We start from the raw sequence: 288,358 nt of genomic DNA, 5'->3' as shown, positions 1-288,358 counted from the left end.
ATGACAGAATACCACTCAGCCATAAAAGAATGAAATCCTGTCTCGCAAAAAATGGATGCAACAGAATACCATTATGTTTAGTAAAATAAGCCAGTCCCAAAAGAGACAAAAATGTTTTCCCGGTCTGTGGTAACTAACACATGCGGCACAAATAAAGCAATTTATGTGAGCAAAGCTGACACTCTGGGATTTGATTATTGTTTGTGCTTATGTCTACACTCTTGAAAAACAATGGTTTCTTCTTCTACTTCTTATTTGTCAAATTCTTTGTCTAATGGAGTGTTAAACCTGTGACTTTGAAGTGAAATGAAAATATTTAATTGTGAAATTCCAATAAAAAAAGGAATGAAGAGGGTGGGTGGGAAACACAACCAGGAGGAAGGGTGGGTGGGAAGGTTCATTACACTCCCAAAGCTACACTGTAAAACACATGAAATCTGGGCTGGCGGGGTGGGTGGTATAGCAAGTTAATGGGCGCTGGTTTGGTCCCGGCTGCTCCACTTGCAACACAGCTCCCTGTTTGTGGCATGGGAAAGCTGCAGAGGACGGCCTCAGACCTTGGGCTTCTGCACCCAAGTTGGGGACTAGGCAAAAGCTCCTAGCTCCCCGCTTCAGCCCAGCTCTGGCCATGGCAGCCATTTGGGGAGCGAACTAGCAGATGGAAGACTTCTCTCTCAATAGTTCTCTATTTCTCTCTATAAAATCTGCCTCTCAAATAAAAATAAATCTTTAAAAAAAACATGAATTGGATCACCTTATATTAATAAAATAACTTAAAATATAAGAACAAGAAATTTCTTTAAGCATGCACCCTATATCCCATTTTATTCAAAAGCATTCAATATTTTGATTCAAAGAAATGAATTTGTAAGACCTTCAGTTTTTAAACTGCTTATAATTTACATTTTAACAATGTACACTTAAATAGAATATGTGGAACATACGTCAATTCATATTAAGAACCTTTTCCAGCTCAAATGCACATAAAAGGAACTTTCATTTATTGCGATTGAAAGTTTATATGCTAATATAGGCAGGAGAGCTATTTTAATTTAACAAAAGGCAGGAGAGAATTATTATATTAAAAGATTCTCATCAGTACAATCATCTAATAAAATTACAGGGAGCTTTTATTTTATGTAGGCACTTTTTCAGAGTTTTGAGTTAGATCATTATTACACACACACGCACACACATGCACAATTTTCTTTCTTAGTGCTAAAGCATTTTATAATAGAGTCTTGTTAAAGCTTCTCGACCTTTCCCGTATAGAGGTCTTGTCAGCACTGTACTTCCAAACGCCCATGACGAAACAACGGATGACACTAGCAAAGGCAGGCCTTTCCTGATAGGTGGCAAGAAAGCACTGAAACGTCAGAGCTGTTTGAGACCATGAGATCAGTTATCCCACCAATGTCATTTACAAAAAGGTAAACCCATAGCAAGGAAACTATCGCTAAAGATAAAAACTGATGCGATAATAAACTGAGAAATTCTTAAAAGTATAATCTGTTAATTTGAATAAATAACAGGAATTCACAAAAGAATCACACAGAATTTATCTAGGCTCTTACACAACTTAATTATTAAAGCCTACAACGTGTAATCAGAATTTTTCAGTTCAACCCATTCATTTGAAATTTATTAGAAGTCTTACAGAAAGTATATATGTTATATGCTATAAATTACTTTAATAATTCATGAAAGAAAGAAGGGATAAAGAGATGGAGGCAAAAAGAAAAAAACTAATTCCTGTTTTTCAAAAGTTGCTTTTCGCTGCAAACAAGACATTCCCGTTATAATACTTTATAAGCCTCCATAAGCATTTTTGTTTTATGTGTGTGCCTTCCAGTAAACGACAAGTTCTTTGGGGGTAGAAAGAATATCCAGGACACAGCCGTCTCTGCAAGACTAGGTTCTGTTAACAACATTTGTTCATTAAATGCTCCTTGAATTGAAATGAATTTTTTTCATTATTATGGTACATCTCAACATCAGATACAAGATTAGCCCCATCTTACACATCACTTCAAATTACTAATATATAAACAAGAAACGTTTTGCATAAAGAATATTCTTAACAATTTGCACATATGGGTTTCATAATACTTGAAGGAAAAGAACATGATAAAAGCTTAAAGTTATCTTTTTTGGAAACCTTGTTGACTTAGACTAAATACCAACATTTTTCTTGACATTTATGAAAATGCATTTATAAATATCAGTATCACTGCAAAGATAGTTGGTTTTTTTTAAAGATTTGTTTTATTTTTATTACAAAGTCAGATATACTGAGAGGAGGAGAGATAGAGAGGAAGTGGAGCCGCCAGGATTAGAACCAGCGGCTATATGGGATCAAGGCGAGGACCTTAGCCACTAGGCCACGATGCCAAGTCCAGCAAAGATAGTTTTGTAAAGCTTGGTTTTAATCTGTTCTCATGCCAATGGTTAAAAATGTGATACTACTAAGGTTTTAATGATATGTGATTACTTTAATAAAATTTTATTGTATGCCGGGCCCGGCGGCATGGCCTAATAGCTAAGGTCCTGCCTGGGATCTCATATGGGAACCGGTTCTAATCCCGGCAGCTCCACTTCCCATCCAGCTCCCTGCTTGTGGCCTGGGAAAGCAGTGGAGGATGGCCCAAAGCTTTGGGACCCTGCACCCGCGTGGGAGACCTGGAAGAGGTTCCAGGTTCCCGGCTTCGGATCGGCACAGCACTGGCCATTGCGGCTCACTTGGGGAGTGAACCATCCAACGGACGGAAGATCTTCCTCTCTGTCTCTCCTCCTCTATGTGTATCTACCTATGCAATTAAAAATAAACAAATAAATCTTTAAAAAAAGAAAATGTGAGATATATACAAAACAGAATATTGTTCAGCTATTCAAAAAAATAAATAAATAAAATTCTATCATTTTCAGCAAAAAGGATGCAACTGGAGGCCATCATATTGAGTAAAATAAGCCAGATTCCAAAAGACAAGTACCGCATGTTCTCCCTTATATGTGGGAGTTAACATTTAAAAATCAAACAAGAAACAAACAAAGGAAGAAAGGTCTTTGTGTATCAATACTGCTGCAAATATAGTTTTGCATATTTTGTTTTATAACTTTATCAAACTAATGAGTAGAACGTTACACAACTATAGTTTTAAGATCTGTAATTATTTTAAAATTTCCTGCATTTTGGTGAAATGGTGATTTTTTTCATTCAATTACTCTTTGTAGTCATTTCTTTATTGCTACTAAACTAGGGTTTTGTTTTGAAGGCTTTTATTTTTTGTTTTTCCCTTGTTAAACCTCTTACATAGTGAAATATTAAGCGTTTGTATTATGATTTTAAAATGTGTTATTTCCAAAACAAAGAAAAGGAGGAAAAAGGATGGAAGAGAGAGAAGGGGAAGGAGGGAGGGAATATATTCATGTTCTTCGAATTGTATTTACAAATCACATTGAATACATTAAAACCTAATAAAATGTTCAAATTAAAATTTAAAAAAAATCAAGACAAGAATTCCTCCCACCACTACTCCCCAAAAAAGACCCTACAAGCACTGGCAATAAAGGCAAGCGAAGACTATTGGGATTACTTCAGACTAAGAGAGTTCTGCACAGTAAAGAAAATTCTCAACCAAGAAGCAACCAACAGAATGGCAAAAAAATGTCTGCAAACTACACATCTGGTACTGGAATAGCACCCAGAATATATAACAAACAAGCGATCCAGCTAAGAAATGGACTAAGGATAGAAACAGGCATGTTTAACAGATGAAATACAAATGGCCAGTAGAGCCGTGAAAAGATGTTCAGGGCCTCTAGCCATCACTCCGGTGAGAATGGCTAGTAACCAAAAATAAAACAAAAATAGCAAATGCTGTTAAGGATGTGGGCAAATAGGTACCATGATTCACTGTTGGTGGAAATATAAACTAGTCAAACATTATGAAAGACAGTGTGGAAGTTCTTCAGAAATCTGAAAACAGTGACCTAAAGGAAATAAAATCAGCATATGAAAGAAGTTTCTGCTCCCCTGAGTTTACAGCAGCTCAACTCACAACCACTAAGATGTGGTATCACACCAGATTTCCACTAACTGATGACTGGATAAAGAAATTATGGTAAGAATAACTGGAAATGGGATGCTTCCATATAAAAAAATAAAATTCCATCTTTCAGAACAAAATGGACGCAACTGGAAGCCATTATGCATAGTGAAATAAGCTAGTCTAACTATAAAAACATATTAAAAAATTAAAACTCCAGTTGAAACACATGTTTTAGTTTCAGGTATATTTGGAGACAAATGTTACTCTCACCAGATGCTGGTACCAACTAGCATGCTTACTCACTTAAAACAGCTTTATGTTTTCCACTAATAATTTTTTCTTTTGCTGTCAGCAACACATGATTGTCATAAGAATTTGAGAAAACAAAGGAATATGTATAGCAATAAAGTTTCACCTCACAAAGTCTTTATGTTTGTCATATATTTCCTCCAATTAGCTTTTTAACTCCTTTACAACTGCCTCAAAACAGTTAAATTATATTACTAATATATCTTCAAATAACTCACTTAACAAATTACTTTTAATGGTCACAAAACATTCCATTAAGCAGCTGTGCACGCATTTATCATCTTCTATAGTTAGATAAGTTGTCCAACTTTTCAGTATGGCAATCATTCTGTGTTCAATGAGGCCACGCATAGCTTGGTGTAGTGTGAGTCATAATTGTTTACTCATCTATTTTCTTCACTAGACAATTAGCTTTATAAGAGACTATCCTTTTTGCCAATTGTTCTAAATTGCCTAGCATTTTGCCTGGCCTCTAACATCTCTCTACTTACAAATATGTAATGTATATGAATGAACAGAGGAAAGGATGGCTGAATAACAGTATTTCTCTGCAGAAACTAAAGGATTTTACAGAGGCAACTAATAAGGTAAGTTTTATGGGGGTTCTTTGTGTACCTCAAATTTTATTATCTATTATTTAGCACTACCACAACCCACAGCAACAAGTAAGGCATTTGAGGGGACAAGCATTTGGCCTAGCAGCTGAGGTTCTAGTTAGCATACTGACATCCTGTATGAGTGCCTGGGTGCCACTCCTGGATTTGTTCTAGATTCCAGCTTCCTACCAACCCAACTGAAACACAGTAGATGATGGCTCAGCGTTTTCATCCCTACCACCCATGTGGGAGAACCAGACTGAGCTCCAGGCTCCTGGTTTCAGCTATGTTTCTTAGCTTTTACAGGCATTTGGGGAGTAAGCCAGGGAATGGGAGCTCTCTTCCCAACATCCCAACCTTAAAAAAAAATTAAAACAATTTTTAAAACATAGGAGTAAGGAGAAATATGCTTTTAAATGGTATCAAATCCCAAACACACAATCTGACACTGTACATAGCAATATAATATTTAATTTTTACTATTCTGTTTAATATTATAATCCAAGAATGAGTACAACAAATAATAATCTAATAATCTTAAACTTAGGAATTTGGTTCGTAAGTGATAAAAATGACCAAACTTGGAGGAAGAAATAAATTTGGGATTTATTGAATTGAATAACCTAAGGATAGAAGTCAGGGATAGGCACGTGGTTGGGATGCCCACACCTCCTGGTGGAGTGCTGGCCTGCCTGCTGATTCCAGCTTCCTGCTAACAGCACCCTGGGAGGTAGCAGGTGACTGCTCAAGTGGTTGGGTTGCTGCCACCCACGTGGGAGGCCTGGGTTGACTTCCTGGTTTTTGAGCTCCCAGCTATTGGGTTTGGGAAGTGAACTAGTGAAAGGAAGTGCTTCTCTTTCTCTTGCCTCCTCTCAAATATAAACAAACAAACAAACAAATAAATAAACATTTGAGAGAAAAAGTGAGCTGTTGCCAGGGAAGCACAGTATGAGATGGTTGGGTGCAACAATACCTCCTAGGCAAGGGCAAAGGAGCTCTGTTTGGAGCCTTCTGTCAGCCTCGGAAAGATTCATCTTTAAAACTTGTCTGCTGGCAGTGCAGTTGCTATTCGAGGAGGAAGGAAAGAGACTTAGGATGGCTATGGGGAGGGAAAATCACTGAAGGCAAACATCACTGTCATTTTCTAGTCCACGTATAGGTTAAGAATATACAAAGGAAGTGTCTAGAAAAAAAACGTCGAATGCAGCCTTGACTTACTCTGTATCTCTAAGTTCTATGCTGGAGGTCAGTTAAACTGCTTATGTGCTAAAACCTGGATGTGCTGTGCTGCTGTAGAATAGCACATCAAAACCACGCTAGACATGAGAGAGGCTTGGAGATTGTGTGTGCATTATCAGAGAAGTGCTAGCTTCGGGTAATTTCTGGTGTTAAAGGAAATGAAGAAACTTTTCAGGCAATGGAAATTTCATATCTTGTGTGGAGGGATGGTTACATGCAGGTGTATAACTGCAAACTCTTGAACTGAATTATTTAGGATCTCTGCATTTTACTGAATGTAAACTATAAATCAATTTTAAAGTATTAGTTAACAAGATTTTTTTCTGATTATAAAAGTAACATATTAGCCATTCTAGAATGTTCAGAAAATTCAGATGAACAACAAAACATAAAATAGAAATCTTCTGGACCCTTACTGTCCAGCAATAATCACTCTTAACATCAGGTTATTGCTGTTCGGCCTTTCACTAGGCTGCCTGCCCAGACTCCTAATGTAACAGTTAACATAAGATAGACACAGTTATTAATGATCTGTTTTTAAAAATTACCCCAACCCAAACATCCTTTGGCTTGACACTGGCTTCCATCCCCACCCATCCTGTCAAAGCACTTGTCAGGAAACCTTTTCCTGAGTGCTGAATATAAATATGCACAAACGGACTTTACAATGCCTTTTGTGTTTTTAAAAACAAGAGATGGTTTCATGAAGTCAGTGAACATGGTGTTGGAAAACTACTGGGTCCCATAAAAGCTATTGGCAAGTGAGGAAACCAGAGGAGCATTTACTAAAAGAATATACACAGTCATGAAAACAGACACTTCAAAGGAGAATGTTTTGATGATTTAAGATGAAAAGAAATCCTCTGGAAAACAAAAGAGGTCCCCAAATTACATCTGTCACAGAGGTTTTGTATTGAAAATTGAACGTACCGTGGTAAGATATGTTTCAACGTACTGTCATGCAAACAGGTTCAAAAGAAAAAGCTAAAATATTTTAAAAAGTAATCCCCAAACATTTAAGAAAAAGCTATTTTCTACAACTGAACTTCTCAAGTGTTAAAAATGAGCACCAGAGCCAATGTTGTGGTAGAGTGTATTCAGCCACCACATACAATGCAAAATGCCAGGTTGAGACTTGGCTCCTCACTTCTGCGGAGCTCTTTACTAAAGTACCTGGGAAGACAGCAGATGGTAGCCCGAATGTTTGACTCCCTGCTGCCCACTTGGGAGACTGACATGAAGCTCCTGGCTTCCTCTTGGCCCAGTCCTGGCTGTTGTGACCATTTAGGGAGTAAATTAGCAAATGAAGAATCTGTAGGTCCCTCTTTCTCTTATCCTGCCTTTCAAGTAAATTAATTAAATCTTTGCTGAGCTGATCCAAAGCCAGGAGCCAGGACCTTTCTCCATGTTTCCCATGCGGGTGCAGGGTCTCAAGGCTTTGGGGCCATCTTCTACTACTTTCCCAGGCCACAAGCAGGGAGCTGGATGGGAAGTGGAGCAGCCTGGATATGAACTTGCGCCCTATGGGCTCCCAGCACATGCAAAGGAGGACTTTAGCCACTAGGCTACCGTGCCAGGCCCTTAAATCTTGTAACATGTGCAGGAGTCACCTAGAACTCTTGTTAAAAAGGTTTTCATTCGGTTAGATATGTGTAGGGACCCCAGAGTCTGAATTTCTGACCCACTCCGAGGAATGCTAACTTGTCAAGCTCTGGACCTTATTTTGAATAACAAGAATATCAAATTGTTGTCTTTGGAGTATTCCCTTTAAGTGGCCTTTGTCAATACTATTTATCTTTGAGTGTTGAAAAAGTGCCTGCCTGTTTCCAAATTAACTGTTCTAGATCTGGGGAACAGGTGATTCTCGAACCATCAACAAAATCACCTGGAGGGCATGTTCAGCCCCAGCTACAGGGTTTCTTACTGGTAGATCTGGCGTGAGGTCAGAAACTTGACCTTTCCAGCTAGTCCCCTGCTGATGTCTCATGCTGCGGACCCTAGGGCAATGCTGTGTGAATCACTGGTTTAGAATGATTATGAATGATGTTGCTTACAACACCTAAATTACACATCCTGCTAGTAACACTGGAAAACAAAGGAAGAAATACAAATTAAACAGGTCATATGAACAAGCCTCAAACATCTAACAGTCTGTATGATGCTGGCATTGACTGAACTCAATGATCCAGCTCCCGCCCAAGAGCTCCACTTTACTTCCTGGATGTGTGCCAATGGTCTCCAACAATTTGAAAAGTTATTTTTGCAAAGTTATTTTTACTAATATCTTTTGTATAGTATAATTATGTTTATAAAGACAGCAAGTATGCTACATATGTCAGATCTGCTTAGATCAATTTCATTTATCTCAATGCAACAAGAAAAGGATTCCTTATTCCAGACTGTTGATGTGGCACAGTGGTAAAGTTACCACCTGTGATACCAGCATGCCACATCTGAGGGCAGGTTCCAGTCCCACTTCCAGTCCTGCTTCTGCTACAGTACCTGAGAAAGCAGCCGATGACTGCTCAAGTACTTGGCAGCCCCTGCCACCTACGCGGAAGACCAAGATGAAGTTCTGGGCTCCTGGCGTTGGCCTGGACTGGGGAGTGAACCAAAAGATGGAAGATCTCTCTCTATCTCTCTCCGACACTCTCTCTTCCAAATAAATAAATCATTTAAACACACACACACACAAAGGATTCCTCTTGTTATTTTTTCATTGTGTTTGTAAATACATGAAAATGCAAACTGTCCTCATTGTGGTGACTCTTCTAGGCAATCCTCTTATTTTGAGAGGATTACTTATTCAAAAGCAGATAATGCAATCTGTAAATCCCCAAACTTGCAGCACAATGCTATAGACAAAACACTAACAATGAAGGGCAGCACCACCAACCCATCTCTTTTGAGCAACTTCCACTTGAGATATTCCAAGCCTTTAATCACTCCTCTCAGTATTTTCATTCAGTTGACAAAGTGGTAATCTGCGCACATTTTCATCTAGCACACAGGTTAGTAACTGGTCCTGTTGTAACCTTTGAGCACTATGTCAGATGTCATGGGAGGAAGCAGCGTTTGCAGGAGGCAAGTGATCTGATTTTAGAGCCAGATGTTCTAGTTCAGACCCTAATTCTACCACTTCCTGCAAGCTTTGAAGTTCTGAGCAAATAATTGGACCCCCTAAGTCTCACTGCCTTCACCTTGAAGTTGAAATGACACCAGTATGTATTTTACAGTTTCATGGTAAAATTCAGGCAGGCTAATAAGCATAAAGCATCTAAAGCAGTTTGATACATTACAAATTCAATAAATATTAGCTGTTTTATTATGCCCTGAATGCTGGGTGGGAAGCGAGAAGAGCAAAATTAAAGTCCCAGCTACATTACTAATTAGTTTTATGACTTCAGACAAGTCATTTAACATTTCAGACCTTCAGCTTGGCAAAGCAAAGATAACAATACCTGCTCTGCCAAGTTGATAGGGCTATAATCTCAAATAAAGCAATATGTGTAAATGTGCTTTTAAAAAAAAGCGTAGAAATTGAGTCAAAGCTGTAGCCTAGCACGTAAAGCTGCTACCTGTGACACCAGTATCATGTGGGAGCTCCATTTGCTATCCAGTTTCCTGTTAATGACCAGGGAACATAGCGGAAGATGTCCCAAGTATTTAGGCCCCTGCCTCCCATGTGGGCGATCCAGATGAAGCTACTGGCTCTTGACTTCACCCTGACCCAGCTCTGGTCTTTGCAACTATCTTGGGTATAAACCAGCAGACAGAAGGTCACTTCTCCCACTCTTTCCACAAAAAGAGAGTGAGAGAGAAACGGGAAGAGAGAGAGATCTTGCATCCACTGGTTCACTCTCCAGACAGCCTTAATGACCAGAATTAGGGTAATCAACCCAAAGCCAGGAGCCAGGAGCATCCTCTTAGTGCCCTGTGTACAGGGATCCAGTCACTTGAATCATCTGCTGCTACTTTCCCAGGAACATTAGCAGAAAGCCAGATCCAGGGCTTCAACTGGTGCCCACATGGGATGCCACTGCTACTGATAGTGGATTTACCCTCTACACCATAGCACTGACCCCTTAAATAAATACTTTTAAAAATATAGCTATAGCAATTATGTCAGTTTATTGTATTTATATCATTTTGAATGAATTTAGGATAGAAACATTATCAATGCAGGAAATTATTCTTTGCAGTACTCTACTTACGTTTTAAGGAATTCATTAAAAAATTTTTTTTACCCAGAAGTCCACTAAAGGAGGAATGGATAAAGAAGCTCTGGCACATATACTTCATGGAATACCATTCAGCTACACACAAAAAAATTAAGTCCTACCATTTACAACAAACTGGTCCCAACTAGAGAACATTATGCTCAATGAGTAAGTCAAATCCAAAACGACAAATGTCATATGTTCTCTCTGAAATAAGGCAACCTCCAAGCAAAATACAAAGCATGTCATAGTTCACATACAAAACAGTTGGCAGGTAGGCTGTAGGTCACATATACCAGGTTGGCTGGCAGGTAACATGGGCCTCACCTGACTTCTCAGAGTTGCTTCTCAAGGAAGTCCCAGCACAGCTCATCCAAGGACAGAGACACTGGGTGCAACCCAGTGCCCTTACGTGTATGACCAGTGAACAGGCCAGTTTGAGGTCTTGGTGAGCCAAAACCATTGTCAGGGGGTTCCCCAGGGGACATGGTATGCTGCATCCTTATGAGCTTCCATATAGGCCAAGCAGGCAATTTCCCACAGATAGGACTAAACAAAATACAACTATGCTCTGTTCCCATGGATTGGAGATGATGTCAGAATCACATCCTGCACAGGAATTTAATATGGTATATATGGTATATAATTTAAAATGGTATATATTCACCACATATATTACGTGTGTGTGTGTATATATATATATACACACATACATGAGACTAAGTAGTAAATATTTCATACTGTGCAAGCTATACATTCTTTGTTGCAATTACCTAGCCCTACCACTGTTGCCGAAAAGCAAACATAGATACTGTATAAACAAATGGCCATGGCTATTTTTGAATAAAATTTTATTTATGGACATGAGACCAGTTTGTGTTATAACTTTTACTTGTCATAAAATAGTCCTATTTTGATTTTTTTTAAAATGTAGCTTCTACTCTTGGCAAAAAAAAAGTCATCAGGCTGAAGCTGGCCTAAAAAAACATACCATGATGGCCTCTGCTCTAGCACAATGCATAGCTCCTAGTAGATAACACCAGCTGAGAGTAGGATATAAAACTAATATATAACCTGTAAGGAACAGCAGATATAATCCCTCAGCAACTTTCTCATCCCAACCATTCTGCAAACACTGGTCATCATTGTCCCACCATCCCACCTGTACTCTCCCAGTGCCTTAAGTGTGATTTATATGGGTTTTTAGACTTAGCACTACTGAAAAAAGTGGGTCAAACTCAACAAATCTTTAAGCTATGTCAGATGTAAATGCCTTATTTTTTTAATAAAACATTCTAATAAAAGAAAAATAAATTTTCTTTAACTAAAAAAATTCTAAAATTTTCAGAAAACAGAAATGTGAAAATGATGACGATTACACAAGATCCCATTAGTCAGTTCAGTTCATGCTCCATTATGTTTTCTGTTGCCCGTTCTGAAATTCAGTTCATGTTTCTCTTGTTTTTAAAGATTTATTTATGTCTGGCATGATAGCCTAGTGGCCAAATCCTCACCTTGCATGTGCCAGGATCCATATGACTGCTGGTTCAAATCTCGGCTGCTCCACTTCCCTTCCAGCTTCCTGTTTGTGACCTAGGAAAGCAGTCGAAGATGCTCAAAGCCTTGGGACCCTGCATTCGTATGTGAGACCCAGGAGAAATTCCTGGCTTTGGATTGGCTCAGCTCTAGCCATTTTAGCCATGTGGGGAGTAAACCAATGGATGGAAGATCTTTTTCTCTGTCTCTGCTTACTTATTTGAGAGGCAAAATGAGAGAAAAGGACACACATACTCAAAATTCTTACATTGGCTGATTTCTGCCCAAATGACTGCAGCTGCCAAGGCTGGGCCAGGCAAGGCCAGGAACATGGAACTCCATCCAGGTCCTCCATGTGAGTGACAGAAACCCAAGTACTTGGGCCATTTTCTACTGCTTTCCCAGCCATATAAGCAGGAAGTTGAATAGCAGGTGCAGCAGCTGGAACTTGAACCAGCATCCATATAGGATGCCAGCAACACAGGCAGTGGCTTAGCTTAACACCACCTCCCACCCCCACCATGTTCTTTAGTGAGAAAGCAAAGCTGTATTTAAGTAGTCTTAACTTTCTCTGCCATCTGTTCAGCATTACATCATTTTCTTGCTTCAAGCAGAGTTGGTAAACAAAACCTGCAATTTTTTGTTGTTGCTCTTTGCTTTAGCTGATTTTGTGCTCTTTTTCCCTTTGTGTTCTTGGTTGTCCACACTCTTTCTATCATTGGCATACACCTCAATAAAACCCATTCTCTTCAGGCATTCTTTCTTATATTTTCTTCCACACTGTCTTTATACAAGATTTTAAGTTCTTCTAATCCATGTTTCCTTTAGTCACACTGATCTGAGGTTAAAACGACACTATGTGTTTTTCTTTTTACTGATTTTGCCTCAACTTCTCTTGCGGATTTCAGCTACCCTCAGAGTCCCAATCACTTTTCTCCAGGAGGTTCCTAGGTGGGATGACACACAAGTCTAACAGCTGTCACCTGCGTCTGCTGTTACTCTTTGCTATGCTTCTCCCCCACTCTGAAGCTGAGACCCAGAGCTCTGCTTCCCATGCAGTCACTTGAAAGTGCTGGGCCACTGTCTCTGCTGTTGGTACCATCAGAGTGGTACAGCTACATCACTGGGCCCTGAAGCTACAAGCCATCACAATCCTTCATGCTCTTATATCTCCTCATTGTTGCAGATTGATGAGAGACACACACTACCAACCCTAATCCCCTCCATTGCTGCCATAACCATCAGTGTTGGTGTCCACTGCAAACCCGCTGAGCATAAAGGTCAAGCAAAGGGAGGATAATTTTTGAAGTCTTCAATGACCTGAAGCCATGTTTCATTTAAATTCTGTCAAAGGTTTCTCCTTTTTGTATCATCTGCAGCAGATGAGTTATAAAATGGGATTGTTTTGTGAACTTACTGTTTTACATGGTTTATTAAAACAATGCTTTTCATCCTACTCTTCCGCCCCTCCCTACTCTAACATAAGCCAGGGATGCTAGAAGAGTGGCAAAACACGAGCAATCACACTTTGTTGGACTAATTCTTCCGTCTCTGACCGTTTTTCTTCCTTTAGAATGAATTCTTTCTCAGGGACTTCTTTTTCTTCTCATGCACAAAAATTAGGACCCATCGCCCCATCACTATGCATGCAGATAAAGCTGACTGCATGCTAACAGTGATTAAAAAAATTCCTGCAGAATTCCACTCCTTACATTCTCTCATTCTTCCTTTGTTACAGATTGTGGCCTTAGGACCACATCTATCTTTACTCCAGGCTCTTAGAGTATCTGGGAATTGTAAAATGTGCCACATGTTTGCAAAGTTGGACATCTGTTGTTTTTGCGCAGCTCCCCAGGAACATTGCTCTGTCGATTCTGCCTGCAGAATCCTACATCATTAGTCTCCCCTCCTCTCCTTCAAATCATTTCATCAACATCCCAATTTCCTCCATTTGATTAAAAAGAAAAAACTCTCTTCTAGCTACTATTCTATTTCTCTGTTTCTTTTCATTATAAAACACAGAGACAGTGTCTTGTTGTTTCATATTTCAATCTCTGATCAGTCTCCTACAGCATTCATGTTAAGGCCCTCACATGACTAAATACGAAGTGAATCCTTATATTCACCTGACTTCTCTGTATTCAATAGGCTCTCTCCTGACTTCATTTGCTTTATTTCCAGCGTAGCTCTCTCTCCCGGATAACCTCCTGTCTCCATGGCTGCTGCTTCCCAGCCCCCAGTCTCCTCTGTGGATTCCTTATCATCATCATCATGACACTGAAGTACAGGAACTGGCATGGTGACATCGTGGATAAAGCTTCTGTCTGTGATGTCAGCATCCCATATGCACACCAGTTCATGTCCTGGCTGCTCCACTTCTGATCCATCATGCCAAAATGGCACCTTTCATGCACCATAGAGACATTATTAAGTATAATATGAATTACTTGAACAGAAGCAACATGTTGCCACAGTAGTCGATCTGATAACCAAGATGGCTATTAAAATAATAACCAACAGGAAGTGTGTATGAATACAGTATTACATATGCAAGACAAAGGACTTGGGTAGAAGTCAACAAGATTATGTAGATTTTTTCCCATGCTACTCAGAAGAGTACACAATTTAAAACTTGCAAATTACTTCTTTCTGGAATCTTCCTGGAATTTTCCATTTAATATTTTTGGAACATGATTGGATGTGGGTAACTGAAACAATAGATTGTGAAAGCATATATAAATAGAAACTCTTGTACTTCATTCTTGAGCCACTTATATTCAGTACTCTCTAAGCTTCCGAAATCTTGTCTGGCCTCCAGGTTATAAATGCCATTTCACATACTGATCACCCACCAACCAGAACTGCCTCCATTTCAGACTCATATATTCAGCTGCCTATCAATATCACAACTGAATTATAATAGAAATCTTTGTTTTTAAAATATTTATTTTTATTGGAAAAGTAGATTTACAGAGAGAAAGATGGACAGAGAAAGATCTTCTATCTGCTGATTAACTCTCCAAGTGGCAATGATGGCTAGAGCTAAGCTGATCTAAAGCCAGGAGCCAGGAGTTTCTTCCAGGTTCCCCACATGAGTGCAGGGTCCCAAAGCCTTGTGCCATCATCTACTGCTTTCTCAAGCCACAAGCAGGGAGTTGGAAGGCAAGTGGAGGAGCCAGTACACCCATATAGTGGCACCCATATAGGATCCTGGTAGATGCAAGGATTTAGTCACTATCGTGCCGGGCCCTGTGATAGGAATCTTACATGCAACATGTGTGGAAATGAATTTTTCTCTTCTCCTACAAACCTATTTCTCCTACAGCTTTTTCCGTCTCAGTTAATCACAACTCTGTCCTTGAACCATTTCTAAACTCCTAGAAATATTATTGATTATTTTTCTCACTTCTCATCTCCACCAGTTTGAGCACAGTGGTACTGCCTTTAAAATATATTCAAGAGGGCCTGGTGTGGTAGCCTGCGGCTGAAGTTCTCACCTTGCACATGCTGGGATCGCATTTGGCCGCTGGTTATAATCCAAGCTGCCCCACTTCCCATCCAGCTCCCTGCTTGTGGCCTGGGAAAGCAGTTGAGGACGGCTCAAAGCCTTGGGACCCTGCACCCATGTGGGAGACCCATAAGAAGCTCCTGACTCCTGCTTTGGATCAGCTCAGTTGCAGGCCATTGTGGCCACTTGGAGAATAAACCAGTGGATGGAAGATCTTTGTTTCTCTCATTCTCTCTGTAAACATGCCTTTCCAATAAAAATAACTAAATCTTAAAATAAATAAATCCAGGAGTTGACCATTCTTCAGCAAGACCAAGGCTAGCACCTTACTTCTGGACTTCCCTAACTTGAATCATTGCGTTCATCTCTTACCTCATTTCTTGCCTCCTCTACTCAGTCCACGTTAAAAACAAAACAAAACTGGTATATTTTATTTGAAAAGTGATGAAAGAGGGAGAGAGAGAGAGAGAGATGTTCTTAGCTACTCACTCACCTCCAAATGCCCTAAACAGTTAGGGTTGAGCTAGGCAAAAGCTGGAAGCTGGCAACTCAGTCTGTGTCACTATGTGACCTAACTACTCGAACCATCACCTGCTTGATTCCAGAAAGCACGTCAGCAGACAGCTGGAAGCAAAAGCGGAGCCAGAACTTGAATCCAGGCACTCTGTTCTGCGATGCATGTGTCTCTGACAGCATCCTGGCCACGAGGGTAAACATCTGCCCCACCGTACATTTTTATACATTACCTGGATCATGTCATCACCCAGCTAAAACTCCCTAATACATAGTTTGGTAAATCAAAGTCAAAAGCCTACAGGACATTTGAAAACTGACTAGTACTCTTTCCCATCTCACTTTTCTGGGTTTAAACTCACATATATACTGCTATTCTCTCACTATCTCATTACCCATGACTCAAACGTCCCCCTCAGGAGGGTCTTCTCCAACAAGCTTATGTAAAAGCACAGCATTTCTTTTCCCTCTGGGGCCCCTCTCTGATGCTTTTCTTCACAGCTCATATCAGCCTCTATGATTTGCCAATTTTACTACTAAAGCTGTTTAATCTCTCCTCCCCCAACTAGAACGCATAGCTCAATCAAACAAACTTTTTTCCCCCTATGTTATCATGGTTCTATGACTGGAACGTAAAAGAAGCCTACATGGCACTCATCAAATCTTTGTTGGATAAATTCTTCCATTAGAATCTTGTGTTTCCTTCATGGAATTACTCCTTCATGCTTCCTTTTCAGACCAGGTGATTAGTTAAATGCTGACATTTGTTCCTCATCTTCAGACCTAGAAGGCTCTCAGTACATTATTATTCCAGTCCTTCAAACAGATGATGCAATTGGCTTAGAGATACACCTGTAACACAAGGCTGTCAGATGACTCTCATATCTCAGACCTTTGTGGATGCTGGTGAAACAACGCTTCCTTTGTAACGAGACTGGTACCCTTACAGGATCTAAGCTCAGCACTGTTGCAGCTTAGATAGCAAGTATTTGAAGAGATCTTGCTTGGAGAATGAAACAAACGCATAAGAAACCAAACAACACCAACAAGAAACCAGTTCTCTATGACTTTGACAACTTAGAACCAGCAGTGCCTGAGTGAATGTTAACTGGATTTTGCCACCTAGAAAATCAGACTCTACATCCAACATCCAACTTGAATGTGACAATGCTTTTTCTTCATATTATTGGAGCTTCCATTTATCTCACGGACCAGTTTTTCCTTACTTGTAAAAGCCAAGTCTAGAGTATAAACTCCCTCAACTGGGGCTGGCTTTATGGCATAGTGGTTAAACCACCAACTGCAATAAAAGCATCCTATATTAGAACAGCGATTCCAGTCTCAGCTGCTTCACTCCCCAGCCAATCTCTGTCCCTGTTTACGTGGTCAAGAAGGCAGCAGATGCCACAGGTGCTTGGAGCCGTGTACCCCTATGAGAGACCTGAGTGAAGCTCCTGCCTCCTGCCTCAGCGCAGCCCAGCAATGGCCACTGAGATCCTTGCGGAGTGATCTAGTGGATGAAAGAGATCTCTCTTTCTCTTTCACTTAGCTTTTCAAATGAACAACTCCTTGTTAAAAATAAGTTCCCTTCATTGATTCCTTGTTCTCCTGAATAATGAACTTATGGAAGGCAAGCAAAGATCTTTTTCACATTTGTTATGGTTCTACCTTTATTAGTTGTGTCTGTGTTGCTTTTGTAATTGCAACTGGAAAGGCCGAATTTACAGCAATCACATGATGGGTGGCATGCAATGTGCTACTGCCATCATATCACCTGCACCTTCCATTCATCAGCCTGAGCAAAATGAAAATCCTATCCATGGATTTCAAATCTTCATTTGCTTAACTTTATAAAGTCAAGAAACATTTACTGCACCCAGCTCCATGCTTGGAACTTTCCTAGTGAGTGAAAATGTAAGTTTTATTTTATTACAAAATTTTATCTTGTTGTCCAGCAGTCTTATCACTTGATAGTTAATTAGCAAGTGAGTGATATGTAATACTACTTAAATGTTCATTGTATTTATTTCCTTTAAAACAAGTTTCACTTTTCCGTTGACATATTTTACTCCCCATAATACAGTTTGGTGATGATGATAACAATGATTTCAATTTACAAAGGACTGCCTGATAATATCTGCAATGACTCATTCATACTGTGATTATTCGAGTCACTGATTTTTAGGTTGCAAGCACAAAGACTGCCTCAAGTCAGCTTAAGTAAAGGGACTTTCTGAGTGGAGCAATAAAGTGTTCTCAGATCAATCCAAAAGTACCCACAAATCAGTAACATTAAGTGAATGCCAGAAAGAAGCTGGACATTCATGGCATTGCTGAGTACCTTCACGGCAGGAATTCACAATGACCTGTTTGCATTAATAATGTGTAACATGATATAAAAGCATGTCACAGGATTGCTTCTTTCTCTGGTCATCCACTCCTCCTGGGTCAGCAGACCACAGCCAGGTTAAAAGGACATGTTTAAAGGACAAGTGACACTCGGGGTAGGAAAGACAACAGGGAGGAGACAGGAGATTTAAAGGAACCTGGAGGATGATCCAAAGAGGACTGCCCATGATTACCCTGTGGGACTATGAATCTATTGTTGTCACAATATCTGATTTTCTTCTTCTGAAGCAACAAGTCTTGAGTAAAAGTTCTTGATTTTTAAAGGATGAAAATTAAGTATACAGATAGTTAAATCTTGTGTTTATGCAAAAAAAAGAAGAAATTAGAATTATGGGTTCAACTGCTTATCCTTATAAAGCTAGCTATTGGCTGGCACCTGGAAACTTGGATTTCTGGAGGGTTCTCATCATGTCCAGAACTGATAAGAATGACTTACTGTGCCTACACTGTTTGTACAAACAATACAGTTCAGGATGAACAGCCGCCTTCCTCTTGGAGCCCGGGATTTGGGCATATGCCCGGTAGAGGATATGAATGTGACTAATCCCCAGGAAAAACCCCAGCACTGAGCCTTAATAAGCTTCATGCTTGGCAATACTTCACACATGCCATCGTAACCCACTGCTGGAGCGATGGACTACATCCTGTGTGATACCATGGGACAGAACTTGGACGGTTGGCACCTGCTTCACCCTGAGTTTAACCTTAAGTGATTTTTCCTTTGCTGATTATGTTTCATATCCTTGAACTAAATCCAAGCCCAGAGTACTACCTTTCAATCCAGACCAATACTACCTAAGAATTGGTCATGTCAAAATAAATAATAATAATAATAATTGGTCATGGGCAGGCACCACTCAGAGAGCATTTTTGTATAAATCGTCTCATTTAAACCTCATAACAATGAACAATCCCACAAAATGAAGATGTGCTTAACACCATTATGTAAATACATAGAGAATGGAAGCTTGCACAAAGTCAGATACTCTGCGGAACATGCAGAAATCAAACAGCTAAAATCCATTGTATCTCCAAATTGCCTCTATACGAAATTGCTTCCCTTCTTACATAAAAATTTCAGAAATCACTTTATTTTCTACACACGCCATTTACAGTTTTTGAAATTAAAGTACTACTTCTCTTGTTTGTAACATCTACTTTTCCTTTAACCTATCCCAATCTTCCCTTCTTTTCAGCCACAAATGAGATCTTCCGAGTCAGTAAGAAGAGAAAGGAAATAAAAGTGGAAATGGGCATAGGGAGGGAACCCAGTTGCTGGCTACCACCACTAGGATGGCCAGTGATGCCAGTGACAGAGCCTGAAGCGGTGTGCAGAAGGCAAGGTGAACCTACGCTAGAGTCCAAGAGGTGATATGATGGTCACTGTCCTGACTACCAAGTACTGCCGTCCCATATGGCAGTCAGAGGAACTGGGAAAATCACTGCCATCTGAACCAGAGTCTCAGCCCGTGTTCACAGGATATGGCATAGTTCAGGTTCAGTAGAGAAACACAAGAAGATAGGCAGGCTGCCCCCAGTCATGTCCAAGGCAGAACTATATTCTGAAGAAAAGATAACATGGGAGCCTGGAGTGATAGCCTAGTGAATAAATCCTTGCATATGCCAGGATCCCATATGGGTGCCAGTTTTGTGTCCCAGCTGTTCTACTTCCCATCCAGCTCCCTGCCTGTGGCCTGGAAAAGCAGTAGAGCATGACCCACAGGCTCAGGACCCTGGACCCACATGGGGGACCCAGAGGAAGCTCCTGTCTCCTGGCTTCGGATCAGATCAGTTCAGCTCCAGGCGTTGTGGCCACTTGGGAATTGATTAATGGGATGGAAGATTTTTCTCTCTGTCTCTCCTTCTCTCTATAAACCTGCTTTTCCAATTTAAAAAATGATAATAAACAAATCTTTTTCAATAATAAAACAGCATGAAAATTTTAAAGTTGGGTAAAAGAATGACAGTGACAACTGAACTCTCAGATCAAAAGTCAAGAAGGCAAAATGGAACTTGGGGGCCACATATGTATCTCCAGAACTGCCTGCTGGCCCACTAAATCATGTGTAGAACACCAAGGCTAGTTCTGGTTTCTTTCCTTTAACAATCTGCCCAGCTTGAGTGGTCTTTACGGTGATGATGGAAGCGAGCTCATACAGCTGAAGTCTTTATCTCCCGTGTTTAAGCAGAGCTAATCACAGTTGAGATCGAAACCTCTTACCAAAGGAATCAGCTAAAACAGGTTTGGTTACCTTTGCAGTACTGACTGCGGCTTTGGGTTTGTCTGAGGAACACTAGCTCTGGGGCAGGTGATCGGCAGCAGTCCTTACCAGAGTGTCTGGGTTTGAGCCCTTGCTCTGCTTCCAGATTCCAGCTTCCTGTCAAGGTGCACCTTGTGAGGCAGCTGGCGATGATTCATGTATACGGGCCCTTATCACTCATGTGGTGGATACAGACAATTCCTGGCTCCTGGAACATCAGTCCGGCCCAGCCCAGACTCTTGGCAAGCATTTGGGAAGTAAACAAGTCCATGGAAGATCTCTTTTTTGTGTGTTTCTCTCTCTCCTATTCAAAAATCAAGAAACAGAATTTTTAAAAAGACCAAAGGCATATACGTGAACCTCAAGGGTGAGAGGGAGAGAGGGTGTGGTGTGGAACGTAGGAAGGGAATATCACTATGGTCGTAGAATTGTACCTACAAGTTATACTGAATCTGCTAAAAATTGATAAAAATGTTTAAGAAGAGTAAATGTTGAAAAATATTAGTATCAAGATAAATAAATGGTACTAAGATCCCATTTCAATGAACTTGTGAGGTTATACAATTTTTGACGTGTTTTATTGCTGATGTAAATGATTATTTTTATACTAAACTATTTTATGAATATTTCAATGGTACATACTCTGAGTTGTAAACATCAGGCTTCTGAACATTCTACCCAACAATGTATTCACTGATACCTGTTCATTTCCTATTACAGGTATCTCATGGTTGCTGTGCGCAATTACGGTGACCCACAGTTACTGAACCCTTACTCTGCATTCTGCAGGGCTCCATTTATGTGCATTAGTTTATTATTGTTCATAATGAGCTGGGAGGCAGGCACTACTGCTACATCCACTTCTCAGAGAGGATTCCAAGTCATAGAAATGATCAGTACAACTCTTAATTGTACCTGCACCTGTCCCTCGCTTCAAGCAATGAACAATTTAGAGAAAGAACTGAAGTTCAAATATAAATCACTAGTTCCTTAATGCTTTACTTTCTCCCAAAAGGTTACCTTACTGACTGAACGGTTCTGCCCTTTGTTCTATTTGACATCTAAATTACTATAGTGCCACCTGCTGACCAGCAAGGGGATCTGACTAATCCCATACTCTAACCATATTTCTGCTAGTAGGGTTCTGTCCTACATCCAGTGTTATTTCCTATTTTAATTTTTTAAAGATTTATTTGAAGGGCTTGGTGCGGTAGCCTAAAGGCTAAAGTCCTCGCCTTGCATGCACCGGGATCTCATATGGGTGCCGGTTCTAATTCGTGGCAGACCTGGAAGAAGCTCCAGGCTCCTGGTTTTGGCTTGGCACAGTTCTCGTCATTGCGGCCACTTGGGGAATGAATCATCGGATGGAATATCCTCCTCTCTTTCTCTCATCTCTGTATATCTGCCTTTTCAATATTAGTAAATAAATTAATAAATATTTTTTGAAGATATTTATTTGAAAGGCAAAGTTAAAGAGGAAGGAGGAAGAGAAGGAGAGAAAGATCTTCCATCTGCTAGCTCACTATCCAAATGATCGCAAGATGTAGCCAAGGTTGGGCCAGGCTTCAGCCAGGAACCTGAACTCCCATGTGGGTGCAGGGCCCCAAGTACCTGGGTCATCTCCCTCTGCTTTCCCAAGCTCCATGCCCTGCGAGCCAAGAGGAAGAAGTTAATGTGCAAACTGAAGCACTAAAGAAGAACGAGGTGGCAGAGGTCCAAGTGAACTGCTGGCTTATGTACTACCCATGATGACCAAAGAAGGAGGCGCCAGGCCCCAGGACACTGGGACAAGTTTTTGATCTGCTCGCTACTATCTACAACTTGTCTCGATGAATCTGAAATGCCATGGCAAACGGATTGCTGAAACCACCCAAGAGACCCACTTCACTGACAGCAGAGTCCCTGATGGCCCTTTGCCCTGGGCCTGCTCACAGTTGTGGCCTAGGGTGTCACGTGTACAAAAAATCACCAATTCTGCTGTCCTAACTGGAGAATTTGAAAAAAGTGGAGCAGCCAAGACATGAACCAGCATTCGTGTGGGTTGCCAGTATTACAGAGATTTAACACGCAGCACTACAATGCAGTTCATTCTTTACAATTTTAAAATACCTACTCTATACTATATAACAATGAAAACATAATTTATATTTTGAGGAATAAATGGCCCAATGAGGTTGATCTTTGGAAAATCACTTATTCTAAGAAATGCAATTCAACTTTATACATTTCCAGGCATCCCACACAAGGGTATTACCATAGAAAATATGGACAGTACTATCATACTTTGAATAAAAGAGAATTATCAATAACATCTAAAAGCAATGAATTCACCAGTCCTTTAAAGAACAAGTATGCATTTTTTATTTACCTTTATTTTCATTTTGTATTGTGTTTTTGAAAATAGAAAGCAAAAAACCACACATGTGTTACCTCACAAATGAAGGATGTAATGGAGACCAGAGTATCAAAGTGCTGGCTTCGAGGCTGGTCCACCTTCCTGATCCTTTGCTTTTCTCTGCACTCTAGGGATCTGATCTGCTTAGATTCAACTGAGGGAGGCCTGGGGTGGTGGCTCGGCACCGCACAAATGAGCAAGCACGTTTTGGTTCCCTCCAATAGGGGTCCCTTCTCCCCAGATGAGACGGATTAACTGTTAGGCCTCTGTGGCCTCCAAGCACCCCTCCTCTGTCACTATGTTAGACACTGAGGGGCTCACACCTGTCAGGTGATCTGAGTCCGGATTCTGTGGAGTTTCCCAAACCTTTCAGGGTTTGCCCATTTACTGTCCTCCAAATACCTTCTTACAAGACGAGAAAAGTTGATCCTTCCGTGAGCGTTTCTCCTTCTCCTCCCATTACTGCTGCCAATGGCAGAATCAAGCAGTGCGTGGGATTTCTAACCCTGTACTTTCAGCAGTGCTCCTTCCCGTTCTTTGTCATTCGCCCTTGACATTCAACCTGATACGATTTCCAAGATCAGCTTTTCCACCCATTCCCAACCAGTCTGGTTCCTCTAATCCAACCGAAAGTAAACTTCTAGGCCTGCCATTGCCTCTTGGAGATGTGTAGCAGGAGACTGGTTCAGTGTAGAGGGTTTGTCATACAGGGACTGGATGAGGTACCTTAGAGGTTCCTACTGGACCTGATTCCAACACTGACTTCATGCCAATGACAGAATGATGTAGGGTGGTAAGGTAAGTTCAGAACGCAGCAAGACACGCAGTGAGAGCCAGAGGCTGAGGTGCAAAGCAAAGCACAACTAGAAAGGCACAGCAGCTACGCTTTAATTGAAATAAAGGAACTCATATAAAAACATATGATGCTGAGTCTCAAGAGTCCAGAAAAAGCTGAGACAGAAAGAGACTCCTAGTGAATTGTATTTGTGTGTGTGCTAACCTAGGCAATTTCATTTCTATATGTTCTGAAACAAAACCCAGCACACTAAAACTTTTCAGATCTAGGAATCTTCTGAAGTTTTTTCACCTGGCCTCCAGCTCAGCTGGGAGGTTTTGTTGTTCTTGTTGGGTGCTATTTCACTAGCAAAAACTACATTAAATAAATCTTATGGATGCAGCTAAAATTAAAATCTTGCTGGAAGCATTGTGCAATATTGTCTCACTGCCGGAGTGCCAGCACAGTAAGTTATAAAGCGCTCTTCCACATTGTCCACACAATTATTTCCTAAAGCAAGTTGGGGAACTTCCTGCCCCCAGACTGTGTAAGGCCAGCAAAGCGGTGATTTAGTCTTGCCAAAGAAACTACAGGTAGGACTCAAAATTTAACAAATCTATAATAGGCGAAACTTTAAATTTATAACTATCTATGGCATATAAATGATGTTATAAATATCCAAATAGCCATGGGCAGAAAAAAGGTTACCCGTCCGGAGGAAAGCATGACAGGAGAAAAAGCAAACATTAACCACTGAGCAAAACAGAGCAAGGAATCTAAAACTCTGGATTTCTAGCCAGTAAGCGGTGTTTATCAGGAGCCTAGAAGTGTCATTATGATTTGTAGAAACTCCAGATCACAAAAAAGGATCTCAGTGAGCCATATGTACTTCCAGACTAACTCCCAAGCCACACATACATGAATCTGATGGTAGGCAGCACGCTAAAGGATTTTGTAACTCCACCGTAAGCAGACCACGCTACAGATCCAAGACTGGCCACTAGGTGGCCCAAACCTGGGACAAAGCGAAATAAGACTGCAAAGGCTGGGAAACCTGAACTGAGTTACATCCATAATCACGTAAACTTGCGGTATGAATCTGAGTCGATCACCTACAAAAACATTTTTTTAAAAACAGCTTTTTTTTCACAGTACAAAGTGTTACATAACTTGATAGTAAAAATTCCCCACATGTAATTCAAAATTACTTGGCATATGATCAGGCAAATCTCCAACTTTCACAAGAAAGGAAAAAAAAAAAAAAAAGAAAAATTGCTAGCCGTAGAATTATACGGATATTAGAATTATCAGAGACTTTTTAACTCAAATTTCAAGAAGTGAACAAAAATATTCTTTATACCAGTGAAAACATATAAAGTCTCCAAAGAGAAATGGAAGGTCCAAAAAATTACAGAAAATAAAAACAGGGGCCAGTATTGTGGTATAGTGAGTAAAGCTGCTGCCTGAGACTGTGGCATCTCGTATGAGCACTGCTTCCTGTCCCAGCTGCTCCAGTTCCGTCCAGCTCCCTGCTACTGGCCTGGGAAAGCAGGAGAGGATGGCCCAAAGCCTTGGGACCCTGGACTCACACAGGAGACCTGGAGGAGGCTCCTGTTTTCCCAGAAGCTCAGCTCCGACTGTAGCAGCCACTTGAGGGGTGAACCAACTTTCTCTGACTCTCCTTCTCTCTGTAAATCTGCCTTTCCAATAACATGAAATTTTTTTTAAAAAAATGAAAATTTTACAAGTGAAAAATAAAATAGCAAATGGAAAATGTAGTGGTTGGGCTTACTAGTAGAGTGAAGATAACAGAATGAAACGGTGAGTTTGTAAGTAAAGCAATTGAAATGATCACATCTGACTAATGAAGAGAAAAAGACTTAATAATCAGTAATCCAAGGAAAATTTCCAGGCTTTGGCAAAAGATGTAAAGATACAGTTCAGGGAAACTAAGTAATGGTCAAATGGGAATAAACTCAAAGAAATCTGTGCCTGGACACATCATCATCAAACCGCTGAAAGCAGCATATATTCCTTGAGAGGACTAATGGCTAATGACTGCATGTGTTCATCATAAACCAGAGAAGCCAAAGAGAAGTGAAATTACACACCTAAAGGTGTAAGAGGAGAGAAATACAAACTCAGAATTGCATATCAAGCGAAAACATATCCCAAGGAGGAAGTCAAAATACAGATATTCTCAGAGGAGGGAAAGCTTTACAGCATGCTTGGACAGCACGCTCTCCAAAAGAACAAGTATTACAAAGATAAGCGCTTCAGAGGAGAGCAAAAGAATACAGCAGCAAAACGTGGAACAAAAATGAATGTCAAACAACCAATACAGTAGGTCATTTCCTGCTGTTTAGCATATTTATGACAAAGTATATATGACACTGATGTTTTAGGGGTGTGTGTGATGCTATTGTCACATACACACACACAAACACACATATGATACTTGCATAACTTTGCCCCATCAGTGGCTCCTATCTAGGCAGGCATGTGACTTTCTTGGAACCAAGGGGATACAATGGAAATATCAATGCCTGACTTCCCAAGCTGGTCACTGAAGGTGACGTAGCTTCTCTTCTTTTGGGAGGATACTGGTCTGTAACCTTGAACCCTAATATCTTTTTATAAAAGATTGATTTTATTTTATTTTATTGGAAAGTCAGTATACAGAGAAGAGGAGAGACAGTGAGGAAGATCTTCCATCTGCTGATTCATTCCCCAAGTGACTGCAATGGCTAGAGTTAACCTGATCCAAAACCAGGTGTCCAGAGCTTCCAGGTCTCCCATGTGGGTGCAGGGTCCCAAGGCTTTGGGCTGTCCTCTACTGCTTTCCAAGGCGACAAGCAGGGAGCTGGATGGGAAGCAGAGCTGCCAGGACATGAACCGGTGCCCATATGGGATCCTGGCAAGTGCAAGGTGAGGACTTTAGCCGCTAAGCTACCACAATGGGCCCCAAAACCCTAATGTCTTAAGACTATCAGAATGTGAGAATGCTCAAACCAGCTCATGCTGAAACTGGATGCCTTATGGGAAAGAGAGCTGCCCATCCAGCGCCCAGCTGCTTCCGCCCTCCTCTATTCCCGTCCCAACTTGCTGTTGCAGCTTCAGTCACTGTCTGATTTCACTAATGGGAGAAATTGTGAGACTGCTAAAGAGAAATCACAAAATGTAACAAAATGTTTGTTGATGGGGTGTGGTTTGCTGCAAAGCAATTGTAACTTGATTGAGTACATTAGGATTACTGGAAGAAACAGGCAAAGACTGGGAGGACCTGGGGGAGAAAGAACTAAAACAGAGAAGTTTACACACTTGGGCAGTTTATAAAGAGTTCATTTCATCATGTGCCATATAGAAAATGGATCTGTGCTTGGTGTGTGTGTGTGTGTGATGCACGTGTCCCGCTATGTATGCGCTTAGGATGTGTGCCCTAGTCTGAAGGAGGATGCCAATCTTACACTCAAATTTTAGATCTTTGGAAAAGTAGATTTCTTACAAATTCTGTTTTCATGAGGATCTGGAAGTTTACAGAAAAAAGTAGAAAGAAGACATGGAATCAATGCTAAGCTTTATAGCAGGCCATGATAGACACTTCCCTAAGTCAGTGACGAAACAATCTGTTATCTAGCCTGCCCATGATTAAAAGTCAGCTCACCCATATAAACACACCCCTCTCTCAGGCAAAGCCTGGAATAAGTTATTGGAACCTCAATCCCATATCTCATACCCAACCCATGCCCATCATTTAATAAATGTGTCCACAGTGGCTAGGATTTCAGGTCCCAAGAACTGTCTGCCTGGTTTTAACCTTTGGTTCCCTTATTATCTGGTAGTTATGTGGTTTTGAGAAACCAACCAACAACAGGGAGATTCTTTTTAAAAAGGAAACAAATGGGCAAAAATTAAAAAAAAAACCTGTCCAGAATCCACATGCCTGGGATTAAGAGGGACTGGTTAAAAGAAAATTTTCATGAGTTAAGAGAAGTCAGTTGGTTAAAAAAAAAAAGGTTTTTATGAGTTAGAAAATAAAAGGATATGATTATAAAGAATATAACAAGCTTCAGTAAAATGAATTTCATACCAAACCCAAACATTAACCTAGAAAATCAATAAGGAATAAAATATTGATTCCTGAGGAAGTCACTAAAATAAAGTACTCTAGAGCAATTGGAAGAAAATAAACTAGACCTCATGTGCATGTGTATGCCAGGCCTTCCCCTGGTAACAGCTGGGAGTCTTTGCTCTCTAAATAGTATGTGAAAAATAATCCTGCATGAACCCAGAAAAAGGAACAGGAGAAATCGAGTTCCAATAATGACAAAAAAAAAAAATTTTGAGGAGCCCTGCAGATTTCATTCAAGGGGTATCGTGTTCACCTTCATCCAACACACAAGGCTCATATTCACAAGTAATTTGTAACTCCCTTTCCCATTTTGTGTTACTCAATCCTGGAATAAATACTGAAAAACAGCCCCTACACCAAGCAAACCTCTAGAATGGAGAAGACAAGACTCAAACACAACAGTGAAAAACATGTTATTTGGACATGTAACCAAAACGAGTTTGCTTTCTTCACAAAATTATCCTCGTAAGATTTACTACTTCCCTGAGAGACCACAAATATGAAGGTTCTTTTTTTTATATTAATTACCATTCCTGCTCACCTTGAAGATCTTGACCTATCAGCAGCAAGCCTACACCACAAACAAGAAGGTATTCATCTTCAATTATGCTTGGGAAATGACAGTGGGTGAGATTCCAAGAAATTCAAACACTTTGCCCAGTGCCAGAGATCAGTTAATGAAAATAAACTCAGTGACAGCAGTAAGAGTAGATGTGCAATGGGAAGGAGCTGCCTGCCCTGTCGGCTTAAATAAGGAACCAAGAGTCATGGATGTGCTGCTCATTTGTGCATAAAGGGGAAGAAAAGGCCCTTCTAAAAGTCTTCTGACTGAACAAACAAAGCTTACAGTTAACGGCCTTTTAAAAAGTACAGATGTCCATTTGCTTATTTATTTATTTTTAAAGATTTATTTATTTTTATTAGAAAGTCATATATACAGAGAGGATGAGACAGAGAGGAAGATCTTCCGTCCGATGATTCACTCCCCAAGTGACCCCAAAGGCTGGAGCTGTGCTGTTCTGAAGCTAGGAGCCAGGAACCTCTTCCTGGTCTCCCACATGAGTACAGGGTCCCAAGGCTTTGGGCCGTCCTTAACTGTTTCCCCAGGCCTCAAGCAGGGAGCTGGATGAGTAGTGGGGCCCCAGGATTAGAACCGGCATCCATATGGGATCCCAGGGTGTTCCAGGCAAGGACTTTAGCCACTAGGCTACTGCGCTGGGCCCTATTTATTTATTTTTAATTAACAAATAAAAACAGAATATATTTACAGATTATCATGCGGTGTTTCAGTGAGAAGCCAAGGGTTTTTTTTTTTCCTTTTTTAAAGGTTTTTATACATTGTAAAAATTTTATTTGAGAGAAAGAGAGAGAGATTATTCATTTATTGATGATCTTTACAGAAGTATCCTATAGGTTTGTAACAGTTGGGGTTGGGCTGGGCTGAAGTCAGAAACCATGAATTTATCTACCTGAGCCATCAACTGTTGCCTCCCAGAATCTGTGTTAACAGGAAACTGGAGTCATGACTCAGGCACTCTTAAGTAGGATGCAGGTGTCCCAAACGGTGTCTTAACTGTTGTGTCAACACCTGCCCATGAGATGTCACTTTCAACACAATTACTAGGGAAACTAATCATTAAGTAAGAGCCAACTAGAATATAGCAGTTCTCCTTTATCAAGACCGGCTATCTTTTAATGCTCTCTTGTAGAAATATCTTCCACATAGAGCTTTTAATAACAGAAAATACAGCACGATTATGTATTTTATAAGCATTTCCAAACTGAAGAGAAAATGAAGACTGGTATTTTTGTAGGTAGACTTTGATTCACTCTTTTATTAGAAACATTTCTCTGCTGTGAAACAGTGTCTACCTCCCTGTTAGACAAGCACATGGCTCAAACTCAGTGAGAACAAGGCTGGCCTAGGAAAGCTAAAGCTTACTGAAGAAAGCAGTGCTTGTTGAAACCTTGGATGCAAATGATAGAGATACAACTGAGCTGCCTTAAAGAGGGCGGGCGCGAATGCATTGCAGTGAACGGAGCTGTCTCACAGAACCCAAGACCAGAGCTGCAGAAAGACTTAAGCCACCAGCTGAAGCACAGATCCAAGTGCCACCAAGACCAAGTGCCACTGGGGAATCAGACTGCTCTCCATCTTGGGTCTTACTTGCCTTCGTATCCCCTTCACCCTCGAGTCCCTGCACATGCCTCTCTGTGTTTTTCAGGCCAAGGAGGAGAAACTTGGCAGCATCAACAACTCTCTCCCTGGGTTATGTCTCCCCTGTCTCAAGCCTGAATCTCTAGGACAGGCCTCTGATTCACCCAGCTGAGACTTCAGTGTGACGGACCCCTGTGCTAATGCAGAAGACTTTAAAAGATTGGGGGGAAGGAGGAATGAAAGAGAACAGTATAGACTTTATGTTTCACCGGAGCTCCAACAAGTTCAAGGCTCAAGTATAATTCATTTATACCAGCCATTTAACCCACTCTAAATGATTGAGAAGCTGGGAAGTTAACCTTCTCAATGCCTTCTCTTTTTACACTGTCCTTATTAACCGAAGAAAACAGGTATACTCTTGAGAATGTTGAAGATTAGGACACAGGAAGATTCAAGTCAGTTCTGTAAGCTGGACGTCTGGTAATTTCCCACCAACACTCACACTCAGTTTCACTTGTCTGACCAGGTGAAGGAGCAGGAGCACTGTGCTGGTGAAACTTTCCTAGACAATTTTCTGCTAACGCTGCGGCTAACTGTCTCAAAATGCTCTCGTAATAAGCAGATATTACTGTTCTTCGGTCCTTCAAAAAGCCAGCAACAAAAATGTTCCCCAAGGCTCTTGGGGAACAAACAGAAACAAAAAAAAGCGGGCCAGTTGACTGGCCCACTTTGGCTTTGACTAAACCATATGCACCTCCTGGTAGCCATTGATTTATGTTTTCTGTATTTAGAGCACATTGCTAAATCCATATACCATCCGTTGTCTAATTCTTTGCTTCAGGATTTTTATTTTATCTGTATAAAGTTTCCACCGGGAACTCTTACCTGCAACTGACTGGAGTGAAAAAATCTTGGCATGCATTGAGCATCAAGTTTGTATCATCTTATTTTTACAACCAAAATTGTACAGACTGCTCCCTCCTTGTTCTCTTGACCCTCTTTGACCACAAAACGTCAATGATTGGGCTAAGTGCTTCAGTTCCTCACAAGGACTCAGCATCTTCGAGTCAGGACCACTTAATTGCCTTCAGAGCCAAATGTCACCTCCAAATTCCCACTATAATTTCTTCAAAGGGATTTCTGTACATTTCAGAAAAGATATGCCTTTAACATCCCTAAGACCAGAGCAGATAATCGTCTTGTGCTGGGCGGCATGCAGAGTGAGATCCTGACTATAGTGCAGTAACAGCTTACTTTCTACTGAGTGTAACTTCCCTGCACGATAGAGGCAGCTACACACTGTGGAATAATTCCGTTTACAGATTTGTCTTTCGTCTGCTAACATGCACTAGCTCATTCTGAAACCTGCTACCATCAGTAAAAAGTAAATTGTTTTGAAGAGAAAAATCCATAATTAAAATCTTTTTTTCTTTACAATATTTGAGTTTTGAAGTATCATGAAACCAATACAGACATTGGTTTAAGTTTACAACTTGGTTTTATGGCAATCAGTATTGGGAGGAGTTAAAATTTAAACTAAAAATCACTCTAGGCCGTCAGTATCTTTGGAGATTAATACAGGTCAATAATCTAGCGTTGAATACCCAAGGGTGAGAGTGGCAGGAGATGAAATTGCCCAGTCAACAAAACATCAGATCATGCAGGAATATTTTTAAAATGCTGAAGTTAACTCTAATTAAAAAGGAAGCCACCAGAGCATTTAAATAGAAAAATAATGTCTTATAGCTTACATATTTAAAGCAATGTTCTATCTCCTGTAATAGAAGTTAGATTAGGAGGCCATAGCAAGCAATTGAAAGAAAAAGATAGGACTCAGAACTCCATGAGTGATTAGATATGGAAGGTAGAAAAAATGAGATTATCAAAGATGATTAACAGGTTTGTGAGATCAACAGTTGGAAGCAAAGGCTGAAACAGATAAAGAGCTGGAGTGGAGGGAAGATTACAAGTTCAGTTTTCTCTATGATCAAATTCAAATGTCTCCTCAAATGAAAATAATCAGAAAAGAGCAGTGAGGTAGAGCCCTCTGGAACCCCCAAGAGATGTTTGGGCTGGAGAGAAAACAAGGACTGTGATCCAAGTTCCAGATGCACTCCTACATTTGTTCTTTAATTCATTGTGCCTTGAAAATGCCTTGTCACATCTGAAGAAAACTGCGGAGCGTTAAAGCCTGAAGGGGATTTGGCTTATTTGTAAGACCGCTGTGAAACGTCTGCCATCTGGCGGACAGTCACGGAGCCTGCTACAAGCCCACCTCATCAGAGGGAAGAGAAATGACGCTAAGCCGAGTAACGTGGATCACTTTGACATCACTGTCCTTGTAAACACAATTATGCTTCCCACTAGGGAAGATTTGTTGCTGTGCTTATACTAAAATCAGACCCAAGTGTATAGCATTTAAAGACTTATTAAAGGAATCCTTAGTTTTAAATTTTTTTAAACCAAGCATAAATTTAAAAAGTAAAGATAACTGCAAGGCTGAATTTTCTAGAAATTACATACAAGAAAGACAATACTCTGGGTCTTTAACAAGATTTAAGTTAGCACTCCCACCGTGAGCAGCTGCTGCTAGTGGCTTTCATAGGCTCCTAAGAGTCAACCCTGTGTCCCCTTTTACAGCTTACAGATGTTCATATCAGCTTGGCCTTTTAAAATTGGCTATTGCGGGGTTATTTACAATAAAAATCGACAAACATTTAAAACAAGAGCTCCCCTCCTCCACCCAAAATGGCTGGCTTGTCAGCAGATCTGAGTCCTTGCTCTCTTGAGCCCACCAAGGAGAAACAAAAATGTCTACCTTTCATGGAACACTTGTAAAGTTCAATTGACTCTATTAAAACATACATTTCCAAATGTGGAGAATGTGGAATCTTTTAGGTCTATTTCCTTTCATTTAGCTAGAGAGGTCCTGCGTGAATTTTAGGTGACTCATTGAAGATTATTGTAGAAAACCAAAATATATCGTTGCCATTGTAGAAGGAGAATTACCAAACTTGGCATTTAGATTTCTGGTAATGATGATGATTGTCAGATCATGGGTGAATGAATGATTCCATAACTCTAAAATTGAGAATCAGAAATCTAAAAACTCAAAGTAAACATCACTGAAGGAGTACTGCCTAAGACCCATCTGATCTATTTATAGAGAAGTACAGTCAAAAGGAATTTTTTTTGAATTGCCTTTGACACGTTACTCAGAAATAGTCCAATGTTTTTTTAAGGCAATGTGATCAGTTCCTTTTTGTGTTTAATTACATTGCCTTAAAGGGGATTAAACTATAAGTGTGCGTGAATTCATTTGCAAAAAGTCAAATCTGTTATGAGCACACAAGTCCCAAATATAAATCCACTGGCACAGAGTTTTAATGTTTCATTCTTTACCACGCTATATTCATTTATTTAAAATTTATTTGTTGTGCTCGCTTCAGCAGCACATACACTAAAATTTGTTATTTGAAAACCAGAGTTAGAGAGAGCGAGAAACAATCTTTCATCTGCTGGTTCATTTCCCAGATGGCGGCAAGGGCCAGGCCCTGTGGAAGCCAGGAGTTTCAACCTGGTCTCCCACACAAACCTGCACCCATACAGGACACTGGCAATACGGGCAGTAGATTTACCCAAACCAGTGCTGACCCTTACCATTCTATATTCTAAAACAAAATTTGAGACCTTACCATTCCCATAAACTCTCAAGTCAAGCAAAATGCAGCTTTCACTTTCTGAGGCAGGAATGAGTTCCACCTCAGCAGAGATACAACAGGGCAGACAAGCTCCTTCCGGTGGAAGTTCGCCAGGGTTTCTTCAACAGCTTCCAATGGCAAGAGACGATGAGATTTTGAATTTGGTGTCTTTAGACACAGTGTATTCTTCAGAGTCTTAGCTTTCTACTGTCTTGTGCTGACCTTGCTATTGTTTAATTTCTCTTAAAAAATTTTTTTTATCTGACTTGAAAGTCAGAATTACAGAGAGAGAAGTAGAGAGAAAGATCTTCCATCTGCTGATTCACTTCCCAAATGGATGCTGTGACCAGACCTGGACAGGTCCAATGCTGGGAGCCAGGAGCCTCTTCCAGATCTCCCACATGGGTACAGGGGTCCAAGGACATGGGCCATCCTCCATTGCTTGCCCAGACCATTAGCAGGGAGCTGGCAGGGAAGCAGAGCAGCCAAGACACAAACCGTTGCCACCGGCAGAGAATTAAAAAGCGAAGCCACTGCTCTGGCCCCTCATTTCTCTCCTTTAAAAAAAAGAAAAGAAAAAAAGCTTATTTCTGTCATCCCTCTCTCAAGGTAACTTAGAAGACAGAATGTGGGCTGTGATTAGTGGCAATCAAACCCCAGACTGGTTGCTACAAGAGAGTCCTGCTGTTGAGGTCCTACCTTTCTGAGTCATATCCTTTGCAGATAATGGAATACAATGTTCTTCCAGATAGTTAGGCAATCAAGGTGATTGAATACCTCAGCGCATCAATTGCTATAGCAGATGCCAATATTGTTAGTTACTATGGAAGTTAAAATTTGAACTTCAAGATACTGAAACATTGATTTTGATTTTGATTTAGAAGCAGAGAAACTGCTAAGATATGGAATAAATATTAAAAATGGAATGAAGGTAGACTCCAAATGAAACTTCTAAGCTTACCTAGACAATAAAAAATTACAATCCTTACTACTGACCATGCCAGTAATGTCATGACCCACGTAAGGAGCAAAAAGTTGGAACCATTTGTCTTTCATCACTCATGTTAAGGGATTGTCCCCTGGTGATACTCTGCTAACATGGCTGAGGGATTGTGTTGCTCATCTTGTTAGGGAAAAAACATTTCCTGTTTCAATTCGCAGTTTTGTGATGTTAAATCGAATCATTTTTCCTGTAAATTTCACCTTTTCATACTTCCTAATTATTTGCATCTACTTCAAAAAGTTCTTGTGATTCATTAATTGATCAGCCTTAAGAGACAATTTGATTGTAAACACCTAAGATTGTAAATGTCCCTTTCAACACTGTTTTTGCTACATCTCATTGGTAATGATGTTCTAGCTTTAATTATAATTTCTCCAGAGCCACATAGGTCATGCGGTAGCATCAATTTCTATAAGAAGGTTTTTTATTTTATTTTTAGTCATTCTAGTGATGCATTGGTATTTTTGTAGCATGTGCATTAACTTCATATTGATGAAAATTTACCCTTTTTCTACCTTTGTGAACTGTGTTCACTGACTCTGTATTTAGAGGGATGTACAATAGAAGTGTTGCAGAGACTGATATGTTCTGATGTGGAGACAAAGCACAGTATGTCTCTATGCATCCAGACCAAAGACAGGCTCCCAGGGAAACAGTTGAAATTGTCGTAACAATGGGATGCTGGACTCTCTGACATTGTCTATGCCTACGATGTAGAGAAACACCTCAGTAACAGCATGATGGACTCATGACTGTTCATGAAGGACCACACATTGTAAAATTAGAGGGGAAATAAGTGGGGGGGGGTGAAACAAGTAGAGGGGGACAGGAAATCCCAGAGCCTATGGAACTATCTCATGAGACAATTTTTAAAAAGAGACAATAGCAAAAAAAATAAAAGGTTTTGGCAATGAGAATATATGCGAATAGCCCAAGCAGAGTCTACTGTCTGCAGAATTTCCATGACATAAACTGAATTAGAAACTGCTCATCTAGGAATGAACATCTAAACATCACTTCATTCCCCCAGATTAGTTGTCCTTGGTGCCAGTGGAAATGGCAAATGAAGGTAAGGTGGAAGGCCAGGTGTGATGTAATGTGGAGGGCCGTATTATTTTTGTAGAAGAGTTCAGTAACGTAAAGAAATGAGTGCCTGGGGATTTTTTTGCCTGCCATCCATCAGAGGTTGAACTCAGCGTCTAGAGACTCTATGAGATATTAGCCAGGCACTTCTCTTCAAAGATGCTTCAGAGTGTAACAACTTGCTTCCTCACTGCTTTTAAAACAGATTCTTACACAAGGCAATATAATCACTGGAGTGACACTTCATCACATCCCATCACCTTGGCCAGATTCTTCTGCTGGGAAGCAACGCACAGGTTCTACCTAAACTCAAGTGAAGGGCTTTAAAGGAAATCATTTGTACCAGAAGACATGGCTCTCTGGGGGTTACCTCAGGATCTTTCCCATTGTCCAAGGAGGGAGGAAAACTGGTGAATAAATGCTCTCCTGTTCTCCCAGGCAGACAATTGTGGTAAATTATGGGTAGACCCCGAAAATCTAGAAAACAAACCCTATCTGTCTACAGCAGTGTCCAAATCAATAGCATGCGCTTGAACTGCCTTTTGCTCCTTCTAAATTTTGATTTTCCCAGTCTTCCACTACTCACTGGGATTGTCTCCCAGAATCATCTATCCCCACAAAAGTTCTTGTCTGATTTCCAAGGGAAGCCAAGCTAAGATAGAAAGAGTTTAAAAGTCTGTATAAATGGTAAGCAGGAGGTTCTCCCCAGGAGAGAATCATCTCCCTCCCACGTATTTCTCTGGCCTGTCTTCGGTGAGGCAGTGATCAACTTCGTAGACTTAAAGCAATTTTCAAGATGCAGCATCTTAACTCTTTCCTCTGTGAAGTTAAAATTGGTCCCAAAGGTGACATTGGGTTAATCTGGCAAGTAAAGCTGATGGTTTATTGTTTGTTTGGTTGGTTGGTTGTTTTTGTTTTTGTTTTTTATTTTGAGGGAGAGAATTTTTTCAAGAATGGACCTTTTAGAGCTTAAAGATTAAAGAAAACCATCAGGAGGGAAAAAACTAAACAAAAAATATATTATGCATTAATTTCTTCAGTTATTTCGATTTTCAGTGATGCCTGCCACCTCAAATGTTGCCTGTCATTCACTCTACGCTGATTGAATAACTATCATCTACTCTATTCTGGCCAAGTTATCTGTTCCATCATAAAGCTCAAATGAAATTGCTGTCAGTTGGTAGGTCTGGTGGGAGGCAGGAGGCAATTACAAACAAGGGGGTATCGTGGGACTTGCAGAAAGAATTGAGAAAAAGGAACAACAATGGGAGCTGAGGTAAAGGGCCTGAGTCAGGGTCAGCTGGACGGCATGTCTACCCGTGAGCCATCATGATCCCCACTTAACACTTGTGCAATGGTTGCCCTGCGATCACGTGAGCTGCATGGTCAGAGTTCTAATTTCCTCCTATTCGACTCAGGCTGTGTTCTTTGAAATGTCTAAAGATAGGCAACTGTTATTGCTTAGATGCTTTGCATGTACATGCCCAGTAGTGAGCTAAGCACTTTGCATGTGATTACACAACATCTTTATGAGGATTGATGCTATTATTATCCATTTCCCTAAGTGTGTAGAAACTATTAACCCCAGTTTGGATGTTGAGTAACTTTGCCAAGGTCACACGGTTAGGAAATGACAGAGCCAAGGCCTGGCCTGATGACAGCGGACAGAAAGCTCAAGCCTGTAACCACTACATTTCACTGCAACCTAATGTTTAACATTAAAGAAGCATTTAGGGTTTTTTTTTCTTTCCATGCCTCATCTTAGTCTCTTAAACTAGTATTTTTGTTTTATTTTATTTTTATTTATTTTTATTGGAAAGGCAGATCTATGAGAAGATAGATCTTTCGTCTGCTGGCTCACACCCCAAGGAGCCACAGAGCCAATGCTGAGCCAATCTGAAGCCAGGAGCCAGGAGCTTCCTCTTTCACACTGGAGAGGATCCCAAGGCTCTGGTCCATCCTCTATGGCTTGGCCAGGCCACAGGCAGAGACCTGGAAGGGAAGTAGAGCAGCCAAGACACAAACCAGTGCCCATATAGGATCCTGGCATATGCAAAGCAAGGACTTTAGCCACTGAGCCATCACACTCCGCCCTTAAACTAGCATTTTAAGAAGTATTTTCTTCTGTAGAAAATGCAAATTTATCTGAAGTAAAAGAAAGCGTAACAGTGTTTATTTGAGACTGGGAAGAACCTAGTGGAATAATAGGAAGGAATCAAAATTTGCAGGTAGAAACTTTTGGGAGTGGTAGCTATGTTCACTAAACTTAGTGGTTAGCGATGGCTTATGGTTGCATACATACTGCAAACGTTGCGTGCTTTATAAAAGAACAGTTGGTGTCAATGATATCTCATTGTACAGATGAGCAAGAAGAATCTAAAATGATTTGTGTGAGATTAGCTAGAGGTGATAGCAGAGACAAGATTTTAAAAATCAGTTTTTATGATTCTTAAACAAGAGTTTTTTTCTGTTAATTTGGTACACTATTTGCACAAAGTTTCAGAAAAGATTTGAAGTCATTAAATACAGCAGAATACTGTGCTGTGTTTAATAAGAACTTTGGATTAATTTACATACCTCAGTTGAGCATTAGAAATTCATTGTGAATTCATGTGATGAAATTTTTTTTTTAAAGATTTATTTATTTTTTACTGCAAAGTCAGATTTACAGAGAGGAGGCGAGACAGAGAGGAAGATCTTCCATCCGATGATTCACTCCCCAAGTGACTGCAACGGCCGGTGCTGCGCCGATCCGAAGCCGGGAACCAGGAACCTCTTCCGGGTCTCCCACACAGGTGCAGTGTCCCAAAGCTTTGGGCCGTCCTCCACTGCTTTCCCGGGCCACAAGCAGGGAGCTGGATGGGAAGTGGAGCTGCCGGGATTAGAACCGGCGCCCATATGGGATCCCGGGGAGCGTTCAAGGCGAGGACTTTAGCTGCTAGGCCACGCTGCCAGGCCCAGTGATGAAAAATTTAAATGCGTGTCTTCAGAAATTTATTATCATCATATGGAATCTACTGGAACTCATTGTTAGGAATTCTGTAATTGTATGGCCAGCAGGGGGCAACTAAATACTTCCAACACCAGAATCTTGGGAGGAAGAAGCCAACTCAGGAACCACTGCTCAACACTCTCAGTCATGACTGGTCTATCCTGATTATTAGCACGTAGCCACAGCTTTTCACACATCAAATCTGTGAGCATGATTGAAACACTTCCCTAAGTAGATTGATAATAAAACCACCTTGTGAGATCTATTTGTGTCAGTTTTAGGTTTTGTGATTTTTCAGTCTGTAAGACTCTTTGCAAAAAAGTTTGTATATTACAGTCAGTGAGGGTTTCTAACTTATGATTTTAAACTGTGCTTTATTTAGGGCTAAGCTGGAGGAAGCATCATCCAGTAGTTACAAAGAGTGACAAGGAGTGTTAACGGAGTTGGGTGTGAGAAGGGCTGTGGTACTGACCTGCAGCTTTTTTTTTTTTGTTAACAACACCTGGACTTCCTAAAAGGAGGCGAGAGAAAGCAAAAGAACATGAAAATAACAGAGATAAGAAACAGCAGAATGGAAAGAAAGGAAAGGCAGGGGTCAGAACTTGGCTGTTGTAAAGAATGCAAAGCAAAAATCCAGAAGGATGGTAAGACAGAGACAGGTGACCTGGACATCTGCCAGGAGGCATTGTACAGAATGCAAAAGCCAGTCTTCCCGAGGTTGCAAATAAAATATAATAAATATGTTCTACTTTAAAATATATGTGGCTTTAAATAATTCAAGTGTTTTTCTCTGATTCTGTTTTTTTTAAGCAATGTATTTTAACTGTCCCGAGGTCATTTACCAAAGATATATCGTGCTTTCATTGAATAGTTTTCCTTGTGTTTTTTTTCTCCATTATTAGAATTAAAAGTCCTACAAAATACGCAAATTTGTTTACAGAAAAACAGTCGGCATCATTTAAACATCCCTGTTTTTGAACATTTCTTGTAAACAGTTTCAGACATTCTTCAGATTGTTTATGTTTCTCTAGTTTAAGATTGTGTGTCTGTGAGTGTGTGTGTGCTTGTGTGTCGAGGTGTTTGATGATGAAGAAGTTCATTCTTTTCACTCAATATTCTAAAATCAGGTTGCATAGGATCTTAAGTTGAAATACAAAAAAAAAATGGATATTTTCTTAACTTTCATTTATTGTGACAAATTTTTTAAAAGATTTATTTATTTTTATTGGAAAAGCAGATATACAGAGAAGAGGAGAGACAGAGAGGAAGATCTTCCATCCGCTGGTTCATTCCCCAAGTGAGCGCAACGGCTGGAGCTGAGCCAATCCAAAGCCAGGAGCCAGGAGCTCTTCTGGGTCTTCCACGCGGGTGCAGGGTCCCAATGCATTGGGCCGTCCTCAACTGCTTTCCCAGGCCACAAGCAGGGAGCTGGATGGGAAGTGGAGCTGCCGGGATTAATCGGCGCCCATATGGGATCCTGGTGTGTTGAAGACAAGGACCTTAACCACTATGCTATCGCACCGGGCCCTATTGTGACAAATTTTTAAACATGTTGTTTTACCCAAAGTTTGCCAGGGAAATCAAACAGGATATATATAAATACACATCTACCCATAGATATACAGATACAAACACTTCTTTTAAGGAATTGGAGCAGAAGATTATGGAGACTCAGAAGAAATTTAGTTTGAACCCAAAGACAATGTGCTGCTAATTCTTGGTACCAGGAAGTTTGTCTCGGTTGGATTAAGTCCTTCAGCCCATTGAGGTTTACCAACGTCACAGAGAGTAATCTACTGTACTCAAAGTCACGGATTTACATCTTAACTTCATCAAAAGCCACCTTCACAGAAACATCCAGAATAATGTTTAACCATATATATGTTACAATGACCCAACCAAGCAGACACATAAAATTAACTATCTCAGTTATCCAATTTGTTTCTATCACAGTCTGAAAGCTAGAAGAGATGTCTATAATCAGATAGTCCAAACCTTCTCCCCATGGAATTGCAGTTCCTGGCCCAAAAAAAGTATTCAGAAAATATGTTCTGATTTGAATTGAACAGAATTTATGTGAATTGAATTAAACATCATGGGCCCGGTGGCGTGGCCTAGCAGCTAAAGTCCTCACCTTGTACGCGCCGGGATCCCATATGGGCGCCGGTTCTAATCCCGGCAGCTCCACTTCCCATCCAGCTCCCTGCTTGTTGCCTGGGAAAGCAGTCAAGGATGGCCCAAAGCTTTGGAATCCTGCACCCGTGTGGGAGACCTGGAGGAGGTTCCTGGTTCCCGGCTTCAGATTGGCACAGCACCGGCCGTTGCAGTCACTTGGGGAGTGAATCATTGGACGGAAGATCTTCCTCTCTGTCTCTCCTCCTCTTTGTATATCTGACTTTCCAATAAAAAATAAAATAAATCTTTAAAAAAATAGAAAAAAAATAAACATCACTATGGTGGCTGCATTCTGTCAGGGTTCCATTATGGCACTGGGAAAACAAGTAAAGTAGGGGTTAAGTACAAACTTGAGTCAGATTGTCCAGCTTTACATCATGGTTTCCCTCCTTCCATTTATGTAATCGTGGATGAACTAATCAACTTTGCTAAGGTACCACTTCCTCAAATTGGCAAGAAAAACAATCGTAATAGCCATTTATGGTAAATATTACAGTTGTAATTTGTAGTATTGAGTTCTCTTTCTGTGTAGGAACACAGATAGATCGTATTCGTCAGCAACCCTGTGATGGAAGGAGTTCATCAGACTCAGTCTGACTCCTGAAATGTTAAAAAAATCAGTGCATGTCACTTTCAGTATGAGGCAGCAAAAGGCTAATACTAGCGTCTATAGTCCTTCTTCCCCTGCTGTGGCTATCACAGAACGAGTGCTGTTAACATGGTGGCACTGCATGCTGAAGCTGCCTCAATTATCATGTTACAGAGGACAGATCCCCAGTGAGCTACCTGCATACAGAGCCAGCTTGTGGAGACAGCAAGAAATAAGTATGTTCTATTAAGCAACTGATTTGTTGTTTTCAACCTAGACCATTCAGATGTATTGCCTCATAGATTTTTTTTTTCTAGAATTTAATCAGATATGTATGGGAATTGTTTGATCAGCAGTAAGAATTCAAATGTTGTAATTACTATGTTGATTGAAGTATGCCAGCTTTGAATATAGAAGATTACTCTGCCTTCGATCAACATAAAAGGCAAAATTCAGTCAAATTAGGTGGTTTCTTTTTTTTTAACATATATTTTTATTGCATTTCCTTTTTTTAAAACTAATTACATTGCATTATGTGATACTTTTTTTATGCACTGGGATTCCCCCCACCCCTCCCAAAACCTTCCCCCCATGATGGATTGCTCCACCTTGTTGCATTTCCATAGTTCAAATTCAGTTGACATTCTTTCATTGGAGGTATTTACCAAGCATAAAGTCCAGCATCTTATTGTCCTGGTAAGTTCAATGGTTTCTTGGTGAGACCATCTCTGGTCTGAAGGTAGAGCCGGCAGAGTATCATCCCAATCAATTAAAAGCCCCAACATAATATTTCCAACCATTTACAACATTATGGCATTAATTGACATGGTATTGATTAACCAATATGTTAATAAGAAAATGCAGGTTCTCAACCACAACCTGTGACTTCTTCATAGACATTTCAATTTTGGTTTACATTCAACCGTATTCTATACACCTTAAAATGGCTAAGATTGCTATTCAGCTGTCTCATGCCTATTTTAATTTTAGTTTTTAGCAGTTTATAGCATTGAAGCATGATTTCGCTGAACCTGGCTGTTTTTCGGGTGGTCTAACTCTATAATTCTAACAGGATATATGTCAACAGTTTAGGTGAGCATGTTTAGGAGGGGTGTGCAGAGAAATCTTCCATACCCCAGTGAGGAGTAACTAATCTTTGTGTCCCACCCAGTGAGGTATAAGTGCATCCCCGCTGACCGTTTCCTGTCTGGTTCTAAGCTTTCCTTGTTGTTCTCTGTCTATCTATTCTAGTTTTGTTTGTTTGTTTGTTTGTTTTGAGGGGTTTCTGGAGCGCTTCTGATGGTTATTACGAGAGGGGGGTGGGGACCCAAAGTTGGAAGCAGGCAAGGACCAGAGAAAGCTCCTCTCCCTAGTCCCGAAGGAAGTTTACTGTTCTTCTGTTTCTGCGGACTGCTCAGGGATCCTGGTTGTTGTTCCGATGACCTTGGAACCTGCTAGGTAGGATTTGGGCTTCTTCCATCCCATGTGGTAGATCCAAATGGGGGTGGTTGACCTCAGAGTTCTTGGTCTCTGAAGGCACTCCATTTCCCCGTGGTCTCCTTGGCAGTTGGGATGTAGTCCTCGGTGCTCCTTGGTGAGGATCTGGGAGTCTTCAGGATTGGGATAAAAGCCTCCTACTAGGTGGTTTCTATTTAAAGTATTACGATTCTTTTTTTTTTTTTAAGATTTATTTTATTTTTATTGGAAAGGCAGCTATACAGAGAGGAGAATAGACTGGAAGAGCTTCTGTCCAATGATTCACTTCCCAAGTGGCCACAACGACCGGTGATGAGCTGATCTGAAGCCAGAAGCCCTGAGCCTCTTCCGGGTCTCCCACACAGGTGCAGGGTCCCAAGGCTTTGCACCGTCCTCAACTGCTGGCAACAAGCAGGGAGCTGGATGGGAGGTGGGGCCACCGGGATACGAACTGGCACCCTATGGGATCCTGACACATGTAAGGCGAGAACTTTAGTTGCCAGGGTACTGTGCCAGGCCCAAGTATTACAATTCTTTAAACTTCTCCCTGGAAGTGTTCATGTACACAGTCAGAATTTGTAAATAAAGGAACATATTTTCCCTCTGTTTTTGGGTGATCCTCTGGGATCTTCTATGTTCTAATTGTAAAATTGGCAAATTATCGTTTTCCATTTTTTTCGAAACCTATAAACTTATTTAAAATTTTTTTGTGTGTGGTAGAGCTGTCTACAAAAAAATGGTATGTTCATATAATTGATTTGGCTTAGGTAATGTTAACTATTCATATGTCTTAACTTTTTTAAGTTCACAATTAGCTGATAAGCTAGGAGAGAAAGAGGGAAAGAAATAGAGACAGAAAAACAATCAACTGCTTACTGATAAAGTTGAATTCAATTGTCTAAGTAAGCCACAATCAGATCTTCAATGCTGCTTTTTAAGCCCAAACTGGACATGACTCACCAGAGGAGAATTTAGGTTGGCATGATTGGTAAATTTAAGCAGAATCACTATTTTACACCTGATGAAGTCAGCATGGAAAGAATGAAGGACCTCTGCCCTCCTCTGGAAGGCAAGATTGAGCCTTGATCTATGTCGTTTCATTTTATTACATATTAAGGAGAAACAGAACAAACTATAATCCCTTGTGAATGGACAGATTTGAAAAAGGTGGCCAAAAGGGCTAAGTTTTGTTTACCTTTCTCCAGATCACCCATTAAATAAAATACTCCTAGCTGAGAAAGGTGACAGACTTAAGTTGGAAGTTACCCAGTGAGTACAGGGGGCCTGGATCCTTTGGCCCCCACCCCAGCATAAGTGGGTGCTGGGTTTGTGAGACCTGGGAGCAAGGCATCCAGCAGGACTTGGGTTACCTGGCCTGGATCATTTGGCCCACTGTGTGCTGGGTGCCTTGTCCATGAGTCCCAGGAGTGTGGAGAGAGGGGGCTGTCCATCAGAGCCTGGGTCAAACAGCCAGAGGTGCCAGTGATGCCAAGCAAGGCCCACTGGCTGCCTGGTGGAGTGTTTGTGGGGAATTGGTGTGTGGACTTGCAGGGGCTCTGTAGGATGGCACAGGTGGGATATGTGGGAACATGAGGGCTCATGTCCGGGACTGGTGGTCTGACGGTAGAGTGTATGTGTCAGAACTAGGCCTTCTCAGTGGAAAAGATGGAACAGTGGATGGCAGGCCCAGATGCACACGGAAGATATGGCTGCCGAATGGGGCCACAGAGGACACTTGGTACCATAGCAGAGGAAGGAGGGCAGATAAAATTGGACAAATACCCCCAACCAAGCAATTACAGCAAATATCTGGACGAATGGAGATGCTAAGGTGGACTGTGTCAGCTAATGGACATTGGAAGTATTTCTTCATCCTTTTGGATTGGCAAGATAAACAGCATTTCAGAACTATCAAAATCACTGAGGCAGAACCTTCGGAACATACCCCGCATTGGGGACCCTGGGTTAATATCAGATGGCTGCTCCCGACCTCTGGATACTGGGGCAATTGGGAGACTGGGTGAGGCATCTCCCCTTGGGTCCTCCCCTTCCCCCTGATAGAGGAAGAAGGAAAAGAAAATTTGGAAACAGTGGCCTCATCCACTTTCCTATAACCCTTGATTCTTCCCACCCTGATCAACTATGTAAACATCATAAAAAAACCGAAATTAAAAAAAAAAAAGTCACCATGGAGGCAGCAATTTTGCAAAGTGGTTAAGTTGTAACAGGAGAGTCGCTCTCAGTGTGTAATTAGTGCCTTTTTCCATGATACCCACTAGAAACACCCTGACCCCTTCCACCTGCAGGGGGGCTGGTGGTGGTGGTGATGGTAAGAGTGAGAAGACAGCTGTCTAGAAGAAGTGAGCGTTTTCCAGACATTACATCTACCAGCACCTTGTTAGGTTTCTTGGTGCTCTGGAACAATCAGAAATAAGGCTATCTGCTGTTTAAAAGCCACCAGTCTATGATATTTTGTTTCAGAAACCCAAAAGGGTTAATATAATAGTGATAGATTTTGGTTACTTTTTAGTTATATGAGAGTATCAAAAAACATTTACAGAAAACCATAATTGAAAGATATTATTTTGGGGGAATCAAGATGGCAGAATAGGGTAAGGACATGTTTAAAGAGATGGAGAAACATTAGCCAGTGTGAAGCAGAGAGAACATTTTCCAGGAAATAGGAGAGGACAGAACAACAGCAGAGGGACACCTAGAGACTGACAACACAAGAAAGCAGCAGACACAACGGTGTGGTGTTGTAGTGATGGATAACCCAGCAGCACTCAATGAGCAATGATCTGAACTGCACTGGCAGCCGAACTCCACTAGCAACAAAGTGGGAAGGGGCGTTCACCGGGAGCTCAGAGGGTAAACCCACAGAACTCTCCACCCTGCTGGTCTATTTGATTTGACCAGGAGCAGAAACAGAGCAGCAGGTCCCAGATAGGTGGTGTGGGAACAGGGTACATTTCACAGCCCATTCTACCTTCTAGAGCAGAATCGGGAGCCATTTTGTGTAAGGAAACGAAGGCTATGGGACAGTATTGTGCATGCACTGAGCTGGGAGTGAACTCATTTCAGGCTCAGTGAGCTGCAACAACGTGGCATCCTACAGGTTCCATCCAAGATAGGTCCAAGTAGCTCTCAGACCTAATAGCCAGCAGATCAATAACTCTAGTAGTGGCACATCAGGCATATATCTTGTACAGCGTACATCTTGTACAGTGTGGATAAATTTTAAGACGGAGGGATAACAGTGAACTGAGAGGCACTGAGCTGGGAGCAAACTCACTGAGCTCAGTGTATTGCACTGGTCCCACAGGGAAAATAATACCGACTTTGGCATTGTATGGGTCAAAATAGGTCCATGTGGCCCTCAGACCTAATAGCCAACAGGTTCTGGCAAGAATCGCACCACCAACAACCTAGTTATATAGGACACATGGTAATTCCCTAATCCTGGGAACTGCTCCAACCAGAAATGGGAGAAAGGTTGTACAGACAACAGTGTAGCCTCTGCATGGTATCACAGTAGGTAGAAAATGGTGAGCCAGAAGATGGGGCTATGGAGACCATAGTGTAAGTCTGACATAAGAACCCAGACCTGGAACTTGCTGGAGAGTGGCACAAGTGACTGCAAACAAAGAACTGTGTACCAATGGCAATAAGTAAAATCAAACTGTAGACCTGTGGGTGACACAGCTTAGAAACCTGCCCCAAGTATAAGAATCTGATAACCAGTACATTGACCAAGAGCAAAAGAAGAGACACAATGAATATTACTGAAGATTCCCCTGCAAAGGAGCAAAACTCTGCAAAACTCAGAGTTCAGTGAGGAAGACATTGAGAAAATGGAGGATACAGAATTCAAAACGCTTGTTATAAAACTTCTTATCAACAACAAGAAGCATGTGAAACAGACATTCAAGGAATTTAAGGAATATATCACACTGGAAATGAATCAAATGAAAGTTGATATATCAGAAATGAAGAATACAGTGGAATAAATTAAAAGTACAGTGGAGAGTCTCCAAAATAGAAAGAAGGAAGCAGAAGAAAAAATCTCAGGATTGGAAGATATTTCCTGTCACCAGGGGGAAACTAACGAAAAGCTGAAAGTAGAGCTGGATCAGGCTAAAAAAAAAAAAAGTATTCAAGAATTGAAAGACTCTGTTAAAGGCCAAATATAGGAGTTATGAGACCTGGGCCCTGCATGGTGGCCTAGCAGCTGAAGACCTTTCCTTGAACATGCCAGTGATCCCATATGGGCGCCAGTTCTAATCCTGGCAGCCCCACTTCTCATCCAGCTCCCTGCTTGTTGCCTGGGAAAGCACTCAAGGATGGCTCAAAGCCTTGGAACCCTGTACCCGAGTGGGAGACCCGTAGGAAACTCTGGTTGCTGGCTTCAGATCATCTCAGCACCGGTGAGTGAATCAATGGACAGAAGATCTTCCTCTCTCTCCTCCTCTCTCTGTATCTGACTTTGAGATAAAAATAAATCTTTAAAAAGAGAGAGGGAGATAGTTATGGTAGTCTCAGAAGGTGCAGAAAGAGAAACTGGGATTGAAGGTCTATTCAATCAAATAATAAGAGAAAATTTTCCTAATCTAGAGAAAGAACTGGGAAACAACATTCAGGAGAGGCGCAAAACTCCTAATAGGGTTGACCAAAAGTGCTCTTCACCACATACATGGTAATCAAGATCTCTTCACTCCAACATAAGGAAAAGATCCTTAAATGCGCACATAAGAAAAATCAGTTGACATATAAAGGAATGCCAATTAAACTTACCTCTCACAGGAAACTACAGGTCAGAAGAGAATGGAGTGACATATTCCAGATTCTAAAAGAAAAAAATTGTCGACCCAGGATAACTTACTCATCAAGACTTTCCTTTGTCTTTGATGTGAGCTAAAATTCTTCCACAATCAGGAAAACTTAAAGGAATATGCCTCTTCCATGCCCTCGGAGGCCGAGTACTCTGAGGTCACCCACCCCCAACCGGAGCTTCCGCTAGGGATGGAAGAAGTCCAAACACTACCATGCAGAAACCAACGTCATTGGAAAGACAACCAGAAGAACAATAAACGTCCTTCGGGACCAGGGAGGAGAGCTTTCTCTGGTCCGAGCCTGGCTCCACCTCTGGACCCCCACCCTCCCTCGCAATGACCATTGGGATCGCTTCGAAAACCCCTCATAGCAAACAAACAATCATACAAACTAAAAAAACCTAAAATAAATAGACAAACAACAAAAAGTAGAGCTTGGAATCTGACAGGAAAGAGCTGGTGTGGATTGGCTCATGCCTGGCTGGGTGGGACACAAAGATTAGTCACTCCTCACCATGGTGTTGAGGATTTTCCTGCACACCCCCCCAAAAAAAATGTTCTGCACCTTAATTGTCGACAAATGTCTTGTTAGAGTTACAAGCCAGTCTACATTATCCTAAAATCTGCCAAGATCAGCAAAATTATACTTCAACACAACAAATGGCTAAATACTAAAATGAAATAGACACGAGACAGCTGAATGGTACCTTATAGCCATTTTAAGGTATATAGCAGCCGGTCCTGTATATAAACTAAAATTGAAATGTCAATGAGCTAATCATAGGTTGTGGTTAAGAACTTGCTTGCTTTTTTTTTTTTTTTTAACATACTGGTTCCTCAAAACCATGTCAATTCCATAATGTTGCAAATTGCTGTTGATATTATATTGGGACTCTTAATTGACTGGGATGATATTCTACCAGCTCTAACTTCGGACCAGAAATGGTCTCCCCAAGAAACTGTTCAACCCATCTGGACAATAAATAGCTGGACTCTATGCTTGGTATACGTTTACAAGGAAAGAATCTTGATTGAATTTGAACTGTAATACTGCATCAAGGTGGAGGAATCCACCGGGGGGTGGGGGGGATTCCCAGAGCCTATGAAACTGTCACATAATGCAAAATAATTAATAAAATAAAAGAATATGCCTCTTCCAAACCTGCCCTACAAATGATACTTCAGGATGTTCTCTTGACAGAGAAGAGGAATAGCACCCACCAAAACCAAGGGCAAATGTGAAGAACATCCCAGTAAAATGACAACAGAAGACTAAATCAGTGAACAACCCATTGCTAAAATGACAGGACTAAATTACCACTCATTCATATTAACCTTGAATGTAAATGGCTGAAATTCATCAAACAAATGTCATGGATTAGTAGACTGGATTAAAAAGACAAAACCTATCTATTTGTTGCCTACAGAAGACATATCTCATCAACAATGATAAGTGGAAACTATATCTCCTGGATTTTTTTTTTTTTAGTTTCATCTCTTTAAAACACTTTCTTTTTGCATTAAATTCTTCAATGACTCATAAATCACATAATGACAATTTTCCTTAGGAAGGTTCTTGATTTTCTTTTCCATTTCTTCAACGAAACATTAGTCATTCGGTAGCGTGTTATTTAACTTCATGCAATTTTTAATTCCTTGTTTCCTTCCTGTTGTTGATTTTGTTTTGTGGCTTTTCATTTAAGGGAATGTACCATAACTGTGTAATACGGACTATCATATCCAGATGTGTGGAACTGTATCATAAAATAATAATAATTAAAAAGTAAAAAATAAAATTAAAAAAGATACTATGTGTAAAGCAGCTTTCTAAAATCCATGCATACTTTTTTGTTGTTTTTTTGCTTTGTTTTGTTTCTTAAAAGATTTATTTTGGTTTACTTGGAAGTCAGAGTTACAGAGAGATGGACAGAGATAAAAATCTTCCATCAGCTGGTTCACTCCCCAAATAGCTACAGTAGTCGGAGCTGAGCCAATTAGAAGCCAGGCCTGAGGACCTGGGCCCTCCTCCATTGCTTTCCCAGTCTACCAAGTGAGAGCTGGATCAAAAGTGGAGCAGCCGGGACTCGAATCCATGCCCGTATGGGATATCAGTGCTGCAAGGTTAGTTAGATATGCCAGCACACCAGCTCCATTTTAAAAAATAATATGTATGTTCCATGAGTATTTTGCAAATACCATATAGTAATAATATTGTAAAATCACTTAACATTTTAATATTATAAACTTTAAAACATTTTTTTATTGGAAAGGCAGATTTACAGTGAGAGCAGGAGAAACATCAAGACAGATCTTCCACCTGCTGATTCACTCTTCAAATAGCCACAATGACTGCCACTGGGCATGCTTGAAGCCAGGAGCCATGAACCTCCACCAGATCTCCCAAATGGATACAAGGGCCCAAGGACTCAAGCCAGCCTCCATTGCTCTCCTAGGAAACTAGTAGGGTACCATATTAGAAGTGGAGCATCTGGGACCTGATCAAGTGCCCATTTGAGATGCTGGTTATGAAGGTGGAAACCTTGGTAGCTACACCACTATACCAGCCTCAATATTTTTAAATTTTTATTTATAATAAGTTGACCCATATGAAGAATCCAATAGTAAATCATCAGCAAATACTAAGAACTACTATGTGCAAAATTCTGTGCCAAATGTTTGAATGTAGAAGTTTTAAAAAATCCATCTCTGACCTAGAAAATGGGGAAAGGAACAAATTTTAAAGATCATGGACCCAGTGCAATAGCATAGTGGTTAAGGTCCTCGCCTTGAATACGTCCCGGGATCCCATATGGGCGCCGGTTCTAATCCCAGCAGCTCCACTTCCCAGCCAGCTCCCTGTTTGTGGCCTGGGAAAGCAGTCGAGGACGGCCCAAAGCTTTGAGACCCTGCACCCGCGTGGGAGACCCAGAAAGAGGTTCCTGGCTCCTGGCTTCAGATTGGCGCAGCACCGGCCATTGCGGCCACTTGGGGAGTGCGTCATCGAACAGAAGATCTTCCTCTCTGTCTCTCCTCCTCTCTGTATATCTGCCTTTCCAATAAAATAAATCTTAAAAAAAAGATCGTTTACATTGTGATGTTAATGCATTATGATAACAATGTCCCATGAATCATAGAAAAATTCCTCAAAGGAGTACACTATGGCAGATTCCCTACTCAATATTCATTTTCTGTTCCCTTATTAACAGAAGTCCAATTTGGTTTTCGATAACAACAGTGTACGTAATTAAAATTCTTGTATTTCTTAAAGCTAAAATTGAACATGTGGGTACCACATTTCTTTCTAATGAGATGTAAGTAGAAATCTATTGAGGGTATCAAAACAAACTTTGCCAAATCAAGTTTCTGGGTTTAGGTACAACCCTCATATCTTATTTCATTTTATTTTATTATAATACAAATAGTTAATATACAATTTACCTGATTAACAAATGCATTGATATTGACTATGGATATAATATCTTTCAACAGATCTTTAGATCTTTAGAGCCCTTTGTTAATAACTCCATATGTCCCTCTTCTCCTATCCCTTTCAAACCACCATGCAAATTTTTGGTTCTATGAATTTGACTAGAATTTTACATAACTGAAAACACGCAAGGCTTGTTTATCTGTGACAAGTTTATTTGAATTAAACAAGGTTTATTCACATTGTCACATACTTCAGAATCCCCATTTTGTAAGAATCAATAGAAGTGGGGCTGGCACAATGGCTCAACAGACTAATCATCTGCCTTGCAGTGCCGGCACCCCATGTGAGCGCTGCTGTGTGTCTTGGCTGCTCTATTTCTGACCCAGCTCCTTTTATGGCCTTAGGAAAGCAATGGAGCTTCTGGCTCCTGGCTTTGGATCTGCTTAGCTGCAGCCATTGTAGCCATTTGGAGAGTGAACCAGTGAATGAAAGATCTTCCTCTCTCTCTTTCTCTCTGTAATTCTGACTTTCCAACAAAAATAAGCAAATCTTAAAAAAAAAGAGTGAATAGAAGTTTGTTTTTCGTATGTACCAATTCTATCTATCCATTTGTTTATCAATAGATATTTAGTTTTTTTCACATCCTGGTTATTGTGAACAATACTACAATAAGCACAAGAGTGTTAATATCTCCATGAGAACCTGATGCTAATTTTCTTGGTTAAATATTCTCATGCAAAATAAAAGTTATCAATAATTTTAAAAAGAAAAAATAAGTAAGTATTGTTAGGCATACAGTTACATTTCAATTGTAACATCACAGTGCAGCATATTATTTATGTATTGTGGTGGTGTTGTAAACAAATCTGCTGCGTTACCAGTCACATGAAAGTACAGCACATATAATTACATTCAGTCAATAATAGAACAAGTGACTAATCCTGTGTTGTTTTTACTGTATTATTTTTATTTTTTTTAAAGATTTGTTTACGTTCATTGGAAAGGCAGATATAGAGAGAAGAGGAGAGACAGAAAGGAAGATCTTCCGTTCATTGATTCACTCCCCAAGTGACCCCAACAGCCGACGCTGCGCCAATTCGAAGCTAGGAGCCAGGAACTTCCTCCAGGTCTCCCACGCGGGTGCAGGGTCCCAAGGCTTTGGGCTGTCCTCAACTGCTTTCCCAGGCCACAAGCAGGGAGCTGGATGGGAAATGGAGTGCTGGGATTAGATCTGACGCCCACTTAGGATCACTGGTGCTTTCAAGGTAAGGACTTTAACCGCTGTGCTATCACGCCGTGCCCTGATTTTTCTTTTTTAGACTCTATTGCAGTATGAGCATTAGACAAAGCAGGTGTGTCTCCAAGTCTTTATGAACTGGTATTATACAAGATAAGATGCCTTACAATTAGCCTGATAGAGATGTATGGGAATTCTACAAACTCCCTTTCTAGGAAGAAGCAGGAAATGGTGGCATTTGTCCATCTCTCTACGCTGAACTGTAGAGAAGGGAGCAGCGGTTTTGAGCAGCCCCAATCCCATTTTTCACCCTAAGACAACTGCACTATGTGGGACTTCTCAAAATTTCAAGACAAGTGAAATACATTAGTTCTTTGGGCATCCCCTCAGAAAATTGGAGTACTTGGTGTATAAACCCATCTTTTCCACCTCGTGGGTGAAGCTATCCATTTGGGGACCTTTTTCTGGATAGCAGGCTACTTATCAGGGCAGGATATTCGGGAAGAGGGGGCCCTGAGTCATCAATTTTGTTGAATAATGGCACATGAGCTTTTCAACTAGTTTCAAAGGGAATTTATTTGTGAAATGCTTTTGAATCACTGTTAATGGGAAAAAGACTTTATGGCTTTCTATATTGCCCCCTTGCTGATGTGACTCACCCAGTAGTACTCCCTTTTCTTGATGTTTTTTCTTTCTTGATTGGAAATAAAATATTTGGAGCACATAAAGATACAATGCAGGGCCTGGCACAATAGTCTAGTGGCTGGGGTCCTCGCCTTGCACCCGCCAGGATCCCATATGGACACTGGTTCTGGTGTTGGCAGCCTTGCTTCCCATCCAGCTCCATGCTTGTGGTGCTGGAGGGCAGAAAAACATGGCCCAAGGCCTTGGGACCCTACGCCCAAATGGGGGACCCAGAGAAGACTCCAGTCTCCTGGCTTCAGATGGGCTTAGCTCTAGCCGTTGTGGTCACTTGGGGAGTGAATCAGTAGACAGTGGCTCTTCCTCTCTGTCTCTCCTCCTCTCTGTACATTTGACTTTTTAATAAAAATAGACAGATCTTTGAGAAAAAAATACAGTGCACAAGCTAAGGAAGACATGTAGAACTTCAGACAGAGGCTACGTCTCTGATCACGGATCCTGGAGGCAGCATGGTAGCCCTCGCCTCCCTACCTTTTATTTTGTTAAAATATCATGATTGGATTTCTCCTCTTGTTGCAAAACATTATCCTTAACTGCTACAGGTATCTAATCTGTGTTTTGGGGAGATAATTTCTTATAGTACAATCCAAAGGTGAAGCTATCTGAAATAAACCTGAGTGTTACATTAATGGAATGAAGAAGAATGTTGCAAGCTAAGGAGCAATCATGAATCAAAGCCTGAAAACCTTATATTTCATGGTATACCTAAGGAATTGACAGAATGTGGATCATGAAGGCTGAAGAATCGCAGAGAAGACAGGTGGACAAGGAACACATTTATAAATACCATTAAGAAATTTGGGTTATATCCAGAAGATTGTTTTCAGATATTACAGGAGATATTATACAGTTTTGACACAACTAAATATGTATATTACAATGGGTGCTAACCTAGGAATAATGCAGAGCATAGAAATATGAAAGGCATAAAATTAGAGCCTCTGGTTCCTTTTGGGTTATTTTTTACCTCAGAGTTATCAGATTTAAATATGCCATAGCTTATATAATTTAGCTTCTTTAATGTCTCACAGACACATATAACACATCTCAAATAGAATGCGATTCACTCTCCTCAACAAAGCATGTTCCTTCTCTCATCTTAACATTTTGTGGTAATGGTACTAACTATCCTGTGTCTCAAGATGAAAGCAAAAAATATCGTTCTTGCTACCTCTCAGGTCTCATGCAGGAGCCTTTATCATCAAATATATCAAGAACATGTGCAACATTGGAGAAGTCTAAGCTACATGCCCTTGGAATCATCAAATACGTCATATGAAATTTCATGAAGAGTTCTTGGTGGAAACACACAATTGGGAGTTCATCCTCCAGAGGTTCTCGCCTCAGTGAGTGGTGTCACTATCCACACAGTCCCCCAACTAGTAACTAGGGCCTCCACCTTTTCTTCTAGCTTTCTCATCCAAACCTAATTGTTACACTTTAGGTAACCAGTCCAGTTATTTTCCAGCACTGGAGCAATGGTGAATTTAAGAATAATACTCTTGAAAAGATAGAGGCAATTTCTTATTGATTTACTGCAGAACTTTTAAGAGATTCCTGTTTATGATTTAGTACTTGATAAATCCACTCTTTCCCTTATAATTCCCAGATTTTTAAAAATTTCTCTGAGAGCTCTTTATCCTGTAGTCTAATCTTGGAAGTCTGGAATCAAAAAGGAATTTTTTTTTTTTTCGCTTCCTCAACCCCAACAGCAATCTGACAACAGAATCCGTAAATCTTAAGCCAAAAAAAGTAATTTTAATGTTGCCTTTTTAGTCCAGGACACATTTAGCTATTGCCGGGGCTTGTATACTAATTCTTTCTCTCTGATTTCTCTTTTATCCTCCAGTGGTTTTCTACAGCAAAGTTAAGAATTTATTTCTCAAAATATAAATCTGATCAGGTAGCATATGCACTAAAAATGACTGAATGGTTTCTGTTGCACTCCTATAAAAGCTAAAATTCTAAAGCTGCCAAAAAACCTCCCACACAAGCAAGCCTGTACTTACTTCTCAGTTTAATTTCCAGACATGTCTGTTTCACTCCCACAGTGAATATTAAATATATATATATTTCAGGTCCTAGAATAAATTAATTCTGAGACATCCAAAACTATTAAAAATTAATGAATATATATACAAGTATGCACACATATATGCAGGATTATGTTGTTCAGGAGAAAGAACTCCGTTGGAAATAGCTATTTGATAAATAAACAAGAACATAAGCATAAAACCGATTCTGCACTCCTTCTGTATTTGCTTCTTTTTTTAAAAAATTTTTTATTGAAAAAGGAGATGAGAGATCAGATCAGAGAAGGAGAGACCAAGAGAAAGATCTTCCATCTGCTGGTTCATTTCCCAAACGGTTGCAATAGCAGAAGTGAGCTGATCCAAAGCCAGGGAGGAGTCCGGAGCTTCTTCCAGCTCTCCCACACAGGTACAGGTTCCCAAGGCCTTGGACCATCCTCTGCTGCTTTCCCAGGCCATATGGGATCCCAGTGCTTGCTAGGACGAGGTTTAAGCATTGAGCCATCGTGTTGCCCTCCACCCCCTTCTTTACTTTCTGGGACGAAAATATTACATGAAAAAAAAGAAGACTGAGCATGCAATTCTGGGACAAATGAAAAAAAAAGTGGCGAAACCTAAGATTGTCAAGGAATGTGAAGAGTTAGAAAAATAGAAAGAAAACAGGCTGTAGGACACAAAAACCGAAGGAGAAAACTTGTGTCCAACCAGAGGCCAACCAAGAGATATACAAAATAGTTGCCAAAGGCAATGGCTGCCAAAGTAACAAGGTTGCATGAATTTTGTGCTCAGGTGGCCATGTTGAGCCATGTGTGAGATGCACAGGCGAAGGAAACCAGTAGGCAAAACGAGACTTTGAAGAAGTAATCAGTTGAGTTGGTGCCCTGGCAATCTTCAATGCTGGAAAGTCACCTGTTGTTGATGATTCAGAAGCTGTATCTAGGCTCAGTGGGAAATGCTGATTTTCTTTTTTGAAGAATCTTTTATTGTTACAAAAGCGTATGCACAGTACAAAGTCATAAGCTGCATATGAGCAAACTGTGAACAGCTTATTGTTTATCTTTCATATATACGCATACTTACATACTTATCCATCTATACGTATACAAATGCATGCGTATATTTTTATCAACAATATGTCATATTTAATGTGCAGTTTTAAAATACATTTACTTTTTTAAAATTAACAATCTCTACTCTTCCAAGTTAGCAAAATTGCATTTTATGTAAAGTTCAAGTTTTCTCATTAGCCACTACAATGTCTTTACCTCAAAATTAGTAACCACACGTAAAGAAGTATTATTTATTTTTCTATACCACATTTCGAGAAACCACAAAGTTTCAGGTAGTAAAAGTAACATCTAGTTTTCTAAAGAAAATACTAATATATAAGCAATTTAAAGAATCTGAAATTTTGTGATTCTTATTGAAATGATTGACTCATGTAAGCGTATTCAATAGGGATAAAACTACAAGATTTATGCTTGATGGGAAACTGGAAAGTGTATAGTATGAAAATAATTACTTCCTAGTCACATGTTAATAAAAAAAGGGGGTAAGACTGTCATATCATTAGTTTAGCTGTCAATCTAAACATCAATATTTGCATTTGCATTCAAATGGTTGAAAGATATAACAGAACTTCAAATAGTTCGTAAAAAATGGAATTAAGGAGCCTAGTGGAGTGGGTTAGCAGCTAACGTCCTCGCCTTGAACGCACCAGGATCCCATATGGGCACCAGTTCTAATCCCAGCAGCTCCACTTCCCATCCAGCTCCCTGCTTGTGGCCTGGGAAAGCAGTCGAGGATGGCATAAATCCTTGGGACCCTGCACCCGCATGGGAGACCTGGAGGAAGTTCCTGGCTCCTAGCTTCGAATTGGCACAGCACAGCCATTTGGGGTCACTTGGGGAGTGAATCAATGAACGGATGGAAGATTTTCCTCACCGTCTCTCCTCTTCTCTCTGTATATCTGACTTTACAATAAAAATAAATTTTAAAAAAGGAAAAAATAAAATGGAATTAAAAAGCAGGCTTATTTAGGTATAAAATGATTATTTTGAAATCTATACATAGCTTTTCCTACTGTATATTTTCCATGAAGTTTTTGAAGTACCCTCATATTATGTAGAAGTATACTGTCTCAACAATAAGTACTCTACACTTGATCTTAGCCAAAAGGCCGGGAAGCGATATACAATAAGTAGTCTAGTCCTAAATGTTTAACCTGAGTCAATCAAACCTTTGTATCTTACATGTTTCAAAGGAAGATTCAGAAAAGGACTCCAATATCCATTTTCACACCTGTTAGACAATCATACAATGTTGTGACTTGTGTAGGCAGAAAAACAAGAATTAGGAAATGTATGTATTACTTTATTGCTCTTCCAAAAACTTTTTTTTTACTGTCATTTGTGGTGTTAATACGAGTTTGGGAAGGGCGCCAGGCTGAGAGAGCAAGCTCCATGTATGTAGGAGCAACTCTGTTGGGAGGTCTGCTTAAACAACACACTCTCAAACTGAGTCTACCTCCTGGTTATTGACAAAGTGGTTTTAATTTTCATATGAATATGAGATCCTGATATTTAGGTATTAAGGATTCTCAATATTATTAAACACATATGCTTATGTGGTTTGAGATTATACTTGTTTATCCAGCTTCTGTACTGTTCAGCATCAGGTCAGTTGTTACAAAAGATCATGGCATAAATGAAAGCTGAGAACAGTTGTGATTTTCTGCCATTTGAATGTAGTGAAATCAGCTAATTATAGTTTTTAGAATATAATATTCAAGATAGAAATCTTAATAGCTTAGATTTCTTGAACTCTTTAATTATTATAAAAACATAAAACATTTTTAAAATGACAAAAGTCTTGGTGAAGTTACACAGCTCATAATTAGCAGGACTAGAATTAGAACTCAGATCTGTCTAATTTTAGTGGTGGAGTTCAATTTCACTATTCTATACTACTTCAGTAAATCAGAATTCTATTGATGTACTTTATAATATTGGTTGAAGATTTTGTTTTGAATGCTGAAACTAATTCATAGGTTTCTGGGTTATCATTTCCTTTATGCTTTTTTTAGTTGAAAGGCAAAAGGCTTCTCTCTTTCTCTCTCTCTATACATAGATAGATATCTAGATAGATATATTTAAATAGAGGGAGAGAGAAAGAGAAAGAGAGAGATAATTAAGGGAAGAGACAGAGAGAAATATTTTTTCCATTCACTGGTTTGTTCCCTAAATACTCAAAACAGCCAAGTCTGGACCAGGTTGCAGCAAGGAGTCTGGAACTAAATTTATTTTTTTTTAAAGATTTATTTTTATTACAAAGTCAGATATACAGAGAGGAGGAGAGACAGAGAGGAAGATCTTCCGTCCGATGATTCACTCCTCAAGTGAGCCGCAACGGGCCGGTACGCGCCAATCCAATGCCGGGAACCAGGAACCTCTTCTAGGTCTCCCACGCGGGTGCAGGATCCCAAAGCTTTGGGCCGTCCTCGACTGCTTTCCCAGGCCACAAGCAGGGAGCTGGATGGGAAGTGGAGCTGCCGGGATTAGAACCGGCGCCCATATGGGATCCTGGCGCATTCAAAGCGAGGACTTTAGCCGCTAGGCCACGCCGCCGGGCCCTGGAACTAAATGTAGATTCCTGTGTGAGTGCCAGGGACTCAGTTTCCTTTTCTTCTTCTTCTTCTTTTAAGATTTATTTATTCTTATTGGAAAGTCAGGTTTACAGAGATAAGGAGACCAAAGATCTTCCATCTGCTGGTTCTCACTCCAAGTGGCCCCAATGACTGGAGCCAAGCCAAAGACAGGAGATGAACAGATCTGAGGCCAGGAGCCAGGAGCTTCCTACGGGTCTACCATATGAGTGCAGGGTCCCAAGGCTTGGGCTATTCTCTACTGTTTTCCCAGGTCACTGGCAGGAGCTGGATGGGAAGTGCAGCAGCTGGGATACGAACTGTCACCTATATGGGATCCCAGCATGTAAGGTGAAGGTTTAGCTGCTAGGCTACAGCACCGGGCCCATAAGACTCAACTTCTTGAACCTCACTTTTGCCTCCCAAGGTACATATTAACAGAAGGTTGTAACCGAGTAACTGGGACACAAGCCCAACTTCTCTAATGTGGAATGTGAGTATTCCCACCAGAGTCCTAACTTGTGCACCAAAAGCCTATTCCTGGGTTATTGCTGCTAATTCAATGGGAACACCTAGGCATGAAATCAAAGTACCTAAGTTTTGTCAAATAGTAGCACTGAAAAAATAAAGCATGGATAGAATACTTTTTTTTTGCTATTTCTTATGATTTTGACAGTTGTGCATTTGGAATCTGTCCAAATTCTATTTGTAGCTGAATCATGTGAGTACCAAGATCAGTACATCTTCTTCTTAGCATCTCTAGAGTAATCTATAATTGTAGACGGTTTTATATACATTTGAATATGTTAGCAGGTTCAGATAGACATGCTTACCACAGGACATGATGTTGGGCAGGATGACTGGCTTACTGGAGGTAAGGAATAAACAGAGTTAGCAAATAGGTAACAGGGACTGCTATTGATTTGGGTACTTTTTTACTACTAAAATGCATAGATATGAGTAGAACATTATTGCTGTATCTGATTAAGTGTAAAAATGGATTAGCTGTGAAGTATGTTCCCATGGACCTGCCCTACAGTGGAGAAACAGAGCTAAGTTACATTTTTGAGTATGAGCCTTTATGTCATTAAAACTTGCAATGACCATCAGGGTTGCTCTGGAACCTCCCCCCCAAAAAACAAAATTAGATTAGATAGACAGAGACCAATAAGGAAAGCTTAGAACCAGGCAGGAAATGATCAGCTTGGACTCACATATACTTTACTAGGTAGGACACAAAGATTAGTTACTCCTCACTAGGGTATTGAAGATTTCTCTGCACACCGCTCCTAAAACTGTTCTGTGCTTCAATTGTTAACATATGCCTTGTTAGAGTTATAAGCTGGTTTGGACTATCCTAAAGTTCGCCAAGTTCAGTAAAAATTATGCTTCAAGACTATAAACTGCTAAATATAAAAATGAAAATAGACTCAAGGCAGCTGAATAGTACCCTATAACCATTCTAAGGTGTATAGCAGTCGGTTGTGTATAAACTAAAATTTGAACAGTCAATGAAGTAGTCACAGGATGTGGTTAAGAACTTGCATTTTCTAACATATTGGTCACTCAATACCATGTCAATTAACTCCATAATGTTGTAAATTGTTGATGATGTTATTTTGTGGCTTTTCATTGGACTGAATGATATTCTGTCAGCTCTACTTTCAGACCAGGGATGGTCTCCCAAGGAAACTGTTGAATTTATCTGAACATTAAGATGCCAGACTTTCTGCATGGTCCATGCCTGCAATGAAGGAATCATGACTGGATATGAACTGTAATACTACAACAATGTGGAGTAATACACCATAGGGGGAGCGCCCCAGGAGGGCTTGGGGGAATCCCAGAGCCTATGAAACTGTGTGATAAAATGAAATTTAAAAAAACTTAATAAGAAAAGCCAGAATCTCATATTGTTATCACACATAAGACAGGTAGCAATAATTCCTTAATATTATGTAATGCCTAGTCAGTATTAAAATATCTCTAATTGTCTCTGTAATGTGTTCTTGTAAATGATTGCTATGTTTAATGAGTCTATTTTAGTCTGTAACAGTGCCTTTCTTTTCCCCTCTTTCCTTTATTTGTTGAATGAAGGTCATTTTCTTCTAGAATTTTCCCTGCTATGAGTTTCGATAATTGTTGAAGTGTACTTCTTTGGCAGTTTAAGGGCTGGGAGAAGGATTATGTTGCAGATTATGTCAGGTCCAACACTTTTGGCAGCTGGAAAAAGAAATCGTAGGAAGTAAGTCACAATGTAAAGTTACTGGGCTACACCATGCGGCCATCTCTGGAAAGGACGTGACATTAGAAGTCCTAATGACTTCTTAGAGGTGTGCCAACTCCAGTGTGTTTCCAGGAGAATATCAACTGTTAAAGGAAGTGACTGGGGAATGGGATTGAGAATTTGCTTTTTAAAAAAGATTTATTACTATTGTTTTTTATTTGAAAAACAGTATAATAAACACACACACACGAGTGAGAATGAAAGAGTGTGAGAGAGAGATTGAATGCGAAAAAGATCTTCCATTCGCTACTTTTCTCTCTAAAGGTTGCAGTGGTCAGGGCTGCAGCAGGTGGAAGCCAGGAGTCATGGTATCATATGTAGATTTCAGGAACTTGAATACTTGAGTCATTATTAATTGCTTCCTAGGGGCATGAGCAGGGAGCTAGATGGGAAACAGTAGTCAGGACTCAAATCATCACTCTTATGGCATGTTGGGGTCCCAAGCAGCAGCTTGACTCACTGTGCCACAGCTCTCACCCTGGGGATCTGGTTTTAGCTGTGCCCCTGGGTCTTGTGGGTGCTGGTTGGGTGCCGCAGCCCAGTCTGGAACGGCCTGCCTCACCTCAGCCAGTGATGGGGGGGGGTGGCGTGAGACTCCCCTGCTGGACTACCACTCCCACTGGAGAGGGTGAGTTGGGATGGGAGCAGACCAAACTGTGCAGGGCTACAACACCTGTGGGACTCATGAGAGCTGGACCAGGGAAAAGTCAAGCTGGGTTAACTGTTCATACTGGTGCATGCGTAAGTCAGAGTGGGTATAGGTTGGTTGGGCTCTGCCGCAGCATCAGCTGGAAGATGCTGACATAGGGGATAATTCTGTCAAGCCACCCTGCAGAACCACCTGGAGAGTGCATAATCCAGAAGTGGGCCCGGTAGAGAAACAGCGGGTACCTACCTCTTGTGTTGCCACTCTGGTGAGCATGAGAACCAGGACTGGGGCAGACATGGCTAGACAGAGAGTGGCACCAGTCAGCATGTGTGTGGATAGTGGGGCTGGTTGAGTTGAACTAGCTTCAATGACCATTGAGATGTATGAGAGCTGATTGGGATGTGGAACAGACTGGACCAGTCTGCTCTACTTACTGGCAAGCTGGGAACCGGGGGGCGGGGCGGCTTGGTGAGGATTATTGAGAGTCACCCCAACTAGGCTGCGGCTATTGCTAGTTTATGTGGCCAAGTGTAGGGTGGGCAGGATTGGGATGACTCAAACACCCATTGGTTTGTATAGAAGAAGGGGCTGGAGGCAAAACTGACCCAGCAATTGCAACCACCAACATGTGCATAGGCTGACTGGGGCAACAGTGTGTCAAGCACACCCAAGAATCTGGTCTGGGATCACTTCAGATGAAGTTTCTTTGGAGATCCCCCCCCAAATGAACTGCTGGACTCAAAACGCTAACCATGAAGAAAAGTGCAAGCTCCATGGTCTGACTGTGGAGTACATGTGTCAAAGCTGAACCTCCTCAGTGGCTCAGATGGAGCAGTGGACAGTATATAACAGGTGCACATGGAGGATATGGCAGTACATTGGAGCCTGCATAGGACACCTGGTACCACAACAGAGGACAGAAGACACTGATCAAGTACCTCAGCCAAGTGTTGGCAATGAAAAGCTGGGCAAGTGGAGACGCTAAGGTGGACTGGACTGTTAGCTAGTGGATTCTAGAGAGATTTCATCATGCTTAGAATGGCGAGATTGGCAGCAATTCAGAACAGTTGAACTATCAAAATCACTTGAGCAGTATCCTTGGAGTATGCCCCACACAGGGGACCCTGGGATGGCTGGGAGGGTGGGTGTGGCTTCTTCTTTCTTCTCTCCCCTTTACCAGATACAGGAAGGGAAAAAGAGAATGTGGAAACAATGATCTTACCCACTTTCCTGTTACCCTTGACCCTTTGCGCCCTAATCATCCAAAAATAAATAAATAAATAAATAAATAAATAAATAAATAAATAAATAAGACATGGAGGGAAAAAGTAATTTTTTTTGTATGTGTTCTATACTTCTCACCTTTTAAATAATTGTCATAAAATTCTTTTTACAATAAAATTTTTTTCTTTGTAAAGAACAGCACATTTGCAACTGGGAATATGTAATCTATGTGGCTATCAGAAAGAGGCTGGTTCTCCCTTTAGAATTTGAGTTCTTGATGTCTTCTGAGTGGAATTAAAACTGAGGAATCAACCCTTATATCTGAACAGAAATTTCTAGCTATTTCCAGAGATGGCGTTAAAAGTCAGCATGTACCTAATTTTGGATAGGTAATGTGGGTGGAAAGAGTAGGCAGAGCTTTTCAATAACACTTAATTGTCACTAACCTGTGAATACGTAATTATATAATTTGTGATGATGAACTTTGATTTTTAGACTTGTTTGGTGGAAATCGTTAATGCTTCATAGTTATGTGATAATAGTATATAATTCTGGTTTTTATTACTCTAAATCATGCTATCTTAAATATACGCTAATTTCTCAATCTTATATTAAACCCTCTTCATTGGTACATTATGCAAACTTGAAATAAGAATGTAATTGTGAAGAAAAATAGACTTAAATACTGTACCAGCATAGTTTAAAAAATAATAAAATATTAAAATAATTTTTGCCTCTGTGGATGAGAAAAATAGCACAAAAATAAAATGAAATTGTATAGTGCTTTTGCATTTATTGGCATTTACTGGATGGAGATTACATTTCAAGTAGATAAAATATTTTATCAGATCTTTTTAAAAAGAGTAGATGTAACATGAGGACTTGATTGGACCTACTGATGTAAGGAAATTTTACTGCTATTTTTTTCCTTAAAATTATTAAAAGATAGCAATTCTTGTTTTATAGAGTCAACAGTCTTTAGCATCATGCAAATATGTAACTTTTTTAGTGTGTTTCCTTTATTCTCAACTTTGAGTTCTTTTGTTTGGGATTCCTTTCTGTCTGGAAATGTTTCTTCAGACTTTTTTTTAGAGTGAATGTATTAGCTGTGAACTTTCTGCTTTTGCTTGCTTGAAAATATCTTTAGTTTGGCCTTATATAGAAAAATCTTTTCACTGGGTTTTGAATGACAGGCTGAGAGTCATTTGCCTTTAGCCCATTGAAGATATTATTCCATTTTCTGCTGGTTTCCATAGATGTTGATGCAAAATTAGTTACCTGACACTTTGAAGATAAGCTATGTACTTCCTTGTGCCATTTTTTTTTTCAGGTTAAACTTTTGGCTTTGCTGTTTTGCAACTTCACTTCACTATTATGCATTTGAGTATGTATTTATTATTCTGTAGATTTCTTGCAATTGGGTATTAGGGGTGGGTTTGTTTTTAAGTGTGTGGTTAGGAGTCCCTCATGAGTTCAGTGATGCTCTCAACTGCTATATTGTCATATGTGCCTCTGCCCCATTGTCTCTGTCCTCTTCCTTTTTATTTGTTTTAAAGGCATAATTGTAGGGAGAGGGAAACAGAGACAGAAAGAGGTCTTTGATCACTTGGTTTACTCTCCAAATGGCCACAATGACTGGGGCTGAGCCGGGCAGAAGCCAGGAACCAGGAACTCCTTCCAGATTTCCTATGTGGATGCTGGGGCCCAAGCACTTTGGCTATCCTCTGCTGATTTCCCAGGCATATCAGCATGGACCTGGATGGGATGTCAGAGCTGGAGACAATAGCTTAAGCTTCTTTGCCACAATGCTAGCCCTTGTTTTATTTTGTTTTGTTTTTTTGAGGCTACAGTTCAGTTTTAGAACTTCTCATAATGTATTCCTTGTCAGTTTAGATTCCCTTTATATGTTTATTTATTACATATATTTATGAAAAACTCCTTTTCATTTTTTTTCTGTTGCATTTGGGATAACTTCATTCATGTTTAATTTCACCAGCTTCTACTTTTGCTGTGTTTGAGGGACTAGTAAATTTGCCTGCAGAGTTTTTAATGCTAATTGTATTTTTCCATTTCAAGTTCTGTTTGTTTTTTTCTCCAAATACCCTCAAGCTTTTCATATTTCCAATCTTATCTTTTATTCACTTATATTTAATACAGTTATTTTATCTTCTGACCCTGGTAAATCCATTCACTGAAGTGCTTTAGAATCTGTTTCTGTCATTGTATTTTGTATATTTGTCGTACCGTCTTTTTTTTTTTTTTTTTTTAAAGATTTATTTTATTTTGATTACAAAGTCAGATATACTGAGAGGAGGAGAGACAGAGAGGAAGTGGAGCTGCCGGGATTAGAACCAGCAGCCATATGGGATCAGGGCGAGGACCTTAGCCACTAGGCCACGCCGCCAAGCCCTGTCGTACCGTCTTTTGTACTTGTTATTAAATGTGCACTGCTCATTTTCCTGAGAGCTTTAATGATTGTCACTCTTGAAAGCTTTAAAATGAAAAGTTGGGTTTCTCCAAAGAGGGATGTAGTTTACTCTCGCCACGTGCCTGGGAACCTATCAGTCAAAAAACAAAAACAAAAACAAAAATAAATACAAAACACCTTTTTAATTTGAGAGACAGGAGAAAGAGAGAGAACTCTATCCATTTTACTACAAAGTTAAATGCCATTCCCCAAATTCATTCCTAATTATCTTGAGATTTCTTTGGTATTTCTGGGATAACATGGTTTCAATCTCATTTTTCTGTGAGAATTGCATTGTGGTCCAAATTCTTAGTGATGATTTTAGTGTTCCTTTTTTGCTAGAAGCCAATTTAAGACATGGGATTTTCTTTGTAGAGTCTGGGAGAAGGATGTATAGGCCCGTAAGAGGTAAGTTTATTTCTACATATCTTTGCATGGAATAACTGGCCCTTGAAACTACTGCTTTGTGTGTTTGTGCATGTGGTTATGTGTGTGTGCTTGTGTGTGAGTGTGTCTCTGTGGGAAGCAAAATTTTGTCTCATGTAAGGCCATGAAAACCAAAGCTCATTAACTGGCGTTAGCAACTGTCAAGGAATTCTTTAGTTTCCTGCCTTCATTTATTTTTGTGATTTAATAATTTCTTACCCTGTTGTAAGTGATCAACACCTTTAGGAAGCTCTTGAAATACATTCTCCTGTGATATTTTTTTTCAGTGTGGTCACTGACTAAGGTACCTCATCCATGATATCACTGGAAACAGGACACTAATTTCATTACCTACATTTGCCTTATGGACTATTTCTTTAATATAAATACTACTAAAAAGAAACATTAAAATTAGGAGGCAAATATTGTGCATGCAAATCTATGGATATTACAAATACATGCTTTTAAAGATACATTTATTTGTTTGAAAGGCAGAGTACAAAGACAGGGAGAGCGAAAGAGGGAGAAGTGCTTATACTGCACAGCTGACCAAAACTGTTGGAGCTGGGCTGATCTAAAGCCAGAGCCAGGAGCTTCTTCTGGATCTCCTGAGTAGGTTAGCTGCCCAGGAACTTGAGCCATCTTCAGCAGTAGTTTCCCAGGCGTATTGACAGGGGCCTAATTGGAAATGAAGCAGCCAGGATTTGAGCCGGTATCTATATGTGATGCCCACACCACAGGCAGTGCCTTTACCTGATAGGTCGTGTGGTGTCCCCAAATACACTACTTTTTAATAAAAATTTCAGGTGGGTATTTGCCAAAAAATCTAGTTTGTTAGCTTGCAGCCAACTATTTCTTTACCTTACTAAGTTAGACATTTAAGTATTATTGTTTCATAGTGCATCTGGCCCTATAACCATTGATGCATAGTCTTAAGATTATTTTAGATGACTTGTGAGCTTATGCTAGATAAAAACAAGAAGTACTTTCATGTAACCTGTTTCGTGTCTGTAGCTGCACATTAGCAAGGTGAAATCGGCAGCTACAGCTGTGTTCTAGGGTCAGTTTTAGGTCTGCTCCAAGCATCTTCCTTTTCTCAGATTTCACCTGGAGCATCTTTCTCATGGTAGGCAGCACAGTGGTAAAACACTGACTTGGACCCCATGCTTAAAGCTTCTCCTTTAACTGAGCTCATGAAACGCTGTCTAAAGGAAGTCATGTGACCAACAAGACTAACACCATCTATCACGGTCTTTGGATTTCTGTTGATCCATTCATTGTTCGTGGTGAAATTTGGATTCAGTCTGAATTTTCTTTCAGAACATGAGGATTTTAGTCTAGAATCCTGACTAGCAATCTCTGACAACATAAATTGCCAGCTGTATAAAGGGACAAAAAAAAAAAATCCTTATCACAAGATGTATCTCTCTAAATCTAGGTCAGCATTGAAATACATTCTGTGGAAAGATGATTATTTCTGTTAGTGCTTAAACTGACTTAGAAAAAAAAAGAACTCATTCTCAGAAATGTATAATTAAGCAGTATGCAAATAACATGAGTTCTCATTGAAATTGAAAGTGAATAGTTATTGGGCTCGGCAGCGTGGCCTAGTGGCTAAGGTCCTTGCCTTGATCTCATATGGCCGCTGGTTCTAATCCTGGCAGCTCCACTTCCTCTCTATCTCTCCTCCTCTCAGTATATCTGACTTTGTAATAAAAAAAAAAAATCTAAAAAAAAAAATTATGGTAGCTTTAAAAAAAAAAAAGAAAGTGAATAGTTATGATAAAGCCTTATTTTAAAATGTTACTCTGAAAAGTAGTAGACTTGAAAGACTCTTCGGATCCCTCTAGTTTTTATCTTTTTATTAAAAAAAATTTTTTTACCTATTTATTTGAAAATGGGAGTTTTACAGAGTGAGAAGCACAGAGATGTCCCATTTGCTGGTTCACTCGTCACTGGCCACAGCAGCCAGGACTGTGCCAAGCCAAAACCAGGGGCAGGACCAAGCCAGAGCCAGGGGCAGGAAATACACCCATACCCCTCCAAGTATTGGGGACATTCCTGCTGTTTTTGTAGACATATTAGCAAGGAGCTGAATTGGAAGCAGAACATTTGGGACTTGAAGTGTTCCTCATACAGCATATTGACATCTCAAAAAGTAGCTTAACTCACTGTGCCACAATGCCAGTTCCTTCCCCCACTTTAATAATAATAATAAAAAAGCTTATTTTGGAAGAGAGGATGACAGAATGAGATCTTTTGTTCCCTGGCCCACTTCCCAAATGCCTTCAACAGATTGAACAAGGCCAGGATGAAGCCAGGAGCTTAGAACTCAGTTCCCTGCTACATGCTAGGGACCCAAATACATGACCCATCATTTGCACTTTTAGCAAGAAGCTGGAATTGGGAGCGGAGCTGGGGAGTCAAACCCAGGCAATTCAGATATGGAATGCAGTGTCCTAATCCCTGAGCCAAACACATGCCCTGTGAAGTGTTTTAACATAGGAAATAAAAGTTACTAAATGCTTTTCAATTAAAGTGCAAGATCACCTATTACAGTTGCAGTTGATATTATCATGACATTGAAAATGCTAGATTGAATGATGCTTTTTTGGAATCAGTATCTTAGGATTGAAAGGACCTGAAAAACAGGTCTTTCAATGATAGTGTATTGATACATTATTGTGTTGCAATATTGAGGTTTGTTGGAATCATTCATAATTCATGACAAGTAATTACAGCTTAGAAGATTATGAAAAAAAGATATACTTTCCAGTAATATCTTTACTTACGCTTAGTTACATTCTGTTTCGTGCCTTTTTTTTTAAGATTTATTTATTTTTATTGGAAAGGCAGATGTACAGAGAGGAGGAGAGACAGAGAGGAAGATCTTCCATCCCATGGTTTACTCCCAAGTGGCCACAATGGCCGGTGCTGCGCTGATCTGAAGCCAGGAGCTAGGAACCTCTTTCTGGGTCTCCCACTTGGGTGCAGGGTCCCAATGCATTGGGCTGTCCTCGACTACTTTCCCAGGCCATGAACAGGAACTGGATGGGAAGTGGAGCTGCAGGGATTAGAACCAGCACCCATATGGGATACTGGTGCGTTCAAGGCGAGGACTTTAGCTGCTAGGTCACCACACCGGACCCCTTTGTGCTTATTCTTTGAGAGGAATTGAAAAGAGTCACACCTAGTTTGTTAATAATTTGGATAATCCTTGGTATATCATGACTTTGTTTCAAGTGTGAATGTTATCTATGCAATAAAAAGGCTCTGAGAATCTTGGTTAAATAGCAGGTAGCACAACTCCCTATCTTTACCAGAGCTTGAAATGCAGGCAGTAATTTATCTAGTCATATATTAATTAGGTAAGCATGGAAAATAGGCCTTGGCTTTCTAGTACATTACTTTTCACTCTAACAAATGCTCAATTTTTCAAAACTCACTTTAAGAAATTGGAGGTGAGGCAGGAGAGGATTAAGGCAAGACAATCTGCCTTCTTTTTCTCATCTTTAGCCTCAGTTCCTAAAAATAAAGGCAAATTTCCCAAAGTAAAGGAAAAATATCAGGGAAAGAGAGTCCAGATGGTATATTTTACATGTTATCAACACTCTGGAAGCATTCTTTTGAAACCAACTTTATTGTAAATCCTATTAAATAAAGTTTAAGATGCAATATAGGATATACTCTAACAGTCCCCCCATCTGAAAGAAAAGATTTACATAGCAATCTTTAGGGCCCAGCACAGTAGCCTAGTAGCTACATTCCTCACCTTGTGTGCACCAGGATCCCGTATGGGCACCAGCTCTAATCCCGGTGGCCCGGCTTCCCATCCAGCTCCCTGCTTGTGGCCTGGGAAGCCAGTCAAGGACAGCCCAAAACCTTGGGACCCTGCAACCATGTGGGAGACCCGGAGGAGACTCCAGGCTCTTGGCTTCACATCGGCTCAGCTCCAGCTGTTGTTGCCACTTGGGGAGTGAATCATCTGTCTCTCTTCCTCTCTGTATATCTGACTTCAAAAAAAATCTTATAAAGCAATCTTTGCCCTTACTAGATACTGTGCATGCTTTCATATTCTGTTTTAACCTATCTCAGTAAAAAATCAAATTGATTCTTGAATAACAATTTGAAAATCATTTCTCTTCAAAATTGGAGACAGATTTCAATCTGTCACATGCCAAAGCTACTAGGCTTGCTAAAATGGTTATAGAATAATAAATTTCCCTTAAGTTTATCTGAAAAGAAAAAACCAAAAAACAAAAGCAAAAATCATATAATCAGACTACAAAACAGAACTTGATTCGAATTTTTTCCTCTTTGGAACACCAGTTCATTGCAATATCCCCTAGGCTCGCAGTCTCATTGTCTTTCACGTAATAACTGTGAATCCAGGGCAAGTTGAAGACCGCAGTATCTAATGATTTAATTGGCAGCATTTCTTTTCTTTCTTGGGTAACAAAGCAATAGTCAATCTTGGAATCAACGACCTTTTAGGACTTCTCTAAAATGTATTAAGGTTAAGGATTATACAGGCCAAATTTTACCGCTTATTCATTTGAAAGTATACAGCTGGATCAGAACACCATCTGACCGTCACGTGGATGTATTGACATGAGAATTTCTTTTTTTTTTTTAATTTTATTATTATTGGAAAGCCAGATATACAGAGAAGAGGAGAGACAGAGAGGAAGATCTTCCATCCGATGATTTACTCCCCAAGTGAGCCGCAACAGGCCGGTACGCGCCAATCCGATGCCGGGAACCAGGAACCTCTTCCGGGTCTCCCACGCGGGTGCAGGGTCCCAAATCTTTGGGCTGTCCTCGACTTCTTTCCCAGGCCACAAGCAGGGAGCTGGATGGGAAGTGGAGCTGCTGGGATTAGAACCGGCGCCCATATGGGATCCCGGGGCTTTCAAGGCGAGGACTTTAGCCGCTAGGCCACGCCGCCGGGCCCCGACATGAGAATTTCTTAAGGAAAAAACAATTTATTAATTCTCAGCTGGAAAGGAAAATGAATTAGGATTCGAGTTTATTACATAAAGCTTTCCTTTGTCTTGTTAGCAGAGTTTAGGTAAGATTTTTCTGCTCTTGTATTTCTCTTATTCCTACATTCTTTCTTCACTTCTTTTGGGGACTAACATTTTGTCTTTCCTCTATGAGGTGAGAGGGAGGGTGCCTCGAATCAAGAGGTCAAAAAAAAAGTAAAATAAAAAGTAAAGTCCAAATCAGGAATTGGGTTTATTTTTAAAAGCTTAAGGCCAAATTCCTGTGAATGTGTTTACACTTGCACCAATCCACCACCCTGTAAAACTTAATGACTGTAAAACTGGCACGCAGGATGCCGAACACGACAGGAACCGAAAATAAGTTTGCTGGGCTATTTTCATTCTCAGTGCGACTGAAATACAGCCGTTTCCTTAAAAATAAAATCCTCTACAGAGGAAAACAATCAATTCAATGCCACAGTTAACGTGCTACTAGAAATAGGAACACGTAGTTACAGGCTAATTTTCAAGTCAGACTTAATATACCACGCCACATTTTCAGAATTTTCCTCCTTTATTTGGCTAAAACTTTCCTAAGGTCCAAGGCCTCGGAGGCCTCGGAGGCCTCGGAGTGGGGGGTCTTCAGCGAGCCCGGATCACCACCGTGCTGTCTCTTCAGGTTAGGAAGGGACCGGGTCGCCTTCACAGGTGAGCGGGCGCGGGGCAAAGGATGATGGGGTCGCGCTTCCCCGGAGGCTGGACTGGCAGCCCTGACACTTACAGCACGCTGACAGACGCGGGCGCCCCCAGCGCCTGCCCCACGGGCGAGGCAACGCGGCCGCCGCCCCCGCGCGCAGTCACGTGACGGGAAGGGGGTGTGGCCTCGTCCGGGGGCGGGGCCGCGAGGGGGCGGGCGCTAGAATGTGAAGGATCGTGGCGGCCCCGGGTGCCCAGAAAGGCGGCGACACGGCCGATGACAACATTAGGCCGCGACGCGCTCCGGGCTGGGCGGCGGTGGTAGCGGCAGCCCGAGGGGCTGTAGCATTGGTTCCAGCCTCTGAAGAAGCTGCCGCCGACAGCAGGCGGACGGAGGGGACGGTGGGGACCCGCCCTGGCCCGAGGACAGCGGGGCCGGAGTTCCCGCCCTCCTGGCGGGCAGCGCCTCCGCGGCAGCTAGACAGCGCCCTCGGGCTGGGCTCGCGTCTCCACACCTACCGCCGGCCGCCGAGGCCGAGAGAAGTTGGGAGTCCCACCGTTCGCGTGCAGAGGCTCGGACCCCGGCACCGCCCCGACCACCACCGAGGAACCGGCTGTCTGTGTCCTGCCTCTCCAAGGGCTCCGCCTCGGTGAGTATCGCGCCAATTCCCTAGTTTTGGGGGGCGGCAGGTCCGGCACCCGTCCAGGCAGCTGCGCTCTTCTGGCCGTCCCCCCCCACTCCCCTTGATCTGAGCCGAAGCTGTCGGGGGCTCCCGGTCTCCCCGCGCCGAGGAGTTCCGCTTTGGCTCCTTTGTCCCCTTTTTGAGTCTGGGATTGGAAAGGCTGGCGGAGGTGGAGTGCTCTGGGGCCCACGGAAGGTGCGTCTGCAGCCCTCCGGAGCTGCGGTTATGGGGGGAGCCGGGGTGGGGTGGGGGGCGGTGCGAGCCTCCCCACTGCCGGCAGCGCCGGCCCCATACCCCCGGGGGCCTTGTTGGACCGGGCGACCGGCGGGGGTCTCGCCGGAAGCCCCCCGCACGGAGGAGGCGAGGCTCCGGTTTTCCTGTGACAGCCCCGAAGGAGACTGTGCCGCTCACCGCAGACCGCACCCGCCCTTGCAGAGCCCGTTGACAGGGTGGTGTTCCTCTGAACCTCAGCGGGGAACGTGGGAGGAAAGGCCAAGTCGGCCGGACTTCTGCTAGTGTCTGCTTCAGAGCCCTTTCTCCAGACTTGGGATCACGTAACAAGGAGCCTCAGACGGAACGTGCTTTTGTTTCATTGAGCGGCGGAGTGGAAGCAACACTATAGATTTTCCATTCACAAAAGTCATTTAACTCTCTTCGCGAGAGGCATCTGCTTCGCAGAACATAATAACCTAATTTCATCTTATCATGGATAACTTAGGCTCCTAGTAAAACCGATAGGAAGACTTTCTGACTTAAGCACATTTGTTTCCAGTGAATCAGTTAATGAAGATTTTGCCTTTTGGCCACTGGAAGACTTCAGTGACGTCTCAGTAGTGTTCTGCTTGTGTGGCAGTTTTATTTGGCTTTGTTTTTTAAATGATTATTTATTATTGTCTTATGTGCGTGTGGCAGTTTTAAAAATTAACTTCCTGTGAAACTTAGCCCAAGTTGCTTGTATTCAGATGTTTTTCAAAGGCTGTTTTAAAATCATTTGTTTGTTCCTCTTAATATTCCCGAAAGAGCAAACATTTGGAGGCACATGCATGAATTGCTTGAATGTTTTTTTTTGCACCACGTAAGGCTTCATCTAAAGTTGGTCGTGTTGAGAGACAAGGATTAGAACCTGTTATGTTGTGCGATTGTTAAGGTCATGCTACTTTTACAAAACAGGCTGGAGAATGGAGGGTGAGACCATGCAATTAAAATGTCCTCTATTAAAAGTACCACTAATTGCAAATATTTGTTACTCCTGTTTTTTTGTTTGTTTTTGATAGGAACTGTGTCTGGGCTGATTACAATGTGCCAGTTCAAAGTGTTGGGAAGGAAGTAGACGAAATGTAAGAGCTACCTTTTAGGTCTTTAATTATGGAGATTAAGTTGTTGTGGTCAAATTCCACGTGAACCATGTGAGCCAGAGTGCTCAAGACAGGTGCTTTTAGAGATGCTTGTTTAATTAAAAAATGGTGGTGGTTTCTTTCGGTGAATGGCAATTGTTACTGAATGTCTGACCTGTGGAAAGTTGCTGCTGTATTTTTTCAGTTAGGCTGTGCACATCTTAGAGGCAAATATGTCCTCGTAGGTTCATTTCACTAATTACACATTTGGCAGTGCAGTATTTATTTATTTTAAAATAGACAGCTTTAAGGTGTGTGATTTGCGGATCAATATACAAATAGAGATAATTAAGTTATGTTTTAGTTTAAGAGAAGTGCTAAAATTACTGATTTATGCAATACTGTGCATTATGAAAGGACCTCTCTTTCAAACGGAAAATTCCAATGTTTTAATCAGTGAATATTCTTAGGTTGTTTCAAATTATTTGATTTATAAAGTTTTTCAAGACTAAGTTACTTGAATTGAAACTAACCACTTAGTATTGAGATAATTTGATGTAGTTTTTAAGTATTGGAAAGTTTTTATCTAAATCCCTGAAGCATTACATTGTCAAACATATAATATTAATTTTTGCAAAATTTATACAAATTCATCTTGGACCTTCAGGTAGTTCAAAAGGGAAGACAGGTCTTCTTTTATTCTTATGAATATGACCTACAAATACAACGTGAGTAAAAAGACCTCTGAGGGCTCATTGTAAGTGGCTGGGTGTGAGGTGAGTAGGTGCTTGATTGGAGTAATTGTGGCCAAGTACATGCTGTACATATTGTTTCTTTGTGGATGGGGAACAGGAAGAGATAGGTGGACAACTGTTATGTGGCAGATTTCATGTCAGTGTGTGGGGATTCCCTGGAAGATTTTAGGTCTGCCTTCCTCATACGGCCCTCACTGACCCTTCACCTTCACCAAGGCATGCTGTTGAAGGTCTTATCTGGAAGGCGTGATACAAGAAATTTTTCTCTGAAAAATGTTAACAAGCTTGGAAAGGAGAGTAGTGATTTTTTTCAAAGGTATGTAGGGAAGAAATCCTTGGTTTGGAACATCGTATTCTTAGGCTGTATTATTTTTACCTTTACTAACATTTCAGACAGTGCGAGGTCTCTAATGGGAGGTAGCTTATCTGTTTTGCTCACCATTGAATTTCCAGATACTTAGTAATTATGTAAAGAAAAAAATGTAGCTCCGGATATGATTGGAGAACACAAAAATGGCTGTGATAATGAGGTCCTAACCTGGTGTAATTAGTGAGGTGATAAAGGGAGGACCTTATCTTAGGAGAAGGGAAACAGGTCATTTAATCTGGAAACGATTTTGGGACAGGTGATTCCTGTGGTAAATCTTGGTGTAAACGGTCTTTAAACTAACGTTTAAGGGTATGGACAGCACAAACAAAGGCATTGACTGAGAGAATTTTTCAGATTAAACACAGTAAATCTTTTTTGGATAAAATTATAAAAAATTGTTTTTTCCTATCATAACTTTATCTCTCCTTAGATTAACAGATTGGCATACTTTGCAAAAGCTAAGATTTGGAGTATTTGAGTTTTGAAATTGACATACTATAGTTGATAATAGTATTGGAACTGGGGGTGCTCTGACAATTTAGGGTTTCGTCTGCATCTATACAGTGTGTTTTTGGGCAAGTAAATGTGCCTTAGTTTTCTTGTTTTTAAAAGGATAATCTTTCTCTCATACATTGTGTAATGATGTATGAAATCCCTATCTAATATCTAACATATAGGAGGACATCAACAAAGGCAAAGTTATTTAAGTCTTCTTTATAGATCTTTAAAAAGTATTTTGATTCATTTCCCATAAACTCAGATATCTTCTTGGTCCATCTAATTGACTTTTCGTTTTAAAAATATATCAAAGTTTTAGATGAATCATTCTCTTTTAGTCAAGCATACTGCTTTCTGACAGAAATGAGATTTAATTGTATTAAGTTAAATCACATTTACCTCAAGGAATGCTAGCTCCTTCAATTTTTAAGATTCTAAGAAAGGAACATAGAGTTTTCAAACAACTCATGGGAAATACATATTATTTTAAAAAGTATACATGGATTTCTGAAAACATTTAACCAGAATTAGCTGACCCCCACTCCCATTTTGTTTTTATATTTATTTGTTTTTATTGCAAAGTCAGATGTATAGGGATAGGAGAAGAGACAGAGAGGAAGATCTTCGGTCTGCTGATTCACTCCGAAAGTGGCCACAATGGCCAGAGCTGAACTGATCCGAAGCCAGGAACCTGGAACCTCTGCTGGGTCTCCCATGTGGGTGCAGAGTGCCAAGGCTTTGGGCCGTCCTCGACTGCTTTCCCAGGCTGCAAGCAAGCAGCTGGGTGGGAGGCAGGGTAGATGGGACATGAACGGGCAGCCATGTGGCAAGGATTTTAGCCACTAGCCTACTGTGCCGGGCCTGGACAGTCAGATTTACAGAAAGAAGGAGAGACAGAGAGAAAGATATTCAGCCCACTGGTTCACTCCCCAGGTGACCAAAACGGCCAGAGCTGAGCTGACTCAAAGCCAGGAGCTAGGAGTTTCTTCCAGGTCTCCCATTCAGGTGCAGAGTCCCAAGGCTTTGGGCCATGCTTGGCTGCTTTCCTAGGCTATTAAGCAGGGAGCTGGTTGGGAAGTGGAGCAGCTGAGATATGAACCAGTACCCACATGGGATCCCAGCACATGCAAGGCTAGTACTTCAGCTCCTAGGCTACTGTGCTGGTCCATCCCATTTTGTTTGAAAGGAGCTCGGAGAAACAGAGCTGAGCTTCAGTTTCCAGCAGTTGGCTCAGTAGAGACCCCAGCAAAATACAGTCTTAGTCTTCCACATGGGTGTCGGGGACCCATCACCTGCTGCCTCACAGGGCGTGCATTAGCAGGAGTCAGATCCCAGCACTTGCAAATGGCGTGTGGAAATCCCAAGCTTTCTCCTAATCCCTGTGTCAGATGTTAGCTCCTGGATTTATTTTAAGATTCTATTTCTTTTTTTTCTTTTTTGTTTTTTGTTGTAAGATTTATTTAGTTTTATTGGGAAGGCAGATATACAGAGAGGAAGAGAGACAGAGAGGAAGGTCTTCCATCCATTGATTCACTCCCCAAGTGAGGGCAATGGCCAGTGCTGCGCCAATCTGAATACAGGAGCCAGGAACCTTCTCCAGGTCTCCCACACGGGTGCGGGGTTCCAAGGCTTTGGACCATCCTCGACTGCTTTCCCAGGCCATAAGCAGGGAGCTGGATGGGAAGTGGGGCTGCCGGGATTAGAACTGGTGCCCATTTGGGATCCTGGCATATTCAAGGCAAGGACTTTAGCCGCTAGGCCACTGCACTTGGCCCAAAATTCCATTTCTTATGAACTTTTTGAAGTCCCTTCACGTTTAGCTATAAATCTGAATCTTTAGGCTTTTGTTCCCTACAGAATTTGTTTCTGTAGAAATTGTAACTGCTTATTATGCTGCTCATACATCTATTTTTTTTTCTTGAAAAAATAGATTTTTTTCAACAGTTAATTCCCAGAAAATATCCTCTTTCTGTTTTAGTGATTGTTAGGAAGATTTCTGCTTTTTGCTTGTTGTTATAAAATTCAGTACTTTTTGAGCAGAATAACAGACTTTTGCATTATTTCTTATCTAAGCTTTTTGCTCCAGTAGCTATTTGTTCTCTGAATCTCCAAATCTCATTATACATTGTGAACTATTTGTTGTGTTCATGATCCATGGAGCATTCTGTTCTTGGTATAATGTGTTTGAAGGGTATTGTAAAAAGAGCAAGATTACTCTCGAATCTTCGAATAATGAAATAGCCATTTGTCATCTTACATATTCACAAAGAAAAATAAAAGTTTTAGAAATTGAAGGCTCTCTTTTCAGATAAAGGGAGAAACTTCATGATTTAAAGTTGTTGCAAATTTGGGCCGGGCGCAGTAGCCTAGCGGCTAAGGTCCTCACCATATAGGATCCTGCGCCGGGATCCCATATGGGCACTGGTTCATATCCCGGCAGCCCCACTTCCCATCCAGCTCCCTGCTTGTAGCCTGGGAAAGTAGTCGAGAAAGGCCCAAAGCCTTGGGACCCTGCACCCATGTGGGAGACCTGGAAGAGACTCAAGGCTCCTGGGTTTGGATTGGCTCAGCTCCAGCCATTGCAGCTACTTGGGGAGTGAATCAATGGATGGAAGATCTTCCTTTCTGTCTCTCCTCCTCTCTGTATATCTGACATTCCAATAAAATAAATAAATAAATCTAAAAAGGAAAGTTGTTGCAAATTTGATGGATTCAGAGTGCTGTTATAACTTCTGAAGGTGTCTAAGTAGGATTGCTTAATCATCTTAATAATAAGCACTGTGTTGATTGCTAAACATACATGACATTACTGTAAAAGTGTTTGACGCACATCTTCACATTCAGTCTTCACAACAACTCTTGAGGTCAGGCCATTTCCTTCTCCATTTTAAGCCACAGGTGCCGGTAGAATGAGTAACAGTGTGATGGAGCCGGGATGTGAATTAACCCTGAGACACAGAGGCTACCTAGTCGGAGGTGGAGCCTGGCAATAGGATTGAGCCTGGGGTTTAAGCCACCTTTGCCATTGATGCCTGTGCTTTTAACCACTGTGGTTTGCTTGCAGTTGCTCCTTGTGACAGATCTTGACCTTGTTATCTTTCTTAGTCTGTTTTGACTGTGTGATTTGATAGAAATAAGCTTTCTATTAAGTGTGATATAGCCTCAATGAAAATGTGTATTACAAGAAAACTGTGCATGGATTTTAAGTTTTTTGCACCAGGATAAACTTGTTATGGCATGTGTGAACAGGATACAGTTTAAGGCTCTGAAAAGGTTAAGACATCAGTTTAAATGTGTCTCTATCAGAGCAATATGAATTCTGCTAAAATTAAAGCCAGAACAAACATCAAATTTATGGTGAGGTGTGGGTGGAAGAGTGGTGAGATCATTGGTGCTTTCCAGAAATTTATGGGCACAGAATACGAAAGAAATCTGTAGTTTACAAATGGGTAAGTTATTTTAGAAGGAAAGAGACCATGTTCAAGTTGAAGCTCTTGGCAGCAGGCCAATCCGCATCAGTTTGTAAGGAACGGTTTAATCCTACTGGTGGGCTAGTCGAAGAGGAATGATAATAGCAGAAACAGTAGCCAGCATGGTAGATAGCTCGGCTGATTGCGCTCGCACAATTCCTACTGAAAAACTGAAGTGGAGCAAGCGTTCTGTTGCTCCTAGATCAGCTGCAGACAAGAACAGAGCTTTCAAGGGCTTTTAAACAAGTGAGATAAAGATGTTGAAGCATTCCTTCAAAAAATCGTGATGCAAGATGAGCTATGGCTTTTCCAGTGCAATTCTGAGAGAAAACAATGACTGTCATGAGATGGAAGTGAGCTAGTCAAAGCAAAGCTCATGGCAGCAGTTTTTCGGATACTCCAGGCATATTGCTTGTTGACTGTCTAGAAGGACCGAAACAAATGTCTGCCTATTTCAAGAGTGTTTTGGGAAATATAATTACACCTTTAGCAGAAAAGGGCTTAGGAATGCTTCATGAGAGACAGTCCTTATTTATTATGGTAGTATTGCTGATTTCTCTGATCTAATAAGGACAGTTTTGCAAGGGTTCTGATGGGAAATCATTAGGCATCCACCTAATGGTCGTAATTTGACTTAAAAACATTTTTTTTTAGAAGGCACTGATTTTGGTTAATAAGTGTAAGAAACATTTCTCCACTGAAAATGTTAAATTCCAAGGCCCCCTCAGTTTTTTTTAAACATTTATTTATTTTTATTACAAAGTCAGATATACAGAGAGGAGGAGAGAGAGAGGAAGATCTTCCATCCGATGATTCATTCCCCAAGTGAGCACAGCGGCCGGAGCTGTGCCGATCTGAAGCCAGGAGCCAGGAACTTCCTCCAGGTCTCCCACATGGGTGCGGGGTTCCAAGGCTTTGGACCATCCTCGACTGCTTTCCCAGGCCACAAGCAGGGAGCTGGATGGGAAGTGGGGCTGCCGGGATTAGAACTGGTGCCCATTTGGGATCCTGGCATATTCAAGGCAAGGACTTTAGCCGCTAGGCCACTGCACTTGGCCCTAATAAATTATTTTAAACTGAAAGAAAATATTGTCTTTAAATAAAAGACTTTTTCTTCCCTTTGAGGGGTGAATGGGATTCTTCAGGGTGTTTATGTAAATCTGGTACATTTTTGTTGTTTATGCAATAAAGGAAGTTATGTTATTTTTCTTTTCTTTTCTTTTTTTTTTTATTATCATTGGAAAGCCGGATATATAGAGAGGAGGAGAGACAGAGCGGAAGATCTTCCATCTGATGTTTCACTCCCCAAGTGAGCCGCAACGGGCTGGTGCGTGCCGATCCGATGCCGGGAACCAGGAACCTCTTCCGGGTCTCCCACGCGGGTGCAGTGTCCCAATGCATTGGGCCGTCCTCAACTGCTTTCCCAGACCGCAAGCGGGGAGCTGGATGGGAAGTGGAGCTGCCGGGATTAGAACCGGCGCCCATATGGGATCCCGGGGCTTTCAAGGCGAGGACTTTAGCTGCTAGACCACGCCGCAGGGCTCAAGTTATGTTATTTTTCTAAAACACCCTGGTTTCTATTAAATGTTGATCCACACTTCTGTTACCAACCTAAGACTAGTTGAGTTTTCTGTTTTTGTCTTTTCCTTCTAAATAAATGAAGATGTATTTTGTTACCTATACATTTTTCTTTTTTTAAAGATTTATTTATTTTTATTGGAAAGGCGGATATACAGAGAGGAGGAGAGACAGAGAGGAAGATATTCCATCCAATGGTTCACTCCCCTTGTGAGTGCAACAATTGGAGCTGAGCCAATCCGAAGGCAGGAGCCAGGAGCTCTTCCAGGTCTCCCACATGGGGGCAGGGTCCTTAGGCTTTCCCAGGCCACAAGCAGGGAGCTGGATGGGAAGTGGGGCCCTCTGGAGTTAGAACTGGCGCCCATATGGGATCCCAGTGCGTGCAAGGTGAGGACTTTAACCATTACGCTACCAAGCCGGGCCAACCTATGTATTTTTCATTGGTGCATCTAAGTGCTGAAAATTGATGAAGAGTGTTAATACTGTGACTTTGTAAGCTCTGTTTACTGCTGGTTAGGTTGATTCCTTCATTTATAGATTCTGTTAAGTAGTACCTGTGCCATTAAAAGAAAACTATTGATAATATGAAGTTCAGGAGGATTTTATTTATTTCATCCATTGACTATTGAATTAGAAACATTTTGGATATGACCAAAATTTGACCATTGAATTAGAAAAGATTGGCTAAGCGATCTATTTATCCTGTTGTTTCTGGTTGCTTCCTTTTCTCATACTATATGCTTCTGTCGTAGTCTTCCATAATCCCTGCACCCCATTCCACCTCCCATCATTCTGTATTCCCTGGCATACTACCTATTATTCTGTGTTCTTTGTTTTATTTGGAGTTGGCTGTAGCCCTGCTTTAATTCAGACTACTTAGCTTTTAGGTTTCTTCCTGTAACTTTCTCACATTATATTCTTAAAATGGGCATATTTTATAATGTATCTTTCTACTTAATCTTTTTGTTGGAATGTACATTTGTAAGAAACTTCTTTAAAAAGTATATGAGAGATAGAATTTTTGAGTCCTTATAGTCTGCAGTCTAGTTTCACATTTGACCGATAAACTGGCGTTATACAAAACTTTTAGTTACGAAAATATTTTCCTGTAGAACTCTGAAAGCATTGCTCCATTGTCTGCTAATATCTAGAAATACTGATGTGAAGTCATATGTCAGTCTTAAGATGAGTTTTTTTTTTAGACTAAAAACATTCAAAATTTTCTCTTGTTCTTCCTGTTGAAGTCATAATGAGGTTTTGGTTTATTTGTTTGACTTGTCCTTTAAAGTATGAATCAGATTGTTTTTCCAACTCTGGAAAAAATCTCTTATATTATGTATATTATGTCATTTCTTCCCTTCCCTTTAACTCTTAGGCAGGCAGAAACTTTCTCTCTTGGATTTATCCTCCTCGTTGTTACTCATATTTTTTGATTCTCTGCTTTGTGTTCAGGGAATGTTTTTTGCTTTAGTTTTTTGGTCGATTTCACAGGTAGTAATCAATGTATTTTCTTAATGATTTTTTGATTTGTCTGTTCGCTCTTCCTCCTGTCCTTATGTTGTAATAATATGAGAAGAAGATATGTTATATCTTCTCAATTATCTCCCTTTTCTCTGGTCGTGTGTGTGTGTGTGTGTGTGTGTGTGTGGTTCTTTTTTGTCTCCCTTGTTAGGAAAGATCTCGATTTTTAGTCTCTGTCTATCCCCCACTGCCACCCTATCTTCATTGTTTTCCATATTAGCTTTTGCCTTGGAGTAGGCATTCTGGGCAGAGCACTTTGGGGTCAGGGCACTACAGAGTCATGTCTGTCCCTTAGCAAGCATTGTTTTAGGGTGAGAGAGAAGGAAACTAGTTTAGGATTGGAGGCCCTTTGAAATGCCAGATTAGAAGAATTTATTCTGCTCTAGGATCCCCACTGAACTTTCATTAGGCATTTTCTTTCTTTAGGGAAAAATCTGGTATTTTTTTAAATTTAAATATGGGTGTAAATGTTAGTTGTTAAGATGTGGGATAGGAAATGTAGTTGTGTCTTTTACAAACTAGTCGGTTTATACTCCTCCTATTTTTAGCCCTGCTGTTTATTTTACCCTCTCCCTCTACATACCATTTATTTTGCAATCACACCTGTCTGAGGTCCTCTGAGTTGTTGATTCGAGTTCTTTCTTTCTCTATCACTTTTAGAGAATATACTGAGACTGGCATTTCTCTCATATTATTTTCATCAGTTTCTATTCTATTTTTAAATGGCTTATTACTTTTATTTTGAAAGTTAGGTTTTACAGAGAGAGAGAGCTTCAGTCACTGGTTCATCCCTAAATGACTGCAATGGCCAGAGCTGAGCTAATCTGAAGTCAGCAGCATGAGCTTCCCCTAGGTCTTTCATGTGGGTCAGGAACCCAAGGTCTTGGACCACCCTCTGCTCCTTTCTCAACGATGTGAGTAGGGAGCTGGATGGAAAGTGAAGCAGCCAGAACACAATTTGGTGTCCACATGGGATGCCAGCACGAAAGGGTGGAGAATTAAGTTTCTGTGGCACTTTACTGCCCCTCATACTTACTTTCATCTTTCAGAAACATAACTGCTTCTCTATTCCTATTGTCAGTTTTAATTTTTTATCTTATGATTTTATTCTTTCTGTATGAACTGTTTAATTCAGTGAGGTACACAGAGTAACTAGAGGGATAATTATATTTACTATATTCTTTTAAAAATATTTTTCTGAATTTTTTTTTGAAGATGTATTTATTCATTGAAAAGGCAGAGTTACAGAGAGAAAGAGAGTCAGGGAGGGAGAGAGAGAGGATCTTTTCTTTTGGTCCACTCTCTAAATAGCTGCAATGGTTGAATCTGGGCTGGTCTGAGGCCAGAAGCCAGGAGCTTATGGTGGTCTCCTGCTGCTTTCCTGGGCACATTAGCAGGGAGCTGGATTGAAAGTAGGGCGATTGCGACTCCACTGATACCCATATGAAATGCCTGCATTGCAGGTGGCAGGTGTCACAGTGTTAATCTCATTTCTTCACTGTAGATTTGTGTAGCTGTTTGTGTCTTGATGTGTGTTAGCCTTAAAACTTTAAATCTTTGTTTTGTTCTTATTTCCTTGCTTGTTGTCAGCTCTTCCAACTTGCACACATTGTTAATTTTTTTTTTTTTTTGCCACTTCTGCTTGGCTCACTGGAAACTGAGATCATTTGAAGTTGTAAGATATGAGTTTGGTTTCAAAGAAGGGCATTTTAGTTTTAAGCACATAACCCCTGTGACACTTTGTTACAGGGGAGTCTTCTGTTTCTTAATCATGTCCAGATAGGTGAGGTGTTAATCATTCTTTGTCATTTACTTCTTTGTTTTAAGTGTGATTACTTTTCCTTTCATTCTACCTTGTGATTGTTGGCACTTTTAATGTTGAATTTAGATTGCCCGACTAGTTCATTGAAGACCTTAATTTTTATTGCACCTTGATTTTATACTTGTAACACTCCCCCAGCACTGTTTCTAAATGTTTAAAACTTATTTACTTTCTCCTTCCTGGAATATTTTCCTGAATCTTCAGGGTCCATATGTTCAGAATGGTATTGTGAATTATTGTGGGTAGGTAAATGTTAAGTACGTCAGTCCTCCACCCTCCGCCCCACCCCACCCACCTCCTGCTTCTCTCTTTGCTGCTGTTCTTAATCCTGCTTAGGTTTTTTTTTTTTCCCATGAGACTTTGAAGTTCTTCCCTCAACAGCTATGGTTTTGACTGTTAGCATGCGTGTCTTTTTGATGGGAATTCTCATTCTGCAATCAAAGTTTTGCAGCCTGGTTTAAAAAAATACCCATTACTTTGAAGTTGAAATTCTGACTGAGAGATTGGAATTTGGAAGGTTTAAGAACCTGAATTTGACCTGATTATATAAAGTATTATAATATCTTATGTAGTAAGTATGTCTTTGAAATTTAAAGTAGCTTAGAAGAGAAATTTGCTCTTTTGCATCTTTATTTGCTCAGCATGGAACTTTAAATTGGAAGTACAGTATAGTGAACTGATTATTGATTATTTTATGAACTTTATATTCTATGAAACTCTGGATTTTAGGATCCAGAAATTGGAATAATTAGTATATATCTGTTACTTTACCTTTCACGTGTATTCTAAGCTTTTTCATTTTTAGATATCAGTTGTCATGTTTAATTTCCCTCTTGCTTCTATTACAGTTATAGTTTTAATAATTTTTCCTTGTGATTGCTGAAATTTAAATAGAATCTTCAAAAATCATTGGGTACCTAAAACTTACACAATTTTTGTGTGCCAGTCAGAATTCAATAATACTGAATAAGATTTTTCAGCATTTTGTAGATAATATTCTGAATATTTTTAAGGAGTTAATCGTTTGGTAATTTTGGCTCTGATATCTGTTTTCTTCAATAATGTATGATTAAGATATAGTGATGGAAAAAAACCCTGCAATTGCTGGGGAAAAATTTCTCTGTAACAGTGGAGAATTAACAGGTTGATTGCTTAATACATCAAGCATTTTGACAAATAAAATCTTGTTTATTTAGATACTTTTAGGGGACTTTATTATTACAATATGAATGATTTCTTCAGTCTCATAAACTGAAGTTGATCAATGATGCATTTGTGACTACATTACAAATTATTTTCATTAAATGAAGAAAATATATGCTTTATGAAATGTTCATTGAGAATTCTTTCATGTTGATTTTTGCCTTTAGAAACAAGCTTTAATATATTATTTCTGTGATTTCATATTTTGGTAGGTTTTTTTGAAAAGATTTATTTATTTGAAAGGCATAGATAGAAGGAGAAGCAGTCTTCCATCTGCTGATTCACTCCTCAGATAGCCACAATGGTTGAGGCTGGGCCAAAGCCTGGAGCCAGGAACATCCTTTGGGTGTCTCATCTGGGTATAGGGCCCAAGCACCTAGACATCTTCTGCTGCGCTCTCTGGCACATTAGCAGGGAACTGGATGGGAAGTAGAGCAGCCAAAGCTTGAGCTGGCACTGAGATGTGATGCTGGCATCTTGGGCAGGGCTCATCCCACAGTGCCACAATTCTGGGTCTTCGTAGTTACTCTTAATTCAAGTATTAAAAATTAAGTTGGTTTTCACAGAACCTTTGGAATTGGTACACATGTATAATTAATTGTCTTAGCTATTTATAAATTAGAGATGATGAGTACTTTGATTATAGCAATTTATATCTGGAGCTCAAAACCCCAGAGTATCTACGCTAGAGTTAGACACTTTATTAATTTTTCTTTCATGCTCAAGATAGGAAGTAATTTGTAATTTATCAAAATATGAGGAATTGTTTTGGGGTTTGAATATCAGTAATACAATTTCTTGAGGCTGTCTTTAAATTTGCATTTCAAGCTTTGATCCTTAGTGTTAATGAACTCTTAAGTTTAAGTGTAGGTATGCATTTTTATCTGCAGGAAACAGGATAACTCTTTTGCCTTATTATAACTAATTGTCATACTTAGTAAATGAAATTTGTTTTTACCAGTGTCTTAATCTATAGCAAATTTCATGTCTTCTTTACAAAGTAATATTTTAAGAGTAAAAAAAAATATGTAGAATCAGGTAAATTTAAAGTATAATTTAAAATATCTAACTTTAAAAACACTGACATTTATATACTGAGAAATTGTTAGTACGGTGGCTAGTATAATTACAAGCTCTGTCCTTAAGAGGCCTTGAGTTTCTCTTTGAGCTTGTGTCACAAGTCTGTTCAACCTAGCATTATGAACACCATCTGACTTAGTAAACAGATGTACTGGGAAAATAAGTAACCTGCCAGAAGTATTATCTTTCCCCTAACTATGTGACCTTGGCAAACCATTTAGCCTCTGTGAGTCTTAGTGCAGTAGAGGGTTTGGAACAGATAATCATTTGAGGATTCCTTAAAGATACCAGGGTCTAGAATTCCAACCAGATAATACATTATTTTGTTATATTATGGAATAATGTCCTTATAATAGTTCTGAAATAGATCATGTTATTTTGAATATAAATGAATTTATTCATGTGTTTAACAGATTCTATGTCTAAGTAATATACTCAATCATGTAGTTACTAAGGGATCAAATGAAAATCTAAGACTTGACTGTGTCATTCTGTGGTCATCTTTTTAATGTACCATACTTCTTCCTGAATCAATGGTATTACGTTAGACAAGAAGATTTTATTCTTAAAACTTATGCCATTTTTTAATCTGTAGTTTACAGCAGATGTATTATAGTTGCTGTCATGTAGTAAAACCAAAGTCTAGTTTTAGGTCTGTGTATGAGTTGTTCTCAGAGTAGAAATTTGACTAGTTTTAAAGTAAGTATAATAGAAATTATGTGTCTAAGAGATAATTGCTGTGTTCAGAGTTATCTTGAATTTATTTCTGTAATGTCATGGATGTTCAGGGAACATTTTTTGAACTGTTTTTTGACATTTCTTTCTTATCTTTAACTTAATTCTTTTAAAAATTTTTAGAAGGTAGTTAGAGGCAGCAAGTGCTCCTCACCCCTCCCTCAGCAATGGTTCATCTCCACATGTCTTCAGTAGCCAAGGTTGGGCCTTGTGCCAGAGCCAGGAGCTAAGAAACCCAGTCTGGGTGTCAGGTACCCAGCTAGCTGTGCCATCATCTGCTACTTCCCAGTCTGCAGTGACGAGAAACTTGAATTGGGAGCCAGAATTTGGTATTGAGTCCAAGCACTCTAAAATGGGACATAGGAGTCTGGGCCAAACTTCCTCCCCTAACCTTGTTCTTTTAACCTTGAGTCTGTAGGGGCAAATTACTTATTGCGGAACTGGGTTTGATGTTTGGCAAAAGCAGAAAGTCCTTCTGAACTAAATCTTATATGTCAATTAGGGATCAAAATGGGAAATGCCATTTTTAGTTAAAAATAATCAGTGACCAACAGGATGAAACTTATTCTTGTGTCATTAGTAAGGTATCTAGGAAAGTATGGGAGACAATAAAAGCTCCAAAATTGTTTTGTGCAATGGCAACTTGAATAGTCTCTAAAAGTGATGTCTGTGGGCCTTGCGGCGTGACCTAGCGGCTAAAGTCCTCACCTTGAACGTGCCTCGGTATCCCATATGGGCACCAGTTCTAATCCCAGCAGCTCCACTTCCCATCCAGCTCCCTGCTTGTGGCCTGGGAAAGCAGTCGAGGACGGCCCAATGCTTTGGGACCCTGCACTGGTGCGGGAGACCTGGAAGAAGTTTCTGGTTCCCGGCTTTGGATCGGTGTAGCACCAGCCGTTGCAGTCACTTGGGGAGTGAATCATCGGACGGAAGATCTTCCTCTCCGTCTCTCCTCCTCTCTGTATATCTGACTTTGTAATAAAATAAATAAATCTTTAAAAAAAAAATAAAAGTGATGTCTGTGAATGGAGCTGACTTTTACTTAGTTGTAAATTCTGATGTGTTCAGTTAAGTTACATGCCTAAGTTTATATTTCGCTGATTTAGGGGGGAAAGTTGATGTAATTTGTGACTATTATATAATTATGTAAATTGTGTTGGGTTTAATTCTAGTCAGCTCTTCTGTCTGAGTGTACTCTTTGATGTAGGCTTATGTAAGTTAAACTTTATTAAAAAATCATCCTATTATTAAGTATTCTGAATTTATTATATAACTTGTAACTTTTCATGCTTAGTTTTAATTATAGGCAGCTTCCTCATTGGAACATAGACTTTGATACAGGCTTACTTTGTGTGTGTGTGTGTGTGTGTGTGTGTGTGTGCGCGCGTGTGCCTGGCTTATTTCAAATCACATGTTGCCCTCTGGGTTCCTTCATGTTGCTGTAAATGACAGAATTTCTTTGCTTTATCTGCTTATGGACACCTGTGCTGATAGCATATCTTGGCTATAGTGAATAATGGTGCAATAACCATGAGATTGCAGATATCTCTTTTTTTTTTTTAAGATTTATTGATTTTTATTGGAAAGACAGATTGCAGAGAGAAGAATAGACAGAGAGGAATATCTTGCATCCCCTAAGTGGCCACAATGGCCGGAGCTGAGCCTATCCAAAGACAGGAACCAGGAGCTTCTTCCTGGTTTCCCAGGTGCGTGAAGGATCCCAAGGCTTTGGGCTGTCCTCGACTACTTTGTGAGGCCAGAAGCTGGGAGCTGGATGGGAAGCAGGGCTGCTGGGAAATGAACCAGTGTCCATTTGGGATCCCAGTGCATGCAAGGTGAGAACTTCAACCGTTAGCCTACTGCGCCAGGCTGCAGACTTACTTTCAGTTTTTTTTTTTTTCCCAAAAATTTTCTTAAGCTGCATTTAATATGATTAAATAGCTTTTAGATATCAGGGCTATGATGAGTGCAGATAGTAAATAGTAATGTCTATGTAACTTGTTGCAGAAGGATTTTGGTATTGAAGATTTGATTTTAGCTTTTGAAGGTACTGTTCTTGATTCATGTGACAGAATTTAATGAAATTTCCTTGTTTATAACAATTAAGTGATACCAAAAGGTCTTGTGATCTTAAATAGTGGTTTTTTTCCTTTGAGGTTATAAAGCAGTTAATGTTAGAAGACAGTTCAACAGATTTGAGTACAGTCACTGTGCAAATGGCTGAAAGTTCACTAGGAGCTTGACAGATGGTCTCTCTGACCTCTTTGAGCTTGTGTGGGGGCAGGGGGAATGGACAGCAGACTATTCATTGCACAACTGTGTGATCACCTTTGTGAAAAGTACTAAAGGAAGAAACAGGATAACGAAAGGATTTGGTGACCTAGAGGCTGAAGGGAGCCAGAGAAGGTTAGTTGAGTGAAGGGATAAAAGAATATTTCTGGCAGAGCATCATGTTTAAAGATCCCAATACAGCAAGGAAATTGCCCTTTGCCAGGAAATGAGAAAGTGGAGTTGAGTGAAATGTTCAAGGTTGAGAGGGTAGCTGTATGGTGCAAAAGGTTGGGGCTGGATACATGAGATCTGTGTTAAAGGTTTCTATTTTTGTCGCCTGATCCCTTATGAACCTCTAGAGCAATTAAACCAAAGGAATGAAATAATCAGGTTTAGAGGGATTTTCTGTGGATATTATGTGATGAGGGTAGGTACTGAAAGACCAATCTGATTGTGTTGAAATTAAGGTACCCTTTGGCCCATTCAGGGAAGAATCCTGAAGGGTAGTGGTTTTTTTCTTAATATTAAAAAAAAAATTTATGTCAGATGAACAAATTTCTTGTATTTTATGTAGAAGAATTTAAAAGCATAATGATACTTTCCACATACCCTCCCTCTCACTTGCATTCCTACTCTCCTCATTCCTTTCTTTTTTCTTTTCATGATGACATAATTTTTATTTATTTTATAATCACAAGTTTAATACTCCACTAAGAATTCAGCAAGTAGTAAGTAGAAAAGAAACTGTTCCCTAACAATCAAATCTCAAAATGCTTTTTGGATGGTGTGCATTAAATACCACCAATCAGAGAAAACATTGTTGTGTCTTTCAGTCTGACTTACTTCACTAAGCAACAGTGGTCCCCAGTTGCTTCCATTTGTTGTGAAAGACAAGATTTCATTCTTTTTTGGCTCACTAATACCATTAAAGAAACATACATATTCTTTATCCAGTCATTAGTTGATGGACATCCATATCTTGGCTATTGCGATTTGAGCGGGGGGGGGGGTACAAATAACTCTTTCATAGGGTGATTTCATTTCATTTGGGAAAATTTGCTGGAGTGGCTTATGTCATGTAGTAGTTTTATTTTCAGATGCCTGAGAACACACTATATTGTTTTCTGTAGTGGGTATACTAGTTTACCTGTATACATGATTAGGCTATCTTCTTCTCCATACCCTCACCAGCTTTTATTATTGTTTGATTATTGGGTGATAGCCTGCTTAGGCTGGGATGAGATAAAACCAGTGATCCTGAGAGGCTTTGTTTTGTTTTCATGTGTCTATTGGCTGTTTCTCTCTCATCTTTTGAGAGTTGTCTGTTGATATCCTTTGCTCATTAACTGGATTGTTTATTTTGGTCTTGTTGAGTTTCTTGAGTTCTTTATCGATATTCTGGCTATTAATCGTTTATCAATTGAATGGGTTGCTGGTATTTTCTTCCATTCTGTCAATACCTCTTCAGTTTGTGAGCTTTGCAGTGCACAAGCTTCTCAGCTTGAAGTAGTCTCATTTGTCTGTTTTTCAATTTTACTTCCCATGCTGCTTTGGTGTTTTCCCAGAAGTCTTTGTCTATGCCAGTGTCCTCCAGAGTTTCTCTGGTGTTTTCCTACAGTAATATGAGGTATCATATCTTAGATTTAGATACTTGATCCATTTTGAGTTGATTTTTGTGTAGAGTATAAGGTAGGGGTCTTGTTTCATTCTTCTGTGTGTGTAGGTTCAGTTTTCCTAGCACCGTTTATTAAAGAGATTTCTTTCCACAGAGAATGATTTTCGCTCATTTGTCAAAGATTAGTTGGTTGCAGATGCATGGATTTATTTCTGGGGTTTAGTTCTGTTCCATTGGTCTACGTGTCTAATTTTATGCTAGCACCAGGCTGTTTTGATTATGGCTGCACTGTGGGATAGTGGTTCTTAAAGTGACTATCACTTGGGGCTTTATTAGAAGTACATATTCTTGTGCTTTACTGTAAATGCAGAGTTGAGCATAAAATTAAACAAATGCAGAGATTTGTAATGTTTGTTGCCACCATACCCTATGTTGTGTCCCCAAACTCCTTTGCATTAGCAGTTTGGTTTTTCTTGATTTTTTTTTTTTTGTTTCCACACTACATATTTGATTTTACAGTTTTCTTTTCTTATAGAAATAAAACTAGTATTATATCACAATGTTTTGAATTTTTTTTTTTAACCAGTCAGCAGTATTAAACTGACGAGATTGAGTTTTAGTAATTCCTTCTACTCATTTTGTCTTTTGTTCTGAGGCTGTTAGACTGGAACTCAAGGATCCTGTGATCTCGGGCCAGTCACTTAACATCTGTCTGTTTAGTGCCTTTGTAAACTTTACAGGTGTGGGGCAATTAAATTGAACTTTTCCAGTGGTTCTAAATTGCTGTATAGGAATGCTAGGATTTCAAAGGGCAGACATTTTTTTTGAAATTTATATGGACAGATAGAAGTGTAATTTATTGCCGAGCTAAAAATACAATGCTGGTAGGTATGAAAGATATAGAAACAAGATTAAGAATGAATTCTTAATACTTATTGAGAATATGTAGGATTGCAAGTTCAGTTCCTTATCTCCCATTCAAAAAGAAATCCAAGAATGAGACATAAGCAAGGTAGGTAAAGTTAAAAGTATACCCACAGAAGAAGTGTGTGTTCAAGAGACAGAGCTGTGCTCATGGATTTTTCAGAGCTATGAAAGCAAAGGGAACGATGTCTGGGAGGGATCTTAATACAATATTTAAAGAAGGTGGAGATTGGCATGGGGCTTGAGTACCACATTTCCTTGCCCTTTTTTGGAATGTTGCAAGTGTCATGCTGTCAGGTGCATGATGGGAGTGCGAGTGTCAGCCATGATTTTTCATGACATTGTAATGAGCTAAAAGGCCATTACTGGGTGCAGTCAGCAGTTGTTTTGTGTATTTTTATCTGTCCTGGATTCTAAGCAGCAAAACTTGAAGCTACTATTTGTTTTGCCCGGACATGGTAGGGAAATAGAGGGTGGGGAGAGTGGGGATTTGGGCACTGCTTTGTGCAGAGCAGGCAGGGCTGTGGTATAGGTGGGGCTGCATGGAGGTGCTGGTGACTTCAGCTCTTCTTTTCTACCTAACTCCCTGCCTAGCTGGCAGTGACCTGGAAAATGAAGCTTCCTTCAGGTTGAAGTTTGTATCATTGACAATTCAGTCTTTTTAAGGGGGTGGAAAATGCGAAGAACACTGACTGTTCATGGAAGATAAGACACGTAGAATTATGACCTGCTCAGTACTCTTCAAATAATTGTCTTAGAGAATTAGGGCTACTAGGCATAGCAGAAACTGCCATGAGGCCAGAAGTTGTGCTGTGTACTCTCTGGTTTTCCCCTGTGAGATTATTAGCTAGGTAAAGTTTTCATGAAAACTTGTGAGGGCAAAGCTGTTTTAGCTTAAAGGATCTTTTGGTGAAGGTGTTGCTTTTGCATCAGCATTGCTGTGTTATTTTTTATTGTGTTTACTGAAATACGTTTTTTGTTTCCTACTTTCCTGCTTTTTGTCTTGATTTGGTGATTCTCTTTCCTTTGACTTTTCATTTTTATCTTTTAATTTTTTATTCTTTCTTTCTTTATCTTTTAATCTTTTTGCCCATAGTGTTCTGTCTACTAATATTTTATCTTATTTCTAATTTCTTAGTATCACTTTTATTTTTCTAGTATTTTTTTTTTCCCCTAAAGGCTCCCTGCCACAACCCATCTACTTACTTTAATGGCAGCTCACAGGGCTTAACGTGATAAATTTTCTTTTTTCTGTAAAATTTGAGCCTCTTCCCCAAAACTCTGAGTAATAAACATTTTCTACAATTAAGTTTCTTACCTTTTTTTTTCCCCCTAAGATTTACTTATTTTATTGGAAAGGTGGATTTACAGGGAGGAGGAGAGACAAAGATCTTAAATCTGCTGGTTTACTCCTAAGTTGCTGAAATGGCTGAAGCTGAGTCGATCAGAAGTCAGGAGCCAGAAGCTTCTTCCGGCTCTCCCACATGGGTGCAGAGTCCCAAGGCTTTGAGCTGTCCTTGACTACTTTCCCAGGACAGAAGCAGGGAGCTGAATGGGAAGTGGACCAACCAGGACACAAACTGGCCCCCATATGGGATCCTGGCACATGCGAGGTGAGGATTTAGCCATTGAGCCATCATATTAGACCCTGAAAAATATCTCATAGTGTAAAATACCATAATGGAAATAAAATTTTAAAGGAAAATTATGATCCTTAATATTACAGAACATTAACAAATTTCCTTGTGCGTTTATAAATATGTCAGTGATTATGTAGATAAGGTTGTTGCGCTGCCTGTGCATGCTCTCCTGTGAGCCAAGTTCTGTAACTGGGTTTTTCGCTGATATAAATGGACGAGATAAAACTTTGTTAACTGTCACTACCTGTCATTGTTTCTCAATAAGGAGACTTGATTAATTTAATCCTGTAGCCTAACCTGTATTGCTGCTACTCAGTTAAAAGGTTAGTGTTGTTGACCTTTAATATTCATTTCTCTTTGCATAGCTCATTCTCATTCTCTGTGCATGTAGGTAATTTTTCTCATTCTGAAAACTGAATTATCTCAGTTTATTGCTAGACATCTTGGCTGGTTCTTTGAGACTACTATTCCTTTCTGCGTATAAAATATGGAAATGAATTACTTTGAGTTTTAAGGAAAAAATTTGAGTATTAAGGAAAAGCAATGTACTTTTAGCTGACCAGAAGGAATTAATCAGCAACTGGTATTTTTCAATAGCCTTACTATCCTTAAAAATAACCAACTCTTCATTCTAGTGGCATTTTTATATGATACTCTAGAAAATCAGTAAATTTTTTAGATGATAAGCCTTAGTACTGTAAACTAGATGCCAATTTTTAAACTCTCAAATCTGATATCTCTCAATTACTGTAACATTCTAAGTTTTTTTTCTTTTTCCTCTTGTCTGACTTTAATAGAAACCTCCTAGCATTGCTGGAAGCAGTCTACCGCTTCACCTTTTTTTTTTTTCAAATTTATTCTCAAAAACCAATTTTACTGAGAGAGAGAGAGAGGGCTTCCATTGCTAGTTCATTTCTCAAATGACCCTAATGGCCAGAGCTGAGATGTTCTGAAGCTGGGACCCAGGAGTTTCTTCGGGTTTCCCACATGGGTGCAGGGGCCCAAACACTTTGGCTGGCTTCTATTGTTTTCCCAGGCTATAAGTAGGGAGCTGAATCAGTAATGTAGCAGTGGAAACTTGAACTGGTGCCCATGTAGAATGTTAGCACTGCAGGCAGAGGCATAGTGCACTGTGCCACCATGCCAGCCACAGATGACACATTTTAAAATTTCTTTAGTTCAACCAACAGGATGCTTTGGCTGTGCCAATTAATTTACTAGAACTATAATTCATACTTTTAAAAAACTGAAAAAATCCCAGGTTTTAGAAAATGTAGGTATTTGAGCAGTTTCAAGTAACAAACAGGGAGCAATGCCTAGTCTTTAGGGAGCCTGCATTATGATGGATAGATTTCTCATTGTTTTTGACTTATGTGGTCACCATATTCATAAACCCATTTTCTCAGATAATGGGGCAGATAGGAACTGATTTGCTTAGCTTGATTTTGGTTGGTGTGTTTTTTGTCTGTTCTTTGCTTGAAGAGAATAAGTTGCCAAGACTGTGTAAGGTAAAGGAGAGACTTTTTTCTTTTTTTTTTTTAAAGACTTATTCATTTTATTACAAAGTCAGATATACAGAGAGGAGGAGAGACAGAGAGGAAGATCCTCCATCCGATGATTCACTCCCCAAGTGAGCCGCAACGGCCGGTACGCGCCGATCCGAAGCCAGGAACCTGGAACCTCTTCCAGGTCTCCCACGCTGGTGCAGGGTCCCAATGCATTGGGCCGTCCTCAACTGCCCTCCCAGGCCACAAGCAGGGAGCTGGATGGGAAATGGAGCTGCCGGGATTAGAACCGGTGCCCATATGGGATCCCGGGGTGGTCAAGGCGAGGACTTAAGCCGCTAGGCCACGCCGCAGCGCCCGAGAGACTTTCTTCAACAGATAATCAAGGTGCATGTTATCAGAGTAAGGGCAAGTGGGTTTGCGTGGTTAAAGTAAAAATCCATTGCTTCTGTAGTCTGTAGATAGATAAAGTGTTTACTCTTGTAATACAGTATTAACTATTTTTCGACTGAACCCAAACTTTTTAGCCTTATAGATTTGCCATGATGCCATGGTTTTAAAATAACATTTATTAAATATCCATGAAGATTGGTCTGCTTTACACCCTGGTTGCTTTTCCCTGTCTTTTACTCATACCATTAAATAAATAAATAGTTTTTCATTTATTTAGAATTATTAGTTCATTTGAATTTTTGTAAAAGTTCGTCTTGTATAATTTTACAGGCTACAATGTATATGTCAACAGGTGTGCATAGTGTGAACTAATCATAGTAAGTGGCTAGCTTTTCTGTTTCCTTATGTTTGTGTTTGGTCGCTACTAGCTCTTCTCTGCCTGTCTTTTTATAGAACCTAAAACATTATCATGATCTACAGTCAATCCATTGTTCTATAGAACACGCAGACCCACTCATTACCTTCATTCTCTTCGTTTTTCGTACCCATTTTTCAACCTCTCTCCATCATCCATCCTTTCCTCCACTCTTCCCAGTATCTCGTAATCACTATTTTTTTTAAAGATTTGTTTATTTTTACTGCAAAGGCTGATAACACAGAGAGGAGGAGAGACAGAGAGGAAGATCTTCCGTCCGATGATTCACTCCCCAAGTGGCTAGTACTGATCTGAAGCCAGGATCCAGGAGCCTCTTCCAGGTCTCCCACGCTGGTGCAGGGTCCTAAAGATTTGGGGCATTCTCAACTGCTTTCCCAGGCCACAGGCAGGGAGCTGGATGGGAAGTGGAGCCACCAGGATACGAACCCACATCTATATAGGATCCCAGGCACGTAAGGCGAGGACCTTAGCCACTGGGCTACTGCACCAGCCTATAATCACTATCTTAAATTCTGGCTAATTATGAATACATTTGTCCTTCTGTTTTATTTCACTTTACATAATGATCTGTAGTTTCATTTGTTTTGCTGCATGATTGAATAGAACTTTATTGTGTCTATATTCTATATTTTCTTAATCTATTTCTTCATACATTGATGGACACCTCTGTTGAGCCCTTTCTCGGTGATTGTGAATAGTGCTGCAGTTAACATGGAAATGCAAAAAACTTTTTCATATGTTCAGTTCATTTCCTTCTGGTGTATACTCAGAAGGGCGATAGCTGGGTAATGTGACAGATCTATTAGATTTTTGCAAAACCTCCATGCTGTTTTCCATATGACTGGACTAATATACTAGTGATATATTAGGATTCTGTTTTTCTTCATATCCTCACCAACATTTGTTATTTTTTTGCCATTTTGATAATAATCATTGTGCCTCGTATGAGGTAATACCTCATTGTGGTTTTTATTTGGATTTCCCTGGTGGCTAGTGATACTGAGCATTTTTTGTGTGTGTATTTGTGGCTGTAGACTTAATTTTAACTTTGAGAAAGTTTTTCTTTGTTTCCTTTATTCATTTGAAGAATTCTTCATTCACTGCCTGCTGTGTGCCAGGTATTATGTAAGATGCCAAGCTGTCAAAAATAAATAAGAACTAGCATGCTGTTTTGTTTATGGAAACTAGAGGGCTGCTATAAAAATGTCCAATGAAGGAGCTAGGCTAGAATACGCTGCATATGATAGATTTACAAAAGGAAACCGGACAGTCATGCTTGGTGACAGGTGTAGGAGTAAGTTAAGACAGGAATATACTGAAAGAATATCTGTCTCAGTCAGTACCCTTGTGGGACATTGTCAGTCGTGGGAAGATATTAGGAAGATGAAGAGTAGAGGCAGATAGCAGCGGAGGAGTTTCCAAGCACATCAGCAACCCTGATGTGATTTTCAGTAATTCTGTGGTTTTAAAGTAATCCTTCCATACTCAAAATTAGCTCCAACTTAGATTATAACAACTAATCCTGTAAGAGCAATTGCTTGTACATTTTATCTGGTAGCTCTTTGATAGACTGTGGCTTCAAAAAATGGGGAGTGGTGAGAAGGAAGAAAATATACTAAGAAAAGATGTATCAAAAAGAAACAGTAAGGAAAGAGTACTGTGTGTGCACAAACATTGAACAACTAGAAGTCTTCAGGTTTGAGGGGAAATATAATTGGACTAATACACCATTATTAACTTAATAATACATGAAAGCAAGTAGTGGAACATGTAAATCTAAGAGCCTTGAAGGTATAAGAGTTGTTTATACCACGAGTACTGAGCATTAAAACAACTGATTAAAAGATAATGTGAAAACTGACAAATATCCCTTAAAATCCTTATTTTCTAAGTGAAGTCTGTTTTGATACCTGAATCTCTGTATGGATGGGGAACATCTAGTTCACAGACTGTAGAAAGCCCACAAAATTATTTGACCTGGTCCTGCCAAGGTATCTGCAGGTAGGACTTGAAATTCACTGAATCTATGACAATTTGAATGATGATATAAATATCTAAATTGCCCTTGGCAGAAAAAAGTGTCCATACCCCTTCCCTCTTTTGACTAAGAAGGAGAAAAAGAGCTCACTAAACTAACTTAACTATCATTATAATTTCTGTATGTTCACCCTCTTGAACTAGATGGTATAAGAAAAATAACAACAACATGTTTTTTTTTAATCAAAAGACTAGCAGAAGAAATTACTTTAAATTATCTATTTTAAGCAGAGCAAAAATTACATAAAAGTTAAATCTTTTTATTTTCTTTTTTTTTTTTAAAGATTTATTTATTTTTATTGCAAAGTCAGATATACGGAGAGCAGACAGAGAGGATGATCTTCTGTCCGATGATTCACTCCCCAAGTGGCTGCAATGTCTGGAGCTGAGCCGATCCAAAGCCAGGAGCCAGGAACCTTCCAGGTCTCTGATGAGGACGCAGGGTCCCAAGGCTTTGGGCAGTCCTCCAATGCTTTCTCAAGCCACAAGCAGGGAGCTGGATGGGAAGCAGGGCCGCTGGGATTGGAACCGGGGCCCATGTGGGATCCAGGTGTGTTCAAGGCGAGGACTTTAGCCGCTGTGCCACCACGCCAGGCCCAAAATCTTTTTATTTTCTATTTGTTAGAAATTACTTCGCTTTAGCACACAATAATAAATGTAGAGTAGAAAAACATATATTTATAAAATATGAGTAGTAGTGGAATGAGACATCAGTGTCAGAGAACAACCTTTGTCTCTAATTGTATTATTCTGTGGTAAATCTATCCAAGATGAATTGAAGGGATGAAATGTATCCTACATATATAGAAATATAAACAATAATATATGTATATTTCAGAGAAGTTTGGACCTTCAAGAACAATAGTGTGTAAAAAAAATTAAGAGTGGGAGAGAGCCAGTTTCTGTTTTGCTATTTCTAGCTAGGATGGTCAGAGATCTATTTGGAATTAAATCATAGAAAAGTGAAAGGAGTTAGAGTGAACCTTATAGAGGAGTTTTAGGTCAAAAACAGCAGGTACAGAAACCCTATGGAACTCTGCGTGATATGTGAAGGGAATAGCAGAGACTCATGTGGATGGTGCAGTGTGAGCCAGCAGCATGTTACCACACTTCTCTGAGCCTGAATGTTCTCATTTTGAAAATGAAGCTATAATGAAACATTTACCTTATAAGGTTACTGTAATGACTTCATGAAGTAATGCATTTAAGGCAATTAGTAATGTATCTCAGAATATAAATTGGGTCGTTTTCCTGTCTTGCTTGTTATTTCAGGAAGTAATCTTTATAGTAGTCACTTGATTTCATTTATTAATTTCTGAAACTTTTTGGGTGATGGTTAACTTCAGAAGGCATTCAGTAATTGACATTGGTCTTGATAAGATGTGATTTATATTTAAGAATATTCTTTAAATTGCTTAGAAGCAGGTAGATGTTTGCAAAAGGAAAGTATATTAGAATGGTTGTGAATTACTGATGATTTGATCTCTTATTAACAGTAATACTTGATAACACAAAGTGAAATGTTACAGAATGTTACATTGACTGTTAGGAAAGTTGGAAGGGGGCCCGGCACCGTGGCCTAGCAGCTAAAGTCCTCGTCTTGAACGTGCTGGGATCCCATATGGGTGCTGGTGCTATTCCCGGCAGCCCCACTTCCCATTTGACTCCCTCTGCTTGTTGCCTGGAATGGCAGTCGAGGACGGCCCAAAGTCTTGGGACCCTGCACCCATGTGAGAGACCTGGAAAAAGCTCCTGGCTCCTGGCTTTGGATCAGCACAGCACTGGCCATTGTGGTCACTTGGAGAGTGAATCATCAGACAGAAAAGATCTTCCTCTCTGTCTCTCCACCTGTGTATCTGCTTTGCAATTAAAAAAAAAAAGGAAAGTTGGTAGGAATGAGCAGTCTGTTGGAAGATAATTCTGCTAATCTCTTGGGTTTCTTCAAATCTTGCAAGTGAATTGCCTGACTGCCCTTTTTGCTACACAATCTTCACAGTTGTTTAGTGAAAAACCTTGGAAGATAAGAATGTCTTTGTCTCAAGGAGATACAAAAATACTTTTTTGATTCCCTCCTTAAATTGATTTTTTAAAAGGAATTGTTTGTGCTGATTGTGGAGGATAAAACTGTAACTGCTTTATAGATGTATTGTGGTCATTTTAAATTCTTTCTACTTTTTTTTTTTATAAGATTTTATTTTTTTTTACTGGAAAGTCAGATATACAGAGAGGAAGATCTTGCATCTACTGATTCACTTCCAAAGTGGCTGCAACAGCTGGAGCTGAGCTGATCTGAAACCAGGAGCCAGGAGCTTTGTCTATTCTCAGCTGCTTTCCCAGGCTACAAGCAGGAAGCTGGATGGGAAGTGGGGACACACTCATATGGGATACTGGCATGTACAAGGCGAGGATTTTAGCCACTAGTCTACCGTGCCAGGCCCTCTACTCTTTTTTTGCACTTTTACTTTATTATTCTGAATTTGAGGATGGTACCTTATATTTGATGTTCTATAGCCAGGAGCTTCTTCAAGGTCTCCCACATGGGAACAGGGTCCCAAGGCTTTGGACCATCCTCTACTGCTTTCCCAGGCCACAAGCGGGGAGCTGGATGGGAAGTGGAGTAGCTGGGATATGAACTGCACCCATATGGGATCCTGGTGCTTGCAAAGTGAAGACTTAAGCCACTAGGATATCGTGCCTGGCCCTTAAACACATCTGTTTTTTGCTTCTTGGATTATTTAAGATTCATAATAATGAGATGTGTAGTTTTCTTTAACTGTGCTGGGAAATTTTTTTCAAGTTTTTTTGAATTGATGGTTGGAAAGTTAGTGATGATGGAAAATAAATGTGCTCAGATACTGGCAAGGATGTGGAGAAAAAAGTATCCTGATACCTTGTTTTGGAGGGAAGGTAAACTAGTGCAACCATTATGAAAGATAGTGTAGGGCGGGTGTGATAGCTTAATGGTTAAGGTTCTTGCCTTGAACACCAGGATCGCATACGGGCGCCAGTTCTAATCCCAGCAGCTCCACTTCCCATCCAGCTCCCTGCTTGTGGCCTGGGAAAGTAGTCGAGGATGGCCCAAAGCCTTGGGACCCTGCACCCGCGTGGGAGACCTGGAAAGAAGTTCCTGGCTCCTGGGTTTGGATCGGCACTGGCCACTTGGGGAGTGAATCATCGGACAGAAGATCTTCCTCTCTGTCTCTCCTCCTCTCTGTACATCTGCCTTTCCAATAAAATAAATAAAATCTTAAAAAAAAAAGGAAATGTAGAGATTCCTCATAAATCTGAAAATAGATCCACTATTTACCCACGTAATCTACTACTAGGAATTTATCCAAGGAAATGAAATCAGTGTATGAAAATTATTTGTATCCTCATGTTTATTACAGCTCAGTTCATAGTAGCTGAAATATAGAAATCAACTCACATATCCATTAACTGATGATTATATCAAGAAAATGTGATATATTGATGCAGTACATACTATAGAATACTACTCAGTCATAGGAAAAAATGCAGTCGTTTTTTGGCAACCAAATAGATGCAATTGGAGACGATTATGCTTAGTATGCTAGCTTCTAAATCTAAGTGTACAGCTCACTGAATTTTTACATGTATATACACTTAAGTAAGGACATAAACCTCTGCTTGTGTCCCAGGGAGAGCAATTGAGGATGGCCCAAAGCTTTGGGACCCTGCTCCCTTTTGGGGGGGTCTGGGAGAGGCTCCTGGCTCCTGGCTTTGGATCAGCTCAGCTCCAGCTGCTTCAGCGACTTAAGGAGTGAACTAGACGATGGAAGAGCCTTCCTCTCTGTCTCTCCAATTCTCTGTAATTCAGCCTTTGCAATAAAACAATAAATAAATAAATAGTAAAAAAAAAGAAAGAAGTCTTAAGATCTTATATGGGTTTTTTTACATTATAATTTTACCATTGTAATTTTTTCTTTACAATTTACATTCTTTTATAAAAATATTTTTTTATTTGAAAAGCAGAGTTACAGAGGTTGGGGCACACACACACAGAGAGAGAGAGAGAGAGAGAGAGAGAGAGAGAGAGAGAGAAAGCGAAAGCTTCTATCTGCTGGTTCACTCCCAAATGGCCACAATTGCCAGGACCAGGCCAAAGCCAGGAGCTTCTTTCCAGTTTCCCACGTGAGTTGCAGGGACCCAATTTTTTGGTCCATCTTTCCCTGTTTTCCCATGTCATAGAAGAAAGCTAGATTGGAAGTGGAGCACTGTGACACAAACTGGTCCATATATGGGATTCAAGCAGTGCAAGTAGTGGTTTAATCCACTAAGCCAGGTGCTGGTCCCCTGTAATTTTTTTTTTTTGGTTACATATTTCAAGTGTTACTACATTTGGCCAAGTTGGATTTCTTAAGCTTCCTCAGTGACAAGTTGTTTCTTTGTGCATTAGGTAATACTGACTTTTCACACTTCCTCTTGCCAGTAATATGAAGTAAAATATCTATTTTATTTGATTTGCAATGCATTTTGTTTTGACCCTAAAGTTGAAGCCACTGCCCTCATTGGAAGTAGACATTTTAAAGTTTAAATAAATTAATTCCCAGGTCAAGAATACCCATTTATGTCATTGCCATGAATATTGCTTTTCTAGTAGAAGTATTTATAGGTTGTGAGGCACATCAGAATAACCTTAAATTTGGGTTTGAACTTGGTTGCCTACTGGGTAAGATATGGTTGTGCTGAATAAATAAATGGTTAAAAATAATTAGGCATTTGTTTACCTTTCTTAACAGCACCTTCAGAGATTTGTACAATTTTATGTAATTGTTTTCTGCTTTCTTTTTACCTGGTTTTAAGATATTAAACCTTGGGGTTGGCTTTGAGGCATAGTAATTTCTGTTTCTACCTGTGATGCCCCCATGCGGTGCTGTTTGTAGTCCTGGTGACTCTTGTGATTCAGCTCCCTGCTGATGGCCTGGGAAGGCCCAAGTCCTCGGACTCCTGCAGCACCTGGAAGAGACTCGGAAGAAGCTTCTGGACCTGCACAGCTCTGGCTGTTTTTGCTGTAGGGAGTTAAGCTTGTGCCTCTGATGTTGGCATCCTGTATGAGCACAGTTTAAGTCCTGACTGTTCCACTTCTGAACCAGCTTTCTGCTAATGCATCTAAGGCAGCAAAAGATGGCCCAAGTACTTTGGCCCTGTCATCGCAGTGGGACCCAGATGGAGTTCTGGGCCTCTGGCTCAGCTCTTCTGTAGTAATCGTTTGGAAAATGAACTAGCTGGTGGAACATCTATCCCTTCCTTTCCCTCTGTCTCTGTAATTCTGCCTTTCAAAAAAAAAATATTTTTTTTAAGTGAAATTTTATACCTATGAAACAGTAATTTCTCTCCCCTCCCCCAGTCTGTGACCAACCAAAACTCTGCTTTCTGGCCATTATTTTGACTGCTCTAAGTAAATAACACAGAATCCTGCAGTGTTTTTTTTTTCTTTTGTTGTTGTAGATTGGCTTATTACACTTAGCATTGTTCTTTTAACATAATGACCTCAAAATTCATCTGTGTTGTAACATACCCGAATTTCTTTCTCTTTCTTTTTTAAGACTGAAAATTGGTTGTGTGCATATGTGTCATTTTGCTTACCCAATCATCTATTGGCATTTTAGTTGTTGTGAACGTGGTGGTACAAATCTTTTTGAATCTCTGCTTTTTTTTTTTTGGTACTTAATTAAGGGGTTGAATTGTTATATGTCATGATAACTGTGTTTTTAGGTTTTTGAAAGACTATCAAACTGTTTTTCCACATTATCTGTACCATTTTCAGTTCCCCCTGCAGCACATAAGGTTTGTATTTTCTCCACATGCTCATAACACACTACTTTTTAATATACTTCTTTTTGTGGGGCGAAAGATTAGTCTGCTTACTTACATTGTTTGGTAATTACAACGTGTTTGCTGAATTAGGAGTTGAGTTTTGACTACTGTGAAAACCAAGCTGTGTGTTAGGAACAGTTAGGGTTATTAGCATTCACACTATCTAAGTGCTGATTTAGTGGATATAAAAAGATCTGGACTCTGCTGTTGGATTCTTAAAGTAGAAGAAATGCTTTTAGGAAGAACATGCCAGATAAGTAAGGAGATGACAAGGAATGTTCTCTCACTAATACATTATTCTTTTGAGAGCTGTCTTATCCTAGAGAAGAGAAACATCACAATTTTACTTGTTTTACTTCTCTACTGGACTGTCTTACAATGACCATGGCAAACAGCTACTGAGCAGGCCCACATTAGTAACTTTTTCATGTTTTTAGAAAAGACCTGAATAAGACTTTTTATATTGACTTTCTGTTCCATTCTTCCATCCTTTCACACCTCTGCCCACATCATCTTATTACTAACGGAATATTTTTACTATGAAATGTTAGTGCTACTACTGGAAATACAGAATAATTGAATGATACTCCTCCTATTTAGTTTATGTTTGTTTGTTGGAGTGTTTCTTATCATTGTTTTGCTTAATGCCACTTGTCCTTCAAGTTTTTAACTTTAATATTGCTCCTTATGACCTGTTTAAATTCCATGAGATCCTTACCTGTTTTCTACTCTGGTCTCCACAGGGTAGCATCGCGCTTGGCATTTACCAAGCACTGACATTGTTGCATAAAAATTGATTGTATTATGGAAGCTTTTGGTCTACAGTGGTCCTGAATGGGCGGAGGAAGCAGATGAATATAGAAATACTTGGCTATCTAAGTGGATTCAACCAGTCACAGATGAAACTATTTGTAGAAAACAATTGCATGTTTGTGGAATATGTACAGAGATTTTTTTTTAACTTGTTAGCATTCCCTAAACAGTGCAGTATAACACCTATTTGAAATTTACATTGTATTAGGCATTTGCAGTAAACTAGGGTTAATGTAAATTATGTAAGAGGATGTATGTCTGTTAAATGCAAATACTGTGCCATTTTATATATGGGACTTGAGTATCAGCGGATTTTGATATCTACAGGGGTCTGGAACCGATCCTGAATGTATAGTGAAGGATTACTGTATAGTATAATTAATTAGATGCACTTTAGGTGTACATGGGAAAAAGCTACTCTGTGCTAGAGGAAGAATGGAGTCCATTTTTTCTTTTTAGAAGCAGTGTGATAATAATATGAGTTTACTTCAAATTCATTTATTAATTTAGAAATATGTGTAGTGTTTGTCAAATTTAACAAAGCTATTCAAAACAAGTAAACTTCTATTTTAAGACTTGTGGATGTTGATTTAAAGTTGTTATGGTTTCTAGTCTCTGAGATGTTTTATTGGAGGGTATGTGGAAGGAAGATGAGAGAGAGATTACAATTCTTGTTTCTGGAGTTTTTTTTTTTTAATGATTAGAATAGGCTCCATATATGTCATTTTGAGTTTTTTAGTCTTTTGAGGGCAAATGTTAAAAAAATGTTTTTTGTTTGTGAGGGAAAGAGAGAATGTATGTTCTCCCATCTGTGATTTTAATCCCCAAATGCGCACAACGAACAGGCCTCGAGGAAGAGGGAAACTCAGAGAGAGGTGGAGGATAGCTTCCTTCTGCTGATTTATTTCCCAAAGGGCCACAACAGCTGGGGCTGGGTCAGTTTGAAGCATGAAGTAGGGAATCCATGCTGGTATCCCAGATGGGTGATAGGACGAGAATTGGGTCATCTTCCACTGCTTTCCATCCTGTACTCAACAGCAAGGAGCTGCGTTTGGAAGGAGAGTAGTCGGGGCTTAAAGTAAACCTCCACTTGTATTGCGTGCTTTTATGTTGTCAAATTAATTCAATTCTATGCATAAGAAGATTCAAGTTATCTTTTATTCAAGCAAATTTGCAGTAAAATAAGGTGATTCATACTTAGAAAGTGTTTCTATATGTGTCCAAGGGGACAAAAATACAGCATTAGCTCACTAAAATATAAGAATGTCAAAATGTCATCTTACAAATTATGGTTTAGCAGGTCACTCTGCCTGAGTAGTGACTCTAATCAGAAATTTAGTGCTTGAATCCTTTAAAATATTTTCTGTCTCCTACTTATTTCCTTAAAACAATTACTATTTTATTGTAAAAATAACACATTGCGATGTACATGTATACAACGTACAGTTGTAGAGGTCAGTGTATTTTACAAAGCCAGTGCTTGTGTGAGTGTTCACCAGGTCCAGAAATGGGGCATTGACAGCGTTCAGAAGCCCCAGTGCATGCCCTTCTAATCAGTACCTCCTCTGTCTTCCTCAAGGGTAACCATTATCTGATTTTCTAAGTGATTGATTACTTTGTCTTATTTTTGAATATGCTGTGAATTGAATCATGTTCAATGTGTACTTCATATAAAACTCAATATTTTGTTGATAGTGTTCTATGTCATTGCTTTATTCTACTTCTGTGTAGTATTCTGTTGAGTTTGCCACGATTTATATCTTCTGTTGTTAATGGTATCTCCTTCAGATTGTGTTTATTACAAATAATATTGCTGTAAATGTGTTAAATATTTTAGTATGTATTTCTTAATACAGTTGTGAATTCTTTGTTCAACCATTGGGCAAATCTTTGGAGCAGAATTGCTGTATCATTAGGTTTTTGTATCTCCAATTTTAAAGGAAGAATAAAGCCAAATTCTTGGCCAAAGTGGTTGTACTAACTACTCTAAAACGTCTTTGTGTATTTACTAGCACTTGGAATTTTAGTCTTTTTAACTTCATCATTCTTGTGTGTTTATAGAAGCATTGATATAGCTTTAGAAAACAATTGGTGATTTATGCTTATTGACTATTTAAGTATCTTCTTTTGTAAAATTGCCGGTTCAAGCCTATCATTGTTTTCAGGTAGGTTATACACTTCTTTTTTAAACGAATTCCTGATATCTTTATTGAAAATTAATTTTTCTTTTTTTTACATAATTTGTTCTTTTTGCCCATTTTTATTATTAAGAATTTATGATACAGTTCTATATGCTCTGGGATTTCCTTGCCAGACCCCTATTGATTTCTCCTATATTATTAAAATAGTATAATTCTTCATAAACAGTCATAAGTCCATCATCGCAGGCATGGACAATGGCAAAAGGTTCAGCTTCCTATTGTCAAGATATAATTAACAGTTTCATTGGGAGTCTTTGATCTTGAAATAAAGATGCATACTGTATTGTGTTCTCACATGTGAATATGGTAGTCTTCATTGCACAGTTCCTATACATCCCCTTAAACGAAAAGCCACAAAGCAAAATCAACAACAGGAAGAAAAATAGAAATTTATAATGCCATGAAGTTAAATAACATGTTACTGAATAACTGATGTGTTGCTGAAGAAATGAAAATCAAGAACTTTTTTGAAGATATGATGCTACTGTATGACCTATCAGTCAGTAAAGAATTTAATATGAGAAAAAAACAATTGTTTTGAAGAAATGAAACTAAAAACAAAAACATCAAAATCCATGAGATATATCTGCCTCTGATCTTTGTTAGTGAGATGTATCTTCTATAGGCAACAAATAGATGGGTTTTGTGTTTTTAATCCAGTCTGTTAATCCGTGATGGGTTGAACCTTTTAAATTCAGTTATTTTTTTTTTCTTTTTTTTGTAAGGCCAAGTGATGAGAAAGAGAGAAACAGTTTCCATCCACTGATTCACCCCGGACAGGGCCACAACAGCTAGGACCTGGCCAGGGTTGAAGCCCGGAACTAGGAATTCTGTGTATGTTTCCCAGATTTGTGGCAGGAAACCAAGTACTTGGACCATTGTCTGTTGCTTGCCAGGCATATTAGCAGGAAATTGGAGGGGAAGTGGAGTAGCTGGGGGCTTGAACTGGCTCTCCAGTACAGGATGTGGGTATTCTGAATAGCAGCTTACATAATGTTCCATGATGCCTGCCACAGCTTTACCAATTTATGGGAGTTCTTTATAGTTTGAATATGAATATTTATCTATAATTGTGACAATACTCTTGGAACATATTTGGAAGAGTATATGTTCTTCCATACTGTTTGCCTTTTTATGAGCTTTATGATGTCTTTTGAGTGATAGAAATTTCTCCAAACCTATATTTTAATATAGTTCTTTATCAGTTTTTATATTTATTGTTAGTGCTTTCTTTTGGAACTTTGTTTATTTGGATAGTCTGAGGTCATTTGTTTAGTGTGAGTTTTTTTTTTTTGGAAAGGTACATTTACAGAGAGAGAGGGAAAGAGAGATCTGCATATGCTGATTTACTCCCTAAAGGGCCACAGTGGCTAGGACGGGCCAGGCCAAAGCCAGGAGCAAGATGTTTTCTGGGTTGTCCATGTGAGTACAGGGGCCCAAGCATTTGGATCATCTTTAACTGCTTTCCCAAGGGCTTTTAGCAGGGAACTGGATCAGAAGTGCAGCAGTGGGGTTGAACTGGTGCGCATATGGGAGGCTGGCGTTGCAGGCGAGAGTTAACTAGCTACACTACAATGGTGGCCTAAAATGTTTTCTAAAGGAGTGTTTTGCCTTCCACATTTGTATATATAATCCATCCAGACCTGGTTCCTGTGTATGGTGTGAGGTAAACTTTTTTTTTTTCTCGTTTTCCACTACCATATGGAGATCTAATCAACTTGGTTTATTGAATGCAGTGGGGTTGTTTCTAGACTTTCTGTTCTTTTGGTTATTTATGTACTTGAATCGATATCATACTGTTTTGTTACTGTAGCTTTAAGCTAAGTTCTCTTTTTGGTTTCCTTTTAAGATTCCCATGGCATTTATGTTTACAAATGTTACAAAATCAATTTGCCTAAGTACAAAAAGAAAATCTATTGGGTTTTAATTGCAATTTTCTGAATATATACATTACTTTTAAGAGAAGTGACATTTAAAAAATGCTGTGTGTCAGTAGTAAGCAATTAGTCTAATGATTAAGGTGCTTGCATCCGCATCAAAGTTGTACATTGATTCCTGGCTCCCCCTCCAGCTTCTTGCCAGGGTAGACTGTGGGAGGCAGTGGTGATGCGCAAATAATTGGATTTTTACCATTGTTGTGGGAGATCTGGATTGGGTTCCGAGCTCCTGGCCCTGGCTGTTATGGACATTTGAGCAACGAACTAGCACTCAAGAGCTCTCCATTTATCTGTTGTTTCTCTTTCCTACACACAGCCCCTGCCACTCCCCAGCCAAAAACAAAACAAAACAAAAAACAAAAAGCAGTAAAATTTCCTTTAAAAAGAAAATACTCCATTTATTTAGATTTTTAATTTCTTCAGTAACTCGTGACAGTATTTTGCATTGTAAAACTATCACTCCTTTATTAGATTTGTTTGTACTCATGTGTTACTTTTATGTAGTTACAAGTTTATCTTTCAAAAAATCAGTTTTTGGCAGTTAAAAGTAAATAGAAATGCATTTAACTTTTTGTGAAGACCTATATATATGTAGTAATCTACTAACTATACTTCTTAATTTTAATCTACAAATCCTTTTATTTTTTAGCTAGTTGTCTTGTATGTAAGTATAGATAGCTTCTCCCCTTTTCAGTGATTGTAATATTTATTTATGTACTTGTTTATTTTATCCTTTTACACTGGTTTTATCATTTAGGGCTGTTCAGTGCCCCAATGTCCACAACACCCAGATTTCTTATATGATGCTTAGTAGAAATGTCAATAGTGGTATAACTTACACGAAGAGAGCATTCAGCATTTCACCAAGAAGTGTGATGTTTTCTGTGGGTTTTATTTGACTAGAAGTTTTCTTGTATGAAAAGTTTCCTGGGAGTTTTTAACAAAAATCAGTGGATATAAATTATGTCAGATTATTTCTCATCTGTTAAAATGAACAAATGATTATTCTCCTTTATTCTATTTGAACATGGCACTATATGTGTGTGTGTGTGTACATACATACATGCATATATATAATGAATAAACAACATTTGAATGTGATGATAACCTATTTTATGTGTTATCAGATTTGTTAATTGCTAGGTTTGCAGAATATCCATTTATAATTATTTCTATTTAACTTTTGTTCAGTTTTATGATTGCATGGAAAGGTACAATTTTCTTCCTTGTGGGATTGACATAAGAGAGATTATTAACAAGAAAAAATATATGGATTTCATTTATTTGTACATGGAATTCCTCACAAGAAACATGAAGACCCAAAGAAGCAGTTGAACTAAATGCTTACATACAACAATGACCTAAATTTTGCAAACCTGAAGGATCAAAGGATTGGACTCTGGCAGTTACTGTGGAATAATGACAAGGCAGATAAAAGTTAGTTTAACAATGTTATTTGTACAGGTTTCTCTTAAACTCTAGACTCCTGGTGATAAAACAATACCTTTGTGATTCTGATACAGGGATTTTTAATCTGCTTTTAGGAAGGTCATAATGCTTTTATTGAAGAAAAAAAAGTATCAGTAAACCATCATCAGTGAAACTATATTTTGGGGAGTCCTAAATGTCTTCAGTATTTTTAGTTTTTTGAAATGGATGGCCAGCTTTTTGATTTTCACATTATATTTTGTAGATATAAATTTTCTAATACATACCTTGTTTGGATAATTAACATTTTGTGTGCCACTTAGTTAAAAATTTAATTTTCCTGATTGTTACTGGTTACTTCTTCAGTCTGTAAGTTATTGAGAAATGTAAGTTCTTAGTTTTAAAACAAATAGAAATTTTGTAATTATTATTTTTTGTGGAGGTTTCTAGTTTACTTGTACCATGGTAGGGAATGCATCTTTTTTTTTTTTTTTTCAGTCCTTGAAAGTTATTTTAGGCTCACTTTTTGTTCCAGCAAGTGGCTGGATTTAGAAATCATGTATGTCAAAAGAGTGTGTATTCTGTAGTTGTTGAGGGCAGTGAAATTTACAAAAAATTAATACAGGTTTAAGTTATGTTACTGAGGAAGGCCTTTTAGCCTGCACTGCTGATTTAGATGCCTACATCCCAATTAGGGGCATGTCAATTTCATATCCATCTCCAGCTCCTTCTAATGCAGAACCTGAGGAGCGTCACAGTGGCTCAAGTAATTGGGTTTCTGCTACCCATGTGGGAGGCCTGGATTAACTTCCAGGTTCCTGGCTTTAGAGCACAGGCTCAACAACATTTCAGCATTTGGAGAATAAACTCTTGGATGGGGGGAGAGAGAGAGAGAGACAGAGAGACAGAGAGAGAGAGAGAGACAGAGAGAGAGAGAGAAAGGATTCTGTCTCTCTGCCTTCAAATAAATAAATTAACGAAATTGGTGTGTATTACGAATAATATTTTCCCTATCAAAATTGTATTAAGTTTATCATGTGCTTCAGTTGAGATTCAGAATATTAGACTATCATTCATTGTATCTAAGTATAAATTATTTCAGATTTTTTTTTCTGGGGGTCTGTGTAGAAGGGCATTGTAGAATTTTGAAAGCTGGAAGGAAGAGGGGTAGAAACAGGCTAATAGGAAAATACGAGTCCTTGGGAGCTGTTGTGGAAGCAAATCTACTCTCAGGTTCAGGAAATAAGTTTTGAAAATTAAATTAACAAAAGATAGGAGAAAATGTACATGATTTTGATTGTATGTAAATATTCATACAATCACAGGAGAGAAGTGGAGCTCAAAGTTGTGATTCTATTTCCTTCTAACAGTGGGGAGAGGGTTTGGGCGTCAGTTGATGACAAACTATGGGGAACTGAGAGAGGTGAGTATGTGGGAGGAACTAGTGGTAGATAAGGGTTTTCTTAGTAGTTGTCTATGCAAACATCCTGGTGTTGACTCTTCATCTTGAATAAGGCTTTTTTTTTTTTCTTTGGCAGAACAGGGGAAGACAGAGATCTTCTCCTGTGTCTTTTGATGCTAAGTTGTTTTCAGCTCAAAAAAAAACCTTATTGCAGTAACTGGTGCCGTCAGTGCAGCTGAACCAGAGTTTGAAGAATGGTGATATGTAATGAGAAAAGAAAAGAAAGATACAAGAAAAAAAGTTTTGAAACCTACTGGCCAGAAGGTTCCTCTTAGGAGCAACTCAGTGACTCAATTCCTGTCCCAGAGGCTTATTCATTTGGGAAACTGTATGTCATATCAACTTAATTCACCTGTGAGTCCTGTCTTTATCTAATCTCTGGTCTAGCCAGGAAGACCTCGGGTGTATCATCATCACATGCCCAGAGAGAGGAAGAGAGCAGAACACATGGAAAGCTAATTACCTTAGCAATGTCTGCTGTCTGCAGCACTGACCTTGCCAACTTGAGACCTTGCCAGTGCAGTATTTCTGTCTTACAGCTTCCATTGTCATGCGCCTGGCAGTGGTCTGACTGGTCTGACCTCTGGATGCTGATTTTCACTAATGACCCCAGAATCTGTAATCTTAAGAGCAACACCTATAATAACTTCAGCTTTTGACTTTTGTTGTTAACAGTTTCTTATCGAAAGTGAGGACTGAGGGTACTTGCCCTTAATTTTGATTTTCCTTTTGGTTCTATTCCCTTGTTTGGTTATGCTAGGAATTCTATTTTGTACACATTTTTTTTAGACAATAGCTTCATCTTTACATACAGTAAAAATTGTATGGAGTAATTCTAAAAATGATAAGCAAAAAAAAAATCCAGATGTATTCATTCATTCACTCATTCATTCATTCTGCTGCCTTGCTTGCAGATCACCTTAGTAGAGTTTATTCTCAAAATACTTAGCTTCTGCCTGTGGCACTTATACCAGAATATGGCTTATTCAGTGAGAAGTGGCTTTAGGAATTGTTTTTATTACATGTGCATTTGACAAAAAAAATTTTTTTTTCTGGGCATTCTTTGAGATGGGAAGCCACAAGTTACTGCTGCTTCAAGGCCACCATCATGCAGTAGATTAGGTTGTTATGATTAAGTGGTATGTGTTAAAGCCATTAGCTTTGTTTAATAGGTGCTCCTTTTTTTCCCCCGGATACCTAAATAATAATTTAAACTTCGGAAGAATCTTTCTACACTGCTTTTTTCCAGAAACTTTGTAGGTTAAACAGACAGTGAGGCACCAGTTCCCTGGGTCTCGAGTACTAAAGGAACAAAGGAGAATAAATCTTCTTTAAACTTTGAGTTCAGCTAGTAATTATGTTTAAATTAGGATGATGCCCTGGATTTAGCTTGACAGTTTAAAGAAATGCATCCTCAGGATTGACTCAGTTATTGGACTTTTTATTATAAAAGTAATGCACACCTGAAAATCTTAGAATGAGAGAAACGATTACATTTCAGCTCCTCAAGCCTGCTCCCTTGAGCTTACTGCCAATAACTTTGCTTTTAATTACTGTTTTAACTTCAGAAAATGCACTGCTGGGCCTGTTTTATGGCACAGTGGGTTAAACCACCACTTGGAAAGGCAGCATCCCATTTGTAAGTGCTGGTTTAATTCCTGACCACTCATCCAGCTTCCTGCTAATGCGCTTAGGAAAACGTTGGATAATGGCCAAAGTGCTTGGGCTCCAGTGACCCTTATGGAGACCATGATGGAGTTCCTGGTTCCTAGTCCAGCCCTGGCTATTGTGGAATTTGAGAAGTGAACCTGCGGTTAGAAGATCTCTCTATCTCTCCCTAACTCTCTTCTCCATTCTTTCTCCCTCTGTTCTTGCCTCTCCCTTCTTTTCTCCCTCTCTCTTATGCTTTCAAATAAGTCAATAAATAAATCTTTAAAAATTGCTTCTCTAAGATTTATAGCATTTAATCAATTTTTACTTTCACTTCTGAATGTTGGAGAGACAGGTGTTTATATTTTAAGCCCTGTTTTTTTCCCTTCCTTCAGTGTTTTTTTTTTTTTAAATTATTGTTAGCAGTATGTCTTAGTACTCTAGTATCAAAAGTAAGGGTTGAGGGCACTTACCATTAATTTTATTTTTTCCTTTCGTTTCCACTCTTTTGGTTATGTTATGATTTTACTTTGTACATTTCTGCTTTTTTTTCAGATAGTGGTTTTGTCTTTACATAGATTAAAAATTATATTGAATAATTCTAAAAATTCAACAGCATAAGAATCCTCATTCATTCATTCCTTCATTCATTCCATAGATTTTTATCTATTTATTTATTTAATATTGGAGAACTCAGGGCCCTGAACTTGGGCCTTTTCTGCCTGCACAGATTTACAAGGAGATCTCATCTAGTCTTCTAGTCCTAAATCCCATCTGTCATGCTGACTACCAGTTTGTTTTTTTAGACTGATTTTTTCCCACCTTAACTCTACATTGGCATTTTAAAATGAGCATGTCTGAAAGTTAGCTTCTAATGTCTATTTCTTCCCACATTCATCCCAGTCTCTCTTCTTTTTAAATTTTGTTTGAAAGTGTTGCATTAATTCAATGTAAATCACATTCAGAATTCCACAGAGACATTTTCCAAAGCATAGTTGTTGCGTTTTTAGCTTCTTTGTTACTGGGGAAGGATAGAAGGTTAGATTGAGTAATGAAGTAAAAATATCTATACCTGTGTAGATGGGATATGATTTTGGTGTGCATTCTTGATTAGCTGAGGGTTCTCAAAAAACCAAATCAAACCAGAATCACTAAGATAGAGATTTGATTTCTTTCTTTATATAGATGTGTCTATGTTTCTCTATCTCTCTGGCTCATTTTATTTAGCAGCTCATAATTCTGAAATTTGTGTGGTGTGGTTCAATCCAAAGACAGTCCGTAGGCAGAATTCATTCTTCTTTAAAAGCCTCAGTTGTTTTTAAGACTTCACTTGATTAGATGAAGCCATCCCTCTTTGTGCACAGTAACCTGTTTTCTTCAAAGTCTACTGATTTAAATGTTAACATCTCAAAATACCTTCACAGTAACTTCTAGATTGATGATTCACCAAACAGCCTAGTACCATAATCTCAGTCAAGGTGACACATAAAATTAACTGCTTGTCTAATCAGCACTTGTCAATTTGTCACTCAAACATACTCTTTAAATTATGCTTGTATGCTCTCCCTGTGTCGATTCACAGTGCATTTCTAACTCCTGGTACTTTATACAGTGACTGTGTATGGAGATCATCCTTCAAGAGATGGTGAAGTCAAAATATCATTAGAATGGGCTTTCGTTCAATGATCTGTGTCCTTCTGAGAGGACATTGGGGCAGGCATATGCGGGAAACACCTGGTGAGAAGCCAGGGCTGTCAAAGAGGAGAGCTTGGGAAGAAACCAAACCTGTTGATACCTTGATCTTAGACTTTTATCCTTGTCTGCTGAGGAAATGCAGTTTTACAGTTTAATCCTCTCCATCTGTGGTATGTTGTTACGGCAATCTTAGTAAAATAACATGGGTCATATATCTGTCTCACATGGTTTTCCTGCATACATTACACTTACCCTTTTCCCAGTGGAGGTTGTAAAGTTCTTGGCTGACACTCACATATCTTTTTATCTGAAAGATAACATGATATATGGTTAGCAATACTTAGCATGGTCATGCTGTATAAGAACTGGATAAGAGGGAGGCAAGTAAAGATATTTGGTACACACACAAACATATTTATGGCAAAATAAGGAAGGAATCCGCATAGAAATCACAGTTCTTATTTCTTTAACTGCCTTCTTCCACCACATACTCTGTGTTCCTTTTGCTCTAAACTAGCATCTCAGCTGATAGTGGCTCTTGACCAGGCTGGGTAACCCAAATCACATTCTTAAAGAGTAGTAAGTTAGATTCTGTCTGGATTGGATTATTACAGTTTTTCATGGTCATTACTCACAGGGCATGATAGTACTAGGAGTTATTCTAAGAAATCTCCTGTGTTCCAGATAATTTTTTTTTTTCCGATTGTGAATAGCAGTCTTCATTTCTTCATAGTGATCAGGATCAGTCACTTCTACAGCCCCAGTAACTCTGTTTTATGCTTGTTGGTTCAGAGGCACAGGCAGCCTAAAGTAACCAGGTGGCAGTTACTATGTCCAGCTTAATGGGATTATTGTATATTTTGGTAGAAGTGTTCTGTCTTTGGAATTGAGAACTGTATGGCATCAAAGCATAAGGTTGAAGAGACAGGAGTTAAGAATTTGCTAGTGGATCAGTAGGGGTGATAGTAAAGTGTATGTCTCATTTCCTCTCCCTGGTTGATACAGCTATAAATGTTGGCTTTGAGAGAAGCAGTACTACGTACTGGATATGAGAGAGAGCATGTAATGCCACCTAGTTAGTGATGTAATTGAGTCTTTAAAAAGCCATTCTACTGTCCTATCAAACCAGTTGCCTCAGGTTGGTGGAGAGCATGACAGAATTAGAGAATCTGCTGATCAGTGGACTTATTGCTGTACTTTGTTCCGAAGATTGTTTATGATCCAGAGCTCTGCTGTATGGGATACCATGATGGTGGACAAGGTGTTGTGTCAGTCCACAGATAGTTGTTTTCTCAAAAGTATTGCATGGAAGGAAGGTAAATGTGTATTCAATTGTCCATTCTAATAGAAACAAAATGTTTCCATGTCTGAAGCTCTTTAGTGCAATCTGGCCACCAGTAAATACATAGCTGATGACCACGGGCAATAGTGACATGACTGGGACAAAGTTTTGTGCACTCAGTAATTGTTCTAGTAAAGTCATTCTTGAATGGAAGTCCGTGTTGCTGAAACCAGGCATATTCTCCAGCTTTGCCACCATGGCCATTTAGTTCATTTTCCATTGTGTGATGATAGGACTGAGTTGAGGAAGGGGCTGACTGTTATTATAATGTGGGTCATCCAGTCCACTGGATAATTAAAAAAACCCTTTGCTGGGGTTACCCTTTGGTAAACATTCACATGGGAGAAAGATATCTCTACTGTCAAACATTATCCAGTAAGTATTTCAAACTTTATGAACAATGTGTCCTCTCTGGCATATATTCTTCTCCTGCCTAGTCCCTTCTTTTCCTTCTTCTTATCCTTCTCCTTCTTTGCCTCTTTCTCCTCTGCTTTATTCTTCATCTTCTCCTCTTCTTCCTTCTTTCCCTCCTCCTCCTCCTTTGTCTTCCTCTCCTTCTCCTCCCCTCATCTTTTTCTTCTGTATTCTCTTCTTGCTTCTCTTCAGCCCTTTAAAAATGTAAAAACTGGGGCTGGTGTAGTGGCTCAACTGGCCTAGGAAAGCCACAGCTGGTGGAGAGAGGATGGCCCAAGTAATTGGGACCCTGCACTTATTTGGAGACATGAAAGATGCTTCTGGCTCTTGGCCTTAGATTGAGCTCAGCCCTGGCCGTTGTGGCCATTTGGGGAGTGAGCCTGCAGATGGAAAATCTTTCTGCCTCTTCTCTCTATAAATCTGCCTTTCCAATAAAAATAAATAAATCTTTTAAAAAATATAAGAACCATTCTTAGATCATGTGCCATAGTTTTCTGACCACTGTACCACTCCTGGCATGGATATTGATAAATGCAGCATTCAATAAATGAAAACCATATTAAAAAGAACCCATATTTATAGACAACGAGGATTAAGAAATACATTGCATTTATTTTAATTGTAAATTGGAATAAAGATAAAACATTAATAAGGTATCCAAAACTACATATACCCACATATGCACTTAGTTGTTTTTGTATGTCTGTGTACATGCACACATACACATTGACACACACACGTAAAAGAAATAATTATAAATGACCAAACTTTTAAAAGTGTTAATGACCAGAGTTTAAGTCATAGATTCAAATTCCTGACAGATAAAAATAATTAAATATTTTATTTTACTTGTTTAGAATATGGGTGTGTAAGAGAGAGTGTGTGCATGTGTATGAGAGAGAGACAGAGGGAATTTCCCATCTGCTGATTCATTCCTCAAATACCTACAAGAGTTGGGAATGGAAAGGATAAAGCAGGAGTCATGAACTGTGAACTCAATCTAGGTCTACCAATTAAATGAGTGGCAAGGACCCAGTTGCAATTATCTGCTACCTTCCAGGATGTACATACACAGGAAGCTTGAAGTTGGAACAGAGGTAGGGCTCAAACCTGTGTACTCCATATGAAATGCAAATGTTGCAAGTGACACCTTAAACTTGTAGGCTACCCATCTGCCCCCAGATGATTTTGTATTTTTGCTTGTCTAAATAAATAGTAGTGATTCAGCAACTTCTTTTTCATTCACTAAGTCCAAACATCATTAAAGTGACTTTGTCTTAATTTAAATAAAGCACAATTCCAGACTACTCAAATAAATGGCTTCTGGGTAATCAGTTTTATTTTTTCATGATTTATTTATTTTTATTTGAAAGGCAGATCTACAGAGAAAAGGAGAGTCAGAGATAAAGATCATCCATCTGCTGGTTCACTCCCCAAGTGGCTGCAATGGCCAATGCTGAGCTGATCTGACCGCCACGAGCCCCCTTGCGGTCTTCCACATTGGACAGGGCCCCAGTGCTTTGGACTGCTTTCCCAAGCCACAAGCAGGAAGCTGGAAGGGAAGTGGAGTCGCTGGGACATGAACTGGTGCCTGTATGGCAACCCGGCCTTGCAAAGCAGAGGATTAACCAATCGAGCTGTTGCACTGGGTCCTGGGTAATCAGTTATTATAATTATCAGTAAAAAAGGAAGCCATCTATTTCTAGTATCCAGCCTCTTAAGAAATCCACTTAATCTCAGTTATGTAGTTCTTAAAGATTTCTGCTTTATGGTCCATGGGCTGTAGTCATCTGGGCAATAAAGTATAAAAGTACTGAGGGAAGTATAAAATGAATAAACTGTAAGCCATAACGTTAAAAGTATACATGATCTTATTGATACATAAACATTAACAAACTTTTTAAAAAAAATGAAAGTGCATGTTATTAAATGACCTAGGAACTTTTGAAGTTAAAAAATCAGTTAAGAAGAGTCAAAGAAGGATTCATGTAGAAGGAGATACGAGTAACCTGGCCTTTGCTGACAGTACCTTCTGTATGAGGTTTGGTTGTGCAAAGGCAGTATTTCTGGAAGGAAGAAAGTAGGCAGAACATTGAAACATGAAGGTAGTAAGTAGTATATGTGGAGAATGGCAGTTCAGTTTGCCTGAAACAAAGGCAAAATAACTTTGAAAGCACAAAATAACTTTGAGGAAGGAACTTGTTAGAAGAAATCGTTAATTATTCTTAAAAGCCAAGGTACAGTTTATAGTTTTAATAACAACTGAAGTTTTCTGATACACAATTGACATAAGACATGTGCTTTATTTTTAAATATTTCTTTCCTTCTCTCTCTCTCTTTTTCTCTCTCTCTCCCTTCTCCATCCTTTTCTCCCTCCCTTCTTTTCTCTTTCTTTTTTTCTTTCTAGAGAGGTGGTGAGGCAGACAGATCGCCCATCCACTTCACTCCCCAAATAACTGTAACAACGATGTCTGGGTCAGGCAGAATCTAGGAGCCAGGAACTCTGTCCTGGCCTCCAACATGTGTGGCAAGGGCCTCAAGCACCTGAACCACCTTCCACAGGACCAAGACCTGTTAAAGTTAACCTAACTTGGAACCAATACAACATGCAGCTGTGGAGGCAAGGGAAAGAAGTAGAGGAAGTGAATGCATGAACACCATTTAGAAATCTCCCACTGAATGTGAAGAATCATAGAAGGGCTGCTTTGAGGAAGTGGGTCTGAGAGAAGACCTTATTAGTAGGAAGCCAAATTTCAGTATCATGCATGGACAATGGAAGAACTAACTACAAATTCTTGATATGAATACATACCTTTTTGATCATTAGGTACTAGATAGAACTGACTCAAAAGTCTAGGTACAAAATTTACAGAAAAAAAATAGTTGCTAATGAGAAGAAACTAAAGTAGGAACTTAGAAAATTCCTGTATTTAAAGCAGTTATGCATATTATTTTTTGTTTGTTTTCAAAATGATTATGTATGAATACTTTAAATCAATAGTGAATTTTTTTTAAAGATTTATTTATTTTATTACAAAGTCAGATATACAGAGAGGAGGAGAGACAGAGAGGAAGATCTTCCATCCGATGATACACTCCCCAAGTGAGCCACAACGGCCGGCGCGTACCGATCCGAAGCCGGGAACCTGGAACCTCTTCCAGGTCTCCCACGTGGGAGCAGGGTCCCAATGCATTGGGCTGTCCTCGACTTCTTTCCCAGGCCACAAGCAGGGAGCTGGATGGGAAGTGGAGCTGCTGGGATTAGAACTGACGCCCATATGGGATCCCGATGGGTTCAAGGCGAGGACTTTAGCTCCTAGGCCACGCCGCCGGGCCCAATAGTGAATTTTTAAGTGTTTGGATGAGCTAGACAGGTAGCAACGATGAATGATGCAGTGACAGTGGGCATGTAGGTATTGTATGAGATACAGGTATAAACTGGAGGGTGATTGCCCTTTTTAAAGCAGATATCTGATGCACATTTTTTAAATATCAGAATGTCCCATCCTGACATGCTGCCCCTTTTGCAAATTACAGGAGGAAATCTATAAAATAGCCACTTCTGTAACTGTAGGAAAATCTCAGTAAATCCTTGTGTCCTGAATCACTAAGTTGCGCTATAAAGTGATCTGTACACCTTTTTTGCAAAGTGTTTAAAGTTGATCTTAAGAGGACCAAGAAATGAGAAAAGTGTTCATTCAAAGATAAAAGAAGGAACAACAACAACAAAAAAAGATTCAGAAGAAGCTGACATAAAAAGTTCAGAAAAAGGCGATAAAGTTAGTAGTGAGATATGTCTGAGTAAAGAAAGTTGGCTGTTCCAGGGTCTGGATATTTGTGTAAGTGGAGCTAAACAAACGGTAGAATATGCTGGCCAAGTTGGGATCATCAGAAGAAATACTACTTAACTGTGTCTGTAATGTCCTGTTTGCATATATGGTAGTAGCCTGAAACATCACACTAGCAGTCAATGAGCTATGTTCTATTTCAGTTTCTATCAGTAGTTTCTAGGACTCATTTGTTTGCCCCATGGTTGTTTTCATACTACAAAAGCTAAGTCATTGCAATAGAGATCCTTTGACCTGCAAAGTCTAAAATAAAATGTTTAATTTCAGACCCTTTACAAAAACAACAACAAAAAAAATTTGGCTGCTGTGCTGCACAGATAAACTGAAAAATCTGTCTTTAAAAAAAGAAGAAAATTGATAAAATGGGGCCTGCTTACTTCACATAGGGTGGACTACTATGGAAATTTACTAAAATACACATGACTGATGCAAAAAAGATCGTATATAAGAACATAAACTTTGAGGTGTTTAAGTCTAGATGTTCATAATACGTATAAAAACGAAGGAAGTGTTTGGAGAATTTCCTTTAATCTTAATAATTTGACAGCCTTTTTCATTGAGATCAAAAGATAGTGATAGGCTAGAAATAGAGCTAGTGGATTTACACTCTACGACATTCTTTCATCAGGATGCATGGACAACTAAGGATCACCAGATTCCTAAAGGAAACCAAAACACAAAGGCAAAATGTCCAGGTAAAGAAAAATCAAATGGAGTTTTGAGGAAACAGAGCGGGTTTCCTGAGCAGAAGATCATTGAACAGCAGAACACTTCAAAGGAAGTTTAAGTATGTACTTAGGAAAATTTAAAGGAATACTATAAACATGAAACAAGAACAGACCAGGGTCCACAGCAGTATCCTAGTGGCTAAAATCCTCGCCTTATATGCGCTGGGATCCCATATGGGCCCCAATTCTAATTCTGGCAGCTCCACTTCCCATTCAGCTCCCTGCTTGTGACCTGGGAAAGCAGTCGAGGACAGCCCAAAGCCTTGGGACTATAGGCCTGTGTTGGAGACCTGGAAGAGGCTCAAGGCTCCTGGCTTCGGATCTTTGCATATCCGGCCATTACAGCTGCTTGGGGAGTGAATCAATAGGTGGAAGATCTTCCTCTCTCTCCTCTCTGTATATATGACTTTCCAACAAAAATAATAAAAATTTAAAAAAAGGCCAATATGTAATCAAGAAATAGGAAAGTGTCTTTAAAAAATTAAAGACAAAAATAAAAGTCAGTGGATTGGGGAGTGAAATGAACACAAAATGATTGGTTGGTAAAATGAACAAGTTGATCTTGGAAATAAAATTGATAAATAAAGATGATACTTCCAATATAGTACACAAAAAATGCAGACAGGAATGGGAAATTCCGGACTAATATCAAGAAACACAATTTTCTACATTTGCTTAATAGAAATTCCAACAGAAAGTAATGTAGAAAAGAAAGGAAGAAATAACACACACGCGCACACAGGACTTTTCTGAGCTGAGGAAGAAGATTCACAGACTGAAAACTCTTGAGAGTTAACAGGAATAATCAAGATGAGCTATGCTTAGACAAATCCTTATGTGATTTCATAAGTGAATTCTTACAGATTCATATAGGAATGAAAGTAATCATTCAGTGGTTTTTCTTGTTTAAATATGGTAGAAGTAATTATCCTTTGCCCTTGAGTTTTCAAAAGGCTGGAGAATACTGAAAGCTATCAGAATTGCATAATATTTTGGTGGTCAGTAGTACTGTGTTTTGAAATATCATTTGACAGTAGCAGATTTCCATACTGTGTGCTTTCTCTGGGCTCTCATACTGCTTTATCCAAATGTCTTAGAAGAGAACTTTTATAGTAACTTGCCGGAGTCCAGCTCCAGCTGAGTTTGGAGCTCAAGAAGGGTGCATGAAATAGGCGCAGAGAGAAGAGAGGGACCACTACGATTCCAAGATCATTGTGGACAGTGCGAGAAAGTTGTCTGCTTTATTTATATAGAAGCAATACAAGTTCTTCTTTAGGGGCAGATTGACAAAGCCTCAGGGGGGCACAATTTACAACAGCTTGAGAGATGAATGAGGGAGGATTACACATTCTTTGCTTATTTAGGCTTGCCAGGCCCCACCTGTTCTCCTCAAGTCTGGGCTCTATCTTTGGCGCTGCCTGTGACAACCAGGCCCCTATCTTGAATTATGTATGGGTTAAAAGGTCTGGGGCCTTGGTTTATGGGGATTGGGGCCATTGACATTAGTTGGCCATTAGCCCTGCAAGCTCAGCCTTTAGGGTCACAGTAACAGCATAGCCTTTAGGGTCGCAGTAACAGGATGGCCTTTAGGGTCACAGTAGCTATATTTTTTGTCATAGCAGTTTCAGGCCATACTCCCATCACTTGCATTAGTTTGTAAAATTCTTATCAAGACATTTCCCCGAAGGCATGCTGTATGTCTGGGCCAGATTTCAGGGCAATGGGTAGGCACACAATAAGGTGTCCAGAAACGGCATGGGTTTAATTGTACTCCTATGTGCAGTTAAAGGCCCACTCATCAAGACAGTATCAACAACATTAACTCTCAAGCTCTTGTTGGTTGCAAAAGCCATCTCACAAGGGCAAACAATGCCTCAATAGATTACAAAATTAGTGTGGTGGTTGAGTGTCCATGCGAAAGGGGGTGAGACTGTGTCAGGGTGGTCAGAGAGAAATCCTCTGGGCCCTGCCAAGCAGGGGAGCTGTTCTCTTCACACCTTTGTGTTATTCACACCTACCATATGGACCCCAGCAGTAACTCATTTGCATTTAGATCTCTTTTATTGGGCTGTTTCTTTGGTGGCATTTAGTACAATCTGTTATATAATACTGGGATGTTCTTACTGTTTCTGACCATGCTTCTTACGATGCTGCTGAATTTGTATCTTTTGTTGATATATTCTGCATACAGCATACAACTTAGAACAGGAAGGAAAGTGATTTAATAAAATCAAGGAAATAGCTAGAGAATTGATACAGGTGACACAGCAGTAACCTTTTTGTTTTAAATTTATTAATGGATCCCAAATGAAATTAAGTTAACTTCTTGACATGTCATACTGAATAATGATTTGAGAAAGAAAGAATGCAGTTCTTTTGGTGTGAATATATAAGCCTAACACGTCTTAAAATCCTTCCTTTGATATTGGCCCCTCCATGATGATATGATTCTGCTTTAAGAGACAGCAATGTGCCAACTCCCAAATTTTTTATCTCCAGCTCACATCTCTTTTCTGAGCTCCAGACTCTAACATCCAATTCAGTGCATCCACTTCACTATTACATATACATCTCCAATGTAACACACCCAAAACTGAACTTCTGATCTGTTTGTTCCCTTGTCCCACTCCCCCAGAGTAAATAGCCTTCTTTTTTTTTTTTCTCTTAAGATTTCTTTTTATTATTTCCATTGGAAAGTCAGATACACAGAGAGGAGGAGAGGTAGAGAGGAAGATCTTCCATCTGCTGATTCACTCCCCAAACGGCCACAATGGCTGGATCTGCCTTCAAAATAGTTATAGAACTTTACTATATCTCTTTTATTTTACATTTTAAAATTAAGATTTATTTATTTTTGTTTGAAAGGCAGATATGCAGAGAGAAGGAGACACAGAAAGATCTTCCATCTGCTGGTTCACCCCCCCAAGTGGCTACAACAGCCTGAGCTAAGCTGAGCTGATCTGAAGCCAGGAGCTTCTGGATTTCCCACATGGTTGCAAGGTCCCAAGGCTTTGGGCTGTGCTTGATTGCTTTCCCAGGCCACAAGCAGGGAGCAGGGATTTGGCTAGGAAATGGAGCAGCCAGGATACAGACCGGCGCCCACATGGGATCACGGCATGTGCATGACAAGGACTTTAGCCGCTAGGTTAGTGTGCTGGGCCCTATCTTTATTTTGGAAAAAATTTAAGTACATAAACAGAACAGAGTTCATGTATTTTATACATGCAATTTCAAGTCTGCAATGAGACTTTCTGCCATCCTCCTTTTGTTTTAATATTTATTTATATGTTTTTTCCTTTTTATTATTATTGTATGATACATTCACATAGGCTTCCTATATCTTTTTTTTTTTTATTTTTTTTTTATTTTTATTACAAAGTCAGATATACTGAGAGGAGGAGAGATAGAGAGGAAGTGGAGCTCCCGGGATTAGAACCAGCGGCCATATGGGATCAAGGCGAGGACCTTAGCCACTAGGCCACGCTGCCAAGCCCTTCCTATATCTTTTTGACTTCATCTTTATCTTAATATCATATTTGCCTTCCTGGATTACTGTAATAAAAGCCTCTTGGAGTGTTTTTTCTAGTTTGATTTTCTTCTGAACCCATACCATTCTTCAAATCCATTGCAAAAATTCATTTTTTTTCTCCACTTGTATTGCATTTCCTAGTAACCTCAATTTAAAATGATTTCTCTTAGTGCTTTGTGTTCTATATTGTATCTGTCCTAATATATATGATTTTTTTTCTAGGATTTTCAGGCTTATAGGATGGCTAAACATCAATGAAAAGAGCAGCATAAATCTTGCATTATGGAGGCAGTTTTATCAGATGGAGAAGCTGATCGAATTTCGGTGAGTAGTCCAAATGTGACCTAATGAGAGACTCTCTTTTACAGGTTTAAAGTGTTTAAGTCCTCCAGTCAAAATACATATGTCATAAACTAAAAAGAGCTGTTTAAAATAGTATTTTAAATTATTTGTGATTCTCATCAGTAGATGAATTTATTGGCACACGTTTCTAATGTGCGCCATCTCATTTCCCGTGTCCTGCCAAATATATAGTGTATGCATACTGATACAGTCATTTGTTTTTTTCCTTTTTTTTTGTGTGAGATTAAGAAAAATGTTAAAAGTTCAAGAAATTAAAACAAGTCTTAAGTCATGCACAGCTATTAACAGAGGAAATGAAACAGTCACAATCAGAATTAGGAACATTTGTTATTTGCAGATGAGTTTAGCAAATCTTACTATTCGGTGATTATTATTGAATTCTGAAGTTACAAAAAATATGTAAGGGTGTCGGGTAAAGTGTATTTCACCCAATAATTTTTAAAACATCCACTAGGATGATAGATTAAATGATGTTTTGTAACTAGGAAAAAAATTTTTGCTCCAGCGTAATTTCATTTTCAGTTCTGTTGCATTTTTAGTAATTTCATTACATATTGATTTGTAAACCCTTTATTGAGAATATTTAAAGTCAAATGTTAACTAGATAAAGTTAGGCTGCCACTTGTTTGAAATATAATCTGCTTGGTAGCTTTCTGATTTGTTAGGCAGTAGATTCTTTAACAAATTTATATTATTGGCCCAGAGTGAAGGACAACTTGTCTTCCCTGTTGCTGTGAAACTGAGAGTCATCATTATATTGAGGTGCTTGTGAATTTTAGTTAATTAATTAATCCTCCAGTATAGGAACAGTGTAATGATTGATAGTAGAAAGCGATTTTGCTGGCTTGTGTCAATCTTAGTCTAGCCTATCTTGGGCTCTTGGCTCAGATTTGTTTTTGTTCCCTAAGCTTTCAAAAAAGTTAAACTTTAAAATAGCAACTTGTTAAGGAAGAAAATGGATAAGGCAATAACTTGGCATTCGAAAAAATTTGTTGCCATGGTGATTATAAATAGAAAACTGATGGTAGATTATTTGAGTTTTACTATAATGTCAAAAATACTAAGATTAAAACTTGTCTTTATAATATTTTTCATAGAATGTTAAGTATGGTTTTTCTTAGGTTCTTGCTATAACTGAAATATTTTACATCTTCTGTTGCCAATAAAAATGTCAGCAGTAACAACAGTTGCTGCTTTCTTTCTTTGTTAGATTGTTAGATTGTTCTAGTAACAGCCACTTGTTTATTCTCTTTAATTTACTATGGAAATCATAGGCTCGGAGAGGTTAATTATCTTCTCTACCATCTTATAACATAATGTAACTGAGTTCGCTTTGGTTCTGAATTGTTCACTTCTAAGATAGTGGCTCCGTGCCTAGAGTTACTTATGATTTATCATTTGTTTTGAAGAATGTATCAATATTAAAAGTATTAAATTCTATGCCTGAATCCATGAGCATTATTAATAATGTTTAATTGTTTTTTCAAATTTAAATTGTTATTAAGAAGTTAAGCAAAATTGTTTTAAAAAATAGTTGGAAAATTTTCTTTCTTATTTGTTGTCTTGCAAAATAATATAAATTCGGAGGAAATGATAACAATACTTTTGTGATTTACTGAAATATTTTGCATTTGAAACTAATCCACTTTTTAAGTTAACTAATTATGAAATGTCACCTTTGAACTGCATCGCCTAACCTGGTTACTGTTTAGATGTAAAAGAAGTAGTTTAAAAAATGGGTTTTGTATGATATTTAACTACGCATTAATGTGTGACCTGGGTAACTAATTAAATAATCTGTGTTTCCAGGTGCCATGCCTATTAAGTAAAGATAATTGTATTATCTGTTCCCTAGAGTGGTTTTGAATAATAATTAAGAAAATGTGGGGGCTGGCACCGTGTCTCAACATTCTAACCCTTCCCCCTTAACTGCCAGCATCTCATATGGGGTCAGCTCGTGTACCATCTGCTCCACTTCCCATCTGCCTTCCTGCTTCTGGCCTGGAAAAGTAGTAGAAGATAGCCCAAGTCCTTGGGATGTTGTATTCACATGGGAGACCTAGAAGAAGCTCCTGGCTCCTGGCTTTGGATCAGCTCAGCTCTGGCCATTGCAGCCATGTGGGGAGTGAACCAGCAGATGGAAGACCTTTCTCACTGTGTCTCCTCTGTAAATCTGCCTTGCCAATAAAAATAAATAAATCTTTTTAAATTTTTTTTTTAAGAAAAAGCATAAAACTCCTATTAAGATGCTGCTAATAATTCATTTTCTCTCCAAAAAAATAATTAGAAGACAGGCTTAAAAAGATGAGTTGTTGTTTTACATGGAAGTAGTTGTAGAAACTTTTTTGGGAGAACATGAACATTGAATAGCACAAGTAATTAGGGATCATAGGATTGAAAATGAGCGAGGGGATCCTTCAAGCTTAGGATAGCAGGAGACAAAGCTAAATGGAGAATTGATTGTTCAAAGTTTATTCAAAATAAATGGATAGAAACACTAAGTTAGAGGACAGTGGTTTTTATGAGAATAATAATTGATGTGGCATATAGAGAGCAAGTCTATGGAAGACTCACTGGAAGATCAGGGATTTGGAATTTAGTTCTATAGGTAATGATAATGTCATTGAGAATATTTTTGTAGGTTATTAAGATGAATCTAGCAGTAGGTTATCAAATGATTTAGAAGAGTTTTATAGTAGTCTTGCTATGAGGTCAGGAAACTTGGACCAAGTCTGACTTAAGTGTTCATTAATTTTCTTTTGTTTTACTCTTTTTTTTTTTTTTACAAAAATAACTTGCTAATTCTTTATTCTACTTGCACATAGTTCGAGTTTTGTGATGTTATTAGACTTGGATGAAAAGTATTAAGTGTATCTTGAAATGCTCAGTTTGAAAGGTTTGAGTCAATTTTTAGAAACAATAATATAGACTATATGTTCTTTATTTTAAGCAAAGTCATATGTCTTTTTTTATTAGCTTGTTTTTGTTTGAAAGGCAGGTTTGCAGACATAGATATATAGAGAGAATGGATATATAGAGAGATGGATGCAATGGCTGCAGCTGTGCTGATCTGAAGCCAGGGATCTGGAGCTCCTTCTGAGCTTCCAACATGGGTGAAGTGGCCCAAGGCTTAGTCCATATTCCACTGTGTTTGCAGTTCAAAAGCAAGGAACTGCATGAGAAGTGAAGCAGCTGGGACTCAAGTCGGCACCCATGTGGGATGCTGGCAGTGTAGACAGAAGCATAATATGCTATGCCATGGCCTCAGCCCCAACTCCTATGTTCTTTGAAGTGTTGTTTCTATTACCAGAGGAAGCTACTTTATGTAAGATTTGTGGAGTGATTGTATAAATGACTTCAGAAGAGAAATTTTTAAGATGTGTTAGTCTTTTTTAGTATTTGTAATGGAATTTCAATAGACTGTGCGGTTTTTAATTTTTGAAGTTTGTATAAGTTTAGTATATTCTGTTTCATACTTGGAATCATAACCTTTCTCAGTGTCAAGAACTACAAAGATGATATATTTAAGCAGTTCTTAAGATATAGTCAGTGATAGTGCCCTATAGTCATTTTAAGGTGTATAGAAGCTGGTTGTATATAAACTAAAATTGAAATGTCAATGAAGTAGTCACAGGATGTGGTTAAGAACTTGCATTTTTTTAAACATATTGGTTACTCAATACTATGTCAAATATTTCTATAATGTTGTAAATTGTTGTTGATGTTACGTTGTGGCTTTTAATTGATAAGGATGATATTCTGCTAGCTCTGCCTTCAGACCAGAGATGTTCTCCCCAAGAAACCATTGAATTTATCTGGACAATAGGATGCTGGACTGTAAGCTTGGTATATGCTGCAATGAAAGAATGTTGATTGGATTTGAACCGTAATATTGCACCAAATTGGAGGAATCCGCCATGGGGGGAGGGTACAGAAAGGGGTGGGGGGAATCCCAGAGCCTATGAAACTGCATCACATAATGCAATGTAATTAATATAAAAAAATTTTTTAAATCTAAAAAAAAAAAAGATATAGTCAGTGAATATCTTTCTGATGAGTGTAGATGTAAAACAATTTCTTGAAACTTTCGTTTTTGCGTATTTCCTAGGTAAATTATTTGTGATTATTCTGATTAGTTGATCATAAACTAAAACTGGGGCTGGCATTTGGTGTTTTGACTTAAGTTACCACTTGGGATACCCATAACACACATTTTAGCATGTGGTTTGAGTCCAAGCCCTTTTGCTTCCAGTATAGCTTCCTGCTAATCTATATCCTCGGAGGCAGCAGATGATGGCTGCGGGATTTTGGCTCCTGCCACCCATGTGGGAGATCCAGACAGAGTTCCTAGCTCTTGTCTTTCAAGCAAGTGAATAACCTGTTTTCTTAGTAGATTATCTTCTAGACTACTAATGGTTCTCTTTTTTTAAAAATTTACTTTTTATTATTATTATTATCTTTTTTTATTAATTATTTTGCATTATGTGACAGTTTCGTAGGCTCTGGGAATCCCTCCACCCCTTCCTCGCCCCTCCCCCCTGGTGGATTCCTCCACCTTGATGCAGTATTACAGTTCAAATTCAATCAAGATTCTTTCCTTGTAAACATATACCAAGCATAGAGTCCAGCTACTTATTGTCCAGATGGGTTGAACAGTTTCTTGGGGAGACCATTTCTGGTCCGAAGTCAGAGCTGGTAGAATATCATCCCAGTCAATTAAGAGTCCCAATATAACATCAACAGCAATTTGCAATATTATGGTATTATTATCATTTATGATGCAATTCCATAGGCCCTGGGTTTTCTCATACCCTCTCCCAAATCCCCTCACTGCTCACTGAGTTCCCCTATATTATTGCTATAGTATAGTTCTTCATGAACAGTCATATGTCCATCATTGCGAGCATGGACAATGGCAGAGTCCAGCATCCTATTGTCAAGATATATGTAAACAGTTTCATTAGGAGTCCATCTTTGGTCTGGAAGTAGAGATGCACTCTGCATTGTATTCTCATATCTGGATATGATAGTCCCCATTACACAGTTACTATACATCCCATTAAATGAAAAGCCACAATACAAAATCAACAGCAGAAAGAACAGTAGAAATTTATAACACCATGAAGTTAATAACATGCAGTTAGATATGATAGTTTCCATTACACAGTTACTATACATCCCCTTAAATGAAAAGCCACAAAACAAAATCACCAACAGGAAGAAAAAGGAAATTAACAACACCATGAAGTGAATACAATGTGCTACTGAACGACTAATGTGTCGCTGAAGAAATGAAAAAGAAAATCAAGAACCTTTTTGAAGAAAATGATGCTACTCTATGATCTATAAGTCATTGAAGAATTTAATGAGAAAAAAGTGTTTTGAAGAGGTGAAGCTAAAAAAAAAAAAAACAGTCAAAATCCGTGAGATACAATTTCTGCTGATCATTCTTGGTGAGATATGTCTCCTGTTGGCAACAAATAGATGGGTTTTGTGTTTTTAATCCAGTCTATTGGATTTGGTCTATTTTCTTACATCTTTGTTGAACTTTCTAACCAGGTTGTATTCTACACATTTCTTCTTTGCTATAAGTAGTGGAAATTTTGGCCAAAATAATCTAATTGATATCTACAGAACATTCCATCCCACAGTTGCAAAATATACATTCTTTTCATCAATGCATGTAACTTTCTATAGATAGACCTATCCTAGACCATAAAGCAATTCTCAGCAATTAAAAAAAAAATTGAAAGCATACCATGCATTTTTTCTGATTACAATGGAATGAAGTTAGAAGTTGACAACTTAAGAAACATATGCAAACATATGGAGACTGAATAATATGTTCCTGAATGTACAGTGGGACACAGAAAAATATCAAAAGGATAGTCAAAGTCATTCAAGTGGTTTTTTAGTGATTTAGGGATCTAATCACATATATGTCTTAGAAGAAACTCTATGAAACCAGTCTAAGTGGTGAATTACTGAGGGGTAACAAATTCAGACACAGAATAGCAGTAACAGGCATGAGATTAGAGGGTAAATATGAGAGATTTAGAAGGTGTAGGGTCTTTAGAATCAGTTCCTGGCCTTAAATTTAGGAGTGGAAGAGAGATGTACAGGGAGAAGAAATGCAAATGAGAGGTTTGGATCTCCTCCATTTTTCTGTTGTGTGATCAGAAGGAAAAAGGTGAGAAAAGATTAATTCAGCTTTGGATATGTGGAATTTGAGATACTTGTATTCAGCTGAAGATGTATAGTTTCTGTTGGAATAACTGAACTTTGTCATTGTTGTGTAAAGTAGCCAGAGGCAATATGTAAATAAATGAGTATGGCCTGTGTTCCAGTGAAATGGTATTAACAGAGAAAGGTTTCTAGCACGTGGGCAATGACTTGGTGACTCTAGTTCTACAAGAGCATATAATATGCCTGACTTGTTCTGACTTTGGAAAATGCAATCTGCATGTCTACATTAAAGTTTATCTTTTATTTTTAACCTAATTGTTTTAGCAATTGCAGATGGGCATTCTTAGTTACATTATTTCACGAAGAACAACAAATGGATAATACTCTTGGTTACTTGCAGGCTGTAATTATAAATATTCGGAACGTTCTGAAAACTATTTGACTACTTTGAGTGCATTTCTATAGGAAAGTCGACATCCATTTTAAAATTTTCATTCACATAGAAACGAATGGGTTCTCTAGCATTCTTAACAAGTAAATGAGGATTTTTATTTGAAAATTTTTATTATTTATTTTTATTTGTGCACTGCTAGGTTTTTAACTTGATTTGATTAAACCAGCTTTGTAGGCTAGCTTTTGATTGTTGTATTATTTCACCTTTGGCCAATCAGAGCCTTGAGTCCTGAGTTCTTTTTATAGGATCTTAGTCATTTTTGAAAGCTTCCTTCTTCTGCCATATGACAGTATGTTCAGGACCACTGTATATATTTTGTATCTTTAGCAAAAAGCCTAGAGGAATGCCTCATGTTTTAATTTTTGACAAGCCATATGAAATATTTGTATTCAGTATTGCCACAGCAGTTTTTACTTTGTTTATGTGCTGATAATATGATAATGAACACTATAAACTAGATCCTTAAGTAAGTCAATAAAAATAAACTAGCAATTTATAGTTTATCAGTATGCAGTATATGTCAGTAATATTAGTTATGACAAAATATGATCCTCAATTAACTTATATCCTGTTTTCCATTAGCATCATTACAGTGGCTCTGGGAGGATCCTAGTTTAATACCTTTGTATCCACATCCTGTACAATCCTTTTCTGAAACTTAGTTTTCATTGTGGTTCAGCATTGCTTTTTTGAGTGTTTGAACTTGATTCTTAATTCTGCTGTCCATTGTATAGTTGTTTCTCATGCTTTAATTTCACTGGGTGTAAATTCCCAGGAATGGGGTAGCTTGGTCATATGGTAGATGTAGCTGCAGATTTCTGATAACTCTCCATAGTTTATTCTGTAATGGTTTAACGGTTTATATTCCCACCACTAGTGAATCAAGGTACTCTTTTCCCCACATCCTCAGCAGCATTTGTTGTTTTCTGATTTCTGAATGAAATCAGTGAGGTGAAACTGCATCATGTTTTTTATTTTCATTTTCCTGGTGGCTAGTGTGCCTGATCATTTTTTTCAAATACCTGTTGGCCATTTGGTTTTAATTCTTTGAAAAATGCCTGTTCATGTTATTTGCCCATTTCTTAACTGGATTAATTTGTTTTGTTGTTGTTGAGTGCTTGAGTTCTTTATAGATAAGGTGTAAGATAGGAGTCTTATTTCATATTTCTATATGCAAAAATACGACTTTTCTATAACATTTTTTATAGAGACTCTCCTTTCTCCAGAGATTGACTAGGTAATTTGTCAAAGATTTCAGGTGTGTGAATTAATTTCTGGGGTTTTTATTCTGTTCTTTTGTTTTATATGCCTGTTTTTATACCGGAATTAGGCTGTTTCTAATGTTTTGGAAACTGGTATTGTTATGTCTCTGCTTTTTTAAAAAAGATTTTTTTTTTTTTTGGAAAGTCAGATATACAGAGAGGAGGAAAGACAGAGAGCAAGATCTTCTGTCCGCTGATTCACTCCCCAAGTGAGCCGCAACAACCAGTGCTATGCTGATCGGAAGCCAGGATCCAGGAACTTCTTCCAGATCTCCCACAAGGGTACAGAGTTCCAAGGCGTTGGACTGTCCTCAGTTGCCTTCTAAGGCCACAAGCAGAGAGTAGGATGGGAAGTGGAGCAGCCAGGATTAGAACTGGCGCCCATATGGGATCCTGGTTCGTTCAAGGCAAGAACTTTAGCTGCTAGGCCACACCGCTGGGCCCTCTGCTTTGTTTTAACATTGCTATAGCTGTGGATGTTTGGAATGTCTTGTGTTTCCTCATTTTAGCATCGTTTTTTTCCAAATTTGAGAATAATGTCCTTGGTAGTTTTCTATTTGTTTTGTTTGCTGTATCATTTGATGCATACATGATAATATGTTCATAGTACTACTCAGTAATATTAGCTTAATGAGTAGTTGAAATAGTTGCTATTTGACTCTTTAGAATCTCAATCCAAAAAAAGGATTAATTCAGTTGTGTCAGATTATATGACATACACATGAAAGTAGGCAGAAATGATGATTTAGGGAACAAGTACTCAGAAATTGCTATGTGGATTATTTTCTTGCAGTAAACAAGGAAGGTATATGGCTGTCTAGAAGTTAATATGTGTTATAAATCAATAGAATTTGAGAATGATAACAACACTATTTTACTCCAAATAACAAAATCAACTGTAAAACTTCAAAACATATTTGAAATTAAATACTCCCAAATATGTACATGTGTGAATAGAGCTGTCATTTTTGTTTAGGAAAATTAATTCAAGTCTTGGGAAATCAATAGTTGCCCACATCAACAGTAGAGAAATATTTTTGTGTTAGCTGTTTATAAAGCATTTGCAAGTTTTTCGCAGTTTTCTTGGTCAATTTCCTAAAGCTTAAAGTGTATTTCAGCTTTCTAGTGTTATAGTAATTACTTAATAACTCATAACAAATTATCTTAAAAATAACACAGCTGAAAACAATAAGCGTTACCAAATTTTGGTGTTAGGAATCCAAGAGGAGTATAATTAAATATTAATGACTCAAAGTTTGTCAAGAAATTGGGAAGGGGACACTGCTGTAGGCAACACTGAAAGCTGGATTGGGTGGTTGGAGGATTAGAGATCAGAGACCTGTTTCCAAATGTGCTTAGTAGTTATTGGCAAAGCTTAGTTCCTTCACCTTAGTAGGTCTCTATGAAAATGCCTTATGAAGTGGTAGCTGGCTTTTGCCAAAGTCCTATTTCCAAAATGATGTGTCAGAAAAAGTATAAACAAAATGGAAATCATAGTCTTTTTATAGTAGAATCTCAGAAGAGACATGCCTTCACTTCTGACATATTCTGTTCATTACGTTCAGCATACATTCAAAGAGGGGATTATTTGCCAGGAAGTGGGAGTCACCGGGGGTCATTTTAGAGATTGACTACCACAAATACTTTAATCTCTTCACACAAGGCTCATAGTTGTGATAATTTCGCCGTCAGTAATAAGGACTTGAGCACAAGGAGTTCATTGTAAGCAAAACTGCATTCTTCCGTTTCAGCTGTGAAAATGAAATCACTTTATAGAACAAGAATCAGTATGTGTGGGCAATTGCTGTAAATAAATAGAGCCAAAAGCCTTTCAAGTGTTGGAACACAGCACCAAACAATGAGAAGTAGCCTTTAGGGACATAATCAGTCTGAGATTTTCTCAAAGGAGGTGACAGAAGCCCAAAGCAAACAGCTGCCAACATGCCTTGCTGGCCATAGCCAATTATGATTCCCTTACTCTCTTTTAATAATAATGTAGTTATTAGGAATAGTTGGTTTAATACCTTACCATGTAACTAGGGTACCTGAAACTCTGTTCCTACCAGGTGGAACAAAGCACTGGTCCATTAGAGTAATGTTGTGTATTAAAGTAATAAACAGAAGGTCAGCTATATTTTTTCTATTTCTCTTAGTTAATTCAAAATTCTTCCTTTCAGGATTGGGTCTTCTGACTTTGTCCAGACAAGATGCTTCATATTTGGTGGATCTTGTAACTTAATGAAATTTATCTTTCTAATTAAAATTTCTTTTTTTTTGCACTTTCTAATTAAAATTTCTTTTTTTTTTTTGCACTTGAAAAAAAATGTTCTGCTTCATTGATATCTTCCCACAGTTCTTTGCACAATGCTTGGCATGTAATAAGCACTTCATTGACATTTCTCTTTTTGTAGAAGAAACAGACTAAATCTGCCTAGTGTTTCATGCTTTCATGGCATGCAGAACTAATATTTAACAGTGCATGGGTGTTAACATATTTTTACTTTTTCTAAAATTCAGGGAAGGAATAACTTTTGCCTCTCCTTTATATTTCTAAATGTTTTTACCACTCTTGATTTATATCTTGAATTACAGTAAAAAGTAATTTTTGACAAGCAATTTTTTAAGCAAAATTCTTGGATGATTTTGCTTTTTCCTTCCTACCTTTTTTCCAAATTTAAAACAAGTATTTGATAATGTCTAAGTCATAGATTTTTGGTATAGAACAGGAAATTTCTTGTAAATTATGACTGTTAGGATTGTTGTGCATGTGCTTTCTACTTATAAACTAATGCTATTTTCCTTGTCCTTTTATTTCACTGCTGCTTCCATCCTGATGCATTTTGCTTCTTCTTCGTTTGGACTCTATTTGTTTGCTGCTCAATTACTCTGCATTAAAAGCTTCTTGGTGATAGCAAAGATGTCCTTGGGCAATCAAGTAAGTAGCTGAGTTTAAATGTCACGTTTGGGGACCTGGTGATATTTTAATGTGTGCTTATGAAAGTCAAGGTATTTCATTTTTGATTTATTAAGTCTTCTACTTCTTTCTAGACATTGCATACCAAGTAAAGAATGTAAATGTTCTTTCAGTACTCAGTGTCCATCTGTTCTCATTGGTAGACAGTATTTATATGTTTACATCTTAATGCATTATTTACTTGATTATTCAATTCATAATTTAGGACCTCTTCTTCATGGTATCCCTTTCTAGTGTCATTGGTAAGTGTATTCCAGGCAACTTTGGATCTGGAGATGGTGCAAGCAGTTTACTGCCATGTAAAAGTGAGAGATATTGTCTTATTCTGCTAATAAATAGATAATCTGGCTATCAAATTTTATTTATTTATTCTTTTGAGATTTTTAAAAAAATTTATGATACAATTTAATAGGCTGTAGAATTTGTCTTACCCCCTTCCCAAATTCCTGCCCCACTACTGATTTCCACGGTATTATTAAAACAGTGTAGTCCTTCATAAGCAGTCACAAGTCCATCATTCCGCTATTTAAAGTGTATCCTGACATTGCAAGTATGGACAATGGCAGACAGTCCAACATCCTTTTGCCAAGATGTATTTAACAGTTTTCTTTCGGAATCCATCTTTGATTTGGGTGTAGACATGATATTGCATTGTGTCTTCACATCTGGATATGATAGTCTGTATTACACAGTTACTATGCATTCCCTTAAATGAAAAACCGTAAAATAAAATGAACACTAGGGAGAAAAATGGAAAAATTTACAATGCCATGAAGTTAAATAGCATGCTACTTGAATGACCAATGTGTTGATGAAGAAATGAAAAAAAAAATACCTTGGAGAAAATTATGATACTGTATGACCCATGAGCCGGTGATAAATTCGACAAGAGACAAGAAACAATTTTGAAGAAATGAAAATAAAAGCAAAAATATCAAAACCCATGAATTGCAGCGACTAAAGGGCATATTGATTTAATGTTTTGCTTGAAGGTTGACTTGTATCAGAGAGAGCATGTATTTGTCTTTTTGGGATTGACTTAGTTCATTGAGTATACTGGTTTCTCATTGGGACTGTGAAACTTCTTTGTACTTCATGATTTTTAAAGTAAATTTGTCTTACTTCAGAGATTTAGAAGATATATTCTTTAAAATTATAGAACTTTAACTGCAGTAAATTTTACTGAATTTTCTTTCTGGATGTACAGGCTCTATACTGTTCTAGCTTTGGGTGTATTCAGTGAATAAAACATGGCCCCTGTCCTTAAGGATTAGTTGATCTAGTTGGAGAGTGGTGGAACAAATTCTATATTGAAAGAATGGAATTACTCAGATTCAATGAACTTCTGAGACTTACCTACTAAAACATTATTTTATGAAGTGCTTGAAGCTAAAAACTAAATATCCTTAGGATTTTCAGTTTCTGAAAATTTTATAGGAATTTACATTGATTTAGAAAGTTAGTATTTATTTCTAAATAGTTATCTGTTCCAAATTATTATCACTGCTCCAGGTTTCATGTTTTTCATTGGCCAAAAGGCCTACAAACTGAAAAATTAGTGACAACAGAGTTTTCTGGCTATAAAATGTAAGTCATTGCTCTACTGTTGTCTAAAGGAATTATGAGATATTTTAAAAAATAATATGGTAAACTTACTTCATTCTTAGTAGCAGCAGTTGACCTTATTTTAAATATGTTGTGGTTAAAAACTCAGTGTTATTAGAATAGTAGAAATGTTCAAAGCAAAAGCAGGGGAAAAAAGCAAATGTCGAAATATTTTTTGTTTTCTTGTTTGATAGTTGACAGATAAATGAAGACTGGTAATTTGTACTTAAAATAGAAGACATTTCCTGAGGTTATGTATTTTACATATATGAATTAAAATACCAATATATGTGTTTGAAGTGAATGTATAACATCTTCTGGCAAACATGAAAAGGCTCGGCTGTGTAATTATAAATAGAGACCACCTGTCTTTTTTGTTGGTGGTGGTTTTTTTTTTTTTTTTTTTTTTTTTCCGGTTTTCTGAGTTGAGGCTGTAAAGCGTGAGAAAGATTGAGGTCAATTCCATTTGCTGTTCACTCTTCAAATGTCCACAATACTGAACAACTGGAGCAGGCTAAAACCAAAAGCCAGGAGAATCTTTCCAGACCATCCATATGGATGATTGGACCAAACAACTGGAGCCATCCACCTGCTGTCTCCCGGGGTTCACATTAGCAGCAAGCCGGAATTAGAAATTGAACCACAGAACCTCTAACACAAGCTCTCTAAGATGGGGTGTGGGCAACTTAGCTACTAGGCCCAAAGACCACCCCAGAATTATTTTCAGTGAAGTAATTTCATATTATTTCTTTTTAGAATCTGTGCAATTGATGAAAAAATTTGAAACCAGTGTGATTTATGCCATCTATAAGAGGAAGCTTTGCATTTACAAACGTTATTTGTTAACTTTAAAAATTCCGGCGATGCTTGGGATGCCTGGTCCAGGTACTTGGACTTGCCTACAAGAACATGTCCTAATTAATGAAAAAGGTAGAACAGTGGACACAGGTCCTGTTGTAACAGGAGAATATGGCGGGGCCCGGCGGCGTGGCCTAGCGGCTTAAGTCCTCGCCTTGAACGTCCCGGGATCCCATATGGGCGCCGTTTCTAATCCCGGCAGCTCCACTTCCTATCCAGCTCCCCGCTTGTGGCCTGGGAAAGCAGTCGAGGACTGCCCAATGCGTTGGGACCCTGCACCCGCGTGGGAGACCTGGAAGAGGTTCCTGGTTCCCGGCATCGGATCGGCGCGGATCGGCCCGTTGTGGCTCACTTGGGGAGTGAATCATCGGATGGAAGATCTTCCTCTCTGTCTCTCCTCCTCTGTGTATATCTGGCTGTAATAAAATGAATAAATCTTTAAAAAAAAAAAAAAGGAGAATATGGCAGCACATTTGGTGCTGTAGCAGAACAGAGAAAACTGGAAAACTACCCCAAACAATTACAGAAAAAATCTAGGTGAATGGAGTGAATGGACACTGGGAGGGTGACATCATCCTCGGATCAGTGAAAAACACAGCACTTCAGAACTATCCAAGCCACTTGAACAGAACCTTTGGAATATGTACACATTGAGACCCTGGGTTTATTTGAGCTGGTGGTTCCTCATCCCTGGGTACTGGGATGTGTGAAAAACCGTGAGAGGTTTCCCCCTTTGTCTCTTCTGTTCCCCTAGGAACAATAAGAATAAACAGCAAATTTGGAAGCAGTGAATTCACCCAATTTTCCCTAAACCTTGATCCTTCCCAGCCTGATCAACCATGTTCTCCTTATTATAAAAATAAAAGAAATTTTAAATAAGAAGATCTTGTCAAAAATTTTGTGTCTTCTTTGTGCTTCCACTTAGATGAAGCAAAAACTTACATAACTTTGAAGCTTATGAAATCCCTCAAATATATTGAATTCAGATAGGAAAGGCTCTTAAGTATGTTATTCTTTGAAAGTACATCTGGTGTGTTTATTATATTGGTGTTATATACAGTAGAATATATTGTTTGATTATTTTAGTGTGATCTGCACTAGAGTACCAAAATAGGTTACTTTACTTACAGTGTAACCACCAGAGGGCACTGTAGCTTTATCATTAGTAGGTGAGCCAACTGTTGTAAAAGATACTGGATTTGTGGAGTGATTCCTATCACAGTTAAAGTCAGTTATTTATTTGGTGTCAGCCAGATGCCAGGAAATATGGACAAAAAGTTACTATCCTTTATTTCCATCCAAATAGTCCACTAGCGCACACATAGCATAGGATATCATAGTTAACTTTTGTGTTACATAGAATGTCTTCCATTGATTTAGTTTAGGCTTTTGAATGGAATGAGAAAAAAAAAAACAAATAGAAATATGGCTTTTCTGAGTTTTTATAGACTAATGCACTCTGTTCATTGCTGTTTTTATATATTCAAGGTGAGAGCTGCTTGCTTTCTTTCACACAGTGAAGTTATTTAGGACCTTGAAAACTGTATGTTACTGATGGAATGTAGAAGCATGGTCTGTTAGTGTAGTGGTTCATCTAAATTTTATTTTGTTAGCCTTAAATGTTTTATCTGATAATAGCAAAATAACCCATTTGTGATATGTGAATGGTAAACGTCGCACGGTGAGCATGTATTGAATCTGCAGCTCAAGAATCTTACAGATGCCTCATGTATTTCTTTTTTTGCACCTGCTTGTGAAGATTGTAATAAAGTTGTATGTTTTGTTACTCTTTGTTTTTAAAGAGTTTTTTTCTGTTATTTAAAAAGTGCATGTCTGTAACCAAGTTTTGGTCTCATTTACACTTATATCACTAAAGTTTTTAGGTTTTTGAGAATGGTATCATACTATATGTAATTTTAATGGAATTTTTGTAGTTAACATTTTATTTTCAAAATTTACCCATGTTGTTTGGTTTAGAAACAGATATTCCTTTTAATATTATAGGCTATTTCATTGTAAGCATGTGGCACAGTTTATTAGTCCATTTTACTTTCATTTTACAAATATTTGAGTTGTTTCGGGTTTTGCTTTATCAGCAATATTGCTATGAACAGTCTTACTCTTGTCTCCTATACACAACTGTAAAAGTTTTCTAGGTATAAATTTAGGAGTGGCTTTGTTAGACTCATGATGTATGCTAAAATTCGGTCCATGAGAGATAGATTCAACTTGTTTTCCAAAGTGCGTTTGCCAATTTTTACTTGAGACTAAGCCATTCGGTTGATCCAGCCCTCATCAGTATTTGATATTACCAGACTTGTAATTTTCACCAGTTCTACTGGGTGCAAAGTATTTATTTCATTATGATCTTGATTTGTATTTCACCGGTTACTTTTTTTTCTTTAGGTCAAATTGTCTACCAGTATAATGCAATAGAAAGCAACATTTTCAATATGCTAAGAAGCATAACTGTAAATGATAACATACAGAAGAGTAAGGCAGACAAAACTCCCTATTCTCTTAAAATGTAATGGGAATTAATGAAAGAGAAGCAACAATAAAGAGATGAAATGAAAGAGAAGCAACAATAAAGAGATGATATATAATACCAGATAGTGACAAGAACAACAATAAAAACCATATAGCATAAGTAATAGAGTAAAGCTGTGAAGTGGTGGCTACTAACTGTAAAGAAAGAGATGTATTTTGTAAGGTGAAATTAGTAATAAGTTACTAGGGCACTTCAAAGAGATCATGGTTAGATGAAATGAAAGAGTAAGTTTTTGTATAGAAGTTTTTTAAAGTGCACTGTGGAAAATAGTGTAGAGATTTCTTAACAAAAAAAGATACACTATCTGTATGAGCCGGCAATCCCACTACCTGGCATATACCCAAAAGATAAGAATTGATTGTCTCAAAGAGATGCCTGCTCCCCTTGTTTGAAGTGGTATTGTTCACAGTAGCCAAAATCATGAATCAACTAAGGTATCCCTCATCAAATGAATAGATAAAATGGGATATAGGCACATACATAGAGCAGTAATCAACTATACGAAAGAATGAAATTTTGCCATTTGCAATGAAATGATTACAACTGAAGGACATCCTGTTGTGAAACAAGTGAGACATGGGGGGAAAAATGCCTTATATGCTGCTTCACATGTAAGAGCTAAAATAAAAAAGAAATAGTAACGACATTAAAAAAAAACACCAATTTTTGTTCGTTTTGTTGGAAATACAGTGTTTTGGCAAATATTGTCTTAACCAAATTGATATGAATTATATACAACTGTAGTTTCAATAATTTTTTAACTGTCTTGAAATTTACTTCATATGAGTAGTTGAGCAACTTTTCATTTGACTGTTATTTTTAGCCCTTGCCTGTTTTCCTGCTGAATTATAACGTTTGTTGAACTCTTGATTTAGTGGAGTCATTGGGGCTTTTACTGTAGTGTAAATTGAAAACATGCTGTCTTTAAAAATAGTACCTAAATTATTAAGTTAAAAACTATGCCCTTGATGAATGTGAGATTTCTGCTGTAAAACCTTAACTATAAGGCAGGCAATTGGATATGTGAGGTTTAATTTAGGAGGATAGCTAGAGAATAAATTTAGGAGTCATCTGTCTTAGATGATAAATACATGTTTTCATATTGTCATTTTACAATATAAGGAGCAAAAATGTATGTTTTTCCTATTGTGCTAAAGCAGTGTGGCTTAAAAGATGGTTGGAGCAAGGGTTAGCTAGATGCTGAGATGTCCATCTCTCACACTGGACTCCTTGGATTTGATTCCCAGCTGCAAGTCCTGACTGTAGCCTCTCTTCAATGTAAACGCTGGAGAGCAGTCTCATAGACTTAAGTATTTGGATTCCTGCCACCCACAGGAGACCTACAGGTTGCACTCCCAACTCCTGGCCCCTGGCTCCTGGCCCCATTCGCAGCTCAGCTTTGATTGCTATGGGCCTTTGAGGATTAACCAGTTGGTGGAAGTTTCTTGCTTTCTCTCTCTTTCTTTGTATGTGTGTATTTCTGTGTTTTCCCCTTACCCCAAGCTCTCTCTCTCTTTCCTCTTGGATAAATATTTAAAAGTTGTGATAAAAGCAAAGTGCTGATTTTTTTTTTAACTTGAAAAGGTAGAGTGAAGGCAAATGATTGTTAAGAAGTTAAAGTTTTTTGTAGATTGAAAGCTAACTGAGTGTTCTCTTTTTTTTTTTTTTTTTTAAAGATTTATTTTATTTTCATTACAAAGACAGATATACTGAGAGGAGGAGAGAGAGGGAGGAAGTGGAGCTGCCGGGATTAGAACCAGCAGCCATATGGGATCAAGGCGAGGACCTTAGCCACTAGGCTACGCCGCCAAGCCCCTGAGTGTTCTCTTGTATTATCAGTAGCTTTGTCAAGTGGGTAAGAGGCAGCCTCAAAGCATTATTTAAATTGAGCATTTAGTTTAAAACTACTGCTACATAGTCTTAGATAAGGCAATCTTTGTACCTCCAATATTCCGCTTTTGAAAACAGCAATCATACCACTTTCTATGAAAATTAGAAATCGTATCAGATGGGGCAAACACCATGGTGTAGCATGCTAGTCCCCCAACCTGTGGCACCAGCATCCCATATAGATGCTGGTTTGTGTTCTGGGCTGCTCTGGGAAAGCAGTAGAGAATGGCCCAAGTCCTTGGAACCCTGCACACACATGGAAGACTAAAAGAAGCTACTACTTATCAGCCACATTTCAGATCAGCTTAGCTTTGGCCATTGCAGCCACTTGGAGAGTGAACCAGTATATGGAAGACCTTCTCTTTTTGTCTTCCCTTCTCTCTCTGTAAAATTTGCCTTTCAAACAAAAATAAATAAATGCCTTTTTAAAAGAAACTAGATTAGAGATTCTAGTGATTGCAACTGCTGATAATTTTTATTTGTGAAATGATTTATCTTTGTTAGTTCTTTTGGAAAATATAGTTAGTAAAATTGAAAGGCACACAATAAATGGTGATGCCTTGCAATGCTGGGTATCGTTGGTTGTATATTTTCATGTTTGCAAATTGTGTATTTGACTTAAATGTACCTGTCAATTCCTCTTAGGTTGATAGTAAACCAACATGAAACAAAATGATTTTAATAATTTATTAAATGATGGAGTTGGTAAGATGAATATAGCTACCAAAGCCATTGCAGTCCTAATTCTTTTCTTTGTTACTATGCTATTATGTAAATGTATGACTATTATACTAATTAAGTTTTTCTCTTGTTTCCTTGAGCTATCATAGCAAATAGTGACGAGTCTCAACTGCTGACACCAGGAAAGATGAGTCAACGCCAAGGGAAAGAATCTTATCCAACACCAACCAAAGATCTGCATCAGCCCTCTCTTAGTCCAGCAAGTCCTCATAGCCAGGGTAAGAAGCTGGTTTAATCTTCTGGTTTTATTTGTTTTCATGGGAGACAAGGATAATGACATTCAGTAGTTCTTATGCTCTTCTGGTTATAATGGCTCACTTGTATTATTAAAAACAATCATTGAAGATTCCAGAGAGTCTTTGTTTATATGAATTTTATCCATTTATCTATTGATAAATCTATAGTCTAAATTAAAATTCAAAAATTTCTAAGTTTATTATAGTTTATTTAAAATTAGAGACTTACTGCTTGTTTATGTGTATAGCATTTTTTCTATCTCATTGCACATTTATTGTTTACTTGCTTTAGGAATTCAGAATCTTCTCTGGTAGCTAATTTGAAACATATAATTAGTTATTGTCAGCGATAGTTACCAGGACTCCTCCAGTTCCTTCCAGTCTCTGGTAACTGCTACTCTTAGCTTATACATATAAGAGACCTCCTGCTGTATTGTCTTTCTGTGCCTGGCTTATTTCAAATCACATACTGTCCTCTGGGTTCCTTCATGTTGCTGTAAATGACAGAATTTTTTTCCTTTATCTGTTTATGGACACTTGTGCTGATAGCATATCTTGGCTATAATGAATAATGGTGCAATAACCATTAGAGTGCAGATATCTCTTTTAATAGCAGTTTCTTTTCCTTTAGATACATTCCTGGTAGTGGAGTTGCTGGATCATGAATATTTTCATTAAAAATTATTGTGTTCTGTTACGCTGTTTCAGAATTTCTCACAATTATTAACATTTTAGCTTGGAAAAATTTTTGTTGTGAAGGGTTATCTTTTTCTGTGCATTGTAAGATATTTAGCAGAATCTTAAACTCCACACACTGGCTACTATTACCACATTTTCCAAGTTGTGACAACTAGAAGTGTCTCCAGATGTTGCATCCTTGACTGGAATTTACTATGATAGTTTTTGCAAATCTCTTTAATGTGTATAATAAGAGAAATCGGTTCTATTTCCATGTTTCTAAGATGAGTGTGTTATGTGATGATAATTTGAATGAAGTATATGTGCAAGATTTGATAATATATATCTTAATACATAATTATTAACATTTTGGATAGATCAAAACTTGATAGGCAGGATTTTTTTAAAGATTCATTTTATATATAAAATTTGTTTTATATATTTGAAAGTATAGTCAACAGGAGGAGACAGAAAGAGAGAGAGAGAGAGTCTTCTATCCAATGGTTCATGTCCTAGATTACTGCAGGGGCTAAGATTGGGCCAAACTGAAGCCAGGACACTGGAACTTCTTCTAAGTCTCGCACGTGGGTGCAGAGGCCCTGCTGTTTTCCCACAATGGTGGTGAGCAGAGTCAAAAGTAGAGCACTGGAGTACGCATCTCCTCACCCAGTTAAAAGGAGGACTCTCAGTGAAACACTTAAATATACATTGACACCGTAATACCAGATTTTGTTACTTTGCCTGTATCCACAATGCACTTAAGTAGCAGAATGTTTAACTTGTAACTGTTACTAAAGGACTATAGTACTGTAATAATATGTGGGGAAATGGTGGAGGGGTGTGGAATAAGGAGGGAATCCCTATATATACAAAACTGTATCATGAAAAATAATAACAATGAAAGGTTTTTTAATAAAACAAAAAGGAATAAAAAATAAAGCTATGTAAAATTAAAAAAAGAGAAAGTGAAGCTGTGGGAACTTGAACTGGTTTGCACAGGTAATATCAGTGTCACTGGTGGTGGCTTTTCTTGCTGCACCACCATGCTGGCTCTGAGTAGCAATTTATTTATTTATTTTTTTGTCTTTAAGATTTTTTTTATTGGAAAGATTTACAGAGAAAAGAAGAGACAGAGAGGAATATCTTGCATCAGCTGGTTCACTCCCCAAGTGACCCCAGTTGGCCATAGCTGAGCCAATCCAAAGCCAGGAGCCTCTTCTGGGTCTCCCCTAAGGGTGCAGGATCCCAAAGACTTGAGCCATCCTCTACTACTTTGCCAGACACAGTCAGGGAGCTGGATGGGAGCAACTGGGACACAAACCAGCATCTGCAGGGGATCCCGGTGCATGCAAGGCAAGGATTTAGCCACTGAATCATACATCTCATTTTGTCACATAGAATATTAAAAAATCATATATAGTAAAAGTTCAGTATTAATTATTTGTACTTTGTCAAAGATGTTTGTGAGACTGTGTAGAGTTCACTACCACTATTAAAAAGTTTTGAGTCTTTGCCTTGAGTTTTGCTAAGATACTGGTGGTTTTAGCCACCGTCAGTTGACAGTGAAAATGTCAACATAATGAACAAGTTTTAGAAAACTAGTTTTGACCCTCCTGACACTCTTAAAAGGATCTTAAGGACTCCCAGAAATTCATGGTTCACATTTTCTAACTCAAACTTGATCAGGAGTTTGCTGCTTAACTCAGGTTTATTTAATTCTATATTCTAAGCATTCTTGGTACCACTATTAATAGAACTTCTATTAATTGAGAACTTGGAGGTTGGTGTTTGAAAGTTAATATTGCAGCACTACCTGGTCTGTGTTGCTTCGCTTTCTGTAGTTTCACTTACCTGTGATCATTTGTGGTTCAAAAATATTAAATGGAAAGTTCAAGAATTGAGCAGTTCCTAAATTTTAAATTCTGAGTAGCATGATGATATCTCCATTCCATTAGTGACATGAATTACTCCTTTGTTCCACGTGTCCACACTGAATACCCTCCCTGTGGCGGTTGAAAATTGAGAGACTATGTTCACATAAGTTTTATTACAATATTATTGTTCTGTTTTATTTCTAGTTATTATTAGTGTCACTGTGCTTAATTTATAATTTAAACTATTGTGGTTATTTTTGATAGGGAAAAATAAAGTACTATAAATTTTGTGGCTTCAAACACCTTCTGTGGATCTCAGAATGGATAAGGAAGGAGTAACTATACATAGATTTTCAAAAAAATTTTTAATTAAATTTAGAATTCCAGCTATCATATTGTGCTGTCTGTGTAATTAGTCAAATTTTTTGTTGTAACTTTAGGAGTTATCCTTTGAGATTAGGTTTTCATAACGTGTTAAAGCAAAGCCATTCTTTTTCAAAATATTTGCCATTGTGTTTATTTGGCTGAAAGTTGGCTATATCTCCCATCTTCTAGTTTACTCTCAAAAAAAGGCCACAGCGGCCAGGACTAGAGCCAGGACCCAGGACACAGTCCAGGTCTCCTTCTCAAGTGGTAGGAACTCAGTTGTTTGAGCTGTGGTGGCTGCTTCCCAGTGTCTACATTAGCAGGAAATGAGTTGCAAGTCAGATCCAGAAATCAGAGTATTCCAGGAGGTACATGGTATCTTAATCATAGGCTAAATTCCTGCCCCTATAACTTATTTTCAAATTAATGTTAAGTGGAAAATGAATGTTGAACATTTCTGGTTTGAACATTTGAAATCCAAAATGTTCCGAAATCCGTAACTTTTTGAGTGCTTATGTGACGTGGAAAACAAAAAATTCAACAGCTGAACTCTCGTTGTGTATCACAGTCAAAATGAACTCACCTGAGGGATCACAATCAAAACTCAAAGACACTAAAAACACTGTCTAGAAGTACCTTCAGGCTATGTGTAGAAGGTATACAAAACATAAATCAATTTCTTATTTAAACCTGAAGAATAACAGCAACAATGAAAAGATGTATATTTATTTGAAAGGCAGAGTGTCAAGGAGAGACAGAGACAAATGGTGTCCCCTCTCCTAGCTTCAATCCCCAAATGGCCTCAACAGGTTTGAAACTGGTGCTCTGATACAGGATGCTGGCATCCATGATAGAGGCTTAACGCACTGCACCACAGCCCCAGCCCAATCTGGCCCATTCTCGGGCAGTCTTAAGAATTTTATTGTTTTTAAATCATTATTCACCTATTTTACAAATAAGAAAACTGAGCAGTTGCTAAGGTCAGGTTTTGAAACTAGATATAACTTGAGCTTGCTTCTTACTTTAAAAGATTCAGTTAAGCATCATATTTTTTGAGGCTCAAATTTGACAGCCTTTTCCTTGACTACCATGTCTTTTTTATAACGTCATTCTGTGTGTCATGCTTTGTTTAGAGGTCTATTTTCATTGTTTTAGGTTGTACCTAGGAGTGCAGTCATAGTAAGCCTTTGTTTTGCTTTGCAATAAATGGTGAAACTGCTTTCCGGAATAGTTCGGCAATTTTTTTTTTCTATTTTAAAATTTAACTTTTATTTTAAATAGGAAAGCATTTCTAGTTCGGCAATTTTTACATTTGTACTAGCAGTGTATGATAGGCCTGGTTGTTCTACTACATCCTTTTTTTTTTTCTTCTTTTTTTTTTTGGCTCTTCTATAATTTGCCTTTTCTTGAAGATTAACGATATTGAGTATCTTCACATGCTCGTTTGTCACGTGCATGTCTTATTTTGTGAAGTATCAGTTCTATTTTTCCTACTTGCAAAACAACTTCTTTGTGTGACTCTTTAGTGGCATTTTTGATAGTTGTATGTGAATATGTCTTTCAATCTTGGTAGATTTTTCCTTGTCTTAATGATTTCTTCTAGAGAACAAATGTTTTTAATTTTGATAAACCCTGATTTATGAAGTTTTTTTTAGTACGAGTCAGGTTTTGTTTTTGTTAATTGAAGACATCTATGTCTACCGAAAATTTACAAGGAATATTTTTTACGGTATCTTCCAGAAGTTGTATAGTGTCACCACTCTGATCACTATCTTCATTTTCAGTCTCACTGTTAACAGGTCTGGATCTTCATCAACTTCCCATTCACCATTAGCACTTTCCCTTTTAATACATAAGCTTATCTTTCCTAACAAAACAAACAAGTTAAGATACTTGTCACATATTAAGGTGTGATTGTTATGGGTTGAGGTTCTTATGGACCAGAGGATGCCTGGGTCCCATGAAGTAGATATCTGAGGTAAATAACATGAATGAATAGAAATAGGAAATTGTAAGTGAAAATATTACCTTTTTTTCCAAGTTTATAACTAAAAAACTAGCTATATTCCTATATTTATGTCACTTTCATTCTCAAAAAGGCTGTGGCCTTCTGTTGCCTGGAGATGTGATAACTAGAGATGTGTCTGAGAATCTCCTGGGAGTTTTGCTTAGAAACAGACTCTTCTCCAACCTTCCAGCATCTCTAGGGTCAGACTCGGTAATGTGTATGTTTATAAAACTTTCCGGGTGTTCCTGGTATAGTAATGTTTAGGCTAGCAATGGAAACCAGTTGTTGAGACCTACATTGCAGCTTCCATCGTGTGGTAGTCAGTGCTCTTACTATAAAGGTGCTTCAAACAAAATCACAGAACTTAAGAAACTTGTTTTGAGATAAGAAATAGATTTATTTCTAAAAGCATGAAATTCATATGTAGTTCTTTATACATGTTTTCCATGAACTCTCTAAAGACCCCCTCCCAATATGTTTGATTTACTCTTCCAATTTTATTACTTTTTCCCTCCTAGCATGAGCCAATTTAGGTAGAATCCTTCGCTAGCCAGATTGTTTTTTTATTCTTGTCCTCTACTGTGAAATGTCCTTCTCTCTTCCTCTTGTTTGTGCAGATTCTGTCATTCTTGAGAATGTGATTTGTATTTATGTATAAAAATACTCAATTTTCAAAATTTCCATATCACTGCTTTTGTAAGAGGAATTGATATAATATGCTCTCTTCAATAAGCAGCAGTGTTACAAAGCAAGTGAAATGTCATAAATTACCTGATTAATAAATATAAGACACTGGTTACCATTATTAAAAAGTTTCATTTATTCCCATTGTTGCTGTCTTTTGACTTTCTGCTCCATGCATATTGATTCATGTTCATTTAATATAGGTCATCTCTCTTCAGAATTATTCTTTTTTTACATTGTGATTTTCTTCCATTCGCTTTTTTCCCCCATCATTACTTTTTTTCAGAACGGGGGTGACTTTGCCTCTCCTCACTATGCCTAGATACATTAAATATTCTGTTTTGTTATATGCTTAGATTATGGTAAAAAGTTGTTTTATTCCAAAAGTTTGTTTTTTTCCAGATTTTTTTCCCTTATTCAGAGGCTCTCAGTTAAGTTCAAAATAGTTTAACTGTGACTGTTATCTTTTCAATAGATTAGTATTTATTTTTTACTGACTTTAAGCTTAATGCATTTTAACTATCAAGAGAGAGAGATGGATTAATTATGCTTATTTTCTGTTCCATCACTACTTTTAAATTAGGACAATGTCTACGGAGCCTAGAGACTAAATTAAAACTCTTGTCATGGGTACATGCTCTATTATTCCCTTTGGATCACATTTAAGATTGTTATCAAAGCTTTATTGGATACTGTAACCGATTATGTAGCTACCCTTTTATTCTTTCTCACCACTTTATTTTTTGTTATAGATTTTCATTTTTCTTCTAAAGATTTTTTTTAATGATATACTGATTTCTATTGGAAAGTCAGATACACAGAGAGGAGGAGAGACAGAGAGGAAGATCTTCCATTAGCTGATTCACCCCCGAAGTGACTGCAACGGCCGGTGCCGCTCTGATCCGAGGCCAGGAACCAGGAACTTCCTCCAGGTCTCCCATGTGGGTGCAGGGTCCCAAAGCTTTGGGCCGTCCTCGACTGCTTTCCCAGGCCACAGGCAGGGAGCTGGATGGGGAAGTGGAGCTGCTGGGACTAGAATCGGCGCCCATATGGGATCCCGGGGCTTTCAAGAGGAGGACTTTAGCTGCTAGGCCACATCGCAGGGCCCTATTTATTTTTTTAATTGGAAAATCAGATATACAGATAGGAAGATCTTCCGTCCACTGATTCACTCCCCAAGTGGCCCCAATGGCCGGTGCTGTGCCAATCTGAAGCCAGGAGCCAGGAGCTTCTTCCAGGTCTCACCCAAGGGTGCAGTGTCCCAAGACTTTGGGCTGTCCTCCATTGCTTTCCCAGGCCACAAGCAGGGAACTGGATTGGAAATGGGGCCACCAGGATTAGAACTGCACCGCTATGGGACCCCAGCGCGTTAAAGGCGAGGACTTTAGCCATTAAGCCACCGTGTCGAACCCTATTTTAAATTCTCTTAATTTCTTTTAAAGAGGCAGAGTGACAGAGAGCTTCCCATGTGCTGGTTCACTTCCCAAATGCTTGCAGTGGCGAACTGGGGTCGGCCTAGTCTGGAGTCAGGAACCAGGAAGTCAGCCCAAACTTTGCATATGGGTGGCAGGGACCCAATTTTTTGATCCTATCACCACCGCTTCTCAGGGATTACATTGGTAGAAAGTTGGAATTAGAATTAGAGCTGGAAAGTAAACCCAGACAGTCCAATGGGGCACACCAGCATCAACTACAGAGCTTTGTAAGAGTTTTTCGTTTCTTGGCGATGTTAATGAGTCCATTTCATATAGTATTTTCTAAATGTTCAGAATTACAAAATGTTTAAATAGATGGTTATGCACTTAATCAGTTTTATAAAAATTACCAGAGCATGCTTGATTTTTTTTGGTTTTGAAATTAAATGTCTATTTTTAGCATCATTGTTTCTCTTATCCTTGCATTAATTCTCTTGAACCTGTAAAAAGTTCCTTTATCTTGCATACTGGTGGCATAGGTTTATAAAATGATGGGTCTACATCCATAACTTAATAAAACTTTACATTAAGGGCCAAATTAAAGGCTTTTTTTTTTTTGACAGAGTTTACTAGATTCCCTAGAGTGAGTGTTACACATTGGTGGCATAATCCCAGGTGATTAGCACAGAGTGCCTTCATTCAAATGATTCACAGATAAAGGGAGACCTACGAGTCAGTTTCTTCCATGAATCGAAGCAGTTCCTCCTTTCTTGGTAAGACAGTTCTTGGGTCCATTCTGAATCTGTGAAATCATGCACATACAATACATGTACTCTTGAATACATGTGTTGCATTTCATCAAAATTTCTTCGTCTGAAAAGGAACTTGTATTTATCCACATCTTATATGGTCTATGATTTTCGCGCAAGTGTTATGCCTTGGTTCACAGTCATAAGTTGTTTTCTTTGAAAATAGTTATGGAGACTATACTAGTTTTCTTTTTCTTTTCTTTTTTTTTTTAGTTTTTGAATTTTTAATGAATTAGATTTCTGAGGCTATTCCTTACGGCATAATTGTTACAAAATTCTTTAGGTTGTTGCTCCATAGAGATATTATTTTAAATAATGAAGAAAAGTATTTATGAAGTGGAATGGAATATTATGATAATTACGGAAATAAGAATAAATCTAAATCTGTCTGATATAATGTCATGGTGTCTGTGTTCATCCATTCCTGTGATTCTACAGGGGAAACTGAAATACCTTGAAAGAGTTTAGTGAAAAGTGGTAGTGAATAATCCAGGTTTGTCTTAACCATCTTCACAGAAATAAGGGAATGACTTTTATACTGATTCCTTAACATTTAAGAACACAAAAGGATTTTTTCCCAGAAAGTATGTGTTGCACACACACAAAGAAAATATTAAAGAACTATCAAGTATTATTTGTACCAATTTTAACTTCTTAACACTTCTGTGTTGGAATTTAACCTTTTCTGTTCTAAAATACTGTAGAGTGAAATTTCCTCAGCAGAGTGGTAGTAGAGTTTTATCTGTTTGGTTGACTGCTGTGGTTTTGTTTTTCTTGTTTGAGACAAGGAAAAGTAGTGTTTCTGTATTTTTATTATGTGTATAGTAAAGTATTATGTGTATATTTTACCAGTTAATATCTGCTTACTTTTTAGTATAACAAAAAAAAAGTAGTTTTTAAGACATGAATAGTAAGGTTCATGAATTTTTTCTTTTTCCATTTTTTTTGCTATTATTATTATTATTATTATTTTATGATACAGTTCCATAGGCTCTGGGATTTCCCTTCTGCCTTCCCACCACTGACTTCCCGTTTATTATTTCAATATATAGTCTTTAATGAGTCTATCATTCTGCTGTTTAAATGTATCCTGACATTGTAGGTATGGACAATGGCAGAGTCCAGCATTTTATTGTCTAGATAGAGTTAACAGTTTCATTGCGAGTCCATCTTTGATTTGGAAATAGAAATGCAAACTGCATGTGTTTTCACATTTGGATATGATAGTCTCTATTAAACAGTTACTATACGTCCCCTTAAATAAAAAGCCATAAAACAAATCGAGAACTGGAAGAAAAATAGAAATTTACATCAACATGAAGTTAAATAACATGCTACTGAATGACCAATGTGTCACTGAAGAAATGAAAAAGAAAATCAAAAATCTTCTTAAAGGAAATGATGCTACTGTATGACCTATGTGTTACTAAAGAAATTTAAAAGAGAAAAGAACTTTTGAAGAAATAACAATAAAAACAGAAATATCAAAGCCCATGAGATATAGCAAAAACAATAATGAAAGTGACATAAAATCAGGTGCTTACCAACAATCAAAATGTATCAAAAAAATCATCTATCTAATAATGCAACTCTAGGACTTACTGACTCTTTAAGATTTAGTGTAAATTGATTTATTAAGAATGAAAGAGTTAAGTTTTAGCAAATTATCTTAAAGGTGAAGGAAGGATGTTCATGACAGATGGACAGGTGTGCCTTGGGGTGTGTGGGACTTTCAAAGGATTGCTGTGCTTAGTTGACCTGTATCTAGCATGCATGCTATATAGTTCTGTACTGGAAAGCAAGAACAAGCCATAAGTAAACGTCTCAGTCCCTGTCTTCATGAGTTTAATTTGTAATTGAGAAAACAAAATAGGGCAACATCGTATGGAAGCATTGGAAAACAAGTAAGTGACCCAGCAAAGTAGATGGTCTGAGGAAAACTTTCCTATTAAGAATACAAGCTGCTAAATATAATATTTTAGAAATTTACCATTTTTAGCTGTGAATAAACTGTTAAGTAAAATAAGGGAATTAGTTGGGAGGGATAGAATTATTGATAAAATGGGACTCCAGAGAGCTAATGAGTTCTGGAGGCAGCATTTGTCCTGACTGGCAGCTACTATTTACTGAAAGTCTGAATCCTGGGTTTGAACAAGAGAAAGGAGTAAAAGATAGCATCCTGTTCATCACGGGGATTTGCATTGGAAGTCTCTCCTTCTAAAATTACAAGTCCTGAAGGGCAGTATTCTGAGTTGCTTAACTGGAAAATCTTCCTGTAAAGGAAGTCTGTGGTGTAATTGCCTGTCTTGGTTTTTTATTCTAGGTAGAATAGGGAAAACAAACATTTCCTTGAGAAATTTTAAGTGCACATCATGTGTATGAGGCAGAAGCTACAATTTATACTATCTCTGTGGCAAAACCACTACCCAGTTTACTTTGAAATGGTATTAGTGTTTAAAAGAACCCATAGAAATCCTCTTTAGAGAAGAATATTTAAAACAGGGTCTGAATAATATGAGCTTATAGTTTAAAATCAGTAAACAATTGAAGCCATGGCAAGATACATAAAGTAACTGTTAGAGAGGCTAAATTAAAAAAAAAAAAACAAAAAAAACCAAAAAAACAAAAAAAAACCCAACCTGACAACCCCAAATGCTTCAAGGATATGAGTAAAATAACACATGAGGTCAGTAGCCACCATCAAAACCTGCATGAACTAATTTCATCTAAAGTGTCGAGTCTGTACTGGTTTGTGCGACCAGTCACAGAATGTAATTTAATGGGGAGAGACAATATTAAAACATAAATGAATGCCAAGAATCTTTTAAAATGGATGTAATACAATTCCCCAATGAAGAAAATGCCACATTTCTAAATACGTAAATTTGATTTTTTAAAATAGCTGAAGAATAATTAGTAAAATATTGAATTTGTTTAGGAAAAGATTAATAGGTAAACTCAAAAAAAAAAGATTAATAGGTAAACTCAAAGTATGGATGGAAGGAAATGAATAAAGATAAAAGAATAAGTTGATTAAATAGGAAATAGACACAGTTGAAGGCTTATTGGAAGAGAATGTTGGTTTTTTGAAAAGCCTAAAATCTTAAAGAATAATAAACATTAGGAATAAAAAAAAGGAATAAAGAAATAGGAACAATTAAAAAATGCAAGCAGATGTTAAAGAGATAAATAACATTAAGCTAATAAATTTGGAAAGTTGGATGAAGTTCACTAATTTCTAGAATGATATTACTTACTGAACTAATTCAATAAGAAAATTTTAATGTGTTTTATATTAGTCTAATAGTGACACCGATTATTTTCATATAGAAAAGCTGAGATTCAGCTTGTTTTGTAAACCAGTTCTACTAAATATGTAGGACAAAGAATGAACTCTAATTTCATAATACTGCATTATTTTATTCTAAGAAGCACTCTTCACTTTATACATTTCATCATCCCTAAAATTAGATTCAGTGTTCTGATGATATTTGATCTCTGTGGGTCATTGCTTTTTTTTCCTTCAAATTTGGAATGTGTACTGCATATCTTACAGTTGCCACCAATCTTTCTATTGCCACTCATATTTCATGACTTCTCTTTTAAAGTACGGAATATAATCAAGCTTGATGACATCATAATATTGATGAAATAGAAAAAACCTAATGAAACTTCTATGTGAAAAACAGACAAGGACATTTTGAATGAAAATTTGCAAGATAATATTTCTTATAAACCTAGAAACAGACATTTAAGTAAGTTATTAACAATTGAAATCTAGCAGGATAAACAGATTTTGTAACTAAATTGTGGTTATTTCAGAAATACAAAGATAAATATGCTTTAGAAAAATCTATGATTTTTACTTACCACTATAAAAAAATCAGAGAAATTATGTCATTATCTCATTAAATAATGATGTATTTGAAAGTTCTTGCATCCATTCGTAATACAAAAATCTCTTAGCAAAATTAGAAGAAAGTGTTTTAACTTTATGAAGTTAGAATTAGAAATGAAAATTTATGCAATGAGTAAGGTAAAAATAATTAATAATAGCTTAATTATTTGCAGCTTATGGATAGTATTTACAGATTAATTACTAAAATTGTTAAGAAATGACTTTATATATGTTAAGTGCAGTTCTGTACACTAGTAACAAATAGAAAACAGCAATTCATAAAATATTGTCTAAAATAAGGTATACAGCAATCTAGCAAGACATTTAAATTACCTTTACATAGCAAGATATACTGCGTTCATCATAAATAAAAAAGAGAACATATGTAGCATAGAAAAATTAAGTAGTATTTGGGTGTTACTTCTCATTGATATTTATCCATATATGTATATGTATGTTTTTGTGAATACATTGTGTGTGCATAGATAAATAGAGAGAGAGAATTAATTTCCCATCTGCTGTTTTATTCCCCAGATGGCCTCAATGGGCCATCCCAAAGCAAGAAGCCAGGAGTTTGATCTGTGTCTCCTATACAAGTGGCAGGGGTCCAAAGACTTGGACTGTCTGCTGTTGCTTTCCCTGGGCCTTTAGCAGGAAACTATATTGGAAGTGGATCAGCTATGCCTATAAGGGATACCAGCATTGTAGATTATGGCTTCATCTGCTAGGTCGTAATGCTAGTCCCTCAAATCCAAATCTTCACTGAATTTTTTTTTCTTCAATACTTAATGACATTTTAAACTCCTAAGGAAGAGTAGAGGGCGAAGAAAAGTTGTACTTTTGAGGAAGTTGAACCAGGCAAGGTTTGGGTGGAGACTGTTCATCAGTTTCTTGGTTCTTACTATAAAGCTCTAGAAAAAGACAGGGTTAGTAGTACTGGAAAAGACAAAAAAATCAAGGAAACAAGAGATTTGCAAACAGAACCAAGCATGTGTGGAAACTCAGTAATATGTATTGCTCAATGAATGGTTTGGGAAAATTAGTTAGGTATGTGATAAAAAATTGAAATAGGTCCTTTGCTCCCACTGTATACAAAATCAATTCCAGATGGTTTGAATGTGAAACCATGGGGAAAATATATGATAAAGAAGCCTATATCTAGAATTAGCCATATGGTCTGAGTTTAGATGATCCCAGTGTTGTTGGCAACATTCAAGTCGTCATAATCAGAGGCAGTTGAACATAGGCCATCTTTTCTGTTTTAAGCTCCATAAGGGTATTGACTTGGATCACATTAATGTCGTAGAATTTTTTTACAGCCACTTTGATATAGTGCTTGTTAGTCTAATAGCCACAGTGAACATAAGTGTATTATCTTCTGTCATCTTTGTGGCTTAGTGAGTGAGGGAACTTTATGGCCTGGCGGTCAAGCTGGTTTGTATTGAATGTACTCTTCCAATATATGTGTGCTGCCTCCTGAGGTGAAGCATCTTGGGCTGTTGACTTTTGGGTGATGGGTACATCTGGGGGTGAGAGGTGGTGGCTATGGCCACCATTCAGCACCTCAGCACTTTCAGACCATTGCCTTTTCTTTGACTTGACTTTGGTAAGGGAAGTAGTTTCTTTGTTAACCTTCAACAGCATCTTGATGAAAAATAGATCTAGGGAAAAAATGTTTTATAAGATTTTAATAAGAAAGGGTTTTTTTTTTTGTCAAGACCAACAGAGCAAAATCAAAATCCAAGCAAACCAACCAACAAACAACAAACCTACCGAACTGAAAAGACAGACAGGTTGTAGGTCACTTAAATTTAGAACATCTTTTCATCCAAAGAGAACTATAAAAGAGTGAAGAAATGAATTGCAGAGCATGTGAGTCATAAAAGGATTGATATCCAGAGAAAGGAAAGTATTCTGTGGACTAACCAACAAAAACCCTTCAGAAAGATGTCAAAGGAATGACTAGTTACTTCATAGAAGCAGCTTGACTCTTAAGTGTCAAAAGATTCTTGACGTTGTAAGAAATCTCCAAAAGTAAACAGTTCTGCAGTGAATTGCTTGTTTACATCTTCCTACAAAATCAAACATTTTAATGTCTTAACAATAGTTATAATTGTCTGAAAAGATATAAAACAATAGGAACTATTGCTTACTATTTGTTGAAGCATATTTTGGTAGAACCATTGTGAGAGAGATGGTTTTGCATTCCATTGTAAAGTTGAAGCTAAGTACCTCTTTTTATATATATATATATATATTGTATTTTTGTTGACAATCTTTACATAGTTAATTACGGTAAAAAAAAAAAAGGTTCAGGGGGTACAGGGAAGTGGGTAATAGTATTATGTCCATATTGTTTCCATCATGTATCTGAGGTAAAGGGGGATATTGACAGAGAAGCCCCATCCAGTTTCCCACCTACCCCAAGTCCCGGATGTGGGGCATGCTCTGAGATCCTTGCTCAAATGGTTTTAATAGTTCTCCAGTTATGAATCGCTGCCAGTTTCGCTCGATGAGGTCGTCCACTGATTACACAGTCCATCATAGAGTCTCCGTTTGCCCAGTATTTCGCTGCCAACATATAGCTGAGGTGTTTGATTGACTTGCTCTGTCCTCTGTCTTTTCTTGGCTAGGGTTCTGAGTCCAGCAGTTCCACATCTCCAAAGAAACTTTGAGGTATTCCCAGACCAGATTCTTGTATGCCCTAGCAAGCACAGGGCCCGGCACAGTCTGTCACCACGATCAGCTGGTGGTTTCAATTGCTGGGTTGGTTCTGTTTTCAGTCCTGATTTCCACTGGAACCAATGGGTGTTGCAGTCGAGCCTGGCTCTGCCCAGCACACACTCGGCCCTTACATCAACAGTAGGAGCTGCATCCTAGTTGGGGCGACCCACAATAACCCCCACCAGGCCCGCCCCCTACCCTGGTTTGCCAGTATGGACTAGCAGACTAGTCCAGTCTGTCCCACATCCTATTTGGCTCTTGTACTTGTCAGTGGGTATTAAAGCTTAGTTCCATCTAACCAACTCAACTCTCCAGCCCTCACGGATGTTGTTAAGTGTCTCTCTGTCTAGCCACCCCAGCCCCCATCTAAGTTTTCATGCCCTCCCGCGGGAGTAGTGACCCAAGAGGGGGGAACCCACTATTTCCCTCCCAGGTCTCTCTCAGTCCCGGTTTATGCACTCTTTAGGTGGTTCTGTGATTTGACTTGACAGAATTAGTCCCCAGTGCCAGCTTCTGCCAGTTGATGCTGTGGCTAAGTCCAAACAACCCTCACCCACTCTAATTTATGCTTGCACCAGCAGGAATAATCCGCCTAGCCTGGCTTTTCCCTAATCTAGTCCACGTGCAGCACACAGGTGTTGCAGCCTTGCTTAGTCGGGTCTGTCCCCATCCCAGCCCAAGCTCTCCAGTGGGAGTAGCTGTCCGGCGAGGGGACCAGCCCCTTAATCCCCCCGCCGGCTCTGCCCCTCCCTTCCTGGATCTTGCGTGTGCTGGTTGGGTGCTGCAGTCAAATCCAGTACAGGCAACCTCACCTTAGCATTCCATAGTGTGCACTGGTTTTGTCGCGACCAGTGGCGGCTCATCCCATACTCTGATCTGGTGTTCGGATTTACCAGTGTATGACATGAACTGATTCAGCCCGGTCTGCCCCTGACCTATGCCAGATGTATGCCAGTGGGAAACTTTCCATGGCCCATTCTGGGCTGTTTCCTATCATGCTTCTTGCGCTTACCTGCAGGGACTGTGTCCTGCCAGAGGAGTTGCCCAGGCTCCTCCATCAGAACCTCTCCCAATGTCAGATTTTGCGCATACCAGGGGGTCCTTAAGCCAGCCCTATTCAGTTCACCTCATGTCCTAGCAGGAACAGTGGCTTTTCCTGGCTTGCTTTCACCCCATTCTGGTTCTTGTTGGATGTTTCAGCCCAGCCATGGCTCGTCCATACCCACGTACAGCTCACACATGGCTCAGAATGGGGTTGAGACCCAGCCTAGTCAGTCCCACATCCACCCTGGTTCTCCATGACACCAGATGATGTTGGGGTCTGGTCTGGCCTGGTGCATCCAGTCCCAGCCCACACTAGTGCCTCGGGAGATTGCAACTGTTTCCTAGATAGAACGCAACCCCATTCCAGCACACGCGCCCCTTGGTGGGAACCTCAACCCAGTTAAGGTGTCCCCTTACCTCCCCAACTGGGCCTGTTCCTAGCCGTAGATCATGTGCCTGCCAGTGGTTGCTCTGACTCAGCTTGTCTCAGTCCCTCACTTGTCCTGGCCTCTGCCTTAGACAGTGTGACTTAGTGTCCTTGACTCAAGTAGAGCAGTAGGTGCAAGAGCATGGCTCGGCATGACCTGTGCTCCATGCTGGTTTCTAGTTTTGCTTGTAGGCTAAGGTTTGTTCAGTCCTGCCCAGTACATTCTGTTCCATTACCAATTTCTTCAAAGGAGGAGTTACTGCCATTGGGAATGTTAAGGATTGACTGAGATCCCAGAAGCTCAGTGGGATCAACCTGGAGCTACCTAAGCAGCGATTCAGACAACCAATACCCCAGAGCTCCCTGGCCAAGCGGCCAGCAGGCAGAGCCTGGCACCACATGGTGCACTGGCCGCCCTGGGGGAGGCCGAGGACTCGTTCACTGCCTTGCGGCAGTGTCTTTGGCGTGAGCCCCCAGCATTGGGTCCGACTCGGCAGGGGCACCCCCCACAGCCGCCACACTGTGAGGAGTGGCACTTGCCCCCAAACCCAAGACCCGAACCCCTCCCAAACTCACCCAGCCGCCAGATATTAGCAGCTGGGTGGAGCTAGGAATTTTAACCCAGTTCCCAAGTTCCCTCATGGCGCTAAGTACCTCTTAATCCCTGTCTTTTATACTTGTCATATTCTGGATCCAGTGACTCTCTCACACAGATATGCTAGCACAGTTGCTTGTGATAGGTGAAAAAAACTGGAGAAATGCAAATATATGTAATGAATGAAACGAGTAAATATTACTATTATATACATAGATATGGTAGAATATCAGACAGTAATAAAATTGGTGACTTAAAGCTGCACACTTCAATATAAAAGAATAAAGCATACAGAACAAATTAGAGTCCAATCAGTGTTGACAGTTTTCAGTTTAAAAACAATTAAGAATGATCAATTTATTGTAAAGAAGAAAACTGCATGATGGAGCAGTGAAATGAATAAACCAGTTTGAGCTAGTGATTAACTCTGGATTTGAAGGAGATGCACTCAGGCATACCTTCAAAGGTTCTCGCAGTGTTGTTTCTCTTAAGTTGGTAGATACATAGGTTTACTTTTTTTTATTAATATATTTTATAATGCATATCTGTCACATTTTTATGGTATCATTTAAAGTGTTTTCTACTCTTAAAAAGAGATAAAGGCTATGACCTGATGCTGCTTCCTCTGATGTCCCATAACTAGATAAGTGGAATAGGAACATGATAAGACATTCATTGTATGTTCCTTTGGTTCAAAGTATTGCCATGTGCATAAATATGGCAATTTTTATTCTTCTTAATACATGGCATTTAATTTCCTCTCATGAATTGATAGAGATTTTGAGTTACATGTTTTTTAGGTAATGTTATGTCATAGCAAGATGAAAATCCTGATAACAGTTGTGTAACTTTTAAGGAGAATGTTACTACTCCAGAGAATTCAAAATGGAGGAACTTGGTGATTTTCATGTATGTGAGAAAGGGTGCTTTAAGAAGTTCATGAAAGCATGTGTTGTAGTGCAGCACCTTAAACCACTACCTGCAATGCTGGCATCCTGTATCAGAGGGCTAATTTGAATCCCATCTCCTCTGCTTCTAATCCAACTTTCTGGTAATGTTTGGGAAGGCAGCACATAGATGGCCCAAGTGCTTGGATATCTGTCAGCACCGTAGAAAACCAGGATGGAGTTCCTGGCTCCTGGCTTTCCCCTGGCTCAGTCTAGGCTATTGTAGCTATTTAGGGATTGAAGCAGCAGATGGATGATCTCTTTCTCTGTCACTGTGCCATTAAAACAAATTATTTTAACAAATTTAAACATTTATGGAAAATAAATGGTACATTTACTTTTATATAAAAATTGGGGAACTTTATGTGTAGTTTTTGCTAATACACATTTTATGTGAAACTGTATGTGGTGAGAGCACTTTAGATCTTTGCTCTTAGCAGCAATCAAGTGTGCATCAGAGTATTGTTAATTATAATCATCATGCTGTGCATTCAGTCTCCAGAGCTAGTCATACTGTATGAATAAACTACCATTGCATTTCTTTTCCTCCACTCTCTGGTCTCTAGCAGCCACCACATGTAAAAGGAACCGTGAAATAGCTGTCTTTCTATGCCTGACTTATTGTCATCTAGCCTTCGCCCTCCAGGCTGATTCTTAAACAAATGCCAGGATTCTATGCTTTTTTTTTGAGGCTGAATAATTTTCTGATGAGTATCCATTTTGTGTCAGTGGATGTTTAGACTGTTACCATTTCTTGGCTATTATAAATAGTGCTGTAGTAAATATGGGAATATAAATATGTCTTCAGATTTCATTTCCCTTTGATATATAACCAGGAATGAGATTTCCAGTTGAATCATATACTAGTTCTATCTCAGTTTTTTTTTTTAAAGAACCTCCATACTGTTTTCTACAATGACTGTATCAGTTTATATATTTCCACATGTGTATATGGAAATTCTCTGCATTTTTTTAAGATTTATTTATTTTATTACAGTCAGATATACAGAGAGGAGGAGAGACAGAGAGGAAGATCTTCCCTCCGATGATTCACTCCCCAAGTGAGCCGCAACGGACTGGTGCGCGCCGTTCCGATGCCAGGAACCAGGAACCTCTTCTGGGTCTCCCACACGGGTGCAGGGTCCCAAAGCATTGGGCCGTCCTCGACTGCTTTCCCAGGCCACAAGCAGGGAGCTGGATGGGAAGTGGAGCTGCCGGGATTAGAACCGGCGCCCATATGGGATCCCGGGGTGTTCAAGGTGAGGACTTCAGCCGCTAGGCCACGCCGCCGGGGCCCAAAATTCTCTGCATTTTACCATAAGTTCTTTCTTGTCTGTTAAATTTTAGGAGATTTGTTTATTAAAAGAGAGAATGATATGGGGTAGAGGTAGAGATGGAAAGAAGGATCTTCCTTCCTCTGGTTCGTTACCCACATGGACACAATAACCAATGCTGGGCCAGGAACCATGAACTCCATCCTGTTCCCCCACATAGTTAGCCGGGGCACAAGTACTAGGGCTCCTTTCTTTCCCAGATGCAGTAGCGGGAAACTGGTTGGGAAATGGAGTAGCCAGGACTCAAACTTGCATTCCAATACAGGATGCTGATGTTGCGAGCACCACAACACTAGCCCCTTCTCTTTCTTTCTAATAACTACTCTTATAAGTTTGAGGTAATAACTCATAATAGTTGTAATTTGAATTTCTCTGATAATCAGTAATATTGAGCATTTTTTATTTCATATTATCTCTGGCCCTGTGTACAACAGAACTTCAAAAGGTTCATGGAAAATGGAAATTAGAAATAAAATTATATTGATGCAAATTTAGATAAAATTATTTTGGTGCAAAATTTTCAGTCTATTTACTGACATCTTCAAAAAGTTCTTGGAAAATACTCATTTTGAAAATTATCGATTTCAGAATTTTTCAAAATAAATGTATCTTAATTTTTTTAATTGTAGTTTAAATTTTTGAAATATCTTCGTATTTCTTATTTTGAGAGATGTCTGTTCAAATCCTCTGCCCATTTTTAATCATCTTAATTTTTATATTGAGTTCTGTATTATATATTTTAACTATTAATCCCATGTCAGAGATATAATTTTTAAGTATTTTCTTCCATTCTGATGGTTGTCTCTTCATGCTGTTAATTATTTCTTTTGCTGTGCAGAAGCCTTTTAGTTTGGTCAATCTCCTCTGTTTCCTTTTTGCCTACATGTTTCATTTCAGGTAAGTACATTGGTATAATGTCCATGAGGCGTTTAGGCTATAATTAAGATGAGTGTTGCTGTGAGGTTCCCATTAGGGTTGCATGATTGTACTGCCAGTTGGTTTGTAGCTCCTTTTGATGGACTTGATTTGCTGTTAGCGCTGGGCACGTTGTGCCTGAAGTATGTGTGATGTGCATGTCATCTTCCATGGACCATGTGAGAGCAGGGACATCTGGAAGCCCAAGGGGAGAGTGTATTGATTGCCTGGGTGTTGGAGGTCAGTTTACCCTTGGAGGAGCAGATTCCCTGTCAGTGTCTGAGGGCCGAATGGGTGATTTCACAGTTCTTTTGGGGACTGGCCTGCCCAGGGAGGTCTGCGTAGCCACTTCATGAGCGTTGAGTGTGTATGGGGCAGAATAAAGAATAAACTTGCCAGCGATTTCATGGGCTGATCTGAGATTGGTCTGTTCAGATGCTTCTTGGAACCACAGGGGAGAAGATAGGGCTGCCCAGTCGCTTGTTGGAGTTCAAGAGGAGGATGTGGTGGGCTGAGCTCCTTTGGAAAGGCTAGGTTGGCTGCTTCCTTGAATCACACACTTGTCTGCCTCTGTGGCCTGAACTGCCAAGATTGCCTAAGTATAGCCCTCTGGTCGCTGCCAGTGCTGCTGGGCTGTTTTCTGAGGGCCTCTGTAGGCCCCACCTCAATCCGAGGGAGCCACTCAGGGTCTTTCCTGGCATTGAGAGTATGGTTGGCCCCTGCTGGATGATTCATAGGGCTGGATCTAAAGCTGCTGCTGCTCAGAACCTCTGATGCAGTCTCAGGATCTCTCTGTGCAGCAGCAGCCTGGATGGAAGAGGGTAGAGCATGGCCTTTACTCTTTCTGCAGAACAACACAGTGGGCAGCTCGCTCCCAAGTGTGAGTTCTGGGCCTGTGTGAGCCTCATGCTTCTCAGTGTAAGTGCCTCAGGTGTCTAGACTAAGATTGGGATCTGCTGGGGACTTCCTGTTAACCCTTTTGATACCAAAACCGCTGTTTTAGATCCTTACCCTGCAACATCTAGTCCTGGGCTCAACTTTCCTGCCTTACTCCCCAGCCTGTAGGGTTTCCCACCTTGTTTTACCCCTAGAGTTCAGGTCAGGGTAAGTAAGGCAATCCCTTGGCTGCCTGGTTAACATGGTTCCAGAGGCACAGTTCACAGGTACTGGACTGGGGGCATACACTTGGAGATTTCCTCAGCGCTGAATTTCACTGTGGTAGGCTTCATTCAAGACCAAGACTCATTTCTCTCTTCCTCCAACAAGATGTCTGTCTCTACCTTGTGCTACTTGGAGTGAGAGGAATATTAAAATAGGAAACTATTTCTTGTCTTATTATTGTTCAAAGCCAGACATTTCAGTCTCTTGTTGACTTTTCTAGCTCTTACAAAAGTAGATTGGTATGTGTGAATAACTAAAGATTGGTGACTCTGTGAGGAGCCTTTTTAATATGGAGAGCAGCGTTAGATTACAAATCGTGTAAGAAATTGACCTCTTCAGTGGCAGGTAGCAGTAAAATTTTATTATTTGTTATTTTTCATATTAAGGACTTTTAGAAGAAAAATACATTATTTACACCAGTGTTTTCCAATCTTGATTAGAATCCCCCCAAAAAACATGTTATGTTACTATCTGAAACATAAAATATAATAAAATAATTATTTTTCTATTGTCTGATTAGTGGTGATTTATTATTTATGACATGAAATAAAGCAAAGCAAAATAAAAAGCAACTGCCAAATTTGCAAACCTGTTGCTATGGCTACTAACCATAAGCTAACTTATTTTCTACAAAAGAACTATCTTTGCTTGTGGAAAAAAAATGTTATCTACAAGAAACTGAGTTTGTCTTAAGTGTCCATTCTGATAAAAAAAAAAAAGAGCCTTAGATTGTGTGGGATTTTGTTATATACATGAAAGGAAAATCAGTCATGAAGTATACACACATGGAGGAAACAAGCTCAAGTCTTATGGTGAAGTACTTATAATAATGAGCCACTAAATAAATTATAACCGAGTTGTCTAGTTAAGAGGATTTATTTCCAGGTTGAAAGTAAGAATTGTAATCAGAAAAATCAACATAGACTATGTAAGGAGAGCCAACGAGAGCTTTTTATCCTGAACTAAGATGTGGTAAGGTTAAGGGACTTTGTGTGTGATTAGGAGAAAATTCTTTGGAGTTTGAGGATCAGGTTTAGAGAGACAGTTTGGTATATCATTTTGGAAATAACAAAAGAAGATTTGTTAGATTTAATGATGTGAGGTTCATACCAGTGTTTCCTTTTGTTACTGAAATAACGTTTTTAAGTGGGAAATACTCATTGGTAGATTTTATATTTTGAAAAGTTTAATAAAGAAGTATAGCTGCTTATATCTGTTTCAAGGAAACATGTTTTGGGGCCAAGAATATTATTCTGAAATCATTTTAATCTCCTCTTTTGATTGGTTTGTATTAACACCACCTTAAGGGCTCAAACATCCTTGCTAAAGGTAGAACTTAAATGTATAGTTTCTTCTATAGCTGTTAGAATTCATCAGCATTTTACTTGAAACAGTATCTTTCCTTATGAATTCTTAATCATGGCTGAGGCAAGCAGTGGAGTAGATATAAATCTAGAAGTGTCAGGAAGGATAAAAAGCATTATTCTTGTATTCATTTTTGAAGTAAGCATAAGCTGGGAAGGAAAGAGTGGGAAGAGGTGGGAAGTGTTGCAGATATTACAAAGCCATAAGGGGGTGTGATGAAAGGCTTGCATCTTTGAGAAGAGAGACTATTACTTCATCCGCAATTGCTAAGTATTGATCGTGCTTTGTTTTCTAAAAAGCAGTAATTCAGGGAAGGACATTTCCTGGTTTGTTTAAAAGGTTAAATCTTCAGTAGAATAGCTGCCTTGTTTATCAGTTCAGTTAACGAAAATGAATTAAGCATGGCTTAGTGCCTTTTTCTGTCAGTCTCTATCTGTTTATTGCTGATTTGACAGTCTCTAGTCCTCCTTTGCTGTTAAATGTGTGTGTGTGTGTCCTTTGTTTGTGCTGGTGGGTTTTGATACGTTTGGATGTGAGAGAAGAGGCCGGCTCTACCATATGGTTTAATTAGCTTTCTGGGTGAGCATATACGTTAAATAGAGTGTTAAACCATGAAAGAAGAGAGCTCACAACAACGTAGATTTTCCTCGTGTACTGGGGTTTCGCCTGTTTTATTTCCTCCACGGATTGATGGCCGAAAGCTTGTCCGGAATGCTTCATTTGGAGGATACAATGAACTTTCTCCCTCCTTGCCAGGTTTGTAGGTTTAATCTTGCATTCTTGTCTTAATTTCTTGAAGGCTTTTCATTTGAAAGAAAAGGAACAGGCATCTTAACGACTGTAAAGCTGCTTTCATTTAAAGAAAGCAGTTGTATACTGACAGCTTAGGTTTCAGTAACTGCTGCTGCAATGCTTGACTTTTCCATATATTCTTTTACATTCTGTTTAGCTAAAATCGAGAACAAATGAATTGATAAAATAGGAATCACACATGCTTATAACATAAATTTTTGTTCTAATTATGGAACTAAATATTATGACCTTTTAATAAAATTAATCCTTTTTAGACTTGTAATAAGTGCAGATTTCTATAAATAAATTGTTCTGAGGATGAAACACAGATATTATTTATTGATTTGTTTTTATTTTCACCATATCCTATAGAATAGTAGCTATATTGAAATTGGTGTTAAGTATAAGCATGATTCTTACAATTTTATTATCCTAGTCTCTTAAATGAACACCTGACTGAGGTGTCGTGTGTAACTATAATTCTTGAAATACTTCACTTTCTTCTTATTGGATATATTTGTGTATAATTAATTAGTTTTTGCTGAGAAAATCTTGATATTTTTTCAGGATAATACTTCTAATTGTAGTGAGGCAGGTGATATGAGTTGGGCATTAATTTGTCAACGAGATGCAGACATAAACTATTGTTTGGAAAATATACTTTATAGCAAATATTTTGACATTTTTTGGTTGTCAAAGTTTTGAACTGCTACATAATTAATCTTAAATGTTTTTCTGTTAAACAAAAATATTGTCTCATACTCTCAGCAAAGAAATATTTATTTAAAATGATGCTTGCCTCAACCATTGGTATATTTTTCTTCACACATTTTGTTGAAGTTCATCACACTAATCTGTGTTCTTTCTTTTTTGTGAATATTCATGCTGATGTGTGATACATATAATTTTTTGAGATAGTAAAACACTTTATGGGAAGAATTCACCAGGGCCTTTATATAAATTGTCATGTAATCACCGATTTCATTTTCTTTTCTAACAATGTTATCCTAAAGTGGAAACCATATCCCTGAATTGTGCCTAAGTAGCCCAAGCTTTAAATAGTCTTCCTAATCCGTATTGAATCTTCTTAGTGGCATGGTTAATTTGGTACTTTTCTCCTGAATGTTTTCTCTGATTGTGTCCATTTCAGTATTTATTCTGACACAGCTTTGTGAAAATTTTTAATATTTTTAAATATGATTTGCTTTTTTGAATCTTGATTTTGTTTGTCTCAGTCACATTTATGACTTCTTCAAGCTAACATGCTTATTGGTACATGATGTTTGCTGACCTTCATGCCACAGATCTACTTAGTATCATTAGCAATAGAAAACTTCAGTTGTTCAAAGTTTGGTTTTAGTAACCAGGTACTTGAACACAGAACTATCTATCCATTTATCTCATTAAGGAATATATTGAAGGTCATCAGAATGAGTTTGTTTTAATAGTAAATGATTGTTTCCCACTTCTTGAAATAGAGGAAATCATATTTGCAGAAATGATTCCATATTCTGCTTAACACAACCAGTTGTGCTGGGAAAAAAATAAAACTCTTAAATATCTGCTGTATTTCATTAGGTAAGAGATAGAGCGGAATTAAGTACTTTAAGAAGTGTCATGAAATAAAACTAAAAAATGCACATATTTTGTGATGTTTCACGGTTGTATTTAAGTTATTTTAGATACAATGAGTTTTAACTGACAGAGATTGGTCCAACATTATGGCATTTTATGATAATTTTGTTTTATTACCTTGAGCATACCCTGTTTTATTTAATGTTACTTTTCCTAATACTAAAATCTTATGTGTTTACTTGGGGAAGTTTCAGAATGTCTACTTTAAATATATCCATGTAACTTTTTTATTATGATATACTCTGTCCAGAATCTACTCATTGTGACACCATGATGCAGTATATGTTTTGTTTTATTTATATCTTTTCTTTTATTTCAGCTATTACTTCTAGATACTCTCATTATACCAGTCTCTAAAGCAATATCTAAAATTGGGAATGAAAATGTTGAGCAAAAAGATCATGTATAGACTATGAACTGTAGTATATAGGTGAATTTTTACAGTATTTTGACTTCTCAGAGATGTTTTTCTAACAATTTCTTTGTTTCTCAGCTATGTTCACTTTTAATTAGTCACTCTATTTCTAGATAACTATTAATTGCTTTTATAGGAAATGTATATTATTTTAATATTGATAAAACATAGGTTGACTATGTATCTAAGCATTGATGTATCAAATTTGTTACCAAATTATGAAAGAAATACTATCAATGATGATATTACTTGAATTCTTTTAACAAATGAGAATTTAAGGTTAAAATAATGATTTATTCAGGAATAATATTCTGTTGCATTAGCAGGAGAGAGTGAACTATTTGGATAAATAAAAACTTATTTATACATGACAAAAAAATAAGGCCAGGGAGCTGAATAATTTGACCATGGTTATAGAATTATATGATGGAAGAGTTAAAAGCACTGGAATTATTGTAAATTTTTTGTTATTCCCATAAAGAAAAGATTAGAACAAAATACATGAGACATTTTTCTTTTTTTTTTTTTTAAAGATTTATTTTTATTGCAAGTCAGATATACAGAGAGGAGGAGAGACAGAGAGGAAGATCTTCCATCCAATGATTCACTCTCCAAGTGAGCCGCAACGGGCCGGTGCGCGCCAATCCGATGCCGGGAACCAGGAACCTCTTCCAGGTCTCCCACGCAGGTGCAGGGTCCCAATGCTTTGGGCCGTCCTCAACTGTTTTCCCAGGCCACAAGCAGGGAGCTGGATGGGAAGTGGAGCTGCCGGGATTAGAACCGGCGCCCATATGGGATCCCGCGGCATCCAAGGCGAGGACTTAAGCTGCTAGGCCACGCCGCCAGGCCCGAGACATTTTTCTTAAACCAAGTAAAATGTCAGTAGGGTCCTGTCCTAGCTCACCCATGCCCCTTTGTTAAGAGTTGAGCTATAATTAAGATTTCTCATTTACATGTCTAAGAAGCATTAGAATGTTTATCTTTCTTATGGAGAAAGATTCTTCAAACATAGAAACTACCACTGTCATTCCCTGCAGTGAAGCTGAACCATTGAGAGCTGATGGCTATCCAGAGTCATACTGCTAGTTCATGTTGGTGCCTGGTAATCCAACTCTATGGTCCGGTTTTAATGAGTTCTCTTGCAGTATTGTAAGCTTCACTTAAATACCTGGCTTTTTTCCTAGACAATAATAGCCTTTTTTGAGAGGAAAAAATGCAGAAGACTGTGTTGTGATATTATCCTCTGCATCTAGAATGGTGTACAACGCACACCCACAAGAAATAATCTCATCATTATTTCTTAGTTGATTGGAAAATTATCACCTAACATTCTAAATGCTCATCATTTTGAATATCTGTTACTTTGTAGGATCTATGACTACAGCCAATGCAGAAGCTAGTCTGAATCTAAGTATGTGTGTGTCACTGAATGAGACTGGACCTAAACTGACTGGCTTCAAACTCTATTAACTTAGGAGCCATTTGGAAGGCATTTGACTTCAATAAAATAGCCAAAATAATACTCTTACTGGTTTGTATATATTAAGAGACAGGTCGGGGGGGGGGGGGGGAAGAAGTTAAGAAAGTAGTGAGAATCAGTATAACTTTTCTAGAGAAAGATATTTTCATTGTAGGCCTCAAATTATTACTATAAATAATTTTTCAAGGTCAATGACTGTTGCAAAAGTCAAAAAGTCAAAGCTAGCCATTGAGATGTCCTTTGGGATGCCCAATCCCATTAGTAATTTCTGGGCTCAAGTCTCAGCTCTATCCTAGTTCCAGCTGTCTGCTATTGTGTACCCCAGAAATGCAGGAAGTGTTGGTGCAGAATATGGCAAAGGTAAGAGTAGAAATTAATAGAGTAGGGGCCAGTATTATGACATAATGGGTAAAACTGGCTCCTCTGGCATCCCATATGGGTCTGTTTTCTTGTCCTGGCTTCTCCACTTCCAATCCAGTTCCCTGCTAATGTGCCTAGGAAAGCAGAAAAGAATGGCCCAAGTGCCTGCACCCACATGCAAGACCCAGAAGAAGTTCGTGGGTGCTGGTTCTGCTCTGGTCCAACCCCAGCCGTTGCAGTCTTTTGGGGAGTAAAACAGCCACTGAAAGATGTGTCTCTCTCTCTCTCTCTCTCTCTCTCTCTCTCTCTCTCTCTCTCTCTTTCCCTCTTCCTCTCCCTCTCTCCCCTTTTCTTTCTCTCTCTGTGTAACTCTCCCTTTCAAATATTTTTTTAAAGAAGACAAATGGTATTAAAAATTAGAAGTGGCACAATTATTTGTGGAATACATACTAAACATGTGAAAATATTATTCACTTTTGCATGCTGAATGAAACAGACAGATTTTAATAGGTAAAATTTACTAACATTGCTGGCCAGCAAAGTAACCTAGTAGCTGAAATCTTCGCCTTGTATGCGCCACGATCCCATGTGGGCACTAGTCTGTGTGCTGTCTGCTCCACTTCCCATCCAGCTCCCTGCTTGAGGCCTGAGAACGCTGTGGAAGAGGGCCTATGCCTTGGGAACCTGCACCCAGAAGAAGCTCCTGGCTCCTGGCTTCAGGTCAGCACAGCTCAGGCCATTGCAGTCACTTGAGGGGTGAATCAGTGGACAGAAGATCTTCTTCTCTGTCTCTCCTCCTCTCTGTATATCTGACTTTCCAATAAATAAATAAATCTTTTAACAAATTTTACTAACTTTGCTTTAACAGGAAGTAGGATACTCAGTATACTATATACTTTATAAAATCAAGCAAAATTGGGCCCGGCAGCGTGGCCTAGCGGCTAAAGTCCTCGCCTTGAAAGCCCCGGGATCCAATATGGACGCCGGTTCTAATCCCGGCAGCTCCACTTCCCATCCAGCTCCCTGCTTGTGGCCTGGGAAAGCAGTCGAGGATGGCCCAATGCATTGGGACCCTGCACCTGCGTGGGAGACCCGGAAGAGGTTCCTGGTTCCCGGCATCGGATCGGCACGCACTGGCCCGTTGCGGCTCACTTGGGGAGTGAATCATTGGATGGAAGATCTTCCTCTCTGTCTCTCTTCCTCTCTGTATATCTGACTTGCAATAAAAATAAATCTTTAAAAAAAAATCAAGCAAAATTACATTATCTTAGTAGGTTTCACCACTGAACTTTTTCATCAGGCTGTTTGTGAGAAAACACAAACACAGGAAGTTGTAAGGATCATTGGTGCTGCCTTCCAACGGAGCAGCCTTCTGTGATTGGGGCTTTCCTCCTGTAGGCTGATGGTTGAACAGCCTGCACAAAGCCACTATCTGAGCATGGCTGAAAACCATGTGGATCTTGTAACAACCTGGACATTTTACATCCACAAAATAAGAATTCAGGCTTTGAACTAGCTTTTTGTGTTTTTTCCTTCTCCAAAGAGGGATGTAGTGCATCTCTAGCCAAAGACCTGTTGGTTTTCACCCTGACTAGCTCTTGGAAAGTGTCTTCGCTTCTAAAACTTTAGGGGAAATTTTTTTTTAAGATTTTTTTGTGTATTTAAAAGGTGGAATTACAGAGAGAAGAAGTGAGAGAAGGCGAAAGAGAGAATTTTCCATCTACTGATTCACTCCCAAAATGACCTCAATGGCTGGAGCTGAGCTGATCTGAATCCAGGAGAAAGGAACTTCCTCTGGGTCTCCTGCATGGGTGCAGGGGCTCAGAATTTGAGCCATCTTCCGTTGCTTTCCCAGGACATAAGCCGGGATCTGCATTAGAAGTGGAGTCTTCATGATATAGCCCGGCGCCCATAGGGGATACTAGAGCTGCAGGCGAAAGCTTAGCCTTCTATGCCCTGGAGCTGCCTTGGGAATCATTTCTTAAAACCCCGGAGCACTAACCATTAAAGAAATTATTAGGTTTGAGTACATTAAAATTAAGAGCTCTTTATAAAAAAAAGCACATACAACATATTAAAAAGATAGTCCATGGAATAGGAAGACATTTTTAATGCAATTGGCAAAGGATTAATATCTAGAATATATCAAGAGTTTGTATAGAAATCAATTAGAAGGGCCCGGCGCAATAGCATAGTGGTTAAAGTCCTCACCTTGCACACCTGGGATCCCATATGGTCAACGATTCTAATCCCAGCAGCTCCACTTCCCATCAGGCTCCCTGCTTGTGGCCTGGGAAAGCAGTCGAGGCCGGCCCAAAGCTTTCGGACCCTGCACCCATGTGGGAGACCGGGAGGATCTCTTGACTCCTGGCATCGGATTGGCTTGGGGAGTGTACCATTAGATGGAAGATCTTCCTCTCTGTCTCTGCTCTCTGTATATCCACCTTGCAAATAAAAAAAAAAAATCTTAAATCAATAAGAAAAAGCATTCCATTTTTAAAAAATTCATAAAAGACCTGAAAAGTTCCTTCACAAAGAAACAACTGACATGAGAAAATGCTTCATTATTGCTGAAAGACTTGCAGACTAAAAAAACTTTCTTTTTTTTTTTATAATCTATTTTATTGTGTTGTTGACCATCTTTACATAGTTAATTACAGTTAAAGAAAAAGAAAAAAAAGGTTCAGGGGGATAGGGAAGTGGGTAATACTATTATGTCCATATTGTTTCCATCTTGTATCTGAGGTAAAGGGGGATATTGAGGGAGGAGCCCCACCTGGTTTCCCGCCCACCCCAAGTCCCGGATGTGGGGCATGCTCTGAGATATGTGCTCGAGTGGTGTTAATAGTTCTCCAGTTATGAATCGCTGCCAGTTTCGCTCGATGAGGTCGTCCACTGATTGATATGGTCCATCATAAAGTCTCCGTTTGCCCCATTTTTCGCTGCCAACATATAGCTGAGATGAATGATTGATCTGCTCTGTCTTCTGTCTTTTCTTGATTAGAGTTCTGAGTCCAGCAGTTCGATTGGGGAGATCTCCAAAGAAACTTTGAGGTATTCCCAGACTAGTTTCTTGCATGTTCTAGCAAGCACAGGGCCCGGCACAGTCCATCACCCAGATCAGCTGGTGGTTGCAATTGCTGGGTTGGTTCTGTTTTCGGTCCCGAGTTGCACTGGAACCAATGGGTGTTGCAGTCCAGTCTGGTTCTGCCCAGCACGTACTCGGCCCTCACACTAACCAGTGGGAGCTGCAGCCTAGTTGGGACGACCCACGATAACCCACACCAGGCCCGCCCCCTACCCTGGTTTGCCAGTATGTGTAGCAGAAGACCAGTCTGTCCCCCATCCCATTTGGCTCTGGCACTTGTCAATGGGTATTAAAGCTTAGTTCTATCTAACCAACTCAACCATCCAGCCCTCACGGATGTTGTTAAGTGTCTCTCTGTCTAGCCACCCCAGCCCTCGTCCTAGTTTTCATGCCCTCCCACGGGACTAGTGACCCAAGAAGGGGGAACCCACTTTTTCCCTCCCAGGTCTCTCTGTCCCGGTTTATGCACTCTTTAGGTGGTTCTGTGATTTGACTTGACAGAATTAGTCCCCAGTGCCAGCTTCTGCGGCTATGCCCAAACAACCCTCACCCACTCTAATTTATGCTTGCACCAGCAGGAATAATCAGCCCAGCCTGGCTTTTCCCTGATCTGTAGCACTTGCAGCACACAGGTGTTGTAGCCTTGCATAGTCTAGTCTGTCTCTATCCCAGCCCACGCTCTCCAGTGGGAGTAGCTGTCCGGTGAGGGAACCAGCCCCTTAATCCCCCTGCCAGTTCTGCCCCTCCCTTCCTTCCTGGATCTCACGTGTGCTGGTTGGGTGCTGCATTCATATCCAGTACAGGCAACCACGCCCTGGCATTCCATAATGTGTACTGGTTTTGTCGCGACCAAACCCGGCTCATCCCACACTCTGATCTGGTGATCGGATTTGCCAGTGGGTGATACGGACTGATTCAGCCCGGTCTGCTCCTGACCCATGCTGAATGTGTGCCAGTGGGAAACTTTCCATGGCCTATTCTGGACTGTTTCCTATCATGCTTCTTGCGCTTACCTGCAGGGACTGTGTCCTGCCAGAGGAGTTGCCCAGGCTCCTCCATCAGAACCCCTCCCAATGGCAGGTTTTGCGCATGCCAGGGGGTCCTTGAGCCAGCCCTATTCAGTTCACCTCCTGTCCTAGCAGGAACAGTGGCTTTTCCTGGCTTGCTTTCACCCCATTCTGGTTCTTGTTGTTGGATGTTTCAGCCCAGCCATGGCTCGTCCATACCCACATACAGCTCACGCATGGCTCAGAATGGGGTTGAGACCCAGCCTAGTCAGTCCCACATCTATCCTCTGGTTCTCCATGACACCAGATGGTGTTGGGGTCTGAACTGGCCTGGTGCATCCAATCCCAGCCCACACTAGTGCCTCGGGAGATTGCAACTGTTTCCTAGATAGAACGCAGCTCCAATTCTAGCACATACGCCCCTTGGTGGGAACCTCAACCTAGTTCCGTTACCTCCCCGATTGGGCTTGTTCCTAGCTGTAAATCATGCACCTGCCCGTGGTTGCTCTGAGGACCAGTAGGTGCAAGAGCCTAGCTCGGTATGACCTGTGTTCCATGCTGGTTTCTAGTTTTGCTTGTAAACAAAGGTTTGCTCAGTCCTGCCCAGTACATTACGTTCCATTACCAATTTACACATTTTGGAGCCCTGCTAGTCCGACCCCCAGATCTGGACGGCGTGTTCACCAGCGAGAGCTAAAAAAACTTTCTTGTGGATTACCACATGTATATAAGACTGGCAAAAAATTAAAAATTTGTCATTGCTGATGTTACTATGAATATGGAGAAAGGACAACTTTTGTATCATAAACAATTTAATATGAAAGTTGAAGATTTATTCTAGAACCCAGGAATTCTGTTTCTAGATATAAACCCTAGAGAAAATCATGGTAATGACTACCATGATACATTTCTAATAATATTCATTACACCATTATTCATAAGGAAAAACTAGGAGGAAACCAAGTGTCAACAATAGAGTAAATAAACAGTGTTGTAATCTTGCAGTAACATTCTAAAATGCAGAAAAATGAATATAATACCTGTTTTGTTCTGGTCATAGGCTGTTATTGCAAGTTTTCTTTTGAGGAGAGTGGATTGTGATCAAGAATAGTAATGAGGATGCTATGTGTAATGCTCTATTTCTTGATCTGAATAGACGCCATGTAGACTGCTTGCATTCATTACATATGCATTTATATTTTATACATTTTCTGTAGGCGTGCTATTTTTAACATTCACATATTGCAAACTTTAAAAAAGTAGAACTGAAGCTCAGTATAGTTTATCATTCATGAAGGGTTTTTTTAAAAAATAGATTTATTTATTTATTTATTTATTTATATTGGAGAGTCAGAGAGAAGGAGAGACAGTGAATAAGATCTTCCATCTGCTGGTTCACTCCCCAAGTGGCTGCAGTGACCAGAGTAAGCCCATCCAAAGCCAGGAGCTTTTTTCCAGTCTCCTTGGTAGGTTCAAGGTCCCAGGCTTTGGGCCATCCTTTATTGCTTTCACAGGCCACAAGCAGGGACCTGGATGGGGCGTGGGGCAGCCAGGTGCCCATATGGGATCCCTGCTGATGAAAGGTGAAGATTTACCCAGTAGGCTACTACGCTGGCCCGATCAGTTACTTTCTGGGACCCTCAGTTTTTCAATGCTGAAACATGTCTTGTTTCTGACAAGGAAGACTGGAGAAAGTTGGAAATCAAGCACATAGCTTAGGTGCATTGGTTGCTGTTATTGTTGTTTATTATTACTTTAAATTAGCAGCATAATTCTCACTGTTATTGGTAAATGAATCAGAATTATCCAGGTACAAAGGAAGTTAAAGAGATATAGATTACAAGGAAAAGATGTCAAAGTAGAGTCTCATAACTGGGGGAGAAATAGGGACCAAAAGCTGTAGTGCAAGTTTGGTGGGAACATACTAAGAGAGCAAGCCCCTCCCTGTCATGGACTTTTTTGGAGGCTTGGGGGAGGGTGGTTATGCAACAGTGCAAAACTGCTCTCCCTGAGGTTTCAGGTAATGATAGGTGAATATCACAGGTGGGCAGAAGGGACCACGTAAGTGGGTGTTGGGGGATGTGGTGGCTCCCAAGCTCCTGACCCTGAGCTAGCTGCCTACCCGCAGAATTGTTCCTAGGTTTTGGTCATTATGAATAAGGCTGCTGTGAACATTCTTGTAATTCAGATTTGTTGTACAGCTATTACTTCTGGATATATCTAGGATTGGCTAGCTCTCATATGTGTTATAATATATGTATGTTCTGCCAAATAATTTTCCAAAGTGGTCATATAGCTTTATACTCCCACCAGTAGTTAACAGGGTTCTAGTTGCTTCACATTCTCACTTGTATTTTGATGACTCCCCACTCTTCATTATTTAGAATTCCCTTTTTGGTTTTTAAATAAATTTTATTTTTTAAATAATGATTACCTGCTTGATCAAGGTGGGAAGGATCAAGGTTTAGGGAAAATCGGGTGAATTCATTGCTTCCAAATTTGCTATTTCTTCTTGTTGTTCCTGGGGGAGCAGGAGAGACAAAGGGGGAAACCTCTCAAAACTTTCCACACGTCCCAGTACCCAGGGATGAGGAACCACCAGCTCATATAAACCCAGGGTCTCAATGTGTACATATTCCAAGGGTTCTGTATTTTTTACCAATCCGAGGATGATGTCACCCTCCCAGTGTCCATTGACTCCATTCACCTAGGTTTTTTGCTGTCATTGTTTGTTTGGAGTAGTTTTCCAGTTTTCTCTGTTCTGCCACAACAACAAATGTGCTGCCATTCTCTCCTTTTGCAACAGGTCCTGTGTCCACTGTTTTACCTTTTTCATTAATTAGGGCATGTTCTTGCAGGTGAGTCCAAGCACCTGGACGAGGTGTCCCAAGCATCACCAGGTCCTCCACCTCTGGGGCTCGCAACCCTGACATCCCCCTAGTAGGTGGGCCCCAAGACCCGCGACAGGAGACCCAAACCCCTCCGAATCCCCCACCCCTGGGGCTCATGACAGCCGCCATTTCACAGTAGAATTCTGTTTATGGTGCAGAATTTTTAAACAGTTAAATGTTTATTTCGAATGCCTACAGTTCCAGCTCCATTGCCTGGAAGGCACTAGTGATGGCTAAAATTCCTGCCACCCTCATAGGAGACTTGGATTGAGTTTTGTCTCCTGGTTGCTTTAGTGCGAGGTGATGTGGACATTTGGGGACTGAGTCTACAGATGAGCACACTCTATCCCTCCATTTCAAATATACATACATACATATATATGCGTACATATATTTTTAATTCTATGTTGCATTTATGAAAGACAGTAGATTTGCTTCTCTACTGCCAGTATCATATGAGCCAGAGAGGGGAAAATATATCTTTTTTATATTACAGAAATAATCTAGTAAAATGTGTGGATTAAAAATGCAGTGGATTTGCTTTTAGCTGTTATAAACAAAATACAGGATAGGTGATATTGGTACGTTAGGAATGACCTTAAAATGCTTCACAGTGGGTTTTATAGTGACACAAGTTAAGCTGGCACTCAGATTGCCTCTCCCACAACAGAGTGCCAGTTTGCATTCTGAATACTCTGGTTTTGATCCAGCTTCCTGCTAATGCACTTGAGAAGTAGCAGATATATTCAAGCAGTAACAGAGATGTCTATTTTTTTTAAGGTTTTGAAAGGGGAAAGGAAGATATTTCTCAAAATAAAGATGAATCCTCTCTTTCTATGTCAAAGAGCAAGGTAAGTGTATTGTTTACCACAAATATATGATCATGGTGCTTTTTTCTAATATTTAAGATAAAGGCTCTGACACTAAAATTCTGTCAGGCTTTTATGGGATATTTCTTATATTTAATCTAAACCATGTAGTATATATGAGAAGAATAAAATTCCACAGGGGACGATTGAGGTGCTATTGGTTACTTGGAAATACAACCCCTTGGTAATTCATGTTGTCTCCAGAGTAAGAATGTTTCTGATAGGATTTATATAGCAGTGCTCAGACTCTCTGAGGCTTCAACTCAGAGGTTTTCATGTGTTTGAAGAAAATTCTTAAGTGTTTTGGGTTCAGCTAGATGGCATTAAAATATACATACATTTTACTGATTAAAGGCCAGAGATCTTTGCAGTAATACTGAGTAGTTAAACATTTTCTTGGAATAAGACATAGTTTCTAAATTAGTATTTCTCAGACTGATACTCTTTTGTATTTTTAAGAAGTTTTAAGAATTATTTTTCTTCTTTAAATTTTTTTCAAACTTTGGGTTGATATGATGCTTTTGCATTTGAAAGGAATATAATTTAGTTTTTCGGCACATACACACAGCATGCCAGCACTTTGCTTTTCCATCTTCCTATTTTGTTGTTGTTGGAAGGCTTTTCTCTTTAAGAGTACATGTTCATGTTGAGAAACAGTATAGCACAGTTTTCCTCCAGGTTTGTCAGGGGATTCCACTTCTGACTTTTCTGTATGATTAGGATTGATAGCAGGAGTAGCCTTTGGTTTGTGGAATCAGACGTCAGTGATGATGAGAACCTTTCTCGTAAGCCTGTAAACTCCCTGCTGTTCTCAGCAGTGTATTTTGCTCTGTTTACCGTGGTTTTTATTCCTGTTCTTCAGAGTGATTAAGATGATTGCACAGTTTGTTCTTATGTATGATTTTACACAAATGTTCACACTTTTCAAATATTATATGAAAGTTCATCTGTCATTTGTATGAAGTACTTAAGGCAGATAGTTGATAGTACTTTGTATATGTGTATAGATACATTTTATATGCATATATGTTCATTTATAATGTATATAAAGACCTTGGTCATGTAGAGAAGAAAAGATTTCTTCCATTTCCTATTGCAGAGTTTGTTAGCTAAACTAATATAGTAAAAGTCAGATTAAAGGTATAAAAGCTTACAAATCCATTTAATACAAGTTCTGTGTGACCGAGGAGCCTTCAACATGAAGACCCCCCAAAATAGTAAAATCTGTTTATGTTTGTACTTTGATGTGATGAGTATACAGTCATATAGAAATTGTCTAAGCAAAAGGGAGTATGACTTGATAATAATAAACTGTGAAGAATTTAGCAAGGCCTGTTTCTCCAGCTTTTTGTAGGTATCTGTGTCATTGGATCTTTTCTCCCAACTGTAGGAAATAGTACTTACCTCCAAGGAAGTTTAGAAAATTCTTTTGTAGCCTGCCTCACTGGAGAAAGGGAGAGATGGTCAGATAGTGATCCTCGGACTTCTGAACTTCTCACAGTTTGCTTCCGCTGGAAACATTCTGCTTGTGAAGATGCCTTTTTGGGGGTGGTATATTCTAAGCCTTGTCAGCCATTTTAAATGAGCTGTGTAGTTGAAAAATATCAAAGAAGAAATAGTTTCTCTTGTATCTGACACAACTACAGTTTAGTGATATTTATAATTTTTAAAATAAGCTGTTTTCAAACAACTGATGGTAGAATTGATGCATATATGGTTGTTATCTCATTTAACCTCAAAACAATATTCCAGTTAGAAGAAATAGCCTCATTTTACAAATGAAGAAGCTTAAATTGACAGAGATTAAAACACTTTTCAAAGTCATGTAGCCTATAAGAGAACAGTAGCTAAGGAGGAAGAGAAATGAAAAAAAAAAAAATACAAAGAAACAAGCAGTTCTATACTTGAGTCCTGTGATTATCATTAAAATAGTGATCAAAAAAGTTTGTGGAGAAAGGGAAACTTCAGTTAATCAACAGAAATGATTCTTGGTATTTAAAAATTATGTTGACACATAAAATTTAAAAATAGTATGTACGTATCTTGTGTAGTTTGTTTCTCAGATTTAGACTGCAAGTACGGCCAAGGTTCCTGAAATACATGTGCTTTGATCTACAAGCTCGTGTAAAACACCCTTCTGACCTGCTGATTCCTTACACATAGAAATCTTTCAGGAATGACCAAGCCAGATTCCAGCTGTACTAACGATTATTAACTAATTCAGAAAATCAACCTCTCTAAATCTCCATTTCATGATTTACAAAGTGGAGGGTGAGAAATTGCCTGTTATGTCCAGTTTTCAAGGTTCTTATGAAGAGTAAATAAAAATATGGGACATAATCTAAAAAATCTGGAACAAATACAAGACATTATCAACAGTTTAAGTGCATTGTATTCATAGAAATTAAATCACAGAAATATTGATGTGAATGCTGTACAAATTAGGTAGAGTGTTTAATTACTGGGTAGTTAAGATATTCATTTTTATTTCCATTAGGAGAAGAGTAACAACTGTGCTGTACATGTACCAACATGCTAGATTTTACATGGGCTAGCTCTTTTTTTTTTTTTTTTTTTTTTACAATCGTTACATAGTTAATTAGGGCAAAAAGATTCAAGGGCTACAGGAAAGTGGGCAAGACCACTATTTCCACATTTTCTTCTTTCCTATATCTGGGGCAAAGGGGAAGGTAAAGGGAGAAGCCCCACCGATCTCCCACCCATCCCAGGTCCCTGATGTGGGGCATGCTCCGAGGGTCTTGCTCAAGTGGTTTTGATAGTTCAATAGTTATGAATTGCTGCCAATCTTGCCATTCCAAGCATGGGCTGGCTTTTTATTTAGAATATTTAAATGTGAAAAAACATTAATTTGGTTAGTTTTAAGAATAATACCTATATTTATATTTATTCTTGGCAACACTTCAAAAGACACAACATAAAAATTTACAAATGGACTGAACTTAATATTGTAGATTATTTGTTTTTACTTTTGTGTATTTGGAAGTTTGACATGAATTTTTTTAAATACAAATACTATTTAGAAATAAATCGGTATTTTAAAATGTACATTTCCTTAAATCATAGGAATGACACAAATAACAACCTTAACATAAATTTCTATGTGGATTGTAGAGAACAAGTGAATATTTTAATTATTATTTCATTCCTGTTCATTTCTGTGTGATTTCAGTCTGAATCTAAACTTTATAATGGCTCAGAGAAGGACAATTCAACTTCAAGCAAGCTCACAAAAAAGGAATCTCTTAAGGTTAGTTTTCACAGTTATTTCTAGAAAGTAATATACGTTGTGCTTTATATATGCTTTTCATGTGGATTAGGATAAATATGTGTGTTCCTAAAAAACAAAAAAAAATCAGGAGAAACAGATAAAGTACAAATTTTATAAGATGCATTGGAGTCAGCTGCTTAGGCTGTTTGATAAGTATCCTGGGGCAGTCTGTTTTAGCCCTACTCTGAGCACTCCAGGGGCTGCGGATTTGCTGTCTGCACAGCTCTACCAATCCAGCAAGCATAGAAATGTGCTGTGTACCTAATGATGGGAAACTCTGGAGCATGTCAGAAGTACTGCTTGCTGAGTCATTGGCTAAATTTGGCCAACAAGAATATGTGTACACACACACACATATACATACATACATGTACATATGTAAATTTATGATTTTATGTATTTGAAGGGCAAAGACAGTGAGATCTTTCAGCCTCTGGTTCACTCCGCAGTGTCTGCAACAGTCAGGGCCCTGCCAAGCTAAAGCCAGGAGTCTGGAATTCCATTTGTGTCTTCCCACATAAGTATAGAGCCCAAGCACTCTAGCCATCTTCTGCTGCCCTCCCGGGTGCCTTCCCGGGACTTGAACTGACACTCAGATGGGATGTTGGTGTTACAGGAAGTATCTTAATCTGCAGTTACTTATACCAGCTTAAGTAGATAAATTTAGGTTGAATTCTGTCATGTTTTAAATTTTTTAAAAAAGAATTATTCATTTTTATTTGAAGTCAGATCAGATTTATAGAGTGAAGGAAAGACAGAATAAAAGATCTGCCATCTGCTGGTTCACTCCCTAAAGGGCCACAATGGCTGGACTTGAATCAATCTGGAGCCAGGAGCCAGGAGTCAGGAGCCTCCTCTGGGTCTCCCACGTGGGTGCAGGGTCCCAAGACTTTGGGCCATCCTCTACTGCTTTCCCAGGCCGCAGAGAACTGGATGGGAAATGGAGCAGCCAATTGGGATCCTGGCACATAGAAGGCAAGGATTTAGCCATTGAGCCATCACACCAGGCCCACATTTACAATTTCATTCTCCTGTTAAAAGCTGTTAATTCAGATGCACATTATTAATAAAGACCAAAAGTTCTAGTACTTTGTAGTATTATTTTTTTATGTTTACATAGTCTCTTTACAATTAATTGAAATGATTATGTTGGAAATTTTCAGGTTATAATTTTTTAAATGCAATTATTATCAAATAGTAACAAAAAAACAATAGTAAGACCGTATGATTGCACTGTTGTTTTCTCAGATTATCTCACCAATAACTTTGTTTTGAAAGTAAAGCTTTAATATCTTGAATGTTTTAATTCTGCTATCATGGTTTAATTATTTTTATCTTATCACCAAAAAAGCTTATATTTGTAAACCATTACAGCATTTTTTTGTAATGTTTAAGAAAATGATAAGAGATTTTTGTCAGTAAGAGAATATATTAAGAAAACACAAAAGCTGTGTAGTCCAGTGGTTAGGAGGATAGGTTTTGAGCCCATCTGCCTCTGTGTGAATCTTTATAACTTACTAGTTTTGTGCATCTGGACAAATTACTGTCTGCTTCAGTTTTATCGTCTGTAAAATACAGATAATAATTGTTCAATTCACAAGGTTAATGCAGGGATTAAATGATGTAGTAATACTACAGGAGAGTGTACTTATTTTACTCATACTAGAAATCCTTTGTAGCAGTTAAAAGAATGAGGTAAATAATATGGAAACTCTTGAAGTATGAATGGAAGGACTTTCTTTAAAATATGTTACACACACACCAAGATGCCTGTATACATAAGCTGTGTACTTCTCACTGTTCTGTGGATTAAAGGACCAAAAAGGATAGTGTTCCCAGAAGGTTAGCCGTGGCTCACTTCTGGGAATTAGCAAGGGATAAGGTGTAGTAAAGGAGGCTTTCATCTTTTATAGTTTGAAATTAATACAATGACACTGTATTCGAGTCTCATTATGTAATTAAAAAGAGATAAATGTATTTCAAATGATAGAAGTACACTTTTTTCTATCAGAAAAAAAAAAACATTATAACCTTTGTTTTCTGAAAATTGCTCCCACCTATAAATCGAACTAGTTTTTTTATACTAAAATGCAAAAATTGCAAAGAGGTTTAGAATATTACTTTTTAAAGATTGATTTACCTGTTTATGTTTTTTGAAGGATAGAGCAACAGAGAGATACAGAGACAATCTTCCACTCATTGGTTCACTCCACAAATGGTCACAATGACCAAGGCCAGGCCAGACCAGGCCAGGCTCAAGCCATGAGATAAGAATTTCATGCTGATATATGCTTGCAATGGGGGAATCTCAACTGAACTTGAGCTGTGGTTATGCAACAAGGTGGAGGAATCCACCATGGTGGGAGGGTTTGGGGAGGGGTGGGGAGAACCCAAGTACCTATGTAACTGTGTCACATAATACAATGTGATTAATGAAGTAAAAATAATAAATAAAAAAAAAAAGAATTTCATGCTGATATCTCACATGGGTGACAGGGTCCTAAGGATCTGGCCATCTGCTGCTGCCTTCCTAGGCATGTTAGAAAACTCGATCAGAAGCTGAGTAGCTGAGACTCCAGCACTCTGATTATGGATGCTGAATTTGCAAATAGGGGCTTAGCCTACTGTGCCATAATTCTGGTCTCAAGCTTTGGAAACCCTCTATAATTCTCTAGCTCTAAAAAATGGAAACTAAATTGCTCATTTCTGTTGCATTATATTTTTAATTCTTCTATCATTTCTACAAAATAGGTACAAAAGAAAAATTACCGAGAAGAAAAGAAAAGAGCCACAAAGGAGTTGCTCAGTACAATCACAGATCCTTCTGTTATCGTTATGGCTGATTGGCTAAAGGTCAGTGTGTGCTGAATATCACATTCAAGGTGCTGGATATTTGTCTGCTGGAATAGACAAGCCCAGAGCATACCTGTGACCAACAAGACAAAAACAGCTAGACTGCTTATTTTTCACTACGAAAGAAACCATTCATTACATTCCAGAGATTCTGTGTTCTGATCTTAGTGGCAAGAGAGGATCTCATGTCTGTTTAAAATGGCATCAGATATCGATAATATTTCTTTGAAAACAAGTTTCTGTTTGTGTCACACTATACTGTCTAATACAATATTCTGTAACAATATTTTCCTGGCTATTCAAATTATGATTAGTATCATTGTATACATGATGTATGTATTGTTGAGAAAAGGCAAACATAAAAACTATTGTTCAAGGAACACTACTTACCTTATTTTGTGACAGACACACATACTACCATTTCCAAATGCTGCTTGTTTTGGTCTTTTTCTCATCCCAGTCTCTCTATCCTCTTTGTCTTATCTGAAGGATAACTGGTAGGAATCTCCCAGACTAATCCTAATTTTCAGAGTGGTCTTGTATGACTCTGAACTACCAGAAAATCTTAGTACCTGACATTCACGTGAGACTCACCCCAGTCTCCGAGGCTTTCTGCACAAGGGTTGGTAAGACCTCCAACGCAGTAGCCTCTGTACTGTCTGTCCTAGAAGTGCTGCCCCTGGAATGAGTGTGGTGACATGTGAAGCTCTTCTTCAGGCTAGTGCTGAACCCCTCCGACCTGCTCTGGCTGTGCTTGGCAGTGTATTACCTCCAGCTGTTTCCCACTGATCATCCATTGACTTCCGGCCGACTTTGCAAACTCTACCTCCGTTCTGATTATTTCCCTCCATGCTCTATTGTCACATCACCAGAATACAGAATGTTAGCTCAGGATGAGTCTCTTCCTTTCACTTTCCTCATCTTACTGTCTTCTGCATTTACATGTGCCTTTTTAAAAAGATTTTATGTCTGGTTTCAGAGTCTGCCTGTCTACATTTTTCTTATTTACAGATCTTATGGTATCCTACAGCTCCTTTTGGGGCTATGGAGCTCTATATTTATTTCTGTATTTATTTATGTAAGTGCGTTGAAAAAAATGTTTTACACTAAATAAAGGCAGACATAATTCCCATTTCAATCTAATTGCATATTAGCATCCTTTGAATATTGTGAATTCAGTGTGTTTCATAGAAATAATTTTGTTACAGGAATAGAAATTAATAGAAAAAGTATAGATTTGCTGGCCAATCATTAAGCTTAAGCTGAAAAATACTTTATGCAAGTGGAGAGTCATATAACTTTTGTTTTAAAAATTCCTTTGAGAAATTTAAATGGCACGTTTTATGTAATTACTAAGAACGAAATAGTTTGGATTAGGTAATTTAAGAGATAAAAAAGGATTCTGTTCTGACTATTCAGCAAACATTTAGAATGTCTGGTATGGGTGACTAGTATTTTCAGCACTGTTGCTAGAATAATGAACAGAAAAAAAAATTGTGGAGTATAATCATATATTACAACAATAAAATTACCACTTTGATAATATGCTGCAAAAAAAAAACCCTCAAAGCCAGTAAGGTATATTGTAATGACCCTGGGTCAAATTAGGGGGTTAGAAAAACTGCATTAATTAATGTATTATTTTGAAATTGTTGACCTAGTCTTTCCTAAAAAGTTGAAACTTCTTAGAAGAAGAATCCATGTCATTTTTTGCAAGTCTCTTTGAAGGGCTGCTGCTTTTGTTGTAGCTTTGAATAATGTATATATTACTACTGGGAAGTGAAGATAGATTGCATTATGCTTCTCTACTCCTTAATAAAAGGAGGACTCCCAAGAAAACTGTTAAATATACCTTAATAGGCCTGGTGCAGATAGGCCCGGGTGCAGTAGCCTAGTGGCTAAAGTCCTCGCCTTGCACACTCTGGGATCCCGTATAGGCGCCGTTTCTAATCCCGGCAGCCCTGCTTCCCATCCAGCTCCCTGCTTGTATCCTGGGAAAGTTGTAGAGGATGGCCCAAACGTTGGGACCCTGCACCCGCGTGGGAGACCCAGAAGAGGCTCCAGCCTCCTGGCTTCGGCTCTGCACAACTCTGGCCACTGCAGCCACTTTGGGAAAATATCAATGGACAGAAAATCTTCCTCTGTCTCTCCTCCTCTCTGTATATCTGACTTTCCAATAGAAAAGAAAAGAAAAGAAAAAAAGACACAGCGAGGGCTTTCTCCCTATTTCAGCCCCTCACGTTAAAAAAAAGATATGTGTGTATGTATGTGTATAACTATATCTATATTCTTTGACAGTATGATACTCGATTTCTACCACTGCATAAACCTACACTGCCATGTTACTTCAATAGCTGAATGTTGGACTTGTGACTGTTACTGAAGGACTATAATATTGTGATAATGTGGGGAAATTTGGGGGGTGGGTACTAGGGAGGGAGGACAGGGCTGTGGAGGGAGGAATCCCTATACCTATAAAACTGTATCATGGAAAATTATAATAATGATAAAAATGTCAAAATGTGTGTGTTACATCTGAGGTGTTCACATTATGGAAATTCCAGATTACAACATCCCATTTGTCATGATTCTGTTTATACTTTACGGAGTAGAAGGGGAAAAAATTGAAATATTTTCTGTTATCATTCCTAGATTCGTGGTACCCTCAAGAGCTGGACCAAGTTGTGGTGTGTGTTGAAACCTGGAGTGCTTCTGATCTATAAAACCCAAAAAAATGGTCAGTGGGTAGGAACCGTCCTTCTGAATGCCTGTGAAATCATTGAGCGTCCATCAAAAAAGGATGGCTTTTGTTTCAAACTCTTCCATCCTTTGGAGCAGTCTATTTGGGCAGTGAAGGTATGTAAGCACTGTATCCATGTAGAAAGCGTTAAGGTGATAATCTATGAGTAAAACAGAGAAATCAACACGATTCCCATTCTCTGCCAGGTATTTGTTTCTGTTTTAAAGTGCATCATTTCCCATTCTGCCTCTGCTCAAAATGAAATGTGTACCAAAGGCTCTGTTTATCTTTAAGTTCTACAATGAATTCTCAAGAAAATTTATATTTCATCTTATTTCTTCTGTCCTTGGCAATTCAATTTTAACTATCTTTTTCAATTTATAATTCCTAAGTAGTCTTTGTAGCGGTATATTTTTTCTCTTGATCAAAATGGGAAGATCTGCTACAACAGAAACTGCTGCTTATGTTTGTGTTCTTTCAAATGGTCATACGAATGTGTGATGGGAGACTGTCAGCACAGGTAGTGTTGCTATTTACCACTCCTAATAGGGCAACTGGTTTAAGAGATGGAGCCCTAATGATTTCTAACTGACTGGAAAACACTACTGTGTTCACTCTTGCTCCACAAAAACAGAAAAGTAGAAATGCCTTATTTGGTGAATTACAAAGAATTGTACAAGCAGTAGACATGCATTACATACACTATTGCTGAATCAATGAATCTAGTGTGCATTTTATAACATGAGCATCATTTTATTTTTTTAAGAAAGTTGATGTGTGTGAATAACGGGTTTTAAAACTCCTTCTTTAAGGAAAAGCTTACAGATTTGGTCGAACTGAAAATAGCTTGGATAACCCCCACACCTTGGTAGTATTAATTAAAGAGGCAATATGCACATATACCTTTAAAAAAGACATGAATCTGTATCTTCCTAATGTTTATACTTTTTGAATTTTTTTCTTTGATAACCTAAAATAACTTTTTCTAAACAAGTTTAAAACTTTTATTGTTATATCATAATTATACTGTAAATTCAGTGCTTTTCTTTCCAGTTAAGACATATCCATCTGTATAACCCTGGTGTTAGATACTTCTTTAAAAATTCCAGCTAAAGCAAGAATTTTCTTTTTTGTTTCTGGAAGAATAAAATTATCTTGTATAACAGTTGGCCTTTAAATGCAGGTATCATTATTTATAAAATGGAGATTTATTTTATCTTAGATCCACTAAATATTCATCCTTTATGGATTATTTACAGTTGTGTTGTTTAGATTTTAAGAAATGTATTATTTCTTACCTAGTAGTGTCTGCAGGATGGACATTCTGTGTGAAGTTAAAAATGTGGCTTTATATGATAAATTTTAGGTTCTCTTTGATATATGAGCAACACATAGGTTTAAGGTTTTAGGGTTGATAACTGTTATTTCTGTTAATGAAATACAATTGCTGGAAAGAATGCTTTCTTAAATACTTCATATCATCCTCTTAAGGATGAAATTAAAGCTTATTTGCATATATTATAATGCATTCCTAATTTAGATTATTACAGATGATAATGGATGATATAGAATTGAGCTCTCTTAGTGCTTAATGTTCACCATTTTAATTTTATTGTGAAGGGTCCAAAAGGTGAAGCAGTTGGCTCCATAACTCAGCCCTTACCCAGCAGTTATTTGATCATCCGAGCTACTTCAGAGTCAGATGGTAAATATAATTTGGTGAATTGGATTTTGGTCTTTAGTTTTAAGAGCTAATTTTATTTGCGACTATGTGGTATCCATGGGGGAAAATCTGTTTTAGTATAGCATTTACAACAGAAGCATGTTGGTCATAAATTGTTTAGAGTATTCATATTATTAACTCTATACATGAACAGAATAATAAGATAGAGACATTGTGTAATTGAGTCATGAGTTACCAGCTTGCAGTTGTCTTCTTCATCTTCATTGATATTTAAACATTTAAATATTGATATTACTGTCTTTTGTGGTAACACATTAAGTTTTATCATTCTAGAGATGCATTTAATAATATTAAAAGTTTTAATGATGTAATCAGACAATATAATAATGTTTGGGGGATTTTTTTTGTTCAAGTACAAACTATTCCACAGTAATTTAAAACAATTCATGAATAACTATGGGAAGAGCAAAATTTATTTATATCAAAGTAATATGACAAATATAGTGGATTTCTTCTTCACTTTCATGTTTCATAGTTGAGATTGGTTTGATGTAGGAAATCTGATAAGCTTCCAGAGTTTACTTATAGCAGATGGTTTTTTAAAATATTGAAATATAGGCATGAACTTTCAATATGAAAATGTTTTACTTGGTTGAAAGCAGAAGTTGAAACATGAATTTTAAAAGCACTTAACAAATAAATATGAATATTTTCTGCTAATTTTTAAAATTTTTGTTTAAAAAATAGCAGTGTTTTTCTTAATCAATATGACAGTGATAATTTTATGTAGCCATTTTCCTGACCTAAAAATGTTCAAGCATTTAAATGGAATGGATGTTCAACCTCAAGGTAGCCTTATCAAAAACATCTTTTCAATAGCAGAAACATAATCCATTCAGTGTTTTATGTACCTTGCTTGGTACCTTTATGTTGTGCTGCATTTTAGTGTTCTATGATTTGAAAAATAAAGCACATTGATTACACTTTCTAATACATGCTGTATGCTATTCATTTGTTAAGTGATTTCTAAGTACTTCATATTTTAAAAGTTTTATAAAATTAGAAGGGTTGTGTTGAGCAATCCTGGAAATATTTTATGTTCTGTTTAATTAGCTAGTACATATTTTTGAAGAAATAATAATGTGTTCAATGTAAGATGGTTGCTAGTTTCATGGTTTGATATACTGTGTATGAATCTGTGTTTATCTAGGAAGGTGCTGGATGGATGCTTTGGAGCTGGCTTTGAAATGTTCTAGTCTTCTTAAACGGACAATGATCAGGGAAGGAAAGGAACATGACCTGAGCATTTCATCAGATAGCACACATGTAACATTGTATGGCTTATTACGTGCTAACAATCTCCACAGTGGTGACAACTTCCAGTAAGTAGATACTGCCAGTAATTGGGAAATGATTTCATAGATCATATGTATTGTTCATTGGATTAGTTGGAAGGCCTAAAATTTTAATAGTATTACTAGGATTGAAATTTGCCTGCATTCTTCCTATTATATAATCTGAGCCATAGCATAAAATCTGTTAGGGGCCAGCATTATGGTGTAGCAAGTTAAACCAACACCTGCAGTGCTGGCATCCCATATGGATGCTGAGTTGTGTTCAGTTACACTAGTTTTGATTGAGTTCCTTGCCAGTATGCCTCTGAAAGCATCATAAGATGGCCCTAGTGCTTGGGCACCTGCCACACATGCAAGGTACTTGGATGAAGCTCCTGGCTTCTGCCTAATCTGGCTCAGCCCCATAAATTTGTAGCCATTTGGGGAGTGAGCCAACGCGTGGGAAAGCCCTCTCTTATGTCTCCCTCTCTGTGTAATTCTGTCTTTCAAATAAATCTTTCAAAAATTTATTTAGCTACTATAATTAGGTGTAGAAATTTATTTGATTCTAACCATTGTGAGTTACTTTACTATTCTCAAGTATAACCCCACTAAACTTGCATTTTGCCTTTATGGTGTGCCTTCAATAACAATGATTTCTTTTCTTGCTTCCTCATTTCTCCTGCTGTAACACAATGTATTTTTTTTTTTTAAGAACAGTTTCAAATATTTTATCACATGTGAAGTCTTTCCTGTCTATTGACAATGAGATGTAATTTGTCCTCCTGTTGCTATTCTGTAACACCTTTTTGTAATTGCTCTGAAGTTACCTGGTATTTGGGGAATTGTTTTATATTGTAAATAGTTTAACTTGGAATTGTATCTGGTTTTTGCTTTGTTTCTCAGAGGCATGCATTGTAATTGATACTAAAAAATAAAAACAATAACAACAAAAAACCAGTTTCAAAAGAAAGTAGGCAGCAGCAAAAAATGACCTGTTGGGGTCCAGGTCTCTTCAGTAGCTGTCTAGCCAAAAAGGTCTTACACTTCTGCTCTTCCATCCCCCAGCTTCTATCCTGCAGCTGCTAATTCCATGAGGCTGGAGATTTTACTCTTTTAAAGTCAAGTTACTACCCTCCTCATTTTAACTTCAGCCAAACACTATGATTTGCATTTTTTTTCTTTCTTTCGTGCCTATTCTTTGTAGGCCTGCAATCTGGAGATTTTAACTTAATCCTGAGCAGCTAGAGGATGAACAGAATAAGAAGGGAACAGGGATCAGAAGATAGGAATAGGTAATTGTTGGAACTCGAGGTTTTTCTCCTTTTGCACAAATTATAAAACAGTATTTATCATCTTGAGGCTATATATTGACTTTCTCTCTTTTAAAGTTATTTATTTGAAAAGCAGAGGTGCAAAGAGAGAGAGGGAGACAAAGAGAAAGATCTTCCAGCCTTTGGTTCACTGATGGTGCAGCCAGGGCTGGGCTAGTTGAAACCAGGAGCCAAGAGCTTTATCTGTATCTTCCATGTGGATGGCAGGGGCTCATTTCCCAGGTATTAGCAGGGAGCTGGATTGGAAGTGGAGAAGCCTGAACATGAACTGATGCCCACAAAGAATGCTGGTATTGCTGGTGGTGACTACCTGCTACTCCATGACGCTGGATCCTAGATTGATCCTAAATTTCCATTCACTGTTCTACCAGATATTTTGTTTCTTAAGATAAAGCTTATCAAACAAACACTGAATAGAATTCAGTGCAATTACTTACTTATCTTTTGCGTTTTCTTATTCTTGAATTTACTTTGGGCTACTTTGGAGATTTTCACAGGTGGAAGCAAAGTCATGATTCATTTGAATTTACTGAAGAATCTGGTGAGGTTGATTCAATGGATGATATTTGCAAAACTAAGGGGAGCAAGGCTAACAGAAAATAGTCTTAAATTTTGCTTTCAGAAGTTTTGCACTTACGTGGTAGACAGAATGCAGACTGTCATCTTTTAACTTTTATTTAGTGTTTTTGTGTTTATTAGCTGATCTGTAAACTGAGAATTATTTAGAGTGATATTTAGGATTAAATGAGCTAAGCTATAAAACATTTAGTACAGTACCAGCATATAATAAAGTTTCAAATGTTGCATTTCATTCTTATTTGTAAATCAAGCATTTTTAAACTCCTCTATTTTTTCATTCTAACACTTTTTCCCCTAAGGTTAAATGATAGTGAAATTGAACGACAGCATTTTAAGGACCAAGACATGTATTCTGATAAATCTGATAAAGAAAACGATCAAGAGCATGATGAGTCTGACAATGAGGTGATGGGGAAAAGTGAAGAAAGTGACACAGATACATCAGAAAGGCAAGATGACTCCTACATTGAGCCTGAGCCTGTTGAGCCCTTAAAGGAGACCACCTACACTGAACAGAGCCATGAAGAACTGGGAGAGGTAAAACTTGATTTCGGGGATCTAGATTCCCAAATCTCGAGAAGTTTTCAAATGAAACTGAAGGTATTATTTATTTGATCTCCAGTTTATTTTCCCAAAAGAGAATATTAGTATGATGTCCATTGTATTTTTTTTAAAGATTTTTTATTTACTTTTTATTGGAAGGTCAGATTTACAGAGAGAAGGAATCCACTGGTTTACTCCCCAAGTGGCCACAATGGCCAGAGCTGAGCCAATCCAAAGCCAGGAGCTTCCTCTAGATCTGCCACGCAGGTCCTAAGGCTTTGGGCCATCCTCTACTGTGCCCAGGCCACAAGCAAGGAGCTGGATGGAAAGTGGAACAACCAGGCGCCCATATGTGATCCTGACGCATGCAAGGCGAGGATGTAGCCACTAGGCTACTGCCCTGGGCCCTGTCTGTTGTATTTTAAAAGTTGCATCCAGTGAACTGTCAGGATCTGTGAGTGGCCAGACACATATACTCACATAAATATCAATATTGTTTTAGAGTTTCCTAGACCTTTGTTTGTTTTAGTTTTCTTTAAAGTGCATAGTGCCAGTTGAAGTGCAAAGGTATCAGTGCGTAGAAGTAATCGGGGTATTTTTATAGTGGATATTTTATATATCATTCATTTTATTATTTTTCATGTATATAGCTATTGACTTTATTCCTTAATGGATTTTCAAATTGAAGATGATGAGGGTAGTCCCGTAGAAAGTTTGTATTTCTGACAATAGCTATGTTATCTATGTATCTATGTGTTTGAAATATGTATAATGTTTTATTGTTTTTAATGGCTGAAGGCGGGTGAGGCTTCTCAAACAGAAACTGTATCTGAAGAAAACAAAAGCCTTATCTGGACGCTGCTGAAGCAAGTCCGTCCTGGAATGGACCTATCCAGGGTGGTTCTGCCTACGTTTATTTTAGAACCCCGGTCTTTCCTGGATAAACTTTCAGATTACTATTATCATGCAGATTTCCTGTCTGAGTAAGTAGATGATTCTTTCTTAAAATAGAAGATTGTGAGGACTTTTGAATGCTGTTTTCAATGATTATGCCCTTCCAAAAATCATCCTGTAATGAGACATGACTCCGCGTTCACCACTTCTGGTACTGACCTTAATAAAAGCATATTTAGCACTTCATTCTGAAGTTTCCATTTATGAAGTTGAGAGATCACAAGTTTGAGGAAGACAAAAATTCTGCCCCTTACCTAACAACCATGGTTACAGGCTGCTTGACCTGTTTGTATTTCCTCTGCACTGAGCTCTGATTTCGGTGCCACTGTAGGATTTGTGCTTTGGTTCAAACCTGTGTTTCGCTGTGGTTTATCACAACCAGGATGCCTTGCCAGTTGCTGGCTTTGAAAAGAAATTCCTACTCTTGCTTTTCCATTTCTCCTTAAGCTGCCATCTGATCCTAGGTGTTAATTCTGGGTGAAGAAGTCAGGCATAAAGAGGGTTAGGAGACACGGTCCACGTCTGTCAGAGCAATTGCTTGGAGAACCAGAAAACTTGACCAATGGAAGCTTGTATTTCTCTCTCCAGATGTTAGCCCCGGCTCTGACCTAGCAACCAATGGTATTTTAGGGCACTGTGGATTGTTTGATGCGAAGATCTAGCTGCACATCCTGGTTTTTAAGAATATGAGTGTTTGTTTTCAGTTACTGTGTATTAATTGCATAGATGAAAATCATTAGCAGAATCAAATATAAATTGATAAAGCTAAGCTGGAGAATTTTTTTAAATCCTCATAGATAAAGTATTAACCTCCCTAAAATAAAAAAGAACTCTTTGACACCGAGTGAAAATTATCAGTAAACTAAAGATGAAAAGGTTGCAAGAAGTGACTGGAAAGTTAAAAAATGAAGAAATAGAAATGGTTCTTAAACACATAACTTTTATATAAAATTTTAAAAATGTGTTTATTTAAACTATAGTAAGATACTTTGTGGTTTTGATTTTAGAATATCCAAAGACTTTTATACCCCAGTTCTGCCCTAATCTTCCTTAGTTCTTTATCAATATTTGTCTGAAGTTACTGGCAGGGTACCTAAATAATGCAGGTTCCCCTGAATCACAGCAAGATCTTCCTGAGATGTTCATTTTCCCAAATGCAGGGTTACACTTTTCCTGGCACCACACCCTGTTGCCAAAGCTTTGTGGACCAACAGGCACTCTCATACATTGCACAATGATATATTCTAGCACTGTAACTTTGAATCTGACAGGTATTTATGAGAATGTTAGACATATTTATCCTTTGATCACTGATCCTACTTGTAGAAATAATGCCTATAGATGTCATCCCACATATATAAGATGACGTACATGAAATATTGTTGCAACCATGTCTTAGTAACATATTAGATATAAACCACTGTCCAGCCACAGTTGCTGGTTAAATTATGTGGGTTACATTCTATAAAATGATATGGACAAATCTGGATTATGTATGTATAAAAGGAAGCAAGGTGGGCCTGGCGGCGTGGCCTAGCGGCTAAAGTCCTCGCCTTGAAAGCCCCGGGATCCCATATGGGCGCCGGTTCTAATCCCGGCAGCTCCACTTCCCATCCAGCTCCCTGCTTGTGGCCTGGGAAAGCAGTCAAGGACTGCCCAAAGCATTGGGACCCTGCACCCGCGTGGGAGACCCGGAAGAGGTTCCTGGTCCCGGCATCGGATTGGCGCGTACCGGCCGGTTGCGGCTCACTTGGGGATTGAAACATCGGATGGAAGATCTTCCTCTCTGTCTCTCCTCCTCTCTGTATATCCGGCTCTCCAATAATAATAAAATCTTTAAAAAAAAAAAAAAAGGAAGAAAGGTATAGAAAAGTGAGTATAGTTTGCTACCTCTTTCTAGAAAACAACTATATAGTCATATTTGCTGATTTGTGCTTAAAGAAAAAATGCTTTGAAAAAGAAATTTTCTGAAAGAAGCAACAATGTGGTGCAAGACATGTATACTGTTTTATATTGTTTTCTCTTTTAAACTGGTTGTTTATATGTAGAATTTAAGATAAAATTGAATAGTGAGAGATTTTAAACCAAAATGTGAACAGGAGAAATAGTGTTTTTACTTTTGGAAAATATGTTTCAAGTAGGCACAATTGTCAGTATGCTGCTTCTACCTCACACTTTATCTTCAAAGATCATACTAGGGCAAGCCTTTGCCTGGTGGTTAAGATGCCCACTTCCACTGTCGGAGTGGGGCCACCTCCCAGCCGCACGCTCAGTTCCAGCCTGCTGCTGATGTGCCTTCTGCAGAGCAGTAAGTGAGGATTCAGATTGTTCAGTCTCTACCACCCACATGGGTGGCCTGAGTTCAGTTCTTGGCTCTTGACTTGGCCCAATTTGGGCCATTGTAGGCATTTTGAAGCAAACCAACAAATGGGAGAATTAACTCATTCTCTTTCTCTCTCTTTCTCTCTCTTCTTCCTTCCTCCTGCCCTCTCGCCCTCCCTACCTCCCTCCCCTGCCCATTCTTGTCCTCTACCCACCCCTTCTCCTTTCCCCCTCTCCTTTTGCCTCTTCAAAAAGAAAAAAAAAAAAACACCACATTAGACTTCAGACACACCTATGAAATACAAATAGCTGGCTACAATAAAAAGAAAATGAACAACTTCTCAATAAAATTCTTTTAAAAAAAAGATTTTTTTTTTTTATTGGAAAGTCAGATATACAGAGAGCAGGCGAGGCAGAGAGGAAGATCTTCCATCTGACCACTGGTTCACTCCCCAAGTGGCCACAACAGCCGGAGGTGAGCTGATCCACACCCAGGAGCCAGGAGCCTCCTCTGGGTCTTCCACTTGGGTGCAGGGTCCCAACGTTTTGGACCATCCTTGACTGTTTTCCCAGGCCACATGCAGGGAGCTGGATGGGAAGCAAGGATACCAGGATGCGAACCAGCATCCATATGGGATCTTGGTACATTCAAGACAGGAACTATAGCTGCTAGGCTACTGCTCCAAGCCCCCCCCCCTTTTTTTTTTAAGATGTGTTTATTTTATTGGAAAGTTACATATACAGAGAGGAAGATCTTCCATCTATCCGCTGGTTCATTCCCCAAGTGGCTACAACAGCCAGAGCTGAGCTGATCTGAAGCCAAGAGCCAGGAGCCTCCTCTAAGTCTCCCACATAGGTGCAGGGTCCAAAAACTTTGGGCCATCCTCGACTACTTTCCTGGGCTACAAACAGGGAGCTGAATGGGAAGCCGGGCACTGAGATACAAACCTTTGCCTATATGGGATTCCTGTGTGTTCAAGGCAAGGACTTTAGCTGCTAGGCTACTACTCCGGGCCCAGAATTCACTAATAATATACTTCATCAACATTTCATAAAATTTTCAACAATAGCAGAAATAAGGGCCAGTGCTGTAACTCAGAAGCCTAGTCCTCCACTTGCTAATACCATCATCCATGTGGACACTGGTTTTTGTCCTGGCTGCTTTACTTGCAACCCAGCTCCATGCTAAATGACCTAGGAAAGCAACAGAACAGATGGCTCATGTGCCTGGGCCCCTGTACTCACCTGAAAGACCAGGGGAAAGCTCCTAGCTCCTGACTCGATCAGCTCCTGCTGGCCATTGCAGCCATTTGGGAAGTGACTCAATGGGTGGAAGATTCCTCTCTGTGTCTCCTTCTCTCTGTTAATCTGCCTTTCAAATAAAAATAAATAATTCTTTTTAAAAACAAGACAGAACAACAACAAAACAAAACGGAAAAAGCAAAAATGGCAGGAAGGTAACTATGTTATGTCTTCTAAAATTTCTTCTTTACAAATGAAAATTGCTCTTTGATTATCCATTATAGTGGTGGAGTTGATTCACTTCATAAAGTCAGTCATTGGCATCCAGGGGGACATAAAAGAATAAAAATGAGTTAAAACCTTTTCAATTTGGCTTAAATGATTTTAATTCTATTTCATGTTTGTACTGTGCAAAATGTGTGCTAGAGGCTGGGTATTCGTACAGTTTTGTAGTCAGAGGAAAACCAACATGACTGTCATCCTCCTTCCACATTCTCTGTTTTTAACACTCGCCAGCTATTGTTACCTGTCTCCTGTCACATCAGCGGGCGGCAATGGACTCATCCAGTGAGCAGTGGCTCTTTGTTCATCAATCCATGGTGTGAAGACCTCTAATAAAATTATTAATGAGTCTATTTGCCCACTCACCATCAGTGCAAATGTAAGGGATTACAAAAGTGTATACATCTCCAAATCCATATTATGTTTTTAAACTTCAAAGAAAGTTGAGCAGCATCTTGGGTTCTACAGAACTCCATTTGAGAAACCTTGTTTTAGAGAGTTCTCATGTACTACTTCAGCCAAAATAAGAAGGGAAAACAGTGAAACAAAAATGGCTTTTAGAAATCAATTTACCTGGTTGGTTTTGCCATCTGTTTTAAGTATGAATTATATTTTCCAAGTAGATCTCATGCTCACTTATTTGCTCATAAATATGAAGGAATATGATATATTGTATAAAATGTTTAGGGTTATCATTTTGTTTTTTAGGGCTGCTCTTGAAGAGAATCCTTATTTCCGTTTGAAGAAAGTAGTGAAATGGTATTTGTCAGGATTTTATAAAAAGCCAAAGGTAATGTTCATATTTTACTTTTTTAAGGTTTTTATGAATTATTTATTTTTATGAAGTCCTTGTTTTTAATGTGATCTTAAGATTATTTATTAATTTTATTCCTTAACCTCTTTAGCTTTTCAAAACACTTGATCTTTTAAATTCATATTGTGATTGAAGCCTTTATTTTATTTCATCTAAATTTCATTTAATGCAATTTTTTTAACTGTAGTATTTGAGGACGAGGTGTGGTAGCCTCGTGGCTAAAATCCTCACCTTGTACACGCCGGGATCCCATATGGGTCCCCCTTCATATCCCGGCAGCTCCACTTTCTATCCAGCTCCCTGCTTGTGGCCTGGGAAAGCAGGAGAGGATGGCCCAAAGCCTCGGGACACTACACCTGTGTAGGAGACCTGGAAGAAGCTTCTGGTTTCAGATTGTCTTAGCACTAGCTGTTACCACCACTTCGGGAGTAAACCAACAGATGGAAGATCCTTTCCTCTGCCTCTCCTTATCTCTGTAATTCTGACTGTCCCATAAAAAATAATCAAATCTTGGGGAAAAAAAAAAAAAACCTTAAATTTCAAAGAGAAAACAAGTGAGGAGTTATAGGCTACTTCACTCCCCATCTGCCCACAATGGCTGCAGCTGAAATTGGAAGCCAGTTTTTCCATGTAGGGGGCAGGAAATCAATTATTTGAACCATCACTGCTGTCTCCTGGGTTGCATTAGCTGGAAACTGGAGGCAGGAGCACAAGCTGGGAATTGGACCCAAGTTACTGATATATGAGATGCATAGATCTTTACCACTAAGCTGAAGGCCTGCTCCTACTGTGAAGGAATCAAGATGGCTTGATGATGCGATTGCTTTAACTGGTAAGAACTACTTAGAATATTTACTGTTTGTAACTGAACTTTTTTTCCCCCCACTAGGGGTTGAAGAAACCTTATAATCCTATTCTTGGGGAAACTTTCCGCTGTTTATGGATTCATCCCAGAACGAACAGCAAAACTTTCTATATTGCTGAACAGGTATTACAAATGCATGTTACAGAACCAAAACTTGCCTGGAAATTGCTGAGATATTTCTATAGAAAATATTAGCTCAGTAAACTTTGTTCAGTGAACATTTGGTAAATCTTTAACCTTTCAGTACTATATACTACTAAATGCCATATCCCTTAGTATTATAGTCATAGAACCTTTATGTTTCTTCTTCCCTCTTTTCTTCCCACCACCCCACCCTTTTTTGGGGTGGGAGATGAACTCACATTTCCAAAATATTCTTATTTACCATACTTAAAATTCTTCACTGACTCTAATTCCAAAATCAAATTTATTCCTTTTGGTTTGGCATTCAAGATCCTCCATAATTTTCCAAATGTATTTCAAATAAATGCCTCTCTAACCCCTGCCATATTAGTCAAACCTATGCATTCACTAACAGATAGCCTGATCTCACAGGCTTGCCTCATTGTTTTAATTCTCCCACCCCAATATTTCTTCATAAGTATTCTTTACCTGAACAGCCCTTCAGATCAAGATAACCAGGGCTACTAATGATTTTTTTTCCCACAATAAAATGTATTGTTAATGAAGCTGTTGTTTTAATCTATCTGCATTTATGATTTTGGTCTTCTCTGTGTGCACAAACTTCAGGAATATGAATTGTCTTTATAATAATAGTGTCTCCTTATGACAATAATTTGAGTGTGAGGATGAGAAGAACACATATTCTAAAGAATAAACTTTTTTCCTAGGTATTTTGACATACCCCTCAGATTGAAACAACTTAGTATTGATTTGTTTTAAAATGACTGTTCAACCTCATTTACTTCATTATAATTCTTCACAAAATTGAAAAGCATGAGATTTAACTGATTTCAGATATATCTGACATCAAAACACTTAGGATACAAATATTTTTAAAAAATTATAATTTATTACAACATTTTTGTCAAAGCTTTGGTTTTTCAGTCATTTCAATAATCTATGTGAAGATTAGCTACTGTATTTGTTACGCATTACGCATTGCTGCATAAAAATTTACTACTAAAACTGAAAGGATTAATTATCTCATCTGATGAGAGTGAAGATTTTGGGAGCTGCTTAGCCAGATGATTCTGACTCAGCTCTCTCAAGAGGTTCCACTCATTCCTTCAGCCGGTTTTGTGACCATCTGCAGGATTAACTGGGCTTTTTTTGTGTGTGTGTTGCACAGGGGCCATACTAATCTCTGTATCATTCCAATTTTAGTATTAGTGCGGCCAAAGTGAGGATTGAAGGGTCGCTTCTAGGCTCTTCTAATGGCAACTGACAAGTAAACTTGATTTCTAGCCACATGAGCCTCAATAGGATTTCTCACAATACAGAATTTTTCAGATTAAATGAGAGAAAGAAGTTGCATTATAATTAATCTTAGAAATGATATAGTAACACTTATGTACGAACCAACATTGATACAACATGAGAGGGGCCTGACAGTTGGTGAGAATAAAGGTAGGGGAACTTCCTTGAGAGACAGAGATGATTGCAAACGTCAGTATTTTCAATTTAGTACTTACAAATATTTCTTCTTACTCCTTATAAAACTTAAACTTTTGATTAGGTACAAGAATGTGTTTATCTTGTTACATATTATGTTTTTTCCTGTGTTTCATAGGTGTCTCATCATCCACCAATATCCGCCTTTTATGTCAGTAACCGAAAAGATGGATTTTGCCTAAGTGGTAGTATCCTGGCTAAGTCCAAGTTCTATGGTGAGTTTTTCCTTGTCCCGAACAGCACCCTGTCCGAGGATATGTTATTTGCTGGTGGACTGTTATTCCGATTCGTTTATGTGCTGTTTTCTACAAGTTACTTATATGTCCCTTTAAGTATCTCCCTTACTTGAATAGCCTTTTTAACATGTTCATAGAGACATGACTCATTTTCCTATTAACTATTCAACAAAAAATGTGTAAACTCATCACAGATGTTACTTAGGAAGAAACAGAATGGTTGTCCATTATCACTCTGCTGTCATCTAAATGTAACTGAGGACCTGTCTATTTCAGTCTTTGAATATATACACTGAAAGAACATTCAGCTTAGAGTCAGTCATTAATGACCATTTGAGTTGCACAAAATGACATGCCAAAATCTTCCGCAATGCAAGTATTTAAAGCTTATGATTTAAATTTTTAGAGTTACAGATAGAAAATAAACTTTCGGCTTTAAAATAAGCTACACCTTAAAATGTTTCACTGAATATTCCACATTTTTAAGGTTTTTGTTAGAATCTTCATTTTAAAAACATAATATGCAAATAACTGTTTTTGAATGTACTCGTTTTTAGGAATATAAATATATAAAATAATTAATACATGTTTGAGCATTTTGAGATTGAAACATTTTTTCAGTCTACTGTGGATGTCTGGTAGATACCTTAAATATAGTTTGCTTGCTTTGAATTGTCGTCATAAAATTCAATGTATAATAATTTTTCAGGAAACTCACTCTCTGCAATATTAGAAGGAGAAGCCCGATTAACTTTCTTGAATAGAGGCGAGGATTATGTAATGACCATGCCATATGCTCATTGTAAAGGTAAATCTTTTCAGTGCTTGGATAATCTTTAAATCTTCCTAAATAAATATGCATGGTTTTAATTTATTTTTTGAGATTGATGGTATCAACATTTGTTTGAAAGTGTGCTTGATTCATAGAGCCTTTGTTTTTTTTAAAACAAATTCTTAGCCCTTGGGAGGTGGCATGTTTTCAACATACCCGGGCTGTCTTCATTGTTATCACAGATAACTTTTCTTTTCTTTTTTCAAGATTTATTTATTATTATTACAAAGTCAGAAATACAGAGAGAAGAAGAGACAGAGAGGAAGACCTTGCGTCCAATGGTTCACTCCCCAAGTGACCACAACAGCTGGAGCTGAGCCAATCCAAAGCCAGGAGCCAGAAGCTCTTCTGCTATTGCACTGGTCCCAATTCACAGACCCTTAAGATTACTGTTACTATCACCTGAATTTATCTGTGGTCCATGAATTTACCCATAAGGAACTTATCCATGATAAATATTTTAGGCAGAAAAAAAAAAACTAGTTGATAATCATGGACTTTCTTTACATTTTCTTTATCTGAAAGTTTGGAAATTTGATGAAAATTATTTTGGAATCCTTAAAAAAGTGATTTTCAGGGCCCGGCGGCATGGCCTAGCGGCTAAAGTCCTCGCCTTGAACACCCCGGGATTCCCATATGGGCACCGGTTCTAATCCCGGCAGCTCCACTTCCCATCCAGCTCCCTGCTTGTGGCCTGGGAAAGCAGTTGAGGACGGCCCAATGCATTGGGACCCTGCACCCGCGTGGGAGACCTGGAAGAGGTTCCAGGTTCCTGTCTTCAGATCGGCGCGCACCGGCCCGTTGTGGCTCACTTGGGGAGTGAATCATCAGACGGAAGATCTTCCTCTCTGTCTCTTCTCCTCTCTGTATATCTGGCTGTAATAAAATGAATAAATCTTTAAAAAAAAAGTGATTTTCAGCTTCTTGTAGTACTAACCTTTAAAAATATTTACCATTGGGCCTGGTGCGATGGCGTAGTGGTTAAAGTCCTTGCCTTGTATGTGCCGGGATGCCGTATGGGCGCCGGTTCTAATTCTGGTGGCCCCACTTCCCATCTTGCTCCCTGCCTGTGGCCTGGGAAAGCAGTCAAGGACGGCCCAAAACCTTAGAACTCTGCACCTGTGTAGGAGAACCCGGAAGAGGCTCCTGGCTCCTGACTTTGGATTGGCTCAGCTCCAAACTTCTGTTCTCTCAAACTGTTTTATACAATAAGTAGCAGAAAAATTGCATGGTCTTTTTTAGTGATTTGTTTGTCTTCTTTCCTATACAGTTGATTTGTTTTCTTTCCTATACAATTGATTTGTGTTATTAACTGTTTATCTATAACATCGCTGCAGACACTAACTTACTAAATACTGAACCATTGCTTCTTAGCGGCAGAGGAGCTTGCGTACCCTTGAGCTTCTTGTCATGTTTTTACCAATCAAGTGGTAAAAAGTCTTGGTTTTTGTGTTTATATAGTAGACATTTATATAATTATTACATGATTTGCTAACATTGAACTAATAGGCAACAACCAACCCTAAAATTCATGCCTACACCAAATTTTATCACACAAAGTTCTCTGTAAGGTATGTCACAACCTTTTATACTCTGGAACACTCAGTAGCAATTTAACATTATACTTGTTGTCAAACACAGGCATTTGCAGAATCGTGAAAAATTGAATCACCCAAAGTGCATGCTTCCAGCTTAAGCTGAACAAGACAATACCACCTCGTCTAGTAAAAAAAATGTGCCCTTTTTGCTTTGTATTTTGTGTTATGTTCTTTGAATTTTCGTTCCCTTTCTTGGTGGTTTTTTGTTTGTTTCTTATTGTAAGATAACTGAACCAGAAGGTGGTGTTGGCCTTGGTGATTCTGATTTTTTACTACCCTGTGCATGCCTATGTGTGACTGTAAAAGTACAGTGGATATTGACTTGGGGATTACTAATACGTTTTAGTAAGTGTGTAAATTTGCAAATATGAAATCTGCACATGTTCATGTGCTGTTATCTACATCTTACAAAGTCAGCTTTATGTCTATGTTAAAGGATTTTATTGAATGAAGGAACAATGCTCTTGAATTAAGGTTTCTCTGGGAGATTAAATTACAGAGCTCTACTTAATATTGCTAATATATCTCGTCAACATTTGGTCAATTTTTTTTACTTTAGGAATTCTTTATGGCACGATGACACTGGAGCTTGGTGGAACAGTCAATATTACATGTCAAAAAACTGGATACAGTGCAATACTCGAGTTCAAACTAAAGGTTAGTAGATGATAGTAGGAGATTATCACCTGATGAAAGGAGCGCTGTGCCAGAAATATGGACCAAACAGTACAGTTTTGTTGCTGATGTAACAATGCAATTCATGCCAAGTCAGGGATCATGGAACACAGTACAAGCAAGGTGAATATTTTGAAATAACCTAAGACAGTAGGTTTGGAAGATCCAAGTAACTTGCAAGTGCACCATGTTTTATTTTTAATTAGTAATGTTATTAGTATTATATATGATATATTATTTAAGAAGTGATTAGATAGAAATTTTTCAGTAAATTAAAGTAGTATTTTATAAAGTAGTATTTTATATAGGTGGTATGTGTCAGTTTGCACTCTAGCTGTATACACAAGATACAGTTTTATTAGTTAATGTCTTTGTAAAACAAACTAATTTAAAACTCATAGTCTTAGAGATAGTCATGTTCTGATTGTTATGGGTTCTGTGAGTCAGCAATTTGGACAGAACATATTGGAGATGTCAGGTCTGTATCGTCCAAGGCCCACAGCCTCAGGAAGACTTACTGGCTCTGGGGGATGCTGCAGATGGGAGCTGGAATCATGTGATGTTTAGCATAACATGGCAGCTTCAAGGGAGTGAGGCTTCTTACCTGGTAGCTTAGGGTTTCCAAGTGTAAGCATCCAAGTGAACAAGGCAGAAGCTGCTTGGCCTCAGAAGCCACATTACGTTGCCTCCCCCATCCTCTGTTACTTAAAGAGTTGCAAGCCTACACGGATGCAAATGGAAAGAATGGAAAACTGCCATGGTCTTCACTGAGGGGAGAACATGTGGACTAGAGGGAAGCATGCAGACTACTGAGGCTACCTTTGGTACATTGTCTCTGCCTGGGAGTGAAAGTAAAATTTGAGATCTGCCTGTGTCAGTTGTTATAAGATGGTACATTATATCAAGATAAGCATTTCATAAATGATATATTTATGATTACATTATTCCCATATTAGTATTCAACTTGAGTAAAAAGTGTTATTTGATATAACGCTTGAATTTTTTTCGCGTTAGCCAATTTTTGTCTTTATACTGATAATAATACTTAAAATTCATGATGACAGTGTTGAATAACTTACAACATCAATATGTGTTACTGCATTGGAGTATCAGAAGTTTATCTCAAAAGACAGATATTGATAAAGAGTGCTAAATACAAATGATCTCAAAATCTATTCCTTTTTATTTTCTTTATTGGTAGATTGTTATGGATTTTGTTTTGTTTTAAAGTTAATTTTTGTAGATGATAACAGCTTTACATTTACTAAGTTATTATAGCTTGGGGTATTGTCGCAGTGACAGGGCCAAGTGCTGAGAGGTAGGAGAGAGGATAGAACTTGGGGCTGCTCAGTACATGACTCAAGGTCTTCTGTAGTATTCATTTGGGTATTACATTGTATGGGTTTTTCCCCTACACCATTTCATGTTTCCTTTTAACTAAACATTTCTAATTAAAATTTGAGTCAGTAGTTTATCATTTGTGCCTTCAAAAACACTTTAATAATAAAATTGCTTTTGTTATTTGTTCTATATTGTATATAAGTTAAAATGCTTAACATTTTCTTTTAAAAGCCATTTTTAGGGAGTAGTGATTGTGTTAATCAAATATCAGGGAAGCTTAAATTGGGAAAAGAAGTCCTAGCTACTTTGGAAGGCCATTGGGTAAGTATTTTTATATAAAATATTGGTGTTACAGAAAGGACTTTCTAGGAAAAAAAATCAACATGTTTTAAAAAAATAAAAAGTTACTCCATTGCCAAAAATGTCACTGTTTAGTATAACCTTTAGCTTAACAGCAGGTATTTAGGAGTTGATATTTATTTATTTTTTTTGTAATATGTCATTTTGCCTAAATTTTTAAATTGATAGAAATTGTTAACATGCCACAATGACATCCTTCTTTCTTTTAAAAAGTGATTTATATTAGCTCCCTGAATGTTTGATATACAGCCGTGTGGGTTGTTTTATAGGAATCCGTTTTGTTATTGTTTGTACTGTCTCCATTTTACAGAGGAGGAAACCTAGGCACAGAGGGTTTAGTAGTTTTTCAAAGCGTGTCATAAAGAATTCCAGCCAGGGATTGCTGCTGCAGAACTGTGCTTCTGTGTGCAGCCCTGTGCTCCTCACCCAGAAGGAAGAGGCAGAGGTAGTTCCAGTTACAACGGGTATTTCTCGTAGAGGAACGTGGAAAGGATACAGTGGAGGATGAGAGTTGTGACTTTTTCTCAGTTTTCCGCCAACCTAAATGTATATGTGTGTCGTTTAATTAAGACGAACATCAATGAATGCAAAGGAGCAGAGTGCTTCCTCAGTGCACTTTTACTGTGAACACAGAGTATAGCCTGTGTTCACTATAACCAGAAAAGAATGAGAAATAGGCTGCAAACAATTTTAATTAACTTCTTAATATTCTTTGGAGAAAAGATAAATCAAACTTTCAAAAAATGCAATTTTTAAGATTGTATTCCAATTTGTAATGCCAAGAAGCCTCTTTCAGGTTTTTCTGTAGACATGTTAAGTCCACTGACAGCCAATACCATTACATTTTAGTTGCACTAGGCCCTATTTTGAGAGTTCACAAATGGCTGTTAACGTTTGGCATATGATGTGTGAGATTTGCTTATCTTCATTTTTCAAAAAATGACAGATTTGGGACTTTGGGGGCAGTGCTACTTGTGTTTTTGTTTAAATGTATTGTTTAAATGGGGGTGAGATGAAGACTGAACAAAAGTGAGACATGGGCGTTTAAGTTAGTGTTAAGACACCCTGTAGGAGTGTCTGGATTCAGTTCCCAGCGGTAATCTCAATTCCATTTTCCTGCTAACATGTACCCTGGTTTCCCTGTGGAAGACATGGATTGAGTTTGCAGCTCCAAACTTCAGGCCAGCCCCAAACATTGTTTACCCTTGGAGACTGAGCTGTCTCACTCTTAATGTCTCCCTATGAAATAAGAAAGTAGAATGATTAATAAATAATACATGTTCAGTGTGTTAAGCTGGAGGATTCAGTAATAGGAAGATAATACTATTTTTTGCTTTGCTATATAATCCCACTCTAAATAAAGATGAGTTTATTATTTATAACTTGTGATTTATAAAGTCCCACTCTAAATAACTCTCAGGATTGATTTTTAATTTCTTTAAATTTAGGATAGTGAAGTTTTTATTAATGACAAAAAGACAGATAATTCTGAGGTTTTCTGGAATCCAACACCTGACATTAAGCAGTGGAGATTAATAAGGCACACTGTGAAATTTGAAGAACAGGGAGATTTTGAATCGGAGAAGTGAGTATACCATTTTTTATGCTAATTTCATGAACGTCAAAGAATATTCTTTATGTCCATCAGTGGTATGGTCAGTTTTCTCTCTCTTCTATAATATTTCATCCAGTAAAATAGTTTGTAATCTGTGTGATGTGGAAATATGCTTTTTTTTATTAAATTTATTCATTAATTACATTGTATTGTAATTACATAGAATCGGGTTCTTCCCCCCCACCCTCCCCCCATGGTGGGTTCCTCCACCTTGTTGCATAACCATAGTTCAGGAAGTATGCTCTTTTGATGAGTATCAAATAAATGTAATGCAAATCAATTTGTTTTCTACAGCTCAAAACGAAAACTCATCTACCTTACTGTACTTTCTTGCCCTAGCATCTTAAAACATTAAATGAAAAAAACCTTTTTATTGATATAAAATGGTAGAACTAATGATTCGCTGTTTCTACCTGTTTATGCTCACCTGGTGTAGACATGTAGAACTGTAGGGGAATGGAAGTAGGCTCTACTTTTATTCCAGCTTCTGAAACATAAGAAAAATGCACTGACTGTGCATGTACTGGCTTCCAAGGGACGTACATTAGCTGGCTAATAATTAAAGCCAGAATTTCTGTTCTTTAGTGAAGAAATTCTTACTAGATTACTTATACTGTTATACCAAAACTCAGGTATGTATATTGCCCTATTTTATGCTTATGTCTCTCTGTGTTAGAAGAAGGAGGTTTCTGTTAAACATCTTGCTAGGCACTTTGTATATATCAGACTACTTAGCTCTTAGGACACATTATCGCATGCTTATCATTTGTCTCATTGGAACTCAAGTTTATATATTCTTTTCCTTCTGCGCTCAAAATTGAGGTCAGAAATAGAAAAATAATATGTATACCAGTTATAAACATTTTGTTTCAGCTATAACTTTAAATGATATTTTTCATCCAGAGCTAAGCTTTGTCAAGGTATATAATTTTTGAGATGTGTATATAACTCAACATGTTTTAAAAATGAGGAAACTACGCTCAAGAAACCTTAAGGTCTCCAACTGAGATGCAGTAGATCCATCATTTATTCCAAGTCTGTCAGATTTCAGTTTTTGTTCTTTGATTTTGAACATGACGACTTTCCTTATGGATGGGATATAAATGATATACTCTGACTTAACCGATGGCTAAACTTTAGTAGGGGAAATCACTTTACCTCAATAGTCAGGGATTTTCAACACTGTATGTTAAAGTAATCTGGTAAGTACCTTAAGAATTATAACAATTTAAAAAATACTTGAGCCTGCTGCTAAGGAGTCTGATTTAGAAAGTTTTCTGAAAATTCATACATGGAAAGTTGAAAAGTACTGCATTATAATAATGAATCTTTATGAAGCCAAGGAAGTTTAAACAGAATGTTTGAAAATCATCTATGGAGTTTGGTAAAAATGTGAATTCTTGAGCTCTAACTTCATTACATTCCTATCATCTGGAGTCAGTAACATTTGCTACCATATGTTTAAGATTCCATATAATACATTCTCTTGCCAAGAAAAAAAAATCATTTTTTACTCAAAGAATGGAATTTTTCTATTTTGACTCATTCCTAAATGTATGAGCAAAGCGTTTTTAAAGTTTGAGATCTACAGCATTAGACAATAGCAAAACTACAAAGGCATATGGGGGAAATCAGGAGCAATCCTAACAACCTCTTAACAGGAGGTCATGCATAGAGCAGGGGGTACCCCAGAGTGGAGCAGGACAGGAGGAGGCTTGTATCCCAACCCTGAATTCTCCCAGATCCTCACCAAGTTCTAACTGTACGAGCACCGAGGACTACATCCCAGCTGCCAAGGAGACCATGAGAAAATGGAGTGCCTTCGGAGGCCATGAACTCTGAGGTCACCCACCCCCATTTGGATCTACCACATGAGATGGAAGAAGCCCAAATCCTGCCTTGCAGGATCCGAGGTCATCGGAACGACAACCAGGAGCACTGAGTGGTCCGCAGAAACAGAAGAACAATAAACTTCCTTCAGGACTAGGGAGAGGAGCTTTCTCTGGTCCTTGCCTGGTTCCGACTTTGGGTCCCCACCCTCTCTCGTAGTGACCATCAGGATCTCTCCAGAAACCCCTCAAAACAAACAAACAAGCTAGAATAGAGAACAACAAGGAACGCTTAGAAACAGACAGGAAACGGCCAGCGGGGATGCACTTATAACTCACTGGGTGGGACACAAAGATTAGTTACTCCTCACTGGGGTATTGAAGAATTCTCTGTACACCCCTCCTAACACTGTTCATCTAAACTGTTGACATATGTCTTGTTAGAGTTATAGAGTTAGACAACCCGAAAAACAGCCAGGTTCAGCAAAATCATGCTTCAACGCTATGAACTGCTAAAGACTAAAATTAAAATAGACATGAGACAGCTGAATAGTAATCTATAGCCATTTTGAGGTGTATAGAACCCGGTTGTATATAAACTAATAATTGAAATGTCAATGTAGAAATCACAGGATGTGGTTAAGAACTTGTATTCTTTTTTTTTTTTTCTCTCTTTTATCATACTGGTTACTCAGTACCATGTCAACTAATTCCATAACGTTACAAATTGTTACTGATGTAATATCGGGGCTTTTAATTGATCGGGATGATACTCTGCCAGCTCTACCTTCAGACCAGAGATGGTCTCCCCAAGAAACCATTGAACTTATCTGGACAATAAGATGCTGGACTTTATGCTTGGTAGATGCTTGAAATGAAAGAATCTCAACTGAATTTGAACTGTGGTCATGCAACAGGATGGAGGAATCCACGATGGGGGAGGGGGTAAAAAAAAAGTTTGAGATCTAAATAAGCATCATTTTTCTCTCATGAAGATACAAGCCTATCCTGAATTGATTTGATTTTCTGTGCCTTTTTCTCATAATGTGTTTGCATATGTGTTAGACTTTGGCAGCGGGTAACTCGGGCCATAAATGCCAAAGACCAAACTGAAGCTACCCAAGAGAAATACGTCCTGGAAGAAGCTCAAAGGCAAGCAACCAGAGATCGCAAAACAAAAAATGAAGAGTGGACTTGCAAGTTGTTTGAACTTGATCCACTTACAGGAGAATGGCATTACAGGTTTGCAGAGTAAGTAATCAAAGACAATTTTGCGTGTTTTTAATTTATTTGAAAGTCAGAGAGATCGAGACAAATAAAGAGAGCTCCCATCCTGTGGTTCACTCCTCAGATGACAACAGTCCCTAACTGGGACAGAAGCTGAAAGCCAACAACTGCATACCCTGAACCCTCCAAGACTGCAGGATTAGCAGGGCTCTGGTTTCCAGCAGTGGTGTTGAGCCCAGGCAGTCCACTAGGGGATGGAGGGATTCCTACAGGCACCTTAACCACTAAGCCAATTGCCAGCCTTCCTAAAAAGAGTTTAAAAAAATATGTTAACATCATTTGTTGTTTTCATTTCTAAAATATATGTTAGTTGAAGTAGATTTTATTAAACCATAAATTAATGTGAGAATTTGAACTTGATGTTCCATTCATTATAAATTTGACTGCGGTTAGCCTTTAAAATAAACCTAGAACCAGAATATTAGATATGGGAGAAGTCTTAATATTAGCACTATGTTTATAATTGTTAATGCAGATTTAACATTTGAATAGACATTAAACAATGATATATATTTTTGTCATTTAAATAGCACTCGTCCCTGGGACCCACTTAATGATATGATACAGTTTGAAAAAGATGGTGTTATCCAGACCAAAGTGAAGCATCGTACTCCAATGGTATGTAACACAAAGATAACTAGATGTGGCAGGCACATAACTTTGTTAAATCTTCAATAATCTACAGCAACCAACACTTAAAAGTTGGTTTAAAAATTGAAAATCTGGGCCCGGCGGCGTGGCCTAGCGGCTAAAGTCCTCGCCTTGAAAGCCCCGGGATCCCATATGGGCGCCGGTTCTAATCCCGGCAGCTCCACTTCCCATCCAGCTCCCTGCTTGTGGCCTGGGAAAGCAGTTGAGGACGGCCCAATGCATTGGGACACTGCACCCGCATGGGAGACCCGGAAGAGGTTCCAGGTTCCCGGCTTCGGATCGGCACGCATCGGCCCGTTGCGGCTCACTTGGGGAGTGAATCATCGGACGGAAGATCTTCCTCTCTGTCTCTCCTCTGTATATATCTGGCTGTAATAAAATGAATAAATCTTTAAAAAAAAAAAAAAAAAATTGAAAATCTGAGGTGAGTAAAATGGAAGAATATTAACTCCAGGTCTGTGTAATTCCCAAGACATATCAGAGGCAACTTATTTATTTATTACTTAAAGATTTATTTTTATTGGAAAGGCAGATTTACAGAGAGAGGAGATACAGAGAGAAAGATCCTTTATCCTCTGGTTTACTCCCCAAGTAGCTGCAGTGGACAGAGCTGAGCCTATTTGAAGCCAGGAGCTTCTTCCATGTCTCCCATTTGGGTACAGGATCCTAAGGCTTGGGCCATCTGTTTCTGCTTTTCCCAGGCCACAGGCAGGTAGCTGGATGCGAAGTAGAATAAGAGGGACACAAACCAGCACCCATATGGGATCCCAGGGTGTGGAAGGCAAGGATTTACTCATGGAACCATCACACTAAGCCCACATACAACATATTTATAATATACACAAAATGAAAGGAGAAATGAATCAAAATAATTCATTATAGGAAACTCAGCATAAAAGAAAGCAATAATACAGTTATTGAAGGGGAAAAAAGGCCTAAGGCATACAGAAAATATCAAAATGGCAGATTTATACATCCTTCCTTTTCAGTAATTGCTGTACATGTAAATGAATTAAATTCTGAACAAAACTCATATTGACAGAAAGATTGAATATACATGACCAGCTATCTGCTCTCTATAGGGAATTCATAAAAGATGCATTCTTTTCTAGTGCACATAGGACATTCTTTAACACAAGACTTTATACCATATTGTACATCAATACATTCTTTCCAGAATTGATATGGAGTATCCTCTGGTATGGAATGAATCTAGAAATCAATCACAGAAATGAAGATTGAGAAATTTTTTAAAATAGAAGGAAATTAAGCAGTACACTGCTTAAGAAAAACAGTGGGCTAAAGAATAACACAAGAATTAGAGAAAGACACACGAAGTGACTGGAGATCAAAAGTAAAATAGAAAATACTTGGATAAGACAATGGAACACTGCAAAATTTATGGGATATTGCAAACTTAATATTCAGGACTACAGTTGTGAGTACACGTGTCAAAAAGAGAAATCTTAAATTAGTTGGCTAACTTCATGTCATGAGGAAATAGAAAAGAGGAGAGCCAACAAAACAAAAAGCTAAGAGAAGCTGGAAGATAGATGAACGTGGGGATGAGCGGTATGGAGAGTGGAAAAAGTCAGTGAAACCCAAAGTTGCTTGTTTGACAAGATGAGGAAATTGCAAGCCATTGGCTAGCTTAATGAAGATGAAGTAAGTAAGTAAATAAGAGGAAACGACCAAAATCAGAAATAGATATGGGGACATCAGTGAACTTCCAGAAATGAAAGGATTATAAGTGAACATTATTAACAATTTTATGCCAACAAATTAGGTAACCTAAATCAAAAGGAATTTATTTCTGGAAACATAAATGATATAAATTCGCTGAGAAAAAAAGTAGAAAATCTCAACAGAACGATAGCAAATAAAGAATTTGTATCTAATAATACAAAGAATTCAGGACCAGATGGCTTGACTAGTGAATCCTACTAGTCATGTAAGGTAGAACAAACACCACTCCTCAAGCTCTTTTGAAAAGCAAGATAGGAATACTTCATCGCTCCTTCTATAATACCAGCATTGTTCTGATATCATATGGATTCAGAAATCCTCAGCAAAATACTTGTAAACTAAATCTAGCAGCATATTTAAGAGATTGCATGTGACAAAGAGGGATTTACTCCAAGAATGCAAGGAGGATTAGCACAAGGAAGTCAATATAGTGTATCCAGGCAAAGGATTGATGGAACACCTGATCATCTCCATTGATACCATAAAAGTAATGAGCAGGGGCTGGCACCGTAGCATAGCAAGTTCACCTGCACCTGAGGAAGAGCCACCAGGACTAGAACCAGCCCCCATAGGAGATGCTGGTGCTGCTGGAGGAGACTGGAGGAGTCTTAGCCTGCTATACCACAGTGTCATCCCTGGGTGACAGGGCTCTCTATGAAGAAAACCTTCAAAGAATCTACAAAAAAGCTACTAGAGCAAAAGAATTAATTCAACAGTTATAGCTACACTTCAAGATTGGTTGTAATTATATATGCCTGGGAAACAGGAGGGGATGGCCCAGGTCCTTAGGACCCTGCACCTGCGTGGAAGACCCAGAAGAAGCTCCTGGCTCCTGGTTTCGGATTGGCTCAGCTGTGGGCATTGCAATTTGGGGAGTGAATCAGAAGATGGAAGACCTCTCTGTCTTTCCTTCTCTTGTTAAGTCTGCCTCTGCAATAAAAATAAACAAATCTTAAAAAAAAAAAAGTGTGATAGTGACATAAGTGTAAACATACAGACAAGCAAAACCAATATGTGTAGGTGCATTTGTTTTTTACAATGCCCAGATGGGATACTGACACTGTAGGCTGTGGCTTAACTTACTGTGTCACAGCCCTCCCAACCCCACCCCCAGCCACCACTCCCTTGTCATTAGACTTCATCAGTCCTCAGTTTGGACATATTTTAATGATGCATGTGTATATGTGTCATGCACGTGTGAGTGCATACATGCTTAGATTTATTTATTTGAAAGAATTACAAAGAGAGGGAGAGACAAGAGAGGAAGGTCTTCTATCTACTGGTTAGGTAACTCCAGTGGTCAGGACTTTAGTCAGGCTTGAGCTACTACTTAATCTGGGTCTCCCATGTGGGTTGCCGGGGCCCAAGCACTTGGGCCAATTTTTGCTTTCCCAGGAATTTAGCAGGGAGCTAAACCAAAAGCGGAACAGCCAAGGCATGAAATGGTACCAATACGAGATGCTGGTGCTGCAGGGCTAGTAGCTTTCAAAGCAACACCACAACCCTGGTCCCAATAAAGTGGTTTTGCATTCTAAATGTTATGTGTTTGTTCCCAGCATTTGAAATAAGAGTGTGGGCTGAATCTCGAACCTGCCCCAATTTTGTCTTATAGAAATTTTAACTACCTGAATAGATTTTACAAAATTACTTCCAGAAACAATTGGGGTAATCTGTATTAGAACTATCATCAGATAAGAACAGAATGCAAATTTTATGATTACTGGTTCTCATTTGCTAAGTATGTGGGTTATCTTGCCTTTCTTGTCCTAGTTCACACTCTTGCATTTTAGGTTTTCAGATTTAGTACTGATGGACAGTATTGCAAATATATTTTTGAGAAAGAGCTTAAAACTTCTTATTCTAAGCAAAAATTAGTCCTAATTGATGATGTGATTTATTTTTAAATCTTGTGCATTCACTTAAATACTTCCAGTAAGTCTAAATAATGTTTACAAAGTAATGCTGTCATTTATACTTTCTGTATTATCCATATATTATTAAAATAAGTAATTCTGGTGAATTCCCAACATTATTCAGTGGGAGTATTTTAAACATTGAGAACAAATTAAGTATGATTTTTAAAGCACTGCTATTTAGCATTCTCCAAGAGAACCTTCCTAGTGTAATTAAAGAAGTTGAGGAGGGTGGATTCTATATTCATATTTGTTCAATATGCATATAAATGTATCTGGAAAGACATTGTAATAATAGCAATGGTTGCCTATTTGGTGGGAGAAAGATTAAGCAGATAGAGTTGAGGAGAGAGAGGGGAACTCTTCTTTGTGTGTGTGTGTGTGTGTGTGTGTGTGTGTGTGTATGTGTGAGTTAAAGATTTATTTTACTTGAAAATTTTACTAGAGAGCGAAAAGAGGGCAAGACAGAAAGAGATCTTGTGTTCACTGATTCACTCTCCAAATGGCTGCAATGGCTAGAACTGGGTGATCAGAGCTGTGGAGCCTGAAGGTTCTTTGAAGTCTCCCATGTGGGTGCACAGGGCTTGGGGCCATCATCGGCTGCTTTCCCAGGACATTAGCAGGGTGCTGAACTGAAGTGAAGCAACTGGGACTCGAACTGGTGCCCATTGTGGGATGTCAATACCACAGACTGCTGTGACCTCCATTGTGTATTTTTTTGTGTGTCTGCACCAAAATGTTTTTCTAATAAAGTTAAATAAGTTAGTCTGATTATATTAAGTACATAATATCTTATTTGGGAGCTTTTAGATTGTTTCATCACCGTCTTTATTTTAGAATATCATGTCCATGAACAATTTCAATATTTGTGCAGTCTTGTTCTTTAATTATAACATACAGTGCATACTCACAAAACAATGTGATTTATTGCTCAGGTTAGTGTTCCCAAAATGAAGCATAAGCCAACCAGGCAACAGAAGAAAGTGACAAAAGGCTATTCTTCCCCAGAACCCGATATCCAGGACTCATCTGGGAGTGAAGGTAAAAATATTTATTGCAGGTTCTTCATTCTCACACTCTGACTTTAAAAAATATGTATTATTAACTATGATTTATGAAAATGTATTTTCGTATTAACACTAGAAGATATGCAAATATTGGTAGGACAGGGATGGGGTGCAAAAGCTCTTTTAGAGTGTACATAAGTTGCAAGACCAGGTCACAAAACAAAGACTTGTAAAATGAAAAAGAGGAGAGACAAGTAAATATGAACCCCACTGTTAACCTCTAGAAAATTTTTTCTGGTCTCTTGCATTGAATTTAGGAAGCATTGTTTTGAGCTTTGAGCTCATTTCCATGGATCAACAAAGTGTTCAATCTCAGAATAAGTTATTGTCATATCTACAAGTCATAGACAAATAAAAACTGTAAAATTTCATGGCTAGTAGATTAAATAATTGCTTTTCAGTTGATGTGTTGTCTTGAAGTGAATTGAGGTATGATTAAGACTTTTCCCATATCTTAAGTCATAATCTGTACTGGATTTACCCTAAATTGGGGAGAAAATTTTTACCAGAGAGAACACTGAAGGTAAATGAATTATGTAAATACCAGGAAATTAGTAGGAGATAAAGGAATTTAAACAAGCGGGATTTCAGCTCAGTTTGAGGGAAAGTTCTGAAGATTTAGATAAATTATTAGGATTTCTAGTGGGTTATAGCAGTGTTGGTATAGGGTATGGAGTGCTAGGAATACAGCAGTAGAAGAAAAAAGTGAATAAAAATTGAAAAACAGGTGTAAGCAAATGAGCAAGGAATAGGAAAGAGTAATACCTTTCCCAAATTGAAAATTTTAGTTTTGAACTGTTATGTTTGAAACTTCAAAGCATGAAGTATTCACCCTCTGCTAATCTCTAATCCACAAAAAGTAATGCCTAGGAAGACTTTTACTACACAGGAATCATAACATTGAACTGTAGACTGAAGTTAGAATTGAAAATTCGTTTTATTTGTCTTTTTAGCTCAATCAGTGAAACCAAATACCAGAAGGAAGAAAGGGATAGAGCTGGGAGACATTCAGAGTTCCATCGAATCTATAAAACAAACCCAGGAAGAGATTAAAAGGTAAAGTATGATGGTAATAACTATTCTTTCAGTCCAGAGCAGTAGTTAATCCTGTTGTGAGGAGTCTAAGTATCTTATTTTTTATTACAAGTTCTTTTCACAGGTAAGAATTCCAAACAGTGCCATTAATCTAATATAGGTGACAGCAAGATTTCTGGTAAAAGAGAGTGAATGTACATTCAGGCACAACTGTGGACAACCCCACACAGACACCCATCATGAGTGGGCCAGATAGTTGCCCATAAGGATAGTCAGAAGAGGCCAGAAAAAGACCCATAAGCCAAGTCCAGGAGGCTGCTCCCAAGTGGAGCCGTCTCTTGTGAGATAGCAGGTGGTACCCTAATTTAATATACAAATAAGGTGGAGTTGAGTATGGGATATAGGTATAATGCAGTGCTACACAGAAATTACAAGAAAGTAGTCTCTCAGTTTCATTTATTCTTAATCTTCCTGCCTAGTCCCCTTTTCCCCCATGTTACTGTTACCTAGGAAATCACACTTTTATTACACTGCTAAACTAAGAACCTTTGCCTCTCTTCCTGATGTCTGAAACTTAGGAAGCTCTTCAAGCACTAAAATACTGGGGGAAAGGGACGCTGACTTTTTTTTCTCTGTGACAGAACAGCTGAAATACTCTTCTGATGCTGTAGCATGCTATAGCAGTTGGGTTGGATGCGGAGGTGGGGCTCTTTCTGAGAAAGTTAACAAAGGTTTCTGTAGTCACCTTTGTGCATGGCTAATTATTTGAAATTCACCAGTGGTTGGAATATTGAAATATTTTCTTAACATTGGGTAAAAAGCCACTGCTCCTCTTACAGTTCAAGATCTCTCTCCCTACACAGGACACCTTGATTTAGCCCTGAAGGTTCCTTATGGGCAAGGGTGCTGCGCAAGAGATGTTTAGATTGGTTGCTTCCCATGTTTTATGAGTTGTTGATGTTTAAGATTAGTCCCCCTGCTTTTGTGCATTTAGCACTCAGTGCTAGATGGTCCTGACATCGAGGAAAAGAAACTGTCCATTTTGGCGGGCCTAGTGATTTGCCCATACCTGTTTTGTAGTTCTTGTGTCCTGCCATTTCCCTGCATCTCTCCCCACACTCTAGTTCTGTAAGGCACATCACATCTTTCAAAATATTTTGTGCTCTTTATAATCTTTTCATCTTTGCCCATACTGAATCCCCCTTTTAAACTACATGTCTTCCTGGTCTGCCCATCAAAAAATCTGTTTATCTTTCAGAATTAGACTCAGATACTAACTTATCAGTCACTTGCCCTGCTCCTTAGAGTTATTTCATCCCTTAGTATAGCTTGTATGACTTTTGTACACTTGGGAGATTAGGGAGTTGTTACTATGCATGTCTGTCCATCTGACTGGCCTGTGAGATGCTTTGTAGCAAGCAACATGTATCTTGCATATGCTGGTATCACCAGCCCTTATATAAAGTATTCAGGATTCCAAATATAATTATATTTGTATGATTATCTATATTGGTAATGCATGCTAATAGTAGAAATTTTAAAAAAGAAATGGTACTTTACAACCCTTCTACTTTTAAGCCCCTAGCACTTTAAATAGCATCGAATAGAGTAAGCTCATTTTGTGGACAAATTCACATTTTATTTTTGTTCACCTGTGGAATGTCAATACAGAACATACATTAATTGGAAATGTCATGAAATCTGTTGTTAATTTTTCACCCAGGGGAATTTTGGATTTTCTTTGATTCTCATCCCTATTTACCAAAAGCAAAAATAATCTTTTTTGAGCCAACTAGGAATCAAAGTTTTGTGGGTTTTTTTTTTTTTTTTTTTTTTTTTTTTTAGGATTTATTTGCTTAACTGAAAGAATTACAGAGAGAGAGAGTGAGAGACAGAGATCTTCCATCTGCTAGTTCCTTTTCCATATGGCTGTGTCAGGTCAAAATCAGGAGCTTCTTCCAGGTCTCACACACCGGATGACAGGGGCCCAAATACTTGAGCGATCTTCCCCTAACTTCCCAGGCCATTCGCAGGAAGCTAGATTGGAAGTGGATACTGGGACATGAAGGAGCACCCATACAAGATACTGGCACTGCAGGTGGCAGCTTTAGTTAATATGCCCCAACAGCTCCCAAAGTATTAGTTTCAGAATCACTATTGTCACAGAGAAGGTGATATGTTTCCACATTATCAGTTGTTTTGATGCATATTATTTAGGTATTTGTTAAAGTGTGGAATTTAGACCAAGACAAAAACTAATTACAACATCACATGGTGTAATACACTTCCTATTCAGGTAATAGTAATTGAATTTGTTATTTAAAATGTGATCACATATTCTGTAACCATGTAATGTCAAATAGTTCTGTGATGACATTATATAATTTTTTGTTTTTTATTTTTGTAGAAATATTCTGGCTCTTCGAAATCATTTTGTTTCCAGCACACCTGCCACAGATTATTTTCTGCAACAAAAAGACTACTTCATCATTTTCCTCCTGATTTTGTTTCAAGTCATAATAAACTTCATGTTTAAGTAGAAGTTCTCTACAGTGGAATCAGTGAACTAGAACATTTGATTTGGCCTGGGACCAGTGTTGAAGTTGGTTTGGTCTTTATTAAAACATCGCAATATTTTGGAAAAAGAAAACCTAGAGGACAAATGTAGAGGTGGTGACCTTTCAGATGTTTTATCCTGAACCTGAAACAAGAGCTATCCTGTTATTAAACTGATCTCTGTGTTAAGTGCCAGGACATTTCTAGCTTTTGTGAGAATGTGTCAACATGTGAGTATAATACATCCACATGTACACACAGTTGTCTCTTACATACTCTTACGTAAGATAGTCTTGTGTTCTGTAGTATGTTCTAAGATATAATGTTAACATTGTTCGTAACATAAATGCTATCGATCTTATAAATATAGGGGTAGTAATATTTTTCTTCACAAAACTTTAATCAGTAAGGATTAAGGGCTGGGGAATGATGGAATAATAGACATAATTCAGGCTATTGTATGGTGATATCATCGCTGAAGCACCCAACTCAATTGTCTTCAGAGAAACAGCAAGAAAAAAGTATTGAATGGTCAAAATTAATATATTGAAAAAGGTTGCAAATTGCTTTTCAAAAAGTTTACACAAGATTTTTTAACCCCTTAGAATTTAATTTAATATTTATACAGGTATATATATATATACATATGTGTATTTCAGTCTAAAAAAATGGTGTGTAGCTACTTGGATCTGTTGATTATAATACCACGTAAAGCACCTGCTGAAAAAAGTGTGGTAAAAAGTGATTGCTGTCCTTTTTTTTCCCTTTTACTTTTGTTAGTTCAATTGGTCCATAACATAGACCAAAACTTAGAGATATTTATAAAGCATATGAAATGCTAACAATTGTGTTTTCATTATGATAAACTCACTATAGCTTTCATTTACACCCTCGTGTGTTCAGTGAATAAGTAGAGTGAAAAAATGGTAACCAATATTTTACTTCAAAAGCCAAAAAGAGAAAAGCAATAAGAAAAGACATTCTGTGGTGGCCTTTATGTCTACAACAAAATTGGTTTCTTTACAATGTGCAATACATTGAGCATCTAAGAAGAGTACCAAGTACTGACCTTTTTATACATCCCACTCTGTTCCTAGTAAATTAAATCTGTAACAAAAATCACACATCTCTAAAGTTTTTGTGCAGCCTTGGGCATACTTTCTAAAGTTTTGTTTCTTCAGCTTTTGCATTAACACAGTCCTGAAAAGAAACTGTACAAAGATAGTTATGTCTAGGAACATTCTGTCCTAAAATACATAGTAGAATCCTGAAAGGATAGATTTTGGTGTGATTATTAATGTCAGTGAAGATCAATAATTACCCTGGCTGCATTTCCTTTGAAAAGAAACATGAGACACTGGTTAAATTACAATCAAATGCTAATTAAATGCCATGATAAATATGGAATTGAGAGATGTTTGCTAAATTGTAAGAATGGAAAATGAGAAAATCTGCCTTTTGCCCCTAACCCTTAGGTTTCTATAAAGAGCTACTTTTGTGGTGTTAGTGGCGTATTCCATATATACATGTGAATTTTTTTAATTGGTAAAAGCATAACTAAAATGTTCCTTTGCCTGGTGTTTTCACGACTACAATAGAAAATGGTCAGGTGATTTTGGTTCTGTATTTTGTCACTATAATTTTTGTATTCACATTATGTTACCTATGTTATGCTCAAATGCCTACTCTTTGAAGTATAATATTTTGTAAATAATGTACAATTTGATATTTTTTATGGTTTAAATTATATTATATACAAGTTGATTGGCTGATTACAAAAATTGCTTCCTTTTTGAATCCTGAAAATTTAGAAAGTTTCTGTTGGTGACCTGCCTTAGGATTTTGGTCTTAACCTACTTATATGTTACATTTAATTCAGCCTAAATAGTGTTTTGTTTGTATAGATACAAGACTGGAGGGGTTGTTATCTTCTTTTTTTAAAGTTGCTTTACTCAGTTATTATGGGTTCTTATCCAAGGAGTCAAGAACTATTTGATATGAAAGAGCAGGGTTATTCGTGACTGTTTGTATACACTAAAAGCATACACTAACCTAATAGTCCTCTTATGCTTTTAGTTGTGTAAGTTCCTTTCTACAAGGTGAACACAAAACTCAGGAATTGGTGGCTTAATTTTAGATCAGTGCTAACTTACATTAGGCTTAGTATGTCAATCCTTTGAGACACAAAATCAATGCTGTATTTAGCCGTAATAGGTGACTTTGTTCCTTTCCTGAGATCAGTTTTTATTCACAAATGGATTCTAAATGTGACTTACAGCTTCCAATTGTCTAAGAGCCTCATGATGGTTTCTAGGACTTAAGACCTTATGACCATGTCTTTTTCATTTATCAAAAATTTATTTTCTCATGAAAATTTAGATATTACTGATATGTGCATTTCTGTTTTAGCTGTTAGATGTACTGTGCTTCAGTTATTCAACATTTAGTGAGATGTTACCAGCCCAGGAAAAGACAAGAAACAGGGCATTGTGGAATGTTAAATTTCAGCAATATAGTTAACTCATATTTCATGTCATTACTTTTTTGGTATCACTTATAAAGGTACAGTTTATAATCTTTGTTACAGCTCTGTTGGCAACTGCATTCCATTGAAAAGTTGGCCTTGTGTCAAATACCACCATCATTTTGATATTTATGCTTTTGTGCCTTTAAGAGAATATTTTTTGTCATTTTTGTGTTACGGAACTGTAATTTGATTCAAAGTGTTTATAGGCTTAACTGTCATAAAAAGGTCATTTCTCTATGTCACTTTATTTCCTTTTCTATAGCTATACTATATTTAAACAGTAATGCTGTACTTTTATAAGGGTTTGTCTATTTGTCTATTTCAAATATATTCTTACTCTCAGACATCATTGAAGTAGATTTGTCAGATTATTCTGAGTATTGTAAACAGTGCCTTTTCGATGGAATTTACACTGTTTTGGGTGTCAACTTGTGCCATATACACACAATTTTGTGGAAGGCAGTTTTAGCTTTTTGAAGAATAGCTTAGTCAAAATTTAACAAAACACATATGTAAAATTCCATCTTTCAAAAGTCTGGCATTTCTAGTAAGTGATGAATAGTTTTTTGTTTGCTTAATATACAGTGATGATGGCATTATTGATGGTCATAAATGCTTATTATTCTGAATCATGTTAAATGTATAGAAACAAAATATTAGCATTTATGCAAATTTTCCAATTTGAGCCAATAGAGGAAATCCCACAAAAATCAGTAAGTTTACATTTCGACTTTTATTGACTTAAGTATAAAATAAAACTCATTAAAATGTATAATCTGCCACCATTATGTAATTTGTTTTTTGTTCTAACTATGAATTTTGTGTATTTAATTTACTTTTTATTTCATTTAACTACTGTCTGGCTTTGTTAGTTTTAAATTGAAGGTAGACTGTTAAATTGTATAGGACCAGTATTTTCTTAATATGATTAACATACTTAGAAGAGTCACAAGAAGCCCATGACAAAATGAATGTGAATACACTTTCTGGGATACTTAGAAATTTTTATCTTAATGCACTTATCATGTGAAAATTGTTTCACATCATGTTAAAATTTTTTTGAAAGAAAAATGCCATGAAACAAACTGATGAGCCACAAAATTTCAGTTATGTTTTTCTTCTTTTAGCATGATAAAGATGCATCGTAAGTTTAAATTTTGTTTAATGGCCATTTAAAAATTCAAGCACTACCACTGGTCAGTTTTGTATGATAGAATTACAGTATGTTACCTACAGTGTAAGTACAGCACACTGTCCATTCTTTTTCCTTAAGGTGCATAGTAAATGTACAGATAGTCCTAGGCAACTGTTTTGTAATGTATTGTTTCTTATCTATTATTCCTAACCTGTTAAAAAATGTTTGCAGCAAGGAAAAAAACTGAACTTTTTCTAATGACCTGTCAAATTATGCTAACTTCTAGTAGACATTCTAAATAAAATTTTTAAAAAGAGCCACCTGTGACCAAATGACTTGTTAATGACAGGTAACGACTAAATTACTTAGTGCTAATTTTTTTCAATTTTCTCCCTCTCTTTTTCTGTGAGAGAGAGTGTGTGTGTGTGTGTGTGTGTGTGTGTAGTTTGTTTCAAAAGGCTTGTCATGAAAAGGGATTTGACACACTGTCTATACTTTGTACTTACCTAATGCTTTTCATTCTTTTTTGAATCCTTGTACATAAAGAATGTGAGGCTTTGAGAAGCTAAGAAACTCCAAACTACACAGTAACATTAATTCACTATTAGTACAAGAGTATTAAGTTTGAATCCATGTTTCCACGGTATACTTAAATAGAATTCTGATCATGCCACTTTACTAGCTAAAGATTTGGACTAATCCACTGATTGAATCTATAATTTAATCTCATGATAATGAGCAGAACTAGGAAAAATCAATCTTACCACTAAAGATGTATATTAAACTCACCTGGAAAACAAAAACAACTTTCTCGGTCAAACTACTTGTTAGTTCCTAAGAAGTCAAATGAATTAAGAAGCCACTGCTCCAGAGTATTCGTCCACCATCCTCTTGTTCTTATTCTCCTTCAAGATCCACTTGCTACTACCTGTTGTGGGCTTATCTTAAGTGGGAAGAAGAAAAAGAAAGGCCTACATGTTTTTCTTACCCTGTGAAAAGGAGTAAGGAAAACCCTTCCATGTTCAACCTCTATGAAATACTGGCCAGGTCATTTTCTTCCTTATATTTGGAGTCTAGTAGCTGTTATGTGCTGTGCTGTTACACAAAATGAATCTTTGGCATCTTAGAAAATATCCCTGTCTTGAAAAGATGTGCCAGGAGAGTGGTCTGGTGCAGTAATGTAGGGTAGTACAGTATACTGTGCTCCAGTACTGTGGAAACATTCTCCACCTCTTCAAAACCTTCGAGTTTTTACATGTCATTCCGTTACTAAAAAGCAAAAAGTAAGACCCAAAGATGTCTGCCGACTGTCGGAGCTGACAGAACAAACCCAGTTTTGAATCCAAGGCCTATGCTCCTACGCGCAGGTGCTAGTAGTACTTTTTATCCTTGGGCTGTATCCAGTAATCATAGGCTGGGGTATTTTTAAAGCATTCTATTGACCATCCCTGTGGCTTGCTAATGGATTTCAGTTTTCACTTCAGAAAATCCTACTAAAGGAAAAGTAGTTCTGTGGTGGTAGCTGAAGTTTTACTATGAACCCAGAAAAATGTAGCCAAGTCCCCCGGCAGAAGACAAAGCGTGAGCTCATGGCCGACGCCAGATTCTTCCCAGCAGTCTGGTATCCTGAAACTGCTTTCACACTAGAAAGTTGATGGGGAGTGGGGACTAACATGCGTGAATCGAGCCAGCCTGGCCGGGAAACAAGCAGCTTCCGGCGGCCGGTGCCAAGGAAAACTACAGGTTGTTTGTTCAACCCGTGCTGCCATTCCCTCCTGCACAGGCGCCATGCGCGCCCACCTCAGGAGAGGAGGAGTTGAGAGCAGGTGAATCGGCTGAAGAGGAGGGAAACAGCATGGGGGACAGTTCCTCTGATGGGCTAGCCTCTTGTCTCTACACGGGCACAAAGCCGAAGAACACTTACACGGGCACTGAAGAGCTCTTCCGCTAAACGAGTTGAAGGACAGGCAGCTCGCCCAACCGAGAAGCCGGGCTGCGGCAGCTTCCGCTATTGCTTCTGACTTCCGTTTTCTTCCCCGCCTTTTCCGCTTCCTGCAGAGCCCGGTCGTCTTTGGTCCGACCAGCTAGCTGTTTGAGAGGCGATCGGGCCTCCGAGCTCTATGGCCGCCGGGGGGTCTGTGAAGGCGGCGTTGCAGGTGGCCGAGGTGCTGGAAACCATTGTGAGCCGCTGCGTGGGCCCCGAGGGGCGGCAGGTTGTGTGTACGAAGCCGACCGGCGAGGTGCTGCTCAGCCGGGATGGAGGCCGCCTGCTGCTGGCGCTGCACTTAGAGCATCCAGTCGCCAGGTATCCGCGCACGGGCGCTGTGGGCGGGGTCCCTGAGTTTGTCCCGTCCAGAAGCCGAGTGCCTGGACCCTAAGTGATAACCAGGATACTCTCGGGGCAGCAGCGCCTCCCAGGGACCCCTAGTCATCGTTCCCAAGGAGATTTCGCTTTGCTGTCCTCATTCCACCCAGTCCTAGACTCTAGGAATAGAACAAAGTGACTTGGAATAGGAAAAACTAAAACGAAGGGTATATATTAAAGGGGCAGTGTTTTTCTTTGCAGAAAAAAAAAATGTGATTCAGATGCAGGGAGCCAACCTTGTGACAATCTGAGTTGCTCTATTTCTTTTTTATGCAGGATGATAGTGGCATGTGTTTCCAGTCATCTCAAAAAAGCAGGAGATGGTGCTAAAACATTTATTGTCTTTCTTTGCCATTTGCTCAGAGGACTTCGTGCCATCACAGCCAAAGAGAAGCATGGTTTGATATCTGAAACTATGCAGACCCTTGGAAGGCACTGGAAAAATTGTTGTCAGTGGAAACTTATTTCCCAATGTCTTTTAACATTTCAGACACGTGTGTTAGACCGTCTTATGGACCAATGCTTGAGAAGACACTTTCTGTCCATCTTTTCTTCATCCGCTAATGGGAGAACATTGTGTAGGAGCTCCTTAGAGATGCTCTTAACTGCTTACTTTTGTGGAAGGGTGGGAAAAAACCATCACAAGTTTGTTTCTCAGTTGATGTGTAACTACTTTTTCAAGTGTATAACTTGCACGAGTGGAATTGAAGTGTTTGAATTGATGGATGAGTGTTTTGTAGAGTTGAATGTTGGTGTCACTGGCCTTCCTGTGTCAGAGTCTAAGATCATAGGAGGGCTGTTGCTTCCCAGAGATTTTTCTGTGTACTGCCCAGCAGATGGGGACGTAAGAATAGTCCTAGTAACAGAAACCATTCACTTTCCTCTTGCAAGTAGTGGATCTGAGTTTGTTCTAAATTCAGAAGCACAATTGCAGACTTCTCAATTTTGGGTGATGGAAAGAACCAAGGCAATAATGGAACAGCTACATGGTCAGAATGTAAAATTGCTCCTGTCTAGTGTGAAGCAATCAGAATTAGTTTCGTATTATGCAGCACTAAATGGTATATCTGTGGTAGAGTGTTTATCAGCAGAAGAAGTTTGCCTCATCCAGAGGATCACTCATCTTTCTCCATTTGTACCACAGGCCTCCTCTCAGTGTGACATTCCTGACACTGCTTTGGCGACATTTTGTAAACCCCTCATCCTTAGATCCAAAAGGTATGTGCATCTTGGCTTGGTCAGCAGGGGTGCATTTATACCGCACTGTGTAGTTCTTTGTGGGCCAGTGCAGGGTCTTATTGAGCAACACGAGCATGCTTTACATGGAGCGTGGAAAATGCTTCAGCAGTTATATAAAGAGCACAACCTAAGTTACATTACATGTGCCAGTGGCCAAAACGACCCATCAGGTCCTTCTGTCATTGAAAATAGGAGAGAAAGTCCTGGAAATGAGTCAATACAAAGACCACATCAGGACACAATTGTGAAGGATAAAGCTGAATTGAAAAACACACAAACATATTTACAAGTGTGTTCAAATTTGACAGTTTCAGATGTAGAATTAGAAACTTGTATTCCATGTTCAAAGCCAGAACTGAGAGCAGCAGATACTTTGCAAACATGTGAAACACTGAGACATTTGTCTCCTGGGGAATACAGTGTCACTGAAGACACTACCCTATTGATGAAGACTAATTCCACTTCTAGTCCAACAGAAAACATGAGGACAGAAATAGTTTATGAAAATGTAGAGTTCACAGAAATTACTGGAAACCAGAGCATGATGTCCTTGAGATATAACCCACTGGATGTGGGTACTTGTGGGAGCTGCTATTGGTCTTCGATACCAGCAGGTTGTGTTCTGCCAGTGGGTGGTAATTTTGAAATCTTGTTGCATTACTATCTAACCAAATATGCCAAAAAATGCCAACCATCAGAAGAAACTGTGGTTAGTATGTTAATAGCTAATGCACTTCTAGGTCTTCCCCAAATCCTTTGTAAGTCCAAGAAAGGAAAATATAGCTTTCCACAAATGTATCTAAGAGCTCTTCATGCACTGGAAACTGATCAACCCTTGGTAGACGATCAGACAGGTTTGGAATCAGTGATAGGTAAATACCAATTACTAACATCAGTTCTCCAGTGTTTGACAAAAATATTAACCATTGATTTGATAATCAGTATTAAGAGGCAGCCTCAGGAAGTTCATGATCAAGATTCAGAAGATGAACTCTAACAGAAATTTTACTTTTTAAACCATAAAGTAAAGCAGGTGTGTGGCTACTAGGTCTCAGGTCAACCAAGTCTTCTTGGGAAAGCCTCATAGCTATAAATGAATTCAGAAGTACACTAGGCCCCCAGAGCATTCAGACAAAAATATTAGGTGCTTTATGAAAGTATGCTGAGCTGGGAGAGGGACTGGGGTAGGGAGGCCAAGATCTGCCCAGAGCTGTCAAATCCCCGTTTATATCTGTCTTAACTCTGTATCAATCTGTATGTCTAGGGGAAAATAATTCCTTTTTAGCTCTTTTCTGCATTGTTGTAATTTTTTCCTTCTCATTCCTTTTTTCTGTATTTGGTGCATAGGATCATTTACCCCAGATTTGAATGGGTTCTTCAAATGTTGTGGTTTACAATATAAATATATTATTTGCTTCATTTGTAACAACTTTTCCCTGTTGTGGTATGTAAGGTGAATAAAAGTCTTTTTTTCCAAAAAGCATTCGGACCCATTTTACTTTTATGTAGCTCTTAATTTATTTCCATTTTATTTGGAACAACTTGGGTAGAGTTTTACTATCCATATATCATTGAATACATGTTACCAGAAGTAAGACTACAGTGAATTAATTTTTGTGGTTAAAAGTTAATACCAGAAAGAACATGAAATTCATACTTGGTTTTTTCCTGGCTCCTAAAGACTTGCAAAGATATTTTGTGTACTTAACTGATTTTGACTATATTTCATACGTAGACTTCAATAATGGTTTCTAATGTAAATACAAATGTTTGCTTTATTTAAAAGCTTGTAAATGCAAGTAATAACTGCATCCACCATTGGATGTGGACAGTTTCATCAACTCTTAGGAATTCACTGTAACTTTCAACACAGTTCTACATATATAACAAGTATTGAGAAGTGGTTATTGAATAAAGCAGCAATATTATCTAACTCATTCTTCTAGTATGTGTTTCACAACGTTCTTATTGAACAAATTCTTACTGAGTGCTTGCTGTGTGCCGGATGCTGGATGTGCTGTATCTTTATGCATTTCCCCTCAAAAGTTTGTAGATAGAAAGGTCAACACTGCTTGGGTCAGGAATAAATGTAGGAAAACTGAAGCAAAGAAGCATTACAGTTGAATAAGTAGTGGTTTGATGTGTTAAAAAATCTTAACATCCTGTCCTTTAAGATGTCATGGTGTTTTGTACTGATTTCTCTTTCCAAAAGGTTTCTAACTGTATTTCTTGCACTGAAATTATAGGAAAGCCAAAAATGCTGTAGAGGTTTTATTTATTTCTAAAAAATGCTTGTCAGATGGTTTTACTGTTGTAAGTGTTCCTTCCTCATTGAAGCTATTAAAAGACTGTACTGGACATGCTCAGTTCTTTTGTGTGGTGGCTTGAATAAGTATGATGGTTTAGTTCAGAAGCCCCACTATAAGCTGTGATTGAGTCCTACATTTGTTTGGAACCTGACCTAGTATCTTACACACAATGGTTACCTGATAAATGTACATTGAGGGTCTATTCGTGGATGAATCAGTCATTTTGTCCTGTTACAATGAGTTAGGTTCTGTTTTGAGGAACAGCAGCTACACAAGTCATTTATTTCAATTTTTAAAAATCCCTTGAAAATGATAATGAAGCTTTCATAGTTTATCCTAATTTACAGAGTATTACTGAGCGTATGTTTTGCTGAGTCAATTATAGGAGAGCTATTTTCAAAAATGTAATTATATTACACTTAGACTCTCTGCCACAAAGCATGGAGGGGGACCTGAAGTAAGACCATATAAAATAACAACCTGAATAAAAATTTAAAAATGAAGAACAAGGAAAATGTAAAGACAATTTAGAATCAAGATCATGTTCCTGTCTTCTATTGCATGATAAATAACCCCAGAACTTAGTAGCTTTGATTCTGGGGGCTGACTGGGCTGAGCTGGACAGCTTCCTCCAGATTCTATTGCTTGTACAGTCACAAGGATCAGCCGGGGGTGACGAGGGGAGCTACTCACTGGGAAGAGCGTCCGTCACTCAGGTTTGTGGGGTGGGATCTAAGACAGCAGCTGCCCTAATTAACTATGTAAAGATTGTCAAATAGAAAGAAAAAAATGGAAGAAAATCCTATAGATAATTTTAAAAAAAAGAAGAAGAAAATGCAGTCTTCTTCCCCGTCGGAAGAGGAAAGCACAGGAGCTTCTCCACTGAGTTACTGTTGTTTCAGATCAGTAAGGTATTCCACCTCACGCTAACACATCTTATTTTCTTTATTTCAAGGATTTATTTAGTTTTATTGGAAAGGCAAGTTTACAGAGTGAAGGAGAGAAAGAAAGATCTTCCATTCTCTGATTCACTCCCCAAATGTCCACAATGACTGGTGCTGAACCAATCCAAAGCCCGGAGATTTTTCGTGTCTCCCATGCAGGTGCAGGGTCCCAAGGCTTTGGACCATTCTCTGCTGCTTTCCCAGGCCACAAGCAGGAAGCTAGATGGGAAGTGGAGCAGCTGGGACATGAATTGGTGCCCACATGCGATCCCAGCACTTGCAAGGTGAGGATTTAGCCACTGAGCCATCGTGCCAGGCCCCTCACATTTTTTTTTCATAGTATCTGTGAACCTTTCTGTTCCCGATTGGGCTGCCTCCAGGCATTTTTATCTTAAAAAAGCAGTAACAGTGTCTTAATAAAGTGAACAAAGGCACTAGAGTGATTAGATGGAAATAATGTCTTGCTGCTTTGATTGGGAAAATGGAAGGGGAAAGATGAGAAGTTGCTCCATGGAGATGGGATGAAGAAATCTCGTCAGTAAGAACTGGAGCATGACTAGGCACTGTGCGTGCAGAAAGCTTACCTTAGTCAGGTGGGTCTCACTGGATCCTGCACCAGAACTTTCCCTGCTAGGCTGCTTCCACGTTCCATGATGACTGAGTGTGTCAGAGAAGTAACTGGAGAACACAAGTTGAAGACTGCCATTTGTGTTCTGTTGAAGAAATTTTTTTCTGCACGAAAGTGTTGGATATTTGGTAACTAAAAAAATCCCTTTATAAATTCTAAGTGTAAGTATTTCAATGTATGTTACTATATTAAATATGTGTGATATATGGATATTAATGCAAATAAACACACATATGTATAACTTAGCAGCCTGATATCCATTCACATGAAAACTATTTTACAATATCACATTGATGAACTAAAGAAAACAGTTACTTTCAAGTTACCTCTTTGTAACAGCAAACTTGCTTTGATATATTCCCCCCGCCAAAAAAAAACAGCATCCCAGAAAATCTTCAAATAATACAGGTACCTTAAAATTCTTACAAGGATTGCCTTTTACTCACTGTTCTCTTAGAAACTCCTGCGTCAGCAGCTTCTCCTGAAATCTGGAAAACAATTCCTGGAATTGCAAAAAGAACCAATCTGCAAAAAGTTTATAATAGCACAGTAAAACGAGTTTGTGTTTGCCTTACTAAGCATTGCTAGTGTGCCATATTTGGTCCTGCCTTACCTGCCATGCTCAGTGTGGCATGACACAGAGGACACTTGCTTTATAACCACAGTGGCTTGCATCTGGACCAGGATCTACCATTGTGTCTGCCACTGTGCAGTTTCATATCCTTAAACAAGTTACCTGAATTTGCTATATTTCCCTCATGGTTTCCTTTCAACTCTCTCCTGTTGTGTGACAAATTATCCCCAAACTTACTAACTTAAAACAAGCATTAGTTCCCATAATCCCTGTGGGTAGAAATCTGGGAATAGTTTCAATCTGTGGGTTAAATGACTTGGGGCATTGGCTAAGGTGTAGACATCTGAAAACCTTCCCGCTGAAGGAGTCAATTCTCTTAGTTCCTCACACGGCCATTGGTAGGAGGCCATTCCCCATGACATGAGCTTCTACCTACAACTACTTGGTGTTCATGCAAAATGGCAGAGGGCTTCCTCTAGTGTGCATAACCCAGAAAAGAGCAACATGAAAACACAGTGGCTTCTATGATAATGTCACTTCTTTTTAAAAATAAAGTATTTAGTTTGTTTGAAAGTTGAAGTTACAGAGAGAATTCTGTCCTGTGCTGGTTCATCACACAGATGTCCAGTTATTGGGGCGAAAGCAGAAGCCAGGAGATTTCTCTGGGTCTCCAAAATGGATTCCAAGTACCCAGCACTTGGACCATCTTCCAGGATGGCAACTGATTTAGAAGTGAAACAGCCAGGACCAAACCCAGCACCCAGATGAGAGGCCAGCATCGCAGGTGGCAGTTTCAAGTACTGTGCCACAACACTGTCCCACATAATGCCTCTGAAGCACTTTACTCATTAAAAGTGAGTTAGGTGCACATCTTTTTCTGTGGTTTTAGGTTTTGTATTTTATTTTGAAAAGTCTCTTGGCCAAAGTTGTGATTGTACAGTATTTTCCATATTTTCTGCATAATTTTATTTTTAGCTTTCATATCAGCCTGAGGTTGGGTACGTTACATATTCTCTTTCTAAAGTCAAATACTTTCAAAGCCATTTCTTATTGAATCATAAACAACATTCACATCTAAAAATAGTTACTCTGAACTTGTTCGCCTGTTACATTGATGCTACCTGTTACTACAAATGTCTTATTAACTGGTAGCTACAGGCTTTAGATCAGCTCAGCTCAGCTCCGGCCGGTGTGACCATTTGGGGAGTGAACCATCAAATGGAAAATCTTTCCCTCTCTGTTTCTTTTCTCCCCAAAATCTTCCTTTCCACAAAAAAAAAAAAAAAAAAAAGGAATCCTAAATCAGACTACAATTTAATAGAAGGGAAATTAGACTTTACCATTTGGTGACAAGAGTGTTGGGAAATATGGACGTATTACAAACCTCATCATACACTGGCAACGTCTAGAGTAGTAATGGTTTCAGAGTATCTGTTTACTTCATTATAATGAAATAGCTGCTGCTGCTGCCACTAGGCTAAATGCTGAGAATATGGCTGTAAGCAAAACCTGGCAGAGTCTCTGCCCTTGTAATCCAGTGAGGGACACTGACAGAATGATGCACACACAAATATAAACTTGCTTCCCTGATAGTGTGCACAATACTTCGAAGAGGGATTTGAACTAATCAAGAATGTCTCTCCTGAAGAAATGTTAAGTCTGAGACCGCAAGGATGAGCAAGAGTTCAACCAGTGCAGGAAGAAGCAAAGAGCGCAGGGTGTGATGGAAGTAAGACTTGGGGCTGGAGGCCTTGAAGAAGCCGGTGAGGCCAGGCAGGCGGAGGCTGCAAAACAATGTCAAGAGTTAACAAGGAGCCTGTGCCGTGCAGTGTGATCTGTCTGTAACAAGGAGAGGGGAAACCCGTCTTCACGAAATCAGTGATCGCCAGGAAGTGCAGTTTAGGACACCAGTCAACTATGAAGGAGCTTCTGGACTCAAGAATCTGTGATGTATTTTGGTTGTGGTAGTGGTTACAACAGTGTACGTGCTTGTCAAAACTTGTAGCACTGTATACTAAAGAGGATGACCTTTATGTAAATCATGCCTCAATAAACTTGACTTTAGGTCTAGCATTACAGTGCCACTGTCTATTGTCGCCGCCCTGCAGTGACACTAAAATGACGAGGAATTTCGAGGGCCTGGAAAAAACAGGAACCTCCACCACAACCGGCACACACACGAACGGACGACCAAACACACAAACGGACGAACGAAAACGGGCAGGTGAACCAAAAGGGGTTTATAGCCGATAACGGGCTACTTATATACAGTTTTCCACCAATCACTTCTCCCTGTGGGTCCACTGGGCACTATCTGATAGGCCAGCAATCGCAGCGAGGGGGCATTAGCCTATCTCTGCGACTTCCTGCTCGCCTACTGGCGGGACAAGTCCCGCCTCCCGGCCCTCGGCCAGCCGCCATCTTGCGGCCCCTCATACGTGGGGTCGGCTGCTCCCCCCAGTCTATTACACCAGCATCTCCTACAAGCATCAATTTGAATACTAGTTATTCTACTTCTGGTTCAGCTCCCTGCTAATGCACCTGTGAAAGGAAGACAGTCCAAGTACTTGGGCCCCTGCCACCCTCAGAACTCAGATGAAGCTCCTGGCTCCTGACTGACTTGGCCCGGCCCAGCCCTGAACATCGTGGCCATTTGGTGAGTGAATCAGCGGGTGGATGATCTCACAGTGTCTCTCCTTTTCTGCCCCTCTACTGTTCAGATAAATTGTTAACAAAATGAAAACATTTAGCTTGAAGTAGGCATGGTGATGTGCAGGTGAAGTTGCTGCCTGCAGTACAACATCCTGAAGGCTCCAGCTCAAGTTCTAGCTGCTGTACTTCCAGTTCATCTCTCTGCTAACTGCCTGGGGAAAGCACTGGAGGATGACGCCCGCACTTGGGCACCTGTACCCACATGCGAGACTAAGAAGCAACTGTTTTGTGGTAGTCAGTGCCATTCGGAGAGTGAACATGTGGATGTACAATCACTCATTCTCTGTGTCTCCCTCTCTGTTACTCTGCCTTCCAAATAATGAAATAAATCTTAAAACAAATAAAAACATGGGATTTGAAAGACTAGTAAATTTTTCTATAATATATGTTCATGTTTCACTTAAGAAGTATTAATTCCTTACACACACAAAGGCTGCATCATTAAGTTTAACCTATGTCAATCTGCAACCAAAAATCAAATGTGTGAGCACTCTGTGTGTGTAGGGGGGAGAAACACATATCAAAGTAAACTGTAGTAGTTTTGGTGCTAAAAAATAACATGTCTTTACAACTGTGCACAAAAGGAACATTTTTAGAGGTGAATCAAGTAACTCAAATGCTGGCTTTTCTGGTATGTGTACAGCTCTAGGCTTAACAATAATGCTTACAAATAGAATTTAAGAGATCATTATTTGGTTACAAAACCAATAACAACTGTGAAGCAAAACAGGGTTTCCTGGCCCAGGAGCAGATACAAATGCCTGTGAGACCATCCTTGGGCAAGACATGTCACTAGGACTTTGTGAAATTGAATACTTGAAAATAGCACTGTTGCTTGTGGCACTGGACTTAATTTTCATCAGCTAAGGTTTTTGATAATAAGATGTTTTTGTTCACTTTAAAGCTTGGAGCCTGCAACTACATAATACTACAAAAAAAAAAAAAATCCCAGAAACAAAAAATGTAAAAAGTAGGTACTGCGTATGATTCCATCTGGATGAGATACAAAATCTGGCAAATATAGTAAATGCTGTTACACAAACCAGTTTAAAATCTCCCTAGCAGAGTGGCTGGAGGAGCTAGCGAACTGTGTATTGATGTGGGAGCTTGTTGCACAAATGTGTTCAGTTTGTAGTATTCATTAAGCTGTAAACCTGTGATGAATGCCCTTTTACATGTGCAAGTTATACTTCAGTACATTTTTTGTATTTTTATATTTTTATTGGAAAGTCTGATATACACAGAGAAGGAGAGACAGAGAGGAAGATCTTCCATCCATTGATTCACTCCCTACGCAGCTGCAACAGTCAGAGCTAAGCCAATCCGAAGCCAGGAGCCCAGAGTCTGCTCCAGCTCTCCCACGTGGGTGCAGGGTCCCAAGGCTTTGGGCTGTCCTTAATTGCTTTCCCAGATCACAAGCAGGGAGCTGGATGGGAAGCGAGGCCACCGGGATTAGAACTGGCACCCATGTGAGGTCCCAGAGCGTGCAGGGCGAGCCACTAGGCTACCATGCTGGGCCCAAATAATTTTTTTTAATGAAGAAAGAAATAGAACAATTGTAGAAGAATTATGTCATAAAACAGAAAATTGAAAGAAGAGCCCACACTTTAGCCATGATCACAGATTGTCCAAATAAAAGGCTGCTGCATATCTGTGCACAGACTGTCTTTTAATGTGTAAGTTTTAGTAGACACAATTGTGTTTACAATTTGTCATGGGTCCCTAAACTATTGTTACATAATTAGTTTTGTTGTTGCCATGTTTTGCTTTACAACACTGAGTTTGAAACCAGATCAAAAGGGTTTTTTAAAATAAATATTGATTTGGGCCCGGCGGCATGGCCTAGGGGCTAAAGTCCTCGCCTTGAACACCCCGTGATCCCATGTGGGCGCCGGTTCTAATCCCGGCAGCTCCACTTCTCATCCAGCTCCCTGCTTGTGGCCTGGGAAAGCAGTTGAGGACGGCCCAATGCATTGGGACCCTGCACCCGCGTGGGAGACCCGGAAGAGGTTCCAGGTTCCCGGCATCGGATCGGCGCGGCACTGGCCCGTTGTGGCTCACTTGGGGAGTGAATCATCGGACGGAGGATTTTCCTCTCTGTCTCTCCTCCTCTCTGTATATCTGACTTTGTAATAAAATAAATAAATCTTTAAAAAAATAAAATAAAGATTGATTTGTTTTTATTTGAAAGGCATAATTAGAGAAGAGAGGCAGAGAGAAAGAGCTTGAGCTTCCATATGCAGGTTCACTGCCCAAATGCCCGTGGAGGGTGGTGATGGGCTGTTCTGAAACCAGGGGCCAGGATCGTCTGGGTCTACCACATGAATGCAAAGGCTCAAACACTTGGGCCATTCTCTCCTGTTTTCCTATAGACCACTTGCAGGGAGCTGGATCAAAAGTGGAGCAGCCAAGGGATCTGAATCAGCACCCATATGGGATGCTGCTACACGAGGACACTGGCCACTAGATCACAGGGTTTGAATCATGGGTAATTTGGAGCAAGTTACTTGCCTTAATTTCCTTTCCCATAAAAACATCACTAAAGCTAATATGTAAGATAGCATAATTCTAAGGAGTCCGCAGACTCGTTGCCTTTCCTCTTTTTTTCATTTTTCCTTTTTCATTCTTGCTTTCCCCCTTTTTCATTCTTCCTTGCTACTCAGGGCAAGGAGGGATACTCCACTTGCCCAGGTTTGCCTGTGGGAACTGTCTCACAGAGTGTCAGAGAAAAACAGCCAGCCCATGAACACCTCTGAATTCACTGTGTTCACCAAAGTGGCACCGCCTGTGTTCAAGTCTATCCTACTTTTTAAATCTCTGTCTGCCAGCATCTTGTCTGTCTCTCTTGAAGTGTGCTGCATTTCTCTTAGCTTCTCCCTGTCTAGCGGCCTGCCTCTCTTTGTTTCTCTCTGATGGTTGTGTGTCTCCTTAGCTGGAGTATGTGAGCTCTGTGAACTCTCCGAAGGCCCCTGGTGATAGGTGAGAAAGAGCTTAAAAGCTTGATGCTTTCTGATTCCCCTTGCATTAAGGTCCAGTGGAAAAGAGTGCTTTTGCGAGCACTTCAGGAGCTTAGGGATCAGAGCCTCCTGCTACCTTCCCAGAGCTGGGGACTCGGGACAGTGTGCCTGGATGCTGGGCTGTGTAGTACATGCCCCTGTGGTGAGATCTGAGGAGAGCATCTAAGTAGAGCAGAGCTGATCATTCTCATCAAGACAACTTGCATGAAAGTTGACTGGGCACATATTTAAGGACACGTATGATTATGATTGTGCTGCATGGTAATTAAGCATAAATGGTGAGGAGCTTGTGCCAATGACTATAATTAATGTCACTTTTTCACAGCTAAGCCAAATTTTATTTTCTTCTTGTACATTGAAAGCCTGTCAGCATTTGTATTTAGTATCAATGTTGATAATTCCTTGATGTCACCACTGTTTAATCATCACACTGCACGAACACACAAAGATCCAGGTACCCAAGCACACATGGGTGCACACACACACACACATCACACATATACATGTACTCAGATGCATGAACAGATGAACAGACATGTACACACACAAACATGCACATACATACACATTAAATGTCAAAGATAGAGACTTGAATCAACTCTAAAATGAGGTTCCCAGCATCCCTGGCTTCATTCATCCCATATTTGAGAACAAAAGTTTCCCCTAGCAATCCAGACCACTCTAGAGAAATGACTGCTGGATGAGAGGTTGAGGTTGTCTGTATCTTCTAATCCTAACATTGTACTTTATACAGTTTGAGACAGTAATGAAGACATTTTATGCTAATAATTTTATGTACTTTATATGTATTCTTATCCTTAATACTTATCACCATCATGTTCATCATCACAAAAACTCGTTCTGGATGTTCACCAGGTGTAATCTTATCTCCCTCTGTCCACCGTTCCCCCTATTTCTGTCCACCTCTACCTTTGCTTCCATCTCGGGTCTCACCAGAGTGTGTCTCTTCACCTTTTCCTATGTTAATTTCCTACTCCCAGACAGACTTCTCCACAAGTTGTGGACCTGCTGCTTGCATCTCAGCACCTCTTAATGCATATCCTTTGTGGAAAAAAACAAGAACACCATTAGCATAAACCCTTTTTCAACACTGCTAGAATGAGAAAGGAGTGTTCTAACTTTGGAAGAAGGGTGGAATTTTTTATGGGGCTTTAGCAGATGGGGTCATCTGAAGTTCAGCTAGCTTCAACATTTATTCAAAGACAGTTCTCAGAAAAGGAAGGAACTATTCTCACTAATTAGCAGTCATTGTTTCAACAGCTTCTCCCTTACAGAGCGGAGTAGGAGAAACAGTGCAAGGGTAAGACCATGTGCAAGTGAGGGGGGGAGAAGCAGCTATGGTGGACAAGGACACGAGGGGCCACAGTGGAAAATTTCCAGTTCTTCCATGTCCTTTGCACCTGCTAGTCTTGGGCTCATGGAGACCCTTCCCCACACATTCAGTTGGCCAAGCCCTGAGAAAAGGTTTTAAATGAATGAATGACTCAGAATGCATGCTTCACCATGTGGTCAGAGCAGCAACGGCAGGCGAGCAGAGGCTTTAGTCAGACCCCAAGGCTAGAGCTACACAGGGCTAGCCCCTCAGAGAGAATGCAGCCCAGTCTGGGCCAGTGAGGGCCTCCATGAGTGGGGCAGAGCACCCCTTCTCCCCTCCTTTTAAGTGAAAGGCTCATTGTATTCAGAGTGGGAGAGTAAGTTGACTCAGAGAGTGACTCTCAAACTGAAGGACACATGAAAATCCCAAGAGGGTGTAATATATCCGGATTGGTGGGCGCTGCCTTGTGACTTTCTGATTGGTAGCTTCCACGGTTTATCTCCCAAAGGTTCATATGGCCAAAGCAGCAGAATTGGAAGGTGAGACCAGTAGGGTGATTAGATCATAGACACAACACCTTCAGCAATAGTGTGGTTAGTCAGTTAGTTAGTTAGTCAATGATTGGCTTAGTTCCCACAGGAGTGGGTTATTGTAAGACTAAAGCTGGACCTTCCTTGCTCTTCTTGTTTTGTCATCATGTAACTGCATCACTCCAGCTGTGTCATGCCATTGATCATGGTGATGCAGCAGAGGCGCGTACTATATACAGTCACCTGATCTACTCTCCAAAGCTTAAAGTCCAAATCAACAGTTGTACTTTATGAAGTACTCACTCTTGGATATTTTTTGACAGTAATATAAAATGACATTTTTATTGGGGCCCAAGAATTTGCTTTTGGTGTTTTGTTTGTCTAGACACATGGTTTTATTTTTTTTATTTACTTATATTTTTATAGACTGGGAGATCTTACACCTACTGGTTCACTCCCTAAATGGCTGTAACAGCTGGAGCTGGGCTGTCCAAAGCCAGGAGCCAGGAGCTTCTTCAGGATCTCCCATGTGGGTGCAGGGTCCCAAGGATTTAGGCCATCTTTCACTACTTTCCCTGGCTATCAACAGAGAGCTGAATTGGAAGTGGAGCAGCCAGGACTGGAACCAGCATCTCTACAGGATGTTGGCACCACAGTTGGTGTCTTAGCACCCTGTGTCCCTGTGCCTGCACCCAAGAACTTGTTTTTCTACCAAGTTACTGCTGTTGTTGATGCTGTAGGACCAGGGAACTCAGTTTGAGAACAGCTGTGCTTGGAAGTATGGCACTGTCACTGAGGAACACTTCAGGTTCTTTTGAGGCTAGTGTCCATGAGAGTAAAAAGACTTGGTCTTCTCATCATAACTGGGTCCATCTCGGGTGCTGGCTTGAGTAGATTAAGCATTTATTTGGATCCCAGTGGTGTTTTGTCATATAAATATAAGGGAGACAGAAGGCATTTCTTACAATGAGCCATGTCATCTAGCCTAGATAAAAAGAACAGTAAACTGGACTGGTTCTGGGGTGAAGCCTAAGGTGCTTTAAGGAGGTAGTACTTTAAGTGAGGCCTGGCACGATGGCAGAAGTTTCCTGCTGCTACTGGATCCAGCCAAACTCTTACTCCTTTTCTATGGGATGAAAATTCTGTCCTCTTTCGACCCTCAAAGATATTCTTCTTTCCACCAAAAGATGCAAGGAGAGGTGTCATGGCTTCCTGCATTTTTGTTTTCTCCAGGAGGCAAAAAGGCCCTATGGACTTGGTCATCTTGGCCTGAGAAAAGCTGAAAAGCAGAATCTAAGAACCAAACATTAGTTCCTGTGTCAAGGAGATTACAGTAGCCTTACTAATGTTTCCCTTCTTCATGGCCCAGATAAAGTGCAAAGGTAGCTGTTTTAACAACCTTGGTAGGACTCCAATAGGATTAAGTTAGAAAATGTCTAGTTTTTGTTTGGTGTTGTTGGCCTTCTGACATTACCATCAACCACCCTACTTTTTTCTCCACCTCTGGACACTGTTTCATGAAGATCTCTTGCTTTATCTGTCAGTGAATTCCTGTATGCAATAATTAGACAATCCAGAACAACTTAATGTCAGAGTTGTAGTCTGTCTGGTAGGGGCCAGGCAGACAGTGAAGGAGATCTGGGGAACTGGGGGTGCCAAAAGCCACAAGCCTTCACTCTATGTGTTCTACCCTCCTATCCATCTACACTGCTTTCCCAGGGTGCCTCAGTTTCACTGGGACTTGGGAGAATATAACCCAGTGACGTCCCACCTGTGGAGGCAGCCCTCCACACTCATAAAGGGAGAAGATGGGAGGTGTCCTCTCTTCCATTGGAGACCACAACTGCAGGAAATGCTGCAGTGTTCTCTCTCTTTCACCTCCCCCACTGCTTTCTCTTCTCTTCTACTCATGTAGGGTGTTTGTGTGGTTATCTGTCGGTGACCTATGTTCACGTGTGTGTATGTGTGCATGCGTGTCAGTTCACTTTCTCACCTTTTGAATAAAACTTCTATGTGCCAGTGCTGAGAATTCCTCTCTCTGTGCATGACAAAGTGCCTGGGATAAAATTCCAGCATCTCCCCTACTGAATAGCAACTCCTTTCCCTGCTCACATGAGACTCTGCTCGGAACCCTGTCTGTTCCTACCCCACTTCTCTTCTGTCCTCCGGGACTCCATTGATTCTTCCACACTGGGGACACAGGGTGGAGAGGAAGAGAAACAATAAGAAAAGAAGCAAAATGTTACATGGTATAGCTGTTTGAGCATCTTGGCTGTTGAATGTCTTCTTATGGAGAAAGCTCACATGCTGGCCCATTTCTTTTGGGAGGAGCACATGTAGGAGGCTTGGAGGCTATATCCACGCCTACTTCCATACTCACATACGTTGTATGCTCTGGTGTACGTGACACAGCACCGCATAATTCCCACTCTGCTTTTTTCAAAATATATTTATTTATTCGAAAAGCAGAACAATAAATTGAGAGAGGGAGAGAGACCAAGAAACACAGAGAGGTCTTCCATCCATTGCTTCACTCTCCAAATAGCTGCAGCAGGCAGCTCTGGCCTGAATCTAAATCAGAGCTTGCAACTCTTTACATATCTGCCAGATGGGTGGCAAAGGCCCAAGTACTTAGACCACCATCTGCTGCCTTCTCAGGTGCATAAATAGGAGCTGAATTGGAAGCAGAGCAGCTGGGGCTCCAACTGGTTCTCTCATATGGAATGCTGGCATCACATGCAGCAGCTAACTCACTATGTACACTCTGGTCCTCACTCAGAGCTTGCTCTTGTGCCAAGCTTCTTTTGCTGGAGTCCACATGGTCCCCTTGACAACTCATGCAGGCTTGCCTCCCTTAACATTTGCCCTGCCTAGGACTTGGGACATGAGGTGTCTGCGCTGCCCTGCATCAGCAGCAGCTGCAGTCTTCCTCAAGCGCAAATTGAACCCCTGCTATGGTGGTGGGACTGGTGCTTGTCCACCAGCATCTAGCTCAGGATTCAGTAAATGATCCATTTCAGCTTGTGACACTCATCATACCTCAGCACAGAGAGGATTTCTGGCTTGTTCCTTCACTTGGCTTTCTATTGAAGAAGACCCTAAAGCCCACTCTCCTAACTGCCCCTGTGTTCCACTGCATCTGGAGTCTTAAGAGGAGTTGAGATTGGTAATCAGCAAACATGCATGGGATCAGATCTGGCCCCTCTAAGCTATGCTGAGTAGGTGCTTCCAGTATCTTCCGCTTGGACTTGCAGCTATTGTCACAGTTTGGGTTACAGCTACAAGTTTAAAAAAGCAGAAATATCCATTGAATCCTTTGACCTACAAACCTAAATATTTCTTTGGGCATGTGAATGTAGAACATTAATTCAAGAAAAATGACTTTGACCAAAAACCAAAGTAAAGAAATGGACTACATCCTTATAAATTGTCAGATGGGAAAGGGACTGTTCGTGTGTTCTGTGCCCTCCACAATAACTTTTCTTCATGAATTATTAGTGGTCTTTTCCTGATTGTTTGAATTTATTCCAAGGCAAGTGTTGGTCTTTATAACCACATTTTGCACACTTATGGTGTTTTATAAAATGCTTTTGTGGATCTGGTGCAGTATTCTAGTGGCTAAAATTCTCACCTTGCATGTGCCGGGATTACATATGGGTGCTGGTCCATGTCCTGGCTACTCTACTTCCATCCAACTTGTGGCGTGGGAAGGAAGTGGAGAACACCCTAAAGCTTGGGATCTTGCACCTGCATGGGAAACCCAGAAGAAGCTCCTGGCAGTGGCTAGAGTTGAGCTGATCCAAAGCCAGGAGCCCCCTCCAGATGTGTGTGGTTTGCTTAAGTCTTGCTGTACTGGCTGCCATGGTTAAATGTACATCTGCAAAACTTGCCTGACCTAACACATGCCTCTGTGATAGCCAAGGGCAAAGGTACTGCCCACACATCCAAATCCAAGCACCAATGTAACTAAAATCTTCTCCATGGGTATATTTATTTCTTTCAAGATAGAATTCCATTGGTGTTGGGGTTAATGTTGTGTAGCCAACAAAGCTGACCCCTGCAATGCTGGCATCCCATCTGGGCATCTTTTCATGTCACAGCTGCCCCCTTTTAATCTAGCTCTCTGCTAATGGCCTGGGAAGAGCAGAGGAAGATGGTCCAAGTATTTAGGTAGCTGCCACCCATGTGGAAGTCTTGGGTAAAGTTCTGGTTTCCTAGCTTTGGTCTGGCCCGGGCCTGGCCCCAATGTCCATCTGAGGAGTAAACCAACAGATGAAATATTTCTCTCTGTAACTCTGACTTTCAAACAGATAAATAACCATTTTTTAAAAATTCATTGGTATAATTTGTCAATGTGGGGTGAACATTATTTGGTCCAGCAGGCCACAGTTGGGCTGCCTGCTTCCTATATTAGAGTTCTTGGATTCAAGTCCTGGCTCTGCTTCTGATTTCTGCTTCCTTTTATTACAGTTTCTTGGGAGGCAAGAGATGATGACTAAAGTACTTGGGTCCCCGCCACTTATATGGGAGACTCAATTGGAGCTCCCAGGGTCTCTCTTCAGTCTGGCCAAACTTCAACTATTAAGGACATTTGGGGTGTGAACTAGTAGATGGAAGGACTCTGTATGTCTCTCTACCTTTTGAGCAAATGAAAATAAACATTTTTAAACTTCTCAATATTGCCAGCCAAGAACCCAATGCTGATGTGTCTGAGGAACTGGCAGCTTTAGTCTGAGTTCTTAACTCACTGAGAAACAAGGCAAAGGGTGATTGAAGGAGGGCAAAGTAACACTGTCGCTGTGAACAGTAATAAAAAATCCAGAAGCAGAAGCAGGCGTTGTGACCACATTAGGCCACAGCAGAGCCAGTTAGTAGATCCTTACCAAGAGTATAATTGGCACCAAGCTGAGTGGAGCAGGCCAATTTATTTCCCAAGGTTACCAATCAGAGTGATTACTGATGGGCAGAGATTTCTGCCCATCGCTCCCCTCCTCAGGGCAGAGTACAAGGCCACAGGAAGAGAGATCCAGGAGGAAACTCACAGTCCTCAATTTCTTTGGAAGGAAGTACAGGACGGGAAGTTGTTTCCCGTGCAAAGATATACTATGAAATAAATTGTTTTTACAAGTCAAGAATTCTTTATCTACAATTAAAAAAAACATGTTGCCAAAATAAGAGTTTTCTGGTGAACTTGCAGAAAACTCATGAGGTAGCCAAATCTGACCTGAAATGATGAGGTAATCTTTGTGGTCTTTATCCCATTTGGCCACATACTTACATTTTGACAATAAAATATGTTTGATTAGGGGGTGTTTTTTAGGTGCATTTGGATATGCCATTTTTTTTAAAGATTTATTTATTTTATTACAAAGTCAGATATACACAGAGGAGGAGAGACAGAGAGGAAGATCTTCCGTCCTATGATTCACTCCCCAAGTGAGCCGCAACGGCCGCTGCTGCGCCGATCTGATGCCAGGAACCTGGAACCTCTTCCGGGTCTCCCACGCAGGTGCAGGGTCCCAAATCTTTGGGCCATCCTCGACTGCTTTCCCAGGCCACAAGCAGGGAGCTGGATGTGAAGTGGAGCTGCCGGGATTAGAACCGGCGCCCATATGGGATCCCGGTGTGTTCAAGGCAAGGAGTTTAGCCGCTAGGCCACACCGCCGGGCCCAGATATGTCATTTAAAATACATGAGTGAGTGGTCAGCCTAGCAGTTAAATGCCCTTGACCTACTGTGTAGTACCTAGCTCCGGCTCTTGACTCCAGTTTCCTGCAGTTATGCCCTATGGGTGGCAGCGGGTGATGACTCAAATACATTAGTCCCTGCCATCCAAATGGGAGAGACCTAGGTAGAGTTTTGGAGCTCTGGCTTCCCCCGGCCCGTTCCTATGTATTACAGGTATCTGATGATTGAAGTAACAGATGGGAACTTGTATATGCATACTCTCTTTCTTACTCTCTTCTGTCAAATAAAACTAATCTTTTTTAAAAGGTAAAATAAATAACAGTATATACACCATGATACTCTTCTAAGGTGTTTTGAATTAGAAAACATTAGGCCTCAAGAGTTTTAGATGAAGAATTGTGTTCAGTATGGGAAACAATGACTTGGCTGAAGATAAATTAGCAAAACATTTTGAGAATATGAGGAAAGCAAGGAAGGAGGGAGCAAGTCTCAGATGTCCATTTGGGATATGGAGGGCTGGTTAAAAGTTTGGAATAGTTGGAACTTCCTTAATGTGGGACTGTATAGTTTATTTGATTTTGTACAGCCAAATAAAAATGAGGGATTTAAAGAAGAGGTAGATGTACTTGCCCATGCCTGGATGTTGCCTGTTAGCCATATGTGAGAGGCTGTGGTGATGGGACTTTGCGAATCACATGGAATAGGTTGAAGGTCAAGAAAGATTATTCTAGTTTTCTATAGAAGGTCCCAAACTGGAGTGTGCAAATTACAAGACCATACAAAGAGGAAGATTTGAATTTTTTGTTCTAGTCTGATTCAAAGTTGATGATGTAGCTCTAATCCCAGGAGACAAAAGTTCTATAAAAATAGCCAAAGCCATCTGGACACAGTCAGGGCATTCCCAACTTGTCCTCTTGGAGCACTGACATTACTCAATGAGTCCTCAAATGGCCAACACTGCGAAGTGTGCAAATGCACATGGGACTTGCACTAACGATAGCAAGTTTGGGCCACATTCCCCAGGGAACCTTTCCTTCTCCAGGGAAGCTGATAGCCCATCAGTTTCTGATATCAGAGACATGGAAATTCATCAGTCACAGAGTCACAGATTTTTGTTATTGTTGTGGCCATTACTTCCCAATCATTATCACCTCTGTCAGTGGGGACCTTCCTAGAAGTTGTCAATAATATCAATGATGATGCTGCTGATGGTTAATATTTATGGAATTCACACTGCATGCATAGCATTTATTGCCTCACAGGGATGGTTGCATTTAATAAAACAGTTTGGGGCAGTATTTTGAAGCAATGAATTAAGCTGCCACTTACAACACCACTATTCTGTATTAGAAGGCTGGTTTGAGTCCCGGATGCCCTGCCTCTGATCCAGGTCACTGCTAGTGCACCTGAAAAGGCACAGATGATAGGTCAAGTGCTTGGAACCGTGTCATCCGTGTGAGACACATGCATGGAGTTCCTAACTCCTGACTTCACTTGGCCCCATCCCAGCATCTGTAGCCATTTGGGGAGAGAATCAATGCATGGAAGAGTTCTCTCTGTTTTTTTCCACCACTCCACCTTTTAATATATAAAATAACTTTTTAAAATAAATAAATTCAAAAATGTTTAAAAAGGGGGAGCCAGCACAATGACTCAATTGATTAACCCTCCACCTACAAGAATCAGCATTCAATATGGATACCAATGTGTGTCTCCGCTGCTCTACTTCCCATCCAGCTCCATGCTTGTGGCCTGGGAAAGCAGTGGAGGATGGCCCAAGGCCTTGGGACCCTGCACCGGCAAGGAAAGGAAGACTGCAAAGAAGATCAAGGCTCCTGGCTCCTAGATTTGGATCAGCTCAGCTCCAGTCATTGTGGCCATTTTGGGAGTGAACCAGTGGATGAGAAATCTTTCTCTCATTCTCTCTGTAAATCTGCCTTTCCAATAAAAATAAGTAAATGTTTTTAAGAAATTATAAAATGGCTCCTGATTTATATTTCTGAAGGACACAAATACAATTCCCCAAAATCTACAAGCAAATAAGAAAGTTTGATAATACGTTTCATAATTTTTCCAAAGCAGAATTCCTGGCTTGCAGTTACGTTGGAAAAGGTCCTCTGATGTTGGAGAGTGAGGGGCAGTAGGGGGAGTTAAGCACTAACTGGCCTAATATTTCCTGCTCAGAGAAGCATGCTTCATTGAGTCATTAATAAGCGTGAAAGGAGAAAGAAGAAAGAGAACATTGATTCCTTATTTATTCCTCCTTCAGACCTCAAAGGTAGATATTATTCTTCCCACTTAATAGTCAGGGAATGAAGGGCCAGGAAAGACTGACAGACTGAGGCACAATAAGCAGCAGGATCAGGATTCCAGCCCAGATCAGTTTAATCTGTTTCAATAACTCCTTTCCTCCCTGACCATGACCCCAGAAGTGTTCTGGTCAACGCCCTTATGCTGTGGAGGAAAGTGAAGACTGAAGATTGGTTCATCTTGCCCTGGGACTAGACTCCTGGTGTGTTCCTGACTAAATTTGCCTCCTCTCAAAATATGATTTCACACCAATTCCCATGTGCCCCTGCCTCCCAAGCAACAACTGAACAAAATTAGATTTCCATTTCCATGCTATCACATTTACACCAACCTTATTGCGTTGCATCTTGTTTGTCTTCTTTACGTAAGAATTGACTCACAGAAAGAGTGTCTTTCCTTTCAGATCAGCTTTCACTTTTCCAAGCAGCAGGAGCTGTTGGAACTTGCTTCCAGAGCAGGAGGCAACTTTCCCAGGGCAATCAGAGAGCACAGGAACTTTGATGTTTTTTTTAAGATTTATTTATTTTTATTGGAAAGTCAGATATACAGAGAGGAGGAGAGACAAAGAGGAAGATCTTCCATCAGCTGATTCACTCCCCAAGTGGCCGCAATGGCCAAGGCTGAGCCGATCCGAAGCCAGGAGCCAGGAGCTTCTCCAGGTCTCCCACGCAGGTGTAGGGTCCCAAAGCATTGGGCCGTCCTCAACTGCTTTCCCAGGCCACAGGCAGGGAGCTGGATGGGAAGTGGAGCTGCTGGGTTTAGAATCGGTGTCCGTATGAGATCCCAGCAGGTTCAAGGCGAGGACTTTAACCACTATGCTATCACGCTGGACCCAGGACCTCTGATTTTAAAATCAGGTATCAGCGCTACCCAGAGAAAAAGGATCTCTGCTGGTATGAAGTGTTCTGGGAGATTACCTAGGATGGAGGGATGATCTGAGGGACTGTGCTGTCAAAAAGTCCCACTCAGTCCTTTTCATGCCTGCTTAAGTGATTCTTTTCTTTCTTTGTTATTTGAGACAGACAGACATAGCTCCCCTCTGCTGGTTCACTTCCCAGATGTGTGTTACAGTCAGAGCCAGGCCAGCCTGAAGCCGGGAGCCAGAAATTGCATCTAGATCATTCACACGGGTGCCAGGGACTCGCAATGCCAGGTTGCATTACTTGCAACCTCCAAGGGTATGCTGGATTGCAGTTATTTTAATGATCTGAAACGCCTAATATCACCATACTCTGAATTTGATTTTGGTGCGTAATGTCCTATAAAAAGCACAAACAAAAATGAATAATTCATGAGTGATATGGTATGTCTATGATTTATTTACAGCCTGGAGAGCATCAAGCACTATATTCTGTCTTGACATTTAAGGGAAAAGACGGTAGAACAAAATAGAGGAATGTGTCATAATTTTATAGATGTCAGTGAATAAGAAACTTAGACATCTTCTGAGAAATAAACTGAGCAATAATGAACATTAAAGGTAACTGAGAAATCTTAAATGTGTTAATTACTGATGCCATTAAATAAATCATGCAAGTATATGCTATTATGTTATAGTCCTCCCTAGGCGTTTTCTGAATTAATTCTTCATAATATCTTGTGATTTTTATAAAGGTCCTTTTATTTCTATTTCTTCATAAAATTCTATTTGTCAATTTTCTAACTTTGTTCGAATTTGTGTTGCTTTTTCTTCTTTTTTTAAAGATTTATTTGTTTTTATTGAAAAGTCAGATGTACGGAGAGGAGGAGAGATAGAGAGGAACATTTTCTGTCTGCTGATTCACTCTCCAAGGGGCCACAATGGCTGGAGCTGAGCCCATCCAAAGCCAGGAGCCAGGAGCTTCCTCCAGGTCTCCCACGCATATGCAGGGTCCAAAGGTCTTGGGTCGTCCTCCACTTCTTTCCCAGGCCACAAGCAGGGAGCTGGATGGGAAGTAGAATAGCAAGGACATGAACCAGCACCCATATGGGATCCCAGCGCACGTAAGGTGAGGATTTAGCTACTGAGTCTTCAGGCCAGGCCCAATTTTTGCTGTTTTTTTAGGTACTTATTGCATGGTGTTTTAGAAAATGTATTGTTGAGCACCATAGGTCTTTGTCATTAGCAGCCCTGGTCTCATGATGCTTGACTGGTAGGCTCTTTCGGGTTTGACTTCTTGCCAGTGATTTTTGTTTTTTTTTGTTTTGTTTTGTTTTGTTTTAGTTATCCTACAAATTATTAACAGAATTATGGAGAGATGGGCTTTGAAATGACATGTTAGCTTCCTTTGGTAAAATCATTTCCTTTAGGATGATATCACTATGGCAGGTGAGGTGTATCTTCAGTGCTGAAATATAGATGATTCCAAGGGCTCATTTCCTTCAGGGTCTATATTTCTATGAAGCCAATCCAGTTACAGACACTGCCTCATTGGCGTCTTCATCTTTGCACTTGTAATAGCCTCCTTTCCCCTTCAAAGAGTTAGAAATGATGACTCTGAATGAGACCGTGGCAAGTGGTCCTTGGCACGGATTGTGCCCCTTTCCTTTTCATACTGAATTCTTATAGGAACTTATTGCAGATCAGGCTGCTAACACAATAGGATAGCCCACGTGTCTTGTAAACAGCAGCTATTTCCTATAGTGTCGGAGGCAAGAAGTGCAAGAACAAAGATTCAGTGGCAGATCTGGTGCCCAGGGAATGATCTGATCATGAGGCCCAGCCTCCTGCTGTGTCCCCAGTGATGGAGAGAAAGAGCATTTCTCTTTGATCTCTTTTCTTTTGTGATAGAAAGAGCATCTCTCTCATCTCTGTTTTTTTCAGGGCAATAATCCCATTCATAAAGGCTCTACCTCCATACTATAGTACATGCTACAAGCCACACCTCCAAACCCTGTCTGTCACATTGGCAATCAGGGCTTCAACATAAGTTTGATGGACACACAAACATTTCATGTATAACAGAGATAATTCTTAAACCAACCAAAATGAAACCCCATGAATTCTAAGCTGACAAAAGGGACTTGGTGGAATCAGAGTATGGGGGTGCTAAAGGTCCAAACCTCAGATTTGGTACAGTCATTTCCTATCCCGTGTTTTCCTCTCCCATGTGCTGCCTTGCTATCCATGATTGCTCCAGGGACTCAAGCATTCCGAGACTTGCAGAAAGCATGTTGTATGGGCAATCAAAGTAGCATTTACAGTAACACTCGAAGCAGGCTTCATTTATCAGGTCAAACTTTGCTACATTCCATTCAAGCCTGTCATTAGGGCATGAAATCCACACTGAGTAGATTCTATCCACTAGAGTGGGAACCCCAGCTTGGGCCCTCTCAGGAGAATCACAATTAAAGACAAACTCCCTCCCCTGGTGTTGGTTTCTCTAAGTGGTATTTTTAGCATCTGTCTTACTTTCTTCTTTGAGACAAGAGTGAAGTCAGTTACTTCAGAAGGAGAATGTTTGGAATTAGGCTGTTTGGAATATGCAAGCTGTGATCCGGTAGGGAAGGGGAAAGCACCGAAGCAGTTCAGGAATGGTCCTTAGCAGAAGAAAACTGCTCACCTTGCCACATACTCTGTCCGTGGTGGGCCTCATAGGACGTGCAGCTCCCACAAGCTGGCTGCACACTGAGCTACTCCCAGCAGGCAGCTCAGAGTTTGATGCTTCCAGGGAGCTTGACTGAATCAGCCAACCTCCAAAGTGAACCCCAAATAGGTGGGATACCTATGACCAGCTGGACCGTGAATGAATCCACTTAAAATAACAATGCATGCAGGATTGGATCTCTTGAAATCAGCTGCCAGCGTCTGCCTGTGCGGAGATGGGTGCTGTGTATAGATGTGGGACTTCCCAGGAAATCTGCTTCTGCTAAGAGGACATCTTCATCCAAGATGCTTCCTAGAGCTAACCATCAGGATCAGTTTCCTGCCATGGCCTGTAGTGACCAGAGGCCCAACCGCATTATCATGGTTCTTCACCTACATCTGAGCAACCTGGGAAGTCATCCAGCATATGGGCCAGAGAAAAACAGCTCACCCAGACTGTTGACTTGAAAATGTTGGAGTTACCTGCTCTGTGTGATGAGTGCAGTGCGGTGAACCTAGGGCCTCTACCTGGGCTGGAATTCATCAGATGTGAGCTGGCACACAAGGTTGATAGGTTTTCATGGATATGTTAAGCCCACTTGTTTAGTGTGGGTGAGGATCTTGAGGTTGTCTGAGCCCAACAGCAAGGACTGTGATTAACGGCAATGGAAATGGCTTGCCTGGACCAGGGATGGAAGAGCGGTGGCATGTGTGCCCACACAAGCCATTTCTGTGCCACCCAAAGACAGTGAATCTCTGAGTCTGGTAAAGTTGGAAAGTACCCATGGAAGGCTGTGGATGTTTGGAATGAAGAGTCAGGCCTTCATTTCATGGAATTTTGTGGTTCATTTGGTCAGAACAGTAGCTCTAAAAACATGGGAAGTAAATGACGTTGGCAGGATCTACACTCTCAACTTGCCACAGGACCTACCCAACGCCCTGTTGTCCTCAGACAGTGATGGCTCACGCTTACAGTAGCAGGTTTAGGAGTGTGCAGGGCTGTCGCAGTTCTCAGAACACCATGGATAGATTGTGAGCTGAAAAATAGCACGATCAGAATCTCTTTTCAGGAGTTTTTATTTTTTTCATCCAGGGTTGTGAACATTGGACTGCAGAAATAAAAATGGTAGAAGTTGCAATCACTCTGAAAAATACTGGAACATTCCCTCCAAGAACTACCTACCTGGAACTGTGGAAGCAGAAAAGAGAAAGGGTTAAGGGATGTTGCCTCTAAAGAGACATCAAGCCTCACTGTGCATACAGGAGATTGACAGAGGAGAGGCTTCAAAAGATGATGTCAGTGTTTTTGACTCAAGGGACTAAAGAGAGATGGTCCTGTTATCAGAAACGGGTTCAAAATGCGGAGCAAGCTGAAGCTGGTATGTGAAGGGAAAAGGAACGAGTGGGTGAATTTTAGAACCTAGTTGTTGTTCTGATGATGCCAGCATTGCAGATGGACTCACTCACCACACAGCACTTCCCTGAGAAAAGCTGTGGGTTAGACCTTGAGTCTCCTAGCTTTTCTCAGGATAGTGGAGGACATCCAATTTGGACAGCTGGCTGAGGTTAACGGTTTAGTCTGTGGCCGTGGAACAAAGGCAAATTAACTGGGATGGAATCTTCGCCCTTGATCAGAAGAGCAAAGGACTAATGGGTAATCAGCTTCAGCCATTTCTGCTGTAACATCTAATCAGATATTGGCTTCCTGTCCTTCGCCTTCTTGCCAGCTGGATGGTAGCCTGGACGTGTCGCCTGTCCCAGCTATGGATAGAGGTCATACTGCTCTTGTTTGTCTCTCATCTTTCTCCATCGAGGGTTGGGATGGACTGGGATAAATGTGATAGTGGGTGGGAAAATCTGTCTAGGTGGCCAAACAAGTGTGTGTGTCATTCTTGCAGGAGACCTATTATAGCACTCCACCTGCCCAGTTTTGAAGCCCTACTCCTTGAGCCAGGTATGGAGTTTGATAGTTGTAATTGTTGTACATCTATCATTTCACGTTCTTCACAGGTGGTAATGTGAATACCTACTCTCACATCTTCAGTCCTGGTTTAGTTATTTTAGCAGTTAACATAGTAGCCTGGTACAAACATAATTATTTCTCATAGTTCCATGTGTCAACTGGGCTCAGATAGAAGTCTCGGGGCATTGTCATGTAGGTGTGGTTGGACCGGAGCATCCAAAATGCTTCATCCACATGTCTAGTCCCTTGGCAAAGACACTCAGAAGCTGGGCTCAACTGGGTGTTTATGATCAGGTCTTTAGCTCTTACCATATAGTCTCAGGACTTTTCGGTTTCCATATAGCCTCCTCACATGGTCTCTCCATTGGAGTAGCTGAATATCCTACATGGTGTTGTCGCTTGAATTTGTCCTATCAGGTACATGTGTCAGAAGCTTCATCTGAAAATGTGTATGCTAGAGTGAGGTTTGAGTGACTGATTCATTGATTAATACGTTACGAGGAAGTGCCTTTGTTATAAAAGTGAGCTCTCTCTGGCACACTGCTCTGTCTCACCATGAGATAATGTCCATCATGCCATAACCCAGCAAGAAAGTCCTTGCCAGAAGCCAAGCAGAAGCTGGCAGGATGCCTTCAGATATCTGAGAACTGCCAGCTAATAAACTTTCTTCCTTATAAATTGCCTGGTCTCATCTTGCCCATTCTATGAGTCTTTCAATTGCCATAGAGATTGTTTCACCTCCATAAAGATTTTGGTGCTCCAGCCATTCTGCCTCACCTCTCCTCAATCTCTGGCAACCACTGGGCTGTTGTATATACATTCCTTTGCTTTTGCAAACTGTGAGGTAGCTGGAAACATACAGCTTTTCCAGATTTGTTTCTTTCCATATTGATATGGACTAAGATCATTTCATACCTTTTCGTTCTTTGTGTCCCACTCCTTTTTAGTGTTGAATTATACTCCACTGTCTGAATGTCATACAGGGCATTTACCCATTAACATACTAAAGAGCATTTTGTTTGCTTTGTTTTCATAATCATGAGTGAAATTCTAATCATAGGGTGGAGAAAAAAGTAAAATTAAAATAAATTGCCGAGTCTCAGCTATTTTATTAAAGCAACAGAAAACAGATTAAGCCACTTGATATCCAGGAATTACAAAGAACAAAAGGAGAAACTTCTACAATTTCTGGAAAGTTAAGCATCACCCAGGCACAACACAGCTTCTGCTTTGTTCTGTTTGTTAAATGGGACATAGAGCAAGCCTAGATGGTATAGGAAGAGGCAACAGAAGGGTATAAACTTTGAGAGGAAAATCCATTGGTGCAAGACATGCAATGCTTCCTAGCTCCCTCAGAATAAAATCTTGTGAGATCTGTGACCTGTACCCTTCAGCCTCTGAAACATCTTCTCCTTCACTCCCTGCTTCCAGTCCTACTTCCTTCTAGCTGTACTGGCCTCTCTTGCTTTCCTTCTGTCCCAGGAGTTGTGAGGTGGAAGAAGGGAGTGCTGTTGTGCACCTGCAGGATCCCTGCCAGGCGTGTAGAAATCTCTCAGGAAGACAAGGAATGGTACTAGAATCCCAGGAGAGGAGGAGACCACTTGAGAACACTGAGGACTGTGAAAGTTTCTTAACTGTATGTTTGGAATGTAGAGTGCCTATTGAGGTACTGTAGATGGCCAGGTTAAAAGAAACCAGCAAGGGCCAGGTCATGAAAGAAGTTTTGTTCCCAGCCAAGGAATGTTGGCTTTTGTTTCCCAGTTGTGAAAAGTTATAAGCAGAATGATCAGATTTCCATTTAAAAACAACAACTTTTTGGCAGGCTGAATAATCACTAGAATGTGAAGACATTCAAAAGTAGAAAAAAATTAGGATGTTATTATGAAAAATAAAACAACATATGGTGGAGGTCTTCGCAGGAATGTCTTTAAGGTGTGTGAGGTTGTGGACAAGTATGTTTTTGGGAAGAACTATGTAGAAGCAGTTTGATTGAAAATATATCATAAAATCCGTAGGCACATGAAAGTTCACAAACTGATTGAGCCTTACCAAATGGGTAGAGCAGGGGTACTCCTAATTGCTTTATTCAATCAGCACATAAAAAAGTTGTTCACAAGGTCCACATCTTCTTGGTGGGAGACATGCAATGCTTCCCACCTCCCTCAGAATAAAATTTCTGACATTTTCTGTGATCTGTACCCCGCTTCCTCTGACTTGTCTCCACCTCCGCTCCCTGCTTCTAGCCCTACTTCCTCCTAGCTATACTGCCCTCTTGGTTTCCTTCTGCGCTGGGAGAAGTGAGGCAGAGGAAGGCGTTCTTTCTAGTGTCCCGTCCAATGCTCAGATCCAGGGAGCAAGAAGGAGAGGGCAACAAACAGGAAAAAAAAACTCAAGCTTCACAATTCAAAGTGAATTGGAGCAAAACATGTGGGTGTCACACACCTGTGCTTGATTCTGTGGTGAGGCAGGCCTTGCTGTTCCATTTAAGACCCACATGGAAATTATTTTTACTGGAAAGTACACATTTATGTTGTTTTGTTCTTTAATCCCTTTGGCAAATGGCTCCAGGAGAGTTTCACTGCTTTCTGCAGAACAGCCATACTATTGTGTCTGGAACTGGAATGACTGATGTCGAAGGAGGCTGACCTCGGGTGCACTCACTCCTGGGGATGAAAGGGCTGCTTTGAAAATCTCGCCAACTGGTCTACAGTGTTTTCATTTCTTCTGCAAAGCCTGACACTTAATCTGTTTAAAGGAGTAGCAGTCTGTGTCTCCCAGGAGATAATCCACTGGACTGGTGCATCTTCAAAGCCCTGACAGGCTAAAGGCTGATCACCTGCTAAAGTGAGTTCCCTACAAATGTAAAAAAGGAAACTCAAAGGGATTGTAATGATACCAGCTTCATCCTGATCCCTGAAGAAAGTGTGGAGTGGTCAAGAGATGTTCTCTGTTTTAGTGGTTTGTAAGCAAAAGCCTGGTTAGAAATTGAAGAGAAAGGGATGGGACCAGAGAGCACAAGTGTGAACCATGGGGCTGTTCCACAGATTGATGGAGTAGGTTGGTCTGAGAGGACATGTCTTTGGATTACTTTTCTGTTATAAGGTCTGCAGAATGTTTTGGTCATATCAGTCACTGAAAAGGGGACATACTTTGGGGAAAATTGCTTAGACTTTTTTCTGTTGTCCTCTTTTCCCTTTCACCATCAACAGTGTTACCTGCAAATTCCCTCAAATCATGTGGGACACATCATCAGCCAGCACCCTGGTTCATACATCAGGACACAGCTCGTGGTCACTTCCTTTCAAGTATCCTTGTTCCTTTTGTGCCGAATTAAGCGATGTTAGTGCCATGTGCTTTAAACCCGATCTTTACACCTTATGCCTTGCACTTATTGTAGTGTGTATTTCAACAGGATGATTCTTGCGCACATCAATGGGTCTGTGTCTATGCCTGATTCTCTGACAGCATAGTATTTGACTAGTCTGTGTTTTTCCAACCTTAGGAATTATTGAGACTTCTACATTCTTGACGGATTTAAGATCACATAAGCCTGTGCTCAGTGGCTGGCCGTTTCAGTGCCTCTGAAGTATTGTCAGTGTATGTTGTCTCCTTTTCTATTGGGTTGCTTGGTTAAATCCTCATTTAAATTTTCATCATTCTGCCTTGAGTATCTTTTTTTAAATGTGTTTATTTTTATTGGATAGGCAGATAAACAGAGAGGAGAGACAGACAGGAAGATCTTCCGTCCGATGATTCGCTCCCCAAATGACCACAATACCCGGAGCTGAACTGATCCAAAACTAGCAGCCAGGAGCTTCTTCCGGGTCTCCCTCGCGGATGCAGGGTCCCAAGACTTTGGGCCGTCCTCGACTGCTTTCCCAGGCCACAAGCAGGGAGCTGGGTGGGAATCAGGGCCACTGGGATTAGAACCAGTGCCCATATGGGAACCCGGTGCATGCAAGGCAAAAACTTGAGCGTCTAGGCCAGTGTGCCAGGCCCACCTTGAGTATCTTAAAGGAGAAGTCAGAAAAGTGACCATAATTTTCTGACACTGTGCTTTCTCCTCTGGAGCCCTTTTGAACAAAGCTAGATTTACAAAGGCAGGAAAAAGGTACTATTAAACTTTGGTGTTACACAGTGCCAGGTTTACAGTGTAGTCCTGCTCTTTAGTTGTGTTTGGCTTTGGACAAAGTTCTTAATTGCTTCCAGCCTTGGTTTCTGAGCTGGAAGATGGGGGTAATGTTTGTCATGTGCTAGACTGTGTCAATATCAAAATATGGTCTCATTTAATTCTCCAAATAACTCGGTTCCATATGATTGGCTAACATTCTAGCTTCTTTACAGATGATAAACTGAGAGGACCCATTCAGAAAAATCAGGGGTAAACTGGGATTTAAATTTGGGCAAGATGACCCTATGATTCATGCACACACAATGTACAAACTTCCCTCCCATCAAAAACCAAAGCTGCTGGGCCAAGGGCTGGACCCAGTGCCCTCTGTAAAGTGTTTAATGCATAGTAGGGTTTGTGAGTGTAATGTTCATCAAGTAACTTACGGCTTTTACCTCATATGCTGGCATTTAAAAAAATAGAATTGGAGTCCTCTGTGTCTTTCAAAAGCAATTTAAGAAATCTTTAATGTTAGAGATGGGAAAATTGTGAGCCACATGTTGATGTAATTGGGGTTGGAAATACTTACCAATACCATATGCTATCATAATCCAAGTAATTAATTAGCCTCCTCTCTTCATTTCTCCTCTTCCCCCTGCCTTTCTCTCTCCCTTCATTCAGAAAATATTTACTCCTGATTTGCCACCTGACAGGCCTGTTTAGCAGCTGGTAGCACATCAGTGAACACAACAAATTACGATGAAACCTTCTGGATCTGGGCTATATAATAAACAAATAAATAGCCATGTGACAATTAATAAGTAATACAGACTGTAAGAATAGAGGTGAACCTGCAGGGGATAGGTGGGGGTTCACGTGGATGGGATGTGAGGGAAGGTGTGTTGGTTGAGGTAACTGATCGCACACCAAGGAAAACGAGGACGGAGATGCTGAGGGTATCTGGGCACTTTAGGTTAGAGGTAGAAGGAACACTAGTTTCAGAGGTGCTTTAGTGGGTGCAGTTACATTTGAAATAGTCAAGAAATATCGAGGAGAGCAGTTTGAAGTGGATGACAAAGAAAGAATGTGGCACAAAATGAGACCAAATAGGTGTATATGGCCAGACCAAGGAAGGCCCCAGGATTTTGGCTGGATTAAGGATTAATATGCAGCATTTTTGCACAATGCTGTAGGGCAGAGCTTAGAAAGTTTGTAGAGTTCAAATTTAAGTAATCCTAAGCATTTTATTGCAATTCTTTGTGTCTCTGTTTCCTCAACTATAGAATGAGATGCATAATATTAAGTATGAAGAAATTGTTCTATTTTTTATATTTAAGCAAGGAAATTATAATTAATGCCTTTTTTGCTTGAACTTATGATTCATGGAAGGCATTTAGCCTTTACTTATATCAGTACCAAAATGGTTTTGATGATTAGTGCTTCAAAATACTATATATAGAATCTAGGGAGCGGTATTTCAGCATACCGTCATAAAATAATTTTAGGAGGAGTACCATTGTCTAGTAATGGATAGAATTTCAGTTAACAGATGATTTTGTACACCACTAGGGAGTTTCTAATTAAGAACTTGAGAGCAGATCTGGACCTGACCATATATCAAAATGAGCTTTCTTCTAGATTGGTCCACAGTATTTCAACAAGATGGCCCAAGGGTGTCATGGGGCAAAAGGTAAAGCCACCGCTTGGGACAAATGAACGTAATATTAACGTGCCTGTTTTTAGTACCTCTTCAAACTCAACTTCCTGCTAATGTGCACTTTGGGTTGTGGCTCAGTTACTTGGATCCCTGTCACACACACACACACATAGGAGATCTAGTTTCAGTTCCTGGCTGCAGGTTTTAGTCTGGCCCAGTTCTGGCCCATTTGAGTGAATAGCAGTGGATGGAAGAACCCAACTGGGTGGATAAAAGCAGTGGATAGAAGAATTCTCTCTTTCTCTTTTTCTCTCAAACACACATACACACACAGAGTCTGCATTTCAAATAAAAATTTAAAGAAAAAATAGGTCACGTAACACAAGTGTAGGTCAAAAATATCATCTGTAAAGGATGAGAGGACTTGATGCAAGAACATCACTTTGGTGTTTTAATGAGCAGTATAATTAGATTTCAGACCTCAATTCTTTTGAAAACAAGACAAGTATAAATCAGATTAAGATTTTAATTCTCAAAGTGGGATGTAAATAAATATCTTGTGAGGTTCTTTTTTCTAATTGAAGGGTCACCTCTAATGCAAAATATGTGTTGAGATCTGACATTTTTGGCAGTGTCAACATCTTCCTTTGAATTGTTTTCCAAAGTAGAGCCAAAGACCTATAGGCTTTATTTGGTGCCATCATTTTCAGTGACAGAAATGATTTGCATCTCTGGTTGCCTCAGTTAGCTATTAGCTCAAGGCTGAAAAGGTTTCTTCTCACCATGCTAATAATTAACAAAAGGCTAGAGCAGAATTCCTTAAAACAATACTTTTTTGTGGGGGTGGCATGGCGACTCAAGAGGCTAATCCTCCTTCAAGCACTGGCATCCCATATGGGCACTGGATCATATCCCAGCTGCTCCACTGCTCCCTGCTTATGACCTGGAAAAGCAGCAGAGGATGGCTTAAATCCTTGGGCCCTGCACCCAAGTGGGAAACCCATGGAGACTCTTGGCTTTGGGTTATCTCAGCTCCAGCACAGCTCAGCTTAGCTCAGCTACAGCCATTGCAGCCTAAAGGAATGACTTAGCCAATAGAAGAACTTTCTCTCTCTCTCTCTGTTTCTCCACTCTGTAAATCTGCCTTTCAAATAAAAATAAATAAATCTTAGAGACAAGAAACAATGGTTCTCTTAAACAGATATTTTATTTGAGATAGAGAAGGGGGAGAGGAAGAAAGAGGGAGAGAGAAAAAGAGACTCCCATTTGTTGATTTCCTTAGCAAATGCCAGCAAGTTAGGAACTCAGTCCAGCTGTCCCGAGTGGGTGCAGAAACCGAATTACTTAAGCCATCACTTGCTGCCTCCCACAGTGCACATTCTAAAGAAGTTGAAATTGGGAGTGGAGCTGGGACTCTAACCCAGGGATCCCACTGCCACCTTCACTGCTGTGTGAAATTGCTTCCCCTTGAACAGCATTCTTTACACCATGTTCTGCTTTAAGGGCTGTGATTGCAGGAAGTTTTGCTTCATTTTCATATATTCAACCTTCCCTTCATAAAGCTCCATTAGGTTGGTCAGAAGCTGCTCAGAATACCACATTCTGGCTACTTCTCAAACATGAGAAGTAATGAACCAAGTTTCTGGGAGGTCCACTCTTAGGGGAAGGTTTTAAATAGTTGGTCTTGGAAGAAGAGCTCTGCAAACGCTATTTTTTGGACATCTTTAATGAAAAGAGGCTGTTTGTTATCTTATCACATAATAGATCATAGATATAAAGCAGGAATGCTGTTGACTCACAGACAATCACAGCCCTTCTGTCTCACTTCTATCTTTTCTGCTGCATTCCCTCATTTTAACTTCTGCAGGGGAAAAATATGACCATGCCCTAAGCTTCGCATGCTTTTTTTTTAAAAAGATTTATTTATTTCATTACAAAGTCAGATATACAGAGAGGAGGAGAGACAGAGAGGAAGATCTTCCGCCCGATGATTCACTCCCCAAGTGAGTCACAACGGCCGGTGCTGCGCCGATCTGAAGCCGGGAACCAGGAACCTCTTCCGGGTCTCCCACGCGGGTGCAGGGTCCCAAAGCTTTGGGCCGTCCTCAACTGCTTTCCCAGGCCACAAGCAGGGAGCTGGATGGGAAGTGGAGCTGCCGGGATTAGAACCAGCGCCCATATGGGATCCCGGGGCGTTCAAGGCGAGGACTTCAGCCGCTAGGCCACGCCGCCAGGCTCTCGCATGCTTTTTGTTTTACAGTCTGGAGCCTGAGACAGTAGGTCTATGATGTCAACTTAGGCTAGGCAAAATACATCTTCCAAGTTGTACATGATCTGCTGCAGGACCCAAAACCTGTATCAGGACTTGGAGTGAAGCCCAACTCAACAAAACATACTTCTTTGCCCAGTATTATTTTCCATACACATGCTTAGCTTCAGGGCTGAATTCAGACGTGCAGGGTTCCTTGACCAACCGTATCTCTGTTTCTCTGTATTCCTGACCAGTGGCATAGATTTTATGGACCCAAAAAGCATGTTCACTGGGGAGCAGCAACTGAGGTAAGGAGTCCCTCAGAGAGTGAGGACAGCTCTATTGGGATGTGGTACTAGTAGTAAAAGGGTTTTCTTTCTGGTACCATCTTTTGCAGGATTTAGAACACTGGGCCAGGTTAGAGCTGTGAATGACAGGACAAGCTCCTCAGAGCACTCAGCACAGTGACTCTGGAGCTCTCAGTGCCACTTCTCTGGAACATCAGCCTAAGAAGCGAAGCCAGGAGGATGAGCTCACTCTTGCCTTATTAATATCCCATGTATAACAAAAGTGAGTGGTAGGAAGAGCTCTCTTGCCAGGGAACACTCTGTCTTAATGCTTAGTCAAATAAGGACAAGTACATTTCAAAATGTGTGATATTTCAGCAGGAGCCAGGTGCAGGTCCACAGTGCTCTCCCTGCAATTACCAAATTCTAAAATCTCTGAAATCAGAAGCCTCTTTGTCACTGTGGGGCTAAAATTCCCTTGGTAGCAAAAAAAAAAAAAAAAAAAAGATCTGACCATTAGTTAGGTCTCAGAGCTCCTATCCCTCACTGTCACCTAGCTGTGTGTGTGTGTGTGTGTGTTGTTTTTGGGATGTGGGTTTAGTTTCTTTCTTTGAAGAGAGTTATCCTCCCTCTGTAGTGAAAAGAAGAAAAGAATCAGTTGTCATTAATAATGCAGAAAGTAAAGCTATTAAAAGGATGGGTGAAGTGTGTGTCTTACTGAAAAGTAGGATATCAGAATCAAAACGGTAAAAGCCTTATAAAACCCGAAGTTAAATTACAGAAAATTTCCTGTGTAATGATAACCAAAACTTAATGAGAAAATGGAAAAATAGGGCAAAGGGCACATAATGTTAATGTCTTATGTGGATCTGACCATGAATAAGGAAATTTATGCCACTAGTTTCTTGATCATGAAGTAAGCTTCAAAATGTGGAAGTTGAATCTTGAAAGCAATGTAGGGACCGATGCTGTGAGGCAGAGTTAAGCCACCACCACTCCACTTCCGATCCACTTCCCTGCTACTCTACCTGCGAAGACAGCAGAATATGCCCTAGATGCTTGAATCCTAGCCAACCACATGGGAGATACAGATGGAGTTCCAGACTGCCAGCTTGAGTATGATGAAGCCCTAACCACTGCAGCCATCTGGGAAATGAAGCATTAATTAGAAGATTCTTTCAGGGCTCGGCAAGATGGCTCAGTGGCTAAGTCCTCGCCTTCCATGTGCCAGCATCCTATATGGGTACCAATTCAGGTCCTGGATGCTCCAGTTCCCACCCGTCTCCCTGCTTGTGGCCTGGGAAAGCAGTTGAGGACGGCCCAAAGCCTTGGGATCCTGCACCGACGTGGAAGACCAAGAGGAAGTTCCTGGCTCCTGGCTTCGGATTGGTACAGCACCAGCCATTGCAGTCACTTAGGGAGTGAATCATTGGACGGAAGATCTTCCTCTCTGTATCTCCTTCTCTCTGGGGATCTGCCTTTCTAATGAGAATGAATAAATCTTTAAAAAAAAAAAAAAGGAAGATTCTTTCGGTCTTTCCTGTGTTGTTCTGCTTTTCAAACAAAGAAATTTCCAAAAAGGAGGAAAGAGAGAGAGATTGAAAGAGACAGAGAAAGGAAGAAAAGTTTAAAAATTAATGTAATATAATGTAATGTAATTTATTATTGAGAGACGTCCTGATGTGATTTTGGAGGTGGTCAAACCAGACTGTATAGGGCAGATCAGCAGGTGAGAGACTTTGGCAGGATTTTTGGATTGTAATCTTCTGGCACACTTCCTACTTCTCTAGGAAATCTTGGCTTTTTCTTTTACTACCTTCAACTGAGTGGATGAGGCCCACAGGCATTATCAAGAATAATTACTTAAAGTCAACTGGTTGTAGCTGATAGCTACACCTACAGAATACTTTCACAGTGACGTAGACTAGTATTTGGGCAAACAACTGACAATGGTCTAACCGAACTGACACATCAAGTTGAACCATCACCGAGGTGGGTGTTGTGGTGCAACACACTAAGCCACCACTTGGGAGGCCCACATTCCCATATTGGAGTGCCACTCCAAGTCTCAATTCTTTTGCTTCCAGTTTAGCCTGGTAATACACTGGGAAGCAGCAGGTGATGGCCCACGTCCTTGGAGTTCTGACACCCACATGGGCTCAGATGAAGTTTGGGGGTCCTGGCTTCAACTTAACTCAGTACTGGATGTTTGGGGGTTTTTGCACAGTGAACCAGGTGATGAAAGATCTGTCCCTCCCCTCTCTCTCTGTTTTTCAAATAAATATATAAGTAAATTTTTAAAAGAATTTGAACTATTACAGTTATTTACAAAATTTAGGAGTAGTATGATCAAGATGCCTAAAAAATGAATAATATTACCATTGATGTTTAAGCAACTAAAATCATGATAAACTTGTTCAAACAGTGTTTGTTATAAACCTTATCCCTGAATTTATTTAGAGTTTTGGTGATAAACCTCTATGTCTGTGCTAATGTTTCCCTTATCACCAAATGTAAAAGAAATTTAATTGACAGCAGCTTAATTAAAACATGTTTTAATAACACTAAGCACGTGGGCTGTTGGGGTGTGCAGTGCTGCTGGAGAACAAAATTGGCAATGCCTGGGAAAAACCTGCATGTAACAAATTTGAAGTATATAATTTACCTGTGCAGCAGTGTGTAAACAGGAAAGAATGAGTAATTAGAAAAATATTTCATGATGATTTAATAGCCACTTGGTACCAGCAAGATGAGCTTAATGCAGCCAAGCTGGTCTAGAAGAAAACTGGCAAGTTTTGTTGTTCTTGGATGGACTGTGGCTTTGCAAACTCTCCTGAACTTGCATAGTGTTTTCAGCTGTTGTTTCGCTCCTACCATGACTTCAGTGGTGGAACTGTAGGACTCTAGGATTTTAGACTATGACCAGCAAGTATTAATACTGTATACTTGTTTCAGTGAACAGAGGCCAAGAAGACTAAGATGTCCTAAAAGAGTTAAATCTGAAATATCATAGTGGAACTGTTAATGCTGAGAACAGCATTGTCAAATCAAGTTTAACAAATTGTATGCACAGATTTTTGCCAGCTTTTGCTGGCAAATGAGACTACCAACAAAGAATAATTTGGGATCATTGATTTTAAAATTATGTCAGTGTTTGTTACTACACCAAGTATTTTTTTGGCCAGATGTGTTAGAAAAAAGATGATAATAAAGAAACCCTGATTGTTGATAATGTAGGAATTTTTAACGAAAGGAAAATGACTCAGGTGTTATAAATACATCTAAACTTGAGGGTAATGGGGATGATGGTGATTGTCATGGATTGAGTAGGGCTGTCTCCCCCAAACACCTGCAGATGCTTAAAATCTGAGGCCTTAATGGTTGGTGAGTTAAAGGTGGAGGCTTGATCTAATTACAGCCTCTGGGAGGAGGGCAGGGAGGGAAGGCTTTGGTTGGTTGAAGGCATGACCCCAGAAGGTGGTTCTCATCAGAGAGTGATTAATTCGCACGCGGCTTCTGCCTTGTTCTTCTCTTTTCTTCCTGGCTTACAATGTGATTTTGTCTGTGTTTCTGCCATGTCCAGCCTCAACAGACAGTGAGCTATGGGATCTCTTGATGCTGAACTGTAATCTTCAAACTGTAAGTTGAAATGAACCTTTTCTTTCCTCAGAAATATCTCCTGAGTACTTTAAAGTAACAAAAGGCTGGTTAATACAATGATGATATTATAAATGTGGGTGAAAAACTCAATATAAGATTATCTGGTAATGGTTACTTAATGTGAGGTGAATTCTTTGCCAGCTTTGAATAACCTTCTTCCAACAAAAATAGAATAATCCTTGACATTTAACCAAGAAATCACTCAGATAGAAATTCATATTAGAAAAGTAAATGACATGCAGAAGTGAATTTTTATCTAAAAGTTTCTTTGATCCAGATACTTTCCTCCAACTCTATAGTCTTCCTGGGAAGTTTTGATAATCTCATTGGACTCACCTGTACACTTGCAGTCACCTGAACACTTAGAGTGGAAGTGTCCAAGATGGAATCCTTCCCATGTCAGGGCAGTGGGTGCTTGTTCTGAGGTGGAATGTGTCATTTTGCAACCATATGGCCTTTCATCCTACACGTGGTAACCAATTGTAACCTGATGACTGATCCATCTGCTTGTCCAAGACTATTGGTGGAACGTGTCTCTGTGTATGTGTGTATATTTGTAGGGTAGCTAGATAGGTAATCACCTTTGTGTTTGGTAGAGACCAAATAAAAACTGACAACACTGAGCCTCCTCCCAGGATGCTGCTCTCAGGACGCCAGGACGGTGAAGTTAAAGGTGTGTGACAGAGCATTAGCTCTCACACAGCAATGCTTCTACCACATTCTCCTGGTCAACACAAATCACAGAGAAAAGTCAAAATGTGAGAAGGAAGATAGACTCCATCACTTGATAAGAAGTGTGGCACGAAAAGCACTGTGGCTGTATATGCAAATAACCTGCGCAGTGTCCTCGTTTCCAGCACTCTTCCTTCCTGTATGATAACAAAAGTCTCTAGTGTTGTTTTCCTCCCACCTGAAAAGCTTCAGCAATTCTTGTCCCTAGGTACTCTCGTGATGAATTTTCTCAGGCTTTTCTTGTTGAAAAGGATTTTCCTTCACTTTGAAGGGATAATTTTATCAGGTAAAATTCCAAGTTGATAACTTTTCTTTCAGCACTTTAAAAATGTCATTTTACTATCATCTGATTGGCAACGTTTCTGAGAGAAACTCTTATTTTGTACTATGTCCATTTTTCTCTGGCTGCTTTTAAGATTTGGCTTTTATCACTGATTGTCAGCAGTTTGAGATGTGTCTTGGTGAGATGTTGTATGTATCCTGCCTGAAATTCGTGGAGCTTCTCGGATTCTCCTGTTGCGGTATTTTCAGATGGTTTCCAAGATTCCCACCCTCTGGTGTAGACGTTGTGTAGTATCTTCCTTTTGAGGCATGGGTATTAATTATTATGTGATAGTGAGTCCTAGGAGTCCATTATATTTAGTTGCACAGATCTCCGTAAAAACGGGGCCTGATCTTTTCATATGAACACTTAGTGGGCGAGGGGCTGTTCCTGATGAGAGAGATCTGAAGGGTGAGAGGGATCTGGTGCAAGGATAATTCTCTTGTTGATCTTAAAAATGAAGTGGACTATGTGGTAAGGACATGAGAAAGAATCTTACTCAAGAACTTTGCTTCTGGCCTATCATGTGGTAACCAATTGTAACCTGATGACTGATCTATCTGCTTCTCTAAGACTATTGGTAGAACGTGTCTCTGTGTATGTGTGTATATATGTAGGGTAGCGAGATAGGTAATCACCTATGTGTTTGGTAGAGACCAAATAAAAATGGTATTGTGTGTGTTTGAATTAAGGAAAAATTGGGAACAATTCAGCATTTACATATCAAAAGTGATAAAAAGTCATGTTTGTCGCTGTCTTGCAGTGATGGACTTGGTGCATGGAGCCAATAATAACACACATGGACTACTGACTGATGATCAATAGCCAAAATTTATTAGGGGCAACAGACGTTACACACTGAGGGTCATATAGGATTAGGGTGGAGGTATTGAGCTCATGAACAAACCCATCAACTGTTTCTATGCTTTTGTTTAGGACTACTTTTGTCTAGTATATTCCACCAAGAGTCTCATACACATGTTTTCCACTCAACTGTTCTTATACATATGATATCCCATCAGGTACACAAAAGGTAGCCATTCGTTTGTTCTCATGCAAAGGTTATCCAATCAGTCACACAAAAGGCACCCATAAATGGGGAGGACAGGAGAGGGAAATCCCTGAACCAATGGAACTGTCATGAAAAATAAAAATTAAAATAATAATAACCTGGTTGGGTGGGTCCTAGCCTCTGTGGAGGGAGACACTCTGCACCTAGGTCAGTTATGAAGTTCTGGGAGGAATTTTAGAAACACTCTACCCAGCAATATCCCAGGAAAAATGTAGGGGTAGGAGGTCAAGCTGGTGTCATGCTTTCAGTATGTAAAATTTCTATTTTGAATGCAGACTGGGCCTTCATTCCTTGCAGATGCCTGCTTGGTCTGCTTGCTGTTACTCTGTCTCAGTCGTGAATTCTTTCTTGTGTGAAGACAAGAACTTCCACGCAACCATCTCCTGCAATGATGTAACCTAGTTTTAACTTGTAATCAATATTGTACTAGAAACATTGAGTATTTTATCTATATTTTACTGTTTTATCTATTGATGATTATTATATTAAAAAGCTGTGATATTTATATTTAGTTCATTTACTTTAAATAGTTATTATTTAACCACAGAAATATTAATATGATTATTTGGGGTTTCTGCCCAGGCTACCATAACAACATACCACTGACTGGGTGGCTCAAGACATTTCTCACAGTCCTGAAGCCTTAAAGTCTCAGGTTAGGTGTCACCTGATTTAGTCCCTGGTGCCGCTGCTCTTCTTGGCTTGTAGACATTTGCCTTCTCATGGTGTCCTCACATGATGTAGAAAGAGAGCTTGTCCTTTTTATAAACACACCAGTTTTATCAGTTCAGGTTGCACTGTAGTACCCCATCCAATCTTAATCACATCATTAAAGGTTTTATCACCAATACAGTCACCTGGAGGGAGGGAGGAGTGGTATTAGGATTCTCCAGAGAAAGAACCAAGAGGAAAAGTTAGATGTGTGCACATGTGTACACACACACACACACACACACACACACAGATGCTTCAGAATTTTGTGGAAATAAAAAGAACCACAAGATGAGTTTATTTTGGTGCAAAAATTTGAAATCCATGCATATGCTTTCTATAACACATTTTCATGAACTTTTTGAAGTTCACTTATATGCATAGACTTCAGGAGTAAACATTTGGCTTGGTATTTAAGCTGCTGGTTAAGGTGTTTGTACCCCACATCAGAATGCCTGGTTTCAGGTCCCAGTTGAGCTCCTGAGTGTGGCTTCCTAATGATGAGTACCCTGAGAGAGCAGGGATGGCTCAGTAATTGGGCTGCTGCCATGAATCTCTTAAATAAATGAATAATTTAAAAATCTCATAATTGCACCAAATAACCTTACCTTTTAGCACTATTTTCCAGGAACATTTTGAAGTGCACTTGTGTATATAGAGGCACGGTTCGCATGATCTCACATGATTAGTGAGGCTCTCGGCCAGCTGGAGACCCAGTTCAAACCCAGAGATCTGGGAACGCAGGAGCTGATGGTATACATCCTTGACTCCCTGAAGGAGAAGTCTGGTGCTCCCGCTCAGGCAGAAGAGGAGGATATGAATCCTCCCTTCCTCTGCTTTTTTCCATTTGGGGTCTCAGTAGAGTGGATGGTGTCTACCCACATGAGGAGGGCAAGGTACTTTACTAAATCCACCAGTTCAAGTGTTAATCTCACCCAAAAGCAACCCCACAGATACTCTCAGAAATGATGCTTAATTTGAGTATCTCAGGGTCCCATCAAATTCATACATAAAACTACCCATCACAGAGGCTTCAGGCTTTAATATCTGAGTTTAGAAGATGCACTGCTCCATGCATAGCCTCTACAAACTATAAGCCATAGTATATGAATGCTTAGTCTTCCTAAAAATCTCTGGAATTCTCACTTTTGAATATCTAACCATAAAGGTTTGGGAAAAGATTATTCATCTATTTTGAAATAGCTGAGTGGTCAGCATCATGGCACAGTGATTTAAGCTACCAGTTGAGCACTGGTTTGAGTCCTGGCTACTCTACTTCTGATCCAGCTCCCTAATAATTTGCCTGGAAAAGTAGTAGAAAAGGGGCCAAGTGTTTGGTCTCTGCACCCATGTGGGAGACCCAGGGGAAATTTTTGGCTCCTGGCTTTAGCTTGACCTATTTTTAGCTGTTCCAGCCATTTGGGAGTGAGCCAGTAAATAGAAGACATCTCTTTCTGTCTCTTGCTCTCTCTCTTTCAGTAATTCTATTTTAAAATAAACAAAATATTTTTAAAAAATATTTATTTTATTTGTTTTGGAAAGTCAGATATACAGAAAGGAGAAGAGAGGAAGATCTTCCGCCTGAAGATTTACTCCCAAAGTGGTTGCAACAGCCAGAGCTGAGATGAGCCGAAACCAGGAGCCATGAGTTTTTTCTGGGTTTCCCATGTGAGGGTTCAGGGTCCCAAGGATTTGGGCCTTCCTTAACTGCTTCTCCGGATTACAAGTAAGGAGCTGGATGTGAAGCGTTGTTGCCAGGATTAGAACCGGTGGCCATGTGGGAGCCCGGCATGTGGAAGGCGAGGACTTTCACCACTAGGCTACTGTGCCAGGCCCGAATATTTTTAGAAAAAAATCCCTCTAATTTCTTTTCTTAAGAGAGTTGAGAGTATGTTACAGAACCATTAAATAAACAAATAGAAAAAATGCAGTAACAGGGAAAACTCTGCTTTGTGTCCATGGATTGGTAGAATTAATATCATCAAAACCTGACAATATCAGACTTAAAGATGGATTACAGGGTAGTTGCAATTAATGGAACAGAATAGAAATCCCAGAAGCTGACGCACACATCTATAGTCAGTTAATTTTTGACAAGTGAAATGAAATTAATACAGGGAGAAAAGACAGTCTTTTCAACAAATGATGCTGAAAAAATGAATATATGCATGTAGAGATATGAAGCAAGACCTTTACCTTATGCCTTATTTAAAAAAAATCAACTCAAGCTCCTGGTCTCTTTATAAATGGTGTTAGGAGAAACATTTAAAAGAATGATTGGGTTCTTGGATCATATCCAAAATCCAATTCAAAATGGATTAAAGACTTAAATGAAAAAAATCAGAAAATAAGGAATTCTGTAAGCAAAAATCCCTCCCCCATGCTTGTCCCATCTTTGTTTCTGTAATGCTGCCCTCCCAGAGGTGATCCACTGCATCTGTCACTCGCAGGAGATTTCCCATTCGAGCCTGAAAAGGACAGCAGAGACAGAGCAGCGTTTCTCAGAGGCAGCTTTACAATATTGTTTCCCCAATGATGAGGGTCCTCCCCTTTTTCTCTTGTCTACTACAATCACCTTAGTAAGCTGCACTAGGATCTGAAAGATCAGACCCAACCAGAATGGAGACCTTCAGGCTGGGTACTATACTAAGTGACTGCCGGGCCTGTTTCATTTATTTTAATATGAGTATTAAAAACCTGAAATTATATATGTGTCTCATAGTATACGTCTATTGGGCAGAGCAAACTTAGAGTGTTCTAGTAGTTTTTTAAAAGTGAGACATAGGGCCCGGCGGCGTGGCCTAGCGGCTAAAGTCCTCGTCTTGAACCCACCGGGATCCCATATGGGCGCCGGTTCTAATCCCGGCAGCTCCACTTCCCATCCAGCTCCCTGCTTGTGGCCTGGGAAAGCAGTTGAGGACGGCCCAATGCTTTGGGACCCTGCACCCTTGTGGGAGACCCGGAAGAGGTTCCTGGTTCCCGGCATCGGATTGGCGCGCACCGGCCCGTTGCGGCTCACTTGGGGAGTGAATCATCGGACGGAAGATCTTCCTCTCTGTCTCTTCTCCTCTCTGTATATCCGGCTTTCTAGTAACAATAAATCTTAAAAAAAAAAAAAAGTGAGACATAAATTTACAATTAGAAACACTTCATTTATTGATAACCAAGAGCTCCAATAATTTGAGAATTAAGGAGAACAGAAGAGGCTCAGAGAAGGGAAATGGTCCCCTATCAGCAGTGTCCTTGTCACATGCTGAGAAACTGGCCAGATGGCAATTAGTAGTTTGACTTGTGAAAGAGAACAGTCACTTTGTAGTCTTCATGCCCTGGTATTTCTCTCCTAATCTTTCTCTAGCCTCTGTCTTCTGGGTAGGTGGGAAACTTTGGGTTGGGAAGTTGAGTCACTTTAGGCAGAGACTGAGACACACTCCAGGGTAGCTGATTCTTCAGAACAAATGGGTAAAGACAAATACCATTTGTAGAGAGTAAGCATTTGCTTGTACTCAGTGGTCCACAGTGCAATCCAGAAAGAGTGAAGGAGGTGAGAGGGAAATTTGGGGACTTCCACCTACACAGAACAGATCAGAGCTGACAGCTGACCACAGCAGACTTCTGATGGATGAGCTGGCAACGTGCTGAGACATTTCCCTAGAGTCAAACCCGCAGAACTAAAATTACTTTGCTGGAAGCAGTGAGTCTTAAATTTTTTCTTTCTTGGTGTTCACACATTGTCATTCTGCCATTAGGAAGCAAATGATGTGTAAAGTGGGAGCTACAAAGACTCTCCTTGTCCTCCCACAGTTAATGTGCAGATAACAACATCTAAAAATGTGTCACTCATTCACTGCTGCAGAGGCAATGTTCTGAGTGTTGTACCAATGATATCTAAGGAGTTATTATTACTGTTTATGTAAGGAATTGTCCCTAGATAAATTATAGATTCTAAGTTAAGACATGTCTAATATAATACCTTGGAACATTATGGTGGAGGTGGAAATTTTTAAAATCTTGCTTTGAAATATAGATGAGATCATTTTTACACACCCTCACCACAGCTGAAAGTCCCCAAACTAGAGAGCTGAGAAACATGTGCCTGTCAATAAGAACATTTCTAGGAGCATTTCTTAGGTATGGTGGATTTGCAAGTGCCAGCCTCTGGGGGATCAGCCGTGAGGGGAGCATCAGCTTAGGAGATTTTGCCAACATTATTAATAACAAGTTTGCTTCAGGTGTGTGAAACTGGTGCAAACATTCTGCCCTTTCAGGATAAATCCAGGTGACCCATCTACAAGAAGAAAGGTAAGTGATTATTAATTTTCTCATTGATTATTGATTTCCCCATAGATTCAGGAACCCTATGTGTAGCAAAGACATAGAAACAACATCTTGGGCCCGGCGGCATGGCCTAGCGGCTAAAGTCCTCGCCTGGAAAGCCCCCGGGATCCCATATGGGCGCAGGTTCTAATCCCTGCAGCTCCACTTCCCATCCCGCTCCCTGCTTGTGGCCTGGGAAAGCAGTTGAGGACAGCCCAATGCCTTGGGACACTGCACCCTTGTGGGAGACCCGGAAGAGGTTCCAGGTTCCTGGCTTCGGATCGGCGCGCACCGGCCCGTTGCGGCTCACTTGGGGAGTGAATCATCGGGCGAAAGATCTTCCTCTCTGTCTCTCCTCCTCTGTGTATATCTGGCTGTAATAAAAATGAATAAATCTTTAAAAAAAAAAAAAGAAAAGAAACGACATCTCATTACTTTTACTGTTTAGGAAAATGGGATTTGTCCTGTTAGGGTCTGTTTGGATGATTGAGCTGTGACAGGAAGATTGACATATGCAAATGCTTCAGTTTTTTAATACAGAATGGAAGGATTCCTGAAATTGTCATCAGAGGAGTTATATGGGCACTTCTCCCCGAAGTGGTTCTTTGTAAATATAGTTGGAGCAGATTGTCAGTTATGTGTTTAGGAGGGAAGCGTTCCTAAGGCTGCTCCCCAAGCCACCTTCCTGTGGTTGGAATTAGAAGGACACTTACAGGAAGTTACAGCTTATCCAGAGGGCTCAGGAAGAGCAATAGCTAAGGTGGCATCAATATTACCTGACAAGAACAACAGAATCCACAGGGAATTGGCTTGGGACCTCAGACTTGAACAAATATTTCTGTGGAAGATGGGACAGTTTGGCAAATAATATAGTTATATAAATCTTTGATGTGAAAATCAATGGCTAATTTCTTTTTTCTTAACACTTTACAGTTCTTTTAAAGGCAACATATGCTAATCAAACAATATAAAAACATATGTAAAAGTGAAGAGTTTTTTACCTCACACAGTTTCACTACCACATACAACAGTATTAATGTCTTTTTATTGACTTCTCCTTGAGATTATTTTTTTCACATTTATGTAAACTTGTGTATGCATATATAATATGTAAGCTTTTATTGCCACAAACCCAAAAGCCAGACACAGTAAGTGAGCCACATGAGAGGTCTTTATTTCAACAGGAAAAGTAGCTGCAGGACAGGGAGAAATAGGGAACACACAGAGAGAGAGAGAGTGAGAGAGAGAGAGAAGAGCAAAGTAGAGAGAGAGAGTGAACGAATGAGAAGAGAGCCCAGAACAAAGCCTTGAGGTGGGTATGGTTAGTGCGGGGATCAGGGATTGGCAGATGTGGCTGCAGCTGGACACCAGGGACAAATGCTTAGGGTGGTGGAGCGCGTGGTTTGAACCTTAAGGTCCCTAAGCTCACTTAGACAGGTGGGCTTTAAGGGGTCCAAGACTTAGGGGATTTACCACAGTGCTGAATGAGCAGGCTGCTGGGTCCAGGATCCTGGGGTCAGTCTTGGGGTCACTGTTTGAGTTGCTCCTTACATATTAAATTTAAAGGTTTTTGTTTTTAGATTATTTTAAGTCTAAGAGACAGAAAGAGAGAAAGCTGTCCCAGGGCATCCCATTCACTGATTTACTCCCCAAATGCCTACAATAGCCAAGATGGGGCTGGGGTGAAGCAGGATACCAGGAACGCCGACTGGATTTCTCCCTTGCATTAGTAACAAGTTTGAATGAAGAACCAGAGCCAGGCCTTAAACCCACACTCTAATATATAACCCCTAACTGGGGTTATAAAAATTAGACCAAAGGCCTCCCCTTATTTTTTAGACTTTTTTGTTTTCCCAAAACAAGATTATTTTAGAACTTAATGATTTATCATGGGAAACTTCCCAAACTATTGCTTAGCTTTCATTATCTAAGAGAAATTCAAAAGGTTAATAAAAGATGTTGTTTAAAAGTTTATTTTGGTTTGGCATAAATTAATACAGCTCTGCATTTTTAGCTCCTAGTACAGTGCCTTGCATATAAATGCCCTATATGTTTGCTGACATATTAGTAAGTGGAAAAAAAAAAAGCAAATAAAGCAGGAAAGAAAGTCAGTGGTTTTTTTTAGCATCTGCTACATGGCAAACAATATGCTAAACCCTTTACAAATTTTATTGTAGTATTTATTATTTCTTAGTGTTGTACTTGTTATTTATTAGTGTTGTAGTATTTGTTATTTAGTAATGTTGTATATGCTGAATGGCTCCAGCAATAGCACCTAAATGAGCCGAAAATGCTGAGAAAATACATTTCAATTCAATATTCAGAGCTAACTAACGATATGTGGGGTTGGCTGCCTCAGAGAGGGTGTATTTCTTGTGACTAAGCATAGATTGGAGATACTAAATGAGAAGCTATTCATCAAGCCAGGGATACTGTCAACCAGATTGTATCTTTCAGAGACATACAGAGAACAGGAAAAAAAACAAAGTGTAGATGAGAGAAGTGGCCAAATTCAGTTCCCTGAATTCTGAGCGTGAAAGTCACAACATCATGACAAATTGTGGCTGGCATTCAGCCTCCTCACTGGCACACAACAAGGGTACAAGCAGAGTCTGTGTGTGTTCTTTCCCCAGAGCGGTTACTATCAAGCACCAAAGGATAGTTTTCATGTGGCAATGTGTGTACTGTGTTGTAAAATCTTTACATTTTTTAAGAAGTGAGTGACATGGGAAAAATTTCTAAAGTGTTCTCCTAAATTTATTTAATTGTAAGGCTGGGAGGATGGAAGGAAGTAGAAATGGTGGGAGGTTAAACAGTTGAGATGCTGCTGGCCAAGAATAAAGGATGAGTTCCATTGTTGTTAAAACCTTTCATCAAATCTCTGGCAACCAGGGAGGATGGGGCAGAGGGAGCAGTGCAGGGGTCCCTAGGGGGAGGGCTAACCTCAAACCAAAAGCACCAGGTTCTTAAGGACTTCTTCCTGTCTCAGAGCCTCCCCGTCTACCTATAACCCGTTCCTCCATATTGACCAGCTGACAATATAAGGTCATATAAGCAAAGTATGCCTTCTTTGCTCAGCACCTATGGAAACAGTGTTAGCTCTAGATCTGTTGGACTACTGTACAACCACCGCTGGCACTAATGGTTGGAGGGAAGGTGGAGAAAACCTGTCCTAGAGTCTGATCCTTTTTCTGGACACATCTGTGAGAGCTCCATACATTTTAAAAATCAGATCCTCAATCACAAAAAGTTTTGTTGTAACACAAGGAATCTTAAATTTTTATGTAAAACCTTCTGATTCTTGTGATGTCAAATTCCACTAAAAATTAAATGGCAGGCCATACAATCTGTCTCTATCCTACATTTGTTGCGTGGTCAGTTTGTGACCCTGCAGCTGATAATGTGTGAAGGTAGCTGTAAATCTTATGTCTCTTGGGAAATCTACTTTATAGAATTGAAATGATCCGGTGTTTGATTATAAATCCTCATAGTCAGTAACAGTGTCCTGGGGTCACACATTCTCTAGCTTTCACTTTTAAATGGGGGATTTAATTTGTGCTGTCAGTTTTATTTCACTGAATTTTGTCATTGTTGTCATTGCATTAGAGGTTCATCTAATTACTTTATGTAACTTAATCAACCAGAGCAATGATTGAGGACACAGGGACCTAGGAAGTCAAGTAATCATTTTATGATTTTCTGCACAGAGCTCCACTCCCAGTGGGGACACACCAACTACAATGAATTAAAACCTTTCTGAGGTGGTATACACATCGGTGCTGCTATCTTGACTGTCTCCTTTTAAATTATCTTTCCAGATGTTCTCAGCAAAATTAGAGATGCCTCATTTTCTTTTTTTTTTTTAAGATTTATTTATTTTTATTACAAAGCCAGATATACAGAGAGGAGGAGAGACAGAGAGAAAGATCTTCCATCAGCTGATTCACTCCCCAAGTGAGCGCAATGGCCGGTGCTGTGTCGATCCAAAGCCAGGAGCCAGGAACTTTCTTCCGGGTCTCCCACGCGGGTGCAGGGTCCCAATGCATTGGGCCGTCCTCGGCTGCTTTCCCAGGCCACAGGCAGGGAGCTGGATGGGAAGTGGAGCTGCCGGGATTAGAACCTGCGCCCATTTGGGATCCCGGTGGGTTCAAGGCGAGGGCTTTAGCCACTAGGCCACACTGCCGAGCCCGAGATGCCTCATTTTCAACAGATTTTCCATTAGCCCAGAAGTGAAAATGAAAATAAAAGTTTTCACTCTTCCATAAAATGACTTCCTCCCTTCTTAACTAGGTTAACAGAAGCTGTTTTCTGTTGTTTGGTGCAGAGGTTCAAAGTTGCTTCCTCTCTACCTGCTGAAGGTTCCATAATTGAGTCGACTGAAAGAAACTGACAATAGATAGGCCAACAGGAAGAAAGGAGCACAGATTTTTCTGCATGCACATTTCCACCACAAGAATGAAAAGCCAAAACACAGTAACTTAGATTTAGAAGCTGGTATACCTTCTTCATAGGAGAGAGGGATGTTGATAGCTGTAGCTATTTTAATTGTATGTGTGAATGTGGGAGCCCTACAAAATCTGAGACTCAAAGAAGGGCTAGGCATTTGAAGCATGGTAGCAAACTGAGAAATACTTGGAAGGTGTGTACCATGAGCTCCAACAGAATTAACATGCTCTCTGCCCATTATAAAAAATTAAAACGATTGGCTCTGGCATGGTAGCATAGCAGCTAAAGTCCTTGCCTTACACATGCCAGGATCCCATATGGGCCCCAGTTCTAACCCTGACAGCCCCACTTCCCACCCAGCTCTCTGCTTGTGGCCCGGGAAAAGCAGCCAAGGACGGCCCAAAGCCTTGGGACCCTGAACCCACACATGGGAAACCCGGAAGAGGCTCCTGGCTTCAGAAAGGCTTAGCTCCAGTCGTTGCAGCCTCTTGGGGAGTGAATCATCGGACAGAAGATCTTCCTTTCTGTCTCTCCTCCTCTCTGTATATCTGACTTTCCAATGAAAATAAAATAATGAAAGACATCTTAAAAAAAAAAAGATTTGAAAGATCTAATCTCAACGTTTCTGCCCTGGAATAAGATCTACTTTGAGGGCATGTGTCATCTGGCTTTTATTTTGTTTTCAGTGGGAATTAGTATTCAGGGGCCTGGTGATACGCTAGCATTGTGGATACTGCTATTACTGTCAGTAATAAGCAGTTCTCCGTCTCTGACCTAGGGGATGCGTCTTCTGCTATGATCACATGTTAGACTAACTTGGTAGGTAGAAAATATGAGGATACTTCATCAAAAATTGAATTAAAGATAAGTTTATTTTGGTGCAAAAAAATTGAAATCCATCTGTATAAATGATCTTGGAAAAGTTCATGGAAATGCATATTTTGAAAAAACTATACATGGATATCAAAAATTTTAAATACCATTTTCATAAATTTTTGAAGTAACTGTAGAGTGCAATTTCACACATTTGGTTCTTAAATAGCAATTGCTCGTGTCTATGGATCTGAGGTCCATAGGTAAAGATGAGGTTAAAAAATTGATTCACTGAAAGGATATATCCTGATTGGCGAAAATTTGGTGGCTTTTGTGCCATGGGACGAAAACAGCTATGTCTAGAACCCAAAGGAGTCTCCAAGAGCACAACATAGAACTTCTTCAGTGCGGAAATAAAAAATGACAACCACCTTTTATTGCTTCTAGAATATCAGTGCCTGAGCCCCCATGACGATCTCCAAACTTCTAGGTTCTGAAAGCCCCTACTTTCCTTTTGTTTCTGTCACCCACGGGAGAGGAGGCTGTTTCCTGGGATTGTCTCTGCCTCATCTCACTGATTTGAATCCTCTAGGACTCAGACCTTTGAAAGTAAATGTGTAACCCATTTCACTAAGGAAAAATGTCAGCTTGGATGTGAAAAAACACAGAAGTGAAGACTATCACAGCTTTGTGTGTTTTCTTTGTGGATATTTTCTTCCTTGGGAGTAAAGGTTAAAAACAAAGTCTTAAACGACTGTTTCTTTATGTGGAAAAATATTGTTGTTGGTTTCCTCCACAGGACAATTTGAACTAACTCAATGGAACAAAATGCTAAGCAAATTGTGACATGTTTATGAACAGAAATAACTGTGGACCCTCCTCTGCCAGGCTATACCTACTGCTGGTGAGCAAGAAACCCAGGACAGAGGCAGGCCAGGGTGGACAAGGTGGTGCCACCTGTTGGCATACGTGAGGGCTGGGTCTGGGGGTGGTTGGGGCTGAGCTAAGCTGTAGCAATCATGGTGCACACAGGAGCAGGATGAAATGCAGGCTGGGCTGGATTGGATTGCAGCAGAGGCTGGCACATGCAAAAATCAGGCTAGGGGCAGTCTTGGTGGGAGTTAATTGGCATCACCCCCACTAGGCCATGGCACCCACTGGTATGCATGAGGACTGGGTCTGTGGTGAGCAAGCTGGGCTGGGTGCCTGCACCGATCAGTTCGCGTGAGACATAGGGTTAGGGCAAAACTGCCCAGGCAGCTCCATCCACCAATATGTGCACTGACTGGTGAAGGGGACCGACTGAACCTGGCCCTGCACTGGCTGGCACACACAATTCAAGTTTGAGGTCACCCTAGACAGGGATTCTTGAGGGACTTCCCAACTATACTACTGAAGTTGATCCCTGGTCACTCCAGAAAATCACAGACATGTGCTTAGACGATGGAGTGCATGTATCAGGGCTAGGCCTCCTCAGTTGCCGAGGCCTGCACAGTGGACAGCATGCCCAGATGCACATGGAAGACAGGACAGCCAGCTCATCAAGGCCAGCAGGGGACCCTACTGCTTTATTGGAGAATGGAAAACAGAAAAGGTTGGACAGTTCTCCTGGCGAAGCTTTGCAGCAGGTCCCTGGGTCTGTGGATGCACTAAGGTGGGCTTTGTCAACCATTAGACCTTGGAAAGATCTTTTTCAATTCTAGAATAATGAAATCAACAACTTGTTAGAGATAACAAAACCACTCAAATAATATCCTTGGAACACTCTTGCCCACATTGGGGTCTCTAAGGTGTCATCAAATGACTGTACTCATCCCAGAGTGCTGATGTGGTTTGACAGCCAGGAGCAGCCACCACCCACCCCTTCCTCTCCTGTGGATACAGGAGGGAAAAAATAGAACTGAAGTATTTGTCCCATTCACCTTCCATACCTTACACTCTCCACCCTAATAGGAGGTCCACATGGGCAGGCATCCCTCTCAGCTATTTAACCAACATTTAAAATAAAATCAGAAGAAAGATTAAAAATAGACTGCAAACACATTTTTAAAGTGTAAACAATGTGCTTGATTTTAATTCTTGCAGTTTTTTCCGATTTTCAAAAATTTAACTGTCGTTTCCTTTTCCCTCTTATTCCTGATTTGTTCACCCAAGTCTTGTCCCCATTTTTCTAAACAATGATAAATTGACTGTCATTTTCAGGAAAAAATAAAAAACACTTTTTTTCTTGTTTTCTTTGACAAAGTCCAGAATTTTTAAATGCCACCTTTAAAAATATACTGATTTATTTTTATTGGAAAGGCAAATTTTACGGAGAATGCAAAAAAGAAACAAAGATCTTCCTTCTGCTACCTCACTCCCCAAACAACTACTTCGGCCAGAGCTGAGCCGTGAAAAAGCCAGGAGCCAAAACTTCTTCTGGGTCTCTCTTGTGGGAGCAGGGTCCCGAGGCTTTGGGCCATTCTCCACTGCTTTCCCAAGCCACAAGCAGGGAGCTGGATCGGAAGTGGGGCAGCTAGAAAGTGAACTGGTGCCTATTTGTGATGCCAGCACTTGCAGAGGAAGGATTAACTAATGAAGCTATTGCACCTGCCCATTTTGTGATGGTCAAGAACTCATTCACATTGTTCTGCCAAAAATTCTTTTAAGTAAACTAGATTGGTAGAGCAGATGCAGAAGATGTTATGAGTACTCTAAAGCCCGCAAAGTGAGGTTGCCTTGGCTGTTCATTAAGTAACCTTTAGCTGCTTGCCTTCACTTTTCTCTAAAACATTAACAAAAGTAAATAAACTTTGAAATCAAAGAAGTTCTGTCAGGAAAAGAGCACAACAATTTACTTAACATGAAAATTGCTGTTGTTTTTTATACTCTGATATGCTTTGGGATGCTTTTTCCTCTGACAAGAACATGATGAAATTGCCACTTGGAACAGCTACAGCCCTATTGGATGGTGTTACAAGGCTCACCTACTCTACTCTCAATCTGGCTCCTGCTAATGAGCCTGGGTCTTCTACATGAGTGCAGGGTCCCAGGGACTGGAGTCATCCTGTGCTGCTTTCCCAGGCAGTTGCAAGGAACTGAATTGGAAGTGGAGCAGGCAGGACACAAACTGGCACCAAAATAGATTGCAGGCACTACAGGCTGAAGCTTACCTTACTATACCATACTATGTCACAGGCCCCTCAAATTCTTTTCTATAAATTCTTCCATTATCACTCTCTACACACTCATTTCCTTCTTTGTGTTACCTCCACACCTTAAGCCGCATCCTCCTCTACTTTCTGAACCATTTGAGAGCAAAAGCTACAGATTATTCCTATTTATACCTCTAGAAGTTAGCACGGGTGATTGAACAACTGCTTGTTGAATAAATAGTTGATTGTTTCACCAACACTAATGCTTTACTTATAGCAGTCTATTTCTGGCATCTCTTTTGCTTTTGTCTTTTCTTAAAGCAACAGAAAGAAATAGTTTCAGAGTTAATGTCTCTAAGGATCAGAAGAAGTATCCTCACCAGGCCAAATAGTGTGCTTGCATAACACTTTCAGAATGTGAGTTCTGGCCTTCTGTACCCACACATCTCTGTTCCTCAGAGATTCTTTGGCAACTCTGTGTGTTCATCAGTGACCAATGAAATCAACTTTTCAATGTTCTAGTTCAGGGAGCAGGCACTTGGCAACTCCCCTGCCTCATAGTCTCATTGATAAGTATCATTTCCACAGAAACTTCCTTGTGAGTAATCCAGTTTTTGGTGCTTTGAAGATTTAGTTTCACAGATTCATTCAAGGACCCTGCTCTTCAACAACAATAACAACAACAACAAACTTGTAAATCTCCTGTAAGCCAAGGGTTTTATCATGAAAGCTACTTAGTTTCCCAACTCGGACTGATATTTCACTTGAGCTTTAGGTATTAAAAAGAGTCAATAAAATCAGGTGAAAAAGTGAAGCCAAGGGTCTAAAGTATGAATCTACCAGAGTTTGGAATTTTAAGGAAATTTCAATGAATCAGTGTATAGTCATTCTCTTTGCCATCTATAAAAATAACACTAGGAATTTAAGCTAAATCATTCGGATTTCCTTTGTAAAAATTAATCATTTAAGAAATACAGAGAAGCCATTGGGACATAATTTTCACAAAATCACAAGGATTTTAGTCCATTTAGGCTGTTCCAATTACATCTCTTCAACTGAATAATTTATAAGCAAAAAAAATTATTTGCCTTTCTGGAGGCTGGGGAATCTAGCATCAGGGTCCCAGCAGATTCAGTCTAGCGAGGCTTCATTTCTTGGGCCTCTGTAGTAAGGGCATTAATTCAATTCATGAGGGTAGAACCCCCGTGACTGAGTTATTTCTCCCAAACCCAACCTCATAATGCTGTCACATTGGAGATAAACTTATAGCAAATGGATTAGGGGCACTGGGGGGGGGGGGGGGCAAAGCATTCAAGCCAAAGTAGTGAGGATAGTTGATTTTCAGCTTTATATCTTGTACAGAAGGAAATAAACGCCAGATAATATTTTCCAGACTGATCCTGCAAATCTCGTACAGTCCCAACTGTGTCTCAGGCATCCTATTTTGCCTTAACTGTCACCTTGTTTATTTCTTCCTGTATGGGTATTTAGATCTTAGAGAAGCTAAAGTTAACATCTGCATTTGGAGGTATCAAGATTGGGAAGATACACTGGACAGCCAGACACATAGGCAGTTCTTATGCCATATTTTGGATATCACACAGAGGTCTCATTAAGTGCTAAGAATGATCTTATCAGGATGTCCCTCGGACATATTGCCTTCTAAGCCTTCATGCAAGTAACTAGATATATTATCTCCTGAGTGAAAACATAAACTGAAATATGGTTGAAAGATTTTCAACCCTATTAGTATGAATTACATTCTTTGGATTCTGCTACTGTCTGAATATTAATGTCCCCCTGGCCTCCCTCTCTCTATCCCCCAAAATAATTTGTTGAAACCTAGACCTTATAGGACAGTTTTAGAATGTGAGACTTTGTGGGGGAGATGATTAGGCCCTGAGAACACAGCACTCATGAGTAGGATTGATGCTACAAGAGACTACATTGAGTTTGCCCTTTTTGCCATGTGAGGACACAGCAAAGAGGCAGCATTTGTGAAGCAACGGGTAAGCCCTGATTCAATACCAGATCTGCCAATATCTTGACATTGAACTTCCCAGCCTTTCTGAGGTATGATAAACACATTTCTGATGTTTCTAATCTACCCAGTTTTGGTAATTCTGTTACAGCAACCAGATGGACTAAAGTGGGTATATGTGCATGCTCTTGTTGTGCACGCACAAAATTCAACTCTGCTTTTGAAATATACTGTGATATTCCACAAGTACAATTTTGATTTCAGAAGGAAGGAAAGAGGAAAGAAGGAAGGAAGGAAAGAAAAGATTAACCGAATAAAGCTCAACCTAGTAACACTAGTATCTCCTGAGTGTCCATGGGCAGGCTGGATCGGACACTTTTTCCTAGTAAAGGTGAGATACAGGTAAGATGGTATCTGACTTTCTTTTCCTGGATGAGACCTAGCCCATGAGAAGGAGCTTAGGGACCCACAGGGAGTTGAGTGTCAGAGTGATGGGGCAAAATAGCTTCTGAATCTATAAAAAGGGAGTAAGGAAGTAAATGAAGATCCAAGACACAAGTAGAAGTATATCAAGCACAGAGTAAGATGGTATGTGCAAAACTTGTTTCACAGCAAAAGGCATGAGGAAAATAAAGCCATCAGAAATCAGGAATTAAATAATATTCTAGGGTGGGACAAGGGAGCTGCCAAAAAAAAAAAATGGAATGGGGGGCAGCCACTAAACATGCCAGAACTTTTCAGGATAAATGGATAGGTTCGCGGTAGTTCCCTGAAACCTGAAATTACAAGTTAGAAGAAATCTGTGTATCAATGTTTATAGCAGTTTTATTTGGAATAGTTCAAAAGTGTGATCAGCCCAAATGTTCTTCAGCAGGCAAGTCATTAAGCAAAGAGATCCCTACACCTACACACCACTGGCAAACTCTCAATAAGATGGGTGGATTGTATCCAAGTCAATGTCCTAGATATTTTCTCTGACTTGATTTCAGTTACCTGTGCTCAACTATAATCCAAAAAATTTCAAAAATAAATCATCATTGAAGGTGTGTGACTTTCAGAGTAGTGTCATGGTGTTTCATCCCATCCCACCTATCCCCTTTATGGTTGCAAATCATCCCTTTGATCACTACTGCCTGTTAGTCACTCAGCTGCCGTCTGGGTTATCAGATTAGCAGTTACAGATCATAGTGCTTGTTTTCCACAAACCCTTATTTTGCTTACGAAGAACCCTATAGTACAAGACTTGTGATGCTGGCAATTTATACCTGCCAAACAGACACTGTAACCTGCTTCCTTGAAGTAAAGAGGTAAAGCTCCTTGGCTTAATGAATAAGAATAAATAGCATACAAATATCTATGATTCAGTACTATTTGTGATTTCTGACCCCCATGAGGGGATTTGGAATGCTCCTTAGGAAAAAGGGGGAAGACATAACTCTAATTTTTCCATATTTTACCATCTGGGCAAACTGAGCAAGGACACAAGAAAGTCTCTGTGTTATTTCTGCATATAAACCTATAGTTATCTCAAAGTTCCAGTTTCAAAACTGGAAAGAGAATTACATAATGAATGATTCCTTTTAAACCTAAATTAATTTAATAAGATTAAAAGTAACATACTTATCTCAGAAGCCTTTAGAGTGACAGGTTGTGAGATAAATGTTGAGGAAATGCAAGAGGTCTGGCTCTTCAAGGGCTTTCTTAGAAAAAGTAAGCCACCTGATTGCATTGGGGCTTCCCAGGGGAAGACAGTAATGGCCTCTCCATTGTTCTGGGATTCTGGAAAGGGTGGGTGGATATATGACAGTCTCAGAGACTTAAATAATGAATACTAACAAAGTGGTGTATATATATAAGGTCGAACAGAGGTGATGTTATGAAGCACACATTGGATCTGAAAAGAATTGGGGGTAATATCTCGAGGGTTTTCATTGTCTTGTCAATTGTAGAGGGTGGAGACCAAAGGGACATCCTAAGAGACTGTGACTTCCTTTGTCAGAATAGAGGTTCATGGAAAGAAAGACCTCTGCAGGCCAGTACTGTGGCTCAGCAGGCTCATTCTCCACCTTCAAGCACCTGCAGTCCCTATAGGTGCCACTTTGTGTCCCAGCTGCTCTGCTTCCCATCCAGCTCCCTGCTTATGGCCTGCGAAAGCAGTGAAGGATGACCCAAGTCCTTGGGACCCTGCAATCACGTGGGAAACCTGGAAGAAACTCTTGGTTCCTGGCTTCAGAATGGCTCAACTCTGGCCTTTGGGGCCTTTTGGGGGTATGAACCAGAGGATGGAAGATCTTCCCCTTTCTATCTCTCTCCTATAAATCTGCCTTCCAAATTAAAAAAAAAAAAATCCTTTAAAAAAGGGAGAAAGAACTCTAGAAGTCTTCTTTTGTCTTCTAATAAGATGAAGCCAAAAATTATTTTCACAAAATGCATATTGGCTTAATCAGATAGTAGATGAAACTTAGATAAGTTAAGTCACATTATTTCCCTTTCCTCTTGGGCAAACAGACTGTGCTTACTAGTTCTTCTAGAAGTTAAATGCAACCACATGCCTGAATTCTGACAAGGGAAAATAGTGATAGTCTAAAATCATATGCTTCCTGTTCAGACACAAACCTAAAACTCATCAGCCACTGACTCATTCTGTGTGGCTGACTGAGTGCTGATACTCAGGGCGATCTGGAAAACAATGTGTTGGCCAATTGCTGGGGCTCTGTTAGCATCTGTTGCTGAACAGCTGTGTAAATGAGAATCTCTGGTCTCATTCTATTGTCAGACATGAGCAGGAGAGGTAAGGAGGCCTCTGAGGTTTGGATATTTAATCTGCTACAATAGCAGAAGCAATGGAGGCTTCTAGATCTATCTTGGAACACTGAGAATCACCCTGCAAATTCCTTTCATTTCCCAGACTGGGATATATTTGAAACAGACGATTTTCAAGGCAGAACCCTCCCCCTATTGAGCTCTTAAAGTGGTTGGTGTCTTCTGCATGTGTTCAGTGTTCAGCATCTCGTCTAGAGAAAACTATCAGCTCCTTTTGTTAATAAATTAAGATGATTGCAATTTGCTGATCAGGAGCTAAGTTTCTCTTGCGTGCCAAGGATCATGTGTGACATGGGGCAGTTGACCCATGGATATACATGGCACAATACTTAGCCTCCACAATAAAGAGCTGCTTGGAAAGAACGAGTGAGTGTGAAGATAGTGACAGTTTTCAGTCCTGGGACTTCTGCTGACTTACGGGCTATTTCAAGAGACTTACAAAATACAGATAGCCATCTCGTGATAGTTCCGTAGCAACCATTCATGTATAGTTTAATTTACAGTCTCCCGACACCAGTCTAAATTCATTCAAAACAATTTAAGTAACTAGCAAGGCCAATCAACAATTGCCAAACACAAATTGCTTTTCTTCATTGCATTGTCTCCCTGCCACTAGGATCCTGGACCACCTTATCTTGTTGCAATGCTTGTTCAGCTTCCAAGTGAACTTCTGCTTGCCAATTTATTCTGTATCTGAATAAGAATGTCTTTTATTTAACCTCATTTGTCATTTCTTGGTTTACAGTATGAATCAAGAAAAGCCTCTTCTACCTCCCACATACCTGTACAAAAAAGAGGAGCTATTTTTACTAGCTACTTAGATTAACAAAAGCCTTCTGGAAGCAAAACATTCTGTCCAAAGTTAGCCTGAACATTAAGCTATAGAAAATTCAGCTCTTTTCTACAGCAAAGGACACAATTCACAGAATGAAGAGACAATCAGCAAAATGGGAGGAAATATTTGCAAGCTGTTCATCTAACAAAGGCTAATCTATAAGGCACTCAAAAAGTCTACAACAAAGCATCCTAATAATCCCACAAAGAAGAGAGCCAAGATCTTAGTAGACATTTCTCAAAAGAAAAAAATGTTAGTGATCAACAAAATATATTTTAAAATGTTCGGTATCACTAGTCATGGGAAATGCAAATAAAATCACAAATAGATGTCATCTCACTCCACCTTAGAATGGTAATTATCAAAAAGACCCAAAAACTAACAAAGGCTGAGGAGGATGTGGAAAAAGGAAACCCTTATATACTGTCAGTAGGAATGCAAATCAGTACAGTCATTATGGAAAACAGCATGGAAATTTCTCAGAAAACTAAAGATAGATTTACCATATGACCCAGCTCTCCCACTTCTGGGTATATATCTGAAGGAAATGAAGTCAGAATATCAAAGGAGTACTTTCATTTTTATCATAATTAATCACAAGAACCAAGATGTATATGTCCATCAATGGCCAAATGAATAAACTAGCATGTATACACAATGGAGTGTGATTCAGCCTTTAAAAAGAATGAAGTGCTGACATTCACAGGGGAAAGAATAGAACTGGAGGTCTTTATGTTAATTTAAACAAGCCAGACACAGAAAGACAATACCATACTTTTGCTCTCATTTATTGAGGTATACATATACAGCATATTTAAGTGTACATGTAGTTAAGCTTAGAATCCGGAAACTGGAGCAGTAGCAGGATTGGAGAGGGGCGGCATGTAGATAGAGTTTGATTAAAGGTACTAAAGCATAGAACAAATCTATATTTGTTTTCCATGTTCCTCAATATGGTAAGGCAACTGTAGACCTCAGCAATACGTTATCTACTGTACAAAGAACCCAAGGAGAGGGTCTGGTAGGTTCTAAATATGAAGAAAGGGCAGGGAAACAGAAATGTTGGCTATCTGATTTGATTGGTTATCTCTGTTGAATTTCTTATTCATATATGCATTGTTTTCTGATTCGATTTGACTATCTGTATTCTCTTGTGCCTCTTTGAGTATCCTTATAATTATTCTTCTGAATATTTTGTCAGGCATTTCATCAATTTTTCTCTTTTTTGCAGCCTTTTCTTAGGACCATATTGCCTTTTTAAAAAAATATACTTAATATCTCTGTTGACATTTATGCATCTGGTGGATTATTTTCATTACTTTTAATGTGGGCTTTCATGGTAAAGACATCCCCCAAAAGTGCCACCTGGTATTATTTTGGTAAACAATTTTGAGAATTTCTAGTTGGATGCCGCAAAGGTTTAAACAGCATTTGGTTCCCCAAAGTCATGCAGTTTTTTAAACCCCAAGAGCTTGTGTTAATAAATCATGTGTTAATGTTAATGGTTGAAGTAATAGGGTAGAGACTTGATCCAATTATGGTGTAAAGGTGAGGTGTTCAGTGAATGATCAGATTGGATTAGATGGCTGAATCATCATGACGTCAGAGGAGCACAGACGGGGGCTGATAGAAGAGTAGCTCCCTGTGTCTGATTCTTAGTTTCCGTGTGATCCTCCCTCTGCTCACATTCCACTCTCACCAGAACCCACACTAATGCAGCTGGCCTATCTTGTGCTATAAGCCTGAAAAATCATAGCTGAAATAAACCTTATTCCTTCCGAAGAAACCCTTCACCTGTGTTTTAGTTAAAAGCTAATGCAGACGCTGTAGTCTGATCTCCCCATGTCTTCTCCCACCATAATTGATAGTGGCTACAGTGGTGTGGGATGCTCTTTTCTGACCTGGGCCACTGTGGATGGGGATTTAGGGGCCTCTGGCCTAGAATCCTGGGGAAGTCTCTTAGGTACTCCTGTTATCACAGGCATGATTACTGTCATGGTAACACTGCCCCAAAATCTGGCAAGGGTGCACAAGTCTTGACAGTGCCAGCTTCAGGTTTCTATGCGGTATCTTGGCACTCACCAACCTTTTCCTTCTTCCAAGTAGAAAACACCTTCTTGTTATGTCACTGGAGATTGGGGGTGGAATTTGTGAGAAAACCCTCCTGCCCAGTGCTAGGCCACATCCAGAACCTACAAGTCCCCATGACTCGTGCAGCATAGGGTAGATCCAAGACCCAGCTTTGCTTTGGGCTGCCTGTTGTTAATGTGAACATGTAACCTTTCAGGCAAGCACAGGTGTTAGTGTCCAGGACACAAGTCCAAACCACTGAGGCTGGGCATGTACAGGAACTCATTATAGGCAGATCCAGAAAGCACTGTCCTGTGAACAGAAGCCATTAGCATCCTCCCAGAGGTGAGTTTACCATATTCACATCATAGCCCTGGGTGGTCTATAGACTTGTGTACCCTTGCTGGTCAACAGACTAATCCTCCACCTTGCAGTGTTGGCATCCTTATGGGTGCTGGTTCTAGTCCCAGCTACTCCATTTCGTATCCAGCTCCTTGCTTATGGACTGGGAATTCAGTGGAAGATGGCTCAAATCTTTAGACCTTTGCACCCATGTGGGAGACCTGCAAGAAGCTCCTGGTCGCAGCTTTAGATATGCTCAGTTCCAGTCACTGAAGCCATTTTGGGAGTGAACCAACATATGAAACACCTCTCTCTCTGTCTCTCCTTCTGTGTAAATCTGCCTTCAAATAAGAGTAAATAAA

The 288,358-nt window shown here is 39.4% G+C and overlaps 2 protein-coding genes across 10 annotated transcripts; both read left to right on the top strand.

Moving 5' to 3' along the window:
- Positions 1-71,941: 71,941 nt before the first annotated feature.
- Positions 71,942-223,572, top strand: OSBPL8 (oxysterol binding protein like 8). Of its 8 annotated transcripts, none has more exons than XM_058673197.1 (24): positions 71,942-72,377; positions 124,705-124,806; positions 135,646-135,682; positions 143,456-143,584; positions 178,295-178,365; positions 181,574-181,651; positions 184,424-184,525; positions 187,178-187,381; positions 188,886-188,970; positions 190,160-190,331; positions 192,496-192,733; positions 193,538-193,722; positions 198,248-198,329; positions 199,243-199,341; positions 200,972-201,068; positions 201,799-201,897; positions 204,079-204,176; positions 205,767-205,856; positions 207,344-207,480; positions 210,405-210,590; positions 211,157-211,244; positions 215,872-215,977; positions 216,957-217,059; positions 219,446-223,572. In XM_058673197.1, the coding sequence occupies exons 2-24, from the start codon at positions 124,765-124,767 to the stop codon at positions 219,576-219,578; spliced, it is 2,661 nt and encodes an 886-aa protein (XP_058529180.1). In that variant the 5' UTR covers positions 71,942-72,377; positions 124,705-124,764; the 3' UTR covers positions 219,579-223,572. The 8 variants fall into 8 exon arrangements, with proteins under 8 accessions (XP_058529180.1, XP_058529178.1, XP_058529181.1 ...); XM_058673195.1 differs by having other exon boundaries at positions 143,447-143,584; XM_058673196.1 differs by lacking the exon at positions 71,942-72,377 and adding an exon at positions 86,052-86,267 and having other exon boundaries at positions 143,447-143,584.
- Positions 223,573-225,122: 1,550 nt separating this feature from the next.
- On the top strand, positions 225,123-251,839 carry BBS10 (Bardet-Biedl syndrome 10). Of its 2 annotated transcripts, XM_058673203.1 has the most exons (3): positions 225,123-225,561; positions 225,898-226,839; positions 251,566-251,839. In XM_058673203.1, the coding sequence occupies exons 1-3, from the start codon at positions 225,377-225,379 to the stop codon at positions 251,591-251,593; spliced, it is 1,155 nt and encodes a 384-aa protein (XP_058529186.1). In that variant the 5' UTR covers positions 225,123-225,376; the 3' UTR covers positions 251,594-251,839. The 2 variants fall into 2 exon arrangements, with proteins under 2 accessions (XP_058529186.1, XP_004583110.2); XM_004583053.3 differs by lacking the exon at positions 251,566-251,839 and having other exon boundaries at positions 225,898-229,131.
- Positions 251,840-288,358: the final 36,519 nt, after the last annotated feature.

The sequence above is a fragment of the Ochotona princeps genome, chromosome 15 (assembly GCF_030435755.1).
Source record: "Ochotona princeps isolate mOchPri1 chromosome 15, mOchPri1.hap1, whole genome shotgun sequence".
NCBI lineage: Eukaryota > Metazoa > Chordata > Mammalia > Lagomorpha > Ochotonidae > Ochotona > Ochotona princeps.
The sequence above is the reverse complement of the archived record's forward strand: the minus strand, read 5'-3'. Positions and strand labels throughout refer to the sequence as shown.

What these genes read in the sequence shown, in the direction of transcription:
- OSBPL8 (XM_058673195.1), top strand. Translation starts at nt 124,765, where the DNA reads ATGGAGGCAGTTTTATCAGATGGAGAAGCTGATCGAATTTCG. An exon ending in TTATGGCTGATTGGCTAAAG is followed by an intron (nt 184,526 to 187,177) that starts GTCAGTGTGTGC and finishes TATCATTCCTAG; the next exon opens with ATTCGTGGTACCCTCAAGAG. An exon ending in CACAGTGGTGACAACTTCCA is followed by an intron (nt 190,332 to 192,495) that starts GTAAGTAGATAC and finishes TTTTCCCCTAAG; the next exon opens with GTTAAATGATAGTGAAATTG.
- BBS10 (XM_004583053.3), top strand. Translation starts at nt 225,377, where the DNA reads ATGGCCGCCGGGGGGTCTGTGAAGGCGGCGTTGCAGGTGGCCGAGGTG. An exon ending in TTAGAGCATCCAGTCGCCAG is followed by an intron (nt 225,562 to 225,897) that starts GTATCCGCGCAC and finishes TTTTTTATGCAG; the next exon opens with GATGATAGTGGCATGTGTTT.